General features: G+C 38.4%; 5 protein-coding genes across 6 annotated transcripts; 2 read left to right on the top strand and 3 right to left on the bottom strand.

Moving 5' to 3' along the window:
• Positions 1–11,314: 11,314 nt before the first annotated feature.
• Positions 11,315–23,361, top strand: IRAK1BP1 (interleukin 1 receptor associated kinase 1 binding protein 1; the record flags this gene model as incomplete). Its single annotated transcript, XM_084202611.1, has 4 exons — positions 11,315–11,581; positions 18,094–18,159; positions 21,986–22,116; positions 23,091–23,361. 4 exons carry the CDS (start codon positions 11,315–11,317, stop codon positions 23,359–23,361), a joined length of 735 nt encoding a protein of 244 aa, XP_084058737.1.
• Positions 23,362–39,105: 15,744 nt separating this feature from the next.
• PHIP (PHIP subunit of CUL4-Ring ligase complex) lies at positions 39,106–141,697 on the bottom strand. The gene is made up of 40 exons (XM_084202210.1): positions 141,483–141,697; positions 141,315–141,373; positions 141,101–141,130; positions 140,883–140,942; positions 130,676–130,826; positions 130,464–130,562; positions 121,493–121,653; positions 116,588–116,809; positions 115,935–116,035; positions 109,683–109,753; positions 108,806–108,906; positions 108,650–108,690; positions 107,450–107,548; positions 105,349–105,502; positions 104,268–104,402; positions 89,151–89,279; positions 83,931–84,156; positions 80,909–81,046; positions 79,680–79,863; positions 78,898–79,021; positions 71,030–71,170; positions 70,155–70,231; positions 69,406–69,637; positions 68,501–68,620; positions 64,870–64,977; positions 64,350–64,474; positions 64,061–64,143; positions 60,914–61,025; positions 60,635–60,696; positions 58,934–59,089; positions 56,848–56,968; positions 55,027–55,152; positions 52,962–53,034; positions 52,521–52,571; positions 52,077–52,226; positions 50,453–50,605; positions 48,264–48,427; positions 47,509–47,789; positions 47,025–47,186; positions 39,106–45,248 (listed from the first exon to the last, which is right to left on the bottom strand). The coding sequence occupies exons 1-40, from the start codon at positions 141,526–141,528 to the stop codon at positions 44,593–44,595; spliced, it is 5,484 nt and encodes a 1,827-aa protein (XP_084058336.1). The 5' UTR covers positions 141,529–141,697; the 3' UTR covers positions 39,106–44,592.
• A 479-nt stretch (positions 141,698–142,176) lies between these two features.
• On the top strand, positions 142,177–143,912 carry LOC311151881 (uncharacterized protein). Its single transcript, XM_084202588.1, has 3 exons — positions 142,177–142,413; positions 142,740–142,858; positions 143,431–143,912. Exons 1-3 carry the CDS (start codon positions 142,275–142,277, stop codon positions 143,593–143,595), a joined length of 423 nt encoding a protein of 140 aa, XP_084058714.1. The 5' UTR covers positions 142,177–142,274; the 3' UTR covers positions 143,596–143,912.
• Positions 143,913–157,220: 13,308 nt separating this feature from the next.
• On the bottom strand, positions 157,221–181,068 carry HMGN3 (high mobility group nucleosomal binding domain 3). 2 transcript variants are annotated; one of them, XM_084202316.1, is made up of 6 exons: positions 180,857–181,068; positions 166,290–166,340; positions 162,176–162,205; positions 161,488–161,535; positions 159,092–159,164; positions 157,221–158,542 (listed from the first exon to the last, which is right to left on the bottom strand). In XM_084202316.1, the coding sequence occupies exons 1-6, from the start codon at positions 180,869–180,871 to the stop codon at positions 158,529–158,531; spliced, it is 231 nt and encodes a 76-aa protein (XP_084058442.1). In that variant the 5' UTR covers positions 180,872–181,068; the 3' UTR covers positions 157,221–158,528. The 2 variants fall into 2 exon arrangements, with proteins under 2 accessions (XP_084058442.1, XP_084058441.1); XM_084202315.1 differs by having other exon boundaries at positions 159,051–159,164.
• Positions 181,069–234,466: 53,398 nt separating this feature from the next.
• Positions 234,467–251,945, bottom strand: LCA5 (lebercilin LCA5). Its single transcript, XM_084202494.1, has 10 exons — positions 251,854–251,945; positions 251,273–251,394; positions 250,628–250,688; positions 246,746–247,127; positions 243,757–244,286; positions 242,117–242,254; positions 240,779–240,875; positions 239,513–239,658; positions 237,528–237,666; positions 234,467–235,720 (listed from the first exon to the last, which is right to left on the bottom strand). Exons 4-10 carry the CDS (start codon positions 246,942–246,944, stop codon positions 234,915–234,917), a joined length of 2,055 nt encoding a protein of 684 aa, XP_084058620.1. The 5' UTR covers positions 246,945–247,127; positions 250,628–250,688; positions 251,273–251,394; positions 251,854–251,945; the 3' UTR covers positions 234,467–234,914.
• Positions 251,946–277,180: the final 25,235 nt, after the last annotated feature.

Raw genomic sequence — 277,180 nt, forward strand, 5'->3', positions numbered from 1 at the left:
AACAATGGGTAAACAGTTAAATCCTAAAAAGCCATGGAAGTCTACCTGAGAGCTTCCAATTCTCTGGATTCAAAAGGGTAAGAATAAGAATAAAAAGCAGCATTACACTTGAATTTTCAAAAATTTACCATAATAACAATAACAGCAATTTTGTGAAGAAAACCTATTCACAATTTAAAATAATTTCTAACCAGATTGAAGGAAAACAATTCACACTTTTACTTCAGGTATGTTTACCAAGGCAAATGGCTCCTATGAATCCATGTGAGTTAAGCACGAAAACATGAACTTCAGTAACCCAAACTTTGATGTTCCTTATACAATTGCATCAAAACTGAGGGATCTTTATCACTTTCTCACTAGAATTAAAAGATACAGTAAAAGGTACCATTACTGTAATTCCATTATTATGAATTTAGTACTAAAATGAAGGAGGATTTTAAGGCCTAACAAAAATTTAACAAAATGAAAGAAATAACTATATTGCTTCTAAAGCTACTCTGTCTTTCTCACAAATTTGGAGTAAATGGATGATTTAAACCTCAAGCTGTACTTCATTTTTCCTTCTAGTTTTCTTTTAATGAACACATGGGTTTTAAATGGTGCATTTAGTCCTACAGTGCAGAGAAGCTCCTACCCCACATGTGACCAAATGCTGTCCTGGAAAGATATATGATGGAATGTCCACTTGACCTTCCCAGGAGCATCATTATTAAAAAAGAATGCTGAAGAAAATCAATTGAGTTTTGCTTTTTATCTCCTAAAATGTTGAAATCTTCTTTGGAAGCAATTAGGTACATGTGAACTACAGTGAAAGATGAAAATATTCATACCTGTAATCCATCTCCTGGCTTGAAGACCAAGCCCTTCAGGGACACAACAAATCCACATCATCTTTCTAAATGTCAGTTTTGTGCTTTGACCTCTGGCTTTGCTATCAGATAAAAATCATGCATAACCACATAACTCCCCAGCAACTACATTAAAACAGATGCTGCAAAAGAATAATTTTGTTGAGGGAAAGTCATAATGAACTTAGAAGAACATAAAGCTCTCTTCCACATCCACCCTTGACCACTAAATCAGAGCTTAGGCAATACTTTGCCAGTCACTGTAGAAGACATTTATTGCTCATTGTTGCTTGATGTTAATTTTACTTTGTTTCAGCACATAAAGCTCTTTCTAATCAGAGGTATCTACATTTATAAGTCTCTTTTATATCTAAGGACAAAAAACAGTAGCTAAAAATGCTATCATCATTACTACTGGAAAGGATTCAGAAAATTTTATTTGAGAGAAACTTTAAATATGCACTGGGGTTGTAGAACATAGCTTTATATACTAATGTAAAGCTGTCACTGAAAATTTAAACGCAGACCTAATGAAATCATTAGCACTGAGAAATTACACACCCATATTTTGCAAATAATCCACACATTTTCTATCTTAGAAGTTCTTAAATTGGACAAATCTTACAGGAATCAATCTCCAGAAATAAAGCTCTCTGGTTTTTGTACTGATATCACAGGCAGTAATTATTTACGTATTCGAAAGTCATTTCTCTAGCCAAGAGAAGGCAGTTTTGTGTCACCAGGTCACAGCCCTGGACTGGAAAGCTGTGAGAAGACCCTAGAGCCTTGGTGTCATGACTCACCAGCTCCACCCTCCTGGGGTTTGACTACAGCTGCCAACACCAGTCTGGACCCACAACAGCCTGTCCTCCTCGCTGGAGTTTAGCGGAGGATAAATTGAACAGCCCCTTGTCCATACTGCTTCACTAGCAAGGCTGCAAAGCTGCATGTGCATTACTGAAAGGGTTGTTTCACCCCTACTTTGTTTCTATCAGCACATGATACCATATTTAATATAATGCTAAATTTGGAGTGATTTTCATACAGGACAGATTTAAAAAGTATGAGCAGTGAATTTCAAGCACTTCCACACAGATGGCAATGCAGTGTGAAAAACTATTCCATTTTCCCACACTCAGATAAAAGAGTATAAATGCCAAATAAACTAGAGATCTTTCTCAGAGGAGAAGAAAAATGCAAAAAGAAAGTTATAAACCAATGTCCTGAAGGAGCCAGAAATCTCCATTTATCACCTCTTATACAATCATCCTTATTGCAAGACAGTAGGTTGAGTCACTGGAATATGTCACACCAAACCACTCTATTTTGCAATCTCTTACTGCCATCTTATGCCATTTTTTGTCACTGCACAATCCGTGGCATACTAAAAATTGGCAAAAAAATGCTTTTTTACATAAACCATTGCCTTTCACAAGTGTTTGTCATCTTATCAGTACATTATCATCTGGCCTTCATGTGTGCACTCCCAGTTCTTCAAGAAAATATTGAATTCTGAATCGTCTTTGAAGTTGATGAGAACTGAGAATCCCTAGGACCTTTAAGGATGGTGTTAGAAAGGTTAATAAAAAGCTCTCTCCTTCAAAACTATTTCTTCAGTAGCTCATTGCTTTTCAAATATTTGGCTTGACTCATTTGCACTGATTGACTCCACGGTTCCCAGTACTGCTCAGGGATTACAAAATAAATGAAGAAAGGATTTTAGTTTTCCTTCTATTAAAAAAAAAGAGATGCCTTATAAATGGGGAAACTAGATTCATGGTATACATCATTTGCACAAAAATAATTTACTAAAGTCGCTGATTTAAACAGCACTAAATGACAGAACATCAAATGAGTAAGGCACAAGGAAAAATAATGGTTTATAATGAGCAATCATATTTTATGACACACAAACTCCATTTTTGTAGCATGCATTGACATCAACTGTCCCTACTTATTGCAATCCCATAGCACAATTTTGCAAGACAAAATTTGTATTTATTTTTCAGTACATGCTATTCCTTTTTAACACACTTCAGTGTTTACTTTCAAGGACAATACAGTCAAATGGGAGCTGCAAAATATCTCAATATTTGGCTTTCCCTAAAAATGTAGCAATTACCATATCTCAGTAATACATCCACAGGAGAGTTATTTAATGTAGTACAATCCTACTATTTAAAAGTAAAATTACCTTGTTCTGTGCTCAGTTTCCTGAGAGACAACTATAACCCAAAAAAAAGGACAAACTGATGTGATAGTCTCCATTCTGGATTTCACATCCAGCTCCGCTATCCTTGGCACAGGAACTGTGCCAACTGACCTGTTGGAGAAAGTCCAGAGGAGGGCCATAGGGATAATCAGAGGGACAGAACGCCTCTCCTATGAAAACAGGCTGAGAAAATTAGTATTGCTCAGCTTGGAAAAGACAAGGCTCCAGGAAGACCTTACAGCAGCATTCCAGTATTTTAAGGGGGCCTGTCGGAAAGCTGGAGAGAAACTTTTTACAAGGGTCTGTAAAGATAAGGACAAGTGATAATGGCTTTAAACTGAGATGATGTTTGGATTGCATATTACAAAGACATTTTTTACTGTGAGGATGGTGAGGCACTGGAACAGAGAAGTTGAGAATATTCCATCTCTAGAAGTGCTCAAGGCCAGGTTGGAGAGGGCCCTGAGCTGGCTGGCCTAATGAAAGATGTCCCCACCCATGGCAGGGGGGTTGGACTACACAATCTCTAAGGTCCCTTCAAACCCAGGCCATTCTATGATTCTGTGATTGAGGTCCTGCTATGACCCTCTGTTCTGGGACACACTACAGTGTGGTGAAATCTGAAATTATAGGTTGCTGCATTCTGCTTACTTGCAAGGAGAAAGAGTGAAGAGTCTAACTTTAAAAATTCCCATAACATGCCAGATTGGTATACACAGAACCATATGGTTGACCTTGCAATTATCTGTTTTCCTTAGTATTTGTATACCTCTCTGTGAACTGTTTTTTATGTTCTAATTCATTATTTCAGGTGCAAAATAGGGTCCCTCCGTTAGAATAGGGATGTTACAGTCATACATACTCAAGGTCATTCAAAATATTGGAGCTTTTATTTTTTTCTCCACAGATCTAAACCTAGTTATATAAAGATCTTCTTAATACAAAAAGAGGAAGAGTAAATATAGAGAATAATGGCATGGGTTAACTTTTCTGAGGGAACAGGGTTAGGGTTTCCAGGGAAACATTTTCTGAGGAAGGACATAAAGAAGACAGTTATTTTAGCCCTTGAGGGAACTCCAGAAAGGAGGGTAAAATCTGTAAAAGGTAGAGATGAAGATGAAAAACACATCAGTTGGATTGAGTAGAGTGAGCAGGGAAACTGAGCGAATCAAAACCCAGAGGACATAGACAAAATACAGGGTCCTCAAAATCAAGAATAAGAACTCTCATCATGGAAAATCTGAGGGGTAATTAATGAAAGCTTGCCAAAAACAGAATAAGAACTTTTGTGGCCTCTTCCAGGCACTTCTAATGTGTGAGGAAAGAAAGTACTGGCACAAAAGTTAGGAAGACATTTCTAACACCATTCCATTTACTCTTTTAAGGCTGTCACTGTGTCGCTACCTGTTATCTTTCTAACTTTCATCTCCCTGAGTACATAAAAGCAAATGCAACCTTTAGCTGTCAGCTGCCTTGGTCTGAGCCTCCCACCTCTGCTTCTGCTTTGCATCCAAACTCCTGTACACCATAGTTCAGCTAATTTCTGAATTGTCACACCTCCCAAAGCTATTCTCACATCTCTTTCTTTCATCATATACGGCTTGATCTTTGCACGTGTATATTTGAAAGAAATATCTGTCACATGCAAATTTGCAGGTTTTTTGTTTATTAATTATTTCAGATCAATAGACATAATTAACAGTAATTTTAAAGGCATTACGAAGATCCATAACAAAACCAAAGTTACATATTTTTGGAAATGTTTAAAAATGTGATGCAATGTACTTATTTTATTTTCTTTCAGAAAAAGTGAAGATCACCCAATGACTGGTGGTGTAGGAAAAGGTAAAGAACTGATCATTTTAAATCTAGGTCAGTCATTGGCCTAGATTTAATAGCAAGATTTCATCTGAATTGATAGCTTGGAGAAAAAGACTAAGAAAAGGAATTCTTCAGCCTGTGTGCAGTCAAAATATGAATTTTCGCAATTCAGGGGATTCAAATTCTGGTGTCAAATCTAATAAAGAGTGCCTGGGTAATTTACTGAAAGCCAACATTTTTTGCATCCCATACTCAATTAATCTTGAGTTTCAAGACAAGAAACTGTAACTTTCTCTGCAGAAAAAGAAGCGGTTTTTTTCTCTGTGACACAGCGATGTGACAGTGGAATAGGTTCAGTAGAGTTAAATAAATAAACAATATCTAAGGAAATAATTATTTTGAATTTTTTAAAATATTTCCTTATTCAAGCTTGAATAAACAAATTTAAGCATTTATTTTTAAAAGATACCTATTTTCTATTGTGTCATTTGCATTGTATTAAAAGACTTGTGAATGAGCAGACAAATGCCACAAACAGGACTGATAAAAGCCGACCTGGGGAAAAAACAGACCCTTCAGAGTTTAAGGCTTGTTGGCAAATCAGACTATACCTATCAACAAAGAACAGGGTCTAGGAACTGAGTCCAGAAAGAAATCCATTTGGGATAAAAACTCCTTTCCTCTGCATTTTGAAGCAGGGACCAACTGCAACAAGTTGTGAGAGAAGAAAGTCACAGAAATGGTGCAGAAGGAATTCTGCTTGGTGTTAAGGACCTCTGCTTGTGGAAAGAGGGAGAGCACGAACTACAGTGTCTCTTCCTTGATGCTGATTATAATTAAGTGCTGAATCACTGCATTCCTTGAGCCAAAAAGACAAATGCAAACACAAGATGCTGAAGACAGACAAGGATATGCAAAAAATCTGTAATATCAGAGGTTCTCTTTGGAAGTGAGTAGCCTAAAATCAGCCTAGGACTGCTTGGAAAAGAATCGATTTGTTAATTTCCAGACTCTTCTAGTCTTCATTTTCTGTTTATACAGGAGGCATATAATTTCATCCTTTTTTATCAATCAGAATAATTAATCAATAAAGATCTGCCCAAGAACATCAAGAGGCACTCCATAATATGAAATCTTTCCATCAAGACAACAGAGTCTTCAAAAAGCTTGGTAAACTCACTTCCAAACTTTTGAAAGCTGCATGGCCTTTTACAGAGGGCAGAACACATGAATTGCTTTTGCTCTTAAAATCCAACATTGCATAATTCTCCTCAATTGTATGGCTGCCTTCACAAATCTTCTCTAAAGCATTCCTGCTGAACATATAATTGCTGTAACTGTCAGGTTCTTGGTGGTGAAATTATCAAGATTTATTGCCTTGCTGAAAAGTATTTGTGGAAAATTAACACCCAGATGTTTAGCGGCGCTTTTATATGAGAAGCATACATTTCTGTTCATTCACAGTTATTGTGAGCTTCTAAGAAAATATAAAATTATAGACCAGAGAAAATATGTGTTGTTTCCTTTAGAACTTTCAAAAGCTCAGATAACATTTTAAATAAACTGTATTAAAATTATCAGGCATGTATATTTTAATGAAGATTTTAATATAAGCCAGTATCTTAAAATTACATTGTAATTATTTCTTTCTGTAGGACTATCTTCAAGCTATTATTTTATTTATAATTTATTTTTAAAATATTACACATACATTTTTGGCAAAGATTTATTGCTTACAGAGAATAATTCCTTGCAAAGGAGTCACTTAGCCTTTCTGTAGTGTTCATACCCTTGAACAGAGACTGTGACTTTTTACAATTTTAGCTGTTGCTGAGCACAGAACATGAGACATTTCAGTGATGTCTACCAGAGAGAACAGATTTAAATCTTAGTTCTACTAGTCTTAAACCTAACTTTCTCTCTGACAGCATTATTAGTATCAGCATGTTCCATGACTTAGTGCTTCATTCAGTCATGACTGAAGACAACCAGTCTCTTAACTGATTTCACAAGCAACTGTATTAAGTTCTTAACAGTTTTCCAGAAATGGACAAGAATGATGTAATTACCTTTTTTTTGTACTGTGGATTTTCAATCAGTAGATTAAATCAACACCAACAGCTAACTACAATCATAGAACAAGATAATTGCTCACATTATATGTTAAAGTTCACTGTGAAAAGCAGAGTAAAGAAATCTCCATTTGCATTAACAGGACCAATTTAAAACTACAAAAAGTCAGATTACATCTGCACTCAGCCTGAGTAGCTTTGTGTGGAGTTACATCCAAAACAAATTATCTTGTCAAATCACTACTACTCTTTAAAGTAAAATAAAAATGTGATGAATCCATTCATATATTCCAGCAATACTGGAAAATTCCTCTACTCTGGCTGCAAATTCTGGAGTGTCTTCCAGCAAGTGACATCCAGAGCAGAGACTCACTGACTGACATCCTGAGCTACAGAAATCATTAACAGCCCTTGGAAATTCTGGAGGCATGGCCAAAGTGAATGAACTGGAGGCACTTCCCTTTCTCTGCAGATCCCTGTATTTTGTAAAGGGAAAACTTTCTCACCAGCCTCAACTCCTGTGAGCCCTAGTATGTTCCTCTCAAGCCTTGGCAAGTCTGTTTTTCTCATTAGTCCATGAGGGGAAAAAAGCCCCTCTGAGGACTCACTCCTTAATATAAGAAATTTTACAGAAATCATTTAAGTTCTACATTAGCTTCATCTTATCCAGTAAATGTTGATCTTGAAAATAAAACACCAACAGGGACAGAGCTACCAGTGTTGGTTGGTCTCTTTTTCTTCCATGTTTCTTCTTTAAAACAAAAAGATACTCAAGTAAAAGCTTAAAGCTTCTTGGTGTTTGTTAAGAATTCAGCAATTTAGAATTCTATTCTTAAAAATAATTTTAAATTTTGAAAGATTATTTTCCATTTGCTTGGATCCAACCTTCTCAATTTTGAGTTTTATATGGCTCTGGAAAAGTAACAAGCCAGGCTTACAGGGGATATTTATTTGTCCTACAGAGCAATTGTCAGTGCTATGTAAGAAGTGAGTGACAGACTGATTTTGCATAAAAACATTGCAAGGAATAACCAAGTATACGTAAGTATGGCACCAGGCCTTCGCTCATTAAATGTTTGCAGTACACTAAGTCAGGAGCAGAGACACATGACAACTCAAAGACATCAATCAACATCACAACTGCAAACTGTCCTTTCACAAAAACAGCATTTGGCAGCACCTGTAACAGAGATTTCCTCGTCACACACATTCCAAACCTTAAAAGTCTTACCTCACTAAACAAACACAGATCCATTGCTAAAAGTCGTAAGCAATGTTGCACTTCACTGCTACCATACAGAAATAGATCCAAACATAAAACCATCTGTTTCCCAAGGAAAAAACCAAATCCCACACACCATTTAGCACCATCTCTATTCCTTCACAGTCGTAGTTAAGTTTTAAATTTCTTAATTCAATGATAAGTTAACAGAATGATATTCACAATTAAATTAGATTTTCCAACTCTAAAACAACAGGTTAATCCATCACATTCAAAGATGCCTCCTACTCAAAATGTAAGTCAGGAAAAGCTTATTATCTGTAGATTTGGCTCTATGTTAAAATTCTGAGTGACAGACTCTGAATATACTTAAACTTGAGTTTTGTAATGTATCTTTAAAGAGTGCAAAGCAAAAATGTGGCTATAGTAATTAAATGATCCCTGGTGCATGATGTTCTTATAGTGCATGCTAACCACTCAGTCACATTTGACCTTGTTTCACAGAAAGGTCTTTTTCCATAGATTAGTTTGCATTTCAGGTAATTTTATATCTGGCCTTAGAAAGCTCTTCTGGGATTCAGCCAATTAAGCTCTTAAATTGACACCTTTATGTAATATTTCTACAAGACACACTGGGTTCCCCAAAATTTAAAGATCATACAGCAGTGAAGTTTGAAGTATGTAGCACCTATGAGATTTCACTGCATATCTATATATTGAGTATAAGTACAGCAACATGTTTTGTTTGATATAGGCTGTCTCATAAAAAGGCAAATCACTTTTACTTAATAATTAAATCCGAATTATCTTAAACATGAAAAGAATGGAGAGTACACAATTTGGCTTCATTACATTATCCAAGAGTTCCTTAAAAGCTTTATTAATGATTTCTTGATAAGCACCATTCAATACTTAGAGTATGTTGATTGATACTATTACATATTTAAGTAATTCCTTTACAAACATCTTGGCTAAACAAAAACAAAACAACAAAAAAGTAAGTACAGATGTGACAGACTACTTTCAAAAGCATTTAACTCTCTGTTTAATGAAAGAATTTATTTCTGAGGAATATACATTTATAATTTCCTCTGTACTCATTTTCCGTTTTGTATTTTGTTTCTTAAAGTTGGCAGTGCCAAGAATTTATTCATACAAGCTCTCAAATTGATTTATTTTAAGTGACTAGGCACTGATATTTTTGGATTCTGTTACAAGCTTCTTCCTTATCTTGTCATATAACTTTGATCAAAGTCAGTTGCACTCAAAATTTTAGGAGTCTCTACTTCTGGTTGTTCCTGCTGAGAAACATGGAGTGTCATCTCCAGATGTAATGAATACCTAAGAGGTTCAATCTGTTTCATTTGAAGCTTTAAGTGTTCAGCAAATATGGAGAGAAAACCAGATTCAAAGGCATAAGACTCCAAAAGTCATAAAGCAGACAGAAGTCACTGATACCTCTTAAGGCAGACACAATATTAACGACAGGAAAGGAAATTTGTACAGAGGCTGGCTAATGACAAGACATGAAGTGCACACACACACACACCAAGAAGACTAATGAAGGGGACAAAAGACAGGGCTTCAACTCCCTCAATATTTCTGCTTTCTGACACCTTCAAAAATCTTCATCTAAGTGTTAAAATCAGATCTTGACGTCTTCACATGTCATGTTTTTATCTAGGGGGAGAATATAGCAATATTTATCAGGCACAGACTTATCACAGTTACACAGACTTTCCAACATTTGCAATGTGAATTCTGAAGGCAAGATCATGTATAAATATACAGTACCAGTCCAGCCTCTGTGCTAAATTACAGATTTCAGGTAATCAAAACACAATGTACCAGAAATGTAAACAGCAATGACATATCCAGAGTCCTTCCCAAAAATCTTCATACCAACGAGATGAGACATACAGAGCTCATCACTGAGCTACTCATTTCGTTTCAGAGTGACCAGCTGAAGAACTGGGCTGAGAAACATCTCATGAAGTTCAGCAAGGGGAAACACCAAAACCTGCACCAGTGCACATGGGGGCTTCACTGTCTGGAAAGCAGAACAGGACAACAGGTGGATCATGGGCCCCATGGCAAAGTAGGCCAGCTGCATCCTGGGCTGGATTAGGGGAAGCATTTCCAGCAGATCAAGGGATGTATGTGATCCTTCCCCTTTGCTCAGTATTGGTGAGGCACACCTGGAATGTTTCCTTGATTCCCAAGACAAGGAAGATATGGACATAATGAAGAAAGTGCAACAAAAGGCTGTGAACATGATGAAGGGACTGGAGCATCTTTCTTATGAAGAAGGGCTGACAGAGCTGGAACTACAGCCTAGAAAAAGAACAGGGAGATCTTATCAGTCTATATTTAGATGCCTGATGGATGGAAGACATGGAAGCAGGCTGCCTTCAGTGTTGCCCTGTGAGAGGACACAGTGGGCAGAGATTAAAACACATGACACTCCAGGTGAACATAAAAACCCTCTATTTTTTACTCTGAGCATGGTCAAACACTGCCTTGGGTTGCTCAGGTTCTGCAGTCTCCATCTTTTGAAATATTAAAAATTCAACGGTACATGGACCTAGGCAGCCTGCTGGGGCTGACCCTGATCGGGCCAGGGCGTGAGCCTTGTCCTCCTGTCGTGGCTCGGTCACTTTCATGGCTGGGTACCACACTGCCATGGCAGCGTCCCCTCGGCGAGCAGCAGAGGGACTTCCCAGGCCACCAGCGACAGGATAGGAGGATACAGTCTTAAACTGCACCAGGGAGGTTTAGGTTGGACATTAGGAAGAATTTCTTCACAAAAAGGGTGATTATAAATCAGAAGGGAGTGTCCAGGGAGATGGGGGAAGTCACCCGGGAGATGTTTTAGGAAAGACTGGACGTGCCACTCTGTGCCACAGTTTAACTGGCATGGTGGTGTGCGGTCATAGGTGGTTTAATTGGCATGGTGGTGTGCGGTCATAGGTTGCACTCGATGATCCCAGAGGTCTTTTCCACCCTTAACGACGCCGGGACGAGGCCGGCCCCGGCGGGAGCGGCGGGCTCCGGGCCCGCGCGGCGGCGGTCGGGAGCTGTGACGTGGCGCCCCAGGGTTGCCATGGTGCCGTGAGGGGCCGCCATAGCCACGGCCATGGCGCCGCCCGCGCCGCCCCCCTCTCGCGTCTTCGCTGAGCTCGACCTGGCCCCGTCCCCGGCCCCGGAGGGACGCGTCGAGCCTGCGGCGCTGCCCGGGCGGGAGGTGCACGTGAGCGGCAGCGCGGAGCTGAACGCCCGCCCGGACCGGGCGCGGGTGTCGCTGCGGCTCGGCAGCCGCAAGGAGGCGGCCGTGGCGGCGCGGAGCAGCGTGTCCCGCCGGCTGCAGTACATCGCCCACACCGCCCGCCTGCACGGCATCCCGGTGAGCTCCGGCCAGGGGGAGCTTCCCCAGGGGGAAGGCGAGGGGGGCAGCAGGCGGGGCAGTTCCCGGTTCCCGGTCCCGCTCGGCAGCCGGCAGAGTGCGGCGCCGTCCCGCCGGAGCGGCCCTGAGGAGAGGCGCCCGCTGTGCCGCGGGCCTCGGTGCCGGCGGGAAGCAGGGGAGTGACGGGTTTGGAGCTCTCGGTTCTCTGCCTTGGGAACCGCTGGGAAAGCCTGCCTGTCTTTGGAAGGCTGCAGCCATGCCAGCCCCAGCGGAAAAGGTGGAATGTTGGTACTCGCGTTTTCCACCAGGTTGCTTGTGAAGCTTGAGGAAGCCGTCCTGCTTCGACTCTCACTGTGGTGGAATCGCCGTCCATGGAGGCGTTTAAGGAGAGGCTGGACGTGGCTCTCAGTGCCATGGTCTAGTTGACATGGTGGTGTTCAGTCTAAGGGTGCACTCTATGATATTAGAGGTCTTTTCCAACCTTATTCTGTGATTTGTTCGTGTAATGCAGCATTCGCCCGTGCATGCGGGTGAAAATGATAAAGTTGTACACAGCAGCATAACCTGTACCTCTGTGTGTGAGAGTAACTGTGATGACCAGAGTTTAGCAGCAAAGAGCTCTTTCCTCTCTCTCTTTCTTGTTCTACTTAAGTAGAGAGGTTTTGAAAAACATGTGATATGATCAAGATAGCTGAAGTGACAGAAGCCCCTTGTGGACCCAGAAAGTTTCTTTACCACAATGAGTGTTTTAGCCTCTGAAAGCAATTTTGCAACAATGAAAAAAGCATAGACTTACCTTTAAAGCTCTGTCCAAACAGTAAATGCTCCATAAGGGTGACATTTGTCCTAACAATTGTGCTGATGATGTTTTTGGATTTTGCAAAAGAGTTTTGGACAGTTTTCCACACATAGGGCTCTTAAAAACAGAAAAAACCTGGTCTTTTATGGAATAAGCAGTTGTTTTCAAAAGATACTTTTTATTGAAGTTCCCTAGGAGGTTTGTGCCTTTTGAGTGTATTCACAGTTAAGCTGGGGGGAAAAGGAGATGTTCGAGTTTGCTATGAAGACCAGATTATTCAATGGAGTGAAAAGGAATTGCAGAAGGGTTTCCTGATACTGCATGATGGTACAGTGCAAGTCAGAGTTAGTAAATACAAAGTAAGAGAGTAAGTTACTTGGCCTAAACAGTGATGTGCCCTCAGTGAAATTGCATGCCCACATTTCAGATGCTGCATGCGTTTGAAGATAAGTACTGGCACCAGCTTTCATTCCCAAACAAAATAGCATTCCGTGGGGTTTTTTTGAAACTATTATGCTGTCGCTGTAGCATCTATACAGATTGTTCAGGAATAAAGAAGGCAGTAAAGAAGACCACTTAGCCCCTGAAAAAGCTCATATTGCAGCTCTGTGGCTAGATGACAAAGGGACATGGAGGCTGCTTTAGGCTAGGTATTGATCATGGCTGGGTGCATGTCTGTCACAGGTAGCATTTGTCATGGGTTCCATTGCCATTGGGATGACTTGTTCAGCCAAAACTGGTGCATTTTTGTAAGGGATTACAGGTTAAATGCCTTCAGTGCCTGTTAAGTGAGTTAACAGGAGTTTAAAGAAGTGGAGAAGAAGAGAAAGAATGGGAGAAGACAAAGCAATTCGCCATGCATTTGTTCTTATTAGTAGAGAAAATGTTAACCTTTGTACCCATCACCGTGGTGAGTTATCAGATTATGGGGCATTTTTGTCCTGACTGTAATTAAATAGTTCTTCAGAGCATGGCTGTATTAGAAAAGATAATTGCAGATATTTACCCTACAGTGACTCTGAACAACTGACTTCCAGTTTTGACTTGATACTGATTGAATTGGGACAGCCAGGAGCATCCAACATGTAGTGGCTGGCACACAACAAGAGCAGGCAGGGTGTTAAATAGGTGAGTGTGCTTTAGAGGGGCTGTGTGCACCACTCCAGGCTAGAAAAAAGGATTGTAAACTGAAGTACGACTTGGACAAACATATGACTTTATTTGGGTTTATAACAGTCAGGTTCAAAAAAGTAATGTGAGCAGGCAAGCAGGGTGGAGAGTGGGCTGTTTTTACAATGTGAGAGTATTCGGTGTCTTATTATAGTTACAATAATTTAACAGAAATCTTTTTCTCTTAAGATGCTGTGTGTTGGAGAATGGAAATGTTCTTTCCACTTAGTTGAGAGACTGTGAAATGCTGCTTGAGTTGTGGGTTTCTCAGTGTTAGCAAAGTGTTAGCTCTAGGGAACTCTGAGAAAAACAACATGAAGTTATTTTTTTTCAGAGTAGTTCCCCACGGTATAATTTTTAGTGCTTTGTTTCATCCAGTTTTAAATCACTCTACTGCTGGAGCTTTTATTTGCCTTGCAGCTTTTCCACTAACAACTCTCACTGCTGGCAATTTGTTCTTAACTGCGTTTGCTAACTTCACTTGCAGCTAATACCATTCTAGACAACTGTAAAATTAACGTCTCTTCACAGTCCCCATATGGTTCTAGTTGTTGTGAGCTTATCTAAGGCCTCTTTAGAAATCATCTAACTATGCTATATATTTATTTTAATTAATCCACAGAACAATTTTCTTAACCCTTATTGTTGCTATAGTAGGAAGTCTGTGAGATCAGAAGTGCATAACCTTTGCAGCAGCAGGAGCTTGCATTAGCAGCTTCTCAGGAGGCCTGGGGGCAGCACCTGATTTCCATATACATTTACACAGGATTTTAATCAGAAATAGATGCACATAGTGGCATTTATTTATAGAGTGCTGTAAGTATATGCAGCACTTCAGAGCACAGAATGTGGTTTCCCCATTGATTTTACCTTCCCTGCAGCCTTTAAAGCCATCTCCCTTAATCAGCCCAGATGCTCAAAAGTAACATTTTCTTCTCTTTCTCTAGAAGCAAACAGATTTTATATTTGCCAGCTATGATTAATATGGGGAGTGGTGTGGAGATGACACTTGTTTTCTCTAATGGCTATATCTCACTCTTGGCATTGGCACCATGTTTAAAATAACAGTGATAATATTTGTTGTACCTGTCAGAGTGTTATAGAACAAAACAAACCATCTAGCAAAATATATCTGGTAGGCTCTGGGTTAGAGATTGTCTGAACTGGGATACCTCCCTTGGATTTATATGCAATATTCTTCATATTTCAAAACTTATTCAGGAGTCACAGTTATGGATGCACATCCATACAATCAGTTTAAAAGGTTTTAAAGTTTGCTCACTTAGTTGCAAAATCTTCCAATGACAATATATACCTGACTGAAGGTAAAAACCTGTGTAAGGCATCGCCTTTTTTTATATTACTACATATTTAAAGAAATATTTCCAGAGTATACCCTGCATTTGCTGAGTACAAATATGCTTTTTGTCTTTCTTGTAATAACTGTTACATATACTTCTGTTATTTCTTCTTTAAGCAGCAGAAACTTTTTCACCATAGGTTTTTGGGTTGTCATTCTGTCATCTCATGCCAAATAGACCAGACAGAGTGTGGAGATGAGAGGCTGGAGCACAGCTACCCAATCCCAAAAGGTGCTCACCATCCTTAACTATCTGGTGACACTGTGGATGACTGTCAGGAGACAGGAGTGTGCATCCTGTCAAGGCTCAAGCATCCTGTCAAGACAGTCAAGGCTCTCATTAACCATTTCCATAGTGCCCAGAACAAAAATGCTATGATCAGATGGAAGAAGCTAACTCTTTTGATTGTTCAGATATCTTTCTTTTTGATAATGTGAAGTTATACTGGATATATCAGTTCAAATGTAGAGTAGATTTTAGGAGACATTTTCAAGTGTCTCCAGATATTTTTTCTTTACAGTTACACATATCAGCATACATTACCCAATGGGCATTAGCATACATTCCAAACTATAAACACTTTCCCTTGCTCAGGCTTGGCTTGTGTGTCATAAAAAGGTCTCATAGTTTTGTTAAGTCATTAGCCAGGAGCAAAACACAATTTTATGTGCAGATGGGCTGTTCTCTTAGTGTGTTGTTGCATACTTGTCTCCTTGAAGTGTGCTTTTGCTAACTTACCCATTTATTTTTTTTCCTGTTCTCTTCTGGGGAAAAGAGCAGTCATTCCTATAACCAGCCAATGTCATGAGGGTGGACACAATGGTCCTGTGACTAAGACATTGTTCAGAAGTAGTGGATTGGAGGAAGGGCTATAAAAGTTTGTGGTCAGTTGTGTTCAGAAAATATAAAGCAAAGCAATTTCTGGACTTGATATGCTCAATGGGATATTGACTATCTTTTTTATTTTTGCTTATTTTAGAGTGCCTGAAGCAGTGATGTGATGCCACATAAAAAATTGGCTTTATAAGCAGAATTCACAAGTGTGATTCTGTTAAGAGTTGTTCAATGGCTTCTGGGGTGATTGAGATACCAATATTGTATATTGGTTTAATTATTTTGTGTGATTCTTGGCCCACAGCTTTAGAAAATGGAGCAAGTTATTCCGGGTGTCCAGAACACCTGAAGTGCAGCTTTCCCTAAGTCACAGTGAAAAGTATTTCTTCTGTGGGTATTGCAATCAAATGGGTATTTCCTCAGCCAAAATATGATTAGTAGACATAAACAGTAGGGAAGAAAAATTTTTGCTTTTGAAGTAGTCTCAGTCGTGATTCCAATTTAAAATTCTGTTGTCTCCTACCTGTCTTTTCCATATCTTTGTGTGAACACAGTCACAAATGGAAGCAAAGTATCTAACAGAAAATGTATCACAGAGGGCCACCTTGTTATGACTTCAGCAATTATTTCATCCATTTATCTTCAGTAGCACATACAACTACTGTCACATTTGGTGGCATTAAAATTCGCTGTGAAGGAAATTTTGTAATACGTGGTGCAAAATGATCTTTCACTCTGTAATATTGATCTTGCCATAGCGGCTTGGTGCCACGGGATGGCAGTGTCCTTAAATACACAGGAACCTTGGGAGGGCACAGCCAAATTCCAAGGCTTGGATCTGCTCAGCAGGGAAGAGAACCTGTTTTTAAAAAAGATTAAGGAGAGGGGACAGGGCAAAACAAATGCATTTTTTCTATGTTTACAGTTGTGTTACAGCACAGCTATTTCTGTAAGATACGAGTTGTAGTAGTTTGTGTTTTCTGTGTGGCAATTTCTATAAGATACATGAAACCTCTGGGGAAAAATCTTTCTTGGCAATTGTAATTGAATTCTGTCATAAATAGTAAGATTTACCCCATCCTGTAAATTAAATGAGCTGTTGGTGCTAGACTGTCTTGATCACTCTTTAGCAAACCCCAGCCCGCCATATAAAAGAAAAAATGCAGCTTTTATGGACTACTGGCCCTTGCTAATCCTTGCCCTTACTAGAAGAGACTTTCTGAAAATATCTAAAGATAGTACTGTTGTGCTTAAATTTGAGCACTACCAATCGATCATGATACAAATTTTGACATTTCAGTTTTTTGTAGACTTTTATTCAATGGTAATAAAACCATATAATATTTTAAAAGGAAAATGCTTCTCATGGTTAATATCATTTGCATAAACTTATGCATGCATGCCTGCTACATGATAAACTTGAAGACTTGAGCATCTGTAGGAAATACTCTGACACAAAGCATCTTTTGAATGTCAGCATTGAAGAAAATATTTCCTATGCACATAAATCTAGTAAATAAAACTTCTTTAGTAACTGGAAGGTTGGTTATCTGCTTTACTACAGTTCATAGGTGTTACATGCAAAGCTGCAATTAAACTGTAGGCTGTGCTTTTTTGGCAATGTTAATTTCACAATAAATTTTTCGTTCAAACTGTTTACTGCAGAGCGAAGTGGGTGGAAAATATGTGACTGTTAGACCAGTAGCAAGCTGGTCAAATATTCACATGTAACTGCAGTTATTCTGTATCTTCCTGTGTTCAGTATCTTATTTATGTGTCCTACAGGATTTGCTAGTGCTCTGTGCAGCCATTATGTTGACCAATGTAGCTGCTGTTTATGCCAAGGCATCACTGGTGGAACAGCCTTTTTCAAGGGTTGCCATTATGCCAGAATAATAGCAGTTCAATCTTTGTTCATATGACCTTGCTACAAGCTGCTGCTGCTGCTAAAATATCTTAAAATAGGGGCCTAAAAAGCATTTCTCACATGCTAACTTTCTAAAAGCAATTGAAGCTGCTAGATTTCTTGTACCAGGTGAATTTACAGTTACACACTAATACACACAGCTTCTACCTAGCAGCTACTTTTATGACCTAATTGTTCTCTTCAAGGGAATAGCAGCAAAATCACATTATAGAGCTACTGTATAATTGACTTAGAATAATTCAAGAAATCTTCAACATCCAGCTAGTTTTTAACTGAAGATATTTGCATGGAAAATTCAAAATTTCTGTTGCAAAGTCATAAGTAATACGCCAAAACAGTTCAGCTTTTATAGGACACCATGTACATACAGCAGATGCTTAATTTCTGTCTTTTAAGGTTATATTCCTCTACTTTGTTTTAGGAAGAAAATATGACTGTAACAGAAGATTTTAGTAGAGTAGAAAATACTTACCAAATGGAAGCAGAGGTATGTATTTGACCTAACCAAAAATAAAAATAAAATTAAAGAATAAGAAGTGTGTCAAGGACCTATAAAAATTTGCAGACTATCTTTTCTCAGTCCCAGGAACATAATAGCAGCATAGTCCAAAAAAACTATTTAAGGACTGCAGTTCATAGCAGAGTTCAGCTGCAGTCTTCTGTTGTGTGCAGAACTTGTTTTCCTCTCAGATGAATGTGTGCTTTTTAAATGTTACTTGATGCTACAGACTGGCATATTTGGTTCTGGGGCAGTGTAAGCAAACCAACGATTCTGAACTTTCCTTCACCTATAGCCCTTCCTGCCCTCTGCTTCTTGCAAGGCATTGATGAGTTCAGAAAGCTGCCCCAGTTAATAACTCTTTTTTTTCCCCAGCTCAGCTTTCTTTTTTTTTTTTTTTTCATTATTTTATCTTCTTGAACTGGGAGCAAATGCAAGATCTGCTTAGGCCACAGTTGCAGAGCACCTGGACTTTGGTCTGTTCTGTACAACTCTGCCATCAGCTTGCTCTAAGTAAAGTAAAGGTAATTGTTTCCTGGGTAATTGGCTCAGAATTTTGTAGGTAAAAAGTGCTCTGTGAAATGCAGATATTATGGGAATAATCCCATTTACTTCAGTATCTGCTAAGGAAAGTATATATTTGCACATTCATGCCATAGTAGGAAATAAATGCTGTGCTTGAAACATTCACTGAGGGAAATTATGTGTGTTCAGTTAATGTTTTTTTTTAGACCATAAAACTTTAATCACTACCCAGCAAGTTTAGAGATCCTTAGAAAGTAAACCTGGAAGCCTGCAATAAAATGATAGCTGGTTTATAGAGCTGTGGTTTAGAGTCTCCTTAAACAGGTTCAGCCTCCTTAGTTTGCTTGCTTTAAGGCATATTCTCATCTAAATAACACCAATAAATACAGAAATGATTGAGAATTTGGAGAATCCAATTTTAAAATGAGTCTTAAGATACTTAAATGGTGTGCATTCGTGTTCTGAATGACTTCAGCTTCGTCATGGAGACACCTACTACCTTGAGAGCTTAAAGCACCATGTTTTAGATGACCTGTCCTTAAAAATTAATAAAACCCTATTATTAATTATTATATGGATTGTTGTTTAGGCTACAGACAAGCTTAGGCTTACAACTTCAGTCTTAAGTGGTAACTTAACCAATTATCTGTCTTCTGCTATTAGTTTTTATACAGCAAGGAGTATATGTGGAAAGCTAACTGCTTAGATTTAGTGTTGATTTGTAAGCAGCTTGGACCAGCTGTAATTGCTGTTGCAAAGTTGTGTGGTTGCCTGGGATCCCCGGGGGTTGGAACTGGAAGAATCCAGCCATAGTGCTGCTGTTTTGGCTGCCCTGCCCACTGAGGCAGCAGTGTGGCCACTCTTAATGCAGAGATCAGTCTCTCCTTGCTTCTTCCTTTATGTATATCCTTGTTTCATTAGTGTAGCTTCATAAACCAGTGAGGTTCCATTGACAAGCATGTTTGCCTGCTTTAGCAATGTAAATGAATTTAAAACTCACTTCCCTGTTAAAGTTTGCCATTATATCTGTGTTATATGTAAAGCCTTGGATGTCCTGTTTTACTTCATTCTGTAAACTCTTTACCATTTGTCTCCTGTAAAGAATTTCTAGAAGACTGAAAAATTCCCAGGCGTGTAGCTATTTAAAAGTATAATGAAGAATTCAAGATATTCTTTCAGCTGTAAGGAGATAATTTTAATTCATGTTATAACAAAGGAAAATATTCAGAAGAATGAAGTTGTTTATAAGATCACAAAGCTTTATAATATCTTTATCATAATAGTTCATTTATTGCATGATGTTCTCATGGGAGGAAGATTATGTTGGTTTTGTGCATTTCTTATTACACTTGCCTCCTTAACTTCTTGTCATTTGCAGCCTTATCCAAACCTTGGCATGTCTCTATAGTTTTGCATAGCTTCGTGTTACTTTTTTCACACTTTTTAACCTTAATAACTGACAAAGTTAAAACATTTATTTGCATTTTTTAATGTTGAAGTATTCTTTCTAATTGTAAGTGGAATGTATTAGATGTAGCTCTAAATGAAAATTGTGATTTCTTATTTTTTTTAGGAGGGGGAAAGAGCAAAATCAGCTATTGCACATTTGTTTTCTGCTCCTGAGGGTACCTGATCAAGTGGGGGTTTTTTAACAGTAAAGTTCCTGAGTGCCCAGAAGTGCCCCAGTCTGAGCAATTTATCTCCTGCTTAAGACCCATAGCTCTTCTGTTTCATCTTTTTTTTTTTGTTTCATCCCCTAAAATAAACAAGTCTTGTAAATGCTGATGGCAATCTGGAAAACACTATGACAGTCCTCATAGTGAGACTTTCCACAAAACACAGCTATGACAGTTTCCTGGCAAAACATCACAGGGGGATGTGTGCCTTTTATTTGTATGGCAAGAACTCTCACTGAAGAAAAAACTGCAGGTGTTGCCTCATCTTCAGTTTCTGTTCAATTGACACTGCACCTTTCAGAGCCACTGAACCAGTGCAAGGATCCAAGCCAGGATAAGGTTCGGGTACTACACCAAAAGGCTATCAAGGGTAACAAGATGGGAGCATTAATTACTTTTTACCTTACTCTGCATATGAAGTAGCTCCCTCCTGCCTCACTGAGAGACTCAGCTTCCTTGAATTATCTCATTGTGCACAAGGTAAATCTCTGGTGTGCACACAGGAAGCTGCTGCAGTGCCGCTGACATGCTGCAACTGGGATTTCTATGTCATATCCCTTCACTGGGGTAGAGTGATGCATAGACTGCAGCAGCCATGGGGCAACTGTGCGTCCCACATGTTGGCAGTAGAATTTTCTTTACTGCAGGTTTTTTCTTCCTTTCCTGTGGAAGCTGTATTAGTATGCAAAAAGAAGAGAGTTGGGGATAAGAGAGAAGGTGAACCTGAGTCATGGTGAGAGCACGGTACTGGAAGTGAAGATGAGGTTTTAGGTTTTTTTAAAAAAAAGTTAGGGATCCAGGATTTCTGATTCCTGAATGCTGTATCAGCTCAGTGTCATTGCTTCAGTCCCGGCAGCTGTGCTTTGCCACAGAGAAAAGCTGGCTTCTGCCTGGAAAATTGCTGCCTGGCTGGACTTTCCACCAGGAAAACTCTTGGGCTCTGGATCCAGGGCTGATAGTGATTGCTGCTTCTTAGCATTTGGGAAGGACCTGAATTCCTAGTGCATTTTCATTTAATGCTTCTTAAAGCCAGCGACTGTTCGTTGTTTAAATTGTTTTTAATCAAAGTCTGAAGTGCCCAGTTCCCTCTCAGCACTGCAGTGAGTCTGTTCAGACAGCGTAGGAGCCCACTGCAAGCTGAACTGGGCTCAGTTGAGCTTAATCTCATAGCTGAGGTTTCTTTAATCTAATGCTCGGAATTAAAATGTATTTTTCCTTCATGCACAATGTTTTCCACATCATTGTATGAGCTTCTGCATAATTAACATCTAGCAATCTAAGAAGGGATGAATCAGGATGCATCTAGTTATGTGCACCCGAGCACAGTCATTCTTCAGATTGTCTGCATACCAAGAATTCCGCATTTCCTCAGGAAGGGATTTCTTAATCCTCAGTTTTAAACTATATTAGAACTTCTTTCTGTTGCAAACCTAATGCTAGTCTGTAGGGCTATATAGAAGTCTTATAAGTTCGTAAATGTTGGAGTGGTGTATGGCACTAGTATGTTCAGTTACCTTGTAGATATCTGGTCTTACGCTGATTTAAATAAAAGTGTTGAGTTATAGTGGAAAATGAAAATGCTACTCATATGATGTCTGTTCACTCACTCCCAGGTCTGTATCATATTCAGTGATTTTGGAAAAATGCAGAATGTTTGCAATCTACTCATTGAAAAGTTAGGAACCTCTGTTACCATCAATCCACCTCATTTCTACCATACACCAGAAGCCATAGACACACTTCGGTAAGTTCTCTCACACGCCAAAAGTCTTACAGCCTCAGTATGAATACATAATTTATGCTGTTTGCACTGGGAGCAAGTTGTTTCCATCACACCTATTAATATTTATGTTAGAGATTTCAGTATTTAAGTATAACTTACAAGTTAATGCTGTTCAGCCTAGAAAATAGAATTTGTTCTTGTCCCTGTGCAAGAGCAGAATGTAAAAAAATTATTTTCTCACTAATTTCCATTGGAGTATAATCTGCTGTGAATCTTAGGTCAACAGAATTTGTCTTTGATTACATCATCATTCGTAGATTTCATTTGTATTTATTCATGAGGGTGCAAGTGTGTTAAGTATCTTTGCCAATTCCCATTACTATTAGCTGACATAATCTGGAAAGAACCATGTGTGGCACTTTTCAGCATCAAAACATGCTGTCCTGAAGCTCACAATCTTGATCTGGTTTAAGCATTGATTATTCACAGTCCAGGCTTTTCTCACTAAGTGGGAGGGACAGAAGGAAGTTTAGTCTTGGTTGGGGTTTTGCCTCTTGTAAGAAAAGAACTGCCTGGTCCAAGCAGCAAGCTTAATTAGCTGCTGTTAAAGGTTCCAGAGATGCCAAAAGTGAATGTCAGAGTGTCAGAGGTATCTACAGGAGATCAGGAAATCTGGCCAGTGACATTAAGCAGTTGCTAGTATACCTTGCAGCTGAGCCACTGAAATGCCTGGAGCAAGGGTTGAACTCAGGTGGATGCCTGCAGCATGCCTGCGTTAGAAATGCTTGATCTCATCAGAATTAGTGAGGATGCTGACATTGCCTCCACACACTGTCCCCTCAATACCAAAGCTGTGGCTCAGAAGCTGGGGAAGGTGATGTGCCTTAGCATCTCTGCATTACAAAACCTGCAACGTTAAAAACAAAAAGCTTGGCAGGAACGCTGGTACATCGGTTGAACCTGCTTGTTATTGTGCTGCTGCTTCCACCTCTCAGCCGCCAAGTGTGTGTCACTGCCGTGGGAAACACACGCCGGAAAGCCCAGGAAGTCTGTCAACTGTTTGGCCAGGCATTGGGAAAGCCTTTACTGATAAAAGAAGAGGAAACAAAAGAATGGGGAGGCCACATAGACAGTCACCTGTCACTCTCTGCTGATTCACAGACTCTTCAAGAAAGAATCCAGAATGCTACTGCTTATGCGTCATGTAGAGTGTTTGCTGCGTTTGAGATTAAGGGAAAAGAAAACAGGAGAAGCAAATTGCCCTAGAAACCTTCAAATTCTACACATCTTAATAAAATTTTTATGCTTTCTTGTGATTTCTGTCTTATTTTACTTCATTCTTCTGGTAAGTCTATCCCCTAAAATTGAGGTTACAGTTAATTCTGAAAGTACAGTTCACAACTGCTTACTTTTTTTCCTGGCTCCTGTAAACAGCAAGATATTTGATGTACAAAACGTTTGGCACACCTGGCTGAAACTGTGCTATATCTGAAACTGCACTTACCTTTCCTCCCAAAACTGGAAGGAAATTAATCCCCATTGCTGAGTCATGACAAACTGAACATGCATTGTGTTTGCTTCTGACAAAAGTGAGTGTCCAGCATAAAACCTGCTTAGGACTGTTTTATTTCATCATAGGAAAAAATACGCATTTTATCCTGGTGTCTGTTTGCTCAGTTTTAAAAAGGACATCTGTTATCTGGATGTACATTACACTGAAGTACTCAGTCATGAGGGTAGAGTTTTTTCAACCATGGCTGCATAATGTATTTTGATCCATCATATCCACTGAAGTAGGTTTCCATATCAGGGTGATACACCTGAGAAAAAAATATTTCAAGTTGAAGAAGCATCAGAATTGGCAATAAACATAAACTGATACTTAAATGATGTACTGAAGTTACTACATTGTTTGAAAACTCCTGATGAGTTTTTAATGTACAGAGGTACTCTCAGTGGCATTTTCTGTGTACCATAACCAAATTTCTGTCATCAGAATAGCAGCTCTCTCCAAACTTTACAAATGTTGAACAGATCTCATGCAAGCTAGATTTACACCAGCATTGGTGTTTAAAATCAGCCTGTTTCTTACTGAAGTAGTTCCCACTTGTGTTGCTCTAACTTATGTACCTCTAACGCTTGTTAGAGGTATTTGGTATTTCTTTTAGCTGGATCAGTTATCTAATCCAATGAGGCAGCAGGAACAGTAAAGAAGCAATGGGGGGAATGGTAAAGACAGACCCAGGCGATGGCCTTAGGTCCGACATGAAGATGCAAACCCCCCAAGGACAAATCAAGCCTTGTCGTGATGCAGGAAGCCTACAGTGAGTGGCTCAGAACTGCCAGCTGGGAAAGGGTCATGACAAATCTAAGCATTTTCTGATCTCTCAACTCTTTAAGAAATTACTGTGCCTGTTAGGCTGTACAAAAGGCAATCCACAGAGCTTTTGAACTAGAAGCATGGCTCACCATCTGTTATTAATCTCAGCTAGACAACTTTGAAATACCTGGTTTTGTGAGCTTGTTACCAGTAGTTTCTCTAATAATCTGCATGGAGAATTAACCTGCCATGTGGGTGAATAAAGCAATTTGATACCTTAAAAGCTAATTCCACAAGGTAAATATTTAAGATGAAGTATCTGTTTCTGCTGATGGAATATAAAGGAAACTGAAGGTAGCCAGGTAACTTGACATAGTGGAAGGTGCATTTTTCAGACAGTGTGGGCAGAATCCAGTTTTAAATATTTATGATACTCATCTGGAACAGCATAGTTTCTGCTCCTAAATTCAGGCATGTTGCCATATTCTATATTACAATTGGTGGCTAAACCAGAATGGACTGAACTAAGGTTTCTCCCAAATAAAAGAGGTGATTGTGTCACATTGCGGCTGAGAGGGGTCCTTTCTGTGCAGGAGCACAGTGCTGAGAGAGAGCATGGAGAGTGTTCAGGCTAGTCTGACTTACACAGTTCCTTTGGGAGGTTTTCCCAAAAGGCAGAGGAATGTGCCAATTTGAATCTGCTCTGTTTGACCAGACCAAGTGTCTCCTGTTAGGCGGATGGTTCATCCACTTGCTGTTTTTTTAAATACAAAGACCCTGCCACTGTCCACAGAGAAGGCATCCACAACAGCATTGGGGTCCCTTTCGAAAAGCCACTTGTATGTGGCATGCATGCCTGAAGGCTGTTTTCTGGCTCAGTCTCAGACTAGTCTAAAAACCGGGTGTGCCTTGCATAAGCCGGGAATCAAAAGCTTCTTCAACCCTGATACACAAAACAGAATTTTTGGCTCACTAAGAGTTTCGCAGTTAAGAAAGGAGACATTCTTCAGTCTGGGCAGCAGCTGAGCAGGAGCTGTTTGAAATGGAGATTTTTTCAGAGTAGAATTGAGAAACCAACATACTTTGCTAGATCCCCAGAAATCACAAAACAAAAGTCTGTCTGCAACAGCCTATATATAATGGAAATCAAGTTGCTAAGGCACTTACAAACCTCAGCAGTTGGATACTTTAATGTGGGTACTACCTGAGTTTGGTAATTTTTTAGCTTCAAAAACCCATGCTTGAAAGTACAGCAGCAATTTGTTTTTCTGCTTTCTATTAGTTTTCACTAACTTTGCATCCTAGCTAGTATCTATTAAGCCAAAGGTCAGCCAGCTTTTAAACATACAGGATAACAATCAAGTTGCAACTGAATAAAAATAAATACTACCTCTAATCCCATAATAACTGTTATCTCTTCCTCAGAAACATAAGCTGTAGATTTGCCAAATCCATTTGCTTTGTTAATTAGAATTCGATAGTAAGGAGTATATTTTAGATCCTGTAAAAATAGAAAGAAAATAAAAAGCCTCAAAGAGAGATGATGACTAAAGATTACATATTATAATCAGTTAACTTTCAGTGGGCTTACAGAACCTAAATTCCCTTGAGATACATGTGTGTATATATATATATATATGTGTGTGTATATATATAGCCAGTTCATTTTTATTTTTACCAATGTCAGAATTAAATATAAAGCAATCAGAACTGCAACACACAAAGTTCTTGGGATATCTGAAATATTTTTTAAGAGTCAAGAGTTTAATTAACCTTTTTTTCCCCACAGACCTTGCAAGAAACAAGACTTAAAATATCCTTGCTTTTTGTACATAGGCCCAATGGCAATCTGCTACCACCCTTTTACCTTCACAAGTGACAACTAAACTCCAAGAGAGGAAGAGAAGTTCAGAACATAATGCCACCTCCAACAACCATGGTCCCTGGAAAGAGCTAAGGCAACTTCTATGTGGATATATACATGAATCTTCCAACAAAGAAGTGCCTATGAAAACAAATCCTGGGCCAGGGAATATGGGCCATGATATTCGCTGGTATCCATAAACACTCCTGCCCTAAGTAACCCACAATCTAAACACAAAAAAGCGATGGATGAATACAGATGGAGTTTATGAAACAATCAGTATCGATCAATGAACAGGCAGTGGCCTCTGCTCAGTGATTTCATAAAGATCTGGAAGGCAAGGAAAAGGTGGGCTGAAAACCTGGCTGATGTTTTGAGGGATTTACAAGGACCAAGCTTCAGCCTAAAGGTCAGAAGACATTTTGCAAAGTGCTTATGACATGAAAGGCAAAGGCAATTAAAACCTCAAAAGCAGCAAAGACGCTTAAACCCCTTGTCATCACTCTTGAAATTAAAACAATAAAGATGAACACAAGGCCGCTGGGACAGCAGAACAATGTAAGGTACATAAAAAGAATCAATGTCTGCTGGGAAATTCTTGGGGGTTCAGCTGGTGATAACACTACTGAGAGGAGAAAAGAAAGCAAGGATGCAGGTGTTTTAGAAGCCAAAGATGAGGGACAGTTGGATTAAAACTACATCAGGGAAGGAACCAAATGCACAAAATGGGACTGAATGTCAGTTCCCAGCTGAACATGAATTTTCTGCTACAGGCAAAGATTTTCATGTTTTCCCCATTTTTAGTCCTCTGACTTAATAATTAGTGTCTTCCTGCCACTTAAGCAGCATGTCACTGGCATGCTGCCACAGTATGCAGCACTGCATTACCAGATTAGCACTGTCAACAAAGATTTAGCATTGATTTTCAAATACAAGGACTTAAGTAAGAGAAATTCAAAGGCTTTAAGAATTTTAACAAAAATATGTTTTTAAATAGATTTACACTCCAAGCAACCTGATCCTCAAAAACATTGCTTTTTCACTTTTAAACACAAAGCATTACTTGCATTTCTTAAGTGCAGTGAAGATGCACCCATTATGGATAACCAGATAAAGGACTTAACAGCTTCTCAATTTTAATGACGTGGCAGGAGAAATCCATTCAGACATCATAGGTTGACACTGGTATTACAAATACAACACTGTGTATAAAAAGTGAGTAGTTTTAATTTGAGATATGTCCACTATAGCCCTGTCCAGCAAAGCTTAGCCACTCAGTGATGTAAAAGCCAAGCTATACTGGGAGCACAGTGCAGAAGCAGCAAAGGTACCACAGGTGATGCAGAACTCTGGAGTACTTCCCACTAGGATGGCAGGAAGTTGGTCTGTAACAGTGTTTCTGAGGGTATTTTAGCCTGAGTTATTCTGTGTATATATTAATAAAGCAAGAGTTTAGTACATTCAGACCTGTTTCACTGGAGGATGTCTGGGTTGTAGCTGTTCTTCTGGAGTGTTAGCTTTTACATCCCATCCGACAATGACTCCTGAGTAGCCAAATCTTCTGTGAATTACTACCTGGCCCACACGGAACTTAATATAGTCAGGCTTTGGACTGTGAACATGAACTGATTCTAATTTAACAAAGAAAGAGACTTAGCAAGGATAAAAGTTTGATCAGTTATATTAAACATTTTAACAGAAATTATTCCTACTTCTACCTGAAGAGAACTGATAATTAGATTATTAGGGGAATTAAAGAAGAACAGGTGTTTTGGTTTTTTTCCCCCAGAATATTAATTACTATATTTTACAAAGGAACATCTACTAAGACACTTTTCTATTTGTATGCATTTGATATTACATAGGGATCTTAACAGAGCTTTAGAAAGCATTAACATGTGTATGCATTGACAGTTACTTAAGCCTTACATACAGTATTTTACAGTGCTTACATGTAGTAACTTATTGTGATATTATTTTTTGCCAGTTTAGATCACAGAATTCTTCTATTCAATCTGATTAGGGACTTTTTTCCAGGAACAAAGTGGTCAACTATTTCTTTTTCCTTCTGTGAAATTGATCTAAATCAGTTCATTTGAATCAAGTGAAAGCTGTACCACTGTTTCATAGGTCAATACAAAATACATACACTGATGTATTCAGTAAAATACATACATACAGTTACATCATATTGATACTATTGCACAACACAGGGAAGAGGCCTTGGATTTTGTTTACTGTTTTGTTTACTGAATATTATCAAACATATTTAGAGAGATGAAAAAAGGAAAACAGTCTGCCATTTACAAATTAAGTAAAGAAATCCACTATAGACACCTTATACACATCATAAGTAAAATATGAAAGGATTGCAAAAACTTCAATACCTGCAAGATAAGAATCGGGTTTTGCTTCATTGTCACTGCTTTTAGTTTTGCTCTCTCTGTAGTACCAGTTCCTAAAATGTAAAATTCAACATACAAATAAGTTCTTTAGAAGCTGAGTTTTAATAATAATTAGAAGGTTCATTATCCTAAGTGGGATACTGCAAAGCCTTTGATACAAATTTCTCTACAATTTGAAGCCTGCATGAGTTTTACATTAAAAACACTTTTAAGGAATACACAAGAAAAAGGAATTTCTTCCAACAGGAAAGAGGAAACTAATTTTATAGAGGTGAGCAAACACTATTCTGCACTCTGAAGAATCAGTGTTATGGACAAGGTGTCCAGCAATGAGTCCCTGCCTAAGGCTGCAGTAGATGCAGCTAATCCTTCTGCACTAGACTGAATTTCATCTGAATTTAAAAGGTGGGCAGTAGGGGACATACATGTTTAGAAAGGGGAAATGGCTAACATTTTTCATTGCTGTAGTGATAAAGAGAAAGTGTAAAAAAACAATGAGGAAATGGAACATCTCCTTCTGCTGGCAATGTAACAGCAGCAGTTTATGAACAGAGGAGTTTTGGTAACATTCTGCATCCATACTAGCCAGCAAACCATTGGTGCCAAAGAACTACAGGTTGTCCTAGTCTCCTTCCTCTTTAATGGTGTCTTTCAGTCTTACTCCCTTCACCCAGCCTAGAGGAAAGTGAGAGCAAACTCCTGTGCAAACAATGTTTTTTACAAAAGTTTTGGTTTAGCTCAAATGTGTAGAAAGACTTAATGCTGATAAGTACCTCTTAACAGAAAGAGGAATGGGCAAAATCTTAACATGTCTGTTTTGTTAAAACAGCAGCTAATATAGAAGGTCTCAAATTACATTATTTTTAGGATAACCAGTTCTTTATAAAATATTCAGAAGACTTAACAGCTCCTACTAAATACAAATAATCAGTGGATCATTTAATCTTTGCAGATTTTATCTTTGGATAGGCATGGAGCTTTCCACAAAGTTGAGAAGCAATTTATGGTGAACCTTAGAAGAGCACAGTTTCTGATTCCATTCAAAGACCATTCCCCTAGGTTTTGCTGGGAGCAAAACTAAGTCAGGATCCTCCACAGTTCAGAGGACTTGACACTGTTGATTATTGTACATGGATCAAGCATAAAGGACCTTTGAAGGTTCATACAAAGCAAAACTCTTGGAGTATTTCTGCTGTACAAGAATTAAATCTCACAAATAAGCCCTTCAACAAACTGCAAGAAGTCCATGAAGTCTTCTTAAATTAAAATGGTGTGTATGTATGAATGGATATAATTTAATTTTTCTACTCCAATCATTGTTACATGACCAGTAATCAAAATTCACTACTTCTTAGCCCACAGATTTTCTGTCTGTGATTCCTAATTAAGATTTTCTTGTGCTACAATACAGAGCATAAAATATCCATCCAGTGCTTTAGCATCTGATCCTACAAACATGTAGTTGCTTACAGTCATTAATTTGGCTAATTGTTCTGCCTTCAGAGTCAGATGAATTTTGAGGATAACATGTACAGGATTACTCCCATGAGTTACGTTTAGTTTCACATGGAGTTCAGTTTTGATGTTTGTGTAGAAGGTTCCAGATCAGTCTGAGAAGCAAATGAGAGATATCTCCTCTTTGTCACTTACTTCCCCCACAGCACGCCTTCCTGCTCAGAACAGACCATAGCTGAAATCTCCTAGGTGCAGACAGTAACATCCTACCTTGTCTTCAAGAGCCACAGCTTTAAATGATCTGCCCATGCATCCAGACTCAAGTAAGACCTTGTTGAGATGCTCCAAGAGGCAATTATCCTTTAGGAGTAAAAATGGTCATCATATTGTTTTTAAAACCTTCTCTAATATTCTTATACAGATTTTTAATATTTAAACTTTGAAGTTTCACTTCTGTAGCAAAGAGAAAGAAAGGGTCAGTGACCGTGAACAATTTCTCCTCAAGATTAATATCAACACTGCAAATGAATATTCTTTCAGTCATCACTTGTACCAGTAAACCATACGTACATTTTTGAAAATATAATTTTTCATTACAAGATTGCTTTCTTCCTGTACTTGGACCATAGGAATTGTTAAATTACATTCAGATTCCGCAGCTTCAACTGTTATTCGAGAACAGAGAGCATGAGATATTTTCTAAATGGTGTGCAGAATCAAAAGACTATTAAAAAAGCCTACAGGTTTTTGCATAAATCTAAATAGTAAGTGGTTGACTCATTCCATGAGGCCTGAAAATTATTTCACTCTGGGTCTTTGTGCATAAGCCAAGCTCAGTTCTCTTTTCATCAGACCAATCCTTTGCTCTTCCTGCTTCATGCATTGGATTTCCACAGATGAGCCACACAGCCAGTGCACTGCACAGGCCACATGTACAATATTTGCATGGTTCATGTTAAGATGCCAATGTTTGCCAATGGACATCACTATCAAAAATTTGGATCTGATGTAATAGTCTCCACTTTTTATTTGGAGATATGTGTGTGGGATTCTGTCAATACACAGCTTCTTAATTCATAGACAAAATGGCACTCCTTACTTAGCTCTTAGCTTTGGCACTGCCTTAAGTAATTTACTGTGAGTGAATTTTATTGGTTAAGAGTCTGTACTGAGTCATGCTATGCAAGAAAATATTTTATAACAGTAAATGTTAAAAGGTAATGCAAAATTAGAACTAATGATATGTCACTATAGGACACGAAAGAACACAGGCACACACCTCTGTTCTAAAGGTGAAGAGAAAAGGGGAAATTTATTTTCTGACTCCAACATTTATAGTTTTCCAAAAGTGACAGTGGATTGGAGGGTGACAGTGCCACCTCTCCAATGACACTGGACAAACCAACAGTCCATCACATTTCTCCTCCTCCATAAAAGAATGCAAAACAATGTGTTATTTACAGAAACTGTGTGAGAAAGTTCGCTACAATAACATCAACATCAGAAGGCTTAGAAAATCTTAAAAAATCAGGGCAACAGTGTTATTTAATCAAATGCTTAATTTTCATCTTCTGAAAGGGACATAACCCTTAGTAATGCATATTGGAATGTCCCCAAAAATAATGAGGTTAAGGCACTCATGCAGATTAATAAGATTTTTATGTGAAGAAATCAACAATTGCTATTTGAATTTTGAAACTAAATACAGTCATATTAAGTCACAAAAAAGCCTGAGGTGTGATTTAAATGTTGGTTTTGTATAGGAATAGCCAATCCACCCACACCTCAGCTTTCCAGGACAAAGTGTCATTGGGGATCAGAAAGAGAACTCTCTTACAAATAAATGCAGTAGGGAAGGGGAGTCTTACAACCTTTCTGTTATTTGGATGCGCTCGGCAGAGTCCGTTCCGTACCACTGAGATATGAAATACTGTGCAGGAAGAGCAAAGAGCAGCATGGAAATCTGCAGGGCTGCAGCTGCATTGATGTGAGGCATTCCAACAGGAAGTTTCGTCAGACACTTCACTGTTCCCTACTCTGAAAAGAGGAAGAGAAAAACTTTAAAAAGAGACAGAATATGTAGTTGTGAACTTTGCTAGATGTGTAGAAATTAAAAGTTTCCTTCAGGTTGCTTTGCTGGTTCACAACATTATGTACAATCTGTACTCAGGCATTTTGGTTACAGCTGGAGCACACTTAATTTAGGCCACTTAAACTGCATTAAATTTCACGGTACTTATAAAAGCTAATAGAAGATTAAAGTACACAAGACAGCACAAACCTGCTTTTAAGATTTACTCAGGCATCTCTTTTGTCTGTAAACAGAGAGGAAAAAAAAAAAAGAAAAAGGAACTGGGAATTTGTATGGTTGTCCAATTTGCAGTAAAAAGCTGATGTCCATGCACTAAATTTGTTGTGCTGCTTTGTCATCTGATTCAGTGCGTTAAACATGTCTGGCAGACCAGATTGATGGCCTCAAAAATAATCTGTTTGGATTCAGTGATAATTGCACATCTGACAGAACTAAGGGGTTTTTCTTTCAGGTTGAAGGCACTTACAGCACTGTACCAGGTTGATAATGGGCCACAGTCCCACCACTAGATTAGAAAAGGATTTGGCATCACCTCTCATTCCCATAGGCACCTGAAACACCATACCAGTGATATTTATGACTCTTTCCTCCTTCCCCAAACCATCAAGATATTCACTTTCACCTGAGGAGTGTTTACTGTCTTTACATCTATGAGGCTTTTTCGAATCAGAACTAAGATGAGCTGAAATTTGAGACTTGGGTCTTTTACACAGGTGTTCTCAGAGTAGCCACGTTTACTGCAGCATTACCCACTGTCTGCTCTCCCGGAGCAGCTGTTGCACCTCCTGCGCTCCCCTGGAGTGGAATTCTCAGCCTGCAAGCAGAAGCAATTCACTACAGTTGTGTCCAAGTTGCTTCTAGATCCTGCTGTCCTAATTTATGAAATATGCAAAATAATTTGGGTTACTGTAATATACACAGCACACGTGCATGCGTAGATTTATGAAAACTGCCCAGCAGAAGTGATCAAGATCACAAAACAATACCAAAGGAGGTTCAAAGAATACTACAAGGAATATGCTAGGAATATTGTAAGGAAACAATATTGTGATGAAGCCTTACCACAAACTGTATTTTTCACTTCTGCTTCATCTGCTTTAGAGCCACCAATAAAGAAAAAACGTTTCCTAATCTCCTTTTAGACGTTATCAGTAGTTGTAAAGTACTTGTTTAGCCTTGCGTGTTTTGCGGGGAGGAAGAGTCACAGTTCAGCCAAATAGCCATGAGCACCCTGCGAGGCCGGAGGGCCGGAGAGGATCCGGGGGTCGCTACCGCGCTGCCCTCTGCCCTTAGACAGTAGGGCAATACAACTTCTGCCGCTGCACATCTTCCTCCCGTCTCTAAAATCGGCATTTTGAGCAGCCAGATCTCCCAGACAGAAAGGATGCCGTAGCATACAGCGAGTCAGCCCGAATCAGAACATTTTTGTGCATATTTGGAAGCACCGGAACACCCGCAAGAAGCGCGCTGTGCCTGCAGCCCCCGAGCGGGGGCCGAGCCGCAGCAGCCCCGAGCCGGCAGCGCCCGGGGGCGGCCGCAGCCCCTCTGCTCCTGTGCCGGCCCCGCTGAGCGCCGCTCCCGGCCCCGCTCCCGGCCCGGCTGCGCGCCCAGGCGGCGCAGGTGGGGCCGAGCAACAACGCCCGAAAGGAGCCCGGAGAGGCGGGAGCCGAGCCTGAACCCGGGCCCAGCTCTCGGCCGGGTTGGGAAGTTGTCCCCTGCTCTCATCTTTCCCTCGCACAAAAAGCTCTCAGGGCAGAAAGATTTCTTAATCTCAAAACGCATCAAACACCCGCGTGTACTTTTTACACCCCGACAGTTTTAGAGAGATTAAAATAAAGAAATAAAAAGTGTAATTTATTTCTTCAGACTAACTTAAAGAAAGTAACATTTTCAATTTCTTTACCTGGGTATTTTTTTCTGTGAATGTTGATGAACAAGTGACTTGAACCAGCTATGAATAGAAGTCCGGAGGTAGTTCTCTCATGCGAAGTTTATGCAAAATGTGTTGTAACACAGCCCTGTAGCCCAGCCTCACGCCGTGCCTCTCAGAACGCTGTTGGTACTTCAGAGAGCACCTGGTGCGGCCCCTGGCCCGCCATTGTCGCAGCTGGATGCCGGCACAGCAGAAGCAGGAGCGTCCTCAGTGCTTTCCGTAGCACACGTGTCAGCAGCAGAAACTCCGGGGCTGCCCCTCCTGGGCTGCTGCAGGCGGGTCAAACCCGGCCGTGACCCTCATCTGTGCCACGGACTTCTGTGGTGTAAATTCAACAGCAACCAGATTTGCTGATGGCACCCAAATCAGAGTGGGAGGAAACAGAGGAGGCAGACTCAAACTGCAAATGATCCAGAGAGATCCGAGCAACGGGAGCATTACAGACAAGAAGAGAAATTCATCAGTGGCAAATGTTGAGCCTTACCAAGAGAAAGGAAATGCTCTAGCCATCACTTTCTCACAAGAGAAGGGAAATGCTCTAGCCATCACTTTCTCACAAGAGAAGGGAAATGCTCTAGCCATCACTTCTCACTGAGCACAGCTCTCCAATGGGCAAGACTCTGAACAAAACAAAAAATGTTATCAACCCATTCCTAGTGAACACATGGGATCTAAGGGGCCAGGCCTAGGATGGAATTTTATTGATGGATTTAAACCTGTGCAACATGGCAGGAATGTCCAATTGAAAACTCACATGAATACTAGCCTAGACTAGAAATACAAACTCTACCTAAGAAAAATAGTTTTTTAATCATAGAATCACAGATGGTTTGAGTTGGAAGGGACCTTTTCAAAGGCACCTAATCTAGCCCCCCTGCAATAAGCAGAGACATCTTCAGCTAGATCAGGTTGTTCAGAGCAACCTATTTGCCTCACAGAGCCCACCCCAAGGAGAACAGACTCATTGAGGCCATCGTGGCTGTGTTTGCATCACCAAGCCCAGGCTGCAGTAAATACTGGGACCTACCAGCTCACTTGGGCAAAACCTCAGGAGCCATGTAAACACCTGATCCTACCTCAGGGAGGCTGAAGGTTTTAGTGTGACTCAAGCAACTTATTACTACCCAGACATTAAGACATCTTCTTAATACAGAGTAAATCAAATTGCAAGATGAAGATGCTTCTTTTGCAAAACAGGTTACTACTCCCCATGTGCTTGGGCAGAGATTTCAATGCAAGAGCTAGAAAGAAACCAGCCCTGTGAGCTCTGTTGTGACTCAGAGGTGGGCAAAAATTACAACTTCATAAATTAGCATGCAAGAAAAAAGAAACAATCCTGACCATAACAGAATTTCAGATGATCTGCCCTTTCTTAAGGCAATGCTTATGTGAATTTTCTAGTAATTTTTCCTAAACAACTTAACCACTGATTTCCCTTGTAAATGTTATTAATCAGAAGAGTTTAACATTAGCACACATTTTGCAGCCTCAAACACTTTACAAGCATTAAACAGCATAAATGTTTTGAGTTCCAGATATTTAATCTTTCCCCATGTACTTGTGCATGCAGACTAATTGGTGTCAGTGAAGGTCGAGAACAGTACAGACTGCACATATACCCAGCTCCTCATGTTGAGATTTTAGCTTGGAAAAAATATGCAGTATTGAGAGGTGATCATTAATTAAAGGACTTCTAAATAGCTCTTTTTAAAGTTTCCTACAGCTGTATTCCATTTCTTAGCAGTTCATGGAAGCTTACTCCATCTTCCTTAAGAGAATTCAAGTTTTGAATAAGATGTTCAAATTTCAGAAAAATAACCCCACTAGATTTCTCTGCTACAGAATACAAATACAGTAATTCTTTCTAATATTTTAATCATATTCTAACCAGGTTTGCACTTTAAGTTCTGTCTTTATTATTTTGAATATCCTTGTTCAAAGTCAGATTCTGAGATCTGAGACAAAACACAAATTAACAGCTGAGGTTGCCTGGCTCTTGAATGCTAACATTGTTTGAAGTCAGTACCTCCAGGAACAGGCCTCTGCAGAAATCTGATGCTGAATGAGTTGGTTACCTGCCTCTTGCTTCCTCCTTCTTGGGTTTTTGTTTGGAGTTTTTTTTGTATTTATGTATCTAGCTAAAGTAAAATGAAAGGCCAACAGACCAAGTTTAGGTAAAATCTTCCTATTTCAGAGACAAGAAAAGGAAGCATGAAGGAAGTTTGTATGGCTGTTACCAGACTAGGAACATCATTCCCAAATTCTCTACCCTTCAGCACTCAGATTTCACAGTGTAAGAGAAGATTCATAAATTCTCACTGCAGTCCTTTCAAACAGTAAATTAATCTTGCAAAGATTTCTTAGCACAATATTTCTCTGAGCTAGAAAAACAACCAGAAGGTTTGGGCTTTGAGTTTCCTGTTAACAGTAGTAAAAGCCACAAAAATTATATTTTGCATTATAATTTGTTGTACAGTAAGTCAACTTTATGCTATTTAAATTCCAGTCACATTGTCCATTGCTTGCTGGCACTTGCTTTATTTTCACATTGGCTTCAACTAGCAACATTGATTAATTTTTAAAGCCATTACACTTTGCTCATTTATCTTTGGAAAAAGTGACAAATATTTTTTGCAAAGCTCATATTGATAGCTAGAGCAGTGAACACCAGCTTTGGCACAAAAACTTTTCACTTTGAAAGCAAAATGGTCAACTTCAACGACCACACAATTTCCTTCATATAATGAGCATTGTGGTCACACACTGTATCACCTGGACGTGGACTCAGCAGGAAAAGCTGGGTACCCTTACTGGAAGTTGGCCACTTTTGCCTGTCCTGCTTTAGCAGGAGGGTGACACCAAAGGACCGCAGACTCCATCCTGGGATACTTTCCTGGGACACGGTGCTGAGGCGAGGCTGTGGCATGGCTCCCATGCGTGGCACTGCAGGGACAGTGATCAGGGACAGCATGAAGCCAGCATCCCAGTGAGACCATCCTCCCCTGCCCTGGTGTACAGGAGCATTGGAAGCAGCAGCAAAGGCACTTGCACAGAACTGAGCTCCGCAGAGCGGCAGAGCAACCCCTCCTCAGGTGACTCAGCTTCCAGGGGGGTTGTCTATCACTGTTTTCCATTATTTTGGGCTGGAAATGCTAGCCATGGGAGCTCCCCCACCATACTGCCTTTGTTTCCTGACTACCATGTGGGCAGCGTGCAGGAATGATCATCCTATTGCATTGGTCTGGAAAAACCACATGGACACAGCCGGTGTCCCGGTGCTTCCAAATATGCACAAAAATGTTTTGATTTGCGCTAACTCGGGGAGTGTTCACCACCACCTTTGTTCTTGTTCCTGGTGGTGAATACCTTGCTGTGGGTAAAACACCTTCTCTTTTTATATTGTACTGTGGGTGTCTTATTCCATCATTTTGTGTTCCAGTAAGTTGTAAGTTGTTATCTCTCCCCACAGTCTCTCCTCTTTTGTCCCTCCTTTACTGGAAGGGACAGGGGCTGGGGTGTGGCTTGTTTGGAGTTTAATTTCCTGCTGGTGTTAAAATCAGCACATGCTTCCAACAGCATTATCAGGTACCAACATTTCATAACATGTGTTAATACTAAGCAAAGTCTTGATTTCTACACAGAATGAAAGAACTACAGTAGGTTTCCAAAATATACCTGTCACAGAAATGGGAACAGGGATACAATTGTATTTTAAGGATTCTGTACAGAGTTACACAGAAAAAGACTTTTTAGATATTTTCAAAACAAAGGAAATGTTATTAACTGCTTAAGACTCTTCTCAGCAACAAAACTAAAACCCTGGACCTGGAATGGCTTATGCTTGATGAGCACACCACTATTACTGTTGTGCTGTAATACTGGAAATGTACATTCAACAGAACTAGCACCTCCAGGACATAACAGCAGCACCAAAGCGTGTCATATTTTCAGTATTCCTTTATTATTTTCTCCAAGCAGAATGCACCAATGAGCAAAACGCACACACTTGGGACAGAGATATTTCCTCAGTTGCTAAAACAAGTCTCGCTTTTGCCAGACTTCACATGGAGTCTGGGAAGTCACAGGGAACTCAATTCATTCCTCTGTGACCATTCCACATTCCCATTGCCCAGAAGCACACATACCTGCATCTGTGAGGTGAGTGAGGCTCTCTTCCATCACTTCTTTGGGTTTTCAGGTAAGGAACGTAAGGAAAATATCATCTGATAAAGCAAATAACGTGAAATTAAACAGAATCCACATTTCTTTTTTCTCACATGTATTGAACAGAAAAATGTAGATATAAACAAACCAACCCTGCAGTTTTGTGAGAACACATCCCATGTTGACTTTTTCTTGCATCACCCATTCAGGGCAGCTAGGCTGCAGACCAGTACTCTGCAGGAGGAGGGCAGGGGATTCTCTCTGCTAAAGTGTTTCTAGCCTCTTCTAGAGCTGTTGGGAAGCAGAGATTTCCATGGATTGGACGTAGCTCTGGTACAAACAGTTGTCACCTGAACAGGGAAGGCTTCATGGAGGGTTAGAGGCGGGTGCCCTCGTGCACACGAGGAAGTGAGGTAAGAGGACTCAGTGAGGTGTCTTCAGTGCCAGATGCTACTGCCTTTATATTGCCTCTTGAACTGCAGGGCTTAGTGAAAACCCCTACCAAATAGCAAATTCTGATCTCTATCAGACAGTGCTCCAGTTCCAGTTTTGTCTGTTCCCACTTACCCACTATACCATACTACCAGATACAGCTATTCCATATTCCACAAGGAATCAAGAGGAGCTGAATTTAAGGAGTTCTGAAAAATACACAGCCAATCATCCCATAGCACAGTAAATTACCAGATAAAAACAAACACTGTTGGACAGCTTAGAAAAACATGTTTTCTATTTATTTAAAAATAAGTTTGTAGTTACTACATTGCAGTGACAGTAATTCTTACACATACATTCTAGTTTGTATAAAAGGATTCAAAGTATTATGCATCAAAACTAACATAGAAAGTGTCCACATAACAGTAAAGAAATTTCCAATCCATATGTACAAAAAGAAAGGGCACTGTTATCCTGGTGAGATACTTCAGGTTATATATAACATGATAATCTAGATTTCTGGAAGGAAAAAAGCCTTGATAAAGCTAAAGAATTATAGTTTTCAAAACTGTTACTCATTACATACAACAGATTTGTGTTTTACATAATTCTGTACAAAATAAGTGTAATTTTTAATCTGAAAATCTGTCAGTTTTAAAATTAACCTTTCTAGGTAATTTACTTGAGGTTGAGCTCCATTCTATACATATTGAAACATTATGACAGAATTTAGTTCACGCATGATCATTATCCAGTTGTCCACCACACTTCTGCAGTTTTAGTATGGTCCAAAAATGTAACTTCTGTATGGTCTCAATGCATTAGCAAACCAACCTGCACAGTTGTAAGCACAAAACAGTACATGTACATCACACAGTACACGATAGGTGCTTCTATTTCTTTCTACTCCTAATTTGTGTGACCTCATTCTTTGTTTTTCAGTGTAGAAATTCATAGTATAGTACTACTTTCCCTCCCTAAAATGTATTGTTTGCATTATTTGAAGTGAATTTCCTGATGTATTTATCTGCATTAAAAAGGACCCAAATGACTACTTGTCTCACTACATACCTCCTAAAAGCTAAATTTATTCACCCTTATTTTATTGCAGCATATAAGGTTTCTCTCTGGAGTGCCTTGAGGCTGTTAGAACCTTGGGAAAAGGGGGGGAGGGGTGGTGAGGGGGAAGCAGCTAATCACCTTTTTCTGCAATTTAAGATGTCTTTTAATCTGGCTTCCTGGCATGTTTCCTTCTCTAACACACTGTAAAAATGACAAGGCGAATTCCCGCATTAAAGCCAGCAGAAACACAAGAGCACCTGGAGGTTAGCTCTGGTTTAAAAGCTACCTGCTGATTTCCCCCAGACATCATAGAAAGTCAGCAAGATGCATTCACGATTCAAAAACAAGAAGCTACATAAGCTGTCAATGCCAGATTTGTTGTTTGAAACACATTGTCAAGCCTTGACCAGATTTATGAAATGTAATACACTTTCCTCTGCATATGAACAAACATGTATATACAGTAATTTACAGCAGAAAACTAACAGCCCTTTTATCAGTTGAATATCTAGGTCCCCTTGGAAACCAAACTGTTACAAGAACTTCTGGGATAAAAGAAAATATATACTCATTTTACACACTTCATTTGTCTTCATTTAGGTCGTAAACAGAAAATGAGCTTTTGCTGTTTCTAGGTGAGGTTTAAAAACCCTCTACCTTCTCTATCACAGCATTGTAGCAGAGTTATAATTAAATTTTTTAAGACACTGTTAAAAAAAGGCCAAAAGGAAAACCTTTGACAATCTACTGTCAACAAAAATATGCTATTTCTAGAATACTCAGGACAGAATGTAAATATTGCGGTATGGGTGTATTTTAATTGACCAGTGATGTTAAAATTACCTCAGCAAGATTCACATGCTACAAATAAAATGTGAATGTTGATGAAAGTGAGCTTAAAAACCTCTCACCTCCAATCTACTATATAAATACAAGGTGAAAGGGTCCCATCCAGTTAAGCCTATTGCTTTTATAGAACCAATCAAGTATTTAACATTTGCCTAAATTCAAATTACATGCTAAAGCATTTACTTGTAGTCCTCAATCCAACAAATGTGAGCAAAATATTTAAAAATGTGGTGTAAAAATCATAACAAGCTTGAAATTACTGAATGGACAAACTATTTTTTGTGTTGCATGTAGTCCTTTTTTAAGTAAGGCAAAAGCCTCTGGCACAGAATTGGTACTTTAAAATATTTGTACAGCAGTATAGTGAATAAGCTGTCTCTACACTACAATTAATTTTTAATAGATATTAATATCTATACGTGCTGCATCAGGGTCCTTTATCAATTAATAGCTTTACAAATATTAAGCCATAGTAATATTTAAATCAACCAACTCAACCTTACAAGTCTATCAACAAACTGATCACAGGTACAAACTGGACACTGTACAAATAAACATCTGTAAATCTTTATCACAGCAGTCGAATCACTGGAGGAAGACATTTCTCTGCAAAGTTGTATCACTGGTCATTGCCAAGTGACAAAGAGCTCTAGTTCAATATTGACAATAATAATGAACACTACAGTGGTAAGATTTCAGTTCAGTTCCCAGAGAACACACTAACAACAGAAACAGAGTGGCTAAGGAGTTGTTAAGTATGTAGGCACAGGTACAATGATTCCTGTTAAACATTCAGAGCACACTTATGACAGAAGCAGAAGTATTTCCTCACTGGCAGTTAAAGAACACACTGTTATCGAGATACCACTCAGCAGCAAATACCAATTTTAACCTTTCCCAGTATAGTGTAGAAGTACCAGAACAGTATCCTCATATCCATGTCAAATACAAATGAATTTAATGAATAAAACTGAGTTAATTGCTGCCAGATCATTTGCATGTATGTGACTATGAAGCTATGTTATTTACAATGCAAATGTAAAACAATCACATGAGGCTTTGATACTCCATTTTCTGAACCAGTTGTTAGGTACTTCAGATGGCATTATAAAACATGCATATAACTATAGATCTTAAATTATTTCAGAACACTGACCATTAGTTTATTGCTCACATTTAAAAACCTAAGACTCTGTAATCAAAAGCTCTTTTTCTGTATTGATACAGTATCTCACAACCACCTCAAATAATAAATTTTTCCCCAACCAAAATACAGTCTGATGGTGACTCAAAGTCTCATAAATAAAGTTTGCAACCTAGTGAAATTAAATTATAAAAAATATAACTTTTAAATAAATCTGGTATTAATTTCTAATAAATGTCTAGCTTTGCTTCTATAAAAAACTGATCCAAATTATCCACAGTTTATTTTTAAAGGAAAAACATTAATGTGTCTAATAAGAATCAAAAACTTACTGGCTAAAGTCACCGATATTACTGGGTGGGAAGCAGTACCCATGTTCTGCAGGTAAGGCCTTCTACCCTTGTAAAATTAAGATGCACACTCCTCTACCTGCTGTTAAGGGAACTCAGATTATTTCAGTCTCCAAAACTTACACACAAGGTATTTTTGATATATAAATATATACATAAACATGCCATATAAAACATTATTACAAACGGAGTAAATACAGAAGATGAATTTTAGATATAATCTATTTTATATATTACAATGCAGATAACATCAGGAAATTACACATTTTCAAATGATTGCCTTCATCAGTGAGATTTGACAAAATTAACAAGTAGGATCAATCAGTTTTGAATTGTGAAGCTGTATTGCAACTGTACAAATGTAGCTTGCTATCTTACCACATGTTTAGTGACTCCATTTTAATCAGATGATAAAGAACTACTTGTTAGAACAAATAAATATTCCAACAAATCAAATACAAACTAATCCCAGGCCCCCAAATTCAAATCCATAACAATTCAAAGAGGATCTGGAAAATATCTCAGCCATTTTTTGTAGCAAAATGAACTACCTAAAATTAGGTATGGTGTATACTAATCTGCTATCCACAGTAGCCTATTTCTATTACTCTTGGTGGCAAATACCAATATTCTTTCTTCAAACTTATAGGCTTTTTTTTGTAAGAAAATAAAGAGTGAAGAATCAGGCCTCAAATACATATACAGAATCTGTGCAAATTTAAGATCTTAATTCTGCATGTCTTCCCTTCCAGACATTGCAGATGGTGTGTAAAAACAAAAAAAAAGTATTCCCAGAAAATTTTGGTTACATTTTTGTACCATACCAGATCTCAGTAAATACCAGTACTTATGTATTTTTTCCTTGAAACTGGACAATACTTTTTTTAAGTGATAGAAAATGGTATTAAGGTTTGTTTGTAAAGGTATAAAATAACTAAATGTACCATAAACAAATAAATAACTGCTTTTCTTTTCCAGAGCAGTACATATAACAATACATTCCCCTAAGTCATATAGTTATCATTTACAATAGACAACTTAATTTTAGTAAGGATGCAAGAAATAATAGAATACAAGGCACAATCATTAAATGGAATTTTTCTTTAGGGTGTATATTGACATATGTCAGCGTGATATACCATAAAAAGTGCAGAAAAACACAATGTGCAATGAGACCACTGTATAAAACATGATTGCATAAAAAGTGATTTGGCCTTTTAACCCTAATAATTGAAAATAACCAATCTTCCCCTTAAAATTAAACTATAAAGTATGACATTTTAAAATTTTCAATTCTAGTGCTATCTAAAAAATCCTGAAAAAAATTTATACCTGGGTAATATTTTAGACATACGTGTTTATGTATATATTAATATATACACATACACTATTCTTTGTAGGTCATTTCAGCCTCTTAGCATGTCTAAAGTTGTAGAAACAACTATCAATATGGATCAGAAAGTAAACATCATAATTCCATACCTGTCCTGTAATTTCCTTGAATCCTTTAACCAATTATACATTTAGACTAAAACATCTCTGTCAAAGGACCCCACCAGTGCATTATTTTCTACCAGAAGTACCAAAAAGGATACATTTCAGAACAATGTTAACACCTTACTATTTAAAACAAGACACAGCTTTTATCACTGCAAATGGTATGCTGTACTGACACTCAAAAAGAAAAAAAGGTTTTCCACTGCACTGATTCTCAGTCTTTGGCACAATAAACAGAGATTTAATGATTGATACAAGAATCGAGGTCTGAAAAATTAGACATTAGTCAAACTTTTTCCAATGTGGATATATATATTTGTGATTACATTTTTGCTATGTTTGGCAGAACTTGGATAAACAATGGCCTGTGCTAGGCTTCTTTTGCAGCTGAACATTCCATCACAACTGAAATTAAACTTTTTCGGATTAGCAAAGTTTGGTATTTTATTATTTAATAGAAATGCAAGTGAATTTACTGCCACTTTTTGCCAAAGTCTGCCTTCCTAGGCAACTTGACTTTACAATCAAAGTGTACCTTGCTTGGTCAAAAATAGATTTCTGTTTTCAATTTGTGGCAATTAAAAGTTCTATTACCTTTTTTCAATTGTGTAGAGATATTACACACTACTTGAGCAGAGTAGCTCTGAACTCTGTACATCAGTCAGAAATTGCTTCAATTATTCTCAACTGTGAACAAAATGACTGTTGAAATGTATAACCTATTTGGAGGGCAATAAATAGCAAAAGTTTAAAATATATATTTCTTTCAAAGAATGTTCTTTCAGTTTATCATTTTGCTAAATTTTTCTCCTCAAATCAGAACATACTCTTCTAACCCATAATAGCAGCAGGGAAGCAGAAGTCTGTTCTGCTGTTCCTTAACTGTACCTGCTTCATAGCATTCTGAAGTAAAACCCTTGGTAAAAATTACCAACCAATTAAATTAGCTTTTGCTTTTTCAGTCAACTTTCGGACTCTGCCTCTGCTCGAAGTTCCAAAAGTTAAGGAGGTGTCTTCAAACAATAGCTGCCTTTGCTCTTCCTCAGAGTCATCTTCATTGTAAAAGGCTGTCCTCCTACCCTGGTTTCTAGTTCTCATGTGAGGTTCAGAATCTTTAAGCTCTTCAGAACCCTCCTCCATAGGCTCGTGTGTCTTTTTCCTCCTGCTTCTTGTTTGCATTTTAACATTTGCAGGAGCTGAGAGGTCTGAGCCCGGCTGGCGGCTCTTTATCTTCCTTTTTGGCTTTCTACCCCCTCGGCCTTTTTTTTGTAACAAGTCTTCTTTCACATTATTTTCAGAAAGAGAATTGCATGCAGTAGAAACAGAGGCTTCCTCTGGTATATCCCTTGTGGTCTGGATTGTATTCTGCTCTGCAACCTTTTGCTGTTCAACAATTTGTAGCTTTTTTGGTTTCCTGCCTCTTTTCTTGTGCACCACCACTTCACAGCTACTGTTATTATTGTTACTAGTCTCCACCTTGGGCTTCCGTCCAGGACCTCTTTTAACTGGAGGTTTCAAAGGCTGTCCTCCATGTCCATTTACCTGAATGCTTCCTGATGCCAAAGCATTATTCTTGCAATCTGCTGTAAAGAAATGGTACAGAAACATACACATCACATAACAGATTTGCATTTACATTCATTTTCACACTGCCTTAATAAAACTTTTACTAAAATATCTGAATGGATTCACAGTGATTGCCAGTCTGTCAAAACCTAAGAAACCCAAAGTTGAGCTCAGAGAGTTCTGTTCTACAATGGAATGAGGATTAACTTCTAGCTGGACTTAGCACATGGTAGCTGCAAGGAAAAAAAAAAAAACCCAAGAAACAAAAAAAGCCAGGAAAAATGCAGAGGGAAAAAAAAAGGGAAAAAAGGGGAGAGCTGAGGGGTTTTTCTCAGATGATGCAACACCAGTGGACAAAACTCATATTTTGTATCTGCAACAGCAAAAAGTTGCTCAAGAAGCATTGGGAATGGTGCAAGGATTGGGAATGCTTCCAAGTAAGTAATCTCTGGAGAAATAGATGTTTTCTTTCAACCTGAGGTACCATCTTTTGTATCAAATTTGTACCAATTTCTCACACTAACAGACAGCAGCATGTACTTGCGTGGAGACTTTTACAGGGTATGAGTTTTCATTATGTGAGGGGTAATCAACTTTCTCAGAGGGGCACATCACTGGACCTCTTAGAAAGATGTTCTGACACCACAGCCTTGCCTAACATATGGCCAAGAACAGGCTCATAGCCAGCATGATAGTTCCTTCAGCCCTTTCATGAAACACCCACACACAGCTTCTGCTGTGTTTGAATGTGCACCATCATGCACTACAAGCACAGGCCTCCTCTGTGCTATGAGTGGATGTAAGGAGACAGGACCAGGTGAACAACATTCAGAAATCCCTGACATCCCACCCTTTAACAGCTGCATATTTAGCCATGCAATGTGGGAATAGCTGGGGCCTTTGTGAGAAAGCTTACAAACAATGGACAGATGATTTAATTTATCAGACCAAGAGCTACTTTTTCCAAAGCATGGATGAGTAAGAAAGAACTCCTTGGGGAGAGGACTACAAGGAGTAGGCAGATTAATTAGATGGGACCCAATTTGCGGACTACTGTGTCCCCATTTTCAGAGAAATGATGTTTAGTGGATCTACCTGCTTCAAGCATCTTCTGAACAGTTCAGAGGTCCTTCACAAATAGGAAAGCTTTCTGACTAGGAGATCTTATTTCAGCCTCCACAGAAGCTTTGAATTTTAAGGTATTCTGACATCAAAAGACCAAGCAAGCTCACTCAGGAGATTTCATAAACTAGGTCCAAGCAGGCCATTCAAATATACTAAATAGAAGCAGTAAACACCGCATAGGTTTTTTTTGCTGTGCCAAAGAAGGAAGGAATGAATTGGCAGCTGGGATCCTCTGATCCTTATGCTTGCTGCTGCACAGAATGTCATCACATTCAGCGCTACTGACCCAAATATAACCCACAGAATTTTATGTGATTAAACACACAGGATTTAAAGTCTGACCATGCAGAAGTCTGCTTTGGATTTTAGAATTTTTAACATGACATTTGTAATAATTTAAATTAAGGTAAAGATATGTTAACATCTCAAAATCATCTAGACAACAGCTACCACACCATGGAAATGGTGTTAAGAGTAGTCAAAACTGTGCTAATTCATCAAGAAGGAAACTAATGGTGACTGAACTTTCTGTTAGATTTCCCTATTCTGCTAAATTGTAATGCATTCTAATTTCCCTACCCCCAAATTACCACAACTAAAGTACAACACTACAGTCACTACATCAGTAACTCTGAGGGTGGGGAGGAAGTTCCAGAGAAATTTGGTACCTTGTGGATTAACAGTGGAAGATTTTACTTTGCGCTTGATTTGCTTCTCTTTCTCTGGATTTTCTTTTGTGGAGTTATTCCTAGTGTTATGACTGTAATCAGATGGGGAAGGGTTTGATACGATATTCTGGTTCTTGGAATGTTTGGTTGAATTCTCCAGTACTGGAAGGATAAAAAGAAAAAAAATTATCAACTTAAGTAGTTTATGCTGCATTCAGTCTTGTTGGGCTAAAATGGAACTGATGTTCTACTACAAACAATTTGACTCTGTGATTTAAAAGGGAGAAAGCTTTCTAGATAAAAAACATAGCCTAACTTGTTCAATTTTCCTTTGAAGAGCCTCAAAGGCCCATCAGTTTGAAAACAGAAACAGTCTTAACAGAGAGAAATATATTAGATTTCTAAAGAACCAGTTTTATCTTTAAAAACATTTTTTTTTGAGCTTAATTAATAGAAAATCAAAACAAAAGGCACCCCAACTTGCCTGACTTTCCTGACCCTGCAGTAGTATTAGGCTTTGTAATTAAAGGCTTTATAGTTAAAGGCTTTGCTCCTGAAGAAGTGGATGGTTGCTCTGTAACAGCCACATCTGTTATCCCCCTGTTGCTTCGAGTCCGCACAAGGGAGGAGGCCTCAGCGGCTTTTCCGTTCATCTGAGGCGGAGCGTGTCTCAGTGCTGTTGACCGTGCAGGTGCAGAAGATGATGAAGTGGCAGAAGTTTCTGCCTTCAGCTGAGGTTTTATTAATCTCCTCTTCCTTTCAGGGCTGCAAAAGGAGCAACAATTTGTATCCTGGATGACCGCCTTGTCATTTTACAGGAATAAATAAAATTAAATGCTAGTGTCTGAGATTGTGGGAGTAAAAAAATCACCTCTGCATGAAGTATGTTAAAATATGGCATTTACTGTGGAAATTCATGTAAGTTGTGAGCTTCTGGAAAGTGAATCTTTACAATAAATACTATAGTTATATGATAAAGCATGATGCCATCACTATCCTAACGATGCTGTTTTACTGTACACATTTAGCAGTTATTTGAATTTTAAGCACTTACACTAGGATAGCTCTAAGTAAAGTTTAAAACTCTTCCACATCATAGGGACTTGCATGTCAAAGCTACCATTCTGCAATATAGGGAATAGTAAAGGAAGTATTAAGAAAAAAACACACTAAGTTTTATTGTTTAGGTATGTCAAAATTTCACAGCATTTCATGAATACTGTAAAGGAATTAATGTACCTGGATGCAACACTACTGGAAACTGAGCTGCTTCTACTTCTTTTTTTCCTTCGTTTCTTTATTGTATTTCTTTTATGAAAACGTAGGGCAGATTTATAATCTGATAAAATAGAGCTTATATGTTCTTCAAAGAAAGCAGAAAGGCGCAAGCTCATGCTGTAGATCTGGAAAAGAAAAGCCAGTAAAGAAGTTTGATACTTTTCCAAAGTGTCCCTTTACTTATTTATTACCAAACAATAGCTAGAAAAGTAAAAAGTTGTTAATATAGAAATATTTTACGGCAATTTATCATGTGTCTCAATAAATATATGCTATGTGTAGGTTTTCTTTAACTATTTTCATGGTTTTGAAAAGTGTACCACAACTGAAGATGACACAGAAAAGGAAGAATTGGAAAAATGAGTCTTTCAATTGCCTTTCTAGACTGTATCCCTTTCTAGTTTCAACAGAAATCACAAAGAGAGATCCTTAAGGTAATTTTGCTGTATCATACCTAGGGTCAAGAAATCTTATTTTCTGCTCTATTAGCTTGCATCCTTATATCCTATATTTGAACACCAGTCCATTCCTTTTATAGATGAATTGATACCACAAGTAAGTCGGCTGCAACAGGTACAATAAATGTATTGGAATTATGTAGGAGCACTTTTTTTTTCCTATTTCTAGACTTGGATGATTTACAGAGACTCCCAAATTCAGTTTAGATCACGAGTAATTATTTGAGCACAGATGCTATTAATTCTGGAAACAGAAAAACCACCAAAGGGACCTGTACTTTGAGGAGACACAGCACCTTCAATGAAACACAAAGAAAATATTGAACCAGTTCCTACTTAATGACACACGAAACCATCTGAGCACCAGACTCAACAGATTCTGCACATGTTACTGGAGATAGCATGCAAAGGAATATGTCTCTGATGTGCCAAGCAAAAAAAAAAAATAAAAATCTGATGACTTTAGGTTTACTGATCAAGAAAGCATCAGTGACATCAGTTTACAGTTCAAATAAGCATCAGTGACATAAAGTAAGATGCTAAAAATATAAGTGCGTGACATAGTATAAACATGACATTCAACTACATGTTGCATACATTGAAAGCACATAGGTTCCAGAATATTAAAACTCGACATAAGAACCTTCCACTTCCAAAGTAAAACAAAAAAAGATAAATTTATTACTATACCAGTGTGTTTGGATGAAACATGAACGAAATGAAAATGTCAAAAGAATCCATAAAACCACACAAAGCTAATGTCAGGTATGATGAGGTCAAGGAGAGAAAGAAAAGCCACAAAAGAATCCAGATCTGCCACAAAAGCCCTGCTACTTGCTGCAACTGAAAGAGTAATTCTTTTACAGGGTATGGCAGCCTCAACAGTGAGTGGGCATGTCTGCTACTGACTGGAGAGTAATCACTGATCCTGCTAGTCACCTATGAAGAAATTTGTGCCCAAGTCTTAAAACAATTAAGTCCTAATGATTAACTTGCTATTTAGAACAGGCAAACATAAAAGCTGTTAATAATTCTGGTCTTAAAACCTAACACACATTAGTAGAAGAAAAGCTTTGAACCCATGTAAATATGCATCCATAATTTAACTGCTATCAGATACTGCAGCTCCTACTAGCAGGACATCTCAGTACAAAAAGCTTTGTAAGCTGACACTTTATGTAAACTGTCCAGTTTCCCAGAAGTCCTGAGCTTCATTACAATCCTACTGCACAGTAGTGAACAGCACAGAATTTCAACATCCTCTTCTGTCTATACCTGGATATTTCAGCTTGGGGCAACCTTCAAAGTAGAAAGGCTCCCTATGTAGTTGTTTTGAAAATCTGGTTTCTTCCCCAAATATCAGTTAAATTTCACTATTGTACTCATAATCCTGCTTCTGCGGAACTTTTCTTCCATGTCGTTTTCTGTTTAGACACACTTTCTAATATTTACTTTTGAAACACACATGCAGAACATCAGAACTTTTGGTATTTAAAAAGCACACATTCCTTTCCCTTCAAATATAAAGCTGTAATAGTTTCTTAGAAACATTAATATTTTAAGATCAGAAATAATTAAACTTGCTTTTCAAAAGCAATCAAATTACACTGTTTCTCTGCTTTTTCAGTCCTATATTTTTCAGATATAAGTGTTCTTTCATACAATAGCAAATGTTAAACAATAAAATCTTACCCTTGATCTTTTACTTGGTGTATAGGCCTTAGAATTGCTGAAAATAAGTCTCACATCTTTACATAACTCCATTGGTGACTCGTAGTTGCCAGCTTCCAGTGTTTCTCTAACAGTAGCAAAGTCCATAGGAGTGTCAATAATATCTCTATAATCCTGTTTGGAAATAGCAAAGAAATTTATTACAATTTTTCTCCCAAGCTTTAATATATAATTTTCCTTAGGATGAGTTTGATAAACCTGTTTAACTAAAATATCCTCTTTAAATAGGTATGGAAGACCGCTGAAGACATTTTTTCCCTTTCCACTAATATACCTCCCTTGCAGACATACTCAGTAGGGTCAAGGTTAGAAATTAACAGATAGATGATTTAATTCATTTTATAAACCTATTTACTGAAACACAGAGCTCAGAATTTGGTGTCCCCTAAGGGTTGCATTACTGACACACTGACCTGAAAATAACAGTGATCTGAAAGTGTGACTACAAGCCTTCTGGGGTGGCTTAGCAGCTCAAACTTAGGACTAAGACTAATACTGTTCTCACATATTAGCTTTAAAATATGAAGTTTGAATACTTGAGCCTGATCAGAGGCTTATCACATCCTTTCTGAAACCTGAGCAGTTTCTCAAATGGAGGCCTGACAATTTATGAATGTAATGAAGTATCAAAAACTCCACATGTTTAGGTAGGACCCAAGTCAAGCCAATAACAGAAAATTTTTTTCCAGGCAATGGAAGAAACAGAGACATGTTCATACAAGAAAAAGCTTAAATACCAAATTTAACCAAAAAGTTTAAGTTAATCCATCAGAGCAAATAGAACCTGCAGGAGTGCCTCTGCATGTTAAACAGGCTTGTGACACCAGGGACCAGTGTGCTTCATGCCTAAGCCTAGCAGAGTGCTCTCTATCAGCTTATTTGAGGGTCTCAAACATATAGGGCCACTTGTAGTTGGCCACAGCATAAGTTTAGGTTGCATAAAAAAGAATGGTACCCAGTGGCTGCAGAAGTGTCAAGACAGATCTACTAGTGACTTCTGAAAGAGAAACATTTCTTTTCTCTTATTGAGAAAGGTAATTTTGCCCAAGTTGATCACCCTGGAGTAATATTTTACAGAATTTAAGATACACTAGAAGGAAAGCAAGCAAAATCTTTGCTTTATTACTCTTAAGTTTTCATATAATCTTACTTTTAGTTTTTATATTCTGAAATGAAACCAATGATCCTTGACAACACATCACATGCAGCAACCAAATATATGCATTTCATATATATGACCATTTTTCAGTCAGAAAAGGAAATACATCTTAATTGCAAAAGCTGTAATCTACTTTAAAAGCTGTAATCTACTTAATAACATAAGCATCACTGAATAGAAAATATTTTCCAACAAAAGTATCTGAGAGCAGAGAAGTATTATTTATTTTAAAATTAGTAGGAAAAAAAACCAGTAAACATTATTAAACAAGTGACAATGAAGTGCTGAAAAGAATTCTGTCACTACAGCTGCCTGAAGTTTCAATTGAAAGAACTAAAGAAATGGTCAAAGTTTAAAAAAAAAAACAAACCAACCCACCACTTAACAACTGGATTATAACCAGTCACCTTGTTCTAAAATACTCACTGGATACTCAAGAAGATCCACTGGTTGTCGAAATGGTTCAGAGTCTTCACACTGAAAAATGAGATTCAGCAGCTCCTGGCATTGCTTCTTCCATGACTGAATGTCGTATGACTGAGCCCTATTACGTAGCCGCCGCTTCGGCTGATGATCCTGAAATGACGATATTGCCTGGTGCATATTAAAAAAACTAGCTGCTTTTACAAAATCTAATGGAAGAGTTACCCCACAGGATATAAATGAATTCACAACATGCAGCAGCACGGACAGAAATACTTTTACATTGAACAGTTCAGTAGAACAACACATCACTAAGTTCAAAACGTTCAAAAAGCTGACATTACTCAATACTAGAAATATTTCAGTTTTACATTCCATTGTTTACAAATACATTTTAGCAATTGTAGCACTAAAAATATATATTAAAAATTTTTTTAAAACATTTACCTTTCTTTTTCTAGTGGAAGTCCCCGGCACATTTGTGTCTTTCTCTTCTTCCTTTGAGCAAGATAATGAGTCGCATAAAAAGGTTAAAAAATATAAGCATATATGAGTAGGCGAGTTCTTTTATATTTTAAACTTATAATTTCAGTCTTTACAGTCCTACCCCCATCCCTCTGAGAAGCATTTCATATGACTGTCAATTTTGAGAACATCTCAGAAATCTAATCAGCATCCTCCAGCAAACTATTAAAACTCCCTGCACTAAAGGAAGAGAGGAGGCTGGATTTTCACCTAGTTTCCCAGCTGACAAGAAGAAACATTGTACTGACAGTAAACTCCACTTCCCAGCAGTGACTGAAACCAGTACTTTGGTACTCCACAGGACAGACAGCAGTCTTGTTTCTCCAGTGTATCAATGCCAATGCCCAAGACACAACCACTTACCTCATCTGAGTCAGACAACACTTTCTTCTTCATTGCGTTGTATAATGGAATAATGTCATAGCAGCTCTGGTCTCTGTAAAAAGAAACACAAGCTAACGTTTATTTTCTATCATCACCTGTGGAATCAACTGTAATTTGCTTAGGAAAAGGAAAATATTTATGAAGCCTTCTCCAAATAAATTGAGAATGTGTTAGGTGCTATATGAATACTAAGAGAATTGAAGTAATAAGTCAAGCTAACCATCTGCTCAAAAAGTTGTAAAATATAGATCAATTAACAGTGTGAATGTTTTAAAATTAAAAATCATAATCCTTTACCATGCATTTGCCAGTATCAGAAAAATCTAATAGTGTACTATAAAAAAGGTTTGAGGCTCCCAGCTTTTTAAGGAGCATTACAGTAAATTTATTCTACAAAAGTGCAACATAATAATTTAATTTAGCACTCACAATGTATGACATTTGAAATGCAAGTGTGGAAGGACTAACACTGCTATTGTGTAAACCTGCATAATGAAATCAGCAAAACACGCTGATTCTCAATTCTTGATTAACAGGTAAAACTCCTCTACAAAGGAAAGCTCAAAGGTGTTCTACTATGTAGCAATACAAACCACTGGGAAAAAAAGTAGTGTGTAACACTTTTACCACTTGTAAGTGTAAACACTCAGCAACTCCACATGCAATCAGAATCCCTAACACTAATCCCTAATATCCCTAATAGCTGCTGCCATTACCACTAGAACAGCTGTGAGAGAAGATAAAAAAAGCTAACTGCAACATCCACACCCCATTTTTAGTTCTTTAAGATACTTGGGTGATGTAAGAAACTAAGATGTACATTCTCAGAGGCATCAAGATATTTCATTCTCATTAGAACCATGGGCTTTACTTTCCACTGTCTAGGCCTCGTACCTTACAGTTACAACCATAAAGCCTGGGCTTTACATTAATTGCTAGTTCACTTAAATCAGTATATTAATAGACTCAAGTTATAGCCCATTATTAAATAAGAATATCCAAGAATATCCACTAATTTAACTAAGCCAATTAAAAACATACACTTTGAAAAATTCTGAGCTACATACACTTTGAAAAACCCTGAGCTGCTTAATTAATCAGGAAAAAAACCATGTAGGACAAAGATGTTAAAGAATAAAATTAGTAACAGAAAAGCCCTTTAGATATGTATCTGTTCCTAATGGTGTATACTTCACTAAAACTTTTAATGTCTAAAGCAGTTAAGTGTTTTACATTCTCCAGCAAATATCAGAAATCACAGGCACTAGAGAAATTGAAGATTTATTTATGGACTCAAAGTCCTAGATTTCCAAATACTAAACAGAGTTCTAATGGTTTTTAAGAACACACAAAATAAAAAAGAACTAGATTCAATTTAACATTGACAAACAAAATCACTAAAAATGTCACAATTTTTGTTAAACTAATGAAGTGTCTTGCTGTGTCTGCAAGGTCGAAACAGCAGCACTCATTCTGTGTGAGCAAACCAAGGCTGTGGGCACAGTAAGTTCTTACAAACTTCAGCTCTGTAGATGTCTCAACTGACTGAAAAATCTTAAATATTTGTCATTGAGTTTGTCTGTAGATAACAGAATGTTCAAAAGATAGCTACAACTTCAGTTGACTACAAAGCCTTTAATTTTTACTTTGCATACATATAAACCAACATTTTCAAACCCTATTATACATGTTATCTAGATTTTAGAATTATGTTAACATAGCCAGTATTCAACCTCAAAATCAGAACTCCTAACTTACCAATGAATATATCTGTAACTCCATGAAGATACTTGAACCCATTTTTATCATTTAGGAGAAAGGCTCTCAAAAAAAAATGCCATGCCAATCTGTGCCACTCAATGTATTACAAAACCTGTTTTGCAAATTTATGAATTCTTTGTATACGTAAGCTCTATTCTTTTCTGCCCCAACAGAAGACAACAAGTCTATTTAAAGGGCAGAACTATCTTACTTTAAAATTCAGATCTTAAAAGGCTCTTGCCTTGGTAAGAGTTAGGGTTAACAGACCTACTAAGCAACTCACTTTATGAAGTGTAGCAGGAGATCTGTGACAAATTTGGCAGCTTTGACAATAGGACTTCCAGGTTCGTTAAACGTGCGAGTATTGTGTTCGATGTACCGGACTTCCCACATTAATGAAGAAAGGCGCCTGTATCAAAACAGTTAGCAGGAAAGAAAAGGAAAAAGAAATAAGGACAATTTCTAGCAATGTATATGAACAGGGGAAAAAATGTTACAGCCTTCTTCTCATTCACCGCTGTTTTCCCTTACAACAGCAAATGTGCACATCAGATATGCTGCCCCGAGTGACTAGCAGCAGGCAGCTTCCTCTGGCTTCCCATTCTTATGCTATAATCTGTGGTAATCTATACAAATGGCTTTAAGAACATACAGCTGACACCCCTCAGGAAAACTCAGCTGTGACACTTCAGCTTTTATTTTTTCTTTATGATATATATAACCCATCCTATATCGCCTTTGAACTCAGCTAAGGATTAACAAAATAGTAATAAAAACGTTTTAGAGTATACCTTTTTCTGACAGACAACAATCAGATTTTCCCTGATTTAAAAACCTAACTATAGAATAGCCACATTATAAAAAATTGTGCACAAAAGCAGAATAACTGAAAAAAAATAGATGCAAATCTAAAAAAGATAAAATAAGATCATAATGACTGATGGCATAAAAGTTACAGTTTTACAGTAAACCTCATGAGAAACCCCCAAAAATCAAAAGGGATCTGAACAATCCACTAAATATATATATATATATAAAAAAATCACTGCAAAGCGCAACAGTGTGGTTGCTTATTACCTAACTAGGCCTCAGCAATATTATAAACTAAAAAGCCCACTTACTGAAGGTGTGTTGATTACCAAAAAAAACTGCTTTCTCTTTTGACAAGAGAAACAAAATCTAGCAAAAATTTCTCTCTGACAGCAAAGCAGAGCATTATAGAAGAGAAAGCTGGATTACCTCATATGACACAATAAACATGGAATTAAATATTGCAATAGAATGATAAAAACCAGAGGTGCTATTTTGAAAATGAAAAAGCAAATTTAGTTTAGAATTCAGTCTTCATTTAGCATGCATAAAGCACTAAAAATGAACTTTGAAATTTGGCCCAAAACAAAATCCTATCCGTATTTATTCAAAAGAAACTAAAGCGACACCAATTTTAAAATGAGAAATAGAACAAAAACTCTAGGAAACTGATGTAATTTAAAGAACTATACTCCTATATAGATATTTACTAAACCCCCCCCCCCAAAAAAAAAAAGAAAAAAAGAAAAAACCCACAGCAATTGAAATCACAGCTTAAGAAAATATCAAAAGAGTACCAAAAATTATAAACTTCTTTTGTTGCTGTACAACAACTCAGAAGTTCAACACCAATAATTCAAGAAGTCAGATTCTGTGTAGCTGCTAAAGTGATACAAGAATATTTTTTAAAGCACATCAGGACAAAAAAAAAAAAAAACCTTGAGATATTTCTAAGGTTTCTCTTATTAAATTTTGAAAGTATTTAGAAAAATTAATAAGTGGAAACTTTATCCTTTGGACTAAAAGTCACAGTCAACCCTGCAAATTGAATCTCACATGGAACAAGTCATTTACACAATCAGGAATTTGAATGCCATGTCATTCTAAAATACATTTTGGAGATGTTCAATCCTTTGTTGAATTTTAGAAAATGGAAACCTAAATCAAGGATAGAAGATGAAAGGAAGTAAAAGCACACACCCATGCCCACCTCCTAGTTTGGTGTGACAAGACAAAGAGCTACCAAAAATACAGCTGCTGGTAGATCACAGCAGAACCGAGAATTGGGTCTAACCTGTAAAATCTGCTTTCCAGTCTTTGCTTAATGGTACTGAGGTCTGTGGGATATGCCACAACAGTGCAATACATTGGGTAAGCCTGAAGATCCACTGGTGCCACAAATGCAGATGCAATATCTAGATGGAAAAAAAAAAAAAACCAAGCAAACCTCCAGTGTTAAAAACCACAAAGTTCCATAGCAGTTTCAAGATTTACCCCCCTGCAATATAAGCTGTTTCTTCATGTTTGAAATGCACAGCAGTTTCCCAAAAATAACAGTAACTAGATATTCCAAATGATTTTGGATATTCTATTTAGAGTGCTTGCTGATGCTGTGCTGTACATCCAGTTGCTGCAGTGACTGGGTGCACATTATGTTATGCATGAAGCACCACACACCCCAAAGGCATAGCAAGTGCACGTTTGAAATATACACATTTGAAAAGTATAAAAATTATACACAGATGAAGGCATGCAATTCAGTACCATTATTTACAGCACAGGCTCGTTTCATTTCACTTTATATTGCCACTCTCACATCTTTAAACAAAGCAATACATTAAATTCCTGCCATAAAAGTTACAGTGCTATTTCAGCCTCTGTAAGATATGGGTAAAATCCACGCTCAAACTAAACAGAAATGCTTGCTCCTGTCCCTACCTAAAAGCAAAGAAGCCTTCCAAAACCAATCCAATATAGTGCTAGAGGACTGCTCAGCAATTTAAGTCTGTGCACCTAAACAACTTTGTTTTTTTCCTCCTGTACTTAGAATCGTCATGAGGGCTTAGACACATCATTCTAACATCCTGTATCTCAAGGAAAAAATACTGCAATACAAAACCATAAAATCACCTTTAATAGTATCAAAAGTCTTTAAAAACAGAAAATATGCCACTGCTAAAAAGAATGCTCTTCTTCCAAAAGCTGTTTACTTACTCCTTTGAATGTTCTAGCAACTGCTACTTTGTACCAATATGCACCACACCTGCTATGACCAAATCCCAAACTGAGTGGTCTACCATACACCATAATGCAATACAAAAAACGATTACTCTTAGATAGCACAGCAAAAACAGCTCAAATTTCATTTCTCCAGAGTTTTGGGTTTTTTTAACAGAAATCTCTAATTTGTTCTACTACACTGTACAGATTACTCCTTTGTTTAGGAAGCAAAGGGAGGCTTCTTATGCAGTATGTCATCAAAAAAAAACATATGGAATATACAGGTAATCAGAATTATTTCAAGAGTTAAGAGGTTTTGGGATTTTTTTTGAAACATAAATCTTACTTTGCATTAAGTGCTTCAAAAATCAGTTGACTAAAGTATCAGTGACTTTTACATTTAATGCATGACCACTGTTCGCCCAAAACCTATGACTGCTGATTTAACATCTTTTGATCCCCATAAAGACATACAGAAGACTTATAATTCAGCCTGTATTTACTGATGGATCTCCATCCAGACATCCATCTGTGATCAGGTAAATTTTGCAGCAATGTGTTTAACATTTTAACAATTACTTTTTCAGAAGCTGCTTGTAAAGAATAATTGTTCCACAACTAAATAGCAAGTAGCTTTCCTAAGGTAAATCAATTACTTGTCCCTCAACATTTTACGTTATTAAGGAAATGTGGGGAAGAAATCAGGAATTAGAAAAGGCTAATGCAGGGAAAATCCACACATAGATATTCATAATCTAAGTAAGTATATGCTTTTTTCCTCTTCCCCCCACCTGTTCATAATGTAGTTAATATTCACTTAATCATAAATGTTTTAATTTTAACCCCAACATGAGATTCTGGTAGCTAAAGTTAAAAAAATCAAGTAACTTGCTTTTAACATATAAAACTCAAACTCCTAGCATATGTCGAATTATCTACCAAAAAACAACAGTTACCTTGGGAAACAGGAAAAAATGTAGGTTTCTTAAGTACTCACTATAAAAAAAAAACTTCAAAAATGTTCAAAGAGAAAGTTTTGTTCCTGTTAATCAAGAGATTAAATGTGTATTTTATCACATTCATTTTTGTACTTTCAGAAATGCACGTGATAGTCTGAAAAACATAAACCACAAACATTTCCCATATTATTCAGAATTTACCTAGAGTCATAAGCTGGTTTATCCCTGCAATAATTCTGTCACACTCCTCATCTCGGGTCCTGGAACCCCACTCTCCATCCAAAGGTTTGTAGAGCAGTGTTCTACGTTCATCGTCAGTTAAAGGAACACTAGTTCCCAGTTCTTCTGGAAATACAGCTGGAACATAACATGAAAATTAAACAAAACATAAATGTTGTATCTTGTGTAATACATATACCTGTAAATCAAAGACACCATGAAATCATTTTTATAAAAGCATAGCTCTTGGTTTGCTCAAAGACATTTTGGAAGTATCCAGTATCCTTTCTGCATATTATTCTGGGTTACATTTAAATCCTTACAATGCAGTTTGATGTAGAGGTCCTCCCTGAAGATTTATCCTCTACCAAATAGTAATTGTTATTTTGTTTTAGAACCAACTAAGAAACTAATTTATCACAGTTAAAACTTGTGTTTTGGTTTTGGAGTTATTCTGTGTTTAAAAGCCAAAATTCTTGGTAATAAGTTATTTTGGTAAGGAGCGGAGGATGATTTCCAGTTAGAGTTTAAGATAACTTTTGACATTGCTGCTAAAACATTCTCCAGGTAGTGGTTCTACATTGCCACAGTTTTGAGGTCAAATGCTAAAACCACAGTTCCTGAGTATGCAAATTAATAGTCTTATCACCTTAGCATCCTTAAGGACCTACCTGTTTTGACAATTTATACTGTAACAGCAGATGTTTAAAGTATGATGTTAAGCAGTCCTCTTAACAATTTTTAAGAAGGTATAACAAAAGTTGATATTTGTTAATATAGTGAAAAAATCAGATTCAGGTTTGGGTATCTTAATCAGTACCTATTCTTTATCTGAAAATTATTTTTCCCTTCTTAAGACAACAGGAATTGGCCTCTACTAAAAAGTAAACAGGGGCAGTCTATTTTAATTATTTATTTTAATCATGTTATCAGTCTAACACCTGTCTTTTACTTATGATAAAGAGGTACTCATTAAAAGAAGGATTGAACCAAAATAAAAAGCAGAAATGACCACAATTACAATTAAAATAATTAAGAATTATTTATGCTTACTTTCAAGAGACAATATTATCAAATGTTTCATGGAAAACACAAGGAAAAAATGCTGATTCTACTTTGCTTTTTAACAAGAGTTCTATGAAGTCTTAGAAAAACCCAACCAACCAACCAACAAAGAGTGAACATGTTAACAGTGCCCATGCTATGCTGTCCCCCCTGCAGCCTGTGTATCTGCTACACGTGCTGGGCCAGAGGGGGAGGAAAATGCTGCTATTTGCAAACTCTCTCTCAGGCGCAGGTTGCATCTGCAATGCACTGAATGTCTGCAGAAATGCTGACATATCTTAAAGCAGCAGTTTCCTCAAGCTGACCTAGGGCATGGGTTTATCTTCCTAATTGTACAAAGAGCTAAGTTTAACTGTACGTTATCTATAGTAATTTTTATATTATTTCTGTTTTCAACATCACTCAGTTTATCTAGCGTGGCTGTGTTTTCCCAGTTCTTTTATCTTGATTCTCTTTTAGTTTAGTAATTGATTTAAAGATATTCTTTAAATGCAACTGTTTTTGGGCCTTCTTTCCACTCCCCCACCAAAACAAGGATTGTTTATGTAAAACCATATAACATATTTTTTCTACTTAAAATATACTTGTAAAGCAAATTATATTAATAAGGTAACATACCATTACTTGGTATCAGCTCCATGTCCCAAGGGCTCATCTTCTCAGTATCACCATTGTCCCAGCTTAAAAATAACCACACTTAAATTACCTACTAATATTGTTTCAACAACGTAATTATTTAATGTTTGTAACAAAACTTTAATTTATACACCACAGAATATTATAATAAACTGGTACAGCAAAATGCATGACTGAATTTAATGAAAGTAAGTTTCTCAGTCAGTACTTGAAATGAAGTAACTAATTAGCATAAAAAAGATTGAAGATAAATTTGCTAACCAGACATTGTAGCACTGAAATAAGCTATCAGGATAATCAGGCTGAAGAGGTTCCTGGCTTTCAATTGTTCCAAACCACCAAGCATCATCTATCACTGACCTGAAACGATCACCTAGGTGAGAACAAAAAATAATTTCATCAATATAAGGCATGTTACCCTCCCAGAAAATCAGGTTTAGGTATATCTGGCTTGGTCTTGAATACAGAAATCCTTCTGAACATTTACAGCCTCAGCAGGCAAGCAGGAGTCAATGCTCAGTTTTTGTTAAAAACTAACAAAACTACTAAATTCTTTCTGAAGATTGTTTTTAACCAAAATGAAAGTTAATACGGCATTTTAGAAAAATAATGATTTGCAAATCTACCTACATATTCCTTATTTATGATTTTATTTCTTCATGTCATATAAAAGGTAAGACATTTCAGTGCTTTAAGACTCCTTTAAATCTCAAATCTACTTGCACTAAATACTACATGCTACCTTAAAATAACTGAGCACTGTGACACTTCTGTAAGGGGAATATTTTACAAGCTGCTGAGCTCATCCTCCTCAGTTTCTGAAGTGCTTTTTCAGCAATGCAAATGCAACTCAAGAGGTTCATTCTCTTTACTATGCAGGCAATCTGACTGATAATAGAATAAAATTTATTAAAGCTTGCTCAAAAGGTTAGCAAAGTAATTTACTGTGACTTGCAATGGCTTCACTACCACAAAGCATTCACGCAGCTGAGGAAAAAGGTCAGAAGCATTATTAAAAAAATTACACATGAGAATGCATGTATTACACACCATCATAAATGCTAACATTTTCTACAACACATGCCACAAAATTAGGAAACAATTTTAGTGTAGAATTCTGTTCAATACAAGAAAAAAATGTAATTTAAGCCTGAGATTCCAAGAACTACACATTTTTATGTGGGATTGGAATATATACACACTCTCAGCTGCTGCAGTATTTGTTCCATTTCAATACATCCACCCTCTGCCCAAATGCTTGCTGAAGTTGTCTGAAATAATAGGAAGTAAATTTATTCTCAAAAATGGTCTGCATTCTTTACTGCATTTAAAAAAAATATTTTAATTTAATGGATCACTAGTAATTCAAGACAATTATAAAGCTTCTATTAATAATCCTAATTGTGCTGAATAGAACCAAGTAAACCAGAAATATCTGAAATGCAAGATCAAAAATGTAAATAAGGTCTGATGCTTTATTTTGAAAGAATAATTTATTTTCTGAAGAGCTATAAAATTACAGTTTTCCAATATAGCCTTCCCTAGTGATCAATTTTACAAAGAAACATCCAGAGGTACAACTAGGAGTGACTTCACTGAGCTGAACATTAAGCAGATCAAAACCACTTAAAGAGGCATATATTGGCAGCTGCTTCTAAGTTCTCAAGAGCCACAGCATTCCTACAGACAGAATGCTAAAGCAGAAAACAACATGAGTGAAAGAACCATCTCCTGAATTTCTACTTTCCCCATATCCTCTGTGCTACCTCATCTATGCAGAGGGCAGTCCAAAATCTCTCAGAACTGGGTATCCCTGCATAATGCTCACTTGAAGATAGCAAAAAATGTATGTGCAACTCACAGTGCCTGCTATGTAAGAGACAGGTATGCACACCTGTCTAAGACATGCAGTTGAAGTTGCAAGAATTCTACTGGAATAGCTTTTAGCTCAAGTGTTAAACTTGAAGTTTAACCATAGTAAGATAAAGATATGCAGTAAATAGAATCGGAATGCAAATAAGAACCTGTAATTTCAAATTTTATGTTTGTTCCTTCTAAAAGGATTCATACAATTATATAAATTTAATAGTCAAAGATATAATAAATACACAGATATTCTTCCCTAAAACAAAGCCAAGACAACAAAAATTCACATTATTTGCATTGGAAGCTTGATAAAAGGTCCTAGTACTTCCAATACTTTCTGTGTAGCTTGGATTTATTCCAGACTGCAAATACATCATCTTGAAATACACCATCAGCTCAGGAAGCCTGGCTAGGCTGTTCACAAACTATGGCAATCATTCTGCTGCTGCTGCAATGATTTTGTGCAAAAACATGGCATGGCAGAGGAGGGCAAGAGCAGAGATCCATAACCATAAGGAAAGAGCAAAGCTTAGCAACCTATTAGATCTTCATCAATCTTGTCACTTAGGAGATCTTTAAACTGAAATGATATTTGAGAAGAAATCAACATTTCTTATTAGATCAAAAGTCTAGGGTCTTTACCAAATTCCCTATAGAACTGAAGATGAGCTGTCTTTTTAGACAACACAGTGTAAAGTATGAGATGATATGGAACTTATTCCTATGGCATCATGTAATTTATACATTATAAAGTGCCCAACCTAAGGATACTGCTGAGGCATACAACCTAAGGACATCAAAGGACAGAAGATTAATTCCATGGCTGAAAGGTGATCTTTGTCATCGTATGGAGAAGATGACTTGGAAATAGATCTGACTGGAGGACCTACCAGTCATGGGCATTGTTCCAATATCCAGTACTCCAAAATAACTGGGCACAGGCAAAGTAAAAAGAATCCAAGTCATTCCCTCATCACTTGGCAGCGAATTATAACTATATACGCTTCAGTGAAGTTAAACCACAGGGTTAAGAAAAGAATTCAAAAAGTATAAGATGGAAAGAGCATTCTTTTTGTACAATCTAGACATCAGTTTGCAATTTTTGAAAAAGTATTCCCATGTTTTCAGCAGAAATTTCAGAAATTGGTAAAAAATAGTCCTAGTAGCAATGCAGTTGTAGGAGGGCCTTCAACTGGAAAAGAGATACAAACAATATATAGGCTACAAGAAGTTTTCAGCTAGCAACACCCACCCCATTCCTAAAACCTATCCCTAACTATCCTCTCTGCAAATATACATCTGAAATTTTCTTTGCACTTTTTTTTTTTTAAATTGCAATATTTAGCTTGCTTGCTGTCACTTTGGTCAAGGATTAAGTAGAACTCCCCAGTTAACTACGGGGAGAGCTTACTCTTTGACTTCAGTATAGTATTAGGATTTCTTTACCATAACCTACTTTTAAGAAAGCTCTCATGAAAATAGGTAGACACTAAGAAAAACAAATAAACAAAACTACAGCACACAACTTTCCCCACAACTCACCTATATTCCATCGCCTATGCTTTGCATCATCAAATTGTTGCCTCAAAACTAGAAAATCTATGACATCTGGCATATCATGGTACCTAATTACAACAGAACACACAATCATTAAGCCATAAAACAGCAAAAGCATAACATGAAGCACGTTAAAAAAATCAACACTTCAAAATCAACACTTGAAAAGCACAAGGCCAATATTAATGTAATCATTTAACTTTCGACCTCAAGAGCCCCTGGCCATCCCCATCCAAGAAAACCCCCAATGTGCATGCAATATTGCTTTCCTTACTTCATGGTGAAAGCTCCTCCAGTCAGTTTACCCGTGTCAGGGTCAAGAAAAGCTAGTTTAAGACAGCAGAGAGTAGGCAATCCCACTTCATACTTGATCCCAACTATTTTCATCAGCTCTTGCTCCTAGAATAAACAAAATACTATGTACCACCACTGAAGTTAATTGAAATAGCTTTCTGAAACAAGAAACATGGGTATGTTGAATGTACTATATTTCTGCCAGATCACATCAAAATCAAGAAACTGACATTTAGTCTTCCACAACAAGCTATTATTTCACAATGCAATATGCTTGAAAAGTATTTTTCTATGAAGTATAACCATCTTATCTGCTCAAGCTGATACAAAAAGTAGTACAGTTTAAGGTCTGATTTCATTTGACTATAAATTTTCCCCTTACCTTACAATATTAAGAGCACTAGATTTACTTCTATCAGGGACTTACTTCCAGTTAGTTTCCATTTATCTTTTTTTTTTCTAATATTGAGATACAAACAAAAAGGAAAAATAAGTCATACCCGCAATTCCATTTTATGCCATGGTTGTTTCTTGGGATTTATATTATAAATTTTATTCTTCTTGGCCATTACAACGTACGCTTCATGACCTTGTCGGAAATAGTAAACCTAAAAGTGAAACATGACAGTTATGCTACAAAGACTGTGGAGCTGAAATGCTAAAAAGTCACTGCCATACAACGTGTGTATTTTTTATTTCATCAGCTTTCCAGTCTGTTTTCCTGCCAAAGTCAGGGGTTCACAAAAATTATGTGGAGGAAAATTTAAAAAGCTATTATAGAAACATTTACCAAAAAAAGCAGAAAATACTTAAAACATTATTTTCTGTATGGACAAAATACCCTAAATTACACATGAGTGAGACCAACAAAATCACTAACAAAACCATCCATTTATCATTGTACCATAGAGCAATTAAATGACAGCAACAACAATTTCACTAATCCACCTGGTTATACATCACTGCAGGACAGCCCTAAGTTAACTATCAAGTACCACAAAATTCACTATCTAGCTTATCTTTTTTGAACAAGAAATACATTCTAGAAGGAAAAGTCTGTTATTGTTCTGGTAAGATTTTGGTGTTTGCTTCCATATCACTGAAAAAATAGCCTAACAAATGCCTGAACAAACTAAAATAGACATTTCCAGCGCTTATTAATTTTTTTTAATCCTTCTAGTATAAATTTCCATGGTTCAGACATCGAGAGTCTAATCCAATTCTGCTTTGATCTTTTTGTATATCATACCACATGGTTGAATGCTTTTTATTATAAGCCATCACTGTAATGAGTTAGTAAGCTGAAACCCACAAACATGTATTCAAGGAATGTATTTGAAATGCGAAACAGAGGTTCCACAACAAAGATCTGATAAATGGCTGTATTCTTGGTACAATTTATGCCAGATAAAAGATCCTCTTAAAGTGTCCCAACATGGGATTTCCATCTAATTGCACAAAGGAAAGATAGCTTTAATGTAAAGGTCCAATACAACAAAAAATAGCAGAGCAGAAATCATTTTAACTGTTAAAATACACAAATAAACACACTAATATTTGTATTCCTACCTACCGTCCAAAACTCTTGTATCATAAAGCAGTATAAAGAAGTCTTTGCCAGGTTTCTACATTAACAGGAACTGAACTCTTAGTGTCATGTGGCAAATTTTATCTTTTTTAAATTAAGAACTCAGCACCACATTTTTTTAAAATCCCTGTTTTCAGAGTATTCAATATGCATAATATCCTCATAGGGACAAAACATACAGCAGCTACAAAAGGCATGAAAGCAGTGAGAATCTCTTAGGCACTGTCAGACTCTATCTATCAGGAAAAGGAACAGAGGCTACTGAGACACATCTGAAGGCAAATTTACATTACACTCTCAACATTGTGATGATTGTTTCCCATACATTCCAGTCAATCAAAACAAAAAAAAAGTGCACAGGCTACGAACAATCTCTGCTACACTTAGTGTTTCTGCTAAACCACTACATAAATTCAACCCACTGTTTACAGAACAGAAATATTCTTTATTTTGCAAATGACTCTAAGCATTGCATCTTCTGGCAGAAGAACAAACTGGAAAGATATCTGTGAAAAAAAAAAGAATTCATGTCTTTTCCCAGGAAATAATATTTTTATTCTTGATGAATTCCTGCTTGTGCATGTTTGCTGTAGTACATAGGCAAAACTGGTATTTGGGTATTCAGACAGCAAAGTTGCACGCCCATCTCTCTGGTGTGTTTCCACCGTTCCTCAAGTCACAGGGCAGAGATCTGTAAACAGCACTATTCAGAAAGGGAAATGGGATGGTATGTGCTATTCTTATACCCTAAGTGTAACTAAATATAGCACTACTGGTTTTTTGTTACTTGTTTGTACAGCTTGAGAACAAATTTTAAATATATCTCCCCTAAATCTTATAAAACATACCTACCATCCAACAAAGTGTTGGAAGGCCACACAATATCTCTTCTCACAACATTTCTCTAATTAAACCAACCCTTTATTTCTGTGAATCTCAAAAGTAACTCTCTAGATGAATAATTTCTTTTCACATATTACGTAAATCCAGGGAAGGCAAGTATCAGAGATGGAATTTCAGACAGAGCAGCTGGATTACAAACATACTCTCTATTGGTGCAATTATTCCTACTTTCTAGGCGCAGGATACAAAACTTTCTGTTTTCCCACATAAAGCATTTTCAGCAAAAGGATGTACCCTACTTAGATATTCCTAGTACACACTGTACATGGTATTCAGCAGGTGCCAAATCAAACACAACTGTTTATCTTACTAAACCAATACGATGTTAAAGTCTCCCGAGCAGTATGGTACTGATAAATCCTTGGCTGCTTCACTGTATCCAGATGGTATCAGGCACCAAATATATTTATTTGGACTTGATCTTTTGAACAGCAGAGTCTCCAAAACACACTTCCTGGAGGGTACCAATCCATAAGCATTCTCTCTAGCTGCAACTCTCAACTTGAAATGCACCTTCCCTCCCTCACTAGACTTTGCTGATGTAATTTTTGCATAGCTGTGCTGTGAACTGGATCAGTGAAGTGATCCAGTAAAAACAAAACTGCTTGCACATGCAACCTCTGCCCCTGATTCCATTTCTGAGGCGGAGCCCACAAAAAGCTTTAGCTTGGGAACAAAGTTAATCAACTTTGCCACCACATCAAGTATTTCTCCAACAGCATTGTGAAGGTGTGAGCTATACAACAACTCTGTTTAGTAACTCAGAAAACATGACAACACACACTGCCCATTACAGCACAAGCCAGCTATTTCCTCTTATTTTAACCTGAGGGGGTTTTAAGAAACATGCAAAGACTCTGGCTTTCAAGATTGCATTCTGCCTAAAACTACTTATTCATAGAATTCACTGTAATGTTCACCTGCTAAATATTCCAAAACAAAAACTGGTGGGTATTCTTTTGCTACCGTATTTTGAGACATCTGGGTCATGTTTACAAAGTATTTACAGTCTGGTTTGTATAAAATACATATATACAAAACTTTTCTGTGGTTTTTACATTGTAAGAGATGAGCACAAGTTTTTTATATCAGGAACACAAGGGATAAAGATAATATCAGAGTTTTTCTTCAAAATAAATGAATTTTTTTTTAAAGTGACATCAAAACAATCATACCAAGCAAAAAACCCCACAACCTTCCCCAGGAGGCTTAATTCCTGTGTTTTTTTTTTTTCAAATCCCAAACTGAAGTCTGCTTTTCAGACCTAATTTCGTATCTGATTTGTTTCCTGCACTTCAGGATACTAAATGCTCTACAATTAAGGAATACTTTCACAACATAAAGCACCTCACACAGCTTGTCTACAGGTGTCTTAAGGAAATCAACCTACTGAATACCATACAAGAAGGAGCACTACTGCAACAGTATGGAATAATAACAAAAAGTTAAAGCAACACTGTGCAGAATATTTTCTAAGTACAAATAAGCGAAAGCAAAATTTAGCCAGATCAAAGAATGTTTTTAAGAAAATGCAAAATATTTTGATTGTAAGTCTCTAGGGAAAAAAATGCACAGATGAAAATACAAAAGGCAAAAACAAACTGAAAGAAGCAAGGACACAGAGGGAAAAACTAGAGTACCTCATCTCCCATCTGTGGGACAAATGGGCACCGCCGAGGAACAGTGTCTGTAATCCATGCTGAAGGCAGCCATTCTTCCAGCGTCAAACCATTTTCTGCCAGAACTCCTACAGCCAGCCTCTGAAGAAAACATAGAGGATTAGTACAAAATTATTGTTACTGTGAGGATTAATCTTAACTGCCTTTTGAGATTTCTGGGGGGGCTGTGTGGGGATGAACTCTAACAAAAACTGAATGTAATAGCAGTCCAGTAAATATGTCTCATGCTCAAAAAAATGGAAGCATGTCATTCTCTTGAACCAAATTCACATGGTTGCATTGGCCAAAAAAAGCACTAAAATTATACAGCTGCCTCCAATTAAGGAACCAAAATAAGAAGGAAGAGATTTATGAGGTCAATCATGTGAAAATTACCTGGATTGAGTACATCCACATTATCTACTGGCATATTTACTATAAAGTGCTGTGGAACTGCATTTTCAGAATGCATTTCCACATCACATCCTTGTAAGCAATAACATTCGGGGCAGTTGCTCATCCTAGGTGCACACTCCTTGTCTGTATCCAATAAGTCAGATAAAGCAGGGGTTTGTACAACCATTCAAGCAAGGCTGCTTTGAAATTCCTAACAGGATCTTGTGTGTGTGTGTGTACAGAAGTTTCTGGTGTGAGCAAGGATAGTGATAAGGACATGAGAAGTGCTCCTTATGTATCATATTCAGAAAAGCATATCATTATAGTCATCTGTCTTGCAAGAGGTCTTTAATTACCATCTGTAAAGAGTAAAAGTCATTATGTGTTTCAAAATTAGACAATATTAAGTTGTATATGTAACTGAATCATTCATCCAATTATTTCTAAGTCAGCTGAAATGAGCAACCTGTAATACACAAAGAACATCTAACCTTTTGTTTTCTCTCTTTGGGTTTCCTCTTCTTTGGTGATGTTGATGGTCCATCTTTCTCCTCAATACCCTTTTTCCTTTCCTTTTTAATTTGCTTCCTTTGTTTTTCAGGTCCTTCTTCATCCTCTGAACTACTTTCTGCTTTCTTTGTTTTAATTTTAGGAATTTTCTTTGGTGGTTGCAAATTGATTCCTGCATCTGCTGTCCAGTCAGAATAATCACTAGAATAGTCACTATATATGATATAACAAAGAAAAAAGAAATTAAACCCTTATAAAGTGCATTGGACTACATAATATAACCCAATAAAAGATTACAGTTAACCATCTAGCTAACTACAATGCTTTAATAGTTAAAACCCTATATTCTATCTACAATTTAAATGGTAATAAACCAAAAGCCCTAACATCATTTGGTCTTGCAAGAAACTTAACCAAGGATCACAGCTCAGACTGAGCACCATAGGAAACGGCTACTACCTGCCTGAAGTGTTTGTGTGCCTGAAAGTATAAGAAATAGCTTCCTGCAAAACAATTCAGCTTCTAGCAAATTAGGAAAAACCTTCCCTAAATTTTAGTTAGCAATATGACTGAAAATTAAATCCTGAAAGTTTCATGTTCTTCTTCACTTTTTCTTCTAAATCTGCACAAGTGTTAGTTATTACTCCTTAACATTAACTGTTGACAGCAAAAATTATTAAAGATTTCTTGGCAAGAATTTTCTCTGTATGTTATATATACTGTCACTTACCTAGAACTGCCATCACTGTGCCATGCTCTTTCATCATCTTCTGAGGTTCCACCACTGGCAACAACTACTTCCCCTTCCTAATAAGGAGAGCAGAGTGCATAGGGAAGGGGCAGAGGGGGAAGCAGAGAAAAATAAAGGATTTTCTTTAGAGCTCAAGTTGTAATATATGACAAAACAATGAAAACTTTTCTAGGTTTTATATGTGTTATAAACATCTGGCATTCTAGATGTTTTATGTTAAAAAGGCATTTTAGTTTGTAGATAGTTCCTTTACTTTAGTGGATTTTTATATAAAGAAGTATGACAATATCTGGCCAGATGCAGTGCAGGGCAACATTTTTCATCACCATTTGACAAGGTTAGTTTACCTTCTCAAAAATTATTTCAAGTGTTTTTAACATCCTTTTTCCACATCTTTTCAATAGTAAACAAAAACCCTATATGAACCCCATTATGTACTCCTCACTCATTCTCTACCATAGTTACAGAAGCACAGAATAATTGAGGCCAGAAGGGACTTCTGGAGGTCATATTATCCAACCTCCCTGTTCAAACAGGGTCACCTAAAGTTGGTGATCACATTGCCAGGCCCCATGGGCAGTACTGCCTAGGCTTACAAATTGCACATATACTTTGCAAAATACCCTTACAAATGAGCATTTTTCTCCTTTGTCAATTACTTTTAAAGTCAAAGCTAAACACATACAACAGCATGTGAAAACCTAATACAACATAATTTTTAAAGAGGTGAAAGGAAATGCCCAATGAAAAATGTAACTTGATTTTCCACTAAAACCAATGTTCCATTAGCTGAAGCAGGAGCTTAATGTATAGAAATGGAATGTGTAAGACTGCCTCAAGAATAAGGATCTTACATCTGAAGAACTGTGTCCGTTTTCCAACTCTTCAGCAGGCCTTGCAGTTTCTTCTGCTGCATACCTCGTACGATAGTTGTGCTGATTGGCTGCTTGTTTCTTTGAGTCAGTAGCATCTAGTAAATTATCATGTGAATGGTTCTGTGAAGATATAGAAGTCAAAATACATAATTGTTGAGTATACATTTTATTAATACATGGCAATTTCTTTACTAATACTATTCCAGGAAGCAATTTTTGCATCGGCAAAAAGTTACAAGTCCAAAACTAAAGAGCTGCTGAAGAAAACACTCCACATGCACAGCTGAATGAATATAAGCACCAAACAGTTCTGTGTATTCTGGAAATAATCAAATTTCCTCCCAGACACAAAAACAATTTTAAAATCTGCAATTATTAAAAATATTCATTCTCTGCAAAGTACATGTCAGTTAATAAGGACTAAAACAAGGGCTAAAACATAACTACTGATAGGCTGCTAAGGGCTTGTAAAAGCTTAGAATTACACTAAAAATGGCTAAGGAAAGAAGACTTAAACAGAAGTCCAGAGTGTTATTTTGCAGCCAAGGGGTCAGATGTGTTAGAAAAGAAACCTGTACAGTAATACATCTCTTAGCATAGAGAGATGACTGTTAGCAAATACAGACCTTTAAATAGTATGATGATACATTGAAGAATTCAAATGAATGAGTCAGTTTGAAAGACTATGAAGCTTAAAAGAATGAAATAAAGCTGTAATTTAGAAACACTTCATGCTCCAGCATTAAGAGATTTTATTTCTCCTGTAGAATATATATAATGCAAACACTTGCTCTCTACATCAAGTGTACAATCTTGTCTTAGTCCCCAGTCACTGGGAAAAAAATCCAAGAGTCATGATCTCAATCTTAAGAGTTTTGTGCTAATTTTTTTTTTTGTATGTATAGTCAAACTTCATCCTAGCTCAGATGCAACAATATAATTTCTAAGTGCCACAAAAAGAGGTATACTTCCCTCTGTTCCAGTGGTATCCTTCTGCCACAAAGAAAACCTCAGATATCAGCACCTCTACTAGGTGCTGATAATAGTTGAAAAAAAACAGTCCCAGAGATGAAGAAAGCAGAACTGGAACAAAACAAAGAAAGGCACTAATATTTTGACAGTCTTCTAGTAGAGCAGACTGCTTGTACCTATTCCTCTTGTTTTTCTTTTTCTTTTGTAGGAAAGAACATACCTTTTTTATCATAAAAGCTGGTTCATTAGGTTAAATTTTCTTCTTGAATAAAATAACTCCCACTTTTTACAGTAAAAGCTGTATTAAAACTTGGCTAATCAACAGTAGCTAAGATTTACTTTCCCTTAGCCACAACAATCATCATTAAAGTGCAGAAGTCTAGTAACTAGTTTTTCTCCCATGCTCCCTGTTAGAAGATACACACCTTCTGCAAGCATGACTGCAACAGTTCAGTAAAGTAAGCTAGCACACCACTCAGGAAAGTTGTGTTCCAGTTTTCATCAAAGCTCAGAGGACCAACTATACTCTTTTCAGTGAGCACTGTGTTTCTGTTGTTCTGTCCTTCTGTCTAGCTGGGGAGGTTATCACTGACAGCACAGCTACCAGAGACACTTCTAATGGGACTGCTCAGCTATGAGCATTTTAACATTGCCTAAGACTTTTGAGACCTGGGGCACTCATTCCTCCTTCTGGATTCAAACTGGCAGCGCACAAGACATCTCCTCAAGCTGCTCTGACCTGACCCAGAACAGCTCCAAGGCAGCCCTAAGCCCAGTAGCTGAGTCCATCACACAGCCTTCTGTCCTTCTGCCTTCTGGGGCTGCTCACTTCTCATCAAGCTCTCAAGATTCATTACTGAAGCAAAGTGGTCACAAAAGCCAGCACTATAGTAACTTGTTTATGCTACTGCACTGTGCCTTTTTCACCATGAAACATAGTAGGGACAACAGAATGGAATCACAAAACCCCAGTGAAACAAATTAGCCAAGTATCCATTACAATAAGGGGGACATATTTTGCAGAAGCTACATTACAGCTTGACTGCAATGTTCATGTCTTCTCTCTAGAAACAAAAGTTCTAAAATCCTTACCTCCCTGTTTCTCTTCAGAGGTGAGGTTCTCAAACAGTTATCATAAATACAGCTTTTCCCTACTCAAAAAGAACTACAGATGCTAGGAAAACTGAAGCACTTTGCATTACTCTTTGGTTTTGAAAAGAGTCCTTTTCTTTTGGCAGTTCAAAGCTTGAGGGGAAAAAACAACACCCCAGCCCCTCCGTCTCAATCATTCTCACATGGAAAAAAGCAATACCACTGTATAAACACTGGGTCATAGTGATGCTTTGGGAAAGATACATCACCAAAACAAAAAAAGAAAAAAAAACAGGAAAACAAAACCACAAGTACTTATCCATGAGTAACAGAATGATAGAATGAAGTTGGAAAGGATCTCTAGATGTCACCTTGTCTAAACCCACTGCTCCATCAGGGATGAGCAAAGATATACAATTGTCTCACCTTGCCAAAAAACACATTTTAACATCATTCCTATTCACCTTAAATTTTCAAAATCTGAAGAGAAGCTGTAAAGGCAGAACTTTATTTATCTGGGGAGGGGTGGAGTTGAATGTGGATAAAGTTTTCTGACAAAATGTAATTATCACCAGCATATTCAACTATAACTGAGGAAACACAGCTGATGCTTCCTCTCCCTCAATATATAACCTAAAGAAAGAGCTTGAAATTGTACTCTCAACTCTAACAGTAGGCTGGGAAATAAAGCCAAGATAACCTATGATTTGAGGTTCAATCATCACTTTCTCTCTAAACACTTTGATGAGCAGTCATATATGCTGACAAGTACCTTGTACCTTGTCCAAGGGTTCCAGTCAGTATCAGAGTACATCTATTGATACACCAGAAATTACAGCTCCTGACAGAAGTTTTTCTGTGAAATAAAAATGATGGCATTTCCTGTATCTGAGAGGGGGACACTGCTGGGGGTCTTGGTGACATCATTTGTGAGAGATACAGTGGAAACCCAGTGATGTCCTGACAACTCAGACCACACTGCATGCTATGGTCCTTATGATTTTGACAGCACTGGGAAGCACAGCTTTGCTGCAGCCTCATACAGTGCTGAAGCAATTCTGGGAAGCTTTGGCTGTAGCAATTTCATGGTATTTCTTAACCAGCAGAATCTATTTTTTATGTGAAAATGATCCTTCCTTCCTAAAGCCAACAGGAATTAACTTCTACTAGGAAGTTGAACAGGGGCAAGACACAAACATATGTCCAGTATCAGAAACCAACATTAAATAGGTCTCTTGCCCTGGCATTTTCTCTTTGGCTAAAGAGCACCCTTCCACACTCTCCTCAAGTCTGAATCAGTGTCTGTAATTACTTAGTTTTCACTCTTACCACATCACATGTATGTAAAAAATTAGTAAGAACTGTTCCAAAAGCAATGAAGGTAACAGACACTAAGCACTAAGTGCTAGGCTCTGGAGTTTTAGATTATTTTCCGCTTAACATCTTGGCGATTTAATTGGAAGTATTGTTTGAATAACATGTAAGTAGAAAAACTTATTTCTGTGGAACAAAAATAAGCCACTTTCAGCAAAACAAAATACATGTTGCTCCTCCCTGGGTTCTGTTAGTTTACAATACAGCCATTTGCACCCATCACAACAGAGGCGTATGCCTACTTTTGTCCATCCATAACAATTTCCCATGTTAATTCCTGCAAATTTTGGCATAATATTTCCACTTAATGATAACGAGGAATATTTCTATTTTTGTCACATTTTACTAGGACACACATCATATCAACCCTCTAGTGTACAAAAATTTCACACTCTTAAATATTAAAATGCTCTAATCCCAGTAGTTTATTAGATTTATCCTCTTAAGTACTTGGACCAGGAATATTTACCTAAGCATGTTATTTATCTCAATTTTCATCTGCTCCTGAAAACAAGTAATTTGGAATACAGTTCTATTTTGAAGGTGTAAAAATTCCATTCTATCCTCTTTCATTAATGTATTGGGGGTTCAAGTTTCTGCTCTTTGCTTTTTAAGTGCTTTTGTTTAATAATAGAAGAAACCCTATTCCTCACCAATGACTTTGAAAGTCAAACCAAGTTTGTCATTCAGCCTGCAGATCAGTTATGCTAAATACTATTCAGGTCAAAATACCCAAGTTTTTAGTTTCTCCCCCAGAACTCCATTAGTCCCTTAAGTAATTGTATACAAACACTTTTCTGCATGACCTGTGTCAAAGAAACGTGGGCTTTCAATGGCAGAACACTTCTGTAACTTCCATTTAAATTACAGATACTGTTAAAAAAGAAAGACTGAGCTATAATTTTGTACTACTTTTAACACACCCTACAACGACCCTGAATTAAAAATTAGCAATAGGACTTTGCAATCTCCTCAAAATGTAATTACAGCTGCTCTGTGTTGTTCCTTATTGACCTACACTTCAGCTTGCAATCCAAAATGCTACTAACATTCATTCCTGCCCATCATTTCATTTACTTCTGTATTTTGACTTCTTTCAGTTAGAAGGGAAGAAAGAAACCGAAGAAAATATTATTTCATCATTATCATTATTATATTAATAGACCTGATAAATTTCAAACATTGCTATAAAAACAGTATTTCCTAATGGTAACTGAATTTTCCTATGAATACAATGTTTTAAACACAAACCTTGTTTTACTCTACTCCCAGAGAAACTAACAATTCTATAGAGTGAGACATTTTCTAGAATTCTTGATTAGGTTTAGAGATTACTGGAAGAAAATGTCATGCCCTGTATTTTATTGGACGTGTTCCCCATCCCCTTTAGCTCATAAATTCTCTCATTAAACCTGTACGAATTCACTATGCAATAAGGAATATAGTCTTGCAACAACACTGTAGTATAACTTACAAGGAATCAGTATCAAAACCTACTGGATGTTCTCAAGGAAAAGAAATATCCACACTGTGCTCTCCAGTTCAATCTACAACCTAACACAGTTTGTATTTCAAGTCACACTGCCACTGTAAAAGAACAGCAACAGAAGAGCAACTATAATGCAGTTATTAATTTCGACTTAAAACAACCCTAAAAACATTGCACAACAGTTTTTGGATTGCAGTTAATCTTGCTTCTCTTCCCAGGTGTTTATTTGAATTTATTGTGAACACTACAGAAGATGACAATTCCAATTCACTATTCCTGTTGCTCAGACACTCCTAAGCAGAAGTGTTGCTCAGGTTAACTGTAAGCAACAACAAAAATCATGAAAATCTGAGCAGTTCATTTAATTGTGAGACTCAATCACTCAAGATGAAATACCTTTTTCTTCTTGAAATGTGCTTATTTAAAACCCGTGGGATATCTACTTATTTCTGAATCCCTCTGAGATTTTACTCAAGAGATTTGAATTAGTGTGCTTCTCAGCAGTTTAAGTCCTCCAAAAAGAGATGTATTTAATAAAGAATCTGCTATGGAAGAATACTACTTTTTTATTCCAAGGTGTTATAAAAAAGTATTCAGTAGGGTTTATGAAGGCTTAAAGTGTTCTGAAAGTATTACTAAGTATATCAGCAATGTTTATGTAGAAAATTTACTGACATACTCATATGAAAAGACCACAATTGCCTGGGGGTTTTTGTTATTTCCTCAGAACAAAGGTAGAAAGTGACTAAAGGATTTACCAAGTTATCTCTCTCACATTCTGAGAATCCAGAATCCAGTTCACAGAACCCCCCAGGTGTAAATATATGAAACTGAAGTTATTCTTAAGGAGCAGTTGCTCTGAAGGATTTCAAGGACAAATATCTGGAATAAAATATGGGGCCCAAAAGATCCAGTACTACCATTATAGTTTGAAGACCAAAAAAAATTTTTTTTAAAAAAACATTTTAAAAATGGTTTTAAATGGTTTAAAAAAAATTTTTAAAAAACCATTTGCTTAAAGTTTCTTTGTTTCAAAGATATCATAAAAGTAATTGCTAAAACTACAATGCTGGACTAGCTAGCCTATTCTATTTAACTTTTATGTCCTAGTGATATTTTAGAAGAAAATGTAACCCAATTAGAAATTTAATGGCAATTTGGTATGAATTCACATTATCAGGAAGGATCTTTTGACTAGGCTGCAGCAAAAGACAAGGAAAAAACTAGAAATCCTTGAGCAGTGCAACTGTTTAACTAAACTAAAAGAAAGTGTATAATTCAGCACCAAAATACATCTGCTCAAGACAGGAAAAAACTTTGTTAAAATCTGAATTTGTCAGGCCCATTTGCTATTCCCAAAAGAAAAATAAGAGTTAAAGACTTCTGATCTCCTGTTATTTCACTAATAAATCCTGCCACGTGGCATAAAGCTTCCCACCTCTATGTTTTTATAAAAGCTGGAGACAAAAGTGAACAAACTTCTTTCAGTGTATCTTGGGAAAACACACCATGTTGGTGCCTGCAGAACTGAAAAGAGTGAACCAGCACCATTTTTTTAAGATAGCAATGCACTGAAATTTTAATACAAGAAAGAAATTGAAGGAAAAAGTAAGAAATAAATTTAATCAAGAAATTTAAAGTTATTAGGGAACTGTGAGTAGGGGACTGTTCACATTACTTCTTTTGAAATATTTACTTTGGTTGGCTATGAAAAATGTAGCAAAACAATACTGAAATTTAAAATCAAATAAAAAGTTGCTCATTTCAAACTTACTCTACTACATATAAAATTAATTCATCATTATTAAAAATTACAGCATCACTACGAAGCATCTGAAATTTACTTATTTTCAGACTGTTTTCAATCTCAGTTCCTTCCTTCACAGATATAAAGTATGGCACTCAAATGAATTTAAGAGCTGCAGTCTTTTGCATACTTGTTCTTTTTATATCATTTGTTCATTTTTCCACCTTAAATCCCATAAGTGATTTTTACTTTTCTATTGCAATTGCCACAATTTGCAGGTGTTTCTGAAAGCTGTATTTTACACGTTTTGGATTGAGGATGAAAAGAGTCTCCTCCATATAAAGCATACTATGAAACTCAAAGCATGAGTTCTCCTTTACCATTGCTAAAATTTACTTCCTCTATTACAAAGACATAGTTGGCTATTTAGCTAGAAAAGCACAGCTAAGCATGTGCAATTAATAGATAAAACTAATTTTAAACAAAGAAGACTTAGAATTCTTTCTGTAAACATAAAATATATGTCTTTCAATTTTTTGTAAAAAGCAAGAATATGCAAGATTGAAATTTTTTGCAAGTCATATTTTTAAAAAAGCATGTCCCTTATGACAATCTAATTCTTAATACAACTTATTTCCTTCTACTTAACCTAGAAGTAGTGGACAAATCTTTCATCTTTTCTGAAAATGTACTCCCAGCTCTAGCAAAAAACATGACTTAGATAGAGCCCATAACAGCCCAAAATATGATTTTTAGGGTACTATGAGAGAAAATACCCAATTATCTATTTGGAGATATATTTAATCTGTTAAACTTAAGAACTGTGACTTGAGTTTTAATACAAACTTTCCACAGAACAGTATGTCAAACAGTACACAACAGCAGCGGGGTATATTGATTAATAGTGACAGACTCCCTACAGCAAATCATGTCCCTATCACCAGATTTGCAGGGATTTCTCCCCACTTCTGAAAGCAATCCATGTTGTTTATTATTAAGAACATATTGAAACACCAGTACAGACAGGCTTCCTCATTCTGGGGAGGCAAACAAACTCCCATACCCTGGTCTGTAAATTTAAAACTGAGAAGAGGAATCTAAATTTATGTGATCAAATTTACTGAATTAAATTTTATGCTTCATTCTGTGATAAGGTACATGTGGACTGCTTACCTTAGAGAAAGTAGGTATTTTGTTTTCTCTTGGAATGTGACTCATTACATGTTTTCTTTTCTCTTCAGATCGATACACCCTTATTTCTTCTTCTCCCTTTGCTGTTCTCCATTCTTCTTGCCTACTGTAAAAAGAAAATGGAGATGTTAAATTTAAAGGACATTACTAAAACTAAGATGATCTATTCCAAACGAAGGAATAGACATTCAACATCTATGCCATTCTTTGAGCAGCAGTTCTTCTCTTTACAGTTACCATATGGCTTTAAAATTAGATTTTTTCAAACAAAGATTTTCATCTTATTTCATTAAACTAGAGCAGCTTATGCTTGACTATGGCGAGCAGGTTTTTTAACTTACTAATTTAAGTATTCATCACAAGAAGTAATCACTGAAAAAAATTAAAGTTCCAGTTTGTAAATCAAAATTCATCTCAGGCACCTAATAGTTTAGGCCAGTATTCCAGCCATAAAACACCATATAATGACAGGACATAATCTCATGCTACAAGTCAGAAAATATTGAAGCAACTAGATTCCATTGCTTATACAAGTTCAATTACTGTGCTATTCATTAAAAGGACAATTTTTATTCCTAATACTTCTGGAATTACAAGATTTTTCAAGCAATATGCCAACAAGTGATTTCAAACAGAAACCAATTTTATAAGAAATTTGAGATGGCAAAATAGAAAACAAAATGATGATGTGAATGGCGATAGGAATTCCAAAACTGCTCCATTTAATTAAGTTCATCACAGTAAAATTCTCCATCTGTGTTTACCTGGCCACACCAGAAGACAGTTCAGGCACGACCACCCTGCGGCTCCAAGCCACGAGGTCCCGCTCAGTGGCGATTTCACTTCTTGGTGCATTGCTGTGCATCTGACGCACACCTTCAATTTGTCCGCTGCGCCTTAACCCTATATTTGGTGGGGAGTGTACTTCTGAGGTAGAGCTTACAGATCCTAAAAAGTCAAAAAGCAATAGTTCTTGATCTGAAATTCTTAGGGAAGCATTAGAAAAGAAAGACTTGGAATGAAATGAAAAAAATAACTTTACTTGATCTATTACTTCAAAAGAAACTTCATACTAACTGAGTATAAGTATTTCAGCAATTTCTACAGTCACCACAATACAGCACAAACAGCTACTGGGCTGCAGCACTCTGTTTAAAAATTCACATTGAAAAGAAGCAGGTGTACCAACAATCTGAAGTGAAGAAAATGTTTGCTTCTTTAAAAATACCTTTGAAAACATTTATGCAAAGCTGACTATTGCTACTGCACTCTAGATCTGCATTATAAAACAGTGAGCTATCTCACTGAATCAGTGTGCTCCTTAAACAGACTTCTACCTTCAAAAAAAAAAAGGAAGCCTCAACCCTGGAAATTAGGAATCAAGCTGTAAAATTTACAGACAAAAACCAGAAATGGTCAAGAGACTAAAAATAACCAAACCAACCCAAAACAAAACCACACACACATGCAAGAGCCTTCGAACACCTACACAGTAGCAAAATATCAACATTTTTCCATATCCTTACACTCACAAGCTAATCCTGATTACTCTAGTGGATTGCTAACCATAATTTTGAAAGTGTTGAAAACTACTGTGTACTGTAGTGAAAGACACTGAAACATGGAACAACTCTGCAGAGAAATAAGTATTTCCTTCCACTTTTCTTCCTCCTGTGTCCTTATTTGAAAGAAGTCAGATTCAAACAACTAGATGGCCAGCTCCAGATTAAACAGTGGGGTAGTTACTCCTCTAAGGGAACACAGCTGCTGCATTTCCCTGAGTAAGGAGACAATAACAAAGATAAATCTGTAACGTTAAGAAGCCCAACATTTTGCAAAAGGCAAAAAAAGCCTGATGGGAAAGCTGTATGGTTTTCAACAGCTGCATACCTTCTTTCTACCAGTTCAACAAAATGCACAGATCATGAACAATATAAAGGGATTTTTATGTTTTCCAACTCCCAGCCTCAACACCAATCCCCCAGTGATCTACCTCTGCTTATCCGGCTGGTACTACTGGTTCCTGCCTCCCCAGAACGTCTCTGGTCCTGCTCTTGCTGAAGTCTTTGAATCATGCTATCCAACGGACTAATTTCTTGATTTGCTTGCTGACTAAGAACTTGATTCAATCCTGTGAAGTAAAATATACAGAACAACACACAAATGTAAAGTTCTAGGAAATTAATGTTACAGACAGCTCATTTAAGTTTTAGCTTTGAAACAAGTACAGTAGCTACAAGCTAATGCTTATTTTTCTAACAACCATTTCTTAAAACAGGACAACTTCTTTTCGTAAATATATTTGAGAGCATTATATTTTCTGGAGCAGGGTCAAGATGACCACACTTCACTTCTAATAAAAGGTTAAATTTGATCAAGTGCCAGCAAGCCACAGAAGCTTAATACAACTGTTGTTTGTCAGCTCAGTCAATGCAAATTGTTCAAATGCAAGATTAGCCTGCCTCAAATGCATTAAAAAACACTTTAAAAGCTTCAATGAAAGAACCACATCAAGAAGGTCTAACTGAATTAGAAAATAATTATCTATATTGTAGAAAACAAAGCAGTAAAAATGTTTAATTGAGCTCCACATGGACATAATGACAGCACGGATCAAGTAATGGTAATTTTCTATGGTATGTAAAACAGCCAAGAAACCTCCTTTTGGGTAGGTCTTGTGAATATAAGATGGGAAACAGTTCCAAAGAAGTGATTACAAGGTGATAATACTGTTTCTCAGCAGCAAGCAAAATACACAGCACATAAGCATGACATAACACAAAACCTGTTTTCATACTTACAATGATCACAAAAAACAATTAGAGAGGTATAGAGAAAAAGACAAGGGTTACAGGACTGATTCAAAAAGAAGTCAGACATCTCCACACAGAATAGTGAGATGGTGGAGTGGAATGGTGGGAAGCTCTAGTCAAGAGAAGCAGAACTTGTAAAACTTCATAATGAGGAATAACAGTGTTCAAAGAAACAAGATATAGAAATTATTTTTCCAGCATGATTCCAAAGAAATATCACAGTATAAACCGCATTTTGCAAGATCAAAGACTAGATATTAAAGTAATTGTGCTATGAAATGAAGAGCTTTGATTATGTGGCTGAACAGAAGCTGCTATCTCTTAACAGTATGCAGAAAAACCTTAAATATTCAAGATACTTCTCTCAGGCTTTAAAGGTTATTGAAGTCAACTTCCCTAAAGCAGCAGAACCCTGGAATAATAGAATGAGCTCTACAATTGGATGCTTTCTGAGTCAGGTAAGTGAGAATAATTTGTCAATCTTCTGAGCAGACATACTGTCTACTGAGAACAATAGGAAATACAACTAATAACCCAAGAATGATCTTAAATAAGGAAACTGCTATCTAAACAAAATGAATGTTTTTATGTATCTAGCCTGTGAGACAATGCCTTAGCAAGAAACAGCAAGTGGTTTCTTTTTAAATGAAATAATAAATACACTGGTGTATACTTGATTTTTTCAAAACATCTGGTTTAAAGGAGCTTCATGTTCATCAAGGCAGTAAATCAAGTATGATTATCTGAATTCCCTCTACTCAGAAATCCCTACAGAAAACTTAACAAGAAATAAATGGTCAGTGCTCTGAGTGAGATGCATCAAATCCCACAACAAAGCTTCAGAAAGAAAAGGAGCTTTCTTAGTGGAAGGGAACATATAAACTATATAAATGTTGTTTAGGTCTACATACAACTGCATAGTTGCTATATTGTAAAAAGGTAGAAAAATGTCTTGTGTCTGTTCATAACCTGTCAACCTGATGGATGGCTCCCTGCTATTAAACAAAATGCTATGGACATCATCTTCCTATAGGCATTCATGTGTCATGCAGACAGACCACAAAATTTAGTTTTGTTGGGTCTGTGTGTGGAGTCTAACTTGTTTCAAGATATATTGAAGAATGTGCCCTGGACATTTTCAAATTTGGAGAATTTCACAATGCAATGGATTCACACTTTAACTGTAACAAGGAAGTAAAGTAACATCTTTCCCTAAAAATCAAATTTTGTTTCAAAGCCACTAACTAAGAAATTTATATTCAGCAGGATGGATATTTTCCTTCTTACAGTTGCTCCTCAAGTAGCATTTCTTCTTGTAATTTTGGAGGGAATATGGAAATCCTCCCCTAAAAATACTTAAATATTCACTGCCCTATAACGCTGACATCTACAAATAAGCATAAAGAGATTTTTTGGTAAAAACACTCTCAGTTACCCTTTCTGGAATGTCTGACACACCACAGATTTAAGTATCATGAACATATAGACTACAATTTGCAGGAACAGTCAGTTTGCACATATTTTCAAGAATATCCGAATAGTTAACAATGCTTACTTTGAAAACCTTTAAAGCTACTTTCACCAGTCACTGTTTGCTTATTCCTACTAATATCATATTTGTAACATATAATAAGTAGGCATTGTTTTTCCATCCCTACTCATGTGAAACACCTTCAGGCAGTTTCCAACAGCCAGCCATTGGCCCAATATATGTATGTACTTCTCATGTCATGTGCACAAGAATAAAATTTTCAAGGAACTTCCTAGATTTTGTATCTGTTTCAAGTCTTCAGTTCTTTAACCGAACCACTGAAGCTTAAGAGATGTCTCCTAATTTTTCTGTTCTTGTAAGTGTTACCTTTTCTAACTGATCTGTGGAAGATCAGTCTATTTCCTAGGTTTTCTAAAGCAGGAAATCTTATCCCAAAGAGATAACTGAGAGCTCACACAGCATTATACATTGCTCCAGTAATGAAACAAACTCCGAGCTAACTGGTGCTGTAGCATCAACTAGTGCCAACTTGATTGATGACAATTCTGTAAATGAAATTGTCACAAGCAATCAGTGCCAAAGACATTGCAATTCTTCCACACTACATGAACTACTATGCCCATAAATGAAGAAAAAGGACAAAGTGAAAGTGTAGAACAACTGAAGGTAACTAGATAGACTACTGGTCAGTGAAGTGAAATTTTCCATACCTGAAGATGTCACTCCCATCTGAGGAATAAGCTGTTCCTCCCTGCAGTTCTCACGACCAGGAACTAGTCTTTGATACCTTGCAGGATGAGGGTTGCCATCCACATCAACCAAAAATGGGGGAGGCATAAGGTGTGGAGCCTGCTGTGTCTGTTCGTCCAGGACAAAGTTGTTGGCATCACGGATAAGGGGCCGATAATCACTATGAAAGAACATCTGATCTGCTATCTGTAAACAAAGTCATTTTGTAATTTTTTTAAAGCATACAGAAGAGAACTGCCAAAAGTATTTTTAACAGTGGTACTCCTGGTCAGTTTTGCAAAAAACAGGGCTATAAGCTGATGTGCTTATTTCAGTTTAAAGGGGAAAATTTAATGACTCCATTATTATTTTGTTTCAAAGTACTCTTTTCTATAAAACACTGCAAAGGGAATAATCCACATGTTTGAGGGTGGGAAGCATGTAAAGAATAGGGGAATGGGGTAATATTTAACTACTAGAAGACATCTGACCAAATACAGCATTAATGTATTAGTTTATAAATTTTCTTCTACAGTCTGAATATATGAATAAATTTTCTGATAATAAAAAATTGTGTCACGGACTTATGAGATATGGTGCAGGCAGAAGACTAGGAAAAATATTCATTGCATGAGGGCATTGCCTAATATTTTAACATCATCAAAAAATATATATCTTTACTATCATGATAGATATCAGAAAAAGTTTCAGTTGATAAAATAAAGTCAAAATAAAAACTGAATTTTTCACTTTATTTTTTAAAAATAAAAACTGAAGTTTTCTTTTTTATTTCTGTCCACCTGCTCCTAATTTATTATAGATGACTTTCCACAGACCCTCAAGACTGAATATTTTTGTCCAAATAAATATAAAAAGATGTATGCTCCATCCCTTGCTGGAACAGGTATCTCAGTATCGTGCAACAAGAAAGATATTGAAGTGCAAGGAGAAAAGAAAAAGTGAATAGGAGAGAAGTTGACGCAGATCCTACACATCCCAGGACCACCTACTGGCAAGCAAACCTTGTGGCAGCTCATATATTCAGTTGAACTGAATGAACAAGTGAAAATCAAATCATAAAATCATCATCCACACAAATTAAGATTTCCAGTGCATTATGAAAACAATTAAATGATTGCCTCAATGCACAGAGATCTCAAAAAATCTCGTCTTTGGAGCATGGAGAGAGGAATGCGTAAGTTGTCATAGAACATCCTCTGATTTCTGGAGAGTATGCTCTATCATGACCAATCCATAACACAGTTTCCAGTAATTTGTTAAGTAGAAATCAGTAAGGCAGAGATTATAGCAGCTACTCAGAGGTCTGGTCTCTCAATAACAAATGTGTCCCACCATGGAAGCAAGAAGACCAGGAACAAAGATGATAACAGACATTTGTCAATTACAACATCAGAAAGTACATCCATATGATACGGATTTTAAAAAAAGAATTGTGAAAAAATTGGAGATATCATGGCTCTAGACCTCACAAAAACTCAGAAAAATAACTACAGGAAGGAATTTGAAAGATGCAATGGAAAATAATTCACTTCAGAGATTTAAAAGACTACTCTTACAAAATACATATGGACAAGGTGATATCCCACTGCAGTAAAAAAGCTGACTGGATGAAATCTTGCTGCTAGATTCTTTGTTAACAGAGGCTGAATGAGAAAGATAAAAATGCTTTCATGTGTCTGACTGACAGAATCAAGGCCTGATTAACACCTTTGTTTCTTCATCTCACAATAGCTCAATATGATAGAGACGGAGGTCCCCTAGGAGGACTTACAATGTCTGTGAAAATCATAATAGAATATGCATTACTTACACCTAGTATAAGTCTTCCTACTAAGTACTTCCCACACTGAGAAAAAGAGTTTTAAATGGCAAGGTCATACAACCTCTGAGCTTTATTATGTTGTGTCTTGGCAGTACAGTGTAGTCTGCATCCCAGGTTTTGAGAGCAAAGGGAAGACCAGGTACAAGATCACAAGGGACTTTGCTGCAATTACACTTCTGTGGTACCTTATACTGCAATCAAGTATAATAGGGAGACTAAATAATTTTCTACTCCAAAAGATAATGTGGCATTTCTTGGAGAACACAGGCTCAGAACAACTCTCAGGTAGAATATCCCTACTGGAATCGAGGAAAATGTCTTATCTTGAGAAAAATCAGAAGAATTAGACATTCCATCAGAAAACTAGCAAGAAGTATTAACAATGAGACTTATTTGTTTATATACTATTAGAGATCAAATTCATGACAATAGGATGATATCACATCACCATTTCATGAGTCTTCTATTCATAGGACATCACAAACCCAGCCTGGGAATGAGCACAAAAGCTTTCCACAAGGTGTGAGCTCTACAGATAGTCTCCTCCAATCACACATTCAAAATGCTCAGTTTCTCCAAATGGGCACAGTTACACAAAGAGGTTTTCCCCAGTACTGCACCAATCCACTGTACAGGAACTGTCAACTTGCAGCTAAGTACTGTGGTTTGGGCAGTCTGCAGGAACAAATGCCTTAGAAAGCTCAAGTTCCTCAGGAAAGTGGCCATGGCAGCAAGCCTGCCAGAGTTCAAAAAGCATTTGGACAATGCACTCAGGCACATGATATGCTTTGTGCAGAGCTAGGAGTTGGTCTTGATCCTAGTGGGTCCCTTCCAACTCAGAATATTCTATGATTTAAAATCAACAGAATAGTACCTTACACTTTAGAACTGCTAGTCGCTCCTGGACAAGTTTCCACCTAATCAAGAACTTCTGAAGTGCACGTGACCTGTTGACAGTGAACTTGGCTCAACTCTGGTGATGACACACTCAAATTTCAGCTGAGATTGGTTCAAGCAGCCCCAAACATGCAGCACATGTATTCTTTTTATTTTCCCCCACAAAAGAACTACTTCACAAAAATGCGGATAATAAAAAAAAAAAAAAACCCACAAAAACCCCAAACAGAAAACCAACACCCCACCCCATTCAGCTTCATTGTGGCCAAGATCACACTGCAGGGGAAAGAAAGCCTAGGCATTGGTTCCAGTCAGCTAGGAAATGTAGGTACTATCTGAACATAACACGGAAAAACAAAGACATAGAAAAATAAGAGCTTGTTCTCCCAGTAGAATTAACACCATCTCAGCTATAATCACTGTCAATTCCAAAATGCAGGAATACAGGACAGGTTGCCATGCTTCTTTCTTCTGTAAAATTCATTTCCCCAGAGAGAAGGAAACACTTTAAAGGCCAAAAAACACATATACTACCAGATCATAGTCTGACAAGCTGTCTGAAACCCTCCCCAGTATCCGAGGGGAGAAAGACAGAAAAAAAACCCCACCATCTCCAGCACCTACCTACCTGTAGTAAGATTTTCCCATAAATCAGGTCAGACAAAAACAGAGGTGATGAAACCACACATGGAAGACTCCAGACACTTTCAAGCTGAGTTTTCTGTGAGTGGAAGACTGAGATTAAAGTGGCAACAAATAAGTCCTATTTGTTCCCATTTCTGCTGCGATGAAGAATGCCAAGAGTAAAATTGGCACAGCAACCACTGTAGAGGATTATTTGAAATCATTCAATAAGTGAAAAGTTTAAAACACTCTTTTCTCAGGGGCTGCAGCAAAAACCACAAGAGAGCCAAGGGACTGTAGAATTCAAGCAGGGCAAAGCAACTGCATTCATTCTACTAAGACATTTAATCTTTCACAGGTAAATTCTCAAATAGGAGCATAAAGGAAAATTCTGGTCTATCATAGCAAAGACCAAAAGACTCAGCTACAATTTAATTTCCAGCATTTCAAAGTAGCAGAGAAATACATTCTTCCAAAACAATTGGAGAGAAAAAGAAACCTGAAACGATCCATGGATATGGTAAGAAAAATGTTCCTATTAAAACAGGCCTTAAAGTCTAGAACAGTAAGAATCCTGAAACACAAAGAAAATTATCTGATAATCCTGATTTTCCATGCTTGTGATGTCTCTCCTTATTTGTTTTATTTGGAATGGAAGGAGAAGTGCACAGATAGTAATAACTGAGGGATAGCAACAGCAGCTTAGTAGTGAGGACTTCAAATCATACTTGAGAAACAAGGAGAAAAAATAAATCTCCAAATGTAAATCCTTCTGTAAGACTACAGAAAGAAATCCAGTAGCTTTCAAGATAAAGATTCCTTTTGCACTCCTTCCTTCAGGTCCCTCTGCACTGCTATTTACCAAAATGCTTTCAAAACCTGCCTGAGCCCGAAGATCCAAAGCAGGAGGCAGTATCCAAAAAACAGCACTTCACCAACAGCATTCAAGTGTCAACTACCAGAAGCAGAGATGAAAATGGAGCAGATAGGTCTACTTAAGTCTTAGGAAGAGACACACCTCACTTCTTTCCTGGGTGGTAAATGAAGAACTAAGATCCTGTGGACACTCCAAACCTGCATGATTCCTAGAGCACGTTCCTCCACAAAGGAAAATAACACCACATATCTTTACAGTCATGAGGGTCTGTGGCAAGACACCCACATTCGGAATACACAATGTAGACCATTAGAATAGACATTAAATAATAGACATTAGAATAAAGATATTATATTTAAATCATACTAATGGTGGAATATTTTTGTGTAAGCACAAAGGTACCCATGATGGTACTTCATTAGCAGACATTAAATTGCATCACTAAAACATAGCACATTTTTTGTAAATAATTCTCTCACAGGCTATGCAATATTTAAATACAGATAGCAGGAATTACTTCTATTACATCCCCATTTTCGGGGCTTAGTTAGGAAGCAAAAAAAAAAAAAAAATTTCAAGTAGAATGTGTAACTATTACCAGCTCCACTGTAGCTTATTCCCATTATCCATGTCGAACCATTGGTAGATATTTGTAACTTTGTCACTTAAGAGAGTAGACAGTGACTGGTTAGACTGGTTAATTTTGAATTCTGTTTTCAAACTATCATTATTATTATTATTTTGAACTTCTCATGTTAACAGTAGCTTAACAGAATTTTCCTATAATTTAAAAAAAAGACAGTGAAAAAAATCTCTTTGTCAACAACAGGCATCCAAAATATCCCATATTAATGGCTCAAAATTGTGTCAAGACATGCCCTCTTGAAATGAAGTTCTAAAGAAGTTTGCACAAATGCATTCAACACAGACAAACATTTTAATTTACATCTTGCACTGTACCTTGTCATATTTGCTACTGGAACCAAAGCCAAAAATCAGAAGGTGACCATGAGAATCAGTACATGCAAAATGCTGTCCATCAGGAGAGCACTTGCAGTCGAAAACTGCACCATGTCCTTGTCCTTCAATCTGAAATACATCAACATACAAAATAATTAACAGAAATTAATAATTTTCAATTATGATTCTCAAACTGTGGTGCTGACATTGAAATTTATTATAAAATCTGCATGACAGTATACTGCTAGATGGAAATTACTTTAAAAGAAAGCTTACTTTAACTATTCACTTTTCAGTGAATTTTGTAATAATGCTCATGAAAGATTCCAAATTGATAGCAGGAGAAACTGACAGACTTTATCCACAAAGCAGGCACAGTATAGGAAGTGAAAATAAAAGCTTCCCCTTGAACGTCCTGCTAATGAGCCTAACCAGAGAGCTGGGCCCAGTGCAGGGCTTAGTCACTACACCCTTTCCATCCTCTGCCTTCTCGCTAAGCTACCCCAGCAGCAGTGGCTGCTGCGGCGTGTTCCACAACACCTGCCCCCTGGAAAACGCACTGACATAGACAACCCACATTACACAGCTTAGCAACTACCTGTTTCTGTAATTCCTACTCCTAATTTATTGGAGTGGGGAAGGAGTAAATTTGTGTAAAAACTCCACCTTTTATAGGAGAACTGCAAAGATTTTAAAAAAGGAATTTTTACCTGATACTCATTTTCTGTTTTCCAGTTCCATTAAGCCAGAACAAATGGGTTTTTGTTTTTCCCTGCAACCTGTCAATCAAGCAGAGGTGACCAATCACCACTCTGAATTTTCATGTCTTCAGCACCTCTTCAGAAAGCCCCTTTCTATTCTCCCCAGCAAAGCACTTTTGCATTTTCTTTAAAGAGACACCAAACAAAATTCTTTCCCTAACTGTGGTATGCCTATATATGCCAGGAAAGGGGGAAAAAAGAAAACAAAACAAAACAAAAACCAATGATATTCAGCCTTCAGACAGTAATGCCGTGCACTTCTGCAGCACCTTCAGAGGCCATCAGCATTATTTAAAAAAGTTAACAAAGCCTCAAAAATCCTGTGAGATACGTACTGTTTTCACTCTCTTACAGGCTGAGACAAAGGCAAGAATTCTAAATCTTCTCCCCACAGTCTTACAACACAACCACACCCCTGGACATCCCCCGAGAGAGGCTGCTACATCTATTGCTTTCAGGTCTTTCTCACTACAGGTAATTTCCCTAAAAGTCAAATGAGTTTCTGGACTAGCGGAAGAGGAACATAAACCAATGCAAGTCTTACGTTCTATTTTGCCCATTATTCCAGAAGAAATGAACAGAAGTATCTCACAGAAAGAGATGGAAAATAAAAACAGAACTTCAAGCAAGTGACACCAACATCACAGCAGTCAGGAACGCAGAATTAATTTAATCTAAGCGAGATCCAACTACCACAGCAAAGTTACAACTTTGTGCTGCTTTTTGCATATAGAAAGCTCACTGTATTAAAGGGAGACAGTTTGGGAAAGCAGGTGGAAAGCAGACAGCATTTCACCACAATAATAAGCTTTGCAGAAACACAGTTAAAAATTAGAAAAGAAATTTTATACATGGAGATTTTGTTCCCTTACCCTTCCTCCAACAAAGGAAACATCAGTATCAAGCTTCCTAATGTTGAAGTCCTTCATAAATAGAATTTCATGGTTCAGCCTAAGTTTTTACTACCTTTTGTTTCACAAGGAAAACAATACATGTTGTGGGAAGAACTATTTGCTAACCATGGTGAGGGGAAAAATTATAAACAGAAGGAAAAAATCCAACTACTAAGACGATGAGTTTTTAATCCTTTCCATCAAGAAATGCTTTGGATGGCCCATTTTCAAGAAACCCCTGGAAATTAGAGTGTTAATCAGAAAACATTCCCTTCTTATGTAAAGGAAAAGAATAGTGTTCTACTATTTGGGGACAAGTACAGTGCAAATAGTTTTAATCTAAACGTGACTAGAATTTGGTTTTAAAAAGTGCTTCCAGAAAGGGCAACTCTAAGACCTTTCAGCACAAACCTTCAAGTCTGAAGTACAAATACTTGGAAATAAAGATTCTTATAGGAACAAAAACTACCATTGAGGTTAACCTTCCAAGATATAATTACTATTCTAAACTAAAGAACAAAGTCAACCAGAGTGACCAGAGAATGAAATTCTACCCAGTAGAATTTTCTTTTCCATAAAACTATTTCAGGATTAATAAGTGACAACTTACAATAGAATTTTTTTCCATAATAAAGCTAACACAGAGGAGCTAGTCATTTGAAACAGACACTAAATGTTAAGTTGCAAAAAAGGAAGCTGTAGTAAATCAGTGAAGCTGTTACTTCAGCAGGCTAGATAAAGAATTTCAGCAAGAAGGAAGTTGCCTTCCCCTGTCCATCCCTTTTAAATCAGAGATGCAAGAACTACATAAAGACTGTATCCCAAGAAGATTTAGAGTGCTTATTCTGTCTTGAACCTTCCCCTGCTGCATATAAGGATATCAGTTGTGAAAGGAAGAGACTGCTCAGGAGCACAGAAAAAGTGCTGGTTGATTAAGATCTGTCACAGAATCACAGAATTATTTGGGTTGGAAGAGACCCTTAAGATCACATAGTTCCAACACCCTGCCATGGGCAGGGATACCTTCCAGACCAGGTTGCTCAGAGCTCCATCCAACCATTGAACACTTCTAGGGATGGGGAGCCCCAGTTTCTTTTACATCCTGTTCCAGTGCTCCAACAAAGGCTGTGTCACAACAAAAGGCTGTGAAAAGTGAACAAGACGCTCCTGGTAGCAAAGCAGGTAGCAAGGATTTTTCAGCTAAACAGGGAAGAACCAGTGATGCTATACAATGAGGACTAAGTAAAGATTATTTTTAGATTTAGCTCCATGAATTAAGAGTCCAATTTGCCCATATTTTCACTAGCAAGGAAACAGGTGGACCTCGGTGTATCCAGTAGGGAGAAATGATGAAATAAGAGAATGAAAATGGGAAGACTTTTCCTCTCAGTTTTGAGAAAAGCTTCTTGTTTGCCCCAAACCAGGGACAATAGAGCTGTCAAACTTGTACACAAAGTAATGTCTTAAATGCATAAAAATTATTTGTTGTATGAAAACAGAATAATAACACTTACAAAGCGAGCTCAGTAATAAGCCTTTTTGACCTATTATCAATAGATAGTATGAAACAGCTAAACCCTACTTTTCAAGAAGAGTATAAGACATGGAAGAAAAAGTAAAGAATTCAAATAAGCTGAAAAATTAATAGAGTAGAGAGTATCAGAGAAATTTAGGGGAGTTTCTTCAGAAAAATGAGTAATTTTTTAATGCCAAAAAATATAATTCATTCAATCTAGCTAGATTTCAAAGGCATAATATGATACTTAAACTTGATTCAAATTATTGCGATTAGTAGGAGAAATGCAGAGTAGGCAAACCATAAAGAAAGTTTAACAGTTACTGATTTCAGAGAGACATACAGAGCTAAAAGGATGTTAACACTAAAGATTCTCAAGTCAGGCCTTTCTGTTATTGACTAAATAAAAAATAAGAGCCCTTTGATGAAATGAACATTAGTGAATCATCCACTGAGAACAAATCTGGGACAGCATAAATGATATCAATGTAAGCAATTAAAAGCCAATAGAACAAAGTGCAACAGAGCATGAACCTAGTAAGATTATTAGAAATAACTTACTAGCACATTTACTGCCAGAAAAAAAAAAATGAAACTCAGTCTACATAAAGTAACAGTACACATTTCTATAAAATCTTCCAACACTAGTCACCAGCACAGTTAAAAAAACAAATAAAAATCAGTGAACTAAAACCTCTACTAGCCTGAGGAAGAATCCATCCTTCATGTTAAGGAACTGAGGCAATTAGTTGGAAATACAGGGAAAAAGATCACTGTGTATTCTTTGCAATACAGTACATATAATGCAGCAACAAAAAGAAAACTGCAATTCTAAACCAGACCAGAAGTGCATCCAGAAAAGAAAGTGCATATGTGCTGGACAAATAGACAATGCTAAGAACAAAATCTTCCAAAGCAGTACACGTTTTTTGCTTCCCATGTTCAAGATGAATAAATTCTAAGAGGGACAGCTACAGAGTCACTCATAACACAAAATCTAAGAGGTCAGCTTCTTTATACAAATGCTAAGGAGAGAGGACTATTTTGTATGACTGTACTAAAAGACCTTTAGCAGGAAGAGAACTACTATACTAGAATACCTCAAAGAGGATGAGAACTTCTCTACTTACATGCATAGGAATAAATGAATATAAGTTACAAGCAACATCCAAACTTGAAAACTGAAATTCAGATTCTAACAAAGACAACAATGCTATCCTAGAACAAATTTCTGAAACTAGAAAAAAAAAAAAAAGGCAGCATTAATTATTATTAAAACCTCTTTTTTTATAAGTGATGAAACTACATCATAACTGTTCAAGTCAAACCAGCCTCCAAGTATCTGGAAGTTCCTTTGTAGGTTTGTGCTCTCCTTTGTTTTAAGGAAAAATCTTCAATCACAACATGCTTCCATAAGCCAAAAAATATCTACAGACTTTCTGCAAAGTTAAAGGAGGTTGCTACTCATTTGGAGGAGTGGAAAGCAGACTTACTTTTTAAACCTGTCTATAAAAACTTTAAAAAACCAGCAGATCTTCTACACTGCTCCCACAGCAGTAACAAGAGATGAAATGGTAGGAAGAAGACAAGGAATAATTAAATTCAGAGTAACATATTTACTAAAAATGTTTCTATCTTCCTACCAGCCAAGTCAGTTATTTATTTAGGAATGCTGCATATGTCTTGAAAAATATATCTGTCAGTTAAAAGTTCTGATAGGTCACCCATCCTGTGGATGCCTGAAGTTATTTAAAGGTGCTCTCTCTCTCTCTGTATATATATATATAAATTATTTACAACTTTTTTTGTTATTGTTAAAGATATTTCTTACTCTACATCCTACAAACCTAGTACTGGCTTCTTTTACTTGAACTACTAGAGCATTCTGCTGATTTTGTTCTCCAGAGTCTGTTTCTCAAGATGTGCTATTCAAAGGTGGAACCTCTCAAAAATTTCAAACCATTAGAATAGGACTATAGATAAGCTGATTCAAAATAATGCATCCATAACCTTACTTAGGTAATTCTGTATTTCACATAACAGACCTAAAAATACAATCTTACATAATTCCACTGAAAGTGAAAGCCTTTATGAAGGCCACAACCTAAGAAATATTGTTTTCACATCTCTAGTTCCCACTGGACGTTACATTGTTCATATAAGCAAGAGACATGCCTTTCAGACATTAGTCAAAAAAATATCACCTTGTGTGGCAGAAAATCCACATACAGAGCATTCTGCTGAGGTGTTCTAAATGGAACCTGATCTTTTACACTGTTCTTTTGACAAGGACTTCCAATCTTTTGGTATGTCATTTAGCCTAAAACTAATCAAGTAGCTGCTAACAAAGACCTAAGTAGGCCTGATAGGTTTAAAGGAAAGGAAACAATGTTGTAAGTGATATGATAATGCTATCGTGGCTTTAAAGTTTGCCAGTTTGCATTGAAGTAGAAGTAGAATTAGAAAATTAGAAACCACATCACACAGATCAGTGGAAGATCAGACTTCAGAAGATGGGGAAGGAAAACATTAAGGTACACAGACATAAGTAGCCATAGCATAGGAACTGCCTGCAATGAAATGTCCACTTAAAGCTAAAAATAAAGGACAGTCAACAACCATCTCTCTGAAGGAGCAAGAGCACACAGAAAAATCCAATTGCAACTCAGTGGTCTCTGCTTGATTGACAACTTGCAGGAAGAAACCCTTTTAACCTGAATCAGTTAATGCCATAACACTGACAAGAAATTCTAAACAAAACAAGGATTAAACTGCACTAAAACATTAAAACAGTCATTTACAGGTAATGTGTGTGCCCAAATTCACGAAAACTAAACATCATTGCCATCATGAAATACATTCCTACTACCACCTCCATGAGGTTTCTAATATTTTTGACTGATTTATAAAACACATAAAATGTGTAAAGAAGGCAGAGACTGGGCAATTAGACAACCAACACATCACTGCATCCAGACAGTCTGATTCTTCAACTGTACTGCAGACCCTCCATTAATTGGATCAAAATTACACCCTCCACAATTTCCATTGTAGAAATCAGAAAAATTCTTGCAGCTTGCTTCAACTTGACCTTTTTATGGCCAAGTTCTGTCACTGCTTATGCTAATAACTCCAAATAAATATAAAACATATGCAAAGCTCTCAAAAGCCAAGAAAGTATTTCTCTTAAATTTTTTCAAAAGATACATTGTTTCAAAGTTGGAGAAAATGTACAAGCTTAAAAAAGAATAATGCAATGCAACTACCATATATCCTAGAAAAGTAATTAAAGACTTGGAAAGAAAAGCATGGAACCAGGAATAGCACCAGACAACTTTACATTAGACAATCAATTTGCTACAGACTTGGGGACAAAACATTTGGACATTATTTTCAGCCATCTTATTCTTTAATTTCTGTGTAGCCATAACTTTCAACATTAACATCATTGTTTGAGATCATTTTATGGTTGAGGTTTCTTTGAGTTAGTGTGTTTTGGTTGAGTTTTTTTAATATATAATATAAATATAATATAAAAAAATTATCTGCATTTACACACATTTACTTGTATCAGTCTATGAAAAGGCATATATTCACCATGGTAACTTCACGTAGTGAATGTAAAACAAAATTAGCATGAATGTACTCACTTGCTTCAAAGCTTTCTCACTGGATGCATGGCAATACGCATTTTCAGTTTCAAAAACAAGTTTAATGTTTTAAATACAATTATTGCTTTGTTAAATTATGTATCACCCCATTTCCTGAATTTATGCCAGCATATCTAAGTATAATCTGCTTCACTACTACATCATCTTAAATAAAAGCATCATTTAGAGAGATATAACTATAACCTTCACATAACCAGATACGCATGACCTTACAAGGTAGGTTAGTATCTGCTTGCTGATTCTATTGCTCCAATTGTTTTCAAAGGCAATCAAATGAAATAAATGAATTTCAGAGATCACCTTCAAAACAACCTTATCAAATTCACATTTTGTTTCTTCAGCCCAAGGCTTCTCAACAAAGAAACAACCTGAAAAAGAAAACTATGGACCAAGACAAGTCAGAGGTTTTTCTTTACTATAGCAAAGTCATAAGAGCTTAGGTCTTAACTTCAAGATTGGCCAGAAAATCAAGAGATCTAAAAACAAGTTTGTGTGTATATTCTCTCAATCATATGAAAGCACTCTTCACTGCATAAGAACTTTAAATGCAGTCAAATGAAAGCTACTACAGCAGAGCTAAAAGTAAATAAGGTTTTAATGAGTGGTCCTGCACCATTTCAAGATCCTTCCAACACACCTTTTCTTCTACCTAACTTTTGCAGTGGTAACTGTTGGAAATATAGTCATGTTGTAACCCTTAAAGTGAAAAAGCAGATGCTGGAGTCTTCTCAAGTAACACACAGAGGTCACCCAGCAAAGTAAATCTTTTCTTCTTCACAAACAGTATTTCAGGAATAACCAGACATAACCACCACAGCTATCCAAAAACATCTTACTTCATGTACCTGACATTGATGTATATATGTTAAAAATTTAATTTACAATTAGTTGATTTTTAATGTACCAATATTTAATCCTTTAACTAAAAATTAAATCGCTCTGAGAGAGGCATAACACATGTTGGTTTGAAAACTAACATAAACAAGTTGTGGTAAATTATCCCCTTTGGGGTATTTTCTCTAGAATTCGTGGTAAAACAATTACATTAAGTCAGTAACACTAAATACCTGGTCCTCATGTCTTGCTATGAAATTCTGACCAGCTTTCTCAACCACAGCTCAGTATTTTCATCTTTCTCATAACAAGCACTGAATCATCATATTTGAGACTACCTTAGAGAAGCCAACTCAAGCTATGAGTCAACTTGGTAAGACAGGATAAGACATTCAAATTTTACAATTCTATAGCTGAAAGTAGAAGATGTTTGTATTTCATAATTCTATAACTAAAACATTTGTAGAGTCGGTAACAATTTTACCCTGCTGCAAAGCTCTGAGTTTGTTTTTTTTTAATTTGGTTTGGATTTTTTTGTTGGCTTGGGTTTTTTTCCCTAAGGATTATTAACTTCTACAATACTTTTTTAACTCCAACCAAGAACATAAGCAAAAAATCAGCCCTCCAAGTTTGTTAGGTCTGATAAAGTAGCTTATACCTGTTGCACTGTATGTTCAGCAACAGTTCATATTTAGGTTCTTTAAAGAGTTTTTCAGTACCAAGAACTTTAGAGTTGCTATTCCCTATTAATACAGTTGTTAAAGAGAATGACTACATTTAAGTTTTGATGTGGTAACATAATGCCAAATCATATAACTTTATCTTGCTGAAAGGATCTGTAACTATTTACATAAGGTTCCAGTAATATGTTCTTTCATCTTTTCAGAAATAAGTTTCCTCACCATTTCTCTTTTAGCTGTCATAATTTTAATTTAAAAGAAAAAAAAATTCAAAAAAAAAAAAACCCTTATCTTTGTTAATGGAGTTAAATCCTGGTTTATCCTAAAATTTTAAGTAATTTCCTTCTGGGCTGACCATGTTAAATGAAGTTGGACAAAATAATATGCTGCTAAATTTATATGAAAATTGCAAGTGCAAAACTTTAACTTTTTAGAACACTGTCACTTTTTAATTCAGCTGCTTACATTGTACCTGTTTTAATTTGTTTTTTGACACATATGGGAGAAACTATGATCATCACACTAACCAAATCTTTGAATAAGCTATTAAACCTTCTTTTTAAGTAAACACAAAAGTGTGTAAATTCTTACTTTGCTTAAAAAATGTTCATATTTAAGGTCTAGGTTTCATAACCTGTTGAAAATTAAAACATTTTGTAAAGAACACATGTAAATCAGAACATGTCGCAAGCTTTCTAGTTCTGGATACAATGTCTATTTACATAAAATGCAACTAATGCATTTTAAATGAAAGTGTGGGACTATTCATCATGAGCTTCTAACAGAACACTGCCTAGAAACGAAGAAAACAGCTAGAATTCTGATATAGAGACTTAGAGCAAAATATGCCCCAGTTAAAAAAAAAATGTTAAAAATAACTATTTTTTTCCCCTAGGATCTGTGAGAAGCCTCATCCTACCTTACACCAACTACAGCTACCAAAGACATTGTTGTCCTTCTAAGTCTCAGTGAAGGAGCATTATCTTAGCTCCAGGATCAGACTCTTTCAAAAACAGTCAAGAAACAGAACGGTGGCCTGTATCTTCTCCAGTATCAATGCAACAAGCATGTCAGCCCCTCAGGCCTTGCCATCTTAAAGGTTTATTTTGTTTTATTTCTTTTTCCTGACCATTTCCATAAAACTGGGACAGAGGGCATAAGAATGACAAATACCAATTCAGGCACTAAGTGTTACACTGCTGGTTTTGAACCACCAATACGGTTTCCAGAGCAAGCAGCATTTACTAAGTGGAGAGTGAGCATTTACACAGAGGAGAACAGTGGTGTTTCTGGGGGAGATTAAAGCTTTTCTTTTACAAATATAACTGAGTTACTTGTCATTTCAAAGGAAGCTGAAAGTGGGAAAGGGGAAGAACAGGTTCAGTTAGAATTTTTTCTTTTTCTTCCTTGTCCTCCAAAAGAATCAGAAGGTTGCTTCAAATGACTAGTTTAGAGTTCAAATTGTAATGCATTTCTGAAACACCCCTGGTATTTCTATATGCTCTCATGAAACGTGCTTTGGCATTTAGAAAAAGACGCATCATACAATTCTCAACAGTTAGAGATATACACACTGCGATGTAGAAGTGTCAAAGGCTAAGGTGGCTTAGCCTTTCAGCAACTCAGATAGTCACAAAGGTAGGGGGATTTTGAAGTATTTGGATCTGTGAATTTAATACCAAATTGTAAAAAAAAAAAAATCTTTTCGTATCAGTATTTCAAAGCATTCCTCACAATACAATGAAAGAGCTACGGCCATCTTAGCCCCAAGTTCCAAGTTTGTTCCAGAACTACCACCCAGAGAATGTTAAGGATACCCTAACACAAACAGTGCTCAGAAAGACTCTTTTAGCACTAAGGTAATGTCACAAGAATCAGTCCGGACGAACACTTCACAAGTAGCAACACATTAAGATTACAAATAATCAAAAGGCTGACCTTGACAGGCTGTCAGGCACACAGGAGGCACCCAAGGCACACATATGTCAGACATAAGAAGGCTGACTGCTGGCTACAGCTGAGACTCCCTTCTCAAAGAAGCAACTCACAATGAGTCAATCAAGTAAGACAGGAGAAAAACACCTAGTCATGAAAAGTCTTTTGTTCTTGGTTCTCTTTGGGTATTGTTTTGAAATCTGTTGTCCAGAATTTATTTCTTTTTCTTTAAAAGCTTGAATATTCCTACTTGATTAATTTCTACATTACACAAAGATTTCTTAAACATAATAAGGCTCATCTTTATCAAAACATAGGCTTCCTGTTTCAGTAATTGCAATGCCTACTACAGATTCTGCCTAGTCAGGTATCAGATTCAGGTAAAGCAATGACATTCAAAGACACAGTAAGAATTCCAATATTCTATAGTGACAAAAATTTTTAAAACGCCTGCTCTCCCCTAATCTTTCATTCTTGCTACTGTAGTACAGCCTTCATACTTTCAAAAACATACTTTAAAGTAATAGGAGTCACCATATGTTCCTGCAACTGTTCATAAATCTATGCTATAAACCAAATTACTCTTTAAAAAATTAAATTATTCTTTAAAAAACAAACAAACAAAAAAACCACAAAAAAAACCCAAGCAAACAAAAAAATATAAAGAACAGAACTACAGGCTTGTACATATCCTAAAAACTTTTAGGAAACTTCTTTCAATATTCTTTCACAGGGCAGCCCACTCACAAGAACTATGAGGAAAAACCTATACTCCAAGGCCCCTGACAAAATGCTTTTTGCAAGCAGCCTGAGTGAGCAGAACCCATCTCCAAGAGGTACTTCATGGAGGAAAGTGTGCTTAAGTGAAACTGCTTAAGTCCAAAAAGTAACAATCAAGGGCAGCACCACAACACCACAAACCCATTTAGGGTCAAACCCAAGGAACACCAATACTTAATGTCTAAATTATAATACCAACAAAAACCTAGTCACCAAACCAAACAGACCCGTGCATCCACCTAACATTACCAGAGATCTCCATTTAGATCTGAAATCTTATGTCCCTATAGTTTTTTTTTTGCCTTCGTATGTTCTCAGCATTGAGAAACTTCTTTCTAAAGCTTAAGGGCTAAGCTACAGCACATACCATCCAAGTGTGAACCCTGGAATTTCTACCAAGCCAACAGCATCAGATCTACTAGGAAGTAACTTAGTGGGAACACCTGAAAGAAAATAAACCCTATGACAAGAACTGAGTGGTGTACACCTTCTATTTATGACTAATGGAACAGGAATCCTGAAAATACCAAAGCCTGCCTGAAGGCAAAGAATTTCCACCACTTTCTAATTTACCTAAAATGACTTGTGTACCCAAGAAAACTGGGCAGTACCTAATGCACAGGCTACAGGTTCACTTTTCTCCATAGTAGCACAATTTGGGAAAATTGGGAAGAAGTCCTGTCTAAGGCATTTATAGCCAAGATGCTCTCCTGAGTAAGCAACAGATGTTGAATTGAGTGCTTTACTACTGAGGATATAACAGAATCTTGGTCTTCCATTTCCTGACTCCAACAGCCAAGGTAATCCCAAAAAATGAGTGCCACTTGCTCCTGTAGGCTCCTTTAAGAAAGCAAGGACCTTCTTTGGTTGTTGGAAACGTGCCTTACCACTCAAGGGATCCAGATGCCTCACTGCAGCTTTGAGTAAGAGACTGCATTTCAAATATATCTTTATGTACATTATCATGAAGCTGCTTTCACCAGACACCCTACCATTCAGTGTATTTTTCCCCCTTGATCATCCACCAAGACACCTACAGCTCATACAATCATCAGCAAAATAAACTACAATTTAAACATTTACAAGAGTCTGTGCTGTTCTTCTGCAGCAACAGCACTGTTTTTGTGAAATACATAAACTCTGAAACAGTTGGCTAAAGGAACCACTTAAGAATTATTACCCTATTTCTTCAAAATGCTTCTTTGTACCTGGGAAATACTGCAGATAAAACTGCCCTTATTTTGCACTGAGAACAATTCTTCATTAGCAGCTGCTTTAAGTCAGGCCTGGTGTGAATATGACATAGGCCAAAAACCAAACACCTGTATTTACACATGCAATTTAAAACCATCTAATCATCTTGCTAAATGTCAAAATTGCCTAAAATGCTTTAACCATCTCACACTCTTGATATTTCTATGACAAATTGCACTCTCTGGCATATTGAAAACACTCCCTGAGTGTAGGGGACTCAAGTGACTGAATTAAACCAGTTCTGAATGTCCATGGACTCCAACACCAAGTTATGCAATACTTACACAACTAGACCAAATGAAATAAAGATTACAGGTGAAAACATGAAACAAATAAAGCATATATACTTACTGAGAGTACCCCATGTGACAGTATGGGGTGACTGTTAATGATAAAGACCAAAATCTGGCAAACAGACCAAAGATGCTTCAAACAGAGCAAAGATGCTTCAAATTAACCACAATTAAGACAATCAATTTAATAGCAAATCTTCAGTTTAAAAACCTGGGAAAGGATGTTCTGCAGGACCACCAGAGTCACCTAGTGGGACCAAATTGCAACCAGCAAGGAGCAAATAAATGGAGGAATCAAAAGTTTAAGTTAAATACAAAACTAACAGTATGTTTGATTACTATGATTTTCTTTGCAATTTCAGATTCACTGACTGAATAAAAGAATTAAGATTACACTGCTTGCATCCCTTGGTGTTTTGTTTCCTTTTTGTTTTTTGGTTTTTATTTTTTGGGGGTTTTTTGTTTGTTCAGTTTGTTTGTTTATGTATTTTTTCATGTTAACAATGAAGGCATTTGGGGCAGGGTGGAAAGTAATTTTAAAAAACCCAACTCTACTTTATGGATTTGTCACAAGGCTTCAGATGTACAAAGCAATTCATCTAGGAGAGATGGGCTGGACTAACATTAAGCCAACAGTCATCTATGATTTTGCTAATTCAACCAACTCCCCCAAGTTCTGCAACATTTTTAAAGGAACTTTTATTATGAGAAAATCACTAAGTGCTACTTCTGGTACCACAGACCAGGCAATGAGAGAATTTTCATTTGCCATTTAGGAAACAGAAGACTGGCAGCTCTGTATGAATTCATTTACTGCACTGTTGCAAACCAGAGCACTTAAATTTTGCAGCTCTGCAGAGGTGACTGCACAATGCCCTCTGCCTGCCACCCATCACCTAAGAAAACCTGTAACTTCCACCTATGTCTTTTGAAGCATCAAACACAGTGGTGAAATATTCAGTCCATAGAGAGATGCCTCTCTTGCATACCTGGCTCATACAGTGTAATTCCTTGGTGTGAGATAAACTGATTGTCAGATTTACAATTCCCCTCACTTCACACAGCAGGCAGACTCTCTCATATTAGTTTCTAGCATAAAGCACAGATTATTAGCTGCTGAGATCTTCTGATTGTCTACAAATTTCTCTGACTCCAAAGATATTAAAATGTATGTCACTACCACCTTTTTTAGGTGCTTATGCTGCATAGCACTCTTGACATAAATATTTCAGTGTCTTGGGGGCTGCCTAATATCACAGGCACCTGTAATTTAGATTCTGATAGCTTTTAAGTGGACTTGGTTTAAAAAGAGCAGATTAGCTCAGACTCTTCTGACCTATACTCCCAGAAAACCATCATACATCCATTCTAAGTAGAACTGGAAATGCAAGCTAACCATGAAATGAGAACATACACCTCAACTGGCAACAGTGAATAGCACCAAGTGATGAAGATGCATGCTCATAGGTCCAATATGATTGTCTTGGATCCTTCATAAGCTCAGTTACAGAAATCACTGCAGAGAGAACACTACTCACAACCCAGACCATTTCTGAAGGAATCTAGGTTGCACTCTCTCTGATTAAGATTGGCTGAATTTTCTCTAAGACCTTATGAACTCTATTGAAATGCACATCTCAAAACCTTTCTTTAGGTTCAGTGACCTTCCTGGCTCCAGTTCATTTCTAAATGTCCCTCATCTTTTTGTGACTATATCTATGATAGATCTCTTCTTCAGATTATTTTCTTTATGCTGGTTTCCAAGACTGCCATTCCACTACAGCTGAAGCCCATTTGCCTACTCTCAAGCATTACAAATGATTGTGGATATTCTACAAAGGCTTTTGTAATTTTGTTCATGAGACAAAGTCTGAATTGCACAATACATCATTATTTTTTTAAGGAAAAAGGTACATGCAAAGACCCACTTAATATCAAGAAACAGATGAAAACACCTATTCCATTAATCTTGCAAGAGAATTAGTCTAGTGCAGAATAGACCAAATTTGAAACCCGCCTGTGGAGGAGTTCTACACAGAACGACTGACAGTATTCCATCCAATGGGCCAAGGCAGCATACAACTTGTATGAGATCAGGAGATTACTGAACAGCTTTAGCCAGATTAATAATTAGTAATGCAAAAAAATAAACCAAGTTCCACCTTGGCTCCCCAGGCAGGAAAATAGCACAGAAGGAGGGTCTTTGTCACCCTGCCTCTTACACGTGATTTCTGACAATGTAACTAACGTTCCAATTTTGTGTGGATCAAGCATACAAAGAACAAATACTATGAAATACAGCCAAAGAAACAACTTTTAACATTTTACAGATTTACTCTTTCCCCCACTGAACTGAAAAGGAGTTTCTCGTGACTTCACCAGATGCAGGATCTTGCTCTATACATAAATCATACTTCAAGATGGCCTACAGAAAAATGTACTAAAAGCAGAAGGTTTAGAATGACTGCTTTGGCATATCTGTATAAAGCACGATAATTACCATGTTGAAGTAAGACCGGATTTTGACCCCTCGTGCCAAATCCCAAACTATGACATTTCCATCATGTCCAGCAGAGAAGAGAACTCTTGGATCAAATGGGTGAGGTTCAAGCACAAACACTTCATCTTCATGTCCCTGAAAACAAAGACACAGCAGAATGAAAAAGAGTATTGTCTCAAATATTACCCAAGGACTCAGCATGGTAACACTAGCAGCTGCCACATTAACCTATGAAAATACCCAGCAAAAAACTACTTTAACCACACTTGATTTTTATTAGCAGTGGATTACACTCTTTTCTTTCCAGTTGCAATTTTACCTTCCTAAGTAGTATGTCAAGTATGTCACCTTCACAAGTACATCTCAATACTTTCACCAGGATTTTAAAAAGATTAGTGTCCACAACACTTGGTATCTTGAGGTCTTAATATTCCACAGATTTCCATTTTTTTTCAGTAGAGTATCAGTTAGAAATTTATTTCACACCCAAAGAATGAAATACATAATTTAAAATTAGAGAACAATATCTTCAAAATCAGTGCTATATTGTAGAGATTTGCATTAACTATTTCCCTTTCTAAGAAGACTATCAAGTTACCTAGAGTTTACCATTTTCTCAATTACAAAAGAAGTGTCAGACATTAGTAAAACTGCTGATTTATTTTAGTTAGAAGACAAATTTTTGTACTCATGGAATTATTAGATTGCAGAAGTGTCTCTGGCGAAAGAGGATAAATTTACCCATTAACAGTATTTTAAAACATCATATTAAACAAAGATTTAAAAGCCAACCATTTCCTTCTCTCCTTCAAGAGAGAATTCCAAAAAAAAAAAACAAAAAAAAACCACAAACCAAAATGTCCAAAATTAGTTTCAGACATCTTGAACACCAGTGGTTATTTGCAACTTTAAGCTTTTATTTTCTAATAAGTAGCTGATAGACATCTCTGTTACACTTCAATTATCTGGAAACATTTGTCACAGCAGTTTTCAGACAGGACAAAACATATCAGGAGGCGTGTTGATGATGTATAAATAAATTTTGCATTCAAGATTGATAAATCAAGATGGTACACCTTACCATGAGAATGTGAATCAGCTGGCCAGTGAAAGAGTTCCAGACTTTCAGTGTCATATTATTAACTGCAGTTATAACAGAGTTGTCATGGCGGTCCCATGCCACCATGGTCACTTTCAGCTTTGTGATTTTATCTTCAACTCCTTGAAAACTTTGTCTAAAACAAAAAAGTAAAAAATTTCAGTCTAATCCTACTTTGCCAAAATAGTTTAACACTACTAACAAATGAAAATACTTCTGTATTTTGCTGTATTTTAAAGAATATTTCTTGAGAAACACTCTTAAAATTTCTCCGAAACCAAAGAAATTAAAGATGTTTTCTATAATGTAGCACATACAATCACAAAGAATTGTAGATACTTAAACAATGACTAAAGGATCTTACAGAAACTGCCCTCTGATACATGGCCTGGTTTACTTAAATTGATAGCCACAGTATTTTTTATGACATCTAAAGAACAAAAATCCAAATTAATCAACCAAGTAACAGCAAATTGTCCTAAAGAATATTTGTAATAAGTAGTTCTCAATATGGAGAGAAGTATTCTATACCTTTAAATTATCTAAATTCTCAGGCAATATTTAGAACTACATCACTAGTCTGACATCACTTTACTATTGGTAATAATGGCACTTAATCTTGCATGAAACCCAAACAACAGTAATCAATAATATATCAAAACACTCAAAAATTACATTTTTGGCAGTGCGATTTAAAGACTAATCACCCTTGAATTCTCTAGCACATGACTTCTATGAAAACATATACCAAATACAACAATAGCATGTTGCCACTAAGTAGGCAGACAAAATACAGAATCTTCCATATAGTAAGCACAACACCACATTGCACAATAGTATGTATTGTAAAACTCAATAATAGAAAATGTAGTTATAGCCAAATTCCCTTCTAGATTCAACGCAGAACCCAGCAGGCTTTATAAGCTGAATTCACTCTTTCCTTTCAGCGCAGCGATTTCATTTTTTTGATAAAACTGTTCTTGTGCAGAAAAGATCAAATTTGGAACTGCACTTATTCTCTCATCAAAAGGATAAAACAGAATTCTGCTATAGTGTTTTACAAAAAGAGCATTTCAGTTTCTCAGATAAATTCAGCATTTATGACCACAATGAAGAATCCACTCCTCTTTTGCCCAGTATCAGTTAAAATTGAGAATTTTTACTGAGAGTAACTCAGTCTGTTATCAAAGTAGCAGCATTTTGTACACTCTTGTCCAACAGTTTGATAACCTATGTTTTGTTGCATCTGTCCATAACTGAAAAGATAATGTCTGATCTATACATCTAACTAAATTACAGCTTTTTAGCCTTCTCTTCCATCCCTCTCTTGGTCTTTCAAGTATCTTACCACAGATTACTCCTGAAACCATTATAATGGGGTTTTTTCTACTAAATATCCTTCAAAGCACTCAGTAAGGGGAAAAAGGTTTATTCCCTAAACCTGTTATAAATCTTTTTAATTTATGCCTACTGGAAAATATCTTCATGACAAAATTAGAAGGTGCAAGCCACAATTCTCTTCATCTTTCGTTGCTTGTTCTAGTGTACAGAAGTTTCCCATACCTAGAAACTCTTGTAAACACTCAGATTGTTTTAACAAACACAAAACCATTACAGAGCCAGCAATTTCTTGCTCTGGCATGTTGTATGAAAAGGACCCAATACTGCTTTCCTGAGCATGCACATTCCACAATATCTGTAAACATTACTAAAATACAAGCTGCCTCAAGAACAGACCTGCCCTGGTTTTCTTGCTCCAGAAATAAATGTCTACGCGAAATAACAAATAAATTTGACCTTCAATGGGTTTTGATTATCTTTTATTGTTTTAATCTAATCAAAATACTAGTGGCACTATTATCAGGACAAGCTAATTTCTACAGCTGAATATGTAGTCAAATATTTATTTTAGTTGGATTTCAAGAGGTAGATAAGCATACTGCGCATTTAAGCAATAATAATTTAAGCCTTCTCTTTTTCTTCTGTCTCACTGTCTTTTTGAAAATTTTTTTTAGTAAGTCAGCAAATTATATTAAATGCCCTCAAGAATCTATGTGATAGTAGAACATTTTACATCACTTACCCTGCTGGGCGAGTAGCCATATCTAACAAAATGCTTTTCCATTCCCTTCGCTTAAATTGCCAGATTCGTGCTGTTCCATCACGGCTTCCACTCACAAATCTAACAAAAGGGGGGAAAAGTTACTCAGAGATCAAAGGCAGATCTGTACAGAAAAGACACCTGAAAATTCAAGTCCCAGATATTAGAATTCAAAACTAGAAGGTATGATTAAGAAGTCCAAACAGTGTCAGAATGCTGTACAAGTGGTTTGAGGTTAAAAACACTTCCCATGCCAGCAAAAATACTGAAGGCCTCTAAAAAGTCAAATCTGTTTCCCTATCCTGGACCCCTTCCAAACTAACTGTTCTATGACCTTTGGTGCACCTTGCTGAGTTATGACACTGCACCGGCAGAGGGACACCACAACCCAATGATCATTTCAAGGGACAGACCCTATAACACCAGGAAAGAGGAAAGCCCTGCCAGTAGAAGTACAGACAGGATTTAAAACAAAACCTATTCCCAACAAGTTAGCATTGCATACAGAGTAAGTATTATGATATTTATATGGAGAAGTGTTTGCCAGCCTGAGTTTCTCTCCCATGCTTTTTGTCCCCCTTTTAGAGGTTCAGGGGTAGGAGGAGGAGAAAGAGGTGGGTGAAGCTTGGTTTACAACTATTTGTATCATGATAAAAGTGTACATTAGAACATCAAACAAGTAAAGTGTCAGATGCTTCATAATAAACCAAACTATTTTCTTGAGCATCCTTCATATCCAACATCCAGAACTTAAAGCGAAACATTAAAAAAACATTAGGCTAGCTAAACAAAACATTGTTAGATCTAGTTTGATAATTTCTCTGTATGCAGCAGTCACATAACTGAAAAAAGGTTTACACATTAAAATAGATCTAAAAGTCTATGTATTTGATATGTGAATATATATATATACACACACACACACATATTTCTCAGGAAGAAGTTTCAAGTATTTTTATACCCATAATTTTGGCAAATTCAAAATACTTCAATCATTACAATGAAAACAACTGTGAAACTAAGGAGTATCATTAAAAAGAAACAGTGAGACTCCAATAGTTATAGACAATTTTACTGGATGAAACTCAAAATAAAGCTCCTTTTTTTTAATAACTCTCTCTGGAAACTGGTATTTTAAAATGTCTACATGGTCAAAAAGCTAGCTCTGAATAGTGTGCTTACCTGCTACTACTATTAGAAAACTGAATGCTGTCAACTTTGTCCTATATAAAAAAGAGCAGAAAAAGAAAAAAGAAATCAAATTTCTCCAAGTTATCCCCTTTTATCCAAATTATTACTATAATCAAGTACAAATGTAATTTTTAAAAATGTATTTACAGTATGAAACTCCAACTCTGATATCTTCTCTGGCTGACCTGATCCAAAGAAATAAACCCTAATGATGTGATCTGTACTCCCAGTGGCCAAAAACATTCCACCTGAGAAAAACAAACAGATAAGTCTTAAAAAAAAGGGCAATCTACTGTTATTACAGTATTTTCAAAGGGATGTAACATCAAATATTTCAATTTATTCTCTGAAATTTATAGCTGTATCTCATTGCAACTATGCCTCTAACTGACCTTTTAGTCAAAACAAGATTTAGAAACTACAAAGTTTTAAATGGAGCTGAACTACCTCACATTTGATGTCAGTAAATATGCATCAGCAGATGTATCCCAAATATTAGCTAACTAGACTAATTTGCTTGCAGATAAGCCCTTAGAAGCTTCCCTCTTAAAAAAAAAAAATCAAACTGAACTAGAGCTCCAGTACATTTTGATATTTTATCCAATTATTTATGTAGCATTCTTCAGTTACCAGCTCTAGAATCAATGAAACCCAGACCGTGAGAACTCTGTAATCAGCCCCTCAGCCCCTTCTTGTACAAATCCCCATATATTATACCTCAGATAAATCTCTCCTAATTATTCTGCAAAAAAGGTATATATCTATCCTGTTCTGAAAAGACTTGCAGTCACAAGAGACTTCTTACAACATTTCATGTTTAACTGTTTCTAGGAATTTCTGTAGCAGCAAGTATTAATGCATAAATTCTGAATTTCTATTTTAAATATTTGGGGTCTTTTAAGAGCCACTTAAATCCATCTCATTAAAAAGAAATATGCTACAGTAACTGTACTGAACTTTATTTTACACTTCAAATGACTTCCTGCGCAGATACAAGGAAAGGAGGAAAAAAGACGTTGTTTACCAGCACTGAAAGAAGAACAGATCATCTGGACTCCAGGCCGAGGACGTTCTGTAAACTTTGTTGGCCTTGGACTACAAATAACAAAAAAACAAAAAAAAATCCAGTTAAATAATTTCCTAATTTCCTTGTTTCAAGAAACAAGTCAGTATCTTAGAAATAAAGGACAGAAGGATAAAATTAAATATGAAGGAACAGATGGCTGCCCATTTATAAACAATTTTGTGTGACTATGCTTCATGATCTGATCTTTAGGAAACTAAGACATCCAGATGGACTAAGTAATCCATGCATCAACAAGAGTTGTAACGTAACTTAAATTCCATTCCCTTCTGATATTGCTATACATAACACTCTCCTGAAGTTATCATTAAGGCAGAACAGAGCCAGCTTCCCATGATGTTCAGTTTTAAACCACTGGGTGCACTGGTTTTCTCCTGTAGCATATGCTAGCTTTTACAAGAGAGAAACAGAGCTGGGTGCTCTATACAGACAAGGATATCAAAGAAATTTAAATAAATTTGGACTTTTTCACAGTATTAGAATATAAGAGTTTATTCAAATTACATATATCCTTGTAGGTTAGCTTCAAACAGTACCCAAAATGTCAGGAAAAAGACTGAAGTTTGTAAAAGATTTTACTTCATGGCCCTCACTTATCTCTAGGCATTTCAGAATCTGATGTGCAAGCAAAACTAAAGCTTCAGTGAACCTGGCACTTTAAGGATGTGTAAAACCAAAACAAATCAGATCAAGTTCTTCAATCATTATTTCAATTCTGTTCATGCATTACAGCAACCTCAAACCAGTAGGTGGTCTTGCACAGTATGCCATCTGCAATCTTCCATCAAAGAATTAACTTACGAGAGAACAGCAGCACTACACCCACGAGTGTCATCACTAAAGATTTGCTCTAACATAAAAGAATGCAAATTCAGAACTTATCCAAAATGTTCTCTTTTAAAAGCAAAACGGCCTGTATAATTCATTTCACCTGAAGGCAGATGCATAAAAGATCTTTCTCACTAACCAGTTTTTGCTATCTCAAAAAAAGTAATAAGCATTAAACCTTGGTGACTTTTATGCATAAAACAAAGTAATAAACATCAGCAGTACCAGTTAAGAACTCTTTCTCCAAATTATTCATTCACTATAGGCTGTTTCTGTGACCTTTCCTGCAGGAGTTTTAAGGTAACTCCATGCAGATTTGTGACAAGAAAACTTCACAGGATACACTAAACAAGACCAAGATCTTTCCTACAAAACACCTGAAATGCTCCTTAACTGATATACTAACAAGAGCTATCAAACACTTCAACACGCAGTTTACATAATCTGGAACAAATGTCAATAGATACATAGGCTGTTATTTTCTTTCACTGTTGTTTGTGAACTCTGCATTTGGCATTAGGACAGCTACAAAATAGAGAAAGTATGCATTTACATTCTAGTTCAGATAACCAATTTAAATTCTCAAACTTGCATCTCTCCAGTGTGTGCTATTTTAGGCATTAGGAGACAAGAGATTACAGCACTCTTCTACAATAGAGCAGATTGCAAAATGAGTTGGGCAATCAGTATTTCTGAGAATTGTGGAAAGGGGACAAAAGCTGGTTCTCTCCCGGACACTGTTTCCCTTTAAATATATTTTCAATGTATTTATTAAGTGTTTTATTAGTTTATTAATCTAACCTGCAGACTAGCCTAACTCTAGTCATGTAGTAGTTAAAGCAAAACTTCACAGATGTGAAGATGTGTGATATAACCTCTCCAACTTAAGTCTTCATTCACAAGTTAATGAAAAAGGTTCAGCATATCCCATTTGTGATTACCAGCCCCTTTAACATCAAGTGCCTTCTGCATAAGAAAGCAAATGGGAAATATCACATACACTAATGGTAATTCAGAAATCAGTGTCCTCTCCAAAACAGGAATGTCAAAATCAGCATGTGTTTCTCCTGAGTTTTTTTACCTCTTTTTAAAATTATGGGAGAATAAATAGATAAGAAGAAAAGCAGTACACCAGCAGTACACTATTCAAATCTGTGAGACGGCTCTGCTGCCTTGCTCATATGGTCTGTCAGTAACAGGCTAACACTGGAAACTTGCGATGCAAACAGGTGGCAGAAGAAAAATTAAACTCAGTGTCTTCCTCTGAAAGGATATATAGGCAAATATTTCACAGTGCAACTAATTTAACCATGATGCACTGACCAGTTGCAATAATTCTCCCTTAAACTTGAATGAAACACATGATTATTCAGTTTCTGATGAGGCAGACTTTCTCACTCCTCCCTGCTGCAAACTGATGCAGGATTCAACTCCTGTGTTTACTATCGTCACCTAGAATAGTAAAAGAAGACTAAACCCAGACTTGATTGCCTAAATTCTCAATTGTTTTCAATCTCGTTTGGGCTACATTCTGTGAATTCCTTGCCTGCAGCAACAACCAATCTTCCCCTTTTTGAAAACTGATTTAATCTACCTGGAATGTTACTGCTTTTAGATATACATGTTAGCTTCCTGGTCAGAAATCTCTTCAAGGAAAGAAGAGGAGCACACAGGTGCCCCTGTAACACTAAAGAACACACATCCACACTAGTCACAGAATCATGTGAACAAGGTTGCTCACTTTCCTTCGAACAACCTGAGAATTTTGTGGTCAGCTGCACCAATGTCTCTTTCACCCTATGACACTAAATCTATTGTAATGTGTCCTTTTGCAATTCATCAAAACAAAGCTGTTACTAACATCTCCAGACTGAGCCATATGTCTGACCCAAACACAGAACATGCCTCAGTTAACAAGGCTATAAAAAAATAGCCCAACATGGGAAGCCCCTAATTTCAGACATACTATTACTTAAATAATATTAACTGCAGCAGAGTTGTTGGCAAAGGTGAGTTACAAGATTTTTGCAATCTGAGAATGAAACAGAATAAACATTTGCAAAGATAAGAAAAAAAACACAGAAAGTACACCTCAGTGTAGTTAAGAACAAAACTGATTATTTTTAATTTGAGAGCACACTAAACACAATACCAACTCAGCCTTTCCCATATTCCATGAAAAAGTTCAGCAAAATACTAATGGCACTGTCAATCATCTTGAAATGACAATCAACCACATGATCACCATGAGGCTGCCCCTCACCAGGGGCACCAGGTGATTCGAGTAGTGTTGAGTACAAAAAGCAGGCAGGGGATATATAGTTTTTTTTTTTCTTTAAAGTAGCTGAAATTTCAAGACTTTACCATCCATCCCCATTTGAAGCATTGGATAATTTAGTAACACACTTTCATCACTGATAGCAATTGCATCCTTGTAGAGCTGGCTGCAGTCAAGCTCAGGAGGGACATGAACTCAAGTTCTGACTTAAGCATGCTACAGCATCTTTCACCTGAACAACTCAGAACTCCAAGTCTTGCTTGAAAGCTCCAACTTCTCCTTCCTGGGGTGGGAGTTGTACTAGAACCAAGATACAGGGCAGCAAGTTCAGAGGCTGAACAACCATGGTAAGATCTTATTGACCCTGCCAGCTTTCCTTCTCTTCAGAAATACTGAACAGAAGCAAACCTGTATTTTTTACTATACAAATAAATGGAAGGATAAACTTCCCACCTTACCAGGGATACCCTCTTCCAGACGGCCTACACATCATATTTTTTTAATGTAACTTCAAAAGAGGCCTTATGACAAAAATTAACAGGCATCTTTCTTTCTCTTGATGCTCTTATATTGCTGTAATTATTTTGTGGTAATTATTTTCCCCAGCACATAACTGAATGGATGTAGAGGGAACCAGCCATGCTTCTGCAGCTCTGGAAGGAGAACCACAGCCAAGTATGTAAGAAGTGCAATCACCTCATTGAAAACTGTTCTGACAATATAAACACATTGCTGAGCTGCACTGGCCATGCAATGCAGCCTTTTTGTGGAAAATTACAATGGATTGCAAGTTTCCCAGTAAAATTTATTTTGGTTTACTGGAATCATCATGATAAGCACAGTTAGAAAAGTTTACAGCTTAGCACATTGAGTAAAACTTCCCTTAACTAACAATTTCCCGGAACTAGTATACTGTTAAATTCAGGAAATTAAGACTCGTCTGGGTGTCCAACTGTTATGATACCACAAATGGCATACAGTTATACTCCAGTCCCAAAAGACATGCCTGTTTCTTATTTAGACATTTTTATCAAGTTTTAGTTTGGATTAAAAAGCATCAATTACTTCAAATATATTACAGCTCTACTAAGCTTAAACAAAGACCTAAAAGAAGAAAAAGCACACAGTGATGCCTTTTAATATTTTCATATAATGCATAATGCCCTGTGGCAAGGAGTTTTGTAACTCCGTTGCATGTTTTGTAAAGAATCATCTTCTTCCACTTTGAAAATTGATACTTTCATTTGATACCTTCTAGAACCATAAGGGCCCACAAGCAATTCCTCATTATATTCCCTCTTCAACACACGACTGTACATTACTCATCTTCATGTATTCATTTTTTTACCAGACTGAAGAAATACAGCCTAATGACTTCCTCTTTCTTCTCAAACCCAACATAAAAAGTATTTCCAAAACAGAAGGTAAGAGCAGTAGCAAAATTCCAGTCTCAAAATTTAATCTGCACTCTGTTGTTAAGCAACACGAGTCACTGGCATGACTTAGGTTACCAAACCACTTCCTTGCTGTGCTGCACAAGACATCTCAACTGATCTGTTTTCTCTATACTCCTGTCTAATCACATCTGTTAAAATGACTTCTACATGAAAGCATTCCTCAAATATCTTCTCTTCTTTGAATATTTGTTGAGCACATCACTAACAACTTTTATTCTACAATTATATAACACCATGGGAGAATCCCCTACCATAATCGGTACCAATTTTCTTCCTCTCTAAGTTTTATCTCAAGACAAATCTCATCCAACTCCATGATTCATTTCTAAATATTCATCTCCCAGCTTATATATTATAATCTACCTAACTCTCAAGGATTCACTATTTTCTAATAACAGAATTAGCTTCAAAAATCAATTCCACAGACTAAAGCTTTACTTAAGAAAAGGAGAAGAAAAGAAAGAAAAGAGAAAGATATAAGAAAAAACAAGTGGGTTCAAAACATTTACCAATCAGAGAGACTAATATTTTATCTTGTCAACAAGAGCTCAGACTTAGGAAGCCTTAAGAAAAATAATGTGGTGACAACTCCTTTCCTTCACACAAAAATAAGCATGTAAGCTATCTCCTCCTGTCCTCGGTAAAAAGGGGAGTCTTAATTTGATTACAGCATGCGCTAGGCAACGGAGGAGTAAGAACGTGAGACACAGCTTCACTTACAGTACCAAAAGAGTGACAAAACATCAAGGGAACATCAAAATAGTTAAGGCCCCAGCAACTAGAAAAGTACCTATGCAAGTGTTTCCTATTCCATGCCTGCAAGCTCTGCATAACCTCAGCACACTGGAAGAAAAAGATTCTAGCACCAATTACCAAACCTAGAAGGAAATTGAACTTACCTGCGAGGAGCATATATCCATAAGAACACATCCCATCATCAAAGCTAAATCACTGATGATTACTAAAGCAACTATTTCCAATTTTAAGATATAGGTTGTAGTGATAAAGGAAAATAAAGAGCAAAGAACATTTGAAACCTGCTGAACAAGTTGATTTTACAAAACTATGTATGAAAGTCCTGACAACATTTTTAGTATCTTTGAAGGCAGAAACTTCAGGCACAACTTCAGCCATCAATAATGGCTGTCCAAGAATTCTGCCTTCTGTCATGTTACAGCCAAGAGCAACTATGAAGAGGTAATACAGGTAAGGAAACAGCAAACAAACATTAAAAATATCCTATCCTGATTTATACCAGGACATTACTGTCTCCTTTAAAAGTGGATTTGCAATCTAAATCGCAATAATTTTATCAACATAATTTTAATTTCATTTGAAATTGTGATGACATCAGAATAATGGTGTGCCAACTTTGACATTATATTAAACAAAAAGCCCCAACAGTAGACTCATTTTCTAAATTAACAGATATACATTATCACTCCACAATTATCAACTTAGTTTTTGAGATAAAAAGCAAGCTATAGCTACATCAGAAATAGATCATACCCAACAATCATATACTGAGGTAGTCAATGACAAGCTTGGTTTAGTCAAATTTTTCTCCAAATTTGTACATCACTCTTCATTATGTAAACAGAAGTAGCAATAAATAAAATAGCAACTAACTTTATTTTAAGGGTGCCAGCATCCCACAGCCAAAAGCATATAGTTCCATCTGCCCCGGTTGAAGATAAGTATCTCTTTGAGCCACTGCATAGTGGAGAGAACTGGGAAAAGGAGGAAGAAAAAAAGAAAAGTTTTCCTGTTAATCTGTTCCAGATGTGCTAAGGGGTTCCACAATTCATCTCAACAAAAAAAAAAAAAGTCAAGTATCAAACCATACTTAAGGGAAACTGATTGGAATGAACACCAAAATAACAAAATGCTGCTCTGTCACTCCCTCCAGAACTCCAGAACAACCCTTCTGGGTTACTTGCCAAAGTACTCCAGGTTCCTCCTCCCTCCCCACCACCCTAGTTGCACAATAGCATGTAACTCATGCAAACAAAACTGCAGTTTTTACTCAAAGCACCTGTGCTCAGAATCACAGCCTGCAAAGGAATGGTACTTCAAAACAGAGCTGCCCACACACATAATGCAATTTTTTTGAACAAGGATTATGTCTGGGATTCTTCAAAGGTCAGGCATTTTGACAATAAATGTGTTTTTTCACAATGCATACCATGAAAATTCCTTCTCACTTCAAGCTTACTTGCCAGGCATGCATTTTTATTACACTGAACGTTCTCATGACTCATTTTTGCAAAGTAAAAACCTACCTGCAATGACGTTATAGATGCACTGTGGCCCTGCAGGACTGCTAAGGGTGCGCAAGTTCGAAGGCACCAAACTCGGATCATTTTATCACAGCTTCCAGCAGCTATCATGGTGTTTTCATAGTTTACTGCCATATCAGATATTTCAGCTGCATGCCCTCTCAGGGTAGCCAACAACCTTCCGTCATCAGTTGCCCAGATTTTTACAAGGCAATCATCTGACCCCTAGAAGTAAGGTAGAAATAATTTCAACCACACCATTGGCTGTTTTGATGCTGGAGTTAGTACAGTGAAGTGAAGTGAAAAACAGAACTAGTGACATGCAGATACTCCCGCCCATACTTTTAACAGTTTTCCACACTGCATTCAAAACACAAGTTTACATTGATTCTCAACAGTATATACAAATCATGATGCATTTATAATACAGATCACAAATCCTACAGCATGTTGGTTTATGCTTCAGTAAGACATTTTTTCCAAAAATCCAGCACAAAATGAAGAAGCTGTTGCAAGACATTAAAATAAAGATTTACATTAAAAGTGAAAGTTAATTATAAACTGGTGTAGTCTATCATTTATACCCACATATGTTCTTTATCTTCCTAGTTTCATCATCATCATACTTACCACAACATGTTAGGTAAAGAGCATTTATGAACAGCTATTCCATTATTAGGTCAAACTACTACCAACCTGCTTAAATATTCACATTCACATAAATATCATAATGTTCATTCTTTCTCAACAAATTCAAGAGGTTTCATCTAAATATTCAGATTTAACTAAAGTTTTGCTGGTCTTCCCACACAATTCTAACAGCTACTGGCCTGTATGCAACAAATTCCCAGCCCTAACAAAAAATTCAGAACTCATTCCTTCATTTTTTATTGCATTTCTGTGCCTTCCTGAAGGTCTGAGCATCTGCACCACACCATGGCACAATACCATGACATTTGAACACTGCACACACACTGATAGACAAGGTCTACTGCAAACATTTAATTCAATTACTTAGGTTAGGAAGCAATACAAAGTTGGGTTTTAATATCCACAGCACTGATCTGCTACTGGACACACAGGTGCTACAACAAGTCACAATGTGACACCGCCCTTATAAAATTTCACCAGTGTTTCCTATTCCATCTACTTACAGTGCCTTTGCACACCTGCCACTGTAATCTAGCAATTGCACTTTAGAGACAGCAGAAGGCATGGCAATACTATCATCTACCTTTTATAAAATAGAACCAGGTCTCCTAGGCAAAGGAAATAGTTACAGAAGCTTGTTCATAATTATATTTTTTGCCTCTTGGGTGAGAAGAGCAATGATATAGCCTATACTATTTCTACCTATGCAAAAAACTTCCATGCTGAGATTCTGTGGAACACATTTGCCTCTTTTAACTGCTAGATTGTCACAGTGCCAGACAGGTATCTGAAAGATAGTATCTCATAGATAGAACTGCTCATGCGGTTCTGTTATCATGATATGAAACTAGAGTATGAAGAAGCTTGCATATTCTTCTCAAAATGCAGTCACCACCAAAAAACACAAGAAGCTGAGCCAGAAGGGTATGTGTGCTTGCTAGTGGGTAAAACTCCAAATAAGAGCCTCACCACTCAAGAGACCTGAAAGTAAGAGGAGGGAATGGAAGACCCAACACTACCAACACTAGAAAAGGTAGAAATCAGTTACAGACAAAAATGTAAAATGGTCAGCAAGGGAAAAAAAAATAGAGCTGGCACCTAATACCACCTGGAGGGTCCCCAGAGGTCTTTTTAGTAGCAGCAAACCAAGGCAAGAAGATCAGCATAAAACAGGCCTGTTCCCTGCCAGCTGGCTATATTGTCACTATAGAGGCACATGTTGTACATCTCCACTGCAGAGAAAAATACTGTCAGCCAAGTCTCAACAATGAAAATGAGGCAAAAATAAGGCAGGGGGAAAGGAAAACAAAAAAGAAAACACCTAAGATAAAATTGTAACTTCTGTAGCACCTTGCCAAGACATCAATATTAGAGTTCAAAAAAATTCATATCTTACTATCTGATCTGAATGGGACAATCCAGAACTTTCAAAATACTGTTGCAATTCTACTAGCAAGGGCATTTGGCTTAGACCACAGCTCATGTTTCCAAGGTTATATCCACTGTTACAAAGTATATACATCTTAAAAAGCATCTGTCAAAAGTGAATCCTTAAACAACTTCAGCACTGAGAGAGAATTGATGACTGCATTACCAAGGTATGGAGTAAAATTGGTTCATTTTCCTACCATTACACACACTTGTGGGATGAAGTGAAACTGCCAAGCAACACACAAATTAATATTGGGTTGGAAATCTTACACAGACTATTACACAATGCTGTTTATTATTCCCTAGAAAGAACAATCTCAACAGAGACAGGAAAAAAAAGGTGAGGAGAAAAGGAGGTTTTTGCAGTCAGAAATTTAAGTAGTGCAGGAACTAGAGAAGACAGTATTTGTTTCTATTACCATGGATGGGTTCTGCAAGTCATGCTTTTCAGTAGAACCTGAACACAAAGTTTCTACAAGCTGCAGGGGGGTAGCTGCCTCACCACAGTTTTCCCAACATGTTGCAGGGGAATATCTATCCCAGCACCTGAAACACCTCCTCTTCCTCCTCCTCCTTCACTCATGATAGGGTCCTGCAGGACTGTTTCTCTCATGTATTTCACTCCTCTCTCCCAACTGCAGCCACCCTGGGATTTTTCTCCTCCTTCTTAAATACATTATCCCAGAGGCACTACCACCATCACTGATGTGTTAAGCCTTGGCAGCAGTGGCTCTGTCTTGGAGCTGGCTGGCATTGGCTCTGCCGGACACAGAGGAAGCTCCTGGCAACTTCTCACAGAAGCCCCCCCAGCACCATAACCTTGCTATGTGAACACAATAAAGACCAACTAAGTTAGTAAGGGAAAATGTATACTGTCCCATTTCCATGGTATTTAGGCAAAATAGAAGTAACATCTTTCTAGCAAGGACAACATCTCCCAGATGACTATGACTCAAAAATGTGCTGAGAACACCTTCTTTTCCTTCTAATTTGAAACAGAACAGGAGCAAAGCTTGAATTTAGAGGCTTTCAATCCTTCAGATGTCAAGTGAAACAGGAAACAATTATGATGCAGTTTCCAGAACCAACTACAAATCTAAAACAACTCAACTAACCAACATCTCACTGAAGGCTGTGGAGTAAAAATGTAAGGCAAGAACAATTCCCTGATGATGAATGCAAATTTACATACCACACTAGAGACTTTAGTAGTTGCAGTGACCATTTCATTATACAGACACAATTACAACACAATAGTTCATGACTGTTTAGCCACTCACTATATGAGGCCAGCTAGAGCAACTTGGATTTTAATGAAATCTGGAACACAACCATTTGTCAACAACCACTTAAACATCTACATGAAGAACACTGGATTTACCTAAAAGTGTAGAGATAAGAAGTTCAGTCCTAGGCCCTCCAAAATGAGAATTCAGCAACCAAAATTAATATCTATGGCCACTTTATTTAACACCTGAAGTAAGCATGATCTAAACTGGGAACTTTCTTTCAAGCAATTAGACCAGGACACCAGTCAGCAAAGGAATACCAGCAAAACTCTGGGGTTGCAGAAACATATCGCCCCTCTTCATCTCCCAATTTTATTTCAGGTTGTTCTACTTCTGTCTTTGAAAAAAACTGCTGTTACAGCCAAGAGAATTCTCTCATAAAATCTTTAATGCATTCTGCCATGTCATATACAAAATAAACTCACAACACAGAGCCCATTTCCTGGCAAGTAAATCATGTATTAACCACAGGACATAAGATTTTAATGCCTGTGATTTAGCTTGGTGACAAAAACAAAATAAATATGAAAATTAGTCTCTTCTATGCCTGAAGTAACAAGAGAACAAATAAACAGGCCTGTTCAGAACACTGCAAGGTGTCTATTCCTTCAACCACACATTTCCCCATAGGACAAAGCAAGATGTATGGGGGCAAAAGGGAGAATCATATTTTCAATTTGAAAGAATTTTAGAAGTTAAGACTGCAAGGCAAAATAGAAAACCTGAACTGTACTTCTATCAGCATTGTTCAAGCTATCTGACATGAGGTTAAAAGAACACAATCAAGCTCCTGAATCCACACAGGTATCAATTACATCCAGTGTTTCTAGGAAGGTAAAAAATGTAGCCAAAGCATCCTGGATGGGCATGAGGTGTGTTTATGAAATCTTTGTCTTTACTGAAACTGACTACTTACCAAGAAATTTAAATATTACACTGACATCTATGTGGTTTTATAAATCCCATCCCTTCGGAAACCTGCAATTTCAGTACTGATTTCAGACATCTGTCTAGAATTTATGACTTAACAACAACAACAAAAAAAGGCAAATAGTTAAAAATACTAAAAACACTAGTATTTAAAAAAAGTTCCTAGGATTTCATAAAGACAATTTGTTGTGAACCAACATTTGTTACAACACACCACATAATTGTTCTTTCTCTTACTTCCTACTCTAATTTTGTGGTGGCAATTCCTTGTTTTGCTTGTTTTTCCTACAGAAAACAAAGCCAGAAGAAAGCACCAATACAGAGTAAATCCTTTCCACTGAAAATGAGCAATTTTCTCAATGAACTACACAGATCAGCAACAACCATCACATCTTTAGAGTTCAGATACATACACGAAAGCTATTTTAGTGTGTAAACCAGCATGGCTATTAAAAAGCAAATATGAGAGGAACAGTAGTAAAGGACTTAGTCTGCTTTTCATTCATCATCAGTGCATCTATCCTATATTCTTTGCAAACAATTAGGTAACAGATTATGTGTACTTCAAAATGAAAAGAATCTACAAAAATAAAGATTTTATACTCACAGTAAATATTCGCCTGCCAGTCCGATCAAAAGTTACACAGTATACAGAAGATAAGTGTCCTAAAATTCGCTTGTGCATCTTCATATGTTGATAGACTGCAGTTGGAACAAGGCGTTCAAGTCTGTATTTTCCATTTAGTTTTCTTGAAAACAGGGTATCCACTACCAAATGGGTAAAGAAAAAAAGAAGTGACACATTTATATTGCATTCATAAATTAAAATACTTGACAAGGAAGGAAAATTTATTTTAACACTGGACCACCTGTGCATATGAACAGCTTACTATAGCAATTCTCATTTTGCCCTAGTTAGAGAAAAATACATACAAAAGTAGCCTATGATACAGACAGGGAAAAAGTATTGAACGGCAAGGCATAGTACAAATATGCACTATAACTTCCAACGTGAAGTTGAAGCCCAAATTCTGGAGTACTGCGGCAGCTTCCATGAAGGAGTAACCTACCTCAAACATAAAAACTGTAAAAGCTTCCACATAGCTATTAACTGAAAGTCAGCACACATTCAAATCTTCTCCAAGGCAACCTGTTTCTTGATGTCTGCTCAAACATTTACCAATCACTTGTAAGAGAGTTCATTTTTCAAGAATCCTGCTACCCACTACAGCTAAACAAACACACAAACACACACACACAGAAAACCACCAAACAAAAATTTACAAAATTTACCAAAACTTACAGAAATTTCTGATTTTTGACTAACAAAATTTTGTTTCAAAGAACTTGTTAGCTTTTAAACTTAAAAAATATCACCAAGTTCCAAGAGCAAGAATTCAGTTTAAGAAAATGGAAATTTTTCATCAAGAATGTCAAAGAAAATTAAGTTCACGGAAATTCATTTTAAACTGCTATTCATGCAATAACAAAGCAACAAAGTATAATACTTCTCTGCATTGATACATAAACATTACTCACACTCCATATCCTTATCAGACCAAAGAATGGCAATGGTGATACATTTTATAATCTACAGAACTGTGAAAAGACAAGTAATATAACACTCACACACTGAATGGTGTTGGACAACTTAAAAAAATTTGGAAGGGACCACAGTCAGTCATCCAGTCTAACCTCCCTGCTCAAGTAGTGTCATCCCAGAGCACACGGCACAGGACTGCACCTAGACAGTTCTTGAATGTCTCCAGTGAGGGAGACTCCACAACATAATGCCTTTGTACAAATTACAAGCCCTTGGTTTTATAACAATTCTTACATCAACACTCATCAAGTCTCTATGCCATTTAGCTAGATTTTAACTGCATTTGAAAACAATTAATTTAGAAAACTCTGCCACAGCAAGTCTAATCTCTCTTGTTTTAGCCTTATTAGCACTTTTCTGTCTTTGCTTGGCCTCACACAAATGAGTAGGAACAAAGCTGTTAATCACAGGAAGAATGACAAGGTGTAAGTAGTTAAATGGTTGCAGTGGGAGCCACAAACTACATAAGGGAGTGAAGGAAGATTATACTTTATCCCAGGATGCATTAGAAAATGCTGGCTAGGCCTTACAGTGAGTCAACCAACTAAAAGGGAAGGGTTGTAAAGAAGAAAACAACAGAATAGAGATTGCACGCTCCTCGTTGGAAGGGCACTGTGAAATGGACAATGCATTGAAAAAATTATCCGATGTCTGGCTGACCAAGGAAAATAATACTACCTTAGTTTTGCATTCCCATCTTCTACTTACACATAACTTCCTGTATTAAAAATAAATAAATAAAATAGAAAACAGATTAAAAAACCAGATGTTACTAAGTAGTGGTTACAAAACACGGTATGATAAACCACCACTTACTCCCAAATGATATTCTGGTTTCAAAATCAGAATTCTTCATATTTAATAATCAGTGAAAGACAGTGTCTGAGAAGGCTGTGAATTTGTTGATATTTTGAAACTTATTAACAAATTTTATTATTTTAATTTGCTAACAATTCTTTACTAACTGGTTCCAAATGAAATTAAGTGGCTTCTAGTTTTTAGTAACTGGGCTTATGTTTATATGCTATGACCAGCCTCCAAGACTGATACGGTCCACTACCACCCAACCACTGAATGGCTGAGGTGGGAAGGAGCCTATATAGAGCGCTATATTGCACTAAATAGTTATTTAGTTGTTTGCACTGGGTGTTTGGTAATTTGCACTGTTCACATTATTTGTATCCTGTGACCACGATTTCCCTCTTTTTCTCCCCCAAGTGTCAGCCCTGGTGGTCTCTCCCCTGGTTTACCCCTCCCCTCGCTACTCCTCACTTGTATCCCATTGGCTGTGCTCCTTTTCCTCCGCCCCCATTCCCCAGGTATAAATGCCTCCTGCCATCAGGCAACACCCTCTTTTCCACCTGCAGAGTCACCCGAGTCTGAGGTGTTTCCTTGCAAGCCAATTAACAGGACCCTTGTCCACCCTCGTCCCCACGTGGAGAAGAGCGCTTCTCATCTTTTGCTTTCGCCCATGTAAGATCATGTGGGCCAGGGTCCGTGGCTAGCCAGAGCGGACCCAAACAGGCCGTCCAGACACAGGTCTTACAATAGAGGTAATCTGTTCCAAGCCCCCTGCTCAGGCAGGGTCAGCTAGAGCAGGTTGCTCAGTGCTGCATCCAGTCCAGTTTTGAGTCTCCAAGGATGGAGATTTCACAACCTCTCTAAGCAGCCTGTGCAAGAGATCTTATCACCCCCCCAAAGCTGTTCTCTTATGTTTAAATTGAAGTTCCTCTATTTCAGTTTTGGTTCATGACCGCTGTCATGTCAGGATGCACCAATGAGAAGAGTCTGGCTCCATCTTCATCGCATGCTCCAATTCAAGTATTTATAACCATTGATACTACCACCACCATCCTGCCCATGCCACGCTTTCTCTACTCAAGGCTAAGCAAGTCCAGGTCTCTTGGCTCCTCCTCGTATAACAGATACCTCAATTTCTTCATCACCTTTCTGGTCCTTTAACTGAGAGACCAGTTAACAGCTACGTCAACCAGTTAACAGACGGTCCATGTAGGTCTTTTCCTGAGGAGCTGGATCCAGTACTCCAGGTGTGATCTTATTTGCCCTGAGTTGAGAGGAAAGAACACCCACAAACTAATGGCAATGCACTGCCTCCAGCAACCCAGGATGGTGCTTGGGTTTTATGTGCGAGGTCACATTGTGTCTGACCCATTCAGCACCAGGACAGCCAGGTAGTTTTCTCCACAGCTGCATTCCAGCAGTCAGTTCCCAGTATCCACTGGTACATGAAGTCATTCCTCCCCAGGGCAGGACCTTTGCTCTTCTCTTTGTGAAACTTCATTAGACTCTTGTTGACCCATTTCTCCACCCTGCCAAGGTCCTCCTCAATCATTCACTAGTCCTGGATTTCAGTTGTTAGACAAACTTTTTGTTCCATCACCCAAGTTATTAATGAAGATGTTGAACAATACCGGCTCTTGCACAGCCTCTGGAGTACACAGTTAGTGACTGGCTCCAGTGCCAGTAACTGGAATTCACTCTGCTGATCACAGCCCTTTGACCCCAGCAGTTCTGTCATATCTTTTCAGTTTGTCATTGAGAATGTTATGGATGTCTGTTCAGAAAGCCTTGCTAAACTTGGGATAAATAACATTCATTCTTGTCCCCTAATCTCCAAGCCCCTCATCTCCTTTAAAAGGCTTTTTGGGCTAGTCAGGCATGATTTCTCCTTCACAGATTAATACCAATAACTCTTAACCATGTACCTGTCTTCTCCTACCTTGATCTCCAGAAATATTTGCTTCATCACTTGCCCCGGGACTGAGATGAGGAGGACCCACCTTTAGTTCTATAAAGTCTCCTTCTCATCTTACTTCAGGTCCCCTGTCCCATTCAGCAGCAGGACTACTGCTGATAGACCTGAAAAACTTCATGTGTTGATTCATATCCCTCACCATATTTATTGCCAGAAGAACTCCAACTTCTGTTACTGCAAAATCACAGAATGGCTGAAGTTAGAAAGGACCTCTAAAAATCATCCAGTCTAATCCTCTTTTGAAAGAAGAGCCAAATATTGCTCAGAATCTTGAATCTCTAGAGTTTAAAAAACCAAGTGGGATAGAGAAAAAAACCTGCCATTCTTGACCAAAAGGATCTAAATGTAAGAGTTTTAATTCCTTTTTTTCATAAGGGCTACTCAGGAACCTAAAATGCAACTTTATTTTTAAAATATTGCTTCTGCTGTCACAATTCACTGCTGCCAACAACCTTAATCTCAAAACCACACATCTCTGTTTGGTTTCCTGTGGAACAACGTAAAAATCAAACAAAGCTGATGGAAGTGAAGTGGTGGGAGTTTTCAGTGGAACTTACAAAAGAGTATAGATTTTCTCCCACTCAAAAGGCATGCAACAGGCACCAAATTAATGCCTTCAAAGTTTCAGAACTTCTCTAACTCATTCGCACCCCAAATAGAACAGGCAGCTCAAAGAAAAACAGAAGTCTGTTTAAAGGATGATAAATTTGGGGGTCTGAATGATCAAGCAGTATTAGCCCTCTTTTTTTTTTCACTTGGCTTTCTTTCTACTTTCTCATTTTACCAAAATGATCAATTCTATCTCCTTATTTACATGGTCTTATCCTTGAATATGAAATATGCCTTAAAGATGGGGGATAGTAACCTGTCTTATCCACTAGCCAGTGATAAATCAAATTTAATTTTGTACCACATATAGGTTACATTTTTAAAATGCATCTTCCAATTTCTTCCTTTCTGGAGATGTATTTAACTAATGGAAGTTCTGTTCTGAAAACCAGAATCCAACTTCATTCCCCTTCCAGTCACAAAAAAATAGAACCAGATTCAGAAGAATCCTGGAAGGATACCCAAAGGATATAATTCACTTACAACTCTTACCCTTATTGAATCAAGTTTCATTAACTTAAGAGGCTAGACAGGCCTCTAATGAATACCACAGAATTCAGAGCCATTAAAAATAGTAGTAGAGACTGCTAGACAATTCCTTTCACTCTCCAAGCTAGTAAGACTGAATGTATCAAGCATTCAGTTTGGTGCTGTTGAAGGCTTTTTTTCTCCCTTCTTCAAAGACATCCAAGACCAAAAAAAAAACAAATCAACCAGCTTGAACTGAGTTCTATCTTCTTACCATTCCTCTGCTCAGCTTTCAAACTCTATACGGTATTCCAGGTCTCTTGACTTAGACATGACTTTCAACCAAGTAAAATGATTAAGCTCGCTATGTTATCAAGCCAAAACTTGTCTCTGGTCAAATCATGAAGGTAAAAGATTATCAACTCCTAACTGGAGTATTTCTGAAAACATGGAAATTCTATATACGCTTCAAACTTCCCATACAATAATCATTTGCTTGATGAAAGCAACTGCCAACCCTTCCTGATTCAGAGTGGTAAAAGGTGAGATATTTCAAGAGGCAGAAAACAAAAACAGATGAAAGCTACTCAATCTTCCAAACTTCTCTGACTTCAGTAATACCTCACTTGCTTCCACTATATAGTTCCATTGGTACTTTACTCAAAGTTCCATGACTTCTACCACTTATTTATTCTCGCACACTAATAAGTCATTTACTTTAGTATAATTCACTCTAGACTTGACTAAACGTGTATAACAGGATGTTACTTTTACACACATCTTTTAATAGAAATGCAGTCTTTGCCTTTATTTTCTTCCTATAGTTAACAAAAAAAATAAAGTTGCACAAAGTACTGGGAAGCTAGTTTTTAGGCCTGAAGTATTTACTGTATTTCTACAAATAGACATTTACACTGCTTTCAGAACCTGGCATTCTCTTTACAGCCAAAACATCAGTACCACTTAATAAACATACTGAAAAACGTGTAAAATGCCTCAGAACTTTTATTGAAATTGATTACTCTGCAAAACTGTGGAATAATGGTTTGGAAGACAGATATTTTTATTGGTCAGGAAAAAAAAAATCTTTTTCTGGGACAAACAGCCAGTCTCATTCAGATTCTCACACCCAAGCGGTCAGCTTTCCCAAGAGTTCTGAGCTCAAAGCTCCCAAAGGTTTATGCTTAAGTTTGTTCCTTTTTCAGCAGTTCCCAAAAATTACTGAAAAAGAACTCTTTTTCTCTTTCTGCATCCACAAAAATGAGACCTTTAACAAAACAGATTAGAATATGACTTCACTGCTTTTGCTCTTTATTAAGCACTTCAGCAACTTGTTTTATAAGATATATTACACAAGTGAGCCAAACTGAAGAAAGACTATTCCATATTCAAGTTTTACTTTTCATCATGTTGTACAGACACTCTGTAGTATTCAGGGGAAATACATACTTGTACATATCTATTTTAATTGGTATAAGCCAGCTACCTACAAGGCAGGTGACATAATATACATAAAAATAATTCTAAGTAATTCCACATCAGCATCATACCTGCATTGATTCATCAGGGTAGGAAATAAATTAACAACTTTGTACATTCACTGAAATGTAATTTAAGTCTTCCTGGACAACACAGAAGAATTTCAGTGTCTTTGTTCCTGTTCCTTAAACATTAGTAGGTTATCTACCTGAAATACATACAGCCTGAAGAATAATAGGTTCTAACTTTTTTTCTTTTTTTTTACATAAAATGTAGTCTTCCAAGGGGAAAACTGGAAGTTATTTAGGGAAACAGAAAAAAAATTCTAATTCAAATTATAAAAGAAGTGTTATTCAGGTTCCTTATTTTATTGAGAGATCAGAGTAGATAGAATAAGCTATATCAAAATTAAATGCTTTAGCATACAGCTTTGAAACAAATATCCCAAAAATTCAAATACACTTCACAGTTGAAAACATTCAGTTACCAGCACTTATATGAATGTTTGGAAAAGGAAATTACTGGTCATAAAAAAAGTGGTATTTGAAATAACTGTAATTTTGCAAACAGTCAGTGCTCTGCAAAAGGTTCAATAAAAATAACATATTTTAGAAAGCCTGACTTGTTCTTCTCTAAAAAGAGTCTAAAAGTTATTTTTCTTAACATTTTATTTCACTTCCACAGCAGCTCTACAGCTTTCTTTGAACTTCAGCTACCATGGATCTCATACACTGATCTTTTTCCCTTTAAAAAGTATACACCAACTACCATACACTGTGAGCTACAGTACAACATAAAACAGTCCTCAATCATTCTGATTCCTCCAATATGTTTTAACATTTCTTCACAAGAAAAGCTAGGCAACTAAAGAAATCTTAGCTATTAAAAAGCTCAGTCCTACAGTTACCTTGCAAAAATAGCCCAAGATTTTCCAAGATTATTATCATCAAGCCATTGCACAGCCACTCAAAGGAAATTTTCTAACCAGCAACAAGCATTTTCTCCTACACACCTAGAGCACAACACAGAAAATACCCTCTAAGTGAATACAAAACTAGTGCCTCTAAACAAAACCACATTGAATGATGCAGGTGCTACATAAGGGTTTAAGTGAACCACTGCTGATCAATACACATACCAGCTGAGGAGTTCTTAAAACTCAGCTCTAAACAGCAAGCAAAACCACATTCTCATCCTACAGTACCAGCATCTACAGAAATACCATGGAAAGCATGTAACTCGTGCTTTAAAATGGAAATGCTACTAGGACACTAAATACTCTGCCATCTACCAAGTCAAAATTGGCTGGGCTGAACCTGAGAGTTTAGCTATAGCATGGTTCTGCCCCAGCTGTTGGGAGATCACTATAATTCTCTGGCTTAAGTGTAATGGTGTGTATTTTGAGATCTGATTTTAAGTTCCTTCAACTGAAGAAAAAATACAAATAGTCCAAATTAACCTCTCTTGATTTTACATTTTATACATGTTAAGTGTATCTATTTAAATTCATTAAAAACTTAGAGGCTACCAAAAGTCACCAAAAGGAGTTTAGAGATGAAAGAATTGCCATGGCAAGTTACCACATTAAAAAAGTCTCTGCTCCTAATAGTGTCTGCCTACATATTTGTATCGTGATACTATATATAGTGTATGTAAATGTATTTTTTCACATACTTTGTTATATATTAGTTTCCCAATATATCTGAAAATCTTTTTTTTGCCAAGACAGAAACCTTTGTCTTTGCAGCAGCAGCTGCACCTGATCCAGAGCCAATCAACTGGATATTTTCTGCCCACTCTCATCCAACACTGTACATCTATCTGCAACTACCATTTTATTTAAAAAACCTAGTCTTTTTCTGGTGTAATCCACACAGACAATTTGGTCTTAATCATTCCCCCTTCAGTGGACATCAATAGAGAAAGATGAAAAGATGCCAGTGATTCTGCTCATTTTTCTATACATGAAAAAAAAGAGAAAGGGTGCTCCTTAAAGAATCTTCTAAAATATCACATCTTGATCCTTCTAGCAACTAAACAAACGTGTATCTTTGTTCTTAAAACATGAAAGCTAACAAACATTTCAGTGACCATGTGAGAGCTTAAAAATAAAAACTGGAATACCTCTGACCTCCAGCTTTCAATTTTTCAACAGTACAGACAGCACATGCATCCTTCACGATACAGCACAGCAGAGAAAGCTAAAGGACAGCTACAAAATTAGTGAATGGACCAGACAACAAAAAGAATAACTTCTACAAGATTTAATTTTTTCAAAGGTAACTATTACCAGTCTACATGACTTTTCCTAACAATAGGTGTAGGCCTTGCTGCCCTATAAAACTAATTATTTATCTACTGGCAGCCTTATTACATCTTTAAGAAAGAGTTTTGTTTGTATGTAGTTATTGTTTAAATACATTTCACTCAATTTCATACTTCAAAGACAGAATTAGCTTCAGAGAAAATTTTACAATAAAATAGAAACACAGCATCTTAATAAAAACACTAGAAGTAAGGTATGTGACACTAACAAGGGTAAATATAAACAGAACTACTATTTATCCCTACTATTTATCATAGTAATCAATCACCCTGAGAGTTAGGTATTACAATGGCAGTGCCAGAATAAAACTGACTTACCTATACTAGGCGGACTGCCATAATTCACAGGGGACTCTGGAGGCCTTCCACAATGTAGTGCAGCAAGAGCAGATCCCTTCCATACAACATGTTTGCAACCTGTTTTTTAAAAATCACACCAAAAAATGAAGGCAAATGAGCTTTTTCATGCAAAACCACAGGAAAGGTATGTAATATAAAGAACTCTCAAAATTCTCATGAAATTTTCATACTTTTGTTTGTACGAAGCAAGGACTGTCTGCCAGCCCCTAATAATGTCTGCACTCCAGGGACACTTTGTGGAATTTCTTGCTCTAGAAGCGGTCCAAGTCGATGGCATATTTGCAGCAAGTGATCAGGTGCCAAGTGTCTGTAGTATTTCACCTATTACATCAAAGAGCAAACAGAACATTTGAGAAAGAACGCAATATTTTTGATGCATTACTGGTTTCATCTTTCCCCCCCAAGATTGTTACAAAAATTTGTAACAAAACTATACGATATTAAAGGATAAAAAGGAATAATGACCTTTAAGTACAATAATTCGTTCCAGCTGGTCCTAATTAATTCTTCTATTCAGCACATGCCATTTTATACAGAGAACTGTTGGTATTTAGTACTTTCTGACTTCAAGGCACAATTGGTCACACTAATAACCTCCCTTATAACCACAGTAAAAAAATGTGAAGTATATATTCAATATTACATTTAAGTAGTGGTCTGGTCAATTTAAGTTACTGTAAGACAAAAATGAGACAAAGATTGTAAAGACAGGAAGATTTACTTCTTTCAAGAACTGCAAATACCAAATAATAACATAGCTTTGTAAAAGAAAATGAAAAAGCATTTTGCCTCAATTTACATAAGTTAAAACACCTTGAAACTTCACAACTGGTTTGATTTATTTTACATCTAAAGCTTTTAAACAAAAACATTGGCTTAAGTAATTCAACTTTTAAATTGGTATATGTCCTCCCTATTGCATCTATAAACATGACAAGTTTTTGCAACAGGTCATAATTGCACAGTACAAAAACAAGCGCCTGTTATCAGCAACATAATTTCTCACTACTTGATAATAAACCACCTTTAATGACTGCCAGATAAAAACAGTTTCTTCTTTTGAACTACTATAATTCTAGATCAGAGAACTGTCTTAAATAACAAGGGGGAAAATGCTTTTGAAATTTATGTGACAACAGTAAAAATCCTACTAACTTTGGCTTTTGGTTATGAAACAGCATTTTTAAAATGCAAAAGCTATTGTCAATTCAGACTATAACAAAAACAAATTTAAATAATAAATAAAGAGGGAGAATAGACTCAATTTCTCCAATTCTTGTATAGAATTTGGCATGTAGTCGTTTTGTCCTTCATACAGCCTGAAATACATCTTCACAATTTTACTTCACAGAAAAGAGGAAAAAATCAGCAAAATACTGAAGAAAAAGCTTGTGATGTTTTGTTATTCTGTAACTAGAGGAGGTGTTGACTGACACTTAGGCAGAACGATGCTTCTGTATTGCACCAAATTAACAGAATATACCTAATTCTTCATCAAATGTGCTCTTATCTTGCTGACACACCACAATCATTTAATGTACTCCAGCAGTTCGTTAACACAAAGAATGCTGATGTCTGAAACCGAGGTTCTGGAAAACCTCGCTTACACCAGTAATTCCCACCACCACCACCACAATCTCCTAGTGAAGGAGGGAAAGTTTTCTCTCTCCTGTCTTGGTCTAACACTGGCCAGCAGTTCAGGCTTCTGCAGCCCCTTGCTCATTCTCACTGCAGTGGAATGGTGGAGAAAATCAGATGGGTAAAAGAGAAAAAACTTGTGGATTGAAATAAAAACAGTTGAATAAGTAAAGCAAAATCTGCACAGCAAGCAAGGCAAAATAAGAATTCATTTACTTCCTCCCATCGCAGGCAAATGTTTAGCTGCTTCCTGGAAAGAGGGGCTTTCCTTCTGTGGATTATATTCAATTTGTATAAAGCCTTGCAAACTGTCTGAATTTAGCTGCCTAAAAGTTAAATAACTTGCAAAAACCACACAAGCAAAAAAAAGTTTTCTTTAAAAGAATATTTTAAAATTTATTTTACTTAAATAAAATTGCAGCTCTTTGTAAAGATCAGTTAATTTAAAATTGCTAAATTCAATGTCATCAGACATGCACACAGAAGAGCGGCAAAAAATAATTCAGAATTATTATGATAAGAAAAACTAATCAGAATAGCAAATCAATATGCTTTTTTCTGCTTAAAGAAGTAATCACAAAATACATGCATGAGAGCTCTAAAATACCTAAATAGCCATAAGAAGTTAAGAAGCTGTACACACTTTTGCCATCAACAGCCCTGATCCATTTCCTTAGCTTTTGTTCTCCTCTCTCCTATCAAAAGGAGCACAAAAGTTTAACAAACACTGCTCTTTGCTTAATTCCATTTGAAACCAGAATCTACATCTGCAGAATCCCAATTCATATCTCAAAGATTACTAACTACTGAGTTTTTTTGATTGAACCATGAATAACACAACTAAATACACAATGCAGTTGTCATTTTATCCTGCTCAAGATCCTGCAATTTTACACATCCTAAGAAATGCACAAAATCTAAAGTAAATGAAGTAAATAATCTTTGACACGTTCCAAAACTACAGCAAGCTGACATCTTGAGTCATATTTCTCATGATTTGTCATCAGCCATGTGCTCACTTTTTATTTTAGCAGAAACTAGGTAGGCTCAATTCCTCTTGCAGTTTTTAAAGCAAATGTTTTGATAAGAGGTATCTGTCTGTTTTGTTCTTGATCATCTGTATTAAAGATCTCAATAAATACCTTACACCCACGCTACAGTCTCTTCTCATTTAAGTCCATTTGTGTAAAAGAGCTATTTATGACACATTATGCAGTGGTTGTGTGATGCTTCTTCACAGTATTTGTCTAAGTAATCATAGTTCACTTCTAAGCAGCATTTGCAGCAGCTCATTAACAAACTGATTCAACAAGACTTAGGAGCTGTACGCTTTGCCAAAACAGAAGTGGCATTGCCCATTTAAATACTTGTCAGTTGCAGGAAGTTTATAGAGCTATTTCATGAACCATGCACAGTCAACATTCAGCCCTCATTTTCCTCCATAAAGCTAAAGCACACAGAAGAAACTTAAATAAAAAGATAGGCTTCATTTCTCTGTAAAATCAGATAAGAAAACTTATTTAATAAAGTCTTTATTTGGCTGATTTATTTTTCCTTTTCTTTTTCTACAAACAAATAAAATGTGGAATTTGAATAACTTATTAAGAACGGGCTATTAATTTTCTCCAGGTGACATAATTTCTTCATTAAAAACAATAAAATTTTTTATCTACTCCAACTGCCTGACCACTTCAGGGCTGACCAAAAGTTAAACTACAGTGGTAGGGGCACTGTCCAAATATCTCAGCTACCAACAGGTTTGGGGCTTTGACTGTCTCTCTGGGAAGTGTGTTCCAGTGCTAATTTGTATGTGCATGTATTATGGCGGAAGTAACTAATTAAAAAAACTGTGTAACAGAAATTCACGCAATTTCTCCCTTTTGAAAAAGGAAAAATGAGAATAGCGGAAAAAATAACCACAATCAGGTAGCAACAAATCAGGACAGGACAAGATAAGCTTATGAAATACATTAAACTAAAATTATTCAGATTGTTCCATGGTGCAGCCTACCAGGAAAAAACTCTTGCAGTGACAAACTGCAAAAAGAACCTAGAATCAACAAAAATATACCTGCAATGCAAAAAATACACATCCAGAGTACTTTCAAGTCAGATTATTGAAACAAAACAAAATAAATAAATTTTTGTTTTAATGGTAACTTTAGAAGCTCTGTCAGAAACAGAAAAGCTCAAGACAATTCAAAATGAAATCTGAAATAAACAGAATGAAAGAACAGAATAAAATCTGGTTTGATATCAATCTCTGATTCCAAGAGAGAAACGAAAGCAAAAGGAAAAAAATAACAGATGTACAAGTATTTAAGATTCTAAATGAAAGTGAAAACTGGACTCTACAAACAGGAATTTTGAATTTATATGCCAAAACTGTGATGTCAAACAGCATAAAAAGCGCAGGATTTTTCTCTGCCAGTCTCGGCTGAAATTCTAGCTGTTTTCCTTCCTCTCCCTATTAGACTTTCTTCAGTGTCTGATTCTGTCTGTTTTCCCAAAAGAAATGCATAGAAGACGTGCTTTTAAGGTAAAAAAATAAACCCTCTTTTTGTTCTCACAGTCTTTTCACATAAGTAAACACTTCTTAACCATTACTGTAACATAAATTAAACTGTGTTAGCAAGTACAAAATTTTCAGATCTTAAGCATTAAATATTATTTTCTAGAAAATCAGAAGCAGCATTACCCTCAAACCTCCCCCTTTATCAACTACCCCCAACTTCACTTATTCCAAACAAGCAGCACGGGGATACAAAAAATGCAGCTACACACCTATCTGGACTAACATACAAATCTTTATCACCTTTGAAATACACCTAAGTGCTTATATTTTTATTCTGCATGACTTTGCAGCATAATTCAGCATCAGAATCTCAATGAATAAAACAAAAGAATCGTGATTTGACCTAGAGCCTTTAGTTAAATTTGCAATACATAATGCAGTTATTCACCACCAGTGTTTTAGATATCAAGTAAAATATGACCTTATTCTAGTGCTCCAAATACTCCGCACACTGAAACAGTCTCTCAAAAATTGCTAGTTTCCCCCCTCACCCTGCTCACAGTCAACGTGTTCAACTACCAGGTTGGCTGTAAATATGTTTCAGAAAAACACATTTCCACACAAGGACATTTAACAACAAAACCTGCATCAGTCAGCTGCCTATATTCCGAGATGTGAGAGCTCAGTCTTACTAACACCAGCAGCTATCCCACTTTAACTACCCTGCTATGTAACATATTAGCCAAAACAAGCCCCAAATTGAATTACAGTAATTGTTGTACTATATCAGACCATCAATTTAATAGAGTACTCTGTACCACCAGCTACTGCCTTATCACTTTCAAATTAGGAAGTGCAAGTAGCTTTCTCTGAAGAATTCTCATTCCCCTTTTTTCTTTTTTTTAGGGTGGAGGTGGGGGGGTGGTCTGGGGAGACAGGGCAGCGACAACCAACAACAGGGAGGGAGAACCATTTTCCCCAAAACATACTTATTTCTTGTACACTTTCTAATTCTGCTTGAGCTAAAACTATATGAATATTTAACCACTATTTCCCATCAGAATTACTATTATTTTACTGTGAGATTACTCTTTCTCTAATTAAATACATCTATATGAAACCAGCCATCCCAAGAAAACATTATTTTTTCAACTATTTAATGCTTTTAATAGGAGGCCAGAGCAGATAAACTCAAGCCTTAGTATAAACAGTGTGCCACAAGCTTACCTCATGAGAAGGTGTGAGTAGAGGCAGTATTTTTTGCCTTATGGACTAAGATGTTCAGCTGTGCTTGTAACTGTTAAATTACCTGTGGCTGTTTGCCTTTCCTAAACTTGTGGGTTTTGTTGGGTTTGGGGTTTTTTAGACTAAAGTTACACTTTAGGAATTTGATATTCCTCTTCATCCCATCTCTCAACAATGTTTCTTAGTCCCAGTTTGAAAGAACTAGCACAAAACAGTTGGCTTGGACAATTCTCTTGATTATCTGTGGAACAAACAAATGTGTGGCGCTACCCACAACAAACAAGCGTTTCCCCATACCAAAATATAAGTTTGAACAGAAAGGTTTTAACATTGCCCAAGTTCTCAACTATGGGAATAGTCTGTAGAGCAGAAGCACTTGTCTTTTAGAACTGAGTGGAGATCATTTAAGTTGACATATGTCCAACAGAAGCACTGTTACTGAGACCAAAAATCTGGCTAAGAATAACAATCAGAATACTTCAAGTTTTCTTAGCCACAGAGCCAAATTTTTCAAAATATTGTATAGACTGTCCCCAAAATACTGTTAATAAAATTTAGATGATAATGCAGCTCTCTGATTCAACTCAATTTTGCTCCCTATTCCTTTGAATATTTTTACAGAACAAGCTTTCTTTCCTAAAGAAAAAAAAAAACACTTATTATCTGGTTACTTATTAAGAAACAATTTCTAAATAGTAACCACAATTCTGCCTAGAAGACTTAACTGCTATATTAACAAAGAAACACAGTATCAATGTACTTAATGTCCCAGTACCACGGATACTCTTTGTAACTTCATGTAGGTTTGCACCACAAAAGAAAAACAGTGGAAGGGCCTGAAAAAAGTGTTTTGTAATTTTCACTTGAAATCATTTTTAATAATTGTGGGCTGGAGAAGAGAAAGGCACAAATGTCAGCAAAACAATCAACAGTTCCTGAGACCAAGATATACTGCCTATTAAACATACTGGGCCATTCTATTTGGTATGAAGTCCCAGCTTTCTCCCTCCTCTATCACCACCACCATCACCACCACTTTGAATAAAATTCCAATTCAACAGAGAAAATGACAATTACATTAATATTCTGGATAAGAAAATTTACACGGTAGTTGTGATCATCTACACTATGATGCTTGTACCATAGAAGACCTTAAAAACAAAACAAAAAAAACCCCAAAAAAACCACAAAACACACACACACAGAGACAAAAAAACCCCACAACCCATTCCCTGTGGTAGCTCTAAACTGTCAAATTGTCAAAGTGAATCTCAACAGTTGGTTTCACTCAGATGAAGTCTACTTTTCCCCCAAAAGAAGCAACTGCAACAAATTCTCCAACCCCTCCACACCCAGTCCTATCATCTCCCTCATGGTGGTGGTAAGACCCATGGTCTAACACACTAAGAGAGCTGAGCGATCTTAAAATTACTGTTCATTTTTGAGACAGGTCAGCTGCCTCATCCAACTAACCACACATTTGGATGAGCACTCGTGCCTACACAAAGGATGTGCAGAAATGCACAGCTTTCATCCACAGCATACAATTAGAGCAGCTACACCCATAGGGAAACTGCAACATGAAAAAAAAAATTACCCTGGAGTCAAATGATGCACCAAAGCTTGCTCATGTAACAAAGGCCCTAACAAAGGTGTGGAAAAGCTTAAAAATGTAACACAATACTTAAACATCTTATCCACAACGTCTAAACAATTCAAAGGGCTGCCTTGTTCTGCTGTTAAATGAGCTCTTTAACTCTTAAAATTTCTCAGTTTCTGTTCCCCATAGTGAGAAAACCTCAATCTTACAAAAGAGAGAAAAGAAGCTGTCCTACAATTTGCAAGTTTTCACAACAAAAGCAAGAACACAAAACATCCTGAGATCTGTTACTGAAGAGTCCCACCATCCTTGGTAGATCTATGTTGAAAGTGACCTACCAGGGACTCAATTGTCACAGGGGCTTAGGTTATAGCACAAATAGAAATCTTAATACTGGAAATATTAGAATGAGATCAGCACTGTGAAATAAGAACCTACACTATCAAAGCCATATTCAAGTTATTTATTTCACCATACATCCTGACTCTAGAAAAATAAAAAAAAGGAATACTGAAATTCAAGAAAAATCATTTAAGAACGTAATATAACACTATTTCTAAAATCATGTATTTTCCTTAGCATTACAAGCATGCACAGTATGGTATTAGCTTATTTAAGAAAATGAAACATTTACTTTCACTGGCCAAACAGAAAAATGAAAGTAACTTGCAAGACAGAAATTGCACCAGATTTAACATTATTTGCACAAAGTAAGTAATAGAAAACATCTAGGGCTGTGAATTCCTGTCTAATAACAAAAAGTTAACTCCAGTATAAATGCTTAAATAAATTCTTTCAAATGAGGACAAAATCAGAAATATCCTCTCTTGAAAATATATTCATATATACTAAAGGAATTATTTTGCAAAATATGGGTATAATAAAAGGCATGATTTTGTACACAACAAAAGAGAAGCTTGGGATTAAACTTCATCCCAGTTACACAGAGCCCTTATTCCTTCCCAGAGTAAAAGTCAAACGTCTAACACTACATTTACTGGTAATTTTATTGTTCAGCCTTTTATCCCTTCAGACCTCTCTACAAAGTTTAGTGAAAGTTTAGGGCATTCATGTCTAAGAAAGGTTATCAAAATATGGCAAAACATGCCATCTTGAGAAGGAAGAGTTGGCATCTTAACACGGGAAAAATTAAAAAAAAAAAAAAAAGAAAAGAAACAATGTTAGCTCAATCATTCTCTATCTCAAAAGCTAAGAATCCTTTGGTTTGAGACAAATAAGTTTTTGTTTAATGAAAGAGGACACGGTGCAAAACTCTTCTTTTGTACAAAATGTAACTGTCATGCTGCAAATACACTTCCGTGCCAGCTTTCACATGCCGAAAATGTCAAGTAATACAAAGTTCACACAGCTTTGACAACTGAGGCAAAAACAAATACAGGATGGAGGGAAGCATCAAGAACAAAGTAACCAATTACATACACACCTCCCCAAAAATCTAGGTAGGGAAAAGGTGGGAAAGCACTTAGAAATGTTTATTAGGAAGTCTAAGGAAACTTTGTTATGAACAGAAGACTAGGAAAAGAGAAAGGATCTAGCCAGCATCACCTCTCTGAATATAAGTATCCAGCATCAAGTCCAAGTTTTGCAGAAATACATCTTATGTGGTTACATACCTATGCTGACTAAATTGGTATTTACCTGCATTCCACAAAGAAAGGATTTTTTTTGGAAAGGGTCTGAATGAACTTATTTCTCACCAACTCTTCTTACTTCAAACTTTAAAATGTCTTTTTTTCCTCACTTTTCCCTTCTTCACATCCTTTTATACTCTGACTATATAGAAGAAACTCAAATTCATGCCACACTAAGAGTGTACCTCCAAGTCTTTATAATTTATAGGATAAAAGAGAAAGGTTATCAATAAGTTTTACCAAGCAACACCTTGAAATGGGTAAAACAGCCTCACAGCCTTACAAATAAATAAGTAAATAAGAATAGCATAATATATAATGCACTTTGAAATTCCCAGTTGAGTTTCTTCATATTTGATTTCAAGAAAGTTAAAAAAATACTTGTATGTATTCTTATGTTTTCTACAAGCTAATTGCTGTCAACACTTCCACACTATACAAATGAAAATGCCTGTGCCAGCACAACTCCTGCTACAGAAAAAAAGCAATGCTGTAAGTAAATCTGTTATAACTACAATAAATACCTATGGTTCATACTATAACATTTGTTATAGACTTAAAAAAAATTATACGGCAACAGTCTTTATCAGAGGCATTACAAATGGAGATGCTTCTGTCTCCTTTCATGTAAGTTCAAAAGTTCTCAAAATATCTATGTTTCAGAAGTACTGGAGCAAAGAACTGCTACAAACTAACAGCAAGGGAAATCTCTCCTTGATGAGCATCACAAACAGGACTCAGCCTTTCTCTTGAATAGTTTTCAGAAATTACACAATAGTGTACCTGCAATGAAAACAATACTAGCAACAAGTTGCTAACACACACAATTCAGACACCTTAATTGCTGTTTTGCCAAGTGCTGCAGTTAACAACACGTTGGGAAAAAAATTATCCAGGCCCCTCTCTGATAGCCAGAGCTACATCACTGCGAGTAGCACTTTAACACTGATCTAACCCGAGATGAAAAGCACACATTAGGAAATCTTAAAAAAGAACAAACCAAAAATCCACTCAAGTCAAATTTGTGATGTGACCCTGGCGATCCCGGTTGCTCCCACGCACCAGCTACACGGTTATATAAAAATCTCCAGGCCACACAGCGCACCTGGCGGGCGGGGCAGGCCCGGGGGCAGCCGGCGGGCCGCTGGGCTCGGCGCGGTGCCGGTGCGGAGCGCGGCGGGGCGGCCGGGCCGCGGCCATTGTGTGTGTGTGTGTGTGTGCATCTGTGTCTCTGTGTGTCTCTGTGTTTGTGTGCGCGGGCGGGCGGCGCACAGCGCCCCCGCACGGCCGCGCGCGCCCCGGCACCCGCCGCCGCTGGCCCCGCCCCGCCCGGCGCCGCGCCGCGCGCGCGGCTGTGGCGCCCGCCCGCACCGCGTCCGTGACGTCGCGGAGCGAGCGCGGCCGGGCCCGGCGCGCGCGTTGTTATTGACCCCGCTCGGGCGGGCACCGGCCGGACCCCGGCCCGAGCCCGCCCCGGGACAATGACAGGGAGCGCAGGGAGGGACAGAGGCTGTCGGAAAAATTTAAAATTAAAAAAAAAAAAAATCCAAAGTTTTGTTGCTTTTTTTCCCCCTAAGTTGCTGCCTTTTTCTTTTTTTTTTTTTTTTTTTTTTTTTTGCGGGAAATTCAATTTTTTCACCGGGCTGCTCAGGGAGAGTGAGGGAGGGGGAAAAACAACTTTGCCCGCCGCAGCGCTCTCTCCTGTTACTAGCGCCTGTTCCTCTTACCAGGTTCTCGTAGCTCCGGGGATGCTCCTTGCCCGTCCAGTCCGTGCGCTTGGGCAGCAGCTGAGGGAGGGAAGAGAGGGCGCCCCGTGAGCGGCTCCCCCCTCCCCCGAGGAGCCCCCCGGCGGCGCCCGGGATGGGGCGGGGGAAGCGGGAGAGCGAGGGAAGGGGGAGGGAGGCCGCAGGCGGGGCGAGCGCCGGGTGCACGGCGCCGCTCTTACCTCTTTCTCCGCCACTTCTCGGATCAGGACCTGCAGCAACAACAAAAGCGGGGCGTGAGAAAAGGTTTCAGAAAAAAAGAAAAAGGGAGAAGGAAGACGAAGCGGCCAGCGCGCCGCCCGATCAGCCGCCCTGCCCGGTCGCCCCCTCCCCACCAGGCCCGGCGGCGCCATCCATCCATCCATCCATCCCTCCATCCATCCATCCATCCCTTACCTGAGCCGCTTGCTGGCATGGTCCGTCCTCCAAAAAGCGAGCGATGAGGAAGTAGAGCTCTGCGGAGAGAGGAGAGGCCGTCAGGGCTGGAGCTCGCCTCTTTCCCGCGGGATTCCCTTTCTTCCCCCTGCCCGCCGCCCCTCTCCGGATCCCCCGGCCACCACTCACCCGCTCGCAGCTCCGCCGTGTGCCGGCTGCCGCCGTCCCCGGACATGGCGAGGCGAAAACCGGAGAGGGGAGGGGGGGAAAGGGGGAGAAGGGGGGTTGCCCGGGCCGCGCTCCCGCGGCAGCGTCGGGTCCCAGCGAAATGCGCCCGCCCGGTCGCTGTCACTGCTCGTTCACCGGGGAGAGCCTCGGCTCCACCATTCAACCCACGGGCAGCAGCAGCAGCAGCAGGAGGAGGAGGAAACAACAACTCGCAGCCGCCCGCCGCCAACGCCGCCGCCGTCGCCAGCCAGCCAGCGCGAGCGAGCGCGATCCCTCCGCCAGGAGAAAGAGTCCCCTCCTCCTCCGCGCCCCCTCCTCAGCCCCCACGGCCCCGCGCGCCGCCCCTTCCCCCCGCGCCCCCCCGAGTCCCCGGCGCTGCCTGGTGGGGGCGGCCAGGCAGGGCAGGAACGGGGGAGCCGGACTCTCCTGATCCCGGCTACCGCCCCGCTGCCGCGGCAGCCCCCAGCGCTGTCCGGCGCTGGAGAGGAGAGAGGGGCGAGCGCTACGCGTTTATTAGCGGGAAGGCGGACGGGCTGTGGCAGAAGATGTCGGCGGGGTGGGCGGGAAGGCGGCGGGCGGGCGGCTGAAAGGCGCTTTCTCTGCGCGGTGCCGGCTCGCGGAGGGATACGACGCACGGGGAGGAGGAGGGGCTGCGGCGGCGGCGGCAGCGGGGCCGCGGCGACTCGCGGTGGCGGCGGCGCTGGAAGTTCCCGAGTTCCAGCGCCGCAAGAATGGGAAGCGAGCGAAGCCAAAATGCCCCCGGGGAGCGCGGCCCCGCTGGGGTGGCCCGGCACTTCCACACCCCCGGCTGGCGGCTCCACCATAGCCCGGCCCGCTCCCTCGGAGCCGGCCAGGGACCTCGGGGCGCTGCCAGGGGCTTTGGCATCTGCGCGTAAGTGCCACAGTGTCACGCGTTGGTGGTTCTTATTCTTGCAACATCGCGCCCGGGTTCCTGCCGTGGGTCTGGAGCGGGGGGAAATCCCAGCAAGCCCCCAGCAGCCAGAAAGGCGCCTTTCTCCCGTGTTCGGCGGGGCTGCCCAGGCGGCTCCGCCCGGGGAGGTGAAGGGCCCGCAGGGCGCTCACTTGGAGAACTTCCCTTTAAAAAAAAAAAAAAAAAAAAAAACATAAAAAAACAAAACAACGAAACGAAAACTAAAACAACCAAACAAACCCCGACAGCTGATAATGATTCTATTCATTGCTCTTGCCGCCAAGCAGATCAGACATGCGGGACTGACGAATCTTCTGCCTTCCAGGAGCGATGGGCCAGAGGAGGAGTGTTGTCAACGCGAGGACCAGCGAGGGATGGTGATGCCGGCAACCTGGCTGAACTGGAGGTAAATCACTAGCGGATCGATAACCTACCGAAGGTTCCTGAAAGGCTGCAACACTGTACGGAGCCCGGTTAGCGGTTAAATAATTTCTTTATTTAATGTTTGCTACCTTAAGGATACTGAATAAAACCTTCTGGTTTGTGCTGTAACTGTTTCTTTACTGCTTACAGTCAAAAGAAAATAAAAACAAAGCCGGTGTCCGCTGATAATTAGCTTTTTTTAGAAAATCCATATCTGATGAGGGATTTAAAGGAGCACGATTCGTTGTCTTTATGTTTTGCAACGTGTCTGTGCTTTTTCTCGTCGAGCTGGGGCCTTGCAAGAACAAATGTGTTTTGTGGACAATAAGAATGAATTTAACAGGGATCAATGTAAACAGAGCAAGCTGTAATTTTTAAATATTTCTTTAGCCTCAGTTATTAACTGATGCAACTTGTGAAGCAAAGACAAAAGTATATTTGAAATGGTACAGAAACTAGACAAAGAACTATGTCTTTCCCTGTACATAAAACCCCCTGAAATTCTCAACTATCTAACTTTCAACAAAATTAAATTTGAACAACATTTCTGTGCAGCTGAGGGTAACCTGCGTTGAGCATTTTTATACGTGTTTCCAAGGCCTGCAAGCTCAGTGTACGAGCTCGAGCTTTGTGCTTGACATGGTGAGAAAGCTTCGCTGCAATCACCCTTCAGCTTTATTGAAGAAATGTTACCCTGAAAGGTTAAAGAAAGGAGGCTAAAACATCACTTATTTCCATTGTCTTATTACAAAAACTGTATTTATATAGTGGATGTCTAGATGCTGTGCATTTTTAATATACAATTATCACATGTCCTAAAAAAAATCATTAAAATCCTAATCTAGAATTTGTTGTCATTAAGGTAAATTAATTTTGTAGCATAAATTCTTTTTTTAATAAAAAGAAAAGCAAGACTGTATGTACTAGATTTGATCACTGTATCTGTAGCTATGAGCACTATATATTTTAAAATGTACATGTATCTCCCTTTCCCCAGACTTGTTACAATAACCACTCCATTTCAGCTTCATTTTAAATCTACACTTCAAATAATTGAAAAAGAAATGAAATCATATTTAATATCTAATAAAGATTTTTTTTAAAAAGTGACTTGAATTTTTTCTTAGCAATCTAAAATGTGTATTGTAATATCTTTCATAGATGATTCTCACAACAAAGGGCTACATGAATAATGTGATTAACATTTTAATTTCCCTTGATGTTCACATAAAAGAAGGTATACTGATGTATGACATCTCTGAAACTGTAAACCAAGCAATAGAAAAATTTTAATAGTTAAGGAGTCTGAAAGTAGAGGAAAAACTCTCCTAGATATATTGACCCTCCTTGTTCTTTTGGCAACTCATAACTTTTCCTATTGCAGTTCAAAATACAGCCTGCAGAATCAAAAAGTTCTTGGTGTTTTGACAATAAAATAAGGATTGTGTCTTTTATTCAATTTTTTTTATCACCGGGCAAAATGAAATCATAGTCCCTGGCTTAGGCTTGAGCACTGCAGTACTACAAGTAATATTTAATAAACAGCTTTTACAAATGTACATTCCACTTTATTTTTACAGGTCAAATGTGATGGGATTTTTATGTCCATGTGTGGCACAACATGAAAGTCATGCACAAGAGAAAAAGCCTAATTATTATTGCTTGGTGATACATGTAGGATTGAAATCCTGTAACAGTAACAAATATTCCATTCATTTCTCAGAGATGTTTTTAAAGGTTTTTTTATTTCATTTAAAATTAAGGATTTTTTTTGTAATGAACACAAGTGAAGAAAAATATAATCTCTGAATTTTTACTGTATTGTTTTGCTTTCTAATGATCCCTTTTATTTCATGTGATGTTTTCACCTTACATCATTCTAAAAAATACATCAGTCCTGCTTTATCAGCAAGATTTAGTGTTTTCAGGAGAAATTATTCCGAAAGGTCTTCATGGCAAAAAAAGAAAAATTAGTAATGGAATTATTTCATTTTCTGACTTTCAAATGTTAATATTCACACACAATTACTAAATTAATTAAAAAAAAAAAGAAGGAAGAATAAAGTTTCATAGATTTTCCTGTTGCTGTAGATTTTACACATTAGCTATACTAAGCAATGGACTGATCCTAGGAGTTGCTGGTTTGGGATGTCTCTTTTTACCCTAACTTGGCTTTTTTTTTTTTTTCTATCCTCCTCTTCCCCCCTAAAAAGTGCTATAAGCTCTATAAGTATCCAAATACAGATATATTAGAATTTTCTTGAATTACTGGTTACCTTTGACAGATAAGAATGTAGTATCTTTGGTTTCTTCTTGAATTTTCTGGTATTTTTCTGCACTTTTGGGATTAGTTGTTTGGGGAGTTTGGGTTTGGGGGTTTTTTTGTTTGTTTTTTTTACTGATGTATTTTAGCCAGTGTTTTTTTGTGTCAGTATGATTTTATACCTTGTGCCCAGAAAGTACATTTTTTCGACCCTAGTAGTGGCAGTACTTGACATGAAAAGCTTTTCTGTTTCTTTTGAAATTTGCTCTTCTCCTTTTCTCTAGAGACAAAGGAAAGTATTTAGGGTTTGTAGATTGTCAAGCCGAACAATGTAGCTAAATATTTGAAGCATGATATTGGCAGGGGGTGGCTGAGAGCAACATAAAGCAGTGACTGAGTTTTCCTCGGGTTTGGACGGTTGGTTGGTTACTTGAACAGGGCTTTTTTGGTCAATTTTTTTCCACCTCAAATGAGAATTATCACCACTAGTTGCTTGTTGATTCTCACTCTTGAAACCAACCATAAACCTTACAAGGGCAAGATGTGTGATGAGTGCTTGTGAGGCCAGCAACTTTTTTTATTATCATTTCTGTTAACTTCATGCAGAAAGAGCCACATGTGCTAAAATAAAATACTGCAATGAGCAAATTTCCTCTGTAATTTCAAACAATAACTTGAAGCTTATCTAAGTAGCTTCACATCAAAATTCTTTTAAATACTCACTTGTTCATGCTTCATGCCAAGAATACATCCGTGTCTTTTCTGCACCCTGCCTCGGTAACCTACCTGAGCTTTCTACTATGAAGTTCTAATAGAGTGTTTAGCTGCTTTGTATTCTACCCTTATCAGATATTAAATAGTGAAGTGTATGCTTCTATTTTTTACTTTATTTCTCATTTCAGTGTGCCCTTTATCACAGAATGTGCATGTCTTCCCACTCCACTATTTTTGAAAATATTTCCTGTTACTCCTGCTTGCTTCTCACCAATGGCCGAGAGGAGCTTAGAATTAGGCACCTGTATTACCCAAACCACCAGCAGCACTGACAAATTAACATTTTAAAAATTGATTAGCCTCTGAAAATGTTTTCTATCAATTTTGTCTAAAAACAAATAATTAGCTGCTAATCTACTATCAGGCTCTTAAAAGTAGATCTATATGTCATGTATATTTTGAACAGTAAATGAGCCTTGTTGGAGTTCATCCAATGAACCTAAAAACCTTTTTAATATGCTGTTACCCAAATAAATATGGGTTGCACCAGCCTTGACATTCTTTCAGTTTCACTGTTATATCTTTGAGTACAAAACCTTCCCTTACAAAGAGAAACTAAGAATAAGGCCTATGTTATTCCTACTGAATAGAGGAATTCTACTGGTTCATGCTGGGGATTTTATTTGGGTTTGTTTTGTTTTAAAGCAAATTTATTTGTGTTCCTGTACTTTGTAAAAGACTTTCAATTAAATTTCCTGGATCTGTTTGACATTTCAACTTTCTACACTCAATCCATTCCCTAATTATCCAGAGGATATTGAGAAAATTATTAAAATGCTGTACTTAATTGTTTGCTATTGGGCTTTTCTCCACAGAGACTCTTGGATATTTGCCATGTCTATTTTCACATCTATTTGATGTCTCCAAAGTTTTCTGAGTCTTCTAAGGATTATGTAGAAATTTTTTTAAGGGAAGCATTGAAAAAATTAATACACATGGTATATTTTAGAGAAGAGCTACTCCATAATGAAAATAGGAATTATCTTGCTTTATATATTGACAATTATTTGCTTAGATTATTACTTCTACAAAAATTTTGAAAATGTTTGTTGTTACTTCTCTGTGTAGTAAAGTGTTCTAATATGCTAAGGCATATTAGAACTATGCAATTTTTGTTGAGCAGAAGATTCTCAAAATAACATGTATCATTCGTTTCAATGGTTTCATAGTAGTGTTCTGAGTCTAAGAAGACTTACCTGAGGTCTTAAGTGACAAATTTTATTTAAACTGGTAAATTATAAAGTTTGTTAAGGCACAATTTAATAGTGGCCTTCAGCTACTGTTTGTCTTTCCATTTCTCCAAATGAAAATTCAGATTTCTGTTTAACCAAGTTTGAGGGTCATTTCCAGTTAGGGGTTTGGATTTGATGTTTTCATTTACTGTAGTAGCTTGTTAGAAATGCAACTTTTAAAAATACAGATGAGAGGTTATCATCTGCCTGATTTTTCAAAATGATGCTGGCTATCATTAGCTTTCATATAGACTTAGAATTGCTCTGAGTTAATACAAAAGACTGTTAAAGATTTACATCTATGTAATAACTTAAGGGACTGTGTGATATTGTTATCAGACATATAGTCTGATAAACTTGCTAATAAGCAATTTAGATAAAAATAGAGGAGGCCATAAGAAATATCAGTGAGATCTACCCAGGGAAGAGATGAGCAGAACAATGTAGGTATAATTTCATGATGTTATATTCAAAATAGTCTACTGAAGAAATTATATGAGTCATTCATGCTCCTTATGGGCTCCAAATCAATATAAGGGGGAGAAAAAAAACTCTCTATTTGAAAGCCAGTAGTAAATCTTTTTAAAAGACCATTCTATTTATTGCATATTCAACATTGAGAATATGGTAATTTTTTTTCTCAAACTTTGATTTGAAGCCAGTGAAACAAAACAATAACACATCTTCTGTTGCAATACTGCATTGAGTCTTTCACCTTATCTCAAAAAATTAGAGTTCGGGAGAAAATTAGGATCAAGGAAAAATACTTTAGGAATAGGATTAAAGACCAAGGAAAAGGAATGAAATACATGGAGGAAGTAATATTCAATCAGTGCATACAAAATTTCTCTGTTTCAGAGAAGATAAAGCAAGACCCTCTATAAACCCTTGGGTATAGTTCAAGAATTGAAACACTTGAAAGATTTCAAATGAAAAACTATGTCTTTCCTCATAACAAAATCTAGCCATTCAGGCTTCACTTTTGCCTCAGAAGTCTCAATGGCAAGGTTTTTAGCAGTCTTCAGAAGAACTGATACTTCTGTAGGTAAGAACAGCCAGTGATAGTACAGATACATAATTTTAGAGCTCGTTAGTCTGATCCAATACAGCCTTGCTCTGTTGCCAGCCTAAAGACCATCCTTAGTTTTTCCCAAGCGTTTCCTCATAATGTTGTTTTAGTTTAGACCTACAAAGTATTTTTATTTCTGTGCAATTGAGATATCTACTTTCCCCAAAATAGCAGTGATGTAGAGTGAGTAGTACCAATATTTGTACTTACAGTAAAAATTCAGGGCTGTTAGCATTGAGCCATTTGGCTGACAGTGCCTACTTTGTGTAGCATATGTGATTTGTCAGTCATCCATGAAATACGCATCACTGAGATTCCGATCTCCATTTATTGTTCAGTCTTCTGAGAAAATACTGGTCTGCTGATCCACATTTCTCAACATTTTGTATTCTTGTATAGCACCTACTTGGTGCCTTGAAAGGATTATTTTATATTTTCAGTTTGCCCAGCTCTGGTGAGCCGCATAGGCATGGTGTACTAATTGAGATACAAATTGTGTAAGATAACTGCTGATTTAAAGTAATTGAACCAAGCTCTTGATTTTACTGGTTGTAGAGTACCAGTGCTTCACAAGAAGTGTGATCAGATAGCAAATGATCCCTGCATATAAGTGACACTGGTTGCATTTTTTGTTTGCTTCCTTGTTTTTAACCTAATACTAATGTAAGATGAGGACTGGCACACGTGACTCCCTGTTCCCAGGTGAGGCCCTGCCACAAGATTAAAAGATTGTGATCATTCTAGATGGACTAATCGGTAGTTTTCTCATGGAGCAGCTTTCTTGACAGAGATTAAGAAGAACCCTCTCCTGAGGATATTTTCCCAGGTGGGCAGCTCAGTCTGTTCTGAGGTACAAAATACTGATTTCTCTTCCCTGGAAGAATCTGAACTGAAGTGGGATCCACCTGTACACAAGAGTAAATTAAAACTGCACAAGCCCCTCTTTGGTTAGGACCAGGTTTGGTAAGCATGCTCAGAAAATGATCCATGTGTACAAACAAGACAAGCAGAGATTTGTGGATCATGACCTAGCTGGAACAGGCAGCACTGGGCAAACTAGGAAGTTTTTTAGACACTCAGAAACTCTCACTGTTGGAAAATGACCTATCTATATTTTGAATGGTAAAATAATGGAAAGATTATTTTATAGTTAGTGTCATGCACATTCTCACCTCATCACTGATGGGTGTTCTTGCAATAAGCTCTGGAGCACAAGCCTAGTGCTAGTTTCTGCACATGTGATTTTTTTTTTAATCCAACTTCCAAGATTGAATAAAAAAGGAATTGAACTTGATCTTTCAGCATCAAATTTGACTACTACTAATTACCTCTTGACAGACCCTTATAAATAAAGCATCAAATAACACTAAAAGTCAATCAGCGAATGTAAAGAAACACATCTTATGAAAAGTAGATTGAAGAAATACATAGGAATTTATTTTTAATATAGTTGTTGTAATAAAGAGATGTCTATTTAGTCCATGTATCAATTTGTTTGTATATGTTTGAAAGTGCTTTCCTCAGACCCTGCATAGCAGTTTCTGACAGTTTTTAACAACATGCCATTCTTGATGCATCCAGATTTCGCCACATTAAGTGTACCTCTGAATTGTGTTTTTCTCATATACTCCCGACCCTGATTTTACAGCTGAAATTTTTCAGCAGCCAGCGTACTTACATTTTTCTCTTCCCCCAGGAGAGTGGTGTGTATGCCTTTCAGTTCATTCACTGATGGATAATTCTAATAGCATAGGACTCTGTAAGAGGACAGGTCATGATACGTTTGCAGACAACAAAATTTCAAATTCCAGTACACAGAATGTAAGGTGTTCTTGCTCCTGTATTCCTCAGTTTTGAATTTTACCCATACTAGTAATGTGAAGAGCACTACTACCCACTCAATTTCTGGCCAGTTGCTCATGCCAGTGGCCATATCCATATTACTGGGCTCTTTCAACCTCCAAAACAGGACAGCTGCATCAGCTGTGTCAGCTGGGCCTGAGCTACCCCCTGAGCCATGCCAAGGGTGCCTTGGGAGAATGCTGCTTGTCCTGGACCTAGTGCAGTGACTCTGCTGTCACCAGTTTAACAGTGTCGGCTCTGGGCTTCAAGTCTGCAGCTCTGTGCCCTGGCACCTTCTGGTTTGCTAGCATAGACACAGCTTTTGCAACAAACAAAAGGGAAGCTGCCATTGTGCTTTACTTCTGAAACTGAGATATCTTTATAGTAAGGCATAGTATGTAAAACACAGAATACATTCCACAACAGCATCCTTTGTTAGGAAGTTCTAGAGGCAGAGATAAATCCTAGCTAGTTTGTAACAAACCCTAAGACAGCTCATTTCACTTTTGCTCATCCTCCAAATTACTTTAGTCTTCATTCTGTCCACTAAATAATGAGAAAATACTGAAATGCTTAAAACCATAAAAGCTTCTCAGGGCCGTACTAAAGATCCTCGGAGGAAGAGTTGATGTGGAAAATAAACCAGAAAATACAAAGTCTCAAACTGATGAGAAGTTGAAAGAAAACAATGTAACATTACAAGGAGGAAAACAAATTAACATCTGTCAGAGAGGTTCACAGTATATCTCAATTATTGCTACAGTGTTCTGACCTGATAACTACCTACAGTTTGTGGTAGTCAGGCACTGGCTGCAGTTGCTCCTAACAAATCTATTTAAAGGTGCTTGAGAGATGTCACAAAGGACATCTTACATTTTAGAATCATAGAATATCTTGAATTGGAAGGGACCAGCAAGGACCATCAAAATCCAACTCCTGGCACTGCATAGGTCTGCCTCAAATATCTCATCACGTGCCTGAGAGCATTGTCTAAACATTCCTTGAACTCTGTCAGGCTTGGTGCTGTGACCACTTTCCTGGAGAGCCCATTCCAATGCCCAAACACCCTCTGGGTGAAAAACTTTTTTGCTATTATCCAACCTAAACCTTCCCTGATACAACTCAGGCCATTCCTTTGGTCCTGTCACTGTCACCAGAGAGAAGAGATCAGTGCCTGCCCTTTCTTGTCCCCTCTCAAGGAAGCTGTAGCTGCAGTGAGGTCTCCCCTCAGTCTCCTCCAGGCTGAACAGACCCAGTGCCCTCAGCCGCTCCTCACACGCTTCCCCTCAAGGCCCCTCACCATCTTTGTTGCCCTCCTTGGACACTCTCTAATGGTTTAATGTCTTTCTTACATTGTGTGCCCAGAGCTGCCCCCAGCACTCGAGGTGAGGCTGCCCCAGAGCAGAGCAGAGCAGGACAATCCCCTCCCTTCCCAGCTGGTGATGCTGTGCCTGATGCCCCCAGGACAGGGTTGGCTCTCCTGGCTGCCAGGGCACTGCTGGCTCATGTCCAACGTGCCATGGACCAGGACCCCCAGGTCCCTTTATGTGGTGCTGTTTCCAGCATCTCATTCCTAGTCTGCCTGTACATCCAGGGTTGCCCATCCCAGGTACAGATCCAGCACTCGCCTTTGTTAAACTTCATACAGTTGGGTTATTGCTCAGTCCTCTAATTTGTCAAAGACTTTGTCAGACCTTACTGGGAACAGGAAGACTAGTGTATGGAAAGCACTGAAAAGAATCCTCAAACAGTGTTTGGCCACAAAGCTTCTTGCCACTGGCCTGTTATCTGGTGTAAATATCACTATGAGGGGGAAGGTGGAACACCTTTTTTGAAAGAAGTAATATATAACTGAGTCCTTTACTCATGGTCCAACAATAATATAACCTGCTAAACATGCCAGATGCACTGTTATTAAGAGATATATGATACCGAATGTTTTGCCTAATTGCTTGATGAATAAAGGGACAGCCAGTATTTTCCATGCTTTGTATAAACCAAGTCTATTATAAGTGATGAACTGAATTGGTCATTGAATTTTGTAAGAATGCATTATTCGTGCTGCTGGCTTCTTTCTCTATTATCTACTGCATTGTAGGATCTATAAACCTAAAACACCACCCCACCATGAAAGGATGAATCCAATGCTAATGCTGAAGCATTTGTTAGATGAGGAACATTATTGTTTTCACTTAAAGGAGACAGCATTTAAAAAATAAGTTAGGACACCCCTGTGATTATTCAAGTGTGAATGAGACAACAGTGGCTCAACAGAGCCAAAGACAAGTGCTCTAACATCAGTTGCTTACAACCTGTATGGCAGTGATTCACCTTGCAGTTTCATCACTGTGGGTGACATCTATTTGGAAATACATTTTTTTTTTCTGCTGGTTTTTTGGGATGTATTCACAATTATATTCAACTGCTACTATGATTGGCACTTGCAACTCAATATTTAAGACCAATTTCATACACTTCCCATAATCCTAACAGTACGTGTAATAGAGCACTAGCCATCTCTTGTCATTAATTCCTGTTAACACTACCCACATTCACTATTTTTGAATAACTATTGTCAACTTTCTGATTCATCGTAGTCATATAAGACAACCAGATGCCAAAAATGTCATGACCAAATCTATCCTTATGCATCTATTTGGAAGTGTGCCTTTTCTGTGCTGCTCTGCATCAGAACAACCTGCACCAGTCCCATTGTTCCCTTTGATGAACTACCACTGCACACACCTTGTGAATCCAAGGCCCCCACCTCCCCTCTGCTGCTGAGGCCAAGCAACCCTCATTTTGTGTATGGCCACTATAAAGAAGTCTCAAAACAGTAGTAGAGGTGCTGTGCTCACCTGGCCTTCCCCTGGCTCTCTCTCTTCCATCTCACCTCAAAGTCTAGTATCTATTGTCACTGAGGTAGACAGCAAACTCCCCAGTAGCCTCTTGATGCTCAGATTTACCATATTTTTAAACCTTCACTCACCTAGTTCCCTTGGGGGTAAAGAAGGCAAAGCTTCCTGAAAGACTCCAGAAGTTCATCAACACAACCAGTAGTTATCCTGCAGGTGGAGATTTGGCACCAATACACAAATGATACTTAAGTGCAATAATGCCTTCAAGGAAGTAGGGAAAAAAAAAAAACCCTACAATTACAAGCTTTACCAGGAATGTATCCCAGAGGGAACAAAACAAAACACTGTGCCCTCAGTAACTGGATTGTTGATAAAGGACTCGAGGGGAAAAAATAAATCTAGTGACATTCAAGGCTTGCTTGCACATGTGAAAAAATTTGCTGTTTCTCTCTTGCTCCTATTCCTAGAAAAATGTTTCTCCTATGGTGCAAGATATCTTCCTCCACACCCACCCACCCAGGATTACAGGATCAGACTACCTTCCCCCTCCTGCCCTTCCCAGCTCTGCCCGCTGCCCCCCCACCCACCCAGACTGACTTCCTCAAAGCATCGCTGCTGTGCAATCACTGCAGAGTATTCACACATTGCTCCTGCACTCAGCCACCAGGGAACTTTCTTCCAAGCTCATTCTGGGATGACCCCAGCTGCTGCAGTAGCAGCACTCCTCCCTCTTGTGAATAACATGCAGCCATCTGTAAGGTGACAATGAACAGAATCACAGAAATTCTCCCTGCTACTCCTTTCTTACTCAGTTATTCTAGATGCACCTGACATACATCACATGCTTTGTTTTCAATAGTTATGAACCCCTTTAAGAGTCACATCTTCCAACTTCTTACAGAATATGCCTGACATGTACATATATATATATATATATATATATGTGTGTGTGTATGACATTGGAAACTAGGAAGGATTTGGTTTGGTTTTTAGAAATTAGATTTATTATTATTATTACTATTCTAAAGAAAGCTTAGAATGGCCTTCCAACTTTGTCTTACAATGGGGCAAAAGTTCTTGTTCTACAACTTTTATTTTGCAAGGAACTACAGTAATATTTTATAGCCATTTTAGAAATAGATTGAGGACTTTGACAAGATCACTCTTTCCAGTCACTGCATTGTCATCTTAAATTATATTGCTCTCCATTAAATTGTTCATTATTGGAAGATTCATATCAAACAGCTTAGTACCTGAAATTGTCCAGTATAAATTCAGTTTTTATGGGCTTCAAGTCTGAAATTTATTTCTGAATGAGAATGGAAACAGTGATAAAACAATTCCTACAAGTTATACTACCGTGACATAAATGCAGTACTAAAACTAAGCACAATGGCCTCACACAATAGGGTTTATTTTTGAGCATGAATTTGAATTACTAGCTTTATCCTTATCTTAGCAGGTATGCAAATATGATTCTCTGCTTATATTATGATTAGTATCAATAGACAAAGTTAAAACCTAGTGTTATTTAAGTCAGTTTTCACCAGAACTCATTTATAGACACTTCAAAGATGACTATGAGGGTATTTTGCTGTATTAGTCAAGCACTTGTTAGTGTCCATCATCACAAAGGGCATAATGTATCAAAACAGTTTATTTCTTAAGCTGTCCATTTTCTATGGGAAAACCATTGAACTATTTCATTCTGATGTATTATAAATGCAGAACTGGACATCCTAGAAAGCAGTTGCTGGCAAATTTGCAAGCCAATCTGGCTATAGCTAGGCTTTATCAGTTTTAAAACAAAGCAAAAAGTATGTATATTAGAGAGAACAGGAGTAGAAAATTCTTGTTTTACCAAAAATAATAGCACTGAATATTCTAATGCCTCTCCTGACCACTATGTATGCAGCAGCAATTAACTAACAGTGAAAGTATTCTTCACATTTTCCTACAAATACAAGAAAGATAACAAACCTTGAGCCAGGAGGGTGACAGAATTCTGGAATTGTTTATAGACAGTCTGCTGTACATTTAGTGCTTTAATTCACATATAGAAGTTTACTGTCTTATTTAATATAAATGAGCATTGTGGGCTAAATGATTGCTTTTCCCAATTCCAGTAGAAATTTAACTTTCATGTTATTTATTCTAGTAAGTGATCTTTATTTTCTTGCTAGTCTTTTTCTCTTCCCCCGTTTTTTTCTTTTTGCAGTTACGAACAGACCAAATAACTCTCAAACTTTTAAGGGTTGAGGAAGATGCACCAAAACAACTTAATTTTCACTGCTGTTTAGCACAAGGGTTAATTTTCCATTAGGATTTCTGTTAATTGGTTGCATCTTATCCACAGTTCAGAAAAAGCTGCCTTTGCCATTGAACAGACAAAACACCAAGTGTAACCTCGTACTGACATATGCAGCCCAAGGTCAGTCAATGATAGGGCAATGGTGGAAAGTGACAACCAGGGGGAATTGTCTTGTTTCTGATGCATTTGCCTCCTTTAAACTTAAAAACCTGACTGTGGTTTAGGAATGGTCCTCCCCAATTCAGTGCCCCCACTGAGACTCTCCCAAGCCAGATGCCACTTGCTCACTCTCCTCAATTCCCCTTGTCCTTCCCACACCAGGGATGGAGTTGAAAATTTGAGGCACAAAAGGTTAAAATCACAGGCTGAGATAAGAAGAGCTTACTGGAAACAGCAGTGAGATAAGAAAAGAACAGTAACAGCAACAATACTAATGACAAAAGTGTACCCAGAGAGGGTGACTTACACAGAAAATACTCACCAAGCCTGAGATAACTAAACAATGAGGGATGAACCCTAAGCTCATCACTGGGAAAAGGACATGCTTCTCCTTGGAGGAGAAGAAATCCTTCCTCCCCAAACCTTGGACCCTGGCCATGAGGTAAGAAGGTATTGAATAACATTTGGGTCTTGGACTTGCCCACACAGCTCCAGGCTCTGCACCCTCACAGCTACTGCAAAACATTAACCCTGTCCTTGGCTGAAACTTAGAAACCCTCACAATTTTTTTAATGTACCTTGAATTACCCATCTGTTACATCCCACAAAGGACAAATACTGCTTTCAGGGATCCCTCCAAACCTTGTGTTCAAGTGTGAAACAGTCAGTCATTAAATACTGATGATACAAGTTTCCTTATGGCAGAGATATGACACCTGGCACTTCCAACTGCCACTTCAAAGTTAAAATACTTACATGCTTCCTGAAGGTGCTCTGCAGATCACCACCTGCCCACGAAGACTCTTGCTACATATGTCTGAATGTGTGACCATTCTAATTTTAAAAAACATGTTCTAGAACTTGATACAGTGTCTTGGAGATTTCTCTGAGAATTTGACATGTAGAGAAAAAGTATAGGTAAGCATGACATTTACAAAGCACTTTTGAAAAATCAGAAATGTTAAGTGAATCAGCAGGGTAGTGTTTCACTGCACTTTAGCCAAGTGGATCTTTTGTGAAGTGCTTCCAATGGAATTCTGGCACTGAGCTGAATCTCCTAATCCGGTTGGGACAACAGAAGAATTTTGTGCCAAAATTACTAGATATTGTGCAATTACTTTAAGGACCCAACTTCTGCCCACCTTTTAACCATTTATTAAAAGAGCTCTCCTTAAATAAGCCTGTTCAGAGAAGTGTCTTCTGATGCTCATGCCTAAGTTAAAATCTAAGTAAAAAGGGTCATTCCAAGAGCTTCAAGTGTCTAGATAGGATTAGACAATCACTTGGTGATCCACACAAAATGATCAGAGTATATATATACACACACACACAGAGAGGGACAAGAAACTCATGAATTGAAAAAATGCTTACAAATAGCACTTTGATGATTCTGTGAAAGAGTTCAGATGGTTCAATTTCCCACAATCATACTTAGATTTTCAACAGTGTCCATCAGAAAGCAAATCAGAAGTAATGTGCAGGATTACCAAACACATATCACTGGGTAACACTAAGGACTTCCTTTCTCATTGTCTATAGCTTCTGTTATAGCCCTCTGCCTTCCATTACCAAAAGCAGAGCATTGATTTAAATTTTCTAACAAAACTAAGTTCATGCTGCAGAGAACAGCCTCCTCTTCTGTGGGTGTAGCAAGCCTATCATAAAAGTGTAAGTGACATTTATATCAGTGCAGGTCTTAACTCCTATTCTAGCTAGCAGAGACAGTTTTGGCAATCAAGCTTCAATTTTCAAGTGTAGATATGCTTGGCTTCTTTTTGGTTTTAATTTAAAAAGGCAACTAGAGACTTCTTCCCAAAGAATGAATAGAACGCCAGGCCAGGCAACAGTCATTTATTTATTGACTTGAACAAGCAAAAGGTATCCTCAGACGTAATGGCTATCACTTGAGCAATACAAATCAATGCTACCGAAGAACAGGGAACATCTTTTCTTTCACCCCTCCCATCCCAGAAGTAACAATAGAAACACCAGGACCCCTAGAGAAAAGACAAGGAGAAAAATCATAAAAGGTACTTAGAATAAGCTGCAGAGTTGAAACATGGACACTAAAAAAATCATTAGCTAATCCACCACATCACCACAATTACCTCAAAACCAGCTTTCTTTGTTCCACTTCCACCAGGTACCAAATATATAGCACTGTTTAACAGTGATTTCAATGTATTAACAACTGTCCTCAGCTGAAGAACAGTAATTACTATTTATATTAAATTTGAGGCTACAGATAGAAAGAAAGGTTTCCACAGACTACAGCGCACATTCATGAAAAGAGAGTGGGGAGAAACAAAGCTACTTTAAAATTACTGTACGTCTCTATCAACCAAGCAATTTGTTCTCTACTGATAGCTCACTGAAGACACAATATCCTGTCAGAGTATGGCAACTCTACTCACCCTGTGACAGTGTATCTGATGAATGTATCTATGAAGAATTTATCTGTAAGTCCCCTAAACTGTAGGCCACTGAAAATCCCAGTTTGCTGCTCCTGTGCGCATGGTTTTTAATCAGACATCAGCAAAAAAAAAAAAAAAAAAAAGCAAACACTGCATGCAAAACAACTGTTATTAAATCATTTAGTCTGCCTTGTAACAGTCAAAGATGTGAGCACGGCATTCCTCAGATCAAGAGAAAACATTAGGAGTCTTTAGTTTTGCGGGCAAGGAGACCTTTTATTTTAATCCATTAAAAGAACCCAAAATAGTCAGCAGGTGGCCACATCTATCCATGTTTCATTAAAATCACATAAAACCTAAGTACAAAAGCACCACTGATTATTGCTCTAGAAAAACTGCATGAAAAATTCCAATACACACAGTAAAAACATCACCATATGCACAAGACATAATTTCTTAAAGCAAGTGTATGGAATGCTGATCCAATTTTACACATACCTTGCAATATTAAGTTGATATTTATATTACTTGGCAACAATGGGAATTTCTAAAAGCACTGTTATGAGAAGGGAAATGTTCATATACAGTTTAATATGTCAACTATCATAGTCCTAAAAAAATTAGCATTTACAAAATACTTGATAAAAATATCTTTTAAAAGTTGTTCAAGAGGTACATAAAATCAACCCAAAATTTTCATGGTATTTCATTCATTCTTGTCACCTACAGATTCAGTTTTCTGAGCCTGTGGAGAAAAAAAGAAAGAAACTAAATTACTGTAGTGAAATGCTATTAGGTACCTAAATACCCAAGCTATCCTTACTCCTTGGATTTCTTACTTGCAACAGCTCCACACCTGTGTCCATAGGACATCTACGCAGCCAGAACAGTTACAGTCACACGCTTTTCTCGACTCATGGGTCCCAGCTTTTCAAAAGCAATACAAGCCTTACCTGTCAGCTTCCATGGTTCACACTGAAAAGCACCACACTACCACCTGTTCCTATTCACTGCACACATGCTGAATGCTCTACCGCACCCTTAACTTTCACTGTTTCAATCTGCCCTTTTACTGACAGTGTGCTGGGTGGGGCACCTCTGGATGTTGAAACACTAACAGTTGAGCGAGATGAGAATCTGCAATAACATTATGGGCAATAAAAAGAAACATTATGAACATGCTAACAATGTCTGAAAGGCTGAATAATTAAAAAACACTGATTCAATCAGCAGGAGGTATGTGTAGAAAGTACCTCTTCAGCTTTATTTTCACCATTTTCAGATGGTGTAGTACCTTCCTTTGCAGCTTCTTGCTTTTCATCCTTCTTCCCTTTAGCACCTTTGCTGGCCTTTGTTCCAGGTTCCTTCTGACAGAAGATTAAAAACATGGCCATAGACGTTGTGTGAGTAGCCAGAACCCTGCATCTTTATCAAAACAACTTTCACATGAACTAAACAGCAAGTCTTGGCAAGTTTCGTGTGCTGGACTGAAACAGAAAACCAGCTTAAGGCTACCTGGAAACTGTAAACTCACATAAGTTACACAGAGACTCAACATTTCTAGAAAATGGTGGTGTCTGCTTCTTTAGTTTTTCTGCTAATTTTTTCAGGGATACAAAACCCCACCAGACTACTTTGGTAGAGCTGTCGTATGAGGTATATCCAGGATATCTGTGTGAACACACACAATTACAGTATATTGAAAGCTTATTCAGCCAAACACCACAAACACCACACTGTTTGTGTAATTGCAGCACTACACTTTCAATAACTATAAAATATTAAATTAGATTTTAAAAATTAAGCTTTTTTGTTGGCTGTCCTTGTGTTACTTTGAAAACATCTGTGATGGTCATTCCATATCAATGAAAGAACCAGCCAACACACTAGGGAGACAAACTGATAAAAGTCCACCTGCAGCAACACAAAGCAAAGAATTTATCAAAAGGAATTATTCTAATAGCCCCAATTTCATTTTGAGTTTTGCTCTTAATTTCTATGTTGAAGTCTACTATTTTTTATAAATCCTTTCTCTATGTACTTATTTATGTTTGTGATCTAAAGGTTAGCAGAGACATAGGTTAAGTAGTTTAAGTGCAATGGGATAAAATTTAAATGGTATTGCATTTATTATCTTACTTGAGTATTTAAAGTCATTCTGATAAACACTGGATATCTTTTATGCAATCATTTGCTCCAAATTCTCCATGCAAATTGCAACAGTAGCTTTGAACACCTAATGTCTGCCTTCATTTTCTACCCTTCCCCACTGATGCCCATATAGGAGTGGGACCATGAGGAAAGAGCACCAGTAATCCCAGTTCCAGGGCAGCCTGAATTACTCCTTCACCCCTCAGCTTCAATGTTACATAGCAGCTTAATTTGGAAGCTTACAGTTGGTACGAGCATAGTTAAAACTCTTCACCTATGAAAGAACAAACTAAAAAGTTGACTTAGCAAATGCCTAACATGCAAGCTTTTAACAATAAAAATTATCTCAAATCTGCACCCTCTTTCATTGTTTACTAGCAAGTTCAGAGTACACACTTGCTGTTTTCTGTTGAGGAGACCAAAATTAATATACTCCTTAAAATGTGATCCAGTTAGGGCTTGGAAAAAAAAAGATCACTGTATTAAAAAGTTAGTTACAGTAATATCATAAAGGATTTGAGTCACCCAAAATAAGCTTCAAATGTCTTTCACACAACTTAGACTGGCTCCGTGACCGAGCTCATCCCACAGGTATGTGAAGCTACAGAAGCTATCACATTCCTTTCTTTATTAATACTCTTTTCAAGAGGGGAGCAGGATGGACTCAGCAAGACTTTACTGGTAATTTTATATGACAAATCAAACAGTGTTTAAAGTCAGAGTTTTACTTTCACATGTGGACTTCGTATCCTGGCACTTGCCCAACTGAGATGACAATAAAAGGACTTGAAAAATGGAAGTGTGAGGAGTGCTAGACTCAGTGTCCAGCATGGGAGCTTTTTTCCCCAATAAAGTAATTGCTCTTATTCAACATTCCCCTTAGGCACAAATAAATCTACAGTTTCTGAAGCACATTATTTATATGCAAAAATCCTGAAAAGGTATTTTAAACGCTAATAAGATTTTAATTTGACTGTAACTGGCCCAGAAAACCCAAACCATTCAATTTAAATATATTTAATTTCACCTTTAATTATAATTGTGCATTCTCAGCAGCAGCCAGGCTTCTAGAACAGATAAGAGTTTCTCAGTACAAAATGAAGTACTGCACCTCTAGACAAGGAAACAGAATGATACAGAGTAATCTCAAACGCTTTTGGAGAAATTGCTAGGTCTCAGGAGGAGTTTACTCAACCAAGCCTGTACTTTTCAGGAAAGGTGTAGTAAAGGTAAAAATTCTTCTTCAACTAGCAATTTTCACTACAAACTAACATGGTCTGCATATCAAACAGGCAAGACATTTTCTTTGGGCCAGTAATGAGGCCAGGAAGGGGTGGAACAGAAAGAAAAGAATGAGCTAATTTGCGATTTTTTTTTTCCAGCAAGGGGGGGGAGGCAGGGAGCTGCAGAGAGGGCAGGGAAGCTCATGCCTCATAAAAATAAAAAATTCTGTGAATTGAACTGTTTGCAACATAAAGAAGGAGTATGCTTCCTTACTATTGGCTAAAACAATGGTAACTAAAAAGAAAGAGTATTTACCTTCGTTGTTTTCCTTGGTTTGGGTTCAGGTTTTGGTGGAGCAGGTTTCTATAAAACATTTTCAGTTGCACAACATGTTAGACACACTACCAGGAGCCAGCCTCCTCTACACCCTGCCTCCCCCCACACCCTACACCTTCCCTTACTTCCTGCTCTACAGTATGCATCTAGAAAAAGTCTGAAAAACCTTACTGCACAAATGTACCCCCATCTCTGAACACACCTGTTTGCATTAGTTCACTCATCTAGAAGTGAAAGTAATTTGGGGGTCACTCTACAAGTAAAACACGGAGATTGGTAGTAACTATTAAAAAATCCCCCATCAGCTATATTCTAACAGTGAAGAGGAACTAAAACCAAGTACTAGCAAAGGCATCGAATGAAGTCCTTGAAACACAGCTCCTCCTCTTTTCCAGAGAAGCAGCTGCATTTCCACAACTAACATCAGCCTGCAAAATGAAATAAAGTCAAAACTGCACCTAACAGACAGTTTTGCAACTGAAGTGGGGAAATATATCTTTTGTCAGAACAACCTGAAAACCTGAAACCAAGAAAACAAAGATAACTTCATTACTAACATTCTTAAATACCCCTCGGCAAGAATAAAAATTGAACCAAGCAAAAGTTTGGTGTGAGAAACCATATGTGCTTAGAAAAGAATATACCAGGAGGTACTATACATACTTACAGCTGACAGTCTTGCTGATCGTCTTGTGGGCTACAGGGAGAAAAAAAAAAAAAAGTAACATTTTTACAGGCTTACAGGATTACAGGAAAAAGTATCCAAAGCAACATAGTATCAGTCATTCCATAGGACAGCATAAAATAATATTCATCTTTCAAAATATATGTCTATTGCCAAACACAATTCATATCTCCCTCACCTTGGACACTCAAAATTTTAAAGGGACAGAGTGATGTGAAAGTTAGAAATAAAAGTTGTGGAGGAATTATACTATCTAGACTGATGCCTCCTTGGGACTACCTAAAAACAGAAGTCAGACAAAATTAAGAGAGTAAAAAGCTGTTATATTTACTGAAAGCCTTCAGGTACATTTTGGGCAGATAAAGCCTCCCCAGGGGCTATACCTAAAATGGATGACAGGGCAGGGGTTTTCACACTTTTATAGGTCTGGTCCATTTGCATTTTGGGGGTTAATCTTCCAATTACACCTTCAGGTAATGAAGCAATTTACTCCAAGTTTGCTCCTTCCCAACTCACTTTTGTTTACATTTCTCCGAGCCTGAGACAGTGAGGTGTCCTTGATTTCCAGGCCTAGAGAGGAATTGTTTTGTCTGACCAAAATGGGAAAGTAGTAGCTGACAGCCTATATGGAGTTTAGGGTTATACACTAAAGAATTGCAGGATTACAAATATATGAAAAAATATAAAAGCTGAAATTCTAAGACATCAAAAGCTCCACACAGTTTAATACCTCACACACACACACCCCCCCTTTTACAACTACTTCTGAGTCCCTTCCTGGTCTGTGAAAGGTTCATAAATCCAGTAAGCTTGACTACCTGTGTAAAGGACTGAACCTTTTTCAGACCCACTTAGCATGATGTTTTTAGAATCTAGCAGATGTTACTTGCAATAGTGGGCACAAATCCCATCTGATTAACAGCTGAATAAAGTTAACATCCTTTTCTAGAGGACATCAGAGTGCTAAAATTTCAAAACATGAAACTAAGTCCTTCCACTTCCTCAGTTCTCCACACACTTGCTCAGAGAGTCCAGGTGCACAAAGACAGCTGCAGGATGAGAGAGAGAAATTATTTCTTCTATTTAAACACAAATCTCAAAAGAAAAGACTTGAGCCAGAAATTCTGCTTCTCTCCAGCTTTCTTTATCGCTTCAACATACTTTTCCTATTAGATTTCATTTAATCCTGCTTTTTGTCATAAATTTATTACTGAAGACTTAAAAACACTTCCTAGATTGTTCACAATATTTTTGTATTAATTAAAATTAATTTTTGTATTAATTAAAACAGATTCACCCACTTACACAGCATGGTTAATAAACTGAGCTGAAGTGTGGACTACTCAAAAAACAAGAATTGCACCTGTGGCCAAAATAAACAGACAACTAAACTGCAACAAATATCCAACATAACTCAGCTTAAAAAGAGAATGAAAAATACTTCTAATTACATATTAAGCATTTAAGTTGAGCTGAAAAAACATGGCTCGGCACATCCTGCAACAGGAAAAAGCCCTTGTTAATATCTGAAGAATGCTGTAATTTGTGTTCATTGGAGCCATTCAAGAATTCTTAGTGAAAAGCAGTAATGAATAGTTCAAATCCGCATCCAGCAAAATAGAAGTCAAAAAATACCTAGATATTTTCAGCTATGAAATATTTATGCATCATTAACAGCAAAAAGGTAAACTTCTCTTTTCTTGGCAATTTAGCATATCAACCACTTAGGAAGCAGCCTACCATTATTTTACAACAGGATAAACAAAACATCTCAGTTGCTCAGGTAATCCAAGAACCTCTAACTCAAGGTATCATCTTTTACCAATCTGCTTTCTTAACCAATTATTTCTATCCCTTTAACATTTAAAAACTGAAATGTTTTGCTAGCATCTACTTTTTAAAGGATAACATGTTGATTTAGAGAAGTTATAATTCTTTCCCCTACCTCCTGACTTTCTTATGACTTGCTTATCACAAGAAAGTCAGAATAAACCGTAAGGTCTTCAAAAATATTTGACAGCTAAATAATTTTAGTTCTCATTTGGAGTTTGTATGTATTTTTGTGTTATCTGATTATATGGAGGGAACCAGAGCCAAGTCAGCAAAGGCCACATTTGGATGTGCTTTGGGAACCTCTGTCCCCTCCAAACAGCTGTACTAACCCAGAAATTAGCAGCTCACCCAAGAGTCTGTTTGACACCAGCCCATTAGCAATCATCTGTGGAAAGAGTCTATGAAAAGGAGCAGACAGAACAGCTCTGTGCACTCTCCCACTGCACCAGCTTCTGCCAACTTTCCAACCTGGATATCATATACACATCATGTGTTTAAATAGTCCCCCAAGGGTTATTTTCTAGACAAATCTGTTTAATAATATAGTACTCATTTATACTTTCACTTTCCATAACATTTCATGTCAATGAGTTCCATAATGGGATTATGCACCATGTGGAAAACAAAAAGCAAAATGTTCCCCCTCTGCTGTCTCTCCTTATAACTTCTTTCCTCTTACTTCCATTAGATTCCTCTTGTTTACAGCTTTCATGAAGAGTAATTCCCTAACTGCCTTTCTTTGTGTTACTAATTATTTTATCACAACTCTACTACATAAAAGATGAAGAATCCTAGAAAAACTGTAAAACTGTGTTGTTTGTTTTTTAATTTGGGTTGTTTACCCTTTTTTTTAAAGCTGTTGTACATTCTCTAAACCACTGTACTTGGTATCTTTTTAATTCCATCATGGCCTCTATCAAGAGAGCTTCATTTAGTACTCCCTTATCTGAGACCACAAAAATTAATCTTGTGGTACACTGATGCTTTGTCCTCTGGCATTTTTTTCTATGTTCTAGTTACTTTCTGTTTATAACTACTGACATTTTCTAGTAACTATTCACTGTGATTTTACAATCTCTCCCCTGATTAACAGCTTCGTGACCACCACTGAGTCTTCCTCTCCCCGTGTATTAATTTTGCATTTCTCCATATTGAATTTCTTTTGATATTTTATCACTTGGTTATTTGTCAATGACATAACAGCCTTCTCAGCCTCTCTCACTTCTGACTACTCTGACAATTTTTGTAGACTTCAGCAAACTTTATAAATTCTTTACTACCTTTTCTCCTAGAGATCATTAACAAATATATTCAGCAGCAAAAGCCCCCCAAAAAAATTCCAACACTCCACTGATAGTCTTCTCCTGATGAAAATTAACTTTAACTCCTCCATTGTCTTCTCATAAGTTTATGAGTTTATAAGTTAGAAATTCTTAGAAAGATCCTCAATGCTAGCTAGTTTCTTTAAGATCTTGCTTGGGGAACATTATGAAAAAGTGCTTTTTACATGCAAGTAAACTATAGCACATGCCATTTGTTTACTTGCTATTTTCCTGATCAAATATGCTCCAAGATTTACAAAGAGAGCAATTAAATATTCCCCCATTCTTCTCAAGGTCCTGGTTTAAGTTTGTCTGCCACAAAGGAAGGCAACCTAAGAAAACAAATTCTCATAATTCTTTACCTGTTTTTTAAATTCACATGAAGGGCTATGACAAACAAACTAGTGAACTTTATTGTAGATACCAAGATATCACCAGCTGTCTTCTCTAACAGAATGTACTGTGTCCTTTAAACAAATCCAGTCAAAGAAAACACACAAATGTGTCAGCTGCTCCAGTTTAGAGTGTAGTATCTCAATTCAAGACACCCTCCCATCAGTCACTTAAGCTAAGAATAGTTTTGAAATAGACTGGCTGAGGTGTGTGCATTAACCCTCTTCTGCCAACCCACTAGGGACAGAGCAACAGTTCCAGACAGTAACATACTACACTACTACCACAGGATCCACCAGAATTTGTCTAGGAAAGCCCTAAAATTTTCTCAAATTTATTTGGTGCACCAATAAGTTGTATAAATCCTCAGTAAACCAAGAAAAAAACCAAGCCAGATAGGGTATAAATGTGGTTTACTGTCTTTATTCCCACTGAAAACAGCTCACCAGAAGTGCCAGAGAAATGCATAATCTTCTGATATACATGACTGCAAATCTCCAATTAAATAATTACATGCCAAAACAAATTCAATATATATATATACTTGCCTCTTGTTTAGTTACTTTTGCTGCATCCTTGCCTTCAGCACCCTCTGGAGACTGAAACAAAATATTAAATCAGTGTTTTTATTGCAGACTTAAAAGCACACAGACAACAGCAAAACAAAGATTATGGTGAAGACTGACTGCTCTTTCATTTGCAACAACTTAAAGCAGCCTGACAAATCTGCATTTTTATGTACAAGCAGCATTGTACTCAAACCACTCTCTTTACAAACCAACTGAGGACTGAGAACCAGGTACATACATATCATATCACACACCACCTCTCAGTCTCCATAGCCCATTAGCTTTAACCCATTAAAGCATCCACAGACTCCAGTGGAAGCTCCATCTCATCAGCTGCTGGCAGCACAACAGTAGGAACTGGAAATTGGAGGCTTTCTCTACGATGGCTTTTGAAATCCCCAAGAAATTTAACACATTTTTTCCCAAACATGAATTTAACCTGTTATGAGACGCAGTGAGATGAACCAAAAAAACACAGCATGACCGAAATGAATGATTTCTTTACCTCCTTTACTCCTTTTTCCTCTCAGCCTCACTCAGCTGGAAGTTTTAAAAGTATCCTTACATCACATCTCACCTCCTCCATCAGCAGAGCATAAAACAGTAAAATACTGAGATATTGACAGGAAAGCTTGGGACAAACATGCATCTTCTTAAGAACAAAATATCAACTTCAATGTTGCAAAACTAATCTTGCATAGGTACTAGAAAAAGGTTGGTTAAATCAAAGAAGGCGGGGCAGGTAAAAATCAAGCTTCTCTTTTGTTTACAACTCAAGATGTGCAACTTCACATTTTGCAAACATTTGTGTTTCTAGGCAGGAGCAAGCAATTCCTGGATAAAGAGCAAGCAGCAGCAGTTAGAGGAGAACTACAAGAATGGCATGTTTCAAAAAGGTATTTTACAGGCAGCAGAGAAGGCAACTTGGTTGTTGTTTTGTTTTACAATCAGTAAGGAAGCAGGCTAGTTATCTTTTCCCCTTTCTTTCCATTTCAATCTTAATTCAAACTTCCTCACAGATTTTGACACAAGATGTCTCAGAGCTAGAGAGCTGTGGTTTGGAGCAGAGAAAATGACCGGCTCGTTTGCAGCAGTGGACCAGTGCCTTCTCCTGGCACTGGGCTCTAACATACTTCGAGAAAGACATCCCCCCACCAGGGAATAAAACGTGGCTTTGTTACTGTGCACTCTCCCGACAGAAAGGAAGCATGCCACAAGAGCAGCTGCTTTAAAAAAAAAGCCGAGGACTGATCATGTAAGTAGCTTGAAAACAGCAGGAAGTTAAGCAGCATCACACAGCATAGAGCAACTCAGAATAGCAACAGGCAGGCATCCAAAATGGAGCCTGACTGTTCCCTATGCAACTGCAGCCTCACCAGTCACCTGCAGGATCATTTCAGGTTTGCATTTCCAAAAGTCTTTCAGTTTGGTTACCAAGGAGTTACTAACTACAGCTTGATGTTGTGACGCTGGGAGCATCAGAAGTCAGAAAGAAAACAAAAACAAGCTGTTCCATTATTCCTGTCAGTAACAAAGTTCTGCATTCTACAACTTTGCTCTTCGACTCACAATACAGGATATGCTCTGGGTAGAGCTTTTCTGTTGTCCATGAGTTCATAAGATGTTTCTCCCATATGAATTTTCTCAATTCTAACAAACTTGTGCTGCACCCTTTCCCCAAGAGGGAGCTCACATAGCATCCTTCCTGTTCTAGGCAGAACCTACTTATATGGAAGTTCTCAGAGATTTTATCATCTTTTCCTAGCAGTGGTCAAGAAACTTTAGATTTACAGGGGTAGGTTCAGAAAGATGGCATGATCCATTTCCTTTGGAAGCCAAGCTAAAAAACTCTTCCTAAGCTAAACAAAGTTGACTGGCACTCCACAATCAGGCTGGTTTACCCTGCTTCACTTTTAGGAATCATAGAGCATTGAGAGAGGGCTAAATTATCCCAAGATGGCACTGCCACATGCCAATAGCCTTGCAGAAATTGCACAAGAGCTAACTCTCCACCTGCCATACTGCACAGTTAGCACACAGTAATTTACCCCATTCTCTTTAACACTTACAAAAGAGGATTCTCCCACATTTCTGATAGACAGGACAGTTTGATTTTAGATGCCAATACTACTGCTAGACAACAGATTAAAAAAACTGTTCATGAGGCTAACCACGGGGCGGGGGGGGGGGGGAATCATATTAAAATACTCTTAATGCAACCACAACTCTGTATACTAACTACTGTGATATATTACATAACATACATAACATACTTCAATTAAGTTAGATAATTTATGAGCTCAGCATTGGTCTCTCCCAGCCCTCCCAAGTTAGAAAATCCGACAGCAACTCTGAGGGCCACATAACTTTTCTCCGTGCAGAATAATAGTAATTTCAGTAGTGTGAACAAGCAGCAAGGGGTTCTGACATGCTCTCATTTCCATTTCTGACCCGCTCCCTCCTCTCTGCAATCTCTGCAAGTCCAGGCCTTTGGTGGCTGGGCTCATCCTCCCAGCCCTGGCTCCCCACTACGCCGGCAGAGCTGCGTGGGAGGCCATGTCATGGGTAAGGTAATTGATCCAGCTGAAAAATAGCCTGCTGCTCAAACAAATGCATAAATATTACAATATATAGCCAAATTATAACTATATAGTCTTCCCTGCTCCGGCAGAATCATTTCACTGCACAGCTGCACAAACAATTGAGTCAGTACAACAGACAAGAATGCAGTGGCACGGGGCAGCTGCGGGCAGCCTGGGACTCCATCCACTCTATGTATTGCAGCTGACAGACACACCAAAAAAATACACGTCAGATATGGCTACAATGTATTTGCTAAAAGAGGAACAGAAACTTATTTTCCCCTCCATGAGTTCTGATGAGTCCCAGCTGATGTAGCTCTTCATACCAGTTTTTGCAATACTTTCTCCTCTCCCCAGGGAAAAGAGAGATTTATACACAAGTGGATTTGCGCCAAGCATAGTTCCCGAAGAACTTGGCATGCCACAAGCAGAGACTGTCTGCACTCCTATCTGGAGTCACAGGACTTTTATGTAGATACCACCAAAACCATAAAGCCTTTGCCCTTAACTCTTCCACAGGAACCCTTCCCCCCTTTTTTGTCCTAGTGACAAACTACTGAAGAACCTCTGGTTTCAAAGTAACAAAATGTACTAAGTAACCCCTCCTCTTGGCACATTTTTCCTCATGACCTAATGCGATGGCTCACCATACTTCACATGAGATCCCAGCCCCATTAAAATGCACCTTGGATACTGTGCTGTACATCCTAAACCAGTCAGGAGCAGGAATACCCACACTGCAAGTTTTGTGCTGCAAAATCCAAGACCAGTACAAGCCCTGAACCACTTGACAAAGGCAGCACTCCAACCTTAGTAATTCCTCAGCTGAACTGCATCATATGTCTGTATTATATTTACAAAGCAGTCCCTATAGGTTGCTGTGTGTGATACTGTATGGATGCCTACAAGAGGCAAAACATAAAAAAAAGCAAATAAGGACACAGACAACAGTGATTTTTTTTTTTCCTCGTGGAGGCACACACAAGGAAAGAAGATGACTGGCCATCTCTAAATAGGCTTTTGACATTTGAACTACAAGGAAGTTTTAGGTTCAGATAACCACACATTGTGTCACATCTCAATTAGCACTAAATATTGGCAATAAGATTGCAACTTAAGCTGCAGCTAAGCTTTGCAAGATCTGTCACAGCTGCATAACTTTCAAGCCATAAGACTGTCCATCAGCAATTGGCTTTTTTTCCCCACTTTTACCCCAGCTATTTTTAAGAGCAATCTAGAAAATTATTTTTAGTGGATTGGAAAAAACAAAGGCTAATTAATAGATGGTGGAGAATGCTAAAAAAACCCTGAAGGAATATTAACATTGAGTTTATTTGTATACACAGCTCTTTCACCAGCTGTGAAGTATACATAATAAGAACCAGTGTTTCCACACACCAAAGCAATACTGCAGTATCTGCAATGCCAACATCATTACAGAACTGTTAGGTTGAAAAGAGAAAACTAGACAACTGTTTTAAGCAAACATTTAACAGAAAATACAGGTCAATTTCCTGTTTTTACTGTTCTTAAGGCAAGGCTACTTGGTACAGATGCACCACAAAAGAAACATAAAGCTTCATTTTTTTTTTTACACCAAAACCCTGAAATATAAGCTGTGTATAATGAGAATACAGGAACCAAAAGCAGTGAAGCCACTGATGTCTTTTGAGCAATCCAAAGATATGCATTTGAAATTGCAATGTCCAGCTTCTGGATGAATATTTTGAATATTTTGTTTGCACTATTATGAATGGATTTATTATAAAAAAGTATATTAAAAAGTCTGAAAAATGAGAATACAAGTAGGTGAGTAGTAACAGTCAGCAGAAGGTCGGTATAAAATTAAATAGATGGTTCATTCTCTGAAGGATTTTATTACAAGCCGAAACTCAACACCTTGGCTCTGATGGGAGAGAAATTAGTCCTTTTATATCCCCATGAAAACAAAACAAACAAAAAAAGCAGATAAAAATTTCATTCTAACTACCAGATTAAGAAGTTAGAAATTAGAAAGGCAGAAAGCCTTAACTGTCCTGGCACATGAGCATTCTGAATAGCATTTCCTCCCTTCTTTGCAAGCTGTTTGGTTCAGCCACATCTTGATACACTGCCTGCAAGGGGATTTGCCCATAGATTTCCTGGCTCACTCTTGCAGCTGCAATTTCCATGATGTAATGCTTTTGGTCGTTCCTCCTACAATTTTTTTCCCCAACCAAAATAAGGTGAAAGCTTGAAAAAAAAAAAAAAGCATGTTGTAAGAGGAGCAGATGCATCAAGTCTGAAGTCTTTTTCAGGGTTTATTGCACTCTTTCCCTAAATTTTTTCTACCCGTCATTTGTTTTTAACTATGCATTCCACAAAATTTAATGCCATGAATGGTTTCCCCATACATGCTATATCTTCTAATTATTTATCCTCAGAGCAGCTCTGAATTTTGAGCTAGTTCATAAATGTAATTAAAATGCTATTTATTTCTTGGTTTAGATTAATAAAGACTAATTTAACACCAACCAACTCCTGCAATACCCTTCTAACTATTGTTTCCTCATTTAGCTCCTCCAGCATCTTATCATTAACCTTTGTTTACAACGAGTTCTTTGATCTGTTTCCAGTGGATAGAACAGTGCTCACTGCCAAGCAAATGTGAATTAGCTTTGCAAGGAAAATTAATTCCCCCTAATAATGCTTTAAGAAATCAGGTAGTCTTCATACGACACAGCTTCATTTCTTTTTCCTACCAAAAGTCAATCCTGGATGAGGAAAAAACTATGCATGCTGCTACTCAAAAAACCAAAACCAAACCAAACCAAAAAAAAAAACCCCACAAATATAAACCATTAAAAAAAAAAATTCTGCCAGAACCACAAGGGAAGTACAGCGTAAAACGGTTTAGTGGAAGGCTGGATTTTTTAAATACTTATCCAAAATTATATCTGTCTTGCTCTCTTCCAAGAAATGAGGTTGGGTTTTCTTGTATATTCATGTAAGCAAGTCTTTCACAAAAAAACCCTCAAAACATACAAAACCAACTACACAAAACCCCATGCTGCTTAAGTATTTATTCTTTAAGTAGATATTTTAATATTTTTGTTAATAATTATTACCATATTATAAAATGCCATTTTTAGAATTTAAATTTCTGCATCTTACATCTATTAAGAGCAGAATACTTACTTAATTTTCTAGTTCTTTGGGGGAGAATGTCAAGACCACAAAGATCTGAAAAGATGAATAGTACTTAAAGGTTTAAATTTAAAGACAAGCATTAATATCCATTGTATTAATATGCTAATTACATGTTAATTGGGAAAAATCAGGGGAAACAGTTCCTGATCAAGGTTTTCACTCCTGCTAAAAGATTCAAGCCAAGCCGAGTGACTTGTTAACATGCAATGCATTTTCAAAGAATATACAAGAAAATAAGAATACAAAAAGCCTGGTCATAAATAAAATCAGTAGAAGCAGAAAATACATTTTATTAAAATCCTTAATTTTTAATTCTTAAGACAGGTGACTTCTGTGAGCCTTATGCGCTTCCAGACAAGACAGCAAATCAAATTAGAACTGGGGTATTTCCAGATAACCAAAACCAGACAGAATAAGTACTTTTCCAGAAGAGGAAATTCCTTCATTGTAGATTGAGGTTCTGCTATTCCCACTGAAAAGAGGGTCAAAGACCGACAAATATAATTGAAAATGCATTGCATTTTTGCAAAATTCATTTTGAAAACACACTGCATATTTGATAGGACATTTTAAAAAATCTCACAACTGGTTTGGCTTTTATTTTTCCTTCTAAGTTTGTCTTCCCTGAAGTCAGTTTTTGAACATGACATCTACCTATGGCAAAATGAAAAAGTAAGAGCAGTTTTTAGAGGCTCAGACTTAAAAAAATATATGGCATTGTAATTTAAAATTAGACACACAGTTCACTTTTCAGACAGTGAAGTAATCAGGTGCATTTTGAAAAATACAGATCAGCCATGGGAGCAGAGAGCACCGAGCGTTTGAAATTGTTCAGCTACCCCTGAACACCAGATGTGAAAATTCAGCTAGGTAGTGAGTAGGTTCTTGTCTCTATATTTGCTTAACCATTTTTTTGCCACCATAAAATAAAAAGGTAGATTCAAAAAAAAAAAAAAAAAAAAAAAAAAAAGATGGATGAAATCCAGTCCTTAATATTACTTCTCTAACTTTCAAAGCTGATGACAGTTCTCCAAGTGAGATGAAGCTGCTGAACTCATCCAAGTCTACATATAGAGGCAATTTTTAAAACCTTCAAGATTATGTTCCAAAATCTGTATTTAAATAGAACTGATCAGATTTGCAAAGTAAAACTAGCACACAGTACTTCTGAAAAAAAAAAATCTAAAAATAGAAATTACATTTAGATAATTACTTTCAATAACAACTGATTCCCTAAAATAGCCACCTCTGACAAACAAAAATACTGTGAAGGACTGAAAAGAGGTGTTTAATTCCTCTTCTACCAGAGGACATTACAGTGACAAAAACCACAATCATCTAGAAAAAGGACCTTTATTGTTGTTGTTTCTGTTAACTGGTACTACAGAACATCAAACCTCTGAGATGATGATAGCAGGTACCAAAATCACAACTGGTACAAAGTCTTAGATACACCCATCTCTCACATCCCTGTCATAATTACAGCTGTGGTTAAAAGCCATATTGCTCTATTATAACAGCCAGAATGAAGAGCTTCACAGGCAACCAAAATGCAGCTTCAAGAGAAGAATAAATTAAAATGTCTCCAAGCGGGCACAGGTGGGATCAGGAAGAAATGATGCAGTAGAGGTAAAGGATGATTTCCTTCTACAAACAGACCACTGACACATCTCAACTCTGCTTGAGAGGAGCAAAATACTGCAGAGGTAAAAATGTCCTTAGATCTTCATTTTCAATAATGGAGCTACTATTAACTCAGGTAGCATTAAGGCAATGGAGAACGCTACGTGAGATAGCAAACATAGCAACAGTCCCAACAAAGCTGGCAGTGATGGGAACCTACACAATCCTTTTCTGCAGACAGATTCCAACATTCTTAGGGAACACAGCATTTTTCATTTGCAGCTTTCTCTGTTACCAAGAACACCCACTCTTTACTATTGGAAGGCAGGAGCTGTATCTCCAAAAAACTGGTAACTTCCAAAGACACCAATAGGGTAAAAACTCATAAAATAAAAACCAAGCCCAATGCCTCCTCCCTCTGGTGCTGCAAGCATACCATCTGAGCACTAAGTTGCTCTGATTATTCTAATGAATTAAAGAATACTCCTCTAGAAACTCTGAGTTAGGGACAATCAAATCAAAGATGAATGCCTGGCTGCTGCAAAGAAGCATTCTGCCCTTCCCCACCTAATCATTCCTGCCAATTCCAGCTTAACTCTTTGTGTCATGGTATGGGAAACCAGATCAGCAGTCAGGTCTGCCCAAAAACTACCTCAAACAAATATGATATCCCACAGGTTAAATCAGAATAAGGACAGGAATGGGCATCTGGAATTTCTGCTTCTGGCCTATATATGCCAGCCTGAAGTATCTGGTGAACTGCTGTCGAAACTGTGAAGTCCCACACTGCCAATTTTGCTGACAATAAAATTGGTATAAGACCGTACCTCTTTCCCACATGTAGCCAGCTGCTCATCCCCAGCCTACTCCTTTCTAATAGGTTACCACACATTCATTGTGCCACTGTGCACCACTCTAACTTGGATCACTAAAATGACCCAGAATTAAAAAAAAAACAAAACCAAATCCAAATCATGTTCAAACCTGTTCAGCAGACGAGCCTTAAGAGTCATGGCCTGAAAGGCCCTTCCAGCATACTGAAACACCTTTTTGGCTACTGGACCATGGGATAAATCACAGTGGTAGCTTAGTGCAGGTAAAGAATGGGAAGTAGATGGTGGCCATGATGATCACACCAAGTGTCAACTTCCAAGAAAAATCTCCTGATTTGGTTTATTTACACTCTAGGCAAAAGGCAATGTTACAATCTTGTCAAGCAAAATTTGACTTCATACAGCTTCTCTAAAGGAATGATACACCTTGGAACACGCCATTCTTATATACAGCTACTGTTTGGGTATAAAACAGCAGAGAAAGTGAAGTTTTCCAAGTATCACAGAAGAAAAGCAACCTTAAACTAAATAACGCATAGGTATATTCTACTTACATATATAACTACATTCCATTTAGACACAGGGCTTTTTTTTTTTTTCAACTTAACAATACTGATACTCCAGCACACAAAAGAACATTGCCCATAACTGAGTGCTGAACTACCATATATAGAAAGATGACATACACCTAGTCAGTTTTGAAGTTGATGACTTACAAAGATTCTACTACTATGCTTCAATGTGTCCAAGAAGCATGAAAAATATTTTTTAATCATTCCAACGTGAAAACCTTGGAATTTTTAGATTGCCCATGAAGTCCAATGGTATTTTAGTCTAAGAAGAAAATTTATATACATTGCCATCAATTGCTTATAAATTAGTCAGATCTTTACAGACTGGTATAAAATGATCAGAAATTTTTTAGATCATTAAATCCTTGGTCAATGACCTTTTAATTTCCATATCTGAATAACAACAACAATAATAATAGCTAAGATTACATAATTAGCTCTAAGCTAAAAAGTCTCTAATATAAAACATCAAAAATATTTGCTGCATGTATTTAATAGCCCTGTAAACTTCATTTACTGCAATTTGTCATAGCAGCATTGCTGAAGCATGTTTTTTCTTCAATGCCACTGAACACTGCTACAATGCTTTGTATCCAAGAATTTCACAAGCAGATAAAAATTTTTTATATTTTCTGCTTAATTTTTCTACAAAAGATGAGCTCCTTTGAGTCAGTCTGGTCAACTGACTTTGTTGGCCTTCTTGAAGTAGGCCAAATAGGCAGTTTTCAATTGCTTTTAAACACCTCAAGGTTTAAAATTCTACAATAGTTACAAATCCAGTAAAATTTCTAAAATTATTAGTGGCAAAACATCAGTCTCCCTTCTACTACGAGGCTCTGGCAATCTTTAAGATGCTCTGGCACATCTGTTTTTGTTTGTCTTGCTTGAATTTAAAATGCATCTCTTCACAGCAATCATTTTACCTGTCCCTGCAAGGCATGCTGAAGGTGGAAGTCCACCTGAGGACTCTGCTGACACATGAGACAGAAATTTGTTAAAGTCAGGGGATGTCAGTGACAGATGCAAAGAAAGGCATCTTCTGCTGCTGCTTAGCCTGTTCTCCAGTAGTTACTGAATAGTCTAGGAGTGACCCACCAGAACATGTGGAAAGAGAAACTGCCTTTTTCAGAGCTCTGACTTTTGCTTTTAATTCTCGTGGACAGGGAGAAAGAAGAAAGCAGTCAGCACGAAGGCAGAGTGAGTCCCAAGTTAAAATGTGGAGGAAGAAGTGGACAGAAGAGGAGTAGGGAGAGGGCAGCAGCCAAGACATCTGGATCTGGTAGTGACTCCCTTTTCCTTTCTATTTTATAATCACCTACAGACTGTGAAATGAAATACAGAACCTCCCCCATTTCTATGTCTCACTGCTAAAACAGAGACTCCCTTGTGTTCTAGGATAAACTAAAGAGCAGCTTGGCTACACAGAAAGAGCTTCCAGCCCTGGTGTTGAAACAATTTATTGGGAAAATGCAGGTCCCCACAACATCACTGGAGCTTCTTTCCTGTCAAATAGCTTCAAAATGAAGAGAACCTTTGAAAAAAAATCCACCATGTTACATACAGTATATGACATTGAGGCAGACTGAATCACACCTGAAGTATCAAGACATGGAAAGGAATGTGAAATGGAGCTGCTCAGAACTTGAGTATACTTCATACTGCTGCACCATGAACATAAACTCAGCTGCTACTATGCTTTGCACAAACCTAGTCTTTATTCTACAGACCAAAGAGCAACAGCAAGATCATTCAGAGATAAAGCAAAAAAGAGCTGTCACCAGCAGGACCTCAGCTTCATTACTTAATTGTCTGATCACATACAAGATGCTCCAACAAAATTTTAGAGAACTGGTTACTATTGCAAGTTCCTCAGTCTCTATGTACACAACACAAAGCAAGAAGACAAATTTGGCAAAGTAACAACAAATGTGCCACTCAAAAGTGCAGAAGGTGCTTATTAGTGGGAATAAAATGCCAGGACAGACATCTTAACCTGAGAATTCAAGATAAAGGGACCATTCCAACAACTAGGCAATTTATTTCTGTGCTTCATTTCCCCTATTGGTGGATAAATATGGTTGATATTCTCGTGGAATATTCATGACACTTCAGAAATAAAAATTCAAACACATAGAAGAATTCCATAAAGAGAACTCGGTTTAGGTCCAGACAAAAAAGCATAAGGAGAATTTAGCAGCTCTAGGTTAGTACCTGTAAGAACATGCATTTAACCCCAAAGGTTAGAAAATACATTCATTAGATACCTAGTTGGAAAATGATCAGTAAGGGTCTCACAAAAAAATCAATCACATGATCATGTAACTAAAGGCACTATGATAAGACAATAATGTGGTCCCTTCTGACTTCTGCTAAAGAAGCAGCATTACTAGCAAAATATTCAGCAGGTTTGTTTTTCAGCAGTAAATATAACCAAGTACCTTTGACTTTAAAGAAAGTGAATTTGCATAGCAGAAGAGGAACCTGTCCCAGATGGTCTCTAGTATATCATCACAGCATCAAATGTACTGCAGAAACTACATTCCTGACTACAAGGAACCGGCAAATAACCAACTGAAATGGCGAATTAGACCACAATACTTTTTTGTTTTCTCTGAAACAATAACAATATTCAAAGATGGCAAATGATAAAAAAAAAAGAGATGACTTAAGTTGCACTTAGTCCTCATATCTAAGCCAACTCCAAGTGTTCTCCAAAACAACAAGTGAGATGCAGGCAGTATTGCATATATTCAGATTAAAACACAAGTTGGGTCATTTCAGAGTGCAATCCCCACTAAACAAAAGGCTCCCCATCCAATACTGGACAAGTCATCACCTGACCTATTATGTCCCTCAGACATGATGCACATTCAGGAGAAGTGTCATTCATCTTGATGTCTGCTTAGACACTTGTATGTGACCATACTACGATTCTCCTTGTCACCAGGTACAGAATGGCTCTTCATCCTTTTATGGAAAACACTGAGATATTTTTACTGGGGCTGTTTCAAGGTCAAGGAGTTTGTCAATATGACCCAAGAGCAAATTCTACAAAGACAAGTGAAAAGCAAAACACCCCAACTCATTTCAAGGCATTCTTTCTAGCAATACCACAACAAGCATTCTGGTTTATCCCACACTGGGATGCCATTCTTCTTAAGAAAGGCCATATTCGCACCACAACATGTCATTACAACAGATGAAGGGTACAGAAATCTGACAGGAGCAGTCCAGAGTTCAATCCCTTTTTGCTGTAGCACAGCATTTAACACCATCTCAACACAGAGTATGTTCTTCCTTTTCTCTGTGACCCTCAAGCGATGAGTAATGATGCCCTGATGCCCTATGCCTCAGCCCTCTAGAGAAGGGGAGGCAGCTTACACTTTCTTGTTTATAATATTCATAGAGAACATAGGGCCAGGGACTTAGCAAGTGGCTTGAGTTTACACAGAGATGAGAAACATTAGAGATGAAAAGAAAAGGAAACAAAAAAGAGCCAGCCAGCTTAGATAACTACAGATACACAAAAATATATACAGGTGGATTTAAGCCCTTTCTGCAATATTATTTATTTACCTATCCTTGTAACAGTGAAAATTTATCATTTTGACTTTTGATGTTTATTTCCTTACAAAATTTTCCCTGTTAGAAGCCTTTTTACAAGTTAGAAATTTTAAGAGAAGAACTGACTATTAGTTGTATGTGATGGCCTTGTCTCCATGTCAAAATTGGCTGGTGTAATTATTCAGTTACTGCTGCATCACCAACTTCTCACTCTGCGGATGTTATTCTGGAATAAAACTGACTATTGTAAAATACTACAATTACACTTTTCTTAAAAAGCAAAGCCATTAATCACACATTTCCAGGAACCAGTGCTTCCCAAAACCTACACTTTGTATATAATCTTTAAATGTAAACCTTTACCAATACAATGCTAACCAAAATAAAATTTACTACGCTGTTAAAACTCATCTCCATTGCTCTCATCCCATATGCAACCTTTTTATTACTTATTTTAAATAACCTTCTAGAAATGAGACATTTTCTTATGGACTTACTACTGAAAGGTAGTTTCCCTTAATAAACATTTCACAACAGACCACAAAAATCTACAGGAGTATCTTTAACTCTACTTGCACTTAGGACAGCCTGAAACATCTGTAGTGTAAGAATGCAGAAGAGCAAAGTAAACGGGGCAGGAAGTTCACAAGGCTTCAAAAGTTGGGGGGATCCTGTGAACACAAGATAATTTTCTAGTTTCTCCTGGCGACAAGCAAGACCACTAAAAGCACAGAAACACGCAAGGGTGCAATGACAGAAGAGCAAGTGGAAAAAAGGCCCATCATTCACTGACTTCAAGCCCACTTATTCCAATCAACCCCAGAGTTGTATCCATTTTCAGAACCGGAATCAAGCCCTCGACTACAAATTAAATAATTCAGAAGCATACTGGACAATTTGACATTTTGATACCTCCCATAAGGAATAAGCAAAGGACAAGCAAACACCAAGTCACCTGGAAGGCATCATCTACCTGTAACTTTATTAAAACAGATTTCAGCCCCAGCCCATAAACGGTGTATTAGGAGGTAACAGGTGACATTTGGGAAAAACACAAATTGCCTTGCCTCGGTTGACCTAGTTAAAATTAAAGGACTGCAGCTATAATTTTTTTGTCGTTGCATGTATTAGTGTCAAGCCTCTCGTTACACTCTGCTAGCGCCTAGGAAGGCAGGCGGCAAGTTCTCGACGAGGATCTCCAGCAGCAGGGCCTCCCTCCCTCAGGGCCCTGCAGGGCCGGAGGGGGCCGGCTGCCACCCTCCGGGCTCCGCCGCCTTCTGCCAGCGCCGGAGCGCTCCCGGCGGCCGCGCAGCCCCGGCTCCGCTTCCAGCGGGCACGGGAGGCACGGAAAAACCCCCACACCACCGAGCCCGGCCGCTCGAGGGCCGCCCAAGTTTCTCTCTCTGGGGGAAGGCGGTTTCACGGCCAGCTCCCTCCCGAGGAGCAGGCTACCCGCCCCGAGGTGCCCGGAGAGCAGGAATCGGACGGCGGCGGGGCCCCCTCAGCCCCGCACGGCTCCCCCGGCGCGGCGGGGGCCGCGGGCGCTCCCTCGGGAGGCGCCGCCCCCCGCCCCCGGGGGCCCTGCCCGGATGGGCGCCGGAGTTGGTACATACGGGTCTGCCGCGGGAGGCGAGGAGAAGGGTGTAGTTTGTTTTAAACATGGCTTGCCTCTCCCCTCCTCCCTTTTACTCGGAGCCATCGCTCCGGCGCGGCGGGAAGCGGCGGCGGCGGGATCCGGCCGCCCCGGGTGGGGGCTGCCTCCTCCCCGCCGCGGCGCCGGAGTTTGCGAGCAGGAAACTCCTCCCGCGGGGGCCAGGGGCGAAGCCGCAGCTGCTGCAGCGCTTCTCCCCGGCGGCGGAGGGGGAGGAGGAAGGTGGGGGCTGGAGTTGTGACAGCGACTTCGCCCCCCGGGGAGCGGGGCGACACCGCCCCGCGCGGCACCGGGAAAGTAAACAGGCGGCGGGGAGCGGCGGGGCGGGGTGTGAGGGGGCTTGCAACAGGCAGCAAAATGCCCGGGCTCGGGAGCCATCCGCGAACCCCGGCACGGAGCGGCGGCGGGAGAGCGGCAGGAGAGCGGCGGGCGCCCCCGGCCCCTGACGCGCGTCTCACCCGCCGGCCGCCGCTCGGCCCCCCCCAACCCCACCCGGGGAGGCAGGACCCGCCGCACACCCGGGGCGCCTCACCTTTCTCTTCGGCATAATGTCCCTGCTCCGGGCCGCCAAAGTAAAGCGACCGAAAGAAGCTCCGGCAGAAGCGCGGGATCCGCCCGGCGGTGGCGGCGGCAGCGGCGGCGACACCGGCGTGGCTGGTGCCCGCAGCTGTGCCCGCGCCCGGTGCCCGCCGCGCCGCCCCGCCGCCCCCGGCGCCCCGGCAGCCCCCGCCGCCAGCGCCCGCCTCGCCGACGGGGCGGGCGGAGCGGGGCGGCCGCGGCTCCCGATTGGCTCCCCCGGCGGCGCCGCGCCCCCCGCCCCGGCGGCAGCGGCTAATCACGGGCCCGGGATTCTCCATCAGCCGTCGGGAAGGCGAACCAGGCGGAGGTCTGGGCGCGTCGGGCAAGTTGCGTGCGGTGAGCTGCGAACAGCATCCGCTCGTAAAGCTCTGCAGTGGTCCTCGTACAGGTGCATTATTTCAGTCTGTTTAAATTTACCTTCGTTTTCTCCTCTTGCTGCGTTCCGGTTTCCCCTCCTCGACTGAAATCAGCCGCAGTCTTTCTCCATCGCTACTGTTCTGCCTTTTTCAACCCCGGGATTTGTTTTGCCGTGTAAATCCATTCATGCTCCAGATGCAAGGATCCTCTTGTATCAGCTCTCTTCATTACGTTGGCCTTATAAATCACTAGTAAGACAAACCAGTGCCGCTGAGAGAAACGCTCCATTATAAAGTGGGGTAATCTTCTTCTAATCTGAAGTTCAAATGCCACCTACCTTTTTTTTTTTCTTTTAGTTTTAATGAGAAAAATGAAAGTGATTGACTTGTTCACATCTTGAAACTAAGAGATCCCTCTCAGGTACCTGCAGAAGAAGCAGAACGAAATCTGAAGGTTTTCCAAGGGGTTGGCAGCCTGCCTTTTAACCGAGAGCTGTGGTTAGGATGTGCATGGAGCATCATACAGCAGTCATAGACCTAATTTTCCGTCTTTACCTGGGGGCATTTGAACTCATACCTCTTGTTCTCCCACAACATTATTTTGACAACAAACTACGGTATCTCTGGAGCAGGAGAGATTAGATCCTACTGTTGATATAGTTTCAAGAGCTTTGTTGAGCTTAAACAATTTGTACTAATTAAATAATTTGTACTAATAATTCACTGGGACAGGAACTCAGATGGGTTTCCTCCCAGTTACATGTGTAAACCACCGAATTAGGGAGTCACACCCACTTGTTTACATGCTATACATGTATATTTAAATGGTTTGTACAAAGTGGTATAGTTCCACACAGAGAGACTGGAAATGTGGCCTTTAATAGGAGATGCCTGTGTTAATCAGAAATTCAGGCCCACCTTTACATAGTATATTGCCTAGGTACTGAGTAACATAGGAAAGAAGCAGGTCAGAATTACTCTGTAACTTAACTTTTCCCTGTTTCTTTTCCCACCTGTTCTCCATTTTTCCCAGGTATCTTTAGTCATTAGTGGATGATGGGAGCAACCCCCTGCAACTTCACTGTGTGCCATCCATTCAGAAAGAGAAAACAGAGCTAGCCCTCCATTAACACAGATGAAACGTCACCCATAGGAGAATTATGCACATGTAGAGTGATTTATTCCTATGCTATCCAAAATGTTTGGGTTAGTCCAATGTCTCATTCCAAACCAAAATAACCTGGGGAGGGGGAAGGGATTAGAATTTTTGAATAGTTCGATTGCTACCTTCCTCATTTGATTATATGCATTTTCCTTTTTGTCTCCCTACTTTTAGACTTGCAGGATAATTCAGGTTGAAAGGAATCTCAGGAGGACATCAAGTAAAACCTTCTGTTGCAGAGGGTTTACTTTACTTTGCCCTCTAGAGCAGGCAGCTGAAGACTTTGTCAAGTTCAGAATGTCTCTGCAAACACAGATTCCATCATCTTTCCAGGCACCCTTTGCTGGTTCTTTCCCTCCATATGCATAACCTCAGTTCTAAAACTGTCCCCACCCTATTTCCACAGTCACTCCAGTTTCTTAAAATTTGCAGCTAGGAGACAGCAACAACAATTCCATGAGAACAGTAGGAGCCTGGTAACAGGCAGAGAGGAAGTCCAGTAGACTTGAAGAGATAATTTCCCCTGGATTTATGGAAAGGGGAAAAGCAATCCTGTTGATAATACTTAATTTATAGTTATCTACAACTAATGAGCAGTAAGAAGGAAAAGCAAAATTTTAGCAGCGAGATAGCAGGAGAAAGGACTGGTAGAGCAAATAACTTATTTGCAGATGCACTTTTCCCTCAATTGAACCAAGTTCAGGTTCAATAGAAACATGGCACCTCAGGGTGAAATCATTCAGGAAAGTTGCTGATGAGTAGAAGAGTCCAGCTGGTCTCTTTCTTCACTTCCTCAATATTTTCTGTGTCAATGCAGATTTTTTCTGTTTGCTCTCTGTCACTGCAAGTCCTATCAGGTCTCTGGACAGTGGCAGGTAGAAGGTGAAATTCCCAAAACCTGAGAATAGCAGCAATAATTTTTCTACTATGTATATACTCATCCTTCTGTGTCTGTGTGATGTTTCCTCTGTAACACAATTTATGTTCAGGCTGGCTGGCCTGCTGCTACAGCTTTCCGTTAAAAAGCACAGGAATTATCAGATAGCTTTATCTTTCTGCAGCTGTTGTCTTTTTCCATCATACCTGACCTGCTGGTGTTGAAAGATGCCTCTTGTCTGAAAAGCTCTGATACTAACAAGGGAAACACTGATCTGTAGGATTTCAGAGGAAAAAGGCAAAAATTCTCCTATCCGATATGTGGTGAAAACTTCTGTAACACAGATGTAGGCTCTGCTAGAAAAGCCATGTTTGGGCCATATTTTTGTTTGTCACAGAAATTGGTTTATAGCTTAACTCACAACTGTTTCCATTTTTTAGTAATTAGGGGAGGCAATTGTAACACACTCACTTTTCTGTAACAACATTTGAGAAGGACACAGATCAAAGTAATGTAGCCCTACATCACCTTTTGTGTCAAGGGTATGCTGGTAGCTCTACAGAGCCACCCTGAAGTATAGCCTTGGAACCATCAGAAGACACATTGTTGTCAGTTCCTCCTAAATGAGTGTGGGGCTGTAGCAAATAATTCCAAATTGTGATGATAAGGGGCTACAGAGGTACAAACTAAGCAGTCTCAACACACTTCTTTTCCACTCTTTCAAACATAGGCACTCTGAAGTCTGGTAAATATTTATTATCATTATCAATGTCTTTTGCTGTATAGAAATTTCTGTTACTTCAGAATTGTTATTTGTAAGTAAAAATAATCTATGACATTTACCTTTGAAAATAAACCTGTCATGCAGTTCAGCTGGTAGGAAGAAACTCACAGAAACCATTTAAAATAAATTTCAGAACAGCTTTACATTTTATCTTCAAATAAGACAAATGTTCAAGCGCTCCAAACTACTATAATGATGTTTTTCAAGCCATCAAGCTTTTGGAACATATTATAATATTCAGCAAAGCTGCTTCTACCTCTGTTTCAGGGACAATTCTACCACCTCAAAGCACTACAACCACACTTTAAACCTCTTGAACTTTCATTCAATAGTCCTCTCCACAAATACTACAGGGAATACCTAAAAATAGAAATTTAGTAACTAGTTACTACAAAACAGAAAACAAAGCCAACTTTTCTACTGTACTCACCAATAAAAGTGAAACCAGTTTTACACATATTAGAAAGGCAGTTAAATTTAGAAATCTAATTTTTTTTTTGCCATTAATTTCTCCTGATTATTAGCAGGATCAGAGCATCTGGTATTCACAGTTTCCATAGAAGTCAAGAGGAATCAGATCAATGAAGTTTGGAGTAGAAGTGGGCTAACATCATGTACACACCACAGAACTTGGGCTGCTGTGGATACCTTCATGCTATGATCAGCCAATGAGTTGTTAACATCCAGGATCACAGACTCACACAACTTTTAAGGTCACAGAATGACTGAAGGGGAAGGGAAATCTGCATATTGTCTAGTCCAACCCTCTGTTGAAAGCAGGGTCAGACACCACACTCAATTGCATTGAAGTTAAGTAAGAAGCACACCACATGCTTATCCAGCCCAATGTCAAATAAAGCAACTGTCTGCCACTCAAGCTTGCTTACACTATTACATAATTCCATCAGACTTATTGCCTATTATATAGAAGGTCATTGTTTTGCATGATTTGCTGAAGCAAGAGCAAAGGCCTTCATCTGTCTCAGCTTCAGCAACACCACCAGCTGAGGCATTCTAATATGAACACTAGGCTGAGACAGATGGCATGATCACAATGTTTTTATGTTTTTTCTCTCCCTTGTCTAAGGTCTTACCTTCTGTTTTCCTTGTGTGCAAAAGCTGGTCCAGGAAAGATTGCACCTTTTGAGATAAAGTAGTATTAAAAGTAGTAAACCTTGAATTCATCTTCATGAACAGGGGAAGAGTCTCATTTCAGTTACACAAGAATTCAGAGGAGTGATTCTATCATCCTAAACCTTTTGTTGAGTAATTCTACTTGCAGTAGCCCTGTCTTCAGCGTTCTGTCTTTACTTCTGTGTGAGCCCTTTCTGAACATTAATGCTCATATTTCCAGTATGATGTTAGTATTTGTGAATGCAGAAAACAGCTGAAATACACTGCTTTTCACATTTATTCCTAGCATGTCTAAGTTCTTCTAGAATGAAATAGCTAAAAAATTAGAAAAGAGAAGCATCCTGAAGTGATCTTTAGGTGGGAGTTGATATCAAGCAGGCAGAAGAAGACATAACTGCTCTTCAAAAGGTTTTAACAAAGGTCTCAGGTGTTGCTTCACCTACCACTTAACCAGGTGAAACCAGAGATCCCTGTCAGGTGTACCAGTATATCTGGTATAATTTATCTGGCCACACCCTAGTTCACTACTTATCAAAGTGGGTTAGGTTAGAAACACGAGTGTTTGGAGGTATTTAATCAAACTACTTTAAAAAATGAAGCTAAGGGCAATCCCTGATACAGTGTGGGTTTTGGGGAAATGCTAAGATCCAGTTAATGGGGCAGGGCAGTAATCTAGCTGGGGCAGTAGATCTCATTTAGCTTCTGCTGGATCTGGCAGTCCTTGGAGTACAGCACTTGTCCTGCCTTCTCGCTGTCAGCCAAGAAGGCACCTACAGCCCTGCCCCATTTCAGTGGTAGCTTTCCTAGGTCAAGGGACTCCTCCACCCCCTTGACCATAAAAATCCTCTGGAAAGTGCTGCCCTCAGTTCTGCTGGCCCAGCCTTTTAAAAACTCACTCTCTGTGTTAGTTCAGGCAAACCGAGGTGGACCTGCAAAGACCTGTTATTGAAAGTGAGTGGGCCTGGCTCATTTCAACACGGGGAGGTGGGGAGCAGCCAGACAAGTTATGCTGGCAGAATCTGGGAGGTGGAAATCTATGGTGGGGGTGGTAATGAGCAGCTAAGGGTTCCCTAAGTGTTCTTCTGGTAGCCTCACTACAGCCAGACCTTGCAGTGTGTCCACAGAAAACCAGCATCCCTGAGCATCCTCTTTCATTCATGGAGACAGTTGGGTGGCTATGAGGCATTCTTTATCCTGCTAAGCTTCTGAATCACCCTCTGAAATTGTAAAACCCACATAATATAATAAAGTGATTCATAAATCTAGAGTATCATTTTTCTGATAGTACAGAGAAATATTTCCATTAGTTCTCTGAAATACTACATCTGATTGACAAAAGTAGGAAATAGGGTTTTTTAAACTTTAAAATTCATAAATTTTAAGGTGGGTCCTTTCTTAACATACAATGAGAAAACCATCAAATTAGTGAGCTGTTTCTGTCCCACAGCATTAAAGTGTGGGACAGAAACATTAAAGCCAAATTACGTCAGCTAAAATTTAATAGTTGTTAAAATTTTTTCTAAATGTGGTATGTGTACATTTATTTTTGTTCCTGTTATGTAAGGGTTTTTTTCTTGGTATAGACACTGTAGAAAGCTCATTTTAATTGAAAACATGGAGAGTCCACCTTGACTAATGACACAATGCTGCAACACAGGAACAATGTATTCTGAGCTTGTCATTTAATGACACTTTGAACAGCTCAAGTCAATGCTCCTGAAGTTCTGTTGAAATTCTGGACCAGCTAAACAAAACAAGCAGTTTCCCTGCACCCCTATTACTAGCTCTCTTCAGTCCTTGTTTAGAGTGTCTCTGTAATCAGTTCATCTGTCTCAAACTAAAAAAGTGGAGAGAATGCAAAAGAACACAAACTGTACCTGCACTGGTCTGGCTCAGGGCTCCTGAGCTTGCAGCAATGAAATTTCTCTTTGCTTTCCTTTGCATTGAAGCTGTATTTGCTTCTGGGTAAGAATCTGCTGTTAAATGTTAAATATGGATCAGTCTTTTGTAAGGCTGCACTAAGGATCCAGAGGTTAGTTTACTGGCTATATTGTGGCAATATAGCCAGTGTAAACATATAATAAGTATTTCCATTTTCCTTGCATGTGTTTTCCTGGGCTAACTGTGCTTATCAGTTTTTGTGTTTATTTAATGAAAAATATACCAATAAATTATTGATTCAGCTGGCAGGAAGAAAAAGACAATGCAATGGGAAACGTTGTCAAATAAGGCTTCTAAATAGACAGGGTAATTTAAACGGGAAATCCTAAATCAACTGCTAGATAATGTAGTAAGTAAACATATCAACCAGTAAGTAAACATATCAACCAGACACAAATTATGTCATAAATTGTGTTTGTTGATATATCAAAGTCTAGTCATAACACCCAAGGAACAGTTAAGGAAACCCAGGAAATAAAGATAATGGATAATTTTATGGACTTTATAAATTGCAGCTTCTAAACCTTTATTTAAAAAGAAATTTCAAGTGTTCTGCTTTAGAATCATCATTGAAAACTATTACTGGTGGAATGCATGGTTCTGTATAGTAAACAGTATACAGTCATTGTGCTGAAAAAGCATTTGTTGGTGAAATTTTGTCACTATTAAAAAAACTCCAAACAAAAAAACCTGCATACACATGCAGGCATGGTAAAGCCTAGTCAGATATATTTATGACAATTTTGGCATTTTACATACGGCTGTCATTACAAACCTTTTTTCTTTACAGCATGCTTGCTATAAAGAAAGCATGCACATTCTTTAGTTTTTTAGTTACATGCAGATATTTTTTTCCCTGAATTAGTTTTCTAATTATTCCTTCTAGTAAAACCATATATGAGAATATAATTAGTCCACCCTTTTTCTGTGACATGTTGCTCCTAACACCCTGAGATAAGTAAAACCAAACAAAACTGAAAAAAGCATCACCACCCCCCCAAACCCAGAAAACTTTACATCACAAATTGTCTTCAGACCCAGGAGACATCATTGGTTTTCCCAAAGTGGGATTTCCCACAGATTTGATGTCAACTATCTGCTGCCACTGAAAACATTGAAACCATTACTTTTGATAGAAGCAAAGTGAGGCCAAAGCTGAGCCCTTCCATAAATATTTTCCCTGACAACTGCAAAGACATAAAGCATTTGAAAATATGAATGATACTTAAACTGTTTACAAACCTGATTGACTCATTCTGTAAAGGCCTTGAAACTAACTAAACTAAAACTGAAAAGAGCCCAGTCTTTCTGAAAATTTGTATTGCTTCTTCTATTCCCCAAATGCTGAACTATTATCCATCACAGGCATTGTGATCCTAGGGGAACCTGTGCAGCTGGGTGAACAGTGAAAATTAGCAAATACAGTAACAAGTGTTTCCAGTGATGAGCTGAAGGGATCCTAATTTGCTAATTTTGGCATCTGGAATTTAAACTCTGGAGAACTTTAGTGAGAAGAGAGTTATCTGGAGTTGACTGATGATCTCTTTTTGTTTGTTCATTTTTGTTTAACAGACAGGTACCATTGCTGAGGAAATGTGCCTGCTATGGGCTTTACTGATATAGCAATGCTGAAGCCAGAGCTCTCTAACTTAAAATTACAGAGGCCTACAACATATATCAACATATATCATACTGCCACTTTATAGAGCTGTTTGTTGTTTTTTTCCCAGTGTGGTGATGATATAAAGCCTTAAGAGATGTTTCTGGCAGGCTCTAGTAGGTGAAGCAATCTCCCCCATGGGGATCAGCTTTGTATGTACAACTTGTGTGTCTCCTGAGCTTAATTTCCTTAATCCTAATTGCCAGCAGGAGTTGTGATGATTGATTTTGAGGCTTCACAGTGCAGTTTTCAACAAAGGTGATAAAGTATTAAAAGGAGTTGGTAAACTGAGCCTAGCTGTACTAATTAAGTGAGTTTCTTCTTAACCCTTGTGAGAAGAAATCAAAGCTGCTGGAGTGCAGTATGCTAGTGGATTCTGAAAGCATTTTGACATTACACTTTGTAAAGTCAAACTGCCTCAGTGTTTTGCTATAGTACCTCTATGTGCCAGAGACATGTATTTGAAAGGAGGAGAGGTGAGATTGTTCAGCTATCCTGAGCGCCATTTATCTTTAAAACTTCCCTTAAATTAGGCTATTAACTTGATTTTCTATTTAAACATACAATCATTTATATATGCACATCTATACAAAATGTATGCACAATAGAAAATGTAAAATAATATAGATTACCTCACTTATACTGTAGTATGCTATTGTAGTATATGTTGCATATGACATTGTACTTTGGATACAGAATAAGATATATGCTAAAACGTTCATTGTTGATTTAAGGCTTCTCTGGCTTCTTAACTGAAAGTTTGTCTTAGAAAGGAAATTATTGGGGTCACAGCTTCAAGCCCACCTCTGCAGATTTGTCTGCTTCTTTGTTTCCCTTTAAATACCTCATCCAAAGCTATGTATGCAGCTAGATTATGAAAAAGAAATTTGCTATTAGCACTATTGCCTTGTAATGCAGAGGTAATACCTCAGTTGCTTCAGCAGGAAGCAACCAGCTTTCAGTCAGCTTTCAGAGGCTTGTTAGCCCAATGTAACACTCCTCATTATGTGGGGAACACATAGACATGCTCTCCATCACTGACTAAAAATATTGCCAGGTTTGACCATTACACTGTGAGATGCATATGAAGAATGAAATCCTATCCTTATTAAAACTAAGGGGAAAAGACACGTCAAACCTCTCATTGAATTATTTAGGCTCAAATTTTCGAAGCACAAGATACAAAATTATTATACTTTGTCCTTGGAGAAGGTTGTTGAAATGTAGGGTTCAGAGACATTCATAAGACATAACAACACTTGGAAAGACCTGTAGTGTTTGCCCTTGAAATGATACGTATTCTCAGGACAAATGCAATACAACCACCATAGCTGAAAAATCAGTATCTTGAGAGCTTGCATCTATATCTATAAGTGAACATCACAGCATTGAAAGTTGCAATCACTTTATCTTGTGCAGGACTTCTGAAATTGTTGGGTGGAGTCATGTCAGGCTCCTGCATTCTGTGTGGTCAGAGGAAGGCAGCACTAGGAGGTACAGTCACCATGCTCTAAGGGTTTGGCTTGCCTACACCTAGGCAGTGCTGATGGTAACTCCAGCTCTGTTCTGGCACTTAGGCACTTGACATTATAAGAGGGATGTCTCCTCTCTTCAGGACACATGGCAGAAATGTCTTTTTAAGAATAGGAGCTGATTGACAAACTTGAAATCAGTGGTCTTTTAGCTGTGTTTTCTGAGCATCTGCCACCTGTTGGAGTTGCAGCTGCCAGTAATTTATCAGCACCAGAAAAAAAGCCCTTGAGTTCCACCCAGTGGAAAAGAAGATGTGATCCTAGGCTTCAGAGCCTTAGGTCCTTTACCCAGGATGGGGGGAGATCTAGGTTTTTGCTCCAAGAACTCTTAATGAATTTTCTTCACTGATTGTTTCTTATAAAATGCAGAAATTGTCAAAGCAGATCTTAGATGTTTCTCTAAGGCCAGTTAGGCTTCCTGACTATATTCCTTCTGTCTTCTTGGGGAGATAGAGAAACATCACAATTTTGCTACTTCATCTGGTGCAGATGTGACATAGGTGCTGTTGTGCTTCACATACACTTTCAGAAAAAAAGCTGAAAGATTTGTTTCAGATTTTCATTTTAGACTTGGACATACCTTATCCAAGTTTGAGGCCTGAAATAATTGATTTTTTTTTTTAACGCGTATATCGGTATTTGATTTGATGCACATCAGCTGGATTTAGCCAGCAACAGAGAATATGGATGAAATGTCAGAGAACAGAAAAATGAGACAAACACACACTCATGGCTGAAAGCTGAAGTCAACAAAACCAGTTAATAATAAGGATTACTTCACTTATGGAGCAGATAACTGAAGAGTGTGCTCCAGTTTCATATTTAAGAGGAGAAGTTTTGCCAGAATGTACGTGTAGCTAAGTTACTGGATTGAAGGACAAGAACTGCAAGATGAATTCCCATAGTTCAGTGCTAAGATTAATTTAAACTTTTATGGACAGTGCCCCATTAAAAGTTTAAGACCTTTATGCTTTTCTGAGAAGACACAAATTGCTTATTTTCGCTATGTCTGGATTTTTTTTCCAGGTCTCTTATGGTTTTAACTGCATTGTTGTCAGCCTTTACTCAGGATGGGTATGAGTCAGCTCCAAACCATAAACAGTGTAGCCATGGTTAGTAAGCCTGGGCTGCTAAGCCTTTATTGATAGCGTGGGCACACAACAAGTGTGCCTGCTTGGAGCACAACCAAAGCAAGCTCACATCTGCTTAAAAAAAAGAAAAATAAAGTTAACATATCCTCTCTGTTCTTTTTCTGCTTCCTCCCTCTGCCACGCTCTTTCCCTCTCCCTTTTTCTTTGTCTCACCCACACACATCCTCAATAATACTCACAGAAACTCCACCTATACAAGCCCTCCGCCCAGACAGTTCAAATTCCTGAGTGGGATCTCACAGGGCACACACAGTTTGTTTGGAGTGGTGACGTGTGGCAGTGTTTCAGTGTGAGGCCCCTTGTGCAGTTCCTAACTATGAACTTGAACAAATGGTAGTTGTCATATTCATCCCTTTCAATAAGGTTTCACTCAGCCTATGAAGTGTTCATTTTTGCCTCGTACAGCTGACTGAGCCCAGAAAAGGGTAAAGTCAATCATGCAGGGGAAGCCACGAAGCTGAGCTCCAAACACCTTCTGGGGAGTTTCCATTCAGAGGGAACAGGCTCACCCTAAGTTTCACTTAGACCACAGTGGCAGGATGTCAGTGTCCACCTCTCACAGCACAGAGGCTGGCTGCAGAAATATCAGTAGCAGCCCTGCTTGTTATTGACAGTAGCAGCCAATGAGACAGGAATTTTAGGTGTAATTTAGACCCGGGTTCCATGGGCTTTTTTTCATGCACAAAATAAGAAACTGGTTACTCTTTCCCTAAATCTTCTTTTAATCTCTCTTTTCTTCCACTAGCTAGGAACTAATTGAGTTGTACATCATCTTCTGCCATTTTTCTGGCACAAGCAACATGCTGGCACAAGTCAGTGGAAATTCAACATTCATTAAGGTTTGCCTGCATTGCCTTTGTATCGCCTCTCTCTCTTTTTTCCCCCCTAAGATGACTGCTTTCAAGAATGAGACTAACAATCTTACAACAGGAAGTCCTCCATTTTAGACAGGTAAGCTGCATAAGCTGCATCTTGGCGATTATTGCCTTGCATGCCTGAGAATTAGTTTTTCTGAGATCTGGGGATTTTTACCAGTGGGTTTTGAAAAGCATCAACAATCTTAGTCACCTACACATTTACAGGAGGACTGTGTTCTCAAAGAAGCAATACTTTTTGACAGAACAACTATGAAAAGTGCTGAGAAGTAAAAGGATCATCACAGAATACACACCTTTCTCCTTTTAAAATGTGTAATCCTTACAGGGGATTACTGGTGGGTGAATATTAGAGCTGGTCTGCCTTCTAGCTTGAAAGCTTGTTTCTCAGGTAAAGCTGTCTTCTGGCAAATTAAAGGAAAATGAGTTTCTTAGGATTCCATTTCCCTCTGCAGAGGGGAAACTGATATAAGAGAAAGCAAGCTCACTTATTTCTCTGAATTCTTCCTCTAGATATGTGTGTGTATTTGTGTGTAATTTTTTTATCCTCATGGCAAAACCCAAACACATCAGGTGCAGAGCCCAGCATTTTCTTTTCTCCTATTACCTAAGGAAACATCAGGAACATAAAGACGGCTCTTTCTTTTTCACTTATTCCTGCTATCTGCTGGATGCCACAGGTCCTGGAGGTTCATCCACATGCTCTGTACATTGGCTAAATGTGAGAGAAATAAAAATGTCATTGTTCTATTTGGAAGATTCTTACATAGGTCCTCTACTACAGCATACTTATAGTTTTAAAAAATGTATTGTCCATAAATTCGTTGTAGTCAGGCAGTGGTAGTCCCATTTAAGGAAAAGGACCAGAAAGAAAGTGTAAGTGACCTGCCCAACATTACATACATTCATGGTCATGGAGAATGACATTTGTTCCCTGGCAGAGCAAGGTTTGATTTGTTTCACAAGCTGAAATAGTGCATCAATTCATTTAATAAGCCCCAATTGTCCCTTAGCCCTTTAATCTCTAGATCAGTCTGTCATTATTATGGAATTAACTATCATATAGTACCTAAACCAAATATGGATTTCTCCTGTTTGCCAAGTAGATATAAAATTTTCACAGTATTTGGACAATAGATTAGCAGATGGAGTGCAGAATTCTTGACTTTCAAAATAAGTTTTGGGGTTTAGAAAAGTCTTTAGAAATCCAAAAAAATCATGTCTCACATGATCTTACCTGCTGGAAAAGGTGAGAATTCTATTCCTATATCTTCTGCAAGCTAATTTCCTGTTCCTGCTTGACATCCTAAACCTTCACAGTCTGCACTTTAGGGCTTTGCAATGCTGTGAGGAGGGAGAATCCAATTAATTATGTCCTACCTCGCATTCAGCTTTCAGCAACCAATTATTAGACAAAACCTGGTTGAAGCCCTCATTTGATTTAGGAGGCTTGGGTGTCTTGGCATTCATCAGGATTTACTGATGTTGATAAATTGCTCTTCTCTGTCATGGCTCTAAATAGATATATCAGGTTTGTCCAAGGCTTCTTGCCGAGCCTTGATCTAAATGGTTTTTCATCTATGAGCATGGAGCAGTAGCTCTTTTATCTGGAGCTGAGATATGGAGGTCAGAAGTAATGAAACTGGCAATTTGTCTAATTATGAATTCCATTATTATTTTCTATCTTCAAGCAGCTAGGGGTAAATCCACAAGAGTCTGCTTCGGTAAAACTCTCCCGAACTAGCATAGTGAGGTAAATTAAAAGTAGCATAAGCCAAGTATGTCCTAGGATATCTTTATGTGTAATACCTAAGAGAGCCTATGTTGCAATCTGGAGACCTGCTGTGTTAGCTGGAGTGCAGCAGAACTGAAGGAGATGGGTGGGGAGTGTATTCTCTGTGCAGAGAGTTTGGGATGCTGCCTCCTGCCCCCCCCATCCTGCCACTGCAGCTTTTGTTAGCTTCCCTTTGAAGAGTGGTGAGAGGAATAACATGCAGACAGATGCATGGAGCTGCCACCTGGTAGTAAAGCATGAACTGATGGTATTGTTTGGTTTAGTTACATTTCAAAGTAATTGACAGCATGCTCAAAGGCCTGGGGCACTGCTACTGTATTTTAAGACAGAGGAAAACCAAAGAGGAGAAAAAATAATAGAATTCTTTTAATTTTCCTTCCTCTCGGCCTCCTGTGTTCTTATCTAGGAAGCTTGTAAAGTACTTCCACTTATTTTTCAGATTAGTACCTGAGACCACACCCACAGCAGGCTGAAGTCTGCTCTTCCTCACACATGAACTGATCTGGAATTACTTGGGATTTTTTCTCCTAAATTTGTTCTAAGTTCTTGTGAGCCACTGTATTACTTGTCAGCTGAATTCAATGCATCTGATTGTTAAGTTCCCTGGCTGCTAATCTTCAAAGATCACTTACTGACAAATAACATGTAATGTGTGTAATAGAGTTGCTGCATATTGATGTTAAATAGCTCTGACTTTTGTTTGTTAATGCCAGGTAATTCAGGCTAAACTCTTTTTTGATATAACCAAATATAAAATCTAATCTGTTTTGACTACTTTTATGCCATGTAATGTTCATGTTCATGCCAGTTTTATACCAAAAGCTACAGAAAAGGACTTTTATGAACCTTCAAATTCCAATGAACTGCCTTGTACAATTGTGCTTGTAATCTAAATGTTTTTTGAAGGAATGGGGTTTGAAAAGCTCATCATAATCGTTACAGTATTCCTCATGGATGTAGCTTTATGTTTATAAAAACAGAGCTTGTTTTTTCCCAAATAGTACTTGCTATCCATTATTTCCTACCTAGCTGTTTTAAAAATTTTCTCTCTAATCAGTAATTAGAAAAGATGCAAAGAATTATCCATCACAAGAGAAAACCAGACAATAGTGAGCGTGTAATATCATGGGCAAATGGACACATGGATTTGGTGAAAAAAAAAATCAATCAGTATTTTTAAATACTCACCCCTGCAAATTTTGTGACCTAAGTGCTGTCATGAATATTGCTAAAATATTCACAAGTATAAGGAAGGCTTAAACTGATGAAAGATGATTACCTGAAAAGCATCATGACTGTACAACTCAGCAGTCTGTGAGCAACTTTCCTGCTGCAGAAATTCCTGTTTCTGAAATAGAAGTGGTCCTCCTTCCTTTCACCACTGCACATCAACTGCTGGGGAAATTCTCTTCTACTTCCACTAGACTGCTGCCTCAACTGAGCTCGTGGAAACCAGGTAATCTTTTGGCACTGAGTGTCTGTATATCACCTTAAGCTTTCTTATGTCAAAATGTCAGTAGCACTTTGTACTTCTATACTGCTTAATATTGGTATTATTGTTCTTCTATATGTCAGCCTGAAGATATAAGAGTATCATAAAGTGGTTCAGATGTCAAGGTTACTCATTACTATCTAAAAGTTCAGTGCAGTTTTCTTTGCTCTCCTTAGCCTTACAGTAAAAGGCCTTGACATATTTCTTTGGAAATAAATCATTACTTTACATATCTGACTAATTACAAATGGGGACATACATTAAAAGAAAAGATATGTTGGACCTAATAATTAAATAACCAATCAAAAGCCAATACCTAATTGCATTATTTCCTCTTAGAATAATATTTTCAGTAGGAAGTTCTTGAATGGATGGTCGGAGTGGAAGGAAGATGTGTTAAATTTTCAATTTTTCATTGACTGCTTAACTAAGAATATAAGAAAAGAGAGTTCATCAGGATGACTCAGAGTGAAGAAAACAATTGTGAGCTTTTTTTATGGCCATGCAAGTGAACTGTAAAGTTTTAGGCAAATATGTGTGTTTATTAGCACATCAACTTACCTTTAGTAGATGACCTTCTATGTGCTACCTTTTATAGAGGTCTCCTGAAACGACCACATTCTGTACAAAATGTAAGATACAATTTAAGGCAGGTATTCAGACCAGCGCTTCATTTTGAGCAAGCATTGTCTTTTGTACTTAATTTGTAAAAGGCTATTGAGGGATAATACTAATTATTATCTAGCAAGTGAATCTCACTACTATTAATTATCAGCGAACCAAAATCTAAGTGACATAATTATCTTGGAAAATGTCTTCCATAAGATCAAGCCACACTGTATCATCTCAAAGGCCCCAGTAACCAGTATCCAGTGTTGACAGGTAGCAGAGAGAATCCACAACCTCATTAGCACTAAAAATGGGTGCAATAGTTTGTTTCAGAAGCAACTGGTTAAGGCAGAGCAGCATTTTGATTAATTTCCTTAACAGCAGTTATGTGCCTTGTAGAAGCTACTTCTGAGATAATTGCCTAGCCTCTTTATGCAAAATTAGTCATTGGTAGGACTAGAAATATTTATTTCTGGTTTGCAGCCTTAAAATGTCCGCTTCTCTTGAGGAACTTGGAGAGCAATATGCAGTGACTGTCTCAGACAGAGACGTTCACATGACTCCTTCCACAGGATCTTGTATTTTAAAACAAATGTCTATACAAGCCAGTAGGACAAGAAAGCTGGGGGCACTGCATTCATCTTCTCTGCAAACAAATGCAGGGGAGGTGCCTCAGGTAAAACAACTTCATTCAGACTCATTCATCTGGACATGTAAACCATAGCCAGAATTCACGAAGCTCATCATCTTTTAGGCTGAGGGAATTCACCAAGGAGCTCATTGCTCTCTGGCAAAGACTGATGATGAAATGGAAGGATTAACAAAAGTGATCTGTACGTGCAGTGGGGATTTTGAATGGGCAAAGTTTCGTAAGCTGAGAAAACTATACAGTGAGGCAGGATGGACTGAAGTGCTTAAGAGAAGGGAATACTTGAACTGGATTTTTCTGAAGTCAAAGCTGCAAAAAATAGCGTGAATTTTTAAACCAGAAACTTGTATGAAAATATTCAGAATCAAGGTGGACAATTAACCACAATCAAAAGAATATCAGGAAAAAAAGTATTACACATTCTTAGTGAAACACAAAACCAGACTCAACAGTTTCCTGAAGACCAAAAACTGTAGACTAAATTAAAAATTGCTGGATGTTCAGATGCATAATATCTTGTAAAAGCAATTAAAACAGTAGATTTAACAGACATCCTTATATACAAAAACAGAAACAAAAAAGAAAGCAGCAGGTCTTCTGTAGCAAAACTGATCTTACTTGCTTCTTTGCCAGTATGTCTGGGATAAATGGAACAAAATGTGGCTCATGTCCACCAGAAGTAGATTATATGATGACAACACAATTTTTTGAGGACAAAAATATTTTCACTGTGTTATCTTTCTCTGGAACTGCGATAGCTTTAATCCACTTGGATGTTGTTTACTCACTTTCTATTCCACTCAGAGAATCATCAGTTTATGAAGGGGGGGCTGTGTATAAGAAGTGAAAAGAGCATAGTTAGAACACAGATCACTGGAGTTTATGTTGAAAACAGTCATAAAACTGGAGGGAAGTATGTTTCCTCCAGGAGTAGTGTTGTTCCATATCAATCTCTAATTTAATATTTTCATGTAGTATGTATTGTCATGGGAAAATATGCATATCCTAATGAAAGATGATTATGATGATGATGATGCAAAATTGAGAGGTAACATTAACATAGAAAAGGACTTGGATTTTGACAGTATAAAACAGAATCTGAGGATATAAAAGAGAACTGGAGAAGGGTTTGAGGATGGAATGACATGTAACAACCTGACATGCAAACAATAGGCTTGGGAACAAAGAATTGGAATCTCTGCTTTTGCATAAGTGTTTATCGCATGACCACAGGCTGCATGCTCTTGATATGACCTTGAAAGAGGCAGATTCCAGGAAATGTGAGTACATATGGCAAAGCTACTCCTGGATTATTTTGGATGGACTACCATTCTTTGAGGTAATTCTGGTGATAATTTGTGACAGAAGTTGTTCCCTGTGGACAGGGTTGCCAGGCTCCCCCTGCTTGAGCCTCCATATTCTTCTAACACTATCTCAGGAGGCTCAAGGCATCCCTAAACTCCATGGGCTGCACCAAGTTCCAGAACAGGCAATAGGTACTTTCACAATCCTGTTAGAAAATGAACAGTCTGGTGGGCTCTATTCAGCATTATCCTTACACTTGGAGCTAAAACCTCATCCCACCACACACACACACACACACACACACACACACACAGAGACACAGAGGTGATGTTTTAGACCCCCAGTGTCACTGTGCTGTCCCCATGGAGACCCATGGGGACAGTGCTGTGCCGTGTCTATAGGAGCAGCCTGTGCTTGGGGAGGTTTCACTGGGCAGCTCGGATGCTCTGCAATCAGCATCTACTGCCCTGCTATGGTCTAGACAACTTTTCTAGCTGACTGGAGCACACTAATTCCCTTCCTGATCTTTGTAAATGTGCTGGCTTTGCTTTAATTGATTTTTTTGTGAAGAGGGAAAAAGTCAGCCAGGGAAGTGTTTCTCTGTGAGGAGCTGTTACAGGCTCTGTGCCTGGACAGTATCAGCACAGGAATGGCAACTCTCAAAGCAGCTCTTGCAGCTACTGTGGGGATACAGTCCTTTTTCCTTTGGCTATCCCAGGAAAGTGGGACAGTTGCTGAAATTCTAAGTAAAAAATTTACCCCAACAGTTACCTCATTACCAATCTAAAGGAATGTCTTGTTAAATAAAAGAGGTTAGGGACCACTGACCAGTTACTTTTGGCAGTTTCTTTGATATCATACTTAAGTCAAAAGAAAGATAAATTATTCATTCCAATTGTAAAGTAGATGTCACAATTGCAAGGTTGTATAGAAACAAAAAACAACTGTGTAATCTAGTGGTACCAAAACAACATCAAAGAAAAAAAATCTCTTGTCTACAGTCTGCTTTGAAGACACAATGGATCTCATAGACACTCCTCTACCCTGGAAGAGTAAACAAACACACAGGGCCTGGGAATATGCTTTAATACTAAACCCCATGGCTGCCCTGTTAAAAGTTTTAGGGAAACTAAGGAGAAGATGCCTATCTGGATATGCAATTGATTGGCAGCTTTACCCCAGGCTCTGCATTTGACCACTCTATCTCATTCTCTGCAACATAAAAACCCAGACACCGTTTTGGGAGTAACTCAATCCAGAAATCATTCTAGCAGTCACTGAGGAGGCTATCAGGTTTAACTCCCAGAAAGTCCTCTGATAGGCTTTGTACGCTTTTGCTTCCTAGAGAACACGATACAAACCCTCCAGTTCCATACTCCAGTGACATGAAAGTGACAGGCTGACATATAGTCCTGAAGTTGTTTCAGAGACTTAGTGATTAAAATTTTAAAAAGACAAAAGATAATAATTATGTCATAGGATCTTGTGGGCAAAATGTAAGATACAGAAGAGACTCAATGCCAAGCAGTCTGTAATTTGTACATAATTGATTTCTCTAGAGGGGACTGGACCTAAACACTGGGGACTTTTGCTCTTTTGCTAATCCATAATATCTATCCTCAAGGTCAAGCACTGGTCACAGTCCTCCCTTTTTTATCAGCATAGATGTACCCCTCTCTCCACTGATTCTTTCTCTTTGCTCTTCTCACATACTGTGTTCCACAGTGGGGACCACCTACTAGTACACCATCCTAACTCCTGCAGCCACTGTTTCTTTAAAAGTTTCCAGGGAATCCATTCAGATTCAGAAACCCCAACCTAAAGTTACTTAGTAGTACAAGAGATGATCTTTGTTCTTTTGATTCAGGAATAGATTCACCTTTTCAAGGTTGGAAATGTGTCATCTATATCAGGCTAACTTTGACTGCACATGTAGTAAAACATCTTCCTTTGTCATTAATATGTTGCATACATTTCAGTGTGAAGTGTCTCCATCTACTGAGCTTCTATTTTATATCAACCTACAAATAGGATAACGTACTTACAAGCATTTACATGAGTTTAATACATCCCATTCTTTACAAATTCTTGACTGACACAGGAAAATAGTATTATCTGCAATTTTGATGGTAGATAATAATGACTTTGAAGTTCTTTTCTTATGAGAGGGGGACAAAAAATTTTGGCTTGGGTAGCTTAGCAAAATTAGAAGAAGTGTACCATAACTCAGATTGGAATCAATCTCTGGAGGTCACTCAGTTCAACCTCCTTCTCAAAGGCAAGCCTAAATTCAAAGTTAGATTAAGTCAGGATTTCGTCCACTTGAATTGAAATTATGTCCAGGAAATGAGATTCCACAGCCACTTTGGGCAACTTTGTTTGGCACTTGACCATTCTCCTCTGAATTGTTTGGGTTTTTTTCTCCTTTTATTCAGTCAGATTTTCTCTATAGCTCTTTGTACTTGTTGCCTCTCATCTTTATTTTTGACTATGTAGAAGAAAACTCTGTCTTTTCTATAAGCCCCTGGTCATCCCCTACGTCCTCCTTCTGCTTAACAAACACATATGTATCAGTGTGTCCTCTGTGTGGAACTTGGAGATAGAAGATATCCCTTTCCCTCCTCAGTTTTGATTTTTGTAGAATCAGTTTTAGCATTTTTGGCTGGGAGAAAACTTCCCAGTATAATCTTAATAAGTTTCTGTCTGCAGTGGCCTCACCAGTGTGGACAGGAGAGGTCTGAGGATTTAAGAAACATTTCTGAACTCATTATTTGGAACAAGAATCATACATTTAAGCTGTAATTAATTCTAACTGAATAAAAATTTCCCAGTCTGAGGTGTTCAGAGATTAATTAAAAAAAACATTTATGGCTTCTAGAATGGCTAGATGTAATCAGGCCTAGTTTTCAAGACTAGAAACTGTGCAAATATAAGAAATGTACATTACAAAAAAAAAAAAAAAACCCAAACAAAAATACTCCCCAAAAACAACAACAAAAAAAGGAAAAATAACTGTAGCATCTCAGTACAGTCCTAGAAGCTGATGTTTCACAGAAATTCTTCAGCTTTGGCAATGGGTACATATAAGCCTGAGAAGAGGATAAGAGATTGTTGAGTGTTTCCTTCTGTGTTCTTGCAGAAATGAAGTGCTTTATTGTGTTTGCTCCTAGGATCACTGTATTGTTTCACGGGTAATTATGGAAGGAAAAGAGAGAAATGAAAACTGACATGGGTCTGTCTCTAAGACCATAGATTATACCTGGGGTCCAGAATGGGCCATGTGTAGACTGCATACTGCATGTCCTGCACTAAACCTAAAAAAGAAGTGCGTGAAATTCAGACCAAGTGATTAAAATTCAAAAGCTCTTGCTGAAGTGGAGAGACACAGACAGAAGGATTTCACTGGGATGAATTTCTACCTCTTGGCTATTGTTATTCACCTTTCTTGGGAAGCTCAGCCTTTGCTAAGCAAAGCCTTAATGCAATGCTCAGTGTTGCTGTGTTGAGCATCCTCTAGCAGCACATTAGGTTTGACATTAAAAGTAAAATAATTCAGCTAGTGAGCAACTACAGAGCTACTGCCTGCTCTAAAAATTCAGCTATGCTTACTGTGTCCTCTTGACACCAGTGATCAGATCATAGAGATGCTACTTTTGTTTGCAGATAACATCATTTTGAATTAATGGCATTGGTGCTGCTAATGTTCAGGCTGACTGCAGTATTATAATGTCTTTTTTTCATGCCTAAGCTGATCAATTGGAAATTGACCTTGGTGGCCAGGTTCTCTAAGGTGATCATCATAATGGACCCTTGTTAACAGTGTGAATTTCAGGAGCATATTTCATTCATACAACACTGTTAATATGGATCAGATTGTACAATTAGTTATGATTTTCGGGGACTCAGACGTTGTCAGCAGGAAAAAATGCATTTCTCTTTTCAAGCAAAAAAAACCCCCACTGCTGTTTTGTTCTGAATAGATCCCATTGAACCACTTTGTTGGCATCTCCTAATGACTTCCCTGCTTCTTTTGACTCCTACCATGAATACTTTTCTTCCTAAAGAAAAAACAGGTACTCGTATTTTACAGCAGATTCTTGCTTTTCATTGGAAATATGAAGATTAATTATGCAATAGAACCTCACTATCTGAAAACCTGTGACCCAAGCTTCTGCCTCTATCAACCTACCCCTTCCACTATCATTTTCCCCTTTAGTATTGATTTGCATTTAGCTGGAAATCCTTGATGTCACCCAACTGATTCAGACAACCAGGATTTCATGGAAAATCAATCATATCCTAGTGATCTGTAACATGTTGGAGTATTCTTTTTAGAGTGACATTAAGAAAAAACCTATGAACTTGTGTCTCTGTCTCATGGTGCTGTTATGCTGTCCATATTCTCATGTTCTATTGTCTTGACTTTGGGAAGTTTAAAAAAAGAAGGAAAAGAAAACAATCTATGAACCGATTTGTGAAATACATATTTAGAGTTACTCAGAAAGACAAGATGAACTCCCAAAACATAATTATGTTTTCATAGCTTCTTCAGCTTAAGCAGCAATGTGAGTTCAGTGGGACTTTAATTTATTCCTGAATTGTTTGCTCATTATTTGATATTATATTGCCAAGTAACCTGTTATTCTCTGCTGTTTTTAAAATGGGAGATTATAACTTAATATATACAGAATGAAAGGGCTCTGTCAAGTCTTTGTTCTGTTGTCACTATGACCAGCAAAAAAAAAAGGAAGAAATCCACAGCACACCTAATCATGCCAGTTAGTAAGACAGCAAACCATTTCCCCTCTGGTTTTGCCTTTTTCCAACACTCTACCTACATTTTGAATCATGATAATTCTTTTTATTTATTATCTTCTGTCAAGTTCTAGTCACTGTATCCTTCCTCATCACTGTTTTGTATTCTTGACTTGTTGTCTTACAGAATTTCTAAAGACAAGGCAGCAGTAGAAACACATCGCACGAGTTCACCAATGACTGATGGAACCTACTAGACACTCGTTAATTAGAATAATTAGGAAACCATTAAGGAAACATTTGTAAGACCCTTGCTTTTGTAAATGATGTACTGCAGATCCAATGACAAATACAGGCAGATCATTTTTCTTACAGAGGACTCTGTCCTCTATTTTCCCTGTGCACACTTTTCAGCTATAAACTTGAGCCAGACTCTGTCCAGCTTTTCACTCCCTGAAATTATTCTTATTTTATTTTACAAAGAGCTAACAAAAAAATTACAGGTATTGTGCTGCTCTTTGCTCAGGAGTGCCAGTCCTCTAGCCACACCCTGTATATCCCTCCTGGCAGCACAATTGATACTTGACAAGTATTACAGAATGACAGAGGATGTACACCCAGTCCTTCTCAAAATGCTTTCGGGAATAATGTGCTCCACTTGACAGGGCATTCCTGCTGAATGAAGCTTGAAGGAAATAATGTCAGCTCATGCTCTTTGTCTTTGTTAACAGTCCCTTGTTTTCCATTAACATTAGCTGTGTACAAAGCTCAATATTGAAAGATGACTGTATGCTGATTTTCCGGACTGGCAAGCGGAAAATTGGCCAAAAATATATTATGAAGCACATGCTAGACAGCATTAAGCACTAGCAGTTTAAAAGAAAAAGTAAAGACAAAGAGTCATATCCATCTTCAACTGAAGGACTTTCAAAGGATGATCCATTGTGAGGAGTCTCACTTGTCACCCTTGAAGAAGCTGCTTTACACAACACCCCCATGAGTAGCTTCCAGTCCCAGCAGTCAGGGTGGGGATGGGGAACCAGTGCACTGAGGCTCTCATTCATACTTATGTCAACATTCTGGGTTTAATGAACTGACTTTTCACAAATCCTCTGAGAACAGCAGTCCTGTGGGGATAGGTGTCTGCAGGGATTAGGTAGAGAGCTTGGGATATACACAGGAGCCTTGTCAACAACAAGGTTCTTGCACACAACAAGGCTGTGAGCTGTCCCACAACCACAGGCAAAGTCAAACCTCTTTTATCAACCCCTGCCTCCCACTTCCCCCAGTAGCTTTGGTGCTATCTGGTTTTCCATCACACATGGAATGAGAGGAAAGGATGACCATCCTGGAGTGGGAAATGGCACAAAATGAAGAGTGACCGGCTTAAAACTTCTCTTTCCAGAGGCGAAAAATACTGTGAAAATAGAGGACTTTTCCAACTGGAGAGGAGAAAACTAAGGTGGATTTAAAAAATCTTGTAGGTGTTAGTTAAACTGAACTGCTAATCACTGCAACCTGCAATATTAGAACTAGGGAAGTCCACTGAAACAAGGGATAGAGCATCTTAAAGCCCAGATTTTAAAAAGTACATCTTTACACATTTGGGAAGTGAACTTCTGTTGCCAGAGGGGACTGGGGGGGGGCAGCTTCAAATGAGGCTGGATAAATTAAGGGCAAAGCTCTGACAGCCAGATCATGATTCTATGATTCCATGACTCCATGATTCAGATAGTGAAGAAAATGAGCAGGGGTGTACACTATGATACAATGAGTGTGGGTTATGCAGATTGCCTCCATCCCTGGAGGTATTTAAAAGAAACTTGGAGACATGGTTTAGTGTTGGACTTGGCAGTACTGGGTTAGCAGCTGGACTTGATGACCTTAGAGGTCTTTCCAACCTAAATGGTTCCATGATTCTGCTATGTTGTAAGCATTGTCCATTCAAGACCACGAGTCTGAGATAACTTCTACGTGGCTGGGGCAGCACAGCAGCTGGATTGCAGTTTGGAAATGTGGAGGTTGTCTCTTCTCTCATTAGGCTGAGGAGAGGAGTCTCTGTGCATGATGAGGTTGCCTTAGCATCTTCACAGCCAGCCACAAGACATTATGTTTAGAAAGGCTGTGAAGGGAAGCTAGAGCCAAGTCCTTGTCAGTCTAAGCATGGAGAACATCCTTCCTGATTGCTTCCCTTGAACACAAGAAAATTGTGAGTTAATGTGATACTTTAATACTGTACATCTCTGCTTTGGAAGATTGCTTTGAAGAAATTCTGATTTACAGCAATAATCACATAGCTAATGAATTTTTTTTTTTCAATTGAAGAGAGTGAGCATAATCTAGTTATGACAACTTGAGAAGAGTGTGACCAGTTTTTACACTAATGCCAAACAGGTTGACCTGGCTAATTATAGTTCTGACATCCTGATCTCAATCCTGGATGAATTAATGGAATGACTGATATGGGACTTGATTCATCATGAATTAAAACCAGGGAATATAATTAATACCAGCTAACAAGATTTCACTGAAAATAGATTTGATCCTGCTTTGTTGATTTTTTAAAGTGACATTTCATATTTAATCTGTAAAGATAATAGAGTAACTAAAAAATGTATGACCTGTTACACCACAACAAAAATCTACACACATACAGCGTTAACTGATATTTATTTGATATGGAGTAAAAGGATAAACTGTTTCACTGACAGTGTCTCCAAATGTACTCATAAATTTGGAATCACCAATGGCCTGGTGGTTCTAACTCATCCCACAGGGTTCAGCTGAGTGGCCCAGACTTGCAACGAAATTCTGATGTTAATACTATTTAAAGATGACACAAGAGGTGTGAAAGCAATAAGTGACAGAGAATGAGACAGACAGCAGCATGGATTTCTCTCTAAGTGTGCTGAACACGCACTTCAGGACAGTCTGAGGGAAACTCTACATCTAGGGGACAAAAGAAATGTAGGTAATGCTTGAGAATGGAGGAATCTGTCATGCTGGGCAGTGGTTGTGAATAGAAGTTTGTTGCAAAGATGTAGCTGCAAAGTCTGACTGTGGCCAGTGGTAACGAGTGGTGCAAACTAGTGAGAAAGCTCAAATAGCATTGCTGCACTGCGTAGTCTCCTTTGATTTCTTGATTTACTGCTGTAGAAATAGTGTTTCTATAGTGTGCCTTCATCTGCTTGCTCTTTGTGGAGCAAGTCTCTTTTACCCTTAGTAGCCTCAGCAGTGCTGGACTCTTTCTGCACGGCCAAGACAGAGAGGATCAAAGAGGTTCTGGAGGAGTCCATCTCTCCTCCTCAGTGAGAGAAGATGAAATTTGGGAACTAGCACAGACTAAGCCTCTTCCTTCAATTAGAGAGCTAGAACTGAGTAAAATCAAGCCTTGTTGATAGCCAGAATTTTAGATGCACTTAGAGAGCACAAACCTTTTTGAGTGTGAATGGTGACTGGACTATCTGGCACTGAAGTTGATTAAGATTTCTTTCTAGTCAAGATAAAATGACAATACTTGTTAAAATGGTTTGAAGTGGTTTTTTGTGTTCCCTGGAGCTTTTGGTCCCTTCAGACGAAAAGAACTTACAATATTGAAATTAATACACTTTGTATTAACCACAAGCACTCACCAAATGACATGAAGGACAAATATAAAGTATTACAGAAGTTAATATGCTGCAAATTATTTTCAAGGGCTTGAGTGAGTTTAGCAGTAGAAAAAGGTAAATAGAACATTTTTAGAAGAATTGCATTAAAGGAATTTTGAACTGAGAAGCTGAGAGAGCATTTAGACAGAATTCAGCAAAACAAATGTTGGTTACAATCAAAGCTACACATTATAAAAGATGAATTGATGATACAACACGAAAATGTGTGTGATCCTATTTATTGTTCTAACTGCCTATGTCTTGATAAATACCAAGAAATGATTGATCTCTCATCACAGATGCTTTGTGAGTTTGGTGGTGGTGCAGCATAAGCAATTTTAACAGCTGTGTATAGTTATTACAATTCACTAGTTGAAACAGTAATTTTCTTTAAATATTTCTGATTACTTAAATTAGCTGTAAGTGTTGCTTTTCCTCAAGGATACTGCAGGTGCATAAACCATATAGTAGAAAAGTGAAAACCCTCTATTTCTGGCATTTTGAGTGAAATCCTGTCTTGCTGATGTCAATACATTATCTTCAGTGAAGTCAAATTTTCATCCACTCTTTCCACTATTTCTGAATTTTATGAACATTGGATAATGACACTGAACACAGTGGTAATACTTGCTTGTGCTTGCAGGGTGGGACCTAAACGTGGAAAAACTGGAGATCTCTGACAAGGGAATATTTGCAAAGCTTGCTCAGGGTTGTCAAGAAAACTCTTAGTGTTAGAACACTCCAAAAAACTCTTTTAGCAGGAAGAGTCTGATTTCTAGACAGTTCTAAATGTATCAAAAGTATATTTGAAATATTTAATTCAATTTCTTGCTCTGAAATATCCATTAACTTCAGAAGAATAACTTATGATATTAGATTATAGCTTTACCTTTAGGAAACCCATAGCTTGGAATGACTGACTGGGAGAATGACGAAGCTGAACATACAGTGATAAACATTGTGAAATTCTACTCATTTTGGCCTCAAACTTGACTGATTTAATTCAACCCCCATGTGGAGACTATGTTATAATGATATTGTTCAATACCTACAGTGACACACATTTCAATTACATCTTTAGACCCAGCCTCTTGCCATTCTGGGGTCAGGAAATAATGGCTAACTTTAAAAAAAAAAAAAAAATATATACAATCCAAGTTATTCAGCTATTATTATTCAGTAGTTATTGAACTACTTGTACCACAAAGTGAAGCAGCAAGTAAATGAATGAGAAGGTTTAGTGGTAAAAGAGATTGCTGGTAATAGAAAATAGCTGTGGCAGTCTGAATTCAAAACAAATGTGTACATTGAAAAAACCCCACATCTAAGCAATCAGAATGATGTGCTTTTGAGAAGGCTTTGAGAATCTGTTTGGAAAATTTTGTAGACACAAGTAAAACTAGCCTTAATATCTTCCTTATGTCTTGGACACAAGATGTGGAACTGAAGAGGACAGGGAATACTAAAGGAAGCTATTTTTTCTTTCCTTATGACAGCTAGATATTGAGATAACAGAGCCATTCATCAGCATTTAGATTTTAAAATTTTTTGTCAACAGTTGTATAATTTTTTTTGTTGTCCTCAGTTAAAAGGATGCTGGGCCATTGAGAAGCATATTTCTTAGAAGTATGGAGGCAATTCTGTTGAAAGACTGTGAGTCTGAAGAAGTTTTAAATACAAATAAGAGGAACATTAATTCTGATATGTGTTGGAAACATATTACAGGCAATTATTCAGAAATGTACATAATTACATAGCTTATGAGAAGGAAGCAGGTGAAGATTTTTCTCTTCAAAATAAAGCAATGGTGCATGCATTTAAAAATAAAAACTCAAGTCTGTTCTACATTTATCCTAGCTGGAGAAGAAACTAATATGGACAGGTCAGTTACATTGTGCACCTCCATGAAAACAGCTGATTGAAACTTTCTGATAGCATGGAAGCAAACTTCCTACCACCATTCCTGCATGCTCCCATTCCCTAATGTAATTCACCACATTTAATGTAATTAATTTGGAAAGAAGGAAGTGCTGTTTTCCCAAAGGAATTCCCTGACTGACAGCTGTTTTACATAATCACTGCAGAAGCAGCAGTAGTGAAGCATACTCCAGCTATTACCTCCTAATGGACATTCACTTTGCCTGGCTGCTGTTTTGCTCAGCACAAAAGATTGCAACACAGATAGGGAGATTCAATTTAAATTCCTTTTCCCATGAAATGAATTCTTTAGCTAAGTGTGTACATTACAGACCCTTTTGTTTCAGGGCAATAATGAGCCCCCAGTGCCCTGTCAGCCTGCAAGACACCTAGGTATTCCCCAGAAATACCCATGTGCACCACAAACTGAGTATAAGTTCAAAAGTCCTCCTTGCCAATGAGAAAGTAGTAACATCTTACACACTATTAGCTTTTCATAACTGCAAGTAAAGAACATGTAAGAACTCCAATAATGTTTGTAAAATCATTTGTGAGTACTTATTGAGGGGAACTATATTAATTTTTATAATTAGTCAAGCCTATTTGATTGAATTTGTGGGTGAAATGGTAAAAAACATTATAAAGGAAAAGCAAATAAGAATTTTACACTTTTATGTGGCAAAGTTTATGGAAGAAGGGATGGAGAGTAGTAAATATAAAACAAATCCAATATTTGATTTCTCCTGAGCAACGTTTACCTAATCTGTGTGAGGAAAGGAATCATATCTTTTACTATTGGCTCATATAATATAGAGGTAACTTTTAGAACTTGTGTCTTTCATTGTCTATGTTTATTTTAAGTGAAACACTGTGTATTTTTCTAAGGTGTATTTGACCAGAACCATCAATTTTGTAGGTGTTCCCCCTGTCCACTGTACATGTAGGTGTTCAACAGGGGTTCAACATGTAGGTGGTGCTCCCAAAGTAAATCATGGTCTAAAATGAAAATTAAATAGTGTTTATTGAGGAAGGAGAACTCTGAGATTTTTAATATGACAACTGAAAAGTATTTAAAGTGTAAAACCTCTAAAAAGATATTAAATATTATACTAACTCTAATTTTTAAATCATGTAAAACTAGATGACCACTCAAACAAACATGGAAGATGTGCAGTTTTCAGTCTGTTCTTTTTCTTCCAAATATTCACACAACAAATTGTTCACTCAGCTTATATCCTGGCTATGGAATTTCTGTCCATGTGCTTTATTGCTCAGATGCCATTCACATTTTCTGAGAATGCAAGTATCAAATCCAAATTACCTATATGGTTTTCAGTTGTTAAATGTTTAATGTGTTTTATTGGCAATTGTGCAATTTAAATATTCTTTTTTAATTACATCCTAGATTAATAGCACCTAAAATGTGATCTTAAAAATCCTGGAATATTTTCAGCATTGTAAATAGGAATAGGATTTAGCATTTTCTGTTTGTTTCTATGCTCGAGGTATCCTTTATGCAGTATATGCTTGCTTTTCAGTGTTGTTTCTTGAATTTGGTTACACAAGTGTGGTTCCACACATTCTTTTATATGATTAGAGAGCATCACATGGGGAACAAAACTTAGCATTAGTACTCTCAAATTCAAGCTTGAATGATATTGACACAACATCTTATGAATTTTTACTGAAATATAGAACTAAAGTTAAAATTGCTGTTGAATACAAACCACCATGATCAAGTGACCCAAATAGCTTTCAAAGAGGAGGGTGTTGGAATTATTTTTCTTTGGTTGTTTCCTGGTCTAATAAGAAGACTTTCCCTGCCTGCTTTTATTTCTGTAGGAGTTCAGCAATATTTGCACAATATCCTATTTGTGTGTACACAATCTGAGAAATATGGTAATTTGCAAACAGTGTATTGTGTTAATTATAGTAGGTGCTTTGCCTATTTACGTATTTGAGCAGCTTGAACTAAATGGAAAGAATAAAACCAATGAGGCAGGAAAGTCCAATTAAAAGTATGTTAATCAAATGCCCCACAAATGCCTTTCCTCTCTAATACATATTGTTGCACTTTATGTCAAGTGCCTGCTTGATGTCAATTGTCTTTCTGTATCTAATGCAGAATCTTTTTCAGTCAGTGTGCGGTAATAAATGTAATTGTCAAAGGCCTGGGTTCAGATACTTCATTTTATATTTTTATAGATTTTATAGTTAATTTAAATTTTGAACCATTCTTCTTTTAAAGATTAATTATAACCAAGGAACAAAGAGAGATGAGAAAGTGACTACCATGTTAAGAAATGACTATTTGAAACAGGCAGCTTTTCATGTACCATAGCAGTAGAGTTTCTTCTCATCTGCACTGCAATGAGTCAAAGTAGACTCTGTTGGTTTTCACATAAAATTCAAACTAGAAAAGCGCTTCAACAGAGCACGTAAAATTTGTTCCCTTGATATCTGGTGAGCAAAATTAGCTTGACTGATCTTCTAGTAAAATGCCATAAATCACGAATAGGTCTGTGGGAGCTCATGTGAAAAGTTTATTTTGTTGCACTGATGCATCTTTCAATAAATAAATGAATACTTGTATCTGTGCTGAAACACAAATTAGGTATTCAATTAATCTGAGAGCTGGACATAGAATTCCACTTCTTACTCCATTGCAGCATCTTTATGTGATGCCAGGCAAGAGTTTTAGGACCAGATCTCAGAGAGATAAAAAAGAAAAGGGGAAATTAAAAGAAGATTCATACAGAAATTAGAATCTGAATCTGTTCTGTCTAATCCTGGGAGCGCTTTTCTGTTCCTTATACGCCTAAACCACACTCCCGTTTTAGGGCAGCCCTACTTCAAACAAGGCTGAGTAGTCTGCTGTCTGCTCAAGCACAGGACCCTCCAGGAAAGAGGCAGTTTGTCCCCGGGGGGATGTGTCTGCCAGGCATTGTCAGCACACAGGGAATGCATGCTGACAAGACTGGGCTCCCTACAGAACCCCACTGTGCTCTCTGTGGAAACACAGACCCTTCAGGGTGGTACTTAGATGCTGCTATTCAAACAAAAATTAAAAAATAGAGGATTTCTGGAAAATGTCACATTAAGTTAAGACATTTCTTTATCCATACAGGGCTGGAAATTCCTCAGAGGAGTGACTGGAGTTTAAATCCTCTCAAGCTGGAGAGAGATCTGAAACCTGACCTTAGTTTTAGGTTTCTCAGTCTGAGAGAATTGTAAAAGGTGAGTCCCTCAGCCTTCTCCTTTCTGGGTGGGAAACAGGGAGAGAGTTGAGTGCAAGAAATGTAGGAGTCCCCCTGCAGAGGGTCATCTGCGGGTGTGTGCATCTCTGTGTGCCATGGGAAGCAGAGGCAGGGTGGGATCACAGCTGCACATGCTGCACTCGTGGTCTCCTGTGCTGGTGCTGCTGGTGCTGCACTGAGCGGGACAACTTTAACTGAGTGCCTGGAAGCGAGTTCCAGCAAGCCCATCCTTTGGATTCCTTTCTGACCCACCCTGCCACGGGCACGCCTTCCTCCAGTTCTAGCTGAGCCAATGGGGGAGTTTTCACTCCTCTTCTCCCACCCTCGTTCCCCCAGAGTGCCCTCTCCATACAGACACACCTCCCTTTCCCTCCTTTCCTCTCTGTGCCGGAGATCGCCCTCCCCTCAGCCTCCCAGCTGAGCTGCTTGTAAGTCATTCCCGAGAAGGTGTCAAAGACCTAAATGTATTCTGCTCAAGCCATCCCAGATCACTTCACTTAATACCAACGAGGAGCGTTCACACGAGCAAGTCAGATAGATAGATTCCACAAATGAGGATCCTGTAGGAAGCCCTGTGTGATGAAAGAATTCTTGTGAACAGAGGGAGGGGTACCCAAATAAATATTGATAGGAGACTTAAATGTGTTGCTTTACATAGACTTTAAACCTGGTCTTTAATCATTTTTTGTAACAATGCCCCATTTGCTACACAGGAAAGAAGAAGCAGTCTATTTATTATCTCTATTCAAATGACTTAACACAATTCTTTGCAATTGCTGAGTGTTCAATAACATGCAATAATATTAACTATTCAATTTCCCTTCAGTGAGACGATTCTCAAGAGGGTACTTCTGACTTCTGAATGAAGTTAAAGAGGCTTCAGCATAAAATTTTATATAACTGGCAGTGCAACCACCTATGGTATTGCCATAGAATATTTGTAACTGGAAAAAGAGCACCCATTTGTTAAGCTAAGCCTTCCATGGGAGAAGGAGAATTCACTGGAGTACATGTTCAATATACATAATAGACACAATTTCTCAGGATTAAAAATGTGGACTCCTGAGCAGTAAATTTAAGCTTTCTGATTTGCTTTTCCTAGTTATCATTAGCAGTTATCTTAGACGTAGTTCAGGGACTGTGGTGTCCAAGTTTCCTGGTTACCAAGCATGGAAACTGAACAAGTGGAAGGCAGATAGCCCTGAATAACAATGTTTTAATGGTACCATCAACTCAAAATTCCTTAAAACAGTGATGACAAAAATCTGTGAAGAAATAGCAAGATAAGGTCATTACCAATTAATTTTCTTTCACTATACAAAAATCTAAATTAACAAAAGAGGTATCTTGTGTTATTAACATGTGGTAAGTAAAATATGCTCAGGTTTATGATTGCTGTTTTCATTAGTAATGCTTCTCTACAATCTGGCTTGTATTAAAAACAGAAAAAATGGTCGGTAGTACTTCATGCCTTGGGCTAATTTGTTTAAATTTGAAATACTGTACTGAACTAAAATTAAAACATATGCTCTGGACATATGTTATGTGCACATGAAGCATTTTATACATGAAATATTGCAGATAGATATTCTTCTCATAAGTAAATGAAGATGGTTTAAAAATGTATATCTCATTTCTTTCTAGGGATATGCAGGCTAAGCAAATGTGCCTTGTATCTGTGCTGTTTTAAAAACAGACTCATAGAGAAGCTCAAATCAAATATTTGATGCAAACCTTTGACACTCAATGAGATATGTCAGACTAGCTTCTAAGTATATTCTCTTATTGGCATGTCTTGAAAAAATTCCAAAGCCAGTGGCAAACATTAAATTTATATATATAGTAGTCCATTTTGCCTCCTAGCAAAAATAGAACTCGTTACATATTTATAAAGCACTACATCCATTCCTCCAAAATTCTAGCAAAGTAGTTTGATTCGTTGTTTTGCAGAAAGTGAAGACTGAGGGACCAAGAAGTTGGGAGGATTTGCCCAAAGTCACAGAATGGATTAAAAAAGAGAAGCAGAAAGAAAACAGAAAAGATCCCTGGCTGCTCCTCTTCCACAACAAATGAATCATTCTCTCCAGTGTTATTACTGAATTGTAACAGGGAGTCCTATATTCTCAATTTTCTTGCTTCCATAAGATTCCCTCATTGTCCAGTACTGCTTTGCTGCTTAATTAGCTCAATGGTAACCAGAGGCAGAAACCCTGTTCCTTGACCTCTAAAATCCTATCATGTTTAAACTGAAATAAGAAACAATTATTTTAAATGAGAGAGAACAAAAAAATCCAGGTTTCTTTCAGGAGGTAAAAGAACACTGTAGGTGGCAACTACTGAGCCCACACGTGCCTTACGTGGCTATAGGCTTCAGCTCTACGGTTGATTTTCCTTGTCCAGGAATAAAAAGTGATGCCTAAAAACAACAGGAATTCAAGAAGTCAAAATAAAATTATCAACCCACAGAATAGCTAACTTTCCACAAGATTTTATGATCTTTACACTGTAGATCAGTGTTCTCAGGGTGCCCAGGAGCCTTGTTTTCAGAGTAGTCTCCTTGGCCACCACACTACTTTGTTGAACTATGTTATCCTGCTAAACAATATATCCTCCCACAATACATCCACTGTTTTCTTTGGCTTGTGGACCTGAGGGAATCATTCCTTTTCCAAAATCCTAAATTATGGGGTCATGCACTAGTTATGGAGCAGAGCCAAGGGTCTAAATGCAGGGCAGCTAAAATGATGGTTTCTGAGAATATATCAATAAGATCTAACCCATTGCTTGATTCTTGACTTTCGGATGACTCCAGCCTATATTTAAATACAAAAAAGAAAAAGTTTCAAAGTGGAATAAGTATGTTTTTCATGGTCAGCCAGTCTTTAAAACTTGGCCTGTGCAGGGCTCCATCTCCACGCTGGGGTTGCTGGCTTTCTCTGCAACTGGCTGCTCCGGTACCTGGCAAAACTTCTCTGGCAGCATTTTGAGCTCCAGGCTATGACCCAGTACTAGGCATCTGTTCCTCTAGGCAGGCTTTGCTCCACTAAAGCCCTGGATGCCTACTGCTGTGTCCTTTCCTAAGGCAAGCACTGTCAGGGATTTTTAAAGGAGGCCCCACTCTGTCTTCCCCATCTCTGGCTGTTTTTCTCCCTCTCTTCTGGACCATGATAATTGGGACAGCTGGAAAATATGGAGAAATGTGTGCCTGATCACATGGCAGACAACTGCACACAGGAGAACATTCAATGTAAATACAGCTGATATTTCTTCTGGAAGTAACAAACACATCGGATGTTTCTGCAGATCACCTCCAGAATGTATTTTAGCTTTGAGCTCGTCCTAGGAAACTCTGAGCAGCAGTGTAAGGGCAACCACTGACAACCAGAGCTCCATATGTTCTATTCACATAGAAATGGGTATTTTATATTTTTAAATTCTTAATCAAGTCTTTGAAGCCAAAAATCTTCTCTGTAAATTGATGGGAAGTATGTTATTTTTGGCCTGAGCTTGCATTAACTCAAAAGTTGGGCAGAAAATTGTTCTATTCTTTTTTTTTGTTGTTTCACTATTCAAATTAACAGATGCATTTCCTATCATTTGGTACTTTTTCTGTCAATAACACACAAATCCCATGGAAACATGCCAAAGATTTTCTTAGCAACCAAGCCTCTTGCCTGATACACACGATTAACTACAACAGTCTGTTAAAAGCTTAAAATAAACCTGTCTTTTTTTATTTAGAATTTCATATAGTGAAAGGAGATTCATTGGTAAGGAATTTAGCACAGTTTCAGGAGAATTTATTTATTTTTATGGAGGCTGAATACTCAAGAGGTGACATGATAAAAGCAGGTGTTGCCGTAGAGGCAAATCTGCTGGGATCAACCCAATGACTGAGTTCAGGTAAATTAAAAGCACTCTCACCAATTGATGGTATGGGCCCCCCATGATTAAAATGTAAATTGATTCATGTCTTGTAAGTGTATAAGACTGCTGCAGGAAGCATCCTTCTCCATCAAGAAGTAGCAAATTGCATTATGAAAGATGGAATTCTGACAAGCTGTTACTTGCTCCAAGAGGGTAACCATTTTGGAGAAGAGTTTGTGGATTCTGGGCACTGCTTCCTTTGTCTCTGGAAGGTGCAAACTAATCACATTTTCAGAAAACAGAAGTTTTAATTTTTATATCTTCACATTTGGTTAAAGTAAAATAGAACAAAATATCACAAGTTCTATCTATTTATAGAGATTTTTCTAATCTTTGCTTAGAATAATCTCAATTTTCTTCACAGTCTTTGAGTTAGACCCAGAATGCAGGCTGATGGTGTATGAAAAAAAATTATTTTTAGAAGCAGTGTACGTAACTGCTATGAAAAGAAATAAACCAACAGTATCTGAGGTAAAAACTGTCTCCTGAACTAACCTTCTTAGAGGTTTGTGTGGCATGCTTTTATCACAAGATAACCATCCATTTATGTTGTGGCATCAAAAAACGTACAGACCTTTAGGTCTCTCTGTAGGTGCTAGATGGAGCTAGTATTTAAATATCCTAACTTTCCAACAATCCTGAAAGTGCCCTGAACACAAATTATTCAGGCACTGAGAAGAAACCACTGGCAAGCAGGAGAATCATAAACAAAGGAGTGAGAAAACACAGCATTAAGCCTTATCAGCTGAAGACTTTAAGTAGCCCTTTACTCAGGTCTTTTAAATAGTTTATGGACAATGGCAGCTTTAGTGATCTCACAGGAAGAATGCCTTCTCCAGTAAACCTGTTTGTTGAAATTTAATGATATGCCTCCAGGTACAATTCTCCTGATTTGTGCCTGCAGTTGGCCAGTGCAGTACATCACAACAACTCTTCCCTTCACAAGTGACCCACAAGATGTAATGCAAACAGCTGCAGTGTAGCAATGTGGAGTGACCTCAATGGCTGTGCTAAAGCTTACAGCAATTTAGACATTCTTAAAGATCTGCAAAGCTGTGCAAACCAGTAAAGGAAAAAAAAAAGAAAATAATAATTCTTGGTTTAGCGTGTTTTATAGCAAAAAAGTTACAGGAAAAGTAGATATTGCATGTAACTTGGAAGTCTTGGAAGACAAGGAACACTTCAGTCACCTGGAGCTGAGTGGCTTGAACTGTGCTCCACTGCAGTCATTAGGGGTCTGTGAAATTGTACCAGTGCTAAATGTCAGCATGGAGAATTATATTTGCCTGTCTTATTGCATGGTAATAAAATGCAATGGCCAGTTCCAGCCATCTCTGTTATTCCCTTCTGCCGCCAGGGGATGGGAAAAGGGCTTCCACAGCCATTTTGACAAACATGCTGGCATGCCTCAGTGCACTGTGCTTCTGCCTGATGACATTACTAATATCTGTACCTCTGCCACAGAGGTTCAAAATGACCTTGAAATAACAGAGTCTTTTTTGTACAGATTTGGTCTATGTATAAATTTCTGAACTCGTATTGTAGAAAATAGTCTCTTAGATAAGGAATGTATTTTCAGCTCCCAGTCTCACAAAATACAGATGGCTGTGATTTCTTACAGATCTGCTAATACATAGGGAAAACATTTCTGCAGGAATTGAGAGAAGAAAAGTCTAACTTTTAAATCTATATGATATTTACTGGTTGTCTGAAATAAGACTAGTTTTCTGCAGTAAAATCTTTTTGAGGTAGAAAAAGAAGATAATTCAAATTGAGTCATGCCCCTCCTGGAGCCAACAGCTTTTAAGGTCGGGGAAAAAGTCTCTTCTTTTATGCAGAAAGCAGAAGTTCAGTCCTCATTAATTTCAATTAGAAGTTGATGAAGTTCTTTGTTTTATTACACTGTCATTTGCACTACATTTTCAAATTGCATCAAGACATTAAATATTCTCACCGACAGTAACTGCTCACAGGGGATTTTAAGCAGTGCAAGACACGTAATGAAACTCAACTCATTATTATTAATATTATTGTTATTATTAATTATTTGTATTGTTTTATTGCATAGAAGTTGTAGTCATGGATAATGATCTCATTGCATGATGCACAAAGCCAGAACAAAAAGGCCATTAATCTTCACAAAGCAGAGATCGTTGGTGGCATGGCTTGGGTAAAGCCTGACTTTGAATTTTCACCTTTCCAAAACTTAGGCAATGCTGTTTGACCAGTCAGCTGGGCTCTCCAGTAGGTGTTCAAACTGACCTTGCAACATCTGTGTGGGATCAGTGCACTTGGAGCAGCCATTCCCACCCAGCTGGCTGAGGGGGTCCCATCACGCACAGCTCACAGCAGTGTCACTCCCCAGGTGCTCCTCTGCCCGTGATCTCACAGCCTCCCTGCCCCTGAAGAGCAGTGAGCATCTCCCAGCTTTGCCTGGTCCATGCCACTGCCTTGCACAGTGTTTGGAAGGGGTAAGAAAGCACCAAGGTATCTGGTTGTCTGTAATGGCCTTAGGAAGAAAGGGCAGTCACATCTGGCACCTGCTTGTAGCTTCTCTACCAGCTGGTGGATAGTGAAACTGCATCTCCTAGAAGAGTAAAGCCACCAATAAATGTATTTAATACATATGACATTTGGCATGTAAACATCTATATTTATGAAAGTCACAGAAAGAGCCTGAAGATGAGAGGTGTGACTTAAAGCATATCCCTGGTTCCAGGGCCCTTAATGACAGCAGCATGGGATGACCAGCACAATCTTCTCCCCACAAAGAAAGGAGCCTAGGGGAGGGCTGAGATCTGTGTTAGTCACTCTGGGAGCTGATAATTATTCAAGAGCTGCCAGCAGGACAGGATTGAACAGAGGAGAGAGGCACAGAAGTTAAACCCCCTCTATCACCTGCATATAAATATTTGCTGTATAAGGGAACAGCCAGCACTTACACAAGGAGAGAAAAGAAGCAGAAGAGGAGTTCCATTGGGGCATCCCAGAAAGAGAAGTGGGTGAAGAAGACAGCCTAAAATTATGTTAAGGCTCTTGTGGAACAGATGGAGAGGCAGTTAGGAATAGGTCTGGAAGGTGGGAGAGAACAAGAAAAGTATCTCTTTCTCTCTCTCTCGCTCTCTCTCTAGAAGGAAGTATTTGCTCTGCAAAAAGAGTTGTTTGGGTCCTGCTGAATCAGCTTTCAGGTATTTGTGCCTGACTCAAATATACAATTCTTCCTTTTCCCACTGGATCTGCAAGGGTGCTGGTTTGTCCTTGTCACTTATGGACTGGCTCCACCAATAGGGGACAGTCCCAATGGTTACTGCTCTTAAGACAAATTCTACATAGAATGGGGTCAGGGAAGAACAAAGCAGTGTGAAAAATTCAACTCATTTCAGTACAGAGGATATACCCCTAGGCTATATCTAGATAGCATACTTCTTAAAGGAGAGGGGAAAAAATACCATGCAGAAAACAGTCGCCAAAACCATAGTACCTTCTTGTCAGCCACCCACCACCCAAAAGAGAATACCTCCCAGGAGTCATTTTAACAAGTAGTGTCTGTGCATGAAAAGATGCTCATACTTCTGTTAGAAACACTGACTGACAGCTCCAAAATTTCTGGTTTCCAAAGGCTATCAATAACTCTGAACACTGGGTGACCTGGAACACCTGAAGCCTTCCAAGCCCCAGAATTAAAGAAGAGCCTCAGTGAAGGACCTCAGAAAAGATTTGGCATTCTGTAAATATTCCCTGTTAATAAAATCAGAAATTAGGCAGTTAGCTAAGATATCTCAAAAGAATTTCTGAAAGTGGAAACTCCAGATTTGCTGGGGGATTGATGTAGGAAGATTACGAGTTTATTCAACCCTCACTACCACAAAACCAAAGCTGTCCTTGTGTCCTTTTGGGTAACAGAGAACTGAAGCCAAATAGTAACATTGAAAGGACTTGCCCTGGTGTGGGTGGATATATAATAGCTAATTTGTATTTGGGATGATAACTTCCTAGACTTTTTTATGCAAAGTTTTTAATCTCAGACAACAAGAAAGGAGAGGGGGGAAAAAGAATGAGGAAAAAAAAGGCAAAGGGGTTTATCCTAACCTGCAGCACCCAGGCCATTTTGGACTCAGAAGACTCAAAAGCAGAGTAATTTCAAGAGCGGATGAAGAATCATGTTGAACTTGAGGAATTACATATAGAAATACTGCTTAATTAATGAAGAATCACAACAGAGAAAATATGACATCACTTGAACACCCTGTCAATCCAAGCAAAGTGTTTGCATTTTCTCCTTGTCCATTAAAAAAATCATGCTATGTAAGAGGATGCGAGAAGTAGTCTTGTGTGTTTCAGAGTGTAATTAGGCCAGAAAAAATCCACCAACATTCTAAGGATGATAATACATAAAGTGGAATTTCAGAAGTATAAAATTTACCTCTAAAATTCCATCTTCAGTAGTAAAATGGAGACAGAAGGCAGAAAGAGGCTTCAAATGGTCTCTGCAAAGGTGCCAGCCATGGAGCTGTAAGGGGCACAGGGGTGAGCAGTTCAGCTTTGTCTTTCAAAAGGAGCATTCTGATCTCCTTGACAGAACACCTGTGTGCCACAGCAGACTCACCCCATCGTCCTCCACTGCCTGTTCCTTTCTTTCTCTGTTCTTTCCTTGTGGAGGTTAAGTGCTGCCTGCCTGGGGGACTCCTCTGCAGGAGAGCTTCCTGCTGCAGGGCCAGATGCAGTGCACAGAGGCAGGAAGGGACACAGCTCAGCAATTCCCCCAAAGGCAGAGCTGCAGTCCGGGCAGGCAGATAAACCAGACTCTCAGCACTGCTCTGAGCATGAACTGTACTCCAAGTGTGTTGATTAGGAACATCAGGTCATGAATTTTCCGTGTAGTGTTTTGGTTGTTTTTTTCTGGAATGTGTCTGCTATGAAACATTTTTCCCCCCCAAATATTCTGCTACTACTAACTATGGCAAAGACTCCTCTGGCAATATTCAATAACTTTTGGGGTGCAGGCACTGCTCACTCTGATCCTTCTTCTTCTCCCACTCTAGCAAATTGTCCTCAGCTATCCAGGCTGTTCCACTTTGTATAAATGACATATCTACCAACCAGAGAAAGAATCTCTTCTGTACTTGACTTAGAGGTGATGGATTCAGGTCAAAGCCCTGCCCAATGGGGACTTTTAATGCAAAGGTTACACAGAGCTCGTAGACCTGACCCAGGAAGTAGGAGAGATGTGCACCTTGCAAAGCCAGGCACGGCAGCATAGAGCATTTCAAAGCCCCATGTGCAGGTGACTGAGTCAAGCACTGGATCAACACAATTTGTCTGACTTGGCACAGGGCACCTGCTTCAGAGGGAGTTGAACTGGCTCCATTGATAGCCACCAGCTGAAGAAGCTCAGATGTCTGATATGCTTCTACAACCTACAGTCAGATTCCTAAATTTAGGTTCCTTAACCTATACCTACTTCTCCTCAGAGCTGCCCTGTGGGCCTGGGAGGACAGGCCAAATTCGTGCCCTGGGTGAGGGTGGCAGAGTCTGCATACATGTGCTGTACCCCAAACCACCTCCAGCTCTCTCAACCTGTCTGGAAAAATATTTGTTCCAGAATAGGAGAGGAGAGCTTTTGAAATTTGAAATAATTTTGCAGCAAGGGGAAACTGTCTTCTACCCATGTCTAGCTCTCAGCTTCTCAGGTGTCTGAGACATTTCTGTGTGAAAGGGAAACCTCACTATGGTTTGATGAGAAAAGCAATGAGATCCCACCCACTTCTTCAGATGAACAAATCTGGGGTCTTGCCAGAACTAGCCAAGGTAAGTCTGAAGAGAGCAAACCAACCTTCCTAGTCTGTAAATAGCTACAGAAGATGCTGAGAACAGAGACAAGAGCAGCAGTCACCTGAAATTAATGAAGAAAGAAGAGTGTGTCACAGTGGAGAAGCATCAGTGTAAAAGCACAGCAGCAATGATTGTACCCAGAAGATGAAGAGAAGCAATTCTCTCATCACTAAAGGACGCTCCCTGGAAATAGATGGGCTCAGTATACAAATACATATTGCTCTTTCTTTTCTGGATGATTCATTCATGTTTTTGCATCTGATTTTAGAAAAACACTTTGATAGTCTTATCCTGTCCCAAACTGAAAAGAAGGCAATAGGAAATATGCTGGTTTATGCCAACAGCAACTGTATATTGAGGTATATTTTTTGCATTTAAAAGAGAAGCAAGAAGACAAAAAAATGTAGCTACAGAATGAATCATAGAATGATATAATGGTCTGGGTTGGGAGGGACCTCAAAGATCATCTGGTTCCAACCTCCTTGTCATGGGCAGGGGCACCTCCCACTAGACCAGGCTGCTCCAAATCCTCTCCAGCCTGGCCTTGCCTTGAACACTTCCAGGGATGGGGCATTCACAGCTTCACCAGGCAACCTGTGCCAGGACACCACCACCCTCACAGTCAAGAATTTCTTTCTAGCATCTAATCTTAATCTCTTCTCTTTCAGTTTAAATTTTTTCCCACTTGTCCTATCACTAACTGCCTGTGTAAAAAGTCACTCAGTCTTTTTTATAAGCCCCCTTTAGCTCCTGGCAGGCTGCTAAAAGGTGTCCCTGAAACCTCTTTTCAAGGCCAAACAGTCCCAGCTCTCTCAGCCTGTCTAGGTAGAAGTTCCAGCCCTTTGAGCATCTTTGTGGCCCTTCTATGAACCTGCTCTAACAGGTCCATGTCTGTCTTGTGCTGAGGACTTCAGACCTGGATGCAGCACTCCAGGCAGGATGTCAAAAGCAGAGGGGGAGAATCACCTCCCTTGACCTGCTGGCCATCCCTCTTTTGATGCAGCCAGGATGTGGTTGGCTTTTTGGGTTGCAAGTCCACACTGTTGGCTTTTGTCCTGTTTTTCATTAATGAGAACCACTTAATCTTTCTCCACAGGGCTGCTCTCAATGTGTTTTTGTATGGGTAAAGGCATTGAAAGGATTACCAAATTAACCATTCTTCTGTCAGCCTAATATCAGTTCTAGCAAATTTAAAAGAAGGATATATATGGGATTTCATTATTAAACAAATTACAAGAGAGGCATACAATCAATATCAGTGAGAAAATAAGAGAACAAACTCTCTTTCCAAAGCAACTCAATATCCTTTTAGTAGTCATGTCACAGATTTGGTAGATAAATGTCTAAATGCCAATCAAATATATCAAACACTTGTATATATATATAGGAAATTTTGATTGTTGTAGATTACATCTTTGCTGAGTCATCACTAAGGTAGTAGATGATAAAAGCAGTCAGCTGACTGATCTCAAAGATAAGCATTCCTGGAAAATCCTTACTAAGGAAGCATATTTTTAGTGCATTGCCCTGGGTCTTCCCATTATTTAACTCGTACCAGTGAAGTGGGAGCATATATAATACTGTTGATAAAGTTTGTACATAAAACAAAACCAGGAGGATTGTTAAACAAAAAAACCAAGCAAACAAATAAACAAAAAAGGGACTGGTGTTCCCTCTAGCAGGTGCAATAAACTGAGCACAAACAAGCAAACAGAATTAATTTACAGTGAAACCAAACAGTTAAATACTTGGAAAAAGAACATTTGTGCTTATGGGAGCAGAGATTGCATCCTGGGAAAAGGAAAAGAAGTTGAGGAGCCACACTATATGGTGAGCTAATCCTGAAGCTTTGGTGCAAAGTGATGGCTTAAAAGATTAACACTGTCTTTAAATGTGTAAGGCATGACACACTGAGTAGCAGCAAGAGCTTTTATGCCTTTTGTATTTAAGCCAAATAGTTGCTTAAATAATAACATTCCTGTCCTCAACAGAAACAATGGGAAATTGTCATCACAACTGTCCTTTGTCTTCGTGTTTGCTAGGTATGAAAGGCAGTTAGCCCACAAAGTTGAAAATTACAATTACAGTTGAAAATCAGTTAACAGCAGTAAGTTGGATGACAAATTTAATTATATTTGAATAACTGTCACAGAATTTAAATGTGGCTGCAGCCACATTTTCATTAGTGTTTTGAGCAAAATACTCAATATTACAATAACTGATAAGAAATCAATAATACCTAATAATTATTCACTATTAAAAAATGAAGCACAGATCACATGCCTGGGTCTTAGCTCCCTTAGTTTTGAAGATGGTCACATCCATGTATTAAATTCAACTCAATATTTAATAATGATTCTAACAGACACCTGCTCCAATTTACCTCTGCCTGAGAAGCTCATAGGGAAAGGACTTTATACAAATTTGGAGAGTATATGGACAGTAAAGGGGATACAGAGCCGTGTTTCCAGAGGAGATAAGAGGAAGCTGACTTATTTAGCATCACAAAGCAAAGCAAGAGTAGCTTCTTTCAGAAATACCTTAGAGTCAGTGGGAAAACAGAAGAGTACCATTTAAGTAATTTTGAAAATCAGAGGCTTTCTTGTCCCTGAAGCTGTGGGAATAGCTTTCTAGAAGGAAGCACAAGCAACCCAGGCAACTCAGCCTTAAGACTGAGATAATTCAGCTTAAGATAAGGATGAGATGCCATGTTCCTTTGTCTCTCTGCAGGACTGGGTTTTATGATGAAGAGGTGCCTTCTGCTTCTCTGCTGTTACACTGAAACAGAGGCCTTGGTGTTGGTCATCTAAACCTTGCATGAAAGTTATAAAAGACCATAAAATGCAGTAAAAAGAAAATCTTTAGAAAAATGTGAAAGATGCAAGTCTCTTGCTGTATTAATTACAGCCTCCACTTAAATAAAGAAAATTGGACTTTTGAATTTGGACTTTTCAGGGAGTAAACCAATTGTGTTTTGGACAAGTAAGTCTAGCTTCAAATCCAAGCAGAACCCATCATAGACATAGTGACAGAGGAACGATTTCATAATTTTGGCATCAGTAGCTGCCGACCATCCAGGCACAGCACTGACAGTAACTGACCTTCAGAAGAGGAAGATCAGGAGAACACACCTTTTGTAGAAAACCTGTCTCAGGCTGAGGCAGGTGAAGTGCTGCTCTCTTTGGGACGAGCCTCCACAAAGATGAGAGCCAAGAGTGTACTTGTGAGAAGAGAAGCATCCTCCTGTGCTGCTATAAACCTCTCTCTCAGCTGCTATGTGAACTCACTTGAGGACTAGGATTACCTATGCAATTTGTGGTAGAAAGGTGAATTTGGAGCCTACAAGGTATCCAGGGTGCCAGGTATTTTTCTTTTTTATGCTATAGCTGTGGCAGGGAGCTGCTTAGAAAGTGCAAGAACCAACACCAGGCTGAGGTTTGGTTTGTGTCTGTGGCCACCTGCTTTGCTAGTTCTGTTTTTTGACAGCTGGGAACCAGATCATCCCATGAAGGATCGCTATGAGCAGCAAGCTAATGAGATAAACACAAGATATCACATACCTCACCCATGTTCCACCCACCCACACACTGCTGCAGCCCTCTGGGCCCTTCTCACTCAAGGGTGCTCCACACTTGGTGGCCTCAGGAGTGTTTCAGGACCTGCTGCCCACTGCTTTCCCTGCAGATCAGGTGCCTGAGTGCTCTTTGAGAGTCAAGTGTTTTATAAATGGTTTTGAAACAGAGCAGGTGAAACATCTGAGATCACCAGGTAGCTGATTTCATTTCAATCTGGATTGTACAAACTGGAATGCTTTCAACTCTGAGGTGTCTCAGACCATTGAACTGTGAAAGGAGGAAGATTACAGAAAGGGTTACAACTACTTCTAAGTTAACTGGTAATACTTTGAGACACACCACTGTTCTCACCTTTATGAAGAGAGAGGAATAAATGTACAAAGAACCTGTGATTTCAGAGAGGCTGCCACCAACCCCACTGGCTCCCATATGAGCCAAGGTTAAAATATGCCTCTTGTAGTCTGAAACTGGACAAAGTGGGTGTAGTAACTGCATGGCTTCCTTAAGGTACCTGGGAGCCAGGAGCTGTGGAAGAGTCAGATTCTGTGTATTTGTTCTCCTTCTGTAAGGTGGAGATACCAATAATATATATTTATTTAATTGGATACATCCTCTATTACTTAGGAAGAGCATAGGGTTCAGTGTAATGGAGTATCCCAGCCCGAAACTCGTGGTCATCTTGATGGGGACTTGAAGAAACCTTTCTCTAAGGAAATCCAAAATCATGAATTGTCACCTTCTGTCATGAAATTGAAAATATTTTTCTAAAAAAGGCACAAGATGAAATATGCACTTGGAAACTTTTATTATTTAATAATATATTTTTATCTCTTAAATGTGCTTTCTTTTCTTTTTCTTTGAGGTCTCCAACTTCTGTCTTTCAAGGCTTGCTCCACAACCATAGGAAAAAAACCCACTCTGTTTATTTTTAAATCAAAGCTAAAAATCTCATGGGATTTTGCAGACCCAGCAGCCCTGAAATGAAATGCAATTCCCTAAGGTTTAGGATCACAGAGATGTAAACATGCCTGCCATCAATGACTACATAAATAAACTAGAAGCTTGGTGGAACTAGATTTTTCTTCCAACTTGGGTCTGCTGATTAAAAAAAAAAAAAAAAAGACAGTTTGTAATATTTCAGAAAAGATTTGATGTTTTCAGTGTGTTGCAAGAGTGAGGTTGAAAAGCTTTTGGGGCCATGGGCACCTCTCAAGCCAATGAAGAAGACAACGTTACAAGCACGATCAAAAACCCAGCTCAGATGCTGCAAACACTGAACAGTCCTCAGTCATCTGCAATATTTGAGAAAGGCTCAGGCAGCCCTGCAGTTAATTAACTGCATAAATAGAAAATATAAACCCATGAATGGGGACCATGTTGATGCAATTGCGCTGAAGAGGATATAAGCAATAATAAGGAGTGAGAGACCAGGTAAGCATCTCAATGACTACTTTGTTGGATGTTCTTCATGAAATTACAATAATTGTCTGGAAAAATGAGTTCCATCCTTTTGAGTGTTCAATTCTAAAATTAAATCTCATTTTTTGTTGCAGAGCAGACATTTATTTTCACAATTATCCTGCTTACATCACTGTGGACTTCCCTTGAACCATGCATTGCCTGAAGCTGTGAGGCTGCAATGGGCCCTTTCTATACCTCCCTGATATCCATACTTCTTCATGAAAGACAAGAAACAGAAATGTAGATTAAAAAATCTAAAAGCAACTTCCTTCATTCTAGAAAGGAACTCATGTCACAGACAACCTCCTCAAGCTGTGTTCATTTGGTACCACTTTATGGAGTAAGATGGCCATGCAGCCATGTCCTGCCCACCTTGGGGACAGCAGACAAAGAAGTTGAGTACAGGAGAGAGGAAGGTGAAATGAAACATCTGTCTGCAGAAACATCCTGTCTGCTGTAAAACAATTGTAGGGAAGGAGAATCCACTACATCTCTGCAGATCCAGTCACACAGATGTGACAGGAGAACCTGCATCTCCCAGACCACACAGTAGAAGGGAAGCCTCACTTTTGTGCTGGCCTCTATGTTTTGAAGCTGAGCCTTCCAGTCCTCTTAATGGCCTTTATGAGAAGACACAGTTCAGCATCCTGGAGTGTATGTTCCTTCCAGCATTTTGCTTGGAGGCTGAGAAAATGATCACAGCCAAGGCCTCACAAGTCTATTACAAGGTGAATTTTATATCAATTATTTGTAGATAATGTGCAGTAGCCTAGAGCATCCAAAATATTTAGAGCAAAAAAAATGCTGAAACGTATCTCAGAGGGGTAACAAGCCTCGTTAACAGCAAGCACAAACTTCAACGTAGGCTTCAGGGAAGTCAATGGTGCCCTCTAAAGGGAACTGGTGTGATACACAGGAAAGCTTCACAGCTGTGGGACCCGCTGCTCATACAGCCATGGAACAACCCAGCAGCAGCCTACGTGCAATAACTTAAATAATCTGCAAGATGATAAAATGTAGAGTCATTAATAGCTCCTCTGAACTTGGGAACTAACCTTGTGGAAAGCTTTTTTCAAACTTTTATTGCTTATGGTGAGAAGGCATCCTTGTCCCAAGCAACATAAATGTTGGGACCAAGGCCTCAGATCATGGCTAAGGAAAGAAAGGTACATCAAACTACCAGGACAGTCTGCACAAGTGAAAGCAGACCATGATATATTTAATCAAACTTTAATCTGAGCTAAATAATTCTTGCACTGAGAGATTGTGGAGCCTTCCTTGAGAACCATTTGGATGCAATCCTGCGCAATGTGGTGTAGGATGACCCGGCCTGAGCAGGGAGGTTGGATCAAGTGACCCACTGGGCTGCCTTCCAGCCTTGCCCCTTGTGTGAGTGTGTGATAACACAGCACAGCAGCAGGTACACAGACAGTGATTACAAGAGTTACTCAGGAATGAATCATGTGGGTGAACAAGCACCAGAGAGCAACCAGAGCACTGTAAGCAGTGCTTCGTCTCAGCCTTAGCCATCAGGAGCCCGCAATTACTTTGTGATTCACTTATAAAACTCAACATGTTCCCTTCCAAGAAGTATGAAGTACCTTGAACAGCAACACACACTTTGTCTCAATCTTCCAGTTGAGCTCTGGCTGATTGCACCATCATTTGGCCAAATCAGGAGAAGAGCTATTGATCTCCAATGTGCTGATGTGCAGACCTTATACATGGGTATACATTATTCCAGGACAAGAGTCTGCTTCCCCAGGAAGATTAATCTTGTGTTGAATTCAAGAGGCGCTGCAATGCTTTGCTGCTAAGAAAGTCAGGACAATTATTCCCAGGTTTAGTGATTGCCACTCATTAAAATCAGGATTTACTTGATTACATTTTGGAGAAACTCTAGACCCTGAGTGTAATTTATAACTGATGAGAAGATAAAAATATTAATATTGCTTAAAATTAAGTATTTCCAGTGAGTCTTGTAAATGTTGATCATGCTCAATCTTTAACCATACTTTTCTCCCCACTGGATTGCAGGTGTAGTATCAGGAGGAAGCTGTGATTTATCAGATAAGGTGAAGCGACATCCTTTGCTCACAAATGTTACTTACATGTGCTGGCATTTGTGGTGTAGTCACTAGAAACAAGCAAAATATCAGAGAGCCATGATTTTCAGAAGACCTTAGAATAATCCTGGGAATGTTTCCATTTTAGATTTATGCTTTTCTGAAAAAAAAAATAAAATTGCACACAACTCATTCCAGAACTCCACTATACCTGAGACTTGGATAGAGGATGCCCATACACAAACAAAACTGGGGACAGTTCCTTATAATGCATGACAATGTGGAAATTCCCAGTCTAACTTCCACCACTGGCCACTATGACTTGGAGAAGGCCCCTTTCATCTCATTTCCTCAGGGTTTTCACATGGGTGGCATGAGACCTGTAGGTTTAGAGAGCATGCTGAGTCAAAAACGTCTCTGAAACCCAGGTGCTGCTGTTGTAACTGTACATGATGGGTTATGTGACGAGGAAAACCATGTACCAGTCAAACGAATGCTTACATGTTAAACAAAGATCATTCCCCAAGGCTCAGGTGCTTGGTTCACACAGGCAGTTTAAGATGTTTCAGCCAAGAATTCAAAGCCAGAGTAAGCTTTACAGCAAGAGGAAGGTCAGGTGTGGGAGTTCAGTGTGTGCCCTTTGCCAATCTGAACACGATTTTTTCATGCTGAGTACTAGTAATTAAGTGATCTCTAGTGAATAACAGCACCTGTGTTATCCATCCTTGCTACCATGAGAATTATTAAGCAGCAAACTGTGAAGCTCACAGCTCGTTAGAAGCTCTGCACAACACAGCAGCACACAGCCCGAGTCCCATGACTCCCAATATATCACAGCACAGAGAACAGCAGTGGAGACAAGAAGACTGCAAAAAGGAAAAACGACTGGGAAGGCTGGGATGTGGGAGCAGCAGGAGGATTGGCAGAAGGGCTGTCAGAGGCACTCAGATTAGCAGGTCATCAAGATCCTAGCACAGCAATGTGCAGCTTTTTTGGTTACTTGGAACAGCAGGGGTGATCTATACCTAGACTAAAACAGACATGCCATTGAGGGAGGATGTTGGGAAGAACAGCACTTGGCAGTTTCAAGAAGGCAAGAAAGGACGGTGAGGAAATCCTAATGACTTGCAGAGGTGGGATAAGATGGGCAGCTCCTAAAGGACACAAATGGCACTTCCAAAGCTAGCCACTCTCCCCAATTAAAAGAATGAACAGAAGATTGAGGAGAACTTCTGAGCAGGCATGCCTTGTACTCTGGGTAGTATCTGTATCTTGGTACCTGCTCGCTGGACAGACTGCTCCAGCACCTGCATCTTAGTGCTCGTGTGTGGGCAACTCAGTTCCAAAACATGATCACATCTCTTTCCAGCATCTGTCCTATCCTCTTGCAACACTACTTCCACCCACAGGTGAGAGGGGACACAGCACAACACAGCTGATACCGTGGGAGAGGAGACAAAGGGTGCGTAGGGAGAGGATAACTGTCATGCCTCGGGGATGAAAAGCAGAAGTCAGTTCAGACAGAAGGAAGGAATGATGGTCCATCAGAGGAAAGACACGGTGGAAGCAGCAAAAAGAGTTTATGGAAGTCTGAAGGAAAGTGCAGAAAGAGAGTTGTGGGACAAAAGAGACAGAGGATTCACAGAAATGATGGCAAGATGCTCTAATGTTGGAACAATAAGTTTCAGGAAATAGGAAATGGAGGTAAAAAGAAGGCATTGCAAAGATAAGCATGTAGGAAGCAGCTACTGGTGAGAGATTTGAGTCAGGGTTTGCATCCTGAATACAATACTCCCATATTCAGGAACAGTCGGGCACACAGGAGGTGTTCCGAGACAACTTTGTGCAAGTGGAAAAAGCAGCTTTGTGCAATGCATTTCCACTGGAAGGGAGCATTAATACCAGAGGAACGTGGAAAGGATGACAGAATCATAGAACAGTTTTGGTTGGGACAGTGGCAGGTCATCTGGTCCAACCCCCTGCTCAGAGTGGGGAAAGAAAATAATACATAGGAGATTAAAATTTCCTTGCACCTTCACACGTATAAAGTGAAGCTATAGCTATAAGTCCAAAAATGCATATCGAAAGTCAAATCTTCCCTTGGTTCTCTAGGCTGATGTTCCCCTCTGGAAGCACTGCTCATTTTACAGATTACTGGAATTGCTACTATAGCTGCTCTGCATTCTTTGCTGTGAAACAGAGAGGGTTTTATTGCATATCAAAAGGAGGAAATGGACACACATGAAAATCAACCTGTAGCTTGCTCTAAACACACATGCACATCCAATGCACAGTTGATGCCAGAACAAAACAAAGATAGGAAAAATGTTTCTCATGCAAACTGGCTTGGTGGTTAATCAAGTGAATCGTACCTTTTAGAGAGGTATCCTAGCAACTCCCCAGCAGCCACGAGTCCCGGCTGACAGCGCACACTGATGCAATTGTTCTCCTCCTGCAGACATCAAAACTTTGCAGCTAATCAAAGAGATAATTCGAAACAGGAGACCACGTTAAATTTGATCCAACAAAAGGGAATTTTATAAATGAGCAATGTCACCCGGGGCATCTCTTATGCTTAAAGTTGTCATCTTGGAACAAGAGTGGGTCAGGCTCAGCAAAGCTGTGCAATGCTGGGAACAAAACCTCCCTTCCTGGAACCATGACTCTCCTGAAGGCACTTGTGCCTGCCACATTGGTTTGTGCTGGTCTCTGCTTCAGAGCACTATGCAGAATTTATTACTATTCTCTTGAATAGCAAAGGCTCACCCAAAGCACTTTGTAGAGCACAAGTATCAGTGAAAGCCCTGCTGATGCTCCTGTAGCCCCCTCTCCCAAAATCAAATTCGTACTCCTAACATGCCAGATTAGATATTCTGTCCCACCTCCTGACAGTGCAAATAGGCTCAGGCCTGGCTGGATAAGACTTCCTGTCTCAGGACTAGCAATGAACTTGATTCTACCAAGTAGCCTAAGCTCATCCTCTCTTAAGTGTCCTCGTTTTGGAAGCATCAGATTTGCAATTCACCTCTTTAGGCAGGAGTGAGACAGAAGAAGCAAAATCACAAACATAGGATCCCATAAGGTTATAGAAAATCACTTTCCCCCCTGCTCCCACTTTTTAGGTAGCCCAATATTCCACAGATCTGGGAAAAATAGTCAAGATGTTTAAGCATTTCCCACTTCCCTTTTCTTACCTCAGCTGAGAGGCTTCAGTTCAGAGTTGTGAAGGGTCTCCTCCAGTGGTTTACTTTTCTTCTGGATTCCAGAACATCTATTATACTCCCCCTAACACACTCACCCGTTCATCTCCTCTTTCAAAGAGAAAGATATTTCTTCTTAAAACTTCCTGTTTTCTCTGTCAGGTGAGTCCTGACACCTGACCACTCTCATCAGATGCTCCTCAGATACTTCTGTTTGATGACCACTCTTTTGGGGATCAGAACTGTAAGATCATTTTTTCCAGGATAGTAATAATGAACCTGAATATTGCACTAAAACTGTTAATAAAAATTTAATGATCCTTCCTTGTTGGAATGGAGGAATTCCTTCCATCACCTTTGATGGTTCAGAAAGAAAGCAAGAACAGATGTAATAGCCATATGGTCTAAACATCAAACAGAACATACAACTGGACAAAAACATCAACTCATACACAAATCGTCATCAAAACTGCTGTGACCTACTTTTTACTGCAAAAGCTGGATTTTTTTTGCAGTCAATCAAGTGCTGTTAAGACACTGCCACCACTAAAAAGCACTAGAACATGCAGACTGTCCAGCTACAGCAGCTGAGACCAGGGGTCCAGAGGACTACAGGGGATCAATGTGCCCATTTGTAAGGTCTACAGAGCCTTTTAAGACCTTGCAAATGTTTCTTCTATGAGTAGAAAACTGTTACTCTACAGCAGAAATGCTGCTTACAGATGTTACAAGGACACAAACATTTCCTCCCACAATCAGAAGATTACCTCTGCTTTCACACATTTTATCTGTAATGGTATTTTTGCCAGTAGCTCTAAAACTAGAAAGTGCAGCAAGAGAAAAGAATAAACTGTAGAGATGGACAGCCATGAAAGGAAAAGAGAAATTATACCTGTGACACTGTTTCCAGCAGATCAATTTATTTTCACCTTCCTAACGCCGATATACCTTTTATTTTTGGTGTGAGTCACCACAGTATTTGCTTTAGGAAGAGGCTGGTAACAGGATGTGAATATTTGTGAGCTTAAGAAGGGGCTGAAAATAAAAAACAGCTTAGAAACTATGCATTTGTAATTGAAATGGCAGGGCACATCAGTTCAGCACAATAGCTGGAATTTGCCAGTTGTTAATGAGCTGACTTCCAAAGAAACAAAACCAATAGTCCCCTCCTTAATACCTGCAGCAGATACATTATTATTTTATGCCTTATAATCCTCAACCACAGGAAATAAAAATAAACAATCCACCCAATGTCATCTTCAGGAGCAAAGCACCTGCACCAGACGGACAGCACCACCCACAGGTAGGACGAGTAACAACCCAGTCACAAACACCGGCAGTGTTAACCACAGCCCTCTCCTACCTCCTACACCACAGTATTCACCCCAAGAAAGCAACACAGAGTTAAATTCACTGTTGTTGGTTAAAATATTTCTGATATTCTGACCATCTGCAGGCTAAATGAGCAAGATAAATTCTGTAGTACCACAATGAATGTAATTGGGATTGTAAGCAAGCAGGTGAACATGAGCTGCTCTTCACTACTGGGCACCTGGTGAGAACTGTCCCACACCCTGGATCTGGATCTGTCACTAATTTTCTTTCTGAATGGGAAGAGCAAAGAGAGTTACTGCATGATGAAGACACCAACCTTTCTATTCCGAAGAGCCACTGTGTTCAGAAAAATCTTGACTCAATGTATCTTTAAATTTTAAGAATTCTCTGTATTTTAGTGTGTTTTGAATCAGGCTCAGAGGGAGCATATCAGAGAGGTGTTTGAAAATCTCTTGTTCTAGTAAGGAATGACCTTCAGTTTATTTCTGTAATGCTTCTGCTAAATTCTTCATTGCCTATCTTTTTAATTTGTGTACACAGAACCAACCAGTAAACAACATCACAAATGAAGCTGAAACCAACTCTCCCCTGATGCCTCAGGTTTTAGCTTTTATATTTTTCAGATTCTGTACTGCTTTACTGTGTAGTTCTGAGCTTCATATTAGGGGATAGTAAGCTCTCTTCACAGAGTTGGTAGACAAAACAATTCCTTCTCTAGGTGGGGACCAAGGACAAATGATCCAAATTTCAGGCCCAAGAGCAACGTGGACTGAAGAGAGAAAAACAAGAAGGATGGGACTTCATAACCTGAAGCTATAACTGGACAATTAACTCCAATATGCAAATGGACCAGAACTTATGAAAGTGTGAGAGCCTGTGACTGGTCATCCATTTTGTGACCATTCTGGGTTCATCTTGGGGTGAACCAACCCAGCCCTGGTTAGGTTGTTGTCCTGCCCAAGGTGTATCTATTGAGGCCTTCTAATAAATACCTACCTTCTTCTTCAACTCTGTGTAGTCTCTGTTCTAGGTCAGCCTTCACAAGGCATCACCCCCAATATCAATAATATGATATGAGAAGTCAGAACTTTGTGTTAAAGATGATCTACACACAAGAAATTTACTCAACTCATTTAATAAAACCATTTTGTTAAAAAATTACTTAGTAATGATTGGAATTTTACATAGAAAATTCAGAAATTACAAAAGATGGCATTGTATAACAAATATAATCTGAATATATGAGAAGAGTTATACATTTGGTAGTAAGGTCCACAAAAACCTATGCAAAAGGAGAGAGCAGCTGTTCCTGAGTTAATTGTGCTTCTTTTGATATTCTTCTGAGATAACATGACAGCAGCATAAGATACTCTAAGAGAATTAGTGCTAAGAATGTCTCTTCTACTCATTTCATGACTGATATTACACATGCCTTCTCCTGGCACAGTTAAGAGGTTCTCCAAATGCCCAAGAAAGAAAGTATCTGAGGCCTAAAAGAAATACTTCAAATGAAAAGCAGTGTACTGAGTGGCCTACAGGTAAAAAAACCTCAAGCATCTCTCCTCTGCATCTCTCCTCTATACGCATACCCATTTATGCAAATTATTCCTTCATAAGGCTTTACAATAAATCTGAAATATTTCAAATCTATACCTAATAAATATTACAAGAAAATAGTTTTTCAGTATTTACATATGAAACATATAAAACACGATCACTGTAAAACTACTTCTTCAACTTCATCTTCTAAAGAACCAAGGGTATTAACTCCTAGCTTGTTTGTAGTGCACTGCAGACGGTGTCTGTTTAGGCTTCTTCCTTCACCAAAAAGCCCATTGTCTTCTTTTACTTTGACTTTACTGTTTTTATCAACAAAAGACTTATCACTAGAGTCCCAATCTGTGTCCAAAGGTGGTGTATTGCTATTTTTAGAAAGAAGAGTGGTGCTGGCACTGCTTCCAAAAAGTTGCTCCATTAAATTGGACTTCTTCTCTTTCTTACTATTGAAATCTTCATTTTCCTTAACATTTTCTTCTAATTTGTCACTTTTCTGAGTGAGCCAACTTGGTCTCCCTGATCCCTTCCCAAAGGAAGGTACATAACTACCAAATGCTAACTCACCACTAAAATCTACAGTCCTTACGTTTCGTTGCTTCTGCCCTTGTGCTCTTGTGCCATCATCCTGGCTGTCCTTTACAGGAAATCCATTAGTAACTTCCCCGGGAATCTCAAAGAATGGATTTGTTTTCTCTTTTTTCTCCAGGGAATCAGATTTTCTTGCTGTATTTATGAGTGGTGCTTGGGAAGTTGGTTTTGTGTTTGTTGTATTTTGAATTTCTCTATCTATTTCTTGCATTTTAGCAAGCAGGAACTCTCTTTTCTGCCGCTCTTCCAGTGTTTCAGTGCTTTCTCTCTCTATTTCAGGTTTGTGAATTTCTGTCTCCATCTTTATTTTCTCTTCTTTATCCAATAAAAAGTTGCTTTCTTTTTTAATTTTGTCATATTCTTTCCTTTGCCACTCTGCAAAAAATGTTTGAACAATATTTAAAATGTTTTAATTTTAAAACACCCTTATAAGATTTTGAAAATAATGCAAGCAAAAGCCATTGAGTTTTTAGCATGCTTTTCTGTGTACAATGACATTTTCCTGCTGCAAAAATAAATTCTTCAAAAATGGCAACTAAATCCACTCCTGGTTCTCTGATAATATATAAAAGTTTACTATCATCTTCCAAAGAACATTACCCATGCTTTAGGATTTTCAAAGCAATCTGATTTCGTTTTGTCTTCTCATTTCCTGAATTTGAATGAAAATGAACACAACATTACTGATTTTAATAATTCTGACTTGCACAGTACTTTATTTTTATTTTTCACCACTGCTTACATTAGGACAGCCTGGGATGTATGTGAGGGTTCCTTTTTTTCCATAAAGGTAACTATTTCTGTGAAGTAATCAGGCTTCAAAGTCATAGGAGTCATCACCTGTTTCAAGCAGTGAATGATTTAAAATACCCTGCACCAGCTGCATACAGAAAAGACCTTTACATGAATGTTCTGTGCATCACTGCCTGGACTCAGAGTGACTGCGCACAGCGATGATGGGACATCAAAGGTACAAAACAGCAACTTACAGACAGAACCTGGGAAATGCTTATGTGTAGAAGAAGGAGGAAGATTCTCAAATATTTCTCTCTTCAAAATATTTTTCCCCCAAGATAACAGATATATTTTTGGCCAAAAGTTGAATATGACTACTTGGCTCCTCCAACACAGTGGCATTCTCCTTTGAACACTTTACTCAAATTTCTGACTTAGGCTTTCAAAAAGTTCCATGTTATCTACTGTACTTTGGCTCAGGCTTTCAGAAACAATTGCAGTAGCTCAGTTAATATATTTAACACAGATATTTTTTTCAATAGCAGACCATTATACAAGTTAAGTAAAGAGCCATGTTTCTGTATGTAAAGTGGGAGAAATACCAGCTTATTCCCTATGATGGGTAAGGTGGTTAAATCATCTTATTCAGAGACATAAAATCAGATTCTTGGCTTATGTAAGTCATTATAGAAGATTTTTCACAGATTTTACCTCTGAACGCAGCTATAGATTTTTAGAATTCTTGTCATATAGAATAAGTACTGCTGTTCATTAACTGCAATCACTGAAAGAGTTCTTTAACATGACAGGGTGCAGTCCGTCTAAAATACCTGAGATTGACTCGTGCGTTTAAGTGATTAAGATGCTGTGAAAACCAAATTAATAAAAAAGCAAAGCAATATTAATATATGATGATAGAAACTGACATTTCTCAAATAGCCACACCAAATGATTCAGATAACCAGACCTGAAAAGAGAAACTAAAATTTCAAATTATATAAGGCAGTAGAAAGTACTGAAAAAAAAGGCTACATTAAGGAAAACATATTTGTTCTACTATAATGGAACAATAGTAAAAACAGTAACTCAAATCTCAGTGGTAAAAATCCACTTCCTACCTATATAACATTGAGCAAGTCAGAGATAACATCAGCATTTACCTTTTATGTCATTCTTGTTTTGTAAAGCACAATCTCTCAGATTCCAATACTGTTTTGTGGACAGCATTTTTTGCTGCTGCATACTTAATCACAACTGAGTACAGGGAATGGATTATTCTATATCCTGTATTTCTTTTTGATTCTTCTTTGCATAATATAACTGAAAATAATTTTCCACTGTAGTGATCTCTGCAAAATCATTTTGCTCTTTTCACCAGAAACCAGCAGCCTCACTTGATTAGTATTCTATGGTGCATTTTTCAGCCTTCAGCTGCCCATTTCCTTACCGTCAGGAAGTTTTGGAACCCTCTCCTCTAAGGACTGTATTTCCTGAAAATGTTTCAGTTTCTCTTCCCTCTCCCTGTCTTGTTCTTGTCTTAGGAGTTCTGTTTGTTCTTTCCACGCTTTGTCTTGAGTTTCTTTTTCCTGAAATAAATTAATAGAAAACAGAAGCTGATGGGGAAAAACAGTCAATAAAATGAACAACTTAACAAAACCATAAGAATTTCTTTGTCATTCTGAAACAACATTCTTACTCTAAACATAAAATGAGTAAGTCAGCTTAAACCAAACCAGCTTTGATGACCCAGGGGTTTGGTCCCAAAACATTATCACCTCTAGAATACTTTTATACACCTGAAACAAAATGAATAGACAGTCAACTCTATTTTGTATTCCACCATTCAGGGAAGTTGCAGCTCCAATGCCATAAAGCAAAATTATCCCTCTCAGGGTGGTTCTCCTTAGAAACCAGACATTGTCTTCTTCAGGCAGTTTAATAGAAGGCCACATTTCACCATCATATTCTCTTAACAAGCAAGCAATTAGTTGCCCTCTACTTGTACATTCTGACCTTTTTATTCAAATGAGTGAGTTGTAGATTCAGATAATTTCATTCTGGTACTTAAATTTATGGAGTATTAAGTAACAAACAATCAAAGAGAAAGGTTTAATCTCAGGTGACAATTTTAGCTAGTGACTACACATACATATGTAAAAGGCAAGAACCTGCAGAAAAGATATTAACAACAGCAGTAAAAATCACTAACACAGAAAAGCAGTGGCAATGAAGTGAAGAGAAAGCATAGTCCAACACATAGGAGTTAACTTTGTAGATTGTGCTTATTTTAGAACAAAAACTTCTTGATTAAAAATGCCTTTCTAAGAGAAATAGCTGCTACTTAATGAACAAAGAAAAGATGACTGTTAGCCAAAAAACCTTTAAGAATTTTTTTCTTCATGTACAAGGCTATCATTGTTATATTAAAAAATATAAACTACATAAGGAGATGGTGGCCAGGTATTTAAAATGCTTCACTTAAAAAACTGAGGAAAGCCTAGACTACCCAAATCTAATTTACATTATTTAAAGCAACAGACATATAGAGAACACACAGCTGGACTCCATGAGCTGCACTTGTAGCAACTGTGTGGTTCTGTAACTCACACACCCAAGGATATACTGGAAGAATACATTAAACTACATTCAAAGTTACAGAAAGGGTTTGGGAAGAGAGAACATACAAATGAAACTGCCATGAAAAAGCTTCAACCCTAACAGGAAGAACAGCCAAGAACATCTTCAGACCATTATTTCTGAAAACAGGTCCTAACCTCATGTAATCAGAATTTGTAAAATTTGTACCAGAATCTGATTTGTCAGATATGTCATTCTGATTTGTAATACCTTACAAATCTCTGATTTTAGCCTGGGGTTAGAAATACACAAAAATGTTAGCAATACTTCTAATTGGTACTATTTTGTACTAAAAAGGGAAATGGAAAAGCAAAACAAAAAAAACCCCAAGCATATTGACAAAGCTGGAAAGCCAGAAGAAATACCAGCATTGTGACAATGAGAGGAAGTGTTAGATTTATGCATTGTGAAATAATTCTGGAAAGTAAAAGAAACCATAATTAAGACCAAATAGAAAACAGAGAGAAGGCAGCCATCACTGTTTAACAGATTCCTTAAAGAAGCATTAGAAACAAAGAAAAAGGGTGAAAATGAAAATTAAGTCATAAAAACTTCAAAGAAGTAATAGTGGTAGGAAAAAAAATAAATTAAGCTAATGCCTCTCAGTAAGACAAAGAATATGACAAACTGTAAAAAAATGGAGTATATTTCTAGAAAGGTAGATCTTGTCTTAAAGAACAGAATGTTTTTGAAATTGTATTTTCTATATACTTACACATTTTCTAAAATATAAACTCTGCATTTTACAATCTGACAGGTGAATTGGACTGGGTCTCAAATTTTTATGGAACTCACTATTTTAGGAAGAATTCCCTCTTTCTTGTTTGCTGTGTCACCACAGACAAGTTCTGATTCTGGAAGAAGTTCTACTGGTGAGAAGCATCCACTGGTCTGTACACTTTTTGCGAGCTGTGGTCCCTTTTTTATATTTTGGTTGTTGGCTGTAGAAAATACAAACTAATTACAAGGTGTTTTCACTTGAAAATATCTCACTATATACCTGTCTCTCATTTTTCATGATTTGCAGCAAACAAAAGACTGTACTGAAGTCAGTGGAAGTGGAAAGTATTGATGAGTTTCACACAGTTGTTTCCAGCATCTGTAAAACCTAATCATAAAAAATATGCATGCAAAAATTCTACCAAAAAAATAAAATTAAACCCCACTTTAATGCTACTTATAGGATCATTACAGTGCACTGAATATTAGTTAAAAAACCCCACAAAATATCTCACTCATCTTACTGCTTGTCACAGAATCAAACTCATAAAATTAAAATTCACTTACTTGACTCTTTGAAACACATATACTTATCTCTATGGAATGACATTTAAAAAATCTGAACCTAAAATGGAATAATGGTAGAGCATCTATAATAAAGCAAGCAGCAGACAAACTGTTTGAAATACTGGCATTAAATATCTTAAAAAGTCCCATAAATTTCTGTTTCTTCTGACAAGTAGATTCTACTGATCCAGTGAAAATAGTCTAAGCACACACACAGACACACATATTTATATGTGTAGGATAAGGTTTGAGACTGTCTTGTCACACCAGAAGAAATCACTGTATCTAGACTTTCAGAAGATTATGTTCTGGCACACATATACTCTGAGGAAAAAATAAGTGCAGCTCATCTGACAGACAATGCATTTGAATTAGTAAAAAATAAATAAAACAGAGCACAAAAATATTCCTAGCAGTGAAGATACGGATTTTTAAATCCTCTGTAATTTTACTGTGAAGTAAATATTATCTATCATCTATTGGAGATTTTACTACCAATGTTCCCCTCCCCCTTTACAGAGGAACTTCTGGTGTGAAAGGAGTTAAAACTGCTGTTTGGTGAAGTTCTGTTCTTTGGCTCTGCTGTATTATGGAACAGACAAGAAACCAATGCTTTGTAACCAGTGCTGGGTTGAAAGAAGTGCAAAAAGGTAAAATGTGCTTGAACAGCAGCGTCAGGGTTGAGCACTGAGTGGCATGAAAGCTATAAGCCAGCTGAGACATTTCAAAGCGATGTTAATAATTTTTCTGCTTTTACTGCTTTATACAAGTTACCTCTTTTTCTTTGTACAATATCTGTGTCTTTTCTAGGTGATGGCTTCAACATACGATTAGCATATATATTTTTTGCTTCAAGTTCTCTTTCTTTTTCCTGCGAATGAAAGAGGTAGGTATAAGAACAAGTTACTAGTATTTCATTTACCAGTCACTAGCAAAGTCATAATGTAAATTAAAAATAGATGTGGTAAAAATAGGAACAGAATAAATAATTGTCTCATCCACTGTTTTAAGGATAACAATCACATTCCTAACTCTTGTTTATGCCATGAGAAAGCAGACAACTTTCTCCCCCACAAAAAACTCCTTAGCAAAATATTATGGAGGAAATAAAAACTATCTCTGCAGTGAAAATAAAACTAAATGCCAGTGCTTCCATAAACAGGAACAAGACTTACACCATGGGTATAGACCACAAACTGATCTTTAAGTGCTGTGAAGAGTTAAACACTTCAAAGCAAGCAATAACACTTGTCACAGGGCACGTCAGCATCAGTTAGCAGAGGCCCATTGCATGATACAGATAAAGGCATACTTTTCTTTTAGCACTTTACTGAATAAAATATAGAAATGAACAGTCAGTTATCAGAATTCATCTGACAATGATAGGGTTTTCAAACTGTAAACTCTCCACTAACAAATCTTAAAACTCTTACTCTAAACATTTTAGAGCTACTAACACTACTGCTACTTGCTGGATAGCTGGGAACGTGGCGAACTGGTTTGTCTCCAACATACTGAGACTTGGAGTTTGAGGAAAATTCTCTCCCAGAAATTAAGCACTTTAGCTTGAGTCTTACTTATTTTTTTTCTATACTAAGCAGAACATAACAATATTTTAAGTACTTTTATTGAGAATTTGGACAACAATGATGATGGTGTGGGCTCTAAATAAACATTTGCACACATTTAGCAACACATATGAATATCACAAATGAATTACATTAATCTTCATTCAACCCTTCTTTAATGCAAGTATATTAGTAACAAAGCACTATTTACACCTGAAGATTTAATTTTAAATTTAAGCCTTCAAATCTAATTTCCTACAGATTTTGTGGTTTATTCTCAATGTTTAGCCATGTATTTGATCTTGCTTTTCTTAACTAGTGCTAACAATAATGATTAACACAGAGGAATTCCTGTTATAAACACTGTAGGGTCAGAGCACAGAATATTTCAATTTAATGCAGAAAAAGAACTCACATATTGAATATAATTAAATACACATCAGAGAGTGCAGCCACTGGTTAACTATTTAAACCTGATTACAGATACCTCTGAAGATAAAATCCCAGAACATGGTTAACAACTTCTATTCTTTTCACATTTTACCTTAAGCTTCTGATTTAGCTGATTAAGCTCTTCTTGGAGAACTCTGTTTTCTTCTTGAGCCTCATACAACTTTTTTTTCTTTGAATGTAACTCTCGTTGAAAACTGCTACTACTTAATTCAAGATTTCTTTCCAGATCCTTCAATTAAAATAAAATAATATTTTTAATAACTGAATTAATTTTTATAGTCAAATTACTTATATAAAATTAAGTAAACCAGTGTCTTGAGTTTGGATATGGGCTCAACCATTGCTGTAACACTGAAATAATTTAAACTTTAATATTAAACTTTGAGGGGGCAAAGCACCTGCAGATGCTGCAGCTCATCCTTTTGAGTATTCAGAGGTGATTTGAGGACATAAGAGAAACTCACACTACTTTCTGCAAGGCTCTTGCCACAGTGGACCTTCAGATCTCTAAGACAAATCTCCTACTGATGGGTAAGGGAGAAAATCCTTCCCTGAAAGTGCAGCATTAGAAGAAAGAAAACAAGGAGGAATTTTTAACCTTTCTACTAGAAACTAGCTTGTGATTATGATTTCATTTATATGCCCTCATCTTGTAACAGCTGTTTTAAGTGAAGCTGTGTCGATGAAAGTAGGAAAAAACTAGAAGAAAATCCCTTACTTTTTAAAGCATGATTCATTTTAACATGATCCAATATTACAAATGCTGAAATACCTAATCATAAAAGTACAGATGACAGATGGTGACATTACAGGATGAGGTGGTTTAACTAACTCAGCCATTTATACATTTGTACTGTGGGATTTATTTTATGAAAGCTCAGTTTCCAGCTTAATCCTTGGATTTCCAGATCTCTTATCACTGTAATGTAATTTAGGTTTAATTACTAATATAGACACCAAACCTTACCATCATCTCAATGACATCATTTAAGCTAAGAATAGCATAAAATTTATATACAATATATAAAATATATCTACTATTGAAATAGTACAACTACCAACATATTTAATAGTGTTAACACAATTTTAAAGTAAGATGTGTTCATAAACATATTTACAGTGTAGACATGCTTAGACATGTTTGCAAAAACATAAACATTTTTGCTGGATGAAATTAAAATATATTGGACAAATTTCTTATATTGGATACCCGTAAAAAGGTCTAAGGATATTTCAGTATTTAAAAAACATGATGTCATTTTGTCCAGCTGAGCTCTTAGATGTGCAGAATAGTGGACAAGCAAACACTGTATGAATGCTCTTCAAAAATTGAAGAAGAATTACTACTTTTTTTTTTTTTAGAATTTTAGTGTAAAGTTCCCTAAATACCCAGAAAATTTTACAAACTGTTTCCCTTGAAAAGGAGAAACTAGATTGCATAAAGTTGTATTACATCTGGACCCACTTCTGAAATGTTATTGCTAGGTATAAAAACATTTAAAAGCACAAATCCACAGGATATATTCTGACAAAATATGTTTAATTTATTAAGAGAAATTGGAATGTACAACTACCTCATAAGTAACTATATAATCACTTTAGAAATAATCTACTTATGGGTAAAACCAAAAAATACTGGTTTTCTATTTGCTCCACAGTGTGTAAAATTACCATTCATTGTGGAAAGAAATATCTGTACCAGAATTTCTTGCAAAAAGGAAGTCATCCCACCTTAATTCTTTTCTCTCTGTCCTCCAGCTTGCTCTCTGCTAAGGCTAGTTTCTTTGCCAGGTCATCTCTTTCAGCAAGGTGCTTATCTGCAGACAGCTTTTTCAGCTTCTGCAAGACAGCTTTTTTCCTGTACAGTTCATCTTCCGTATCTTTCAGCCGTCTCTCAGTTGCACGTTCTTTCTCCTGAGATTTTCGTAGGCGCTCCCTTAATATTCTAATCTCATTGTTGTGCTGAGCAAGGAGCTGAGAGATTTCGTTTTCTGTATCTTCAAACTTATTCAAGGCTTTCTCCTGCCTGTGCTGAAGCCTCTTCAGTGCCCTGTTTTCCTTCTGCAGCTCATCCAGTTTGATGTGGAGTTCAGTCAGTTCATTTCGGAGCTCATTGATTTTCAGCAGCCTAGCAGAAAGAACTCTTTTTGTAACAAGATCTATATCTTTTGCAGGAGAATCCCCAGTGAAGCTCTGAGAATGGAAACCCCACCGTGTCCCTCTTTTGCTTGGTGCATACTTGGAATCCAATTTCTTTGTGGCTGAGAGAGGAAAAATAAAAAGCGTGTTTACTATTAGACAATGCAGTTTGTCTATTCAGACATCCTTGGAACGGAGCACTGCCTGAAACAATCATACAATATCTAGCAGAGATGGCAGCTTTCAAACCAGATAATAAAAGGCATATATATGATAGAGTTATGCTCCTTTTGATAGCTGAAAAATGGAGATTTATGTCTGTGATCTACTGTAGGAGGTAATATCTGCAGCCATTAATATAGGACCCTTGTAATCATCTGCATATCGTATAAGAAATAAGAGTAATATTTTGTTAATATTTGATATTGTTTATTAAAATGGCTTAGAAATACTATACTGTAAATGCACACAAAATTATCACATGCTTTTAAAATGGCAACAATTAGCTGAGCATTAGTCAGTTATGTATTATGCAAGACGTAATTCTCCCAGACAAATGCAGTAGTATTTTCAAATCCAGCTGCCATGCTTACAGACAAAACAGCAGATTTCAAAGGCTCAATGCAAAAAGCTTCTGAAGCAAAATGATAAATCCCATGAAAATTCAGTTCTCCCTGAGTAATTTATTCTTGTATCACAAGTTATTTTCCTCACAGTATTCTCATTTGATTACTTGTATGCACTGCTTGCATTCCTATTTATTGCTATTATTATTATTGTCATCCCCACACATAAAAGCTGAACATTTTGTTTCTATCTTATGTGCCTCTCATGCCAACCTCAAAGAATGAATCATATAATCCACTAAAAATATCTCTTAAAACAACTGAATTAATAGAGTTAATTAAGAGTGCATAATTCCTTAAGGTACATCAGTGTTTGAAAGAAGCAATTAGAAACTGAGCAGCAGTTTGTAATTCTGGCTTGAAAGCTGGGATACAGCAGCAGTCCAGTTACGTGTACACGGACAGTGTGTGTGACAGCAAATTCTTCCTCCTACCTTTGCCACTCACCATGTTTCTATTCTACTGAGAATACTTGTCAGCAAAAATAACAGCTTAAAAATACCTTCTTATAATTTCCTTTAGACATTTTGCAAAAATACTCATTAATTTTCTGCTCGGTGCTCATTTTTCCACAGCTTGGGCAAACAAAAGAAGGTGTGTTTTTTTCCTTTACAAAGAACACTTATGTCATATTCAAGTGTGAAAAGATTATCTAATGCATGCACTGCAGGAATGATGCCACTCCTATCACCAGCTAAGGGAGTTCCCATTAACCCTAGACTTGCAGTCCCTGTAAGAATTTCTCCTTCTTTAGGGCACATATAAAATTCCACTACCAGTATTTTACTTTTGATCATACTGTTACATTGGGGAATAGTGTATTTAAAGACAATGTAATATGACATTAACAGTACCCTCATGTAATAATTATATTCAATTCTGGCTATGTAAACAAAGAACTGGTCACATATTTGCCCCTTCCAAATTAAATAGCATGGTGGAACTGCTGTTTTTGGTTCCTAGACAGACAACCCAGGACTACCATGGAGGAGATGGCACTTCTGAACACAAAGAAGGACCAGGACACCCACCCTGTCAAGGATCTGAAGAGATACATTCCCTGAGCAAATTAAATACTTAAGGTCGGACTTTTTGGCACAGCCTAGACTGCAACACAGACCAAATGATTCAAGCATTTATCAATGAACAAAAACATCTGCCCAAGAAAGGTAGGACACGCTATGACTTCACTGAAAAACGTATACAATTATTCAGAAGAAGCTGTCAAAGTATGGCAGAAAGCCTTCACAGCCCTACTTCAGCCCAGGGCCTGCATAACCATGCTACTCTTCTTTGCAGGGATGTTCACCTCCCAACAAACAATCAAAAAAGCAGCCTATGTCTGTGAGGGAGCTCAAAGTGGAGTTGTGTCATCTCAAATTGGAAATATTTTACCCTCAGAGAAGAAGCAGGAAAAAGTTGCTTTTGAATCTCCATCTGAACCTAATTTTCATCAAAAATGTTCTCTTTTTTTGTTGTCCCATTAGCAGTGTTCTGTTTATTTAAAGTCACAGTATTATCCTGTAAAGCAACTTGACTTCCACAACACAGGAAGGCTGGTATCTGTAGGTTATTCGGTCAGGGAAATTTTAACAATTGTCTTCTTTTTTACAGACTGCACAGCAAGGACATGCCTTGGGTTTTTGGCCTTGAGCTTTTTGTAAGTGACAAAAAGAAAGCATCAGCATGATTCAACAGAAGGCTAATATAAAAGCCATATTCACTTGCTTAGAAAATTATGAAGAATTTTGAAAATCACCAAAATTTCTCCTTATGTAGGAGAATGTTAATTTCAATTTTCAATGGAGCAGCTACTGTCTACCTGCCATCTGTAGTATAATTCACATGAACTGTATTTGTAGATGCTCGTAATGCTAGTTTCACTATTTTGAGTATTCAAAGATAATTATCTCTTTGGAGCAGTTACAAAGCAGCAATTTCTGCTACCTACCTACCTTGATAGTGCAACAGGCTGTTTGAAGTCTGTGTTTTGTGATGTCTTTTTTCTTGGTTTGTAGACGGAGAGCTTAGTGCTGGTGACTGGCTGGATGAACGAGATGCATTACCTTCATCTGAATAATAGGAGTCACTATTTTTATCCTCATCTGATTTCCTCCCCTGTTCAGAATCTGGGCTCCTTACTCTTTCTCCCATTTTTCAGGTTTAACGGCTTTCTAGGATTTTCTCAAAGACTGCTCATTTTGGCACAAAGGATCTTTTAGTTGTCACAATGGCAGCAGTTGGATTATTTCCTCCGGTTTATCATCTTCATCTCCAAGCACAAGATCTCTGCAGTTCAGTTCAGCAAGCAGTAGCTATCATTCAGAATGCATTTTTCTGTAACAATTTAGAGACAGGAAAAAAACAGTGAGAATGGTTTTGCTAAGAAAGAAAGTTGTTTAAGCAAGAAAGGTAAAAAAGCTGCAAAATTATTCATGACTCCTATAACCTTATGACACACATTGCACTACATATTGTTTATATTAGTAATTATATTTATGTTATTTATTTATATTAAATGTGACAGGCATGACTCTAGGAATGCTACTAGTACTACATTCAATAGTCTGAGGTATTTCAATCCCAAAAGAGAAATCAGAATATTAACACAGCTAAATGCAGAATAAGAAACTACTCCCAAGTTAGAGAAGGGAAAAGAAGAATTTGGAAAACAAAACAGAACATAAGCAAAAGTTTGTTTATATTCAGGAAACGAATTTAGACATGTTTTAAAACTTTTTAACCAAATGAATTAACAACTTATTTGTGTGACTTGAATTGAGATATTTGTAGAATTTGAGTAAATCTTCCATTTCTCAAATTTTGACATTCCAACAATGTTAAATGATGGGCTTCAATATCAATTGTCCCATTTGTCTGGAAAACATTCAGTCCCTAACCCCTAATGAGACTGTACTATCTATCCCAATCTTCACCCTGAAAAGTACTCCCTTACCCTACAACATCTGGTGCTTCTCACCTTCAAGGATTGGCCAGAGCACACACATTTGTGTCATGTGTATTTATATATCTACATCTATATTTATACCTTTTTCATATCTGATAAGAGACCACACCACCAGTACACGATAAACACTTCAACTGAAGCAGGTATAAAATAAGAAGGGCCACTGCTGGAATCCGATACAAACTGAAAAATCCCATATCTCAAGGTGAAATCATCCCATTTTGTATATGGAGACACCTCCTGAGAATGTAATGGAGCAAATACATTAAAAATTTTCTTCACCTTCAAGGAAGATCAAAAGAATTTTCTCAGCAGTTCAGGAAGTGTTTTACTGACCATGCTCAGCTTCCCTTGTCTTTTGGCTCTCTCACCACTCTTGGCAGCTTTCAAGCTTAATTTCACCATCTCTTTTCAATCCAACTTTGAGATATCAAGCCTCTAGTGGGTGAATAAATAGGGCCTGCATCAGAGCCCATCAGTTCCACCTGTTGAATGACATAACCTCCTAGCTGAATTCTAAATGGCAAAGCAAATTACCCACCAAAAAATTGAGCTGCTTTCAGTCAAAACTGTTCCACGCTGCAGGACATTCAACATACCTGTAAATTAGCTGTAAATTTTAAACTAAATTTTTATTTCTCCAATAAAATAAACTTGGCCTTCTTCTCAGCCTTCACTACCTATACATGCATTATTGCAGAGCCAAGCAGAACAGAAATGTCAGCTGCCAAGACAGTTTTCATTACAAATTCAAGCTTTCTGGCTCAGTTCACTGTTAGCACAATTCTGTCTCTAGTGACTGGAATCCATTTGGCCTCATAATCTATACAGAAGGAATTAAAGGAATAAATATCCCATCAGATTTCTGAACTGGGAAGATGGTTGGAAATGAATACTGAATTACCTGGAAAAGAGTATTTTTTGTTACTTAGGAAGTAACTTTCCAAAATAATGGTTTTTAAACACCTATATATTTTCAAAGTGATCCAAAAAAACTAGATTCTGAAAACTTATGTCAAAAGAATCTGAAGAAAATTAAAATTTAACTACAAAGCCTAGGAAGTTAAATAAGCTATGCTTGAGATCACCTGTCCTAGAGATTGCTAAACACATGCTGGAAGGTATCATTATTGTGAACATTCAGATAATCACGAATGATTGTTCTTTTTCCTTACAAGAAAGTGGAGTTATTAAAATTATTTCTAAAGGATGTACCTAATCATAACTGTAACTAAGATCATTTAAGAATACTAGAACATATCACGGTGCTTCCCTACCCCCAAACACTTCCTTGCCTAACTCCTGGCCCCACAAACACCTGTGCAGAATGGATGTTATTTTGCTCCTTGAAGAGCAAAACAAGCCTGAACAGGCAGCATTTTGGGCACATCCTTCTCTAAAGGATGCACAGTCAAGACTGCATCAGGTCTGGCTCCACCAGAATTTCAGGGAATTAAAAAAATAGAAACAAATAGATTTATATTGAAGTACTAAAATAATATGAGATATAAAAATAGTACTCATATTCTTTCTTAAGGAAAGCATAAATGCCTACAGTTCATGTCTAATTATATATATAAAACAAGAGCACTCACTTTCACATACCGACTTAAAGCTGATCAGTTATTTTATAGCCTCACAAGAGTTCACTGAAGAGGCAATAATCTTTTTGAAGAATGCTTTTCATAACTCAGTGTAATTAAAACAAACAAATTGTAAGAACTGGAGGATTAGAATTATCCACCACTCCTGTACTGGATATTCCCACTCCTGAGAATATTTTGCTAAGTATCATTTTGACATACAGTGATATAAAGGAACAGGAATTTTCAATGCATTCTGTAAGTACTTGAAAAGCAATGGAATGAAAACAAATTGAGAAAGGTAAAATGAAGAAAGCTCCCTTGAGGAATACCCAAAAACATCTCTTGGATCTTCAAATGGTTTTCAGTTCCATAAACTGGTAATATTATAATATTTTCCACATACAAAACAAAAGAATCTTAATCTGTCAAGTCTTGCCAAATTAATTTTCCAACAATTTATAATACAATTTGATTAACAAAAGAATGCACAGTTTATCTTGAGAACAAAAGACTAACCAGGATATTTGAGTTTCACTTCAGTAAGCCTAAGGACTGTTTAATTAAGAAATGTTTTGGTTCTCTGACTTTCCAATTGTTACAAACTAGTTTGAGTTGATTATAAAGTGAGTTTAACCCATGTGAATAAGATTCACAAAGATATCTATTTTCCCTGGTAGGTTTACTAAGTTGTGAGGAGTGAAACATTGTGGAACAGCAGTAGGTCCACTAAGTTCCACCATCACCACCAAAATCCCAGTCCTCTTCCCTCAAAAGCTCAAGGCATGCTTTTAGAAGCCTAATGAATTGAGATCACATCAATACAGAGTGGTTGAAGGAAATCTGGGACTTGCACGAACTTTAGAAAGAGTTTTGTTTCCAAGATTTCATACTTCTTCCCTTCTGTTACTTCTATCTATTGCTATTATTTACAGATTTTGTATCAAAACCATGTTCATCATTACAAAAAACAATCAAGCACCAGTGTACTGCAGAGGACACAACAGACAAAACAGAGAACACAAAACAACTGCAACAGTGACAGGAGATTCCCTATTACTCCTAAGTAAATCACACTAACAGAAATTGACTCGTGGGATTACAGGTATTATGCAAAAGACAGCAAGGAAAATTACTTAGCAATTCTTCCCATGCAGTGCATCCAAAGCTTAGTTCTGTAGTGCAATACTCATAAAACTTCTAATGCCCGTTTCCCCCTCCCAGACCAGGGGAAGCTCAGTGCTTTTGCCGGTCACCGAATGGCACTTCCCCGTACAAACACTGACCTCTAACGGCCCGCTCCGTTCTTCCACCTATTCTGAGACACGGACACTGCAAGAAAGCCAGCTGCAGACAAGTACAAAAGCATCAATCCAAGTCACTGAAGCGCTGAACTTAAGAATAATTTCAAAAGAAATTCGTCTCCCTCCTCTCCCCGCATCCATCTTTTTCATATCTAAATACTGTAGGTTTTCCAGATGAAGCCAAGCAAAATTATTTACTTTTATGACATCAAAACATACTGAGTGATGAGCCTTAGTGAGGATGAAGTAAAACTTCATTAGGTACTGCAGCTGCTGGCCTAACTGTATGCAGTTTTTCTAGGTTTACTAGCTTTTAACAAAATCACAGAATCAATTAGGTTGGAAAAAGACCTCGGATATCATCAAGTCCAACCTATGACTGGACATCAGCATGTCAATTAATTCAGGGCATAAAGTGACATGTCCAGTCCTTCCTTAAACATTTCCAGGGATGATGACTCCACCACCCTGAGCAGCCCATTCCTATGTTTAATCACCCTTTCTGTGAAGAAATTGGTTCTGATGTCCAACATAAATCTTCCCTGGCACAGCTTAACACTGCTGCCTTGTCCTGCATTTTGGTGAATTAAAACGCTGTATGATTTTAAAAGCCCGTGTTACATTTACCTGACTCTGTCCCAGTAAGCCACAGCGCTACTTGTGTCAGATTTCAAAACGAAGAAGCTGCTGTAAGTCCCAGGTCAGAAATGAGGAAATGGCACTTCAGAGAGAGCACATGCAGGCCAGTCCTACAAGAAGAAGAGATTATGTTTCTAAATCAGCCTGCATCACGTCGCCCACACTCCCACCCACACCCCGGTGCGTGCGGACTCACCTAGTTCAGCCCAGCTACCCCCGAGGGCGACCCTCCGGTTCCCGCAGCGCAGCCAAGCAGCTTTCCCTCACTCAGCGGAGAGGCTCTTAAAGAGCACATCGAATGTTATTTTCTAGCAGCGCTTCGCGATGGCACATTTAAATGCAATCACCGAAACCGACATCCACTAAACGACTTCGGAGGAAAGGAACTGAACACCAGCGGCCCGAGACCTTTCGAAGGCCAACCCCAGGCCTAGGCCTGGGCCCGTTCCCAGCTCCCACAGCCCCCAGGAAAACACGGCCCCGCGACGGTCCTGCCCCCCCGCGTGGCGCTCCCCTCGCCCCGCGATGTCCGCGATGTCCCCACCGCCCCCGGCCCGTCCCGGCGGTACCTGCCCAGCCCCTCGGCCCGCCCGGAGGACGCGCCGGCGGTTGCCGCGTTACGCTTAAAGGGGCCGCGCGGCGGCCATTGACAGCGGCTGCCCGGCAACGGGCGGCGGGGTGAGGGCGGGCTCTCCTCGTCAGCCATTGGCTGCCTGCCCTGCCAGCTTGGCGGCAGCCGCTCTTTCCATTGGCGAGAGGCCGAGTCCCGGCTGCTGATTGGCTGAGGCGCTGCTAAAAAGGGGGCATGTGCGCGGGCTGAACCATACGACCCTGTCTCCCTTCGCGGTGCCTGTGCGGGGGCGCTCCGGGCCCGGCCCGCGGCCGCGTGAGCTCCGCCGAGCTGCGGCCCGAGGGGAGCCAGGGCCGCCTCCCCGGAGCTGTGCCCCGAGAACGGCGTGCTCCGAAACCCTGCCGTGCCCTCACCATCTTGATTCTGTTGGGCGCCCTTTTGACATCGAAGGAAAGCAGCCCGTGGAAAAGCACGGGGGGTGCTGGCTGACAGCCGGGTGAACTTGAGCCAGCGTGTGCCCAGGTGGCCTAGAGGCACCTGGCCTGTATCAGCAATGGTGTGGCCAGCAGGACCAGGGCAGTGATTGTGCAGCTACCTTCAGCACTGGTGAGGTGACACCTCAAGTGCAGTGTCCAGTTCTGGGTCCCTCACTGCAAGAAGGACATTGAAGTGCTGGAGTAGTCCAGAGAAGGGCAATGAAGCTGGTGAAGGGTCTGGAGCACAGCTGAGGGAGTTGAAGGTGTTTAGGCTGGAAAAGAGGCATCTCAGGGAAGGCTTTTTGGCTCTCTACAACTCCTTGAAAGGAGGCTGTACCAGGTGGGGGTCAGCCTTTACTTCCAGGTCAGCCTCTTCTTCCAGGCAGCTAATGACAGAACAAGAGGATATAGCTTCCTTCAAGCTGCTCCAGGGGAAGTTTAAATTGGACATTAGGAGACATTTCTTCACAAAAAGGGATATTAGGCTTTGGAATGGGCTGCCCGGGGAAGTGGTGAAGTCACCGTCCCTGGAGTGTTTAAGGACAGACTAGATGTGGCACTTAGTGCCATGGTTTAATTAACATGGTGTTGTTCGGTCATGGGTTGGACTTGATGATCTCAGAGGTCTTTTCCAACCTAATTATTTCTGTGATTTTGTTCAGATAGCTGCCCGGGAGCACAAGGGTAGCAGAGCAGCCTGCTACAGTGCTGAGACCCATCATGTCCCCTCGGGGCAGTGGGACCAAGGAAGCCTTTGGGGAGCCTTGGGCACATTCTGGCATTGCCAGTTTGAACACAAGGCTTTGGGTCAGGGTGGCACCTGGGGATAATGACAGGTCAGGGATGAGAGCAAAAGGGGGGAACAAGAATGGATTGTACTGACTAAAGGATGAAAGTACTGCAAAAAGCTGGCTAAAAGACTTGAATTCAAAGGCAGGCCCAATGTAACGAGGCTGTTGTGGTTTATTCCCCAAAAAAGTAAGAGGGTTTCTAAACCTTGGCTTTTATTACTCCAAGTTACTGCTATTTTTTTTCCTTAATGCTGCTCTTTATTTAAAAATGTAGTTAAGCCAATTTCTTTGTGGAGAGAGGAAGGGGAAGGGAAACAGGATATCTTGCTTGCTTCACTTGCTGGAGTATGTTATGTTAGCACAGTGATGAAAGTGACACAAGAATTTGGGTGGAGCAGGATAAAGTAGAACATTTCAGATGAAGATTATAACCTGCCTGTATGGGAAAGCATAAATGGGACATTCTTGAGAGGGAGACATATTTGCCCTTGGCAGAACTGTGTCTCCACAATTCTGAATGTTCAAAATAAATACTCAGTGACCATTAAATGAAAATAATAAAAATGGAGGAAACAGGACAAAGTTTTGGTTTTGTTTACCAAAGGCAATTACTTTTTTTACTGAGGGAATATTTTCGGACACAATCTGTCACTTCACAATAAAAATAAGGAAATATGTGAGGAAAATACAGTTTTAATGCACTTGAAATTAAAATATTGCCATCCCTCTTCCCTGACTATAAATTTTAGGAGGAAAAAGGAAGAAATCCAAACATGATTATGAAAGACTTAAGAGATTCTCAAAAATTATGTGTATTGTGCATAAGAACTCTGAATATGTTTAATTAAATTACTGGAAAATGTAATTTAGTGAGTAGTCTAGAATGCAATCAGAAACGTCAGCATAAACTCCTGTAAAAGGAGAGGAGATGTATACTGGTATTTCAGAAGCACAGAAGTAGCTGTGTGGCATAAACCTGACATGGAGTCTCCCAAGTTATTTTTTGATCCTAATATGCAAGAAAACAGGCATGAAGCATGCAAAAACCTCCAACAACCAGTCTTTGAATTTCCTAATTTCAATTGCCTCCCTAATTGCACTTAATATTTTTGCTGTACATGCATTGCTGTAATGAAATTGGTTTCAATAAACAATAAAAACTCATGTGGATCTTTTTTAAATTCATCCTCAGTGGCTTTGTGTGCTTGCCCTTGTGCTAAACCGTAAAAGCATATAATTCATCACAGCAATGCTGGCAGAGAATCATTGATGTCCTTCAAAAAGATCCAGGGAATGACAAAGACAGAATAATTTTATAGCTTGCAACTGGAGGAAATGTATTGCTTGCATTTGGCAGCAAGCCAGGCCAGAATCTGAGATGCTACGGCTGCTGTAAATAGGATGAAAGGAATTCATAATCCATCTCCATGCCCACCGTAGCTAGGAAAATTGTAAGCAGAAAAAGCAATTAAACAAACAAACAAACATGAGAAAGCATTAAAATACGTGGGAGAGACTTTTTTGTGTTGATGATTTACAGACTAATTGCCATGGCTAACCATTTGAGGCCAGGTTAGTGACTAACTGATCATTACTTACTGAATATGGGTAACACAGGTATTGAATTTAAGCAGTGTGTATGTGTAATCCAAGTATTTAATACAGGTACTGAGTCATAATGAAAACAGGTCTCTTGTTCATAACAAATGACATCAGATTTCTCCATCAAATGCTCCATCCAGAATAATGCCAATCGACTTAAATTAGCTGCTGAGCTGGAATAAATTCAGATACTGTGAAGTGTTGGCATAGGGATTAATTGATAAAAAATTGTTAGTCTAAAAACTAGAAATAATGTATTTTAGATATAGTCCTAACCACCTAACAGTTGATACACAACAGATAATTGATGGTGCTGTATTTCACATTCCCTTGGACAGGACAAATAGATGAATCACCTGAACAAGACATAAAGTTTTGCAATTTTCTTAAGTCTGTGTAAAGCAAGTCTGATGTCTTAACTGCTTGCTTAGTTGGGAAGGTCATTGAAACAGAGTATTAAATTCAAGAGCTGGAGGGAGAAGTGGAAGGCTCAGAAGGAGCAGCCCTAGCTTCAGAGCTGAACTGAGGGGAGGGATGCTCTAGAAACAGGGGTGGAAACCTTCAAACACTAAATCAGATCCCGACGTCACAGTTTCCTACTTCCAGAGGTTCCAAAACGGGATAAAGCTACCAGGCTTATTCAGATGAGTGGAACCTATGCTCATTTAATTGTTGTACATAAGTATTGATGAGAAATCCCTGATGCATGGAAAAAATCCTATTGATTTTTACTACCCCATAGAAATAGCTGGCAAACACGGTGGAAACTGTTACAATAACTGCACCTAACGTGGTGGATAAAACAGATTCCCAGAATAGACACAACAAAGATGTTGATCAAATTTGAAAAGGGAATACCTTTCTAGTATTGCTTTCAGTACCACAATTTTTATAAGGAGTGGGGACATAAGAAGTGCATGATCATACCAATGATGGAGTCAAAGGGATGTGCTGCTTGCTTAACCAGAGTATATGATGTATTAGACATTCAGTTTTTGCAAAAGATCAAAGGTTTGTTTAAACTATCAGAACAAGGAATGAAGTACCAAAGAAGACCCCTTGTGGCTCTTTCAGCCCTCATGTTTTCTAAGGTTTTCCCTCAGAACAGGCCATGTGATAGTGCCTTGTATCTGCCTGAACCATTATATACATCTACCTGCATAAAGATCAAAGGTAGTACATTGCATACACATTGGAAAAAACATCTTAAGAATTGAGGAAATTGTACTATAGAGGTTTTGACTCAAAGCATGTCTGGGCAGCCAGGAGTGCTTGATCACTGTCCAGTAGCAAGGGAGATATTTGCATTAGGGAATCAGAGAATCATTTAGCTTGAAAAAGACCATTAAGAACATTACGTCAATGTTTAGTCCTGGCCTGGATGCACTGTGGCACCTGTGGCATCAGAGCCCCGGTGTGACAATGGGGGCAGCTGCCAACAGAAGCAGCAGGTAACGCTGCCCCAGTACAGCCCTGGCGAGCGTGCATGCAGACAGGAGGCTGTGCGGAATTCGGAGCGAGGGCCACAGCAGAACCGTGAGTAGCCGGGGAGTGGCTTCTCAGCGGGTATCCAGAGGCCAGTCCCTGGTGGCAGTGCCTTTGGCCAGACCCTTTGTGCTGGTGCTGGGGCAGCGGCACAGGCCTCACAGCCTACCAGCTGCCTGGCCTCCCCTTTCCTGCTTTCAGATCCCTGGGGCTCCTGGCCCCACTTCCCCTATCAGTAGCTCCCTCCCATCCCCACTGAACCTCTGCTCACTGCCCTAGGCCATGCTTACCATTCCTTCTCTTGCTTGTGCAAGGCCTCATCCAGTACCTGCAGCAGGCCGGGGATGGGCTGGATGAGGCCACACTGGAGCGCATGCAGCAGTGTGTTGAGTATCTGAAGCAGCAGATGACTCAGGTGATTCAGGAGCTGGAGCCGATGAATCTGGAGTCGAGTGGTGGGGCCTGGGGAGCCCTGCTTGGGTGGCACTTCTGGGCTCTGACTGGAATCCTCGTCCTTCTCTTGGTGCTGTGGTTTGGACTCAGGGAATATTCGATGTGACCCAGGCTACATTGGCAAGAAGGAGAGGTTGAGCAGCAACTTGGTGGAGGAGGAAGAAGGACGGAATTGGAAATGTGTCAGAAGACAAAAAGGTTGGAAATGAAGAAGGCAGCAGTGTTGCTACAAAGGCAGAAGTCAGTGCTGGAAGTGAAGCCAAAGAAGGCTGCAACAATGCAAAGGAAGAAGTGAACCACGCTGAGAAGGAGGAGGAAGCCACTGCTGCCAGGCAGGAAGCAATCAAGCCCGAGAAGGCAAAGGGAGAAGACGATGGCAGCAATGTGAAAAGGAAACTTGGACGCCTTTTAGAGGAGCACATATAGTTACCTGTTCTGGATCTGGACAAAGGCTGCTCCATGATTATAGACCTGATGGACAAACTCATCCACGTCTTTGGAGAAGGCTTGTCCAACAGTTTCTACCCAGTGTCACAACCAGCCATCGCAGTGGGCTGGAGTGCCCACGCACAAGATCTTGTCTACCGTTTGCTTGTACCCCTGAGTCCCCCTCCAGGATATGCCTTCCACCCGGACCTGGATGCTGCAGGAATGTTCCAGAGGAACTTCTGTGTCCATGTGGTGCTGCTGTGCACCTGCAAGAAGGAGAGGCTGGGGGAGGACATGCTGTGTTTCCTCCACCACCCTGAGGAGGACTGAGAAGGAAGGAGGAGCCCAGCCTCCTGCACGCCCTCTGCACTGGCTCCTATCTAGAGGCGGAGAAAATTGTCTGCTGGTTCTATCAATTTGTGAGAGTAGCCTGGCTGCTCTTGCCTCAATCCTGCCACTGGCATTTAATGTTGCAGCCCTCCAGCCGCTCCTGTAAATTTCAGCTGAGCAAAGACAAGGAGAGCTTCATGGCTGAGATGTTCTTTGCACTGCAGCAAGGAGACTCAGGTGAGCAGCCAGCCTTCAGAAATAGGCCTCCCAAGCACAACATGGCTGGAGACTTATGCCATGGCAGAGGCAAAATTCTTCAGGCCATTTCCAGGCAGGTCTCCCAGGACAGCTCCTCAGAGGCTTCCTGATGAGTGTCGGTTTTTCCACATATGCCCTGAAGACAGTGGTCATGCACCTCCTGAGCACCATACCTCTGACATGGTGGTGCACAAGGGATTTTGGGCAGCAACTGATGGATATCCTGGAGTGCCTCCGCTGCTCACTGGAGACAAAAGAGCTTCAGCACTTTGTCATCAGCCATGAGAGCTTTCCTATGGAGACCAGCTTGCCCTCCGGCTTCTGCAGGGCTGTAGCACCCAACCTCTTGGAGCACCTGGCCAGCAGTCCGGATGCCCACAGGAAGGCTGTTCAATTGCCTGCTGCATCGGCTCCAACAACTGCTGATGCACAGGCATTGACAGAGATCCTGGTGCACAGAGCTGTGCTTGTGGGACCTCTTGACAGACCCTGTATATATTAACCTCCTGTAGTTAGTGCATTTATGGTATATATTAGTACCCTGTAATTAGTGCTCTTACTATATTTATTAATACCCCATAAGTAGTGCATTTACTATATATATATTTAGGACCCATTAGCTAGTGAATTTACCATAGGTATTGGGACACTCTAGTTAGTGCTTTTACTATATATGTTAATACTGTCTAGTTAGTGCGTTCAGCAATCCCCAACCTTCTTTGTTATTGCTTCAATAAACTGGACTATTCCAGTATCTGGATTGTGCCAGCTCTTCTTGAACTTGAGCAGACCTAGAGCCTTTGTAAATTCCACTAGTTGTGAATTTGTGACTGGCTGGGAGTAGGCCCTGTTATTAGCAAGCCTTTTTTAACAAATGCACAAAATTCTCAGTCCGTGTGGCTCCTCTCAGTGCTCTTCCTGGTGCAGCAGCCACGGAAGAGCGCGGTGGCTATAAAGATGATTTTTGCCCTGTGTTGTCCTTGCCCTCTCAGGCCATGCTGTTCATCCCACATGGGCTCTGAAACTCCCTGGCAGCTGTGGCTGGGCGGTGACCAAGGAAGAGCCAGCGCTGCTGTGACTCCTTGTGTTCACTGGGGAGACAGTGAAGGTCCTGTTTATCCCAGACGCTCTGCTGGGCTTTGGCACCGCAGAAATGAACTTGTTGGACATGCAGAACACTATGTGCTATGTTGGCAGTGGGAATTGCCTGCTGGAAATCGCCTCCACCCCGACAGCTGCTCATCCCCCCTTGGAAGTGTCTCCAGGGAATCAAGGGCCTCTCAAGGGCCCAGCAATACCAGTGATCCTGCCATGGAGAAGCGCCATGTCACCACGAGGGCATTCACCACTACACACCCAGGGGTGTCACTTAGGTCCCAAGAGTGACCCCAAAAGCTCACAGGTCAGCAGCAAGGCAAGTGGTTCTATCTCTCAGCAGGAGATTTCAAGGAGAAAAAGGCTTCATGGGTCCTGTCACCCAATTTCAGATTGTAAAGGCTTAGGGGGCTTCTGCGTGTTGTGTCAAGGGAACAACCAGGGTGTCCTTTACGACCCATAGGTCTGCTGTTTTCTCATGTCAGGTCTTTGGTAGTCAGGGGCCATTAGGGGTCCCAGAGCTGAGGTGGAGATGGAGGGCAGGTCTGGCCTGGCCTGGCCTGGATGCACTGTGGCACCTGTGGCATCAGAGCCCCCGTGTGACAATGGGGGCAGCTGCCAACAGAAGCAGCAGGTAACACTGCCCCAGTACAGCCCCGGCGAGCGTGACTCGTCCTTCTCTTGGCGCTGTAGCACCCAACCTCTTGGAGCACCTGGCCAGCAGTCCGGATGCCCACAGGAAGGCTGTTCAATTGCCTGCTGCATCAACTCAAACAACTGCTGATGCACAGGCATTGACAGAGATCCTGGTGCACAGAGCTGTGCTTGTGGGACCTCTTGACAGACCCTGTATATATTAACCTCCTGTAGTTAGTGCATTTATGGTATATATTAGTACCCTGTAATTAGTGCTCTTACTATATTTATTAATACCCCATAAGTAGTGCATTTACTATATATATATTTAGGACCCATTAGCTAGTGAATTTACCATAGGTATTGGGACACTCTAGTTAGTGCTTTTACTATATATGTTAATACTGTCTAGTTAGTGCGTTCAGCAATCCCCAACCTTCTTTGTTATTGCTTCAATAAACTGGACTATTCCAGTATCTGGATTGTGCCAGCTCTTCTTGAACTTGAGCAGACCTAGAGCCTTTGTAAATTCCACTAGTTGTGAATTTGTGACTGGCTGGGAGTAGGCCCTGTTATTAGCAAGCCTTTTTTAACAAATGCACAAAATTCTCAATCCGTGTGGCTCCTCTCAGTGCTCTTCCTGGTGCAGCAGCCACGGAAGAGCGCCGTGGCTACAAAGATGATTTTTGCCCTGTGTTGTCCTTGCCCTCTCAGGCCATGCTGTCCATCCCACATGGGCTCTGAAACTCCCTGGCAGCTGTGGCTGAGGAAGAGCCACGAGCCACTGCTGCTGTGACTCCTTGTGTTCTCTGGGTGACAATGAAGGTCCTGCTCATCCCAGACGCTCTGCTGGGCTTTGGCACCGCAGAAATGAACTTGTTGGACATGCAGAACACTGCTGGTTGTTGGAGTTGCCCACTGGAAATTACCCCCTCTCTCCTCTCCCATAGAGGTTGCCTATGAGAAGACTGTGATCTCTGTATTAGAGCATGAATATGGATCTGTTCAGGGTTCTGGTGAAGGATTTTTCCTTAATATATTTTGGAATATTGTCCTGAGTACTACCATACATTGTGTATAAGCATATCCCTCCCAGTACTCTCTGTTGTCTGCAATCATATAATCAAAATATTTAAAAGTGTAATGCAAATAAGTGTTAGTCTGTTTTGACTTTATACATATTCAAGGTCTCCTTGTACTTTTTGATACATGTTTCAAAATAATTTTTGATTTTGTTGAAGACTTGCTGGTTTTCTTACTTTATGCTTATCTATCTTTAGAAATCAAAAGCCCAAGATCACTTTCAGAACTTCCCTCCCACGTCCTGGGCTCTGATGTGACCCAAGACCTCTCCACTGCTTCCTTTTACAAGTGCTCCCGAGTCATTGGCTGAGAAGTGACAGCTCACCTTTGAGAGCTTAGCGTTATAACTCTTTGAAAGAATGTCCTTTGCTGTCACTTCTCATGCTCTGACTTCTTTCAACCCCCTCAAGAGGATTTTCTTGAGCATTCTCTAACTGTGGTGGTATTGGAGCTGCTTCAGCACTCCTGACACACCTTTTGTGTCCCTGACAGGCACCAAAGAAAGGGCTTCCGTGAACTCAGCTGAACTTGAGGATGTATAAAAGAAGCATGTTGGGCATTGCTCATGGGGATTTGTTTTTAACAATACAAATTTCCAAGGCTGTGAAATATTGAAATATTAAAGGGCAGATAGAGTGCAATGAAAGAAACATTTATGTATACTTCACAGCACTAGTTGATTTCAGAGGTTTTACAAATTTATCAGAATTCTTTGTGTTAGTATACCTGCTTGGATTTTGAGCTCACAGCTGCCTTGTGGAGAGATACTAAGTGAATAACATAAAGTGATTGCTAGTGAATCGCAGGAATACAATTTACAATGTGATGAGTTAACACTTCCACATAATAAAATAAGGTGCTCTGTTACTATAATGAGAAACTTTAACTGCTCATGTTGTGAATATAGGTGTGTTTTAGCAGGGACACGAATTAAAACAAGGTAATTATTGCCAATGGTCTAGCAGCAAGTGTTTTATAAGCAATTTAAATTATAAAAAAGCCCAGTAAAGCCTGGGAAAATGGAGAAGGTGCTGAGTAAACAAGTATTGAATGTTTGATTAAGAAAAAGATATTATTTGAAGGAGACATTTTAGTTAAGGACATCTTTCTCCAGAAGACATGTGCTACTGGGAGGAAAATTTCACACAAATTATTCAGGATCTGGCAGTTTTATGTAAAGTGCTGCATTTGTTCTTTGAAGGTTTTAGTAACATTTTTCCAGAAAACCACTTTTTGAAGGACAAACATGACATCTGTGGACTTGTTTCTGTTGCTTTTTCATAATCTGCAGTTGCATGTTCACAATATGTACGTTAGACAAAAAAAGAAAAAAAAGCAGTGACCAAATAATTTTGAAAAACTCTTTAATCATAAGCAACGTATGTTGCTTCTGGATATCCATGTCCTTTGGCTTTAAAATTAATTTTTATTGCTAGGATTGAAAATGAATTTTCTTCTGTCTCTGTACAGTTTTGTGATATACTTTATGTGTAGAGGAATGAGGTCAAATGGATCTTTGATACCAACAAAAAGAATGGATGTTTTATCAAAATAAATTTGGCTCAGTGTTCAATGTGGACTGCTTTGAAAACAGTTTTATTGCTTCAGTTACACAGAAAAATTGTGCCCTTAAAAAAAGTCTATATTCAGAACATAGACACACCTTGATTAGTAGTGTTAAACTCAGAAAGAGATCTGAACAACTCCTACCACTTCTTGACACCTAATAATGTAATAAAATTTTCTTCTTTTTTTTTTTTAATGCAAAATGGAATTCTTCCCATGAGGAGGAAGTGCCAGTATCTCAGCCCACAGTCTTGTGTATCACACACTCTGGGCAAGAAGGAGGTAGGGATTGGAACCCATTCATAGGAGAGAATTGAAACTTGGGTCCTTGGATTTTTGAATGTGCCCCAAGTCAGACTTGTTTGTGTAGGCAGACTGAAATTATCCATGAGATATTACCAGAGCTGCCCATCGCTGTGAAGGCTTAGATGCCTCTGAGCCAAACATGTGCCTTGGGCACTTTGGGCACCACTGAGTAAGACAGCAGCTTGGTGACAGCATTTTTGACTTCATATTCTTGATTTGTTAAAATCCTATGTAGGATGCATTTGAGCCGTTACAAATTGTTGTGCATAAACTCTTGCAATGTATTAATCAACTTACAGGAATTCTCCTTATTAGAATTAAATAACACTGGCTTCAGTCGTCCTTGTGGGTCCCCTCCAACTCAGGACATTCTATGATTTTATGAACATCCTGTTTGTCTTAGGATTTGAAGTTCCCCCCTTCCCAAATGCTAGAATATTATACTATTCATGTTGTGCCTCCATACTGTTCCATAGAGTGCTTCAAGGATCCTTAGATTGATGAAGACTGCTTTCTGGATGTTTTTTCCCCCTTCTGTTTTATAACAGTCAATCCTCTTTTAACACCTAGTAACTGATGAGATCAGTCACTGTGTAGTTGTCAGAAAAGAAAGGACAGTGACTAAACTAACTTGGACTGCAGAGGAGGGATGTTCCATAGAATCAAAGAAAAATCCTGGGTCTGCTCAGACAGATTGAAGGACTACACTGGGGATGTTTACAGAAATGCTGGGTTTGAGGGCCTAGTCCTCTGACAACTCATACCATCAATGAAAAAGGAGATATGTCCATCCAAACAAAGCAGGTGAAATAGGCTTTACTCTCACTTGCCTAATCTTTTTCTGGTCACAATGTGGTTAAAGTAATTAAAAAAACCCAATAAGAAGTGTTGATCATTGGAGATTAAGTCCAGTTCATTCCCTGGATACTGCAGGAGATAACAGTTTGGAGAGAAAAGTGGCATCATATCTTTCTGTGCCACAAGTAAAACTTATCAGCTGAACTAAGGTAGGTGGTTGTGGTGTTCACACTTGGAGAAAGATGTTGAACAACTAAAAAGGCTTCACAAACACATTTCAAGAATCACTGGGGTCCATAAAACTCAGTGTTACAGGGAGAGACAGTCAAGAAAAGATTCAATACTAATAAAGATTGAGAGATTGTTTGATGTTCAGCTGTATTGTTCCTCTTGGTAGAGGACTTTTAGTCCAGAGATAGAAAGGTGTAATAACTCTTAGTAGTGAGAAGCTGGAACTAGTTCCAAGCCAGAAAATGCACATTTTTTAGTAGTGGAAGGAAGTGCTTCTACCCAGATGAATTGAATGGGAGAGATGTGGGAGTTTTAAGTTATTTTATGTTTAAGTTCAGTTTTGAGGCCCCTTAAACATGAAGTATGCCTGCTCTTATGAGGGCCTGCAGGATGAGGTGAGTGGCTGTATCTCAGGTATTTTGGATTACATCTGTTTTTCTGAGTCAAACTCATCTTCACTTGTGACTGTAGCTGCCCTTCCAGGGAAGTGTGAATTTTATATGTTAAATTACCTTAACAATGTCTGCCAGAGCTGGTGGGTTGTGTCCTCAATGCTCTGAAAGTACAACTTGTGAGACCTAGTTGACACTGACTACCTGTCACTTGGTGAATAATTGTAGCTAAGCAGTCTGGAAGGGATCTCAGGGCAGGCTGCTGAAATTAGCTTACCTCATGGTTTTAACTGGATCCCACCTTGAAGGTCACTTCCAATGGAAGTGGAACAGCACCGATGTTGACAAGGAAAGCTGGGTACCTGTACCAGGGAGATAATTAGGTACAGATTGGTTGAACACAAGACGTAGGTAAGGTTGTGCTGGGATGCATCATGTGTGAGGTGTGAACATGAACAGAAGCCAGCAGTGCACTCTTGCGACCAGTGCCACCTGGGGCTGTGAGGGGGAGTACTGTCAGCTGGTGAGGGAAGGGACCTTCCCCTCTGCTCAGCACTAGTGGCACACTTCGGGAGTGCTGGGAACCGTTCTGGGTACCCCAGCAGAATGCAGGCATGGATATACCAGGAGTGGGTCCAGTGAAGGACCATGAAGGGATTGAGGCATCTGATGTATGAGTGGCTGTAAATACCTGATGAGGGGAGTAAAGGAATCAGGTGCTTCTCAGCGATGCCCAATGGCAGGACAAGAAGCAATGGACGCAGTTTGAAATACAGGAAGTTCCATTTAAACATAAGAAAAGACTTGTTACTGTGCAGGCGACCAAAGACAAGAAGTTTGCCCAGGGAGGTGAAGGAATCTCCATCCTTGGAGATGCTCTAAAATGTGACTGGACACAGTCCTGAACAACCTACCCTAGCTGACCCTGCTTGAGCAGGTGGGTATTGGCTCAGACAATATTGAGAGGTCCCTGGGACATCAGACATTCAGTGATTCTGCAATACCAGAATACATATTATGGAGAAGGAATATTGGAGCTGCTAACACTGGTCCTACTAAGACAGTGTGTCATTTAAATTTTCATGTATGTGTATCTCATGTATGTATGTTTTGATTAGGACTTTCATTGTGGCATCAACAGTCAGCTGCTGTTGATTAACTGCTTTACTTCTTATGAGCTTCTTTTGGCATGCCCTATTGCATTTTAGCATTCAGTCCCAGATCTAGATATTTGGTTCTGGTTTTGGTTTTCAGGTTCATGAGCTTGCATTTGTGATCACATCTGAATTAACAAAACTGGACAATGTTTTTATCTCAACAATTGATCAGTCTGTATAATAGAACTGTTACCTTTATTGTTTTTTACATTAACAGCAATTTTTGTGTCATATTGCAAATTTTATGTACAGTGATGCAGTTCTCCTCAAGGACATTGATAAATGTATGAAAATATTCATACCCACAAGATTCTTCCATAAGTTTGAAAAATCTGCAATTCCTTGAAATGAAAACACTTCAGCTACAGTGTATTTTTATGACCTAGTTTTTAACCTGTTTTAAAAATTAACATGTAATATGCTACATTGATTTTGTTTATACTTGGTTTCTAATGCAAGATTATGTCAAATATTTGGCAAAGGCGCTATTTCAGCCTCAATCTTCATTATCAGTCTAATGCTTAATCTCATTAAAACAGTATCAAATTTGTTTGACAGTCTGGGTTCCTGGGAAATTGTGTCGACTGACGTTAATAAACCGCTAATCCGTTAATTCCTTCATTAGTATCCCATATCAGCATTTCTCTTCGTTTGCTTGATGACACTTGCTAGCTAAAGCCGCCTGTAGTTACCCAAGCGATTATATTTATTGCCTGAAAAAGGTGGTTCAACATTAACTTTTTCTATACAAGATCTGAAATTCAAATTACGGCGGCACCATTGCCAAAGGCCTGACAGCAGAAGCACGGGATTGCCGAGCAGGCCATTCTGCCTTCGGTTTCTTAACCTTTCTCCACTCCCTTAAAGGCGGCGGCAGGTTTTTGTCGCCCGCTCTGGCTCCCGCCCCGGAGCAGCGGGTGCCCGCTCCCGGCGGGGCGGCGGGCGCAATAGCGTGGCCGTGCTCTAGATGGGGCTTCAGCACCGGCGGAGGCGACGAATAAAACCGGCCCTGGAAGGCGATGGAGGGGTTGGAAACAGCGTCGTCCCGCCTTTAAATTCGTCCTTCTTCTTTCATCCGATTGCCTTTTTCACAAGGCTTTGCTAGTAACTAGAGGCATCTTTCAAGGATGGAAGCTGGAGCCAGTATTATTTAATGTCTTTATTTCTGAGCTGGCCAAGGGACGGCGTTTGTTGGGGCTTTGGGTATATGTTCCACTCCCGAGGTTTGGCTCGGGCTGGGGGCTCGTTCCGTGCCTGTGCAGACAAGAGTGGTCTCCAAAGTGCTGTGGAGGGGGTGCAGCCGCGGCCAACCTTGCCATCAGCAGCTGCTTTCAGCTGCGTGTCTTGTGCCAAGGGCACTGCCCTGCAATGGGCCCTCGGCTCATGCACAGGCAGCACCGTGGCTGTGGAGCAGCCTGCTGACCGCGGCTCTGGGCTGGCCCCATCGCCGCCGCAGCTCGGCCCTGCTGGCCCTCAGCGCTGGCCTCAGCCAGTGGGACTCTGCAGTCCCCGTTGTCACCCGTGGGGACTGAGGAACCCCATGAGGCAAGTATGGGCCAGAAAAAGCCCTGGGATCCTAGTGATGAACATGAATCAGCAATGTGCCTTGGGATCTCCAGTACAAGAAAAACATTTAACACCTGGATTGAATCCTGTAAAGGACCACCAAGCCAGTGAGGAGCTGGAACACAGGGTATTCAAGGGGAGGCTGAGGCTGCTGCCTTTGCTCAGCCTGCAGAAGAGATGCTGCAGGGAGAACTTAATGCTGTCTGCTGTTACCTGCTGGGAGGGTGTGGGGGAGATTTATCCACACTCTTCCCGAGGTGCCCAGTGGAAGGATAAGAGGCAGCTGAATGCACAGTGCAACATGGGAAATTCTGACCAGATGGTAGGAGAAAAACATTCACCATGAGGGTGGTCAAGCACTGAAGAAGGATGCCCAGAAAAGTTCTGGCATCTTCAGCTTCTGGGATATTAAGACCTTAACTGGATGCAGCCCCAGGCAACCCAACATAGTTGCCCCTACTTTGGGCAGCTTGTTTGACTGAAGGCCTCCAGAAGTGCCTTCAAACTATGTTAGTCTGTTATGCAGAGTGATTCTGAAATTGTGTTGCTGTTTCCAACAGTGTGCCCTGGCCTATGTTGTCTCCCAAAGCATGCACAGGGATCATTGTGGAGAGTGCTAGCTGAACCATGAACACCATGGCACTGGCTGTGGTCACATTTTCACAGGGAAGGAGACAGAGTTACTGTTCTGAAATAGTTTGAGCAAACAAACATGGTTTCCTAAAATATAAATTCAGAAAATAAAAGCACCTTTTTATTTTCATGCAAGTGCTGTTAGCTCGTTCATTCTGTTAATCTGGTTTATGACAATAGTTAACCAATGTGAAATCCTGATCCTTCTCAGGCTGTGTTCTGGACAGGGATCACCAGTTGTACTGCTCTGTACACACCAGTACAACTAAATATAGATATCTTTTCATTAGCAGAAACTGAAATTTCAGAAACTGAAATTTCTTTTTGAAACTGAAATTTCAGAACTGAACTAAAGAGTTCCTAATATCTGACTGATTTCCTGTAATAACACATTTAGCTAATTACTAATTCCTTATTCCTGTTTAGGATCCATTCATATGAAGATTTATGAAACAGAATGACTTTAAGGATGGCTCTGTTTTTCACATACAGAGGACAGAATTTACTTTATACATATTTTTAAGTAGGTTTCAGGAGAAACTGAGGAAGCCAAGAATCTTTCCTGCACCTTCCAAATTCACAGTGCTGTTCCTTGGGGGAGAATGTAAGCCAAAGGAAGTGAAAATGCCCTGCCATCAGCCTTTCTCTGTTTAATCTATTAGCCACTCAGCTGTATAATGTATTATCTGTCACACAGTGATAAGCAGCTTAGCTCTCTGAGATCATATTAAATATGTTCAGTTTAGCCTAATTCTGCAGTGCTCCATGAGGAGACACCCTGATGTCTGCCTGGACTGGAGGCCTTCTGAAAGCAGTGCAGCTCTGCACAGGGATGGGACCCTCCTCCATGGCTAATGGCCTTAAAGGAGAATATTCTGACTGTCTTCCTTCTGTTCTAAAACCCTTTCTTCAGTTCCTGTTCATGCACTTTGAAGAATGAAATATTCAAGCAAGCCCATGCCCTAGAAAACAAAAATATCCCTGTTGCAGATCATCCAGAAGTTTATAGGTTAGAACTGCCTTGATCTCGTTTAATAAGCTCTGCTGGAAAAGTATGTTTTAAAAAGAGCTCCTACCCTGCATTTTCCATACTTTCAAAGAACATCTATTTAATATTTTGTTAATAGTTCATTGGAACTTGGACATCACATCTACTCCCTATATTATCTTTAATTACATGTAAATTTAATTTTTTTTCCTTGAAAAAAACCCTGAAGCCTGCTGAAAGTCCTGACACTAATACTTAGGTAAGGTAGAAGTCTTTGCCTTTTTTTGCCACCTCTCTGAGGTTGATGGGATAAAGACCGTGCAATGACAGATCCTCTCAGCCCTTTCTCCACAGTGGCTCCAAGTGTTCCTGGCATGTGTGCATGCACTCCTTGGCTGTTCAGGGAGCTCCATCTGCAGCTCAGTGATCACAAGCTGGATTTTAACCAATAGATATAAATAGGTTTGATGGAGATGATGAATGTGATAGTCATCCCTAGACAGTCACTGCCAAGAAAACCACAGAATTATTAAAAAAAAAATCCAAAATGTTTGCTTTTTTGGAGAGGCAGAATGGGGACAAACTGAGCTGGAAAGCAGCAGTTAGGGCAGATGAAGAACTTCAAAATAGCATTAACTGATATTAAAGTTGACTAAATAGAATAAATACAGCACTGGCTAAAATGCAGGTCTACCAATATTGGTGAGTGACCCTGAACTAAGAACTGGTGAATACTGCTTGTGGTAGAAAAAGTAGAATGAGCACAAGTTTCTGCTTTTTAATCTTGACATTTCTGTTCATTCTTTGCATATTTTAAAACACAATCACAGGCCTCAGTTCATCAACTTTAAAAAAAGGCTGTTGCTCAGGTTTTTTCTCCTTATAAATTCTAAAATGACTATTTTAAGGGTATTGCATGTACTCCTTTTGGTGGAAAATTACATTCAACATTGGAGTTAAAGGTCATATGACCTCACACAAGTTGGGTGCCAGTGTTGAGAAAACTGAATAGAGTGGTACAATTTCCACAGGATTTAAAATTAACCTCATTGGATGATTGGCTTACATTTCTAATCCGATATATCAGGCTAAATATAGACTTTGAAGACAATTTCTTTCCATGCAAATAATCACTGCAGGCTAAAAATGAGTAAAAATTTAAATGAAGAGAGAAAAATACGAAATTAAATTACAGACAAACTACCATCTTGCTAGAATATTGACCTGAAACTGCACATACAAAAGGTGCCTGCAAGGAAGAGAAGGCAAAAGGAGAAAAAAATAAAGAGCAAAATTATTATGTTTGTGTATATATATTTATAGAGGGAGAGTTTCTGATGCTGTCAGCAATTTCTGTCAAAGAGCTATCTTCAGAGGCATCACTGTTGATTTTCAAACATTTCATGTTTTATTACTGCATTTTAATAATTAACTATGAATGGTGTCCCTGAATGATCTGTAGGGGCAATGAATCATTCATTATTACTAAAACAAGCCTTTTTTTTTCTTTCAAAAAAGATAGCAAGAGGACAGCAAAACCTTTAAAAAATAACTAATATTTTAGGAAATGCCACAAATCAATACTGCAAAAAACTCCAAAGTCACAGAAGGAAATATAGAGTTGGGAGATGAGCTTAAGACTGTATGCAGGGTTGTTTTCTTTTTGTTGTTGTTGTTTTTTCCTCCTTTACTCTTCTGAACTCTTGAAGAATATAAATATCATAAAATATATTATCTAGGCAGATGTAAGTTGAATTTAGTAAATCCATACTAATATTCTGTAAATAAGAGAGATGCTTCTGTGCAAGAACCAGCTCTATGGCACTAAACCCATTTGGAAACGGTCTTTCATTTCCCATATTAAAACAAGACATGAATTTCCATGTGACAGACAAAAAAATATTTGCTTCACTGACAAAGGTTCCTATCTCTGTTGGAATTCAGCGAGTTCCAGACATAGGAGAAATATTGTAACCCAGTTTACTTGGTTTTATTTGTTAGTGTAACTTGTACCAAGAAATATAAATAGCCCTTAGTTCCTGGGGAAGCTCACAGCACTGTTTTTGATCAGTCTCATGAGAAATTTGTTCTGAATACGTAAAGGGTTTATTCTTAATACATGAATTCCAGCCTGTGAGAGAAACTCTGTCTTCAGCCATGATCTTCATTATAACCTAGTCCCATAAAAATCATTCTCATTGGTTCAACATCTGTGTTGAACCAGATGCAATTCCAGACTAAGAGGTGATGCAGACCACCCTTGGAAGGGGCAGCAACATGGAGACAGCATGAAGATCCCACAGATAAGGCTGAATCTGAGTAAGATGGAGATGTCTGGCGGTATGGTTTAGCATTTATTTACTGCTGGTCGTGCTTAATGGCTACATAGCAGAAAGTGACAAAATTGAAAGATCCTAAAAAAAATATTGCAAGAGAGATTGTCTCTCAGAAGTTGCTTTCAAAAAGATAAGCAGGATGCATCTGATTCTCTGATTTTCTGCCTGCTGCACCTTGGTTGGCAGCTAAAATCAGAACCAAGCCCAATTACTCTAGGCCCGTGTCTCACCACTGGGTCATGCAATAGAAGGTTTGTAAGTCCCTTGCCAGTCACATTCTAAAAAGAAATCTGCTATTGCTTTAATGATGATTCACAGTTGTCTCCCAGCCTGAATCTGCAACCCATGTTGTGGAGTATCTGTCTTTCATGCAGATAGTCCCATTTATTTCACTGAATGCTACTTGTGTGAGTGAGGTCTACTCAATGGGAATAAGGACTTCAGCTGCAGACTTTAGTGATTCAATGGGGATTGGAAATGAAAGATTTGAACGGGCTCTGTGAACAGGCTCTATATGAAACAATATTTTTCCCTTCTGTCAAGTCTCCCATGAGGTCTTTGCTGAACTGTTGCTAGTCTTTGAACCGCTGATGATGTGAGTAGGAACCCCTCACAGTGGCCTCCAGGGCAGCCTATTATGTAGTCCAAAAACTCTGAGAATGGGTCTGTTGCATATCCTGTTATCTAGATTCCACTGAAAAATACTGCATCCAATTATGACACATTTGTGTTGAGTTCAATATTTCTCAGACTTTCCTAAATTTTAGTTATCACTAAAAAGTTAGTATTGAGTCGAAGTTATCTCCTGTTGTTTTAAATAGGACTGGTTGGGGGGTGGAGGGGGTTTACATATTGAAAGTAGACATCACAAATATTGACCCACTTAGGGTCTGATAGGGCTGTTATATCATATCTGTCCATTTGTGGACAAATTGTGGTCAAAAGACAACTTCCCATATACAAAAAAGAAAATTTAGACAAGTGAGGTTTCTAAAATACTGTAGCTTTTTTTTCAGGAGTTATCTAAGAGCAGCCTATGCTGACCATGACTAAAATAGGTTATGACTGAGACAGGTATGCTGTCAAAATAGGTTTAGCAACATAGTTGCTTGGCCATACCTTCATTAGTTATTTTATATCTGCTGTTCTGAAAGTAATTTTTGTTCAGTCTAGCTGCATTTAGAAAAAAATCAATGGCAGCTTTGACATGCTTACCCTTAGCATGCCATTAGCAGAGCAGCAGACTTGACCCTGCTGGCTGCATGATGTCTGTTGCTTAGTGAAATAGAAAGTATATCTTGAGAAGATGGTTCTGATGAATTGAAAAAATATTTCTTGCAGCAAGATTAATTTTGCTAGCCTCTCCTAGCTTCTCATTTTGATCAAGCCATGCTTGTTTTACAGATTTCCTTTGAAGACCAGTTGTGTGTCTTTCATCATCCTTTCATAGTTAAGTAAAAGACCCCAAGCAAATGGGGCTGTATAAGCTTTTTGTTCTTACCATGCAATTCATGCTCTGACAAGTCTGGAATCTGGCCTAGGCTGAGCCTTCACTGACAAAATCATACATACTTATTGTGTCAACCAGCAGTTCTCCCAGTGGAAAAACATGGATGCAAAGAATGCCATTCTTTTTCTGCAAAGAAGAGATGGTAAGATCAAATGTGGCCGGGGTAACAGTACTGAGTGTTGTAGCTTTTGGGAAGTGCTAAAAATTCCACTTGGCATTTTCACCACTTTACATTTTACAACTGAACAACAGTTGCAGGTTAATTAGCCCCCTATGGAAATTACCACTTTCCAACCAGTACCTCCCCAGTACCTTTATAGCAAGGCAAAATAAATTTCAGGTAGCTCTGAGACAGTAGCAGCTGCACCACAGATCTGACGAGGGAAAACTGTGCAGAACACAAGACACGGAAATTCAAAACGTAACCAACTTTATTCTAAAAATCTAAAAGGAACAAACAAATATTAGCAATTTTTTCAGGGTTACCCTATCAAAGAACACAAAATGTACATCTACTTTAGCAGGCAGGTCCGTGTTTAGTTCAAAACAGTTGGGTTGAGACTTGTAAGGCGATGCATGGAATGACATGAATGATTTCTCTACCCATCACCTGACACACTGTTTGGTTTCTTATTTATTTGGCTGTCTTTTTGTTTGGCTTACATTGCCTCCTACATGTTCCTTTATTCAGTGTATTGGTTGCACAGGCTCTATCTATGTTAACTGATGATGCCAGGCCAGGCACCTGGTTTCCAGTCAGGTGCTCCTGCTCTGAGTCCACATCTCTTCAGCTTCTGCCCAGGCAGTAAAGGATCATCTTGGTTCAAACAGCCTATGACATTGCAATCACTTCCCTTACAGTCTGTCTGCAGCACAGGCCTAATTATTGCTGCCACTCTTTCCTTTGCTGCCTTCTCCCTCTACCAAAATTTTTTTTCTGACGGTTTCTAAATTGTAACCGAGTACAGTTTTGTGTCCCTTCAGTGGGAGAGTGGTCTCCATCTGTGGGCTTGAACCCATACTTGAAATGCAGAGCACACATAATCCTTATCCTCAAATTTACATCAGTTTTCAATGTTTGAGATGCTTTTTCACCTTCTGTTCTGTGAAACATCTAAAAAAGTCCTAAATAGTATAAAAATAATAACTATTCTTATTTCACTTAGTGCTTACACTTTAGGAAAGTTGCCAAAATTCATGTACTCAACTGCTCCTTATTCTCCTCAAGATTACTCTCTTTTCGTCCTTGCATGTGTAAATATTATTGCCGACCCACTTCTGCATCCTGCAAGAAATTAGTCTTCTAAAGTGCCTTGCCAGAGTGGAACTGAACAGATATGGGAAAACTGCTGAAAAAAAGCCAAAATGAATGTGGTGGTAGATTGTTTTTCCGAGGGCTTGGCAGAAGATCCCTCCCGGAAAGGGCTGGCAGGAATCTAAGGCTCCATGGCTGCTCTTTGAGTGCACTTCACATCTTGAGTGCTTGCTAATTTAGGTTTCATTGGAATGGCAGATGGGGAAATGAAATTTGTGGGGGCTTTCATCCCTCATCCCTCTGCAGTAATGTAAATTACTAAATGTTGCTCAAATCAGCAGAAATATAAATGCAAACCTACTGGACCTGACATTGTTGGGCCTGATTTGCCTGCAGTATCTTGTGCTGAAAATGTAGGTAAGGTAGAAGGCTTGACACTGACTGAAACCTGCCTGAATTCCTGCTCCTCAGTCAGAGCCAGTGGATCATTAAAGACACAAGTAGAAAATAAACTCTAGAACTTCTTACACAATGTAGCTGGAAGCTTAAGGAATGATGATTGATTTATACAGAACATGAAAGATGTTTTAACCTCCAGATCCAGCTGACTGAGCAAGTCAGATGACTGACTTATATCAGATATGGAATTTCACAGGAAAATGTTTTTCTTTTCAAAGGTCCTTTGTATTAGGAATTCATGGAGGGAATCAAAGCAGCCACAGATACAAAAACTAGTAATGTTTTAACTAAAGAGCAGCAGATTGTGACTTTACCTAAGTCACACTGAGAAGAATAGACTCATACAAGTTTTTAATTATCTAAGTACATTTAGATTTAATGGCATGAAGGAAGGTTTACTTAAGATGACTAGATTTTTAAAATTTTTTTTTGTTTGTTTGGGTTTATTTTCTTCTGTCAGTTATAAAGACATGGTACAGAAATAATTCTGAAATGAAGAACAGATAACAGATGTACTTCTCTGCTCTCCTCAACATGCCACAAATTTGTAAATGCAAGAGTCAATAGCTTTCTCAAAACTGTTCCAGCTCTGTCTCTTCCCAAGAGCTTACTTTAACACATGGGCTTCATCGTAGCTTCAGAGTAATTCAAGTCAAAAAGAGAAAGAACTCTATCTTTGGATGTTATCTCTAAAATCTGACTGTGGGAAAAACTGAGAAATGCTCTGAATGTAAACTTCTGGCCACAGTGAAGGTTCTGGAAAGAACAGTCTTGGAGGAAACTGGGTTTGTGATTGAGAAACATCGATGATTAATAAAACATCCAAAAAGTTTTGCAAAGGATAAAATGATCTTGACTAGGAGCTGCTTGACCTGTTGTGCAAGTAGAGGAGGATTCATAAGAGTATGCACAGCCCACAGCTGCAGGCATTTAAGCACAATGGAGAAAATGTGCCCTGGAGGTTACTTCTGTGAACAAAATGATACCTTAAAAATACAGTGGCTTCTAGGATGTATGCAGAGAGTTGGGCTCCAAGCAGCATTATCTCATGTGCTTTCAAGCTGTGTCTGGCCAAGACAGCTATCAGCCACCACACTGAGTGCCATTACTCAACAAATGAAACAGTCCTGTACTTACATTACATTATCTTGGCCATTTTCTATGGTTTAGAGCCTTTCACTTATCTGGTGTTCTGCAGTGCAAGAGCAGCTGATGATACTCTGTTGAAGCTGGAGCTGTGTCTTCTCTACCCTTTAACTTCATTTTCTACCAAAAAAGATTGATCTGAACAGTCAGAGCTTTTAATGCCATTCTATATCTGTAATTTTCAATATGTTTTGATACTTGGAATTTTTAAAAAGTGATAAAGACCTCTTTAGAAATGTAAAGTATGTGGACTGTTGCAGAATCTATGAGACTTCACTGTTTCTTAGCAATATTTCACACAACCTAAAGAATAATTGATTGGTACTAACAACTCACAGACCAGAAAACTCCTAAAATGCCTTGGACAGACTGCTTCTTTCAGGTGGAAGTAAAGCCACCTTAATAATTTTTTCAGTCCCGAACATAATATTTTGTTTCTCCCTTATTTTTATTCTATGCCTGTTGCATCTTACTATACAATCACCTTTTATCATAACTAGAATGTTCTTTGTTCAAAGTTGTACTTTTATATTTCTGTTTTCATATACTCATGTGCCTTGGGTTTGTGTGTACTTTGTTACCTTAGCAGCAGTAAAGTTCTGTTTAATCTTCCATGAAGGTCTGGCATAACAATGAATCATTCTTACCACGAAATCTTTAGAAACTACCCCTGCCCCCATAAATTCTCATTGTCTACTCCAGTCTTTCTGTACCTCCTGTAAACATGGGAAACTGCTCATCAATCATTTTAGCAATGTTTTTAATTTATTACATTTCTTCTACTTAACTAAAAGTTCGTACCACTTTGTCTTCAAGTGCCCAGAACTGCACAATAGAAATGAAGTTACAAGTGTTGCTTCAGGACATTTTACCAGCAGCAGCTGCAGGACAAAGGGTGATGTCCAGTCTTAACCTGTACAACACTTGAAAATGCAAAACATTACAGGGTGATATCCAATAGATTTTACACACCATAGAGGAACAATTCTCTGCTTAGGAGCCATAGAAAGTAAGGTGCTGCTCTACAAGCTTTAAAATCTTCAGCTTCTCAGTGTAACATTTATTTTTCCTAACTTTCTGGATTACTTCCAGAACGAACTAGCTTCATTATGTCTATGGAAAGACTGGCAAAAGAGAAACATGAGAAAACTGTCTGGATTTTCAATTCCCATGTGGCATCAAAGTTGCTACTGAAAAGTCCTAGGTGCAAAATTTTTAGGCCAAAATATTATAAATATACTTTAAAATTGAGAAATACAAGAAAAATCATTGCATTACAGGCTGAGATTTTTCAAAATCAGTTCCAAAGAGTGTTTGAAAGGATCCTTTAATTAAGTTGTTGCATTAGTTGTCAAGTTGAATGTGGGCAGGGAGCCCCCTACTCTTTGATGGTTTCTCTACATATGTGTGGAATAAAGATGCTGAAGCTTTGGCTAAAGCTGTGCCAAGTGTGATAGAGGGAAGATCTTCATGAGCTCTGGTACTTTAGCTCCATTTGAGTTTATCAAGTTTGGCTATGAGTTTAGCTGCTCAGACTCTGTTCTGAAGTTCAAACTGTAGGAACCTACCAACCCAAGGCCTGCAGGAACAAAAGAGACACTCTAAAAACAATCTAAAAGAAAAATGTGCAGTGTCTTGTCTGTCATTTTTTCCCCATAGCTTTTGAGGATTTATGCAGCTTATCAGCACTTTCAAATGAACTGAAATGAAAGTTGTCTGTTTTCCACATGGGAGACTGTATCTGTGGCTTTTGGAGCTAACAAAATAGAGGATTCTTATACGAAGAGGAAACAATCTTAAAAAAATGCCTTAGTTACAGTTTTTACAGTCCCTTTAGAATTCTTAATTTCCTTATTTACAGCTCATGCTTTTTCCATATAATGTCATTGCCACATGCTTTCTCTGGGTTATTGGTCATGTGTCAAAGCTGTCTCTGAGATGTAGGAGCATTCTCTTCTATGTCCAGCACCCTTCGAATCCGTGTATCTTTTTTTTCTGCTTTACAGTACTTATGAAATATATTAGTGAGCAGAACTTATTAATATTATAGTTTAAAGCTATGTGTTAGTGCTGTGAGTGAATCATGTACAACCAGCTGCAGTGAGTTGCCCTGATTTTGTTTCATAAAATGAGAGTATGGCCAAAACAGAATATTAAGCCAAATATTTTCTAGTAGGGAGTAAATAGAGAAATAAGTAGGAAGTAAGTGCCTCCATCTTTTAAAGAAAAACTTTGAGAAATACAGGAAAATTTGTTGTCAGAAATAATCCTGCAGCGTGAAGGAAATTCACTGAGTAAGGCCATGGGAATTTTCCAGCAAATTCCTATAATTACTCACCTATCA

The sequence above is a fragment of the Fringilla coelebs genome (genome assembly GCF_963513975.1).
Source record: "Fringilla coelebs genome assembly, chromosome: 3".
NCBI lineage: Eukaryota > Metazoa > Chordata > Aves > Passeriformes > Fringillidae > Fringilla > Fringilla coelebs.

What these genes read in the sequence shown, in the direction of transcription:
- PHIP (XM_084202210.1), bottom strand. Translation starts at nt 141,528, where the DNA reads ATGTCCGGGGACGGCGGCAGCCGGCACACGGCGGAGCTGCGAGCGG. An exon ending in CTTCCACTAGAAAAAGAAAG is followed by an intron (nt 52,227 to 52,520) that starts GTAAATGTTTTA and finishes TCGTCATTTCAG; the next exon opens with GATCATCAGCCGAAGCGGCG. An exon ending in TCCAGTAGTGTTGCATCCAG is followed by an intron (nt 47,790 to 48,263) that starts GTACATTAATTC and finishes CTCCTTTTGCAG; the next exon opens with CCCTGAAAGGAAGAGGAGAT.
- LOC311151881 (XM_084202588.1), top strand. Translation starts at nt 142,275, where the DNA reads ATGCCCCCGGGGAGCGCGGCCCCGCTGGGGTGGCCCGGCACTTCCACA. An exon ending in AGGGGCTTTGGCATCTGCGC is followed by an intron (nt 142,414 to 142,739) that starts GTAAGTGCCACA and finishes GCCGCCAAGCAG; the next exon opens with ATCAGACATGCGGGACTGAC. An exon ending in GCAACCTGGCTGAACTGGAG is followed by an intron (nt 142,859 to 143,430) that starts GTAAATCACTAG and finishes ATTTCTGTGCAG; the next exon opens with CTGAGGGTAACCTGCGTTGA.
- HMGN3 (XM_084202315.1), bottom strand. An exon ending in AACCAAGGAAAACAACGAAG is followed by an intron (nt 159,165 to 161,487) that starts GTAAATACTCTT and finishes ATCTTCTGTCAG; the next exon opens with AAGGAACCTGGAACAAAGGC. An exon ending in GTGAAAATAAAGCTGAAGAG is followed by an intron (nt 158,543 to 159,050) that starts GTACTTTCTACA and finishes TTTTCTCCACAG; the next exon opens with GCTCAGAAAACTGAATCTGT.
- LCA5 (XM_084202494.1), bottom strand. Translation starts at nt 246,944, where the DNA reads ATGGGAGAAAGAGTAAGGAGCCCAGATTCTGAACAGGGGAGGAAATCA. An exon ending in AGCTAAATCAGAAGCTTAAG is followed by an intron (nt 240,876 to 242,116) that starts GTAAAATGTGAA and finishes TTTCATTCGCAG; the next exon opens with GAAAAAGAAAGAGAACTTGA. An exon ending in AGGGAATTCTTCCTAAAATA is followed by an intron (nt 237,667 to 239,512) that starts GTGAGTTCCATA and finishes AATTTATTTCAG; the next exon opens with GAAAAAGAAACTCAAGACAA.